This window comes from Coregonus lavaretus (genome assembly GCF_964263955.1).
Source record: "Coregonus lavaretus genome assembly, chromosome: 8".
NCBI classification, from domain to species: domain Eukaryota; kingdom Metazoa; phylum Chordata; class Actinopteri; order Salmoniformes; family Salmonidae; genus Coregonus; species Coregonus lavaretus.
In genome coordinates this window covers 39,248,115-39,536,472 of record NC_139995.1, presented here as the reverse complement: position 1 = coordinate 39,536,472, position 288,358 = coordinate 39,248,115, and the positions used below count along the sequence as shown (strand labels likewise).

The 288,358-nt window shown below is 42.6% G+C and overlaps 9 protein-coding genes and 2 pseudogenes across 15 annotated transcripts; 6 read left to right on the top strand and 5 right to left on the bottom strand.

Annotated features, from left to right (window-relative positions):
• Positions 1-5,946: 5,946 nt before the first annotated feature.
• Positions 5,947-16,851, bottom strand: LOC311134389 (POZ-, AT hook-, and zinc finger-containing protein 1-like). 3 transcript variants are annotated; one of them, XM_084168067.1, is made up of 6 exons: positions 15,474-16,851; positions 15,218-15,281; positions 14,805-14,976; positions 12,436-12,600; positions 10,502-10,696; positions 5,947-9,272 (listed from the first exon to the last, which is right to left on the bottom strand). In XM_084168067.1, exons 1-6 carry the CDS (start codon positions 16,736-16,738, stop codon positions 8,767-8,769), a joined length of 2,367 nt encoding a protein of 788 aa, XP_084024193.1. In that variant the 5' UTR covers positions 16,739-16,851; the 3' UTR covers positions 5,947-8,766. The 3 variants fall into 3 exon arrangements, with proteins under 3 accessions (XP_084024193.1, XP_084024191.1, XP_084024192.1); XM_084168065.1 differs by lacking the exon at positions 12,436-12,600; XM_084168066.1 differs by lacking the exons at positions 10,502-10,696; positions 12,436-12,600.
• Positions 16,852-17,614: 763 nt separating this feature from the next.
• On the bottom strand, positions 17,615-44,344 carry eif4enif1 (eukaryotic translation initiation factor 4E nuclear import factor 1). The gene is made up of 19 exons (XM_084167999.1): positions 44,054-44,344; positions 42,939-43,090; positions 42,768-42,841; positions 42,510-42,637; positions 41,986-42,281; positions 41,488-41,686; positions 40,501-40,673; positions 39,718-39,856; positions 39,108-39,287; positions 38,351-38,694; positions 37,366-37,446; positions 35,511-35,712; positions 35,202-35,308; positions 25,350-25,489; positions 25,063-25,144; positions 24,657-24,783; positions 19,790-20,125; positions 19,135-19,311; positions 17,615-18,857 (listed from the first exon to the last, which is right to left on the bottom strand). Exons 2-19 carry the CDS (start codon positions 43,029-43,031, stop codon positions 18,658-18,660), a joined length of 3,078 nt encoding a protein of 1,025 aa, XP_084024125.1. The 5' UTR covers positions 43,032-43,090; positions 44,054-44,344; the 3' UTR covers positions 17,615-18,657.
• A 6,009-nt stretch (positions 44,345-50,353) lies between these two features.
• On the top strand, positions 50,354-75,779 carry sfi1 (SFI1 centrin binding protein). The gene is made up of 29 exons (XM_084167501.1): positions 50,354-50,778; positions 51,774-51,845; positions 52,202-52,312; positions 59,201-59,295; positions 59,432-59,549; positions 59,733-59,835; positions 60,629-60,785; positions 61,302-61,463; positions 61,622-61,692; positions 61,884-61,976; positions 62,115-62,212; positions 62,304-62,370; positions 62,466-62,596; positions 69,295-69,376; positions 69,501-69,679; positions 70,215-70,290; positions 70,409-70,504; positions 70,708-70,784; positions 70,885-70,987; positions 71,097-71,193; positions 71,392-71,552; positions 71,667-71,741; positions 72,359-72,433; positions 72,778-72,954; positions 73,078-73,304; positions 73,529-73,829; positions 73,924-74,129; positions 74,215-74,317; positions 75,174-75,779. The coding sequence occupies exons 1-29, from the start codon at positions 50,645-50,647 to the stop codon at positions 75,405-75,407; spliced, it is 3,681 nt and encodes a 1,226-aa protein (XP_084023627.1). The 5' UTR covers positions 50,354-50,644; the 3' UTR covers positions 75,408-75,779.
• Positions 75,780-78,395: 2,616 nt separating this feature from the next.
• LOC311133151 (NAD-dependent protein lipoamidase sirtuin-4, mitochondrial-like) lies at positions 78,396-81,867 on the top strand (annotated as a pseudogene). Its single transcript, XR_014615389.1, has 5 exons — positions 78,396-78,461; positions 79,000-79,330; positions 80,940-81,105; positions 81,236-81,531; positions 81,715-81,867. The product of XR_014615389.1 is annotated as an NAD-dependent protein lipoamidase sirtuin-4, mitochondrial-like (transcript).
• A 2,470-nt stretch (positions 81,868-84,337) lies between these two features.
• On the bottom strand, positions 84,338-86,276 carry cUnh1orf74 (chromosome Un C1orf74 homolog). The gene is made up of 3 exons (XM_084167173.1): positions 86,254-86,276; positions 84,930-85,965; positions 84,338-84,504 (listed from the first exon to the last, which is right to left on the bottom strand). The coding sequence occupies exon 2, from the start codon at positions 85,954-85,956 to the stop codon at positions 85,159-85,161; it is 798 nt and encodes a 265-aa protein (XP_084023299.1). The 5' UTR covers positions 85,957-85,965; positions 86,254-86,276; the 3' UTR covers positions 84,338-84,504; positions 84,930-85,158.
• Positions 86,277-90,256: 3,980 nt separating this feature from the next.
• Positions 90,257-91,219, bottom strand: tomm6 (translocase of outer mitochondrial membrane 6 homolog (yeast)). 2 transcript variants are annotated; one of them, XR_014613658.1, is made up of 3 exons: positions 91,051-91,219; positions 90,542-90,699; positions 90,257-90,433 (listed from the first exon to the last, which is right to left on the bottom strand). XR_014613658.1 is itself a non-coding variant. In XM_084167858.1 (3 exons), the coding sequence occupies exons 1-2, from the start codon at positions 91,152-91,154 to the stop codon at positions 90,603-90,605; spliced, it is 201 nt and encodes a 66-aa protein (XP_084023984.1). In that variant the 5' UTR covers positions 91,155-91,208; the 3' UTR covers positions 90,257-90,433; positions 90,583-90,602. The 2 variants fall into 2 exon arrangements, 1 of the variants encoding a protein (XP_084023984.1); XM_084167858.1 differs by having other exon boundaries at positions 90,583-90,699; positions 91,051-91,208.
• Positions 91,220-91,294: 75 nt separating this feature from the next.
• LOC311134237 (ubiquinol-cytochrome-c reductase complex assembly factor 2-like) lies at positions 91,295-98,896 on the top strand. Its single transcript, XM_084167857.1, has 4 exons — positions 91,295-91,622; positions 92,073-92,147; positions 93,730-93,799; positions 98,722-98,896. Exons 1-4 carry the CDS (start codon positions 91,485-91,487, stop codon positions 98,832-98,834), a joined length of 396 nt encoding a protein of 131 aa, XP_084023983.1. The 5' UTR covers positions 91,295-91,484; the 3' UTR covers positions 98,835-98,896.
• Positions 98,897-101,399: 2,503 nt separating this feature from the next.
• LOC311133254 (translocator protein-like) lies at positions 101,400-109,385 on the bottom strand. 2 transcript variants are annotated; one of them, XM_084166741.1, is made up of 4 exons: positions 109,218-109,385; positions 103,870-104,047; positions 102,710-102,848; positions 101,400-102,465 (listed from the first exon to the last, which is right to left on the bottom strand). In XM_084166741.1, exons 2-4 carry the CDS (start codon positions 104,043-104,045, stop codon positions 102,286-102,288), a joined length of 495 nt encoding a protein of 164 aa, XP_084022867.1. In that variant the 5' UTR covers positions 104,046-104,047; positions 109,218-109,385; the 3' UTR covers positions 101,400-102,285. The 2 variants fall into 2 exon arrangements, with proteins under 2 accessions (XP_084022867.1, XP_084022868.1); XM_084166742.1 differs by having other exon boundaries at positions 103,870-104,064; positions 109,218-109,372.
• A 4,917-nt stretch (positions 109,386-114,302) lies between these two features.
• Positions 114,303-127,251, top strand: LOC311133100 (fibroblast growth factor receptor substrate 2-like; the record flags this gene model as incomplete). The annotated part of the gene is made up of 5 exons (XM_084166532.1): positions 114,303-114,368; positions 116,221-116,407; positions 116,769-116,930; positions 125,433-125,557; positions 125,857-127,251. 5 exons carry the CDS (start codon positions 114,303-114,305, stop codon positions 127,249-127,251), a joined length of 1,935 nt encoding a protein of 644 aa, XP_084022658.1.
• A 13,028-nt stretch (positions 127,252-140,279) lies between these two features.
• On the top strand, positions 140,280-207,073 carry LOC311133304 (sodium- and chloride-dependent GABA transporter 2-like; the record flags this gene model as incomplete). Its single annotated transcript, XM_084166806.1, has 15 exons — positions 140,280-140,389; positions 140,761-140,951; positions 144,911-145,045; positions 148,890-149,030; positions 173,919-174,006; positions 181,000-181,132; positions 184,789-184,923; positions 186,752-186,855; positions 187,535-187,659; positions 191,635-191,747; positions 191,964-192,101; positions 192,512-192,614; positions 206,196-206,296; positions 206,486-206,656; positions 206,915-207,073. The coding sequence occupies 15 exons, from the start codon at positions 140,280-140,282 to the stop codon at positions 207,071-207,073; spliced, it is 1,947 nt and encodes a 648-aa protein (XP_084022932.1).
• An 18,030-nt stretch (positions 207,074-225,103) lies between these two features.
• LOC311134049 (sodium- and chloride-dependent GABA transporter 2-like) lies at positions 225,104-244,696 on the top strand (annotated as a pseudogene). Its single transcript has 14 exons — positions 225,104-225,471; positions 229,154-229,288; positions 236,390-236,530; positions 237,670-237,760; positions 239,599-239,731; positions 239,944-240,078; positions 240,335-240,438; positions 240,911-241,035; positions 241,454-241,566; positions 241,654-241,791; positions 243,466-243,568; positions 243,731-243,831; positions 244,152-244,322; positions 244,577-244,696. The product of its transcript is annotated as a sodium- and chloride-dependent GABA transporter 2-like (transcript).
• The last annotated feature ends 43,662 nt before the right edge of the window (positions 244,697-288,358 follow it).

Below are 288,358 nucleotides of genomic sequence, written 5' to 3'. Positions count from 1 at the left end.
TCTCTCTCTCTCTCTCTCCTCTCTCTCTCTCTCTCTCTCTCTCTCTCTCTCTCTCTCTTCTCTCTCTCTTCTCTCTCTCTCTCTCTCTCTCTCTCGCTCTCTCTCTCTAATACAGACCTTTGAAATAGTCACTCTGTAAGAAAAGTTATATTTGTAAATTTTTCCTGCATTCCGAGAACAGTTAAAGCACCTATCCGACATACTGTTTGGATTAGAATGTTAAAAGAAAGATATCTATTTTCACACAAGGCTAAAACATGCTCACCTCAGTGTAACCATCTTCTCTCATCTGCTAGTGTCTTCCCTCTCCGACACCTTTGTCTCGTTCTGTCTCTCTGCAGAGTGAGCTGGGTGAGTTCTGCTTCATCCCGTTCACTGCTGTCTGTTTCCTGTCTGCTCTGTACGTGGGCCTGGTTCTGCCTGAGACCAAAGGAAAGACCTTGTCAGCTAACGCCAGCGAGTTCCACAAGCTCAACTACAGGGGCCAGGACAAGCAGGGTCTACCTGCCCCTCAGGGAGAGGTCTGCCACTCCACTGCCCTGTAGGCCCACTGCTCTCTCACCCACGAACTACGACCTCTACACTGGACCACAGCACTATTTAAGGTGTATTAATTAACTTTAATTTAGCTTGAGATCCCGTTGAGGTCAGAATACCTGTTTTCCCACAGGAAACATGATTTTCCATACTCTTGGTTTTGGAAAAGCAGACAGAGGTGTATTTGCTTTAATTCAAAATGAAATTTAGGGTTGGGTTAAATGCGAAAGACATATTTCAGTTGAATGCATTGTTGCACAACTGACTAGGAATTCCGTTTCCTTTCCTTTCCCTTTCAATCATCATCAATAAACTCATGAAGAGAAATGTGTTTGTGTTGAAAACAGAGATCCTAAGGTTATATAATATGTAATTATTTGGTATTGAGTTGTTTAGTGAAAGCCTTATGTATAGAGAGGTGTTAGGGGATGGACTGTATTTACTTTGAAAGTTGTTCATTTTAATAATGTGCCTTTGGCATCAAGTAGTGAACTATAGTCTACCAGTATCTGTTGAAGAAAATACCAAGTGGTCATAACCCCATCTTTACACAGGAGTTGTGGGTCCCATATCCACTGGCATAAAATCAAATCAAATGTTATTTGCCACATGCACCGAACACCTTACAGTGAAATGCTTACTTACAAGCCCTTAACCAACAATTCAGTTTTAAGAAAAAAAGTGTTAAGTACAAAATAGCTCAGTTAAAAATAAAAAATTATTAAAGAGCAGCAGTAAAATAAAATAACAGTAGGGAGGCTATATACAGGGAGTACTGGTACAGAGTCAATGTGTGGGGATATAGGGCATACCACCCCATTATTTTATTTTAGTCAAACATTATCTGTTTGGGCTTCTTGCGGTCAATTTGCAGTCTACAAATTATTTGTAATTATGTACCGGCCCCCCAACCATCCGCTCCAGAAGAAATCGGCCCGCGGCTGAATCTAGTTGATGATCCCTGTCATTAAGCCTTGGCAAAATGTTTAGAATTACAGGAAATTAGCTTTGAAACTGCAAAATATTCTCTCAGCCTCATGGAAGAATTTGTAGAATAGCATGAGATTAGCTATACAACTCTTATTGTTTCTCTCTGCCCCATGGCAAAATGTGTAGAATTGCAGGAAATTAGCTTTAAAACAGCAAGGGGGGGGCCTTGCTCGGAAACTGCGGTATGCCACTGCCAATATCTTGAAGGGTTGAATGTAATCCACATAAAGCCTTAATGGTGAATTCTATATAAACTGATCAGGAAAGTTATGATGGGGTTTTTATGACCAATATTTTTATTGCGACAAGGATTTACCAAATCCCTATGACAGATGTATAAAATCGAGCACACAGCCATGCAATCTCCATAGACACACATTGGCAGTAGAATGGCCCGTACTGAAGAGCTCAGTGAGGAGCAACAACGGCTCAGCCGTGAAGTAGTAGGCCACACAAGCTCACAGAATGGGACCGCCGAGTGCTAAAGCGCGTAGCGAGTAAAAATCGTCTGTCCTCAGTTGCAACACTCACTACCGAGTTCCAAACTACCTCTGGAAGCAATGTCAATGTCAATGTTCGTCGGGTGCTTCATGAAATGGTTTCCATGGCTGAGCAGCCGCACACAAACCTAAGATCGCCATGTGCAATGCCAAGCGTCGGTTGGAGTGGTGTAAAGCTCGCCACCATTGGACTCTGGAGCAGTGGAAACGCGTTCTCTGGAGTGATGAATCACGCTTCAGCATCTGGCAGTCCGACGGACGAATCTGGGTTTGGCGGATGCCAGGAAAACGCTACCTGCCCGAATGCATAGTGCCAACTGTAAAGATTGGTGGAGGAGGAATAATGGTTTGGGCTAGGCCCCTTAGTTCCAGTGAAGGGTAATCTTAATGCTACAGCATACAATGATATTCTAGATGATTCTGTGCTTCCAACTTTGTGGTAACAGTTTGGGCCCTTTCCTGTTTCAGCATGACAATGGCCCCCGTGCACAAGGCAAGGTCCATACAGAAATGGTTTGTCGAGATCGGTGTGGAAGAACTTGACTGGCCTGCACAAAGCCCTGACCTCAACCCAATCAAACACCTTTTGGATGAATTGGAACGCCGACTGCGAGCCAGGTCTAATCGCCCAACATCAGTGCCCGACCTCACTAATGTTCTTGTGGCTGAATGGAAGCAAGTCCGTGCAGCAATGTTACAGCATCTAGTGGAAAGCCTTCCCAGAAGAGTGGAGGCTGTTATAGTAGCAAACGGGGGACCAACAGTTGAACTGTACATTTTACCTGAACAGAAAAAAAGTTGTATTCAAAATGTGATATGATATGAATATACACTACATGCTCGTCGAACATCTCATTCCAAAATCATGGGCATTAAATGGATTTTCACCAGTCGTATGTGGTAAATACCACCTTCCCACTTGGTTATGAATGCAGGGTAACCCTCCCCTGTCTATGACATAGTTACCCTTTATACCACCTGGGTTGATCATTCAGCCTAATAGTGGAGAGGAGGTTAAAAGGGGATTTCTGATCAATTTCATGTTATTTTAATGGACACATTTCTTTTTGCTTTTCTTTCGAAAACAAGGACATTTCTAAGTGACCCCAAACTTTTGAAAGGTAGTGTATATTACACTAAATTGTGTTTCATCAATAATATAGCCTTTACGCTGCAATGTTTTATTGTGACATTGTCTTTATTTTCTACTTATGGCCACATGAAGATCTTGAATCCATTCATAGTGACATGGCTAAACAAGTGAACCATGATGTGTCATGAAGAGTAAATCAAAGTCAACTGATCCAAAACTATGGCACAATAACACACTGAAGATACACTCAGGAACAGTTTCAAATACATATTTATTTCATCTCCAACTCTGTATCAGTTAGACAGAGATGGCAGACTCAAAAACAGTGTACAAAAACAGACATCTATAGAAAAGTATGCTTATATTGAAATATGTCCAAAGGTTTTATAACAAAACATGTAACTTAAAAATGTTTAAAGTTGAACAATCTTGCAGAGTACAATGACAAAATACCAACATACATATACAAATGTACATCTTCTGTGTGTGCATGTTTTTATGCGTACAAAAGTGTCATTGCAAGTCACTGCGCATGATTGACCATTTAGAGAAATAGGTCCTTTTTCATCTTGTGTTTCAAATCTACTGCTGTGCACAATCAGTTTTGGGAAGGCACTTTGCAACAGACCAACATAACAATACAATAAAACAGCACAGGTAAGTATCTAAGCAATCAATCAATAAAAACATCCTATAAATTGAAGTACCAAAACAGGTGAGATAAATAAACAACCAAAACCAGCAGATGAATTGAATAGCATGTATTGGTGATCACCAGTGTTGCTTATCATATGAGCATATTTCTAAAACAGCATCGTCTCTTACTTATCCAATAAATAACACAAAAAACAGGCCTTTATAAACTGATTTTTACTCCATCCACTGTGTGAAAAGCATCACTATTCAGTGGAGATATAAAAATGGCTTAATATGCCCTAAACAGACTGATTGATCAAAGCTATGGGTGGCAGAACTAAACTGGTAGAGTATACACTACCAGAACAAGGTAACAGCACAGTGAACCAGACCTGGATTCAAATACTATTTGATTTAGCTTACCTGGCACAATAGCAGAGTCCCACAAGTTCAAATCCCACCCATCTGTCACTCCAGCCAGACTCAAGCAAATGCTTTCAAGTACTTTTTGAACCCAGGTCTACAGTGAACAGGGATACTTCTGTCACCATCCAGTGAACAACCTCATCCCATCCCCACCCCAACAAACATTTATGTCCAGAACAGTACACAGCAGATCATGGGCGCTCACAGTGAGGAAAACCTAACCACCACCACCAAAACTTAGCAAGGAAGGAAAAAAAACTTTTATATACAGTGGGGGAAAAAAGTATTTAGTCAGCCACCAATTGTGCAAGTTCTCCCACTTAAAAGATGAGAGAGGCCTGTAATTATCATCATAGGTACACGTCAACTATGACAGACAAATTGAGAAAAGAAAATCCAGAAAATCACATTGTAGGATTTTTAATGAATTTATTTGCAAATTATGGTGGAAAATAAGTATTTGGTCACCTACAAACAAGCAAGATTTCTGGCTCTCACAGACCTGTAACTTCTTCTTTAAGAGGCTCCTCTGTCCTCCACTCGTTACCTGTATTAATGGCACCAGTTTGAACTTGTTATCAGTATAAAAGACACCTGTCCACAACCTCAAACAGTCACACTCCAAACTCCACTATGGCCAAGACTAAAGAGCTGTCAAAGGACACCAGAAACAAAATTGTAGACCTGCACCAGGCTGGGAAGACTCAATCTGCAATAGGTAAGCAGCTTGGTTTGAAGAAATGAACTGTGGGAGCAATTATTAGGAAATGGAAGACATACAAGACCACTGATAATCTCCCTCGATCTGGGGCTCCACGCAAGATCTCACCCCGTGGGGTCAAAATGATCACAAGAACGGTGAGCAAAAATCCCAGAACCACACGGGGGGACCTAGTGAATGACGTGCAGAGAGCTGGGACCAAAGTAACAAAGCCTACCATGAGTAACACACTACGCCGCCAGGGACTCAAATCCTGCAGTGCCAGACGTGTCCCCCTGCTTAAGCCAGTACATGTCCAGGCCCGTCTGAAGTTTGCTAGAGTGCATTTGGATGATCCAGAAGAGGATTGGGAGAATGTCATATGGTCAGATGAAACCAAAATAGAACTTTTTGGTAAAAACTCAACTCGTCGTGTTTGGAGGACAAAGAATGCTGAGTTGCATCCAAAGAACACCATACCTACTGTGAAGCATGGGGGTGGAAACATCATGCTTTGGGGCTGTTTTTCTGCAAAGGGACCAGGACGACTGATCCGTGTAAAGGAAAGAATTAATGGGGCCATGTATCGTGAGATTTTGAGTGAAAACCTCCTTCCAATAGCAAGGGCATTGAAGATGAAACGTGGCTGGGTCTTTCAGCATGACAATGATCCCAAACACTCCGCCCGGGCAACGAAGGAGTGGCTTCGTAAGAAGCATTTCAAGGTCCTGGAGTGGCCTAGCCAGTCTCCAGATCTCAACCACATAGAAAAGCTTTGGAGGGAGTTGAAAGTCCGTGTTGCCCAGCGACAGCCCCAAAACATCACTGCTCTAGAGGAGATCTGCATGGAGGAATGGGCCAAAATACCAGCAACAGTGTGTGAAAACCTTGTGAAGACTTACAGAAAACGTTTGACCTGTGTCATTGCCAACAAAGGGTATATAACAAAGTATTGAGAAACTTTTGTTATTGACCAAATACTTATTTTCCACCATAATTTGCTAATAATTTCATTAAAAATCCTACAATGTGATTTTCTGGATTTTTCTTTCTCATTTTGTCTGTCATAGTTGACGTGTACCTATGATGAAAATTACAGGCCTCTCTCATCTTTATAAGTGGGAGAACTTGCACAATTGGTGGCTGACTAAATACTTTTTTTCCCCACTGTATATGATCCCCATTCAACATTAAATCAAGCATTAGGTTTGATTATATATACACTTTGTTAAGTTACAGCCTTATCTAAAATTGATTAAATATATTTTTTTCCCCTCACACAATACCCCATCATGACCAAGCGAAAACAGGTTTTTAGAAATTTTAGCAAATGTATTAAAAACCAAAAACAGAAATACCTTATTTACATAAGTATTCAGACCCTTTGCTATGAGAGTCGAAATTGAGCTCAGGTGCATCCTGTTTCCATTGATCATACTTGAGATGTTTCTACAACTTGATTGGAGTCCACCTGTGGTAAATTCAATTGATTGGACATGACTTGGAAAGGCACACACCTGTCTATATAAGGTCCCACAGTTGAAAGTGCAAGTCAGAGCAAAAACCAAGCCATGAGGTCAAAGTAATTGTCCGTAGAGCTCCGAGCCTGGATTGTGTCCAGGCACAGATCTGGGGAAGGGTACCAAAAAATGTCTGCAGCATTGAACGTCCCCAAGAACACAGTGGCGTCCATCATTCTTAAATGGAAGAAGTTTGGCACCATCAAGACTCTTCTTAGAGCTGGCCGCCCGGCCAAACTGAGCAATCGGGGGAGAAGGGCCTTGGTCAGGGAGGTGACCAAGAACCGGATGGTCCACCAATCAGGCCTTTATTGAAGAGCGGCCAGATGGAAGCCACTCCTCAGTAAAAGGCACATGACAGCCCACTTGGAGTTTGCCAAAAGGCACTTAAAGACCCTCAGACCATGAAAAAAGATGATCTGGTCTGATGAAGCCAAGATTGAACTTTCTGGCCTGAATGCAAAGCGTCATGTCTGAAGGAAACCTGGCACCATCCCTACGGTGAAGCATGGTGGTGGCAGCACCAAGCTGTGGGATTTTTTTTTCAGCTGCAGTTACTGGGAGAATAGTCAGGATCGAGGGAAAGATGAACGGAGCAAAGTACAGAGAGATCTTTCATGAAAACCTGCTCCGGAGCGCTCAGAATCTCAGACAGGACAACGACCCTAAGCACACAGCCAAGACAACAAAGGAGTGGCTTCGGGACAAGTCTCTGAATGACCTTGAGTGGCCCAGCCAGAGCCCAGATTTGAACCCGATCGAACATCTCTGGAGACCTGAAAATAGCTGTGCAGCGACGCTCCTCATCCAACCTGACAGAGCTTGAGAGGATCTACAGAGAATGGGAGAAACTCCCCAAATATAGGTGTGCCAAGCTTGTAGCGTCATACCCAAGAAGACTCAACGCTGTAATCGATGCCAAAGGTGCTTCATCAAAGTACTGAGTAAAGGGTCTGAATACTTATGTAAATGTGATATTTCCGTTTTTTTATTTTTAATAAATTTGCAAAAAAATCTAAAACCCTGTTTTTGCATTGTCATTATGGGGTATTGTGTGTAGATTGATGAGGGGAATTTAAAAAAAAATCAATTTTAGAATAAGGCTGAAACGTAACAGAATGTGGAAAAAGTCAAGGGGTCTGAATACTTTCTGAATGCACTGTATATGAATGAATGTTATATACACTTGTTACAATCACAATATAACTATAAATAAAAGCAGGAATGCACTGAAAGTGATAAAGCAAAATTATCTGACAAACAATTAAAGACTAAAAGCCTTCTGGTTGATTAGATTCGTAGGACAAAAGCACACATATCAGAGAGCACCAAACACACCCAGATATTTCAGCATAAATACTCTGTCGCTCTCTTGTTGGCCTCCTGTATCTAGCATAACTTATTGACTAAAATCCGCACAACACATCGACATCTCAAACATCAATTCATAAAAAACTTTGTGCACAAAGCGTACAGGGCAATCAATAACTTAATAAAATATATTCTACATTTCTCACGATTTCTAATAGTCAAACCTGAACTTGGTCCCTGTTGAATATCTAGAATTGATTTCACGTGACTAACAAATACATCTGTTCTGTAAAATTCTGTAATAAGAGAACAGAACATTCTCAAATGGAACAGCCATAGGGTTTTATCCTTGCCCTGCAGAAACTGATATAATTGACTGATTCTATTCAGAGTTGGGCCAGAGTTCCATTGTTCCAGAGAACTCCAGAGTTCCATCTGCAGCCTCTCCCCTTCAGGAGCTCTGTCTGAAGTAAGGGGGAAGCTTGGTTTGCCGGTTTCACCGCAGCTGTATACAGCATGTTGATAATAACAAAGCATTTCAAAATGACCCAGTGAACGCATGTACTAACCCATAGGTTACAAACCACACTCTGTATTTCCATTACCTGACATGATAATACCAGAATTGACTAATATATGTTTCTTATATGTGCGTGTGTTTGGTAACGGATCTTAAGGGCATGGTTATGTCATAAACAACAATACAAATACAATCAAAAAGGAAGATAGACACCAGATTTTAAAAAGCTGTCAAGTTGCTTAATGTTAAAATAATGAATGTTTATGTACATTTTATATTCTGCTCTGAAATGGTCTTAATAAAAAATTATGTATACTGATAGTAATAGCGAGCTCCATGACACAGAATGTAATAAAACAAGAGTGAGCGATGATGCCATGAACAGCAGAGTAGTCTAAAGACAACGTCATTCCCCTACATCTGATAGGCTGAACAAACCTAGCTAGGGTAACTTTCCCCCATTTCCCCCACAAATCTAGGTTAACTTCCCCCACACTGACCTATTGGTCACTTCCCCCCTACTGAGCTACGGGTCACTTCCCCCCCAGCTCCATCCCACTATGTCCTGCCTCAGAGTCCACCAGTGACGAGGCAAAGGCAGACTGGACGATCTGGAAGCCAAATGACTCCAGCAGAGACATGTTCTGTTGAGGGGAGAAGGGCGAGCCTAGGGAAGGACCCAGCTCCCCCAGACCTGACCCAGACACTGCCCCTGCACCCATCACCAGACTCTTCTGGACCCCATGATGGTGCACTCTGTTGACGTGCTTGTTGAGGTAGGACTTGGTGCGGAAGGTCTGGGTGCACTCGCTGCAAGGGAATTTCTTCTCTGGAGAGTCCTGGCTGGTCTTGGCTTTAACGTCACCTGGTGGCGACCCTCCCACGGCCCCGGTACCGGCAGAGGCTCCGTTGCAGGCGAACGGCGTCCCAAGCTCCTCTTCCTCAGACTTGTGCGGAGACTTCATTTCGTCCCCAAACGACGGCTCGTCTCCCTCTGATTCTCCTTGATGGGTGCATTTTCCAGCATTCTCCCGCCCGTCTGAGGTAAATACAGAGAGGGTGGGGGAGGGGGAAGAGATGGAGGGGTGGGGTGGGGGACAGGGGGGAGGTGGGGGTTGGGAGGAGAGGGAGAGTTGATAGGGTGGGAGAGATGGTGGGTGGGGGTGGGGAGAGTACAGAGAGGGGTGGGTGTTGGGTTGAGGAGGGGAAGTTTAAGGGGAGAGAACCTCAAATTAGGCCATGCACACACACACAACACAAAATCTGTCTATTTAGACCACTAGGCAGCACTGTTCTCCGGTTGGCCGCCACCACCACCTGCAACATGAACAGAGGACAGTTTACTGCTATGTGTACAAAGCACCTACTCTCATGAAACCCATTTGTTAGGGACAAAAAGATGAGTATAGTACTGTTAAATAGAATTGTACTGCAATTCTTAAAATACATTACATTTACATTTTAGTCATTTAGCAGACGCTCTTATCCAGAGGGACTTACAGTTAGTGAGTGCATACATTTTTCATACTGGCCCCCCGTGGGAATCAAACCCACAACCCTGGCGTTGCAAGCGCCATGCTCTACCAACTGAGCTACAGGAGGCCTATACATGGTGTTCATTTATATTATAGGAACAGAGGGCACATTTGTTCAAATTATGCGGTACGCAGACATTCCGAAGCTTCATTCATTTACCTAATAGATAATACACTTTTCATTGAAAGCAAGTCTTTCTTCCTCGTGAGTTTGGGGCAAAAAACGCAATTCCACACAACCACTTTGTCTTCATTTCTTTACACTTCAAAATGTTCAACCTGGACATAAGTGTTTATTAGTAGCACTCTGTGGCAGATTATTTTAGCTCAGATTGAACATTGTACAACATTGGCCCATAATATCTGATATGAAATAGGCTATTGTATCGGCCGATACAGGTGTCGTGTTTTAATCATGATACCAAAACCACATCAGAACTACTTACGTCTCCACAAACACAAACTTTAAGCGGCTTATTTTCAGGAAACCTTTTCCTCATGCATCCCGTCAACCAAATTTCCTTGACTCTTTATGCCCATGCATCCCCTAGAGGTTGGAATCTTCTCGTCCAACCAACCCTTTACAGTGGAACTCTTGTTACTCGTCTAATCAGCAGGCCTTGTTAGTGCCCTGGCCCAGCCCCAACCCCCACCCTCCTGCTGGCCCAGCCCCAACCCCCACCCTCCTGCTGGCCCAGCCCCAACCCCCACCCTCCTGCTGGCCCATACTGACCTGGCAGAGGCCCGTGGAGGAACCCAGGCGGGCCGGCAGAGTGGCACTCCCAGAAATACGGAGCCCCCCCAGGCCCTGGTTTCCCCAGGAGCAACTCGGGCTGCAGGCCCAGGGAGGGAGGGCCGGGCTGGGGGAGAAAGCAGTGACCATCTGCCTCTGGGAAGGTGACCAGCAGCCGGCGACTGGTGCACAGGTCTACACCACCGACAGACAGAGAGTAGAGAGGGGGCAGCAGAGACAACAGACAAGGCCAGCGGACACCATACATACGTCAGGCTATTACCCAGACCTTACTAAATCTAACTTAGTAGCTTTACTTTGTCCAGTGATTACAATAGACAAAACTGTAAACAGTGAATGAAACTTTTTCCTGTATTACTTGCCAAGCCAGCAAACTTTATTTATTCTAAATAAAAGCAGTTGGCCAATAGATTTAGAATTCTAGCATGCCACCACATTGCAACAATTTTAGATCGGAGATAGGTAATCACTAGGAAGTCAACTTCTAGTCAAAAAACTGAATTGAGTTCAAGGTTTTAACCTAGAATCTAAACCTCTCTCCACTAGGGTTGGGCGATATTCAGATTTTCATACCTTTATACTGTTTCTGTACCATACCGGGGTATAAGTTATTACCGGAAGGGCACACAAGGGGCGCTATTTCATTATTTTTATTTTTAATATTTTTATGTTTTCATGTTTTTTTTAATGCACAAAACAATTTAGGGAACATGGATCTTGATCCAAGAGGGGATTGATTGTCTCTGCTGTAACCAATAAGCTTGATCTTGCCATCTAGCCACTTAGCTAGCAATGAGCGCGAGGCAGGTGGTCGAGGCGGGGTGGCCAAGCCGGGGGCCCCCCCTCCAACTAAAAAATAAATAAAAGTACTGTTGGTATGTCTAAATACCCCGGTAAACGGTATATCGCCCAAACCTACTCTCCACATTGCTTTGACTTCTTCTCACTCTCTACCAGAATGAAGTACTGTATAGCCGAATCCATAGGCTGCTGCTAGTTGCCATGGCAATAATAGTTGAAAAAAGATCCATTGAATCCAGAGGAACACTGCACTGTACTGTATGACTCAATAGACATGCAACATTATAGTGCATGGTTTGGCCAATGGCTACAAGTCGATGGAGATGACAGCAAGCAACAAACAGTGTTTTCAGACAGCGTTCACATTGCCATGCTGAACACCCTGACTGAAGAGCAACAAGGCCATTTGGAACATGGGGAGGCATACATGCACTTCTTTGTTGTAGCTATTTATCAGCTGACTGAATCCCTGACAACCTGCAGTATCGCAAAACTGACCACTGGGGGGCAGTAGCCCATTAGAGAAGACGCCAAAGGCTGCAATTTCAAAAATTGATGTCATATTTTTATTTCAAGAAATAGGCCTATACACATTCTAACCCATTGAGTAAAAGTTATCCTTATTGATAGCTTAATTCACATGATCTCTGCTTAGTAAAAAGTGAAGTTCCCTAATCAACTCCCTCTCACTTTCCTTCTCCTCTCTTCACTATATAAACCAAGCAGAAGAGCAGACAACTACACATGCATGCTGATTTAGAAAGAAGTCTGCTGCTATGGGCCTAAAAAGCTCTTTATATACACAATATTAGCCAGGACAACCATATCAGCCTGCTGTACATATGGTGCTTCGTCTGAAGACAGTGTCCCTACTGTTAGCTGATGGAGGCACAGAGGGGATGGATCCTTTAGCGTTAGCATTACTGCGCAGGCATAGGCAGGAATACCTATATGCTTTGTGTGCGTATGTGTATGCTTGTGTTTTTGCAAAAACAGATGCAGCATGTTTTCTCCACAAGCAGCCGAGCAGATGATGATCAACACAAAGCAAGAAGAGACATAGCCTTTGCTTGGAGGCAGGGTGGAGCGGAGCGGGGTGGGCGGCTGCTTGCCTTCCACTGTGCACTGGCGTCCCGTGAGGTAGGGGGCGCCGCCGTGCATCTGCGGCTCCCCGTGCGGTGCAGGGAAGGCACCGTGCGCTGGGGCACTACGGGGGAACAATGGCGAGCCATGGTGCGATTTTACGTGCACCTTAAGGTAGGACGCAGTGGAGAAACCTAGAGACCCAGAGAAGAACACAACAAAGGGCAGTGGCACTACACACCCAGCAGGGAGAGAATGAATGCTCTCGGTTGTTATGTACCCAAAGATGACTGTGGGACAAAAAACACCTCTTTCCCAAATCCACCTTTCGCTGTGTAATTCTGTTTTATAAGTTCATGCAGACAATGATATATAGGAGCTGGTAACAAAGGATAATAATATGATGTTGTTGAACTGAGCTGAGCTGTTGGAACAACCCTCAAAAGCAAAACTGAAGCACATTAACTTCAAAGGCAATGAAGAATATGAACCAACAAGAGGCAGGCTAACCACAAGCAAGAGTGAACAATGTGCAACCACTGTTCTCCATTATCTAGGCTATTAGGCCTACCACAAGAATGACACCATGTCCATCCAGGTAAATCAAGGCAAAAGAAGCAAGTCAACCCAATACAGTATCTTGACTTGGGGCAAAATTTCACACCAAAAGACAAACTGCATATGGGGCCTGAAATAATCTACAGTAGTACACACAAATCAGGTAAGACACAAGTATTAAACTTTTACATAAAAAATCAAGCCTTTCTAAAAATAAAACATCAGCACTAACCACGTTTCCATCCAAAGTTTTTATGCGAGTAAAGTCATACCGTATATAAAAAAAAGAAGTAATGACAGCTGTGATGGAAACAGGAAGTTTCGGTTCAATTTGATAAAACGCCGACAGATAATTTGTTCGTTTGACATGGTGGGATCTTTTTGTGTCTATAAAATGAATTATGCAAGAAATGGTGGTGGAAACGCCTTTATGCACAAATATTGATATAATAACTATCATATCGAAGTAAACTTGGAGTCACACAATGATATGGTGTGGTCCTCCCACTACGACTTGGGATATAATGCAGTTTATTAGGTTACAGATGAAATAAGCTATGAACTTCACAGGGTGGTGAAAGTGAACGGTGATCTTGATGCTCCTTTCCAATAAATATTGAGGGTCTTATTCTGGTGACATGATGATCGATGGATGACTGCCGTTTGACTAATAAAAATATTATCGCTCTTATCCATCAGTGGCCTTATGGTTTGAGTGTCCGCCCTGAGATTGGAAGGCTGTGAGTTCAATCCCCCGGCCAAATCATACCAAAGACTGTAAAAATGGGACCTGATGCATCACTGCTTGGCACTCAGCATTAAGGATATAGATTTGGGCTAAGGCCCTGCGATAGACTAGCATCCTGTCCAGGGGGTGTACTTGTACATCAAACTGCCTCACGCTACAGAAACAGGAGATAGGATCCTGCCCTATGAGCCGTTCTGGCTTGCACAAGCCGCTACTTACTTATCCATAATAATCTCATCATGCAGCCTACCCGCACTGTCTCGGTGAGCTGTTGGCTACAGTGCATGTGCCAAGAACAGAGTAGGCACATTTTCTATTTAACGCAACAGTTTTTGTGAGAAAACTATCGGTAGAGTTGAAAATGCAATGGTAACACATTGAACTTTAGATTTTTATTCGGTACATGAAAACTTAAGCGTTAAAATGTCATTTTGTGTGTACTACGTCATCACACACTGATTTTTATCTGCAACAAGTCTATTTGGTGGAAACACACTACAGGTGGGAAAATGTGCATATTTTATTTATGCATATTTTAGAATATTCACATGAAAATCTGTCGCCAATTGGATGTAAACCTAGCTACTGTCTTCTAGCAAGTATCTGCTAGGAGCAGCTGACAGCTCTATTTTGGATAATTCATTAACCTGATTTTTTTTTTTTTTACATTAATGAGACTGCACGCATTAACGTAGAGTCAATTAGAATGGCAGCAGGAGAATGTTCGGAGGACAACAACAAAAATAAGAAGAAATGGGTGAAAACTGTGGACAACCCATGCAGACACTATAACTATGAACTGCAGATAGCCCATGATTGCAGTTCACAAGCTCTTCTGTAGAAAGCAACCCAAATGCTTTGCACCAGCTGAGGTAGTTTATGGTTACTACAGTACTAGAATTGAATAGTAAACATTTTGGTAGATCATCCTTGTTGCAAGATGGCAATACCATGCTGGAAGAGGCAGGTTAACAAGAAGAACACAAAACTAAGAAACAAGAAGAAGATAGCACATTCATAGATTGGAAGCTCCCACCCTGATTCTACTGGCAGGTATGTGGCGATGATGCTGCACCCTAGGCCTGAGGTTACCTTTGTTGCATATACCACAGTAGTTGTGAGGTCCTTCACTGTGTTTCTTGAGGTGGTCGGTCATGTACGCAGCTCGGAGGTACTTCCCACACATTTGGCAGGGGATCTTGTCCTCATGACAAGCCAGGTGGGACCGCAGGCGATCTCTTGTAGCAAAGGAGGCATTACAAATCTGAAGAACAGGAGGAAAATACAGGTAAAATAATATGCCCCCATACATGTTATGTACAGAAACACTATTCATTTATCAACAACCTTTCAACCATATTCTAAATCAACAAGAATGACAACTAAATCATTAAAACAAGCAAATACCACACTGACAGATTTGAAGTGTGCTGTTCATTCTTTGTGACAAATATTGCATCCGCATCCACTCTTCTAAGAGGATCCAGTTGTTGCCGTTGTCTCACCTGGCACTTATGGGGTCTCTCTGTTGTGTGAACCTGCTTGATGTGTCCATTCAGATGGTCTGGCCTGAATAAATCAAACATAGGCACGTTGAGACAGATGCAGACAGCAGACTACTGATTCTGAATAAGACCACCATATGTCTTCATTTTCCCTCCAGATCACAGAACGCTTCAGAATAGAATAGAATAGAATAGGGAATGCACCGGAAGTAGTGGTGTCAGTATAGGCCTACCACAATAAATGCCCATAGCTCACCTGGAAAACCCCTTTCCACAGCTTTGACAGACGTAAGGTTTGCCCACAGATCCATCATGTGACCGCACATGGTATGACATCCTGTCCTTGCGCTTGAACCGCAGGCCACAGACATGGCAAGCATATGGCTTTTCCCCGGAATGAGACAACTTGTGTCGGTTCAGGTGGTAGACATCCCGGAAAACCTTCCCACAAATGTCACAGCCAACGTGACGTCTCGTCCTCTCGCGCTTACGGCTGTTATCTAGGCCTACTCCTCCATGCAAGGGCATGCCATTCTCCAACAGACCGGGCTGACCAGAGTGCGATATCGAGGTAGGGCCTCCCTCGCCAGACAAGCAGTTGCTGCTACTCGCGCCATGGCTGGACGCTCCATGCTGCGCTTCGTGGTTTCTCAACCGCACAGCCTCTGTAAATGCTTTGCCACATATTCCACAAGGAAATAGCTGCTCAATGTCTTCTTTAACGTCAGAGGTGCTGATGTTGTAATTAATAGGCTCCATGGCTGTGCCTTTCTTTGGTCGCCCCCTGCCTCTCTTGGAACCCGAAGAGCCCTCTTCTTGGAACGGGTTGCCTGTCATCTCTGATGGAGACACGGGCTGCAGGACTGGCATAGCGGACTGGGGGCTGCCATCCGACATGACTGTGTCATTGGCCTGATTTCCGTCCACATTATGCGTTTGCCCATTGTTGGTAAATAGATTGTTGCCATTAGCCAACAAGCCATTCCCATTTGACATGTTGTCTACAGCCAATGTGAAACTAAATTCTGAGCCCCCCGTGGCACGGAACAAACTGACGTCGCCTCTTCGAGAGGGTGGAACAAGAATTTGTACATTGGACTGTTTGATTACTTCTTGGCATATCTCGATGACAGAACGCATTAGCAGAAACTTAGCAGCTGTCATCAACTCGGGGAAACATTCCAATCGTACCACAATCCTAGAGGTGTAGGCAAAGTCCAAAATGTCTTTAAAAACTTTGGGGCTTATCGTATGCATCTCAAGCTCTTTTGCCTCCCCGTCGCCCTCCGTTTGACAACCAAAAACGGACTCGAAATACTCACTGCACGCCGCCAGTACCGCCTTGTGGGCAGGGAAGCTGTCTTCACCGACGCGCAAGATCACATCGCAAAACCTGCCTCCATCTTTCCTCTGAATGTTGAGGTTGTGTAGCATCTCCGCGCTATGCTTGCTCACCTGATAGGTGTATGAAGAATTCCACGACTGCTCCGCTATTCTCTCCATGCCGAAATCATTCAACATCAATTTTTGTTAGCGAATAGGGGTGGCGAAACCAAAAAAAACGTATAAAGCTCAATAGTCGGGGGAAATTAAATAAAACCACGACAACCACCCCTCCCTCTCTAGCATCTAAAATTTAAGTAGCAGGGAAAAATGGTAGCCCCCCAGCTTCCTGTGAACTTTAACCTTTTTCGTTGCAAAGCGGGATCGTTCTCAATTTTCATTTCGCTTTGACATAAAGTGGGTCTCCGTTGTGTCGAGTAATGCATGTAAAATGTATTCGTCAAATAGACACTAGCTATTTAGGCTACATGAGGTTGAAGTTGTCAAATACATAATAATAATACTATTTCTCTTCCTGGTTTCTCCCACACAAGCCCCCTCCCCCAGCCACAGACGAGGTTGAGATGGTGTGAGTACCTCTGCCCAGGCGTTGTTGACACATGACCGATCGTTCAATTCTTACGGAACCCCTTAAGATTTTAGGACACCAAAATACATTTTTAAAAAGGCTGCTGTTCAAAGTTCAGATGCCTTTGGAGAATTGCACAATTTAAAAAAAGCTTCCATCCGCATATGCAAATAATAGCCCTGTCATGTTCTGAGTAAGGGAAAGAAAATGAGAACCGAAACCCAATTTGATAAGATGTAAAAATCCATGTTGTCAGCCCAAAAGCAAAAATGTAAACAAACCATGAAGGACATTCATTAAGACTGAGGAAAATACTAGTCTGTACCTGTCTGCTTTAACAAATCAGGCAACCCCACGAATGAAATACCGAGCAACTCATTATTCCAAATACGCAGCACAATATCTTGCATTTTCAAATGGCATATGTTTTAAGTCTTCAATCTTAGATCAACAATTCTTACAAATAAAAAAACAAAGCAAGTTGTGAACTTTATTGAACATTATTTATTAATTCTATTTGTGCTTTTAACTTAATAGCACATCACCATAAACTGAATCTTTACCAACCCCACAAAAAAAATATGATAACATGATTCAGAGCAGTGCTTCTTTTCCAGTGACTGGAGGAGGGGAGGGGCGTGAGGGGGCTGCAGTAAAAAAAAAAAACTTAAAAAAAAGCTGTGGGCTCTCTTGAAACAACTTTCCTTACATCCTCTCTCCCTTTTCAAAACACATTGGAGAAGAAGTTCCGAGGGGAGGGACCTTAGACCAATACCGTTGAAAAGGAGCCGAGAGACTGGATAGGATGCAAGGAATCACAAAGAAAAATTGAGAGTCACAGAGCACGAAAGGCACAACCAGCACTTGCTGCTCCCCCTGGGGGCTTCCTGTAACACACCAGCCACCTCTCCAGACGGAGGGCAGGCAGGGACACCGACTGACCCAGCCATAGGGAGGACATATTTTGAAGGGAACACTCAGGACAACTCCACAATCAAACATGGATATTGAACTTGCATTAGCCCCTTTCTCAGTGCAGTTCAAATCCATGGGGAAGCGGGGGGAATAAAACTACCAGGACATGACGTGACTACCCTTGCTTCGCTTGGCGGCTACTCCATCTGACTGCGGCAGTAATCACTTGACAGCAGGATACAACCTTCCCCTTACCAAAAAAAAAAAATATGTACAGGGAGAAGAGTAAGATCCATTCCCACAGTCTATACAGTTTTGGGCTTATACGTTACTTAATCTTTATTGCAAAAAACAGATCATACAAAAATACCCAAAAACAAATAAGCTGCAGAAAAGAAAAGTCTTCCACAACTTATCCTTCCCTTTCTTTTAGTTTAGGCCAATACGCTACCAGTGACTTCAAGGCTTAAGACAAAACATGGACACGTACTGTTCGTTCTCCAGGATCTGTGAGTCTTAGAAATTAAAGATCACATTTTCACTAATGGGGAGGTGAAGGGAGGGGAAAAAATTAAGTCTTGCTTTATCCATCATTCTGGTTGTATGAAACTTCTCAGGGCCCAAACTCCAGTTCATCTACACTTATGACTTTAGCAGGCATGGAAGGAAGGGGCTGCTGCAGCACGTCTGAGCCAAACCACTTGGCGAGGCCAGCTCCCTCCACACCAGGAGGGCTACCCCCACGTCGCTGGGAGTGGTTAGTCCGATGAGGGGCGTGGTTCTGTGACTGGTGGCCTGGGACTGTTGGATGCACTGACAGAAGGAGAGAGAATGAAATTTTGTCAGTGAAGGCCATGAGGAACATTGGCAAACCCATGTCATTAAGATGGATACATTAACTGGCTTACCTGGTTAAATAAAGGTTAAATAAAAAAATAAAAAAAGTGCCCAGACTGAGGTGCCCTCATCTCCCTGCATCTTTTAGACTGTGCATGAACATTAGTACAACATATGCAAGATAGGTTAAAGTTACGTTTGTTGAACTTGTTGAATAATAACAATGACAGACTGACCAGAAAATGTCACTCACTTGGTCTCTGTTGTTGCTGCTGGAGTTGCTGCTGCATGAGTGCTAGCTGCATGTGATTGCTGGCTCTGGGAAGAAAGAGAGGGTGTCCTGTCGCTCCTAGGGGGTAGAGGGGTTGTCCGAGTACGGCAGGGGGCAACCCCTGAAGCTGTGAGAGGTCAACATGCTGTGGAAATATGCCTAGGATGGAGAGATTTCAATGAGAGCCTCAGCAATCAGTCATTTCCATCCACCTCAGAGTACAATAAGTATTAGGTTGAAAAGTGTATAATTGATGGAGCACTGTGGATACCAATATCCCCATGAGCCTCCCAGGCCCATGTTGCCCAGGGTTAAGAACAAATTGTAGATTAATAATATGAAATTGTATTACACCCTCAATTTATTTCATATATCCCTTCACTAATTATTTTGTTTAAGCTGTTAATATTCATAAAAAATGTAATGTAAGTCAAATACATTTTGAGATCTGGCTACGGAACCCCGGTAGGACCCCACTTTGAGAACCCCTGGCTTAGCATAGGCAATTAGCTTGTTTACGTAAACGAGGCACAGAATCACTAATTGATCACAAAATGACTAGTTATTTGGAAAGAACTATGATTTGTAGATCAGTTTCAAACACATACAATGTAATCAAGAGTGGACCAGTACTAACCTGCCTGCATCAGTGCAGGGCCAAGCTGCTGTGGCAGCATCCTCTGCAGCACGCTGGGGTGGAGCTGGGGCGGAGGGGGGCGCACCATGGGCACATGGCCATGGGATAGCAGCGGTACCGGGTAGATTGGGCGGGGGAAGGGAGAGGCAGACCTGGGGGACACCAGGGTGGGGGTGTGGTGCCCGGCGGAGCCTGGCCTAGGTCGCTCCTGGTGGTCATTGGCGTGCTGGCGAGCCTGGGAGTGGGAGGACAGGGGGGTGGAGCAGGCCTTCACCCCTCCAGACTGAGAACCACTACCATCCATCCCATCCAGGAAGGAGCTGGGAGAGCTACTGTCTAACGACACAAGAGCACAAACACTACATTAGACAAGACAGGACCAGGAACAACATTAGACAAGTTAAACGCAGAGATGAGGGCATTCATCCACCTGACCAGAGAACTAGTTCATTACCATGTGTTTTTATTTTTTATTGTGCCTGTGTAAAAAAAATACAAGCCCCAGATCGCCTTCAGTCGATTTCCCAAACAATGTCATTACTGACGTGCACATTTTGAGGCAAAAGAAACGCACACCTATTTAGGCGAGGTGCTGACTAACGGAGTAGAACACTTGAAAAAGAAAAGGAGAGCCGCACACTCTAGGAGCTCAGATGCAATAATTTAATAACCAACGTTTCGACAGACAAGCAGTCTTCAGGGTATAATGACAAACACTGCGGGTCACTAGTTTATATAGTGTCAAAGGACACACACGTGTCTGTAATCATGGCCGGGTGTGGCCTGATATCATTGGTTAATTCACATATAAACAGAACATACAAAAAACATGAATGGATCGCATACGATCATAAATACAATTTGGCTACATAGGCCTACAAACATTTACAATGAATAGCAAAATCACAATAATCACAAGAATGGCTTCAGATCAAAGTCTAGGTTGAGACCGAAAGGGAGCAAGGGTCTTTAAATTAAAGATCCAGGCACCCTCTCGTTTCAACAATAAGTTGTCGAGGTCACCCCCTCTCTGAGGGAGGGTGACATGTTCGATGCCGATATAAAAAAGGGACAAAATCGAGTGGGTCGCTTCCAAAAAGTGGGCCGCGACTGGGTGTCAAGTTTTTATAATATAATAATATAATATGCCATTTAGCAGACGCTTTTATCCAAAGCGACTTACAGTCATGCGTGCATACATTTTTGTGTATGGGTGGTCCCGGGGATCGAACCCACTACCTTGGCGTTACAAGCGCCGTGCTCTACCAGCTGAGCTACAGAGGACCTAAATGGTGCTACAATGCTCCGAGATTCATACTTTTAATTCGAGCTTTGTTTTACCCACATAATCTTTACCACAAGGACAAGTTATAAGATAAATAACTGCCTTAGTGGAGCACGTGATAACACCTTGGACTGGGATCTGTTTCCCTGTTTGAAGGATCTACATTTGTAAGTGCAATTGCATTGAGCACAGCCATTACACTTGTAGTTTCCATCCGGTAGAGGCGCAACTAGACGTTGTGCAGGGATATTTTGGAGTGGTAAATCAGAGTTTACCACTTGATCTGAGATTTCTGCCTCGCGAGAATATGACCAAGGGAGGGTCCGAAAACACATTACCGATACGGTCATCGGATCTTAGAATGTGCCAATGTTTGTGAACGATTCCCTTAATTTGTTCAGAGCACTTTGAATAGAGTGTAGTTAGAACACAAGAATGCTTCTTTCTGCGAGACTATCCTTGAAGGAGAATGTCTCGATTTGTTTAGAATTTTCTCAATGGCAGTTTTAATCTGACCATTTTAGTACCCCCCCCCCCCCCCTTGAATTTTCTTTGTGTCTCAGCCATATATTTCTGTTGAAATCAGAGTTTTTTGCAAATTCTTTTGAAATCGACAGAATTGGCTGTAGGGCAAACTGTTTTTCAAGGGAAGCGGGTGACAACTATCAGCCCTCAAACTGTTACGATCAGTAGGTTTCCTGTAAAGATCAGTGTATAGAACATTATCCTCACACAAAATCAGAAGATCAAGGAAACTGATTTGACATGTGTCAGATTGCATAGTAAGTCTCAGGTGCTCAGAACAAGAGTTAAGAAAAGCATGGAATGCCTGGAGCTGTTTTGAATCACCCCTCCATACAACAAAAATATAAAATGTACAGTTTCCAAATAATTTGAGGATTGAAAATTGACTGTTTCTCCATGTAACCCACATACAAATGAGCATAGTTAGGAGCCATAGGGGATCCCATAGCAGTACCCTTAGTCTGAATAAAGAAATCATTTAGAAACATGAAGTAGTTTGTGAGTACTATTTCAGCCAATATTATAATGCATGCACTGGAAGGTAGTTCATTAGGGTCACGTTGTAGAAGAAAATGTTCCATGCTTCCATACCGCCCTCGTGTGGAATATTTGTGTATAACGACTCAACATCAAGTAACAAACAAGGTATTATCAGGGAGAGGATCAAGAGATTCAATGATAAAGATCATACTGCTGATGTCCTTTACAAAGGAGGGGAGCTGTTCTGCTAGTGGTCTAATAAAAAAAGTAAACAAAAATAGATAAAGGGGCCATTACTGCATCAATTCACTCTACAATAGGGCGCCCTGGAGGTTTTGTAACATTCTTGTGTAATTTCGGCAAAGTATAGAAAGTGGCAATTTTAGGGTGTTGAATAGCCAAAAAGTCGTGTTCTTTTTTGGTTATTTGACCAGAACTTAAAATACCCATCTGTTCTGAAATTGGGAAGTGGGGTCACTTCTGAGTTTCTCGTAAAAGGTGTTGTCAAGCAGTTGTCTATGACACTCATTTACATAAACTGTCCTATCCATGAGTACAACCGAACCACCCTTATCAGCAGGGTGGGTAAGGACTGACGTATCGCATTGTAAATCAAGCAAAGCTTGTTTTTTATCCTTAGGTAAATTATGGAAAGATATGTACAGTGCGGGAAGAAAGTATTTGATCCCCTGCTGATTTTGTATGTTTGGTCACTGACAAAGAAATTATCAGTCTAATTTTAATGGTAGGTTTATTTGAACAGTGAGAGACAGAATAACAAAAGAAAATCCAGAAAAACCCATGTCAAAAATGTTATAAATTGATTTGCATTTTAATGAGGGAAATAAGTATTTGACCCCCTCTCAATCAGAAAGATTTCTGGCTCCCAGGTGTCTTTTATACAGGTAACGAGCTGAGATTAGGAGCACACTCTTAAAGGGAGTGCTCCTAATCTCAGTTTGTTACCTGTATAAAAGACACCTGTCCACAGAAGCAATCAGACTCCAAACTCTCCACCATGGCCAAGACCAAAGAGCTCTCCAAGGATGTCAGGGACTAGATTGTAGACCTACACAAGGCTGGAATGGGCTACAAGACCTTCGCCAAGCAGCTTGGTGAGAAGGTGACAACAGTTGGTGCGATTATTCGCAAATGGAAGAAACACAAAATAACTGTCAATCTCCCTCGGCCTGGGGCTCCATGCAAGATCTCACCTCGTGGAGTTGCAATGATCATGAGAACGGTGAGGAATCAGCCCAGAACTACACGGGAGGATCTTGTCAATGATCAAGGCAACTGGGACCATAGTCACCAAGAAAACAATTGGTAACACACTACGCCGTGAAGGACTGAAATCCTGCAGCGCCCGCAAGGTCCCCCTGCTCAAGAAAGCACATATATATGCACGTCTGAAGTTTGCCAATGAACATCTGAATGATTCAGAGGAGAACTGGGTGAAAGTGTTGTGGTCAGATGAGACCAAAATTGAGCTCTTTGGCATCAACTCAACTCGCCGTGTTTGGAGGAGGAGGAATGCTGCCTATGACCCCAAGAACACCATCCCCGCCGTCAAACATGGAGGTGGAAACATTATGCTTTGGGGGTGTTTTTCTGCTAAGGGGACAGGACAACTTCACCGCATCAAAGGGACGATGGACGGGGCCATGTACCGTCAAATCTTGGGTGAGAACCTCCTTCCCTCAGCCAGGGCATTGAAAATGGGTCGTGGATGGGTATTCCAGCATGACAATGACCCAAAACACACGGTCAAGGCAACAAAAGAGTGGCTCAAGAAGAAGCACATTAAGGTCCTGGAGTGGCCTAGCCAGTCTCCAGACCTTAATCCCATAGAAAATCTGTGGAGGGAGCTGAAGGTTAGTTGCCAAACGTCAGCCTCAAAACCTTAATGACTTGGAGAAGATCTGCAAAGAGGAGTGGGACAAAATCCCTCCTGAGATGTGTGCAAACCTGGTGGCCAACTACAAGAAACGTCTGACCTCTGTGATTGCCAACAAGGGTTTTGCCACCAAGTACTAAGTCATGTTTTGTAGAGGGGTCAAATACTTATTTCCCTCATTAAAATGCAAATCAATTTATAACATTTTTGACATTTTTTTGTTGTTGTTATTCTGTCTCTCACTGTTGAAATAAACCTACCATTAAAATTATAGACTGATCATTTCTTTGTCTGTGGGCAAACTCAAAATCAGCAGGGGATCAAATACTTTTTTCCCCTCACTGTACTCCTGTTTGTTCTTAAGGAGATTACCAACATATTTTTCAACAAGTCTGCAATATGGTCTCAATAGAGTGATTGCGATTGGCTGGAGGTACAAAATAACTCTTACTTCTAAAAGGAGTCAGAGTATGTGCAGGTGAGCAACCTACATGTTCAGTTGAAATGTCACGATTAGGGGAACTAAAGTATTCCCTTAAACAGATGTTTCTAAAAACCTTAAACAGGTCGAAATTGTTGCACCGAGTTGCAGGCACAAAAGATAACCATTTTAATGACATGCAAAGCTAAAATTGACAAAACATTTTAAATACATACAAGAAACAGCAGTTTGAACATACCCTCTTGAGAGTGTCCTTGGGAGTGACCCTCCTTGCTGTCTGGACGACCACCTGGCTCATCTCGACTCTTCTCTTTTGTCTCGTACATCTTACGGATCACAGATGTGGGCACGAAAGATGGTGACAGCTGTACAACAGACAAGCACCAGTAGTTAAAATTACTTTGAGTTATAGGAGGGCATTAAAAAGGTAACATGTAACAAACCAGACAGTTGGTAGAAAATTGTGGTTACAATGCATCAAATTATATATTTTTTAATCTACTGTGCATAGGAGGGGAAGAGTTGAACAGGCAGTTCAACAAATAAGCACTTATTTCCTGAAACCACTATGTTGTTTGACTCTGTGGAGGGATTTAACAGGGTCACATTCATTAGAATACGACCCAGACAACCTTTCAACGTACCATGCTGGTGACAGTGTTGCCAGGGGAGTTTCTGCCTGCAGGATGAGGGCCTGGACCAGGGGATCGGTTCATCCTGGGTTGTCTGGAGAACACACGCAGTACACACAATTGATACTTGAAACCAAGGTTGGAATTACAGGAGGGATAGAAACCCCTATAACAAATCAAGGGCCTCCCATAAGACTAGAAATTGCAATGTCCCCCAATAATTGCAAAAGTTGAATGTTGGGCACCCCCAAGTCATTGTATAGTTCAATCCCTGCTTAAAAGCTACAAGTGAAAGTCACCTGTGGTGTTGATAGGCCTTGTTCTGAGGCATTTTGTTGTAACCTGTCTGGAAGGCGTGGTGGGGATGGAGAGCAAGGTCCTGCTGGATGATCAGAGCCTCCAGGTCAGGCTGGTCTTCAGCCATAGACAGTACCCTCATCTGGAGCCAGAGAAGAAAGCATTAATCTACCACCAGTTTTTCCTTACACTCCTCTCAAAAGGTTGCAGTTAGCATGCCGTAATTGTTAGATTACCAAGACAATAGCTAGGTTTCCATCCAATTTGTGACAGATTTACGTGAATACTCTAAAATCTGTGTGAAAAAAATATAATTTTTCCCCACCAGTGGTGTTTCCACCAAACTGACGTAGTGCCCATAAAATGTACTTTCCACGTACATTTTCATGTACAGAATAAAAATCTAAAAGTTCAATATGTTTCCATCACATTTTCAACTCTACCAATAGTTGTCTCACAAAAACTGTCACGTTAAATAGCAAATGTGCCCACTGGTCTTGGCATGTGTGCTCTAGCCAACAGCTGGCAGATACAGTGTGAGTAGGATAGCCTACATGAGATGATTATGGATAAGAGCAAGAATTTGTCAAACGGCAGCCAAGGATCAATCATGTCACCAGAATAAGACCCTCGATACTTACTGGAAAGGAGCATCAAACTCACTGTGCACTTTCACCACCTTGTGAAGTTCATCATAACATTTAAATCTGTAGCCTCAAACTGCATGTTTTCCCGAGTCGTAGTAGGAGAACCACACATGTAAATCCAAGTTTACTTCAATAGTTATTATACACACACACACACACACACACACACACTTGAAGTTGGAAGTTTACATACACCTTTAAAACTCAGTTATCCAATGACATTTAATCCTAGTAAAAATTCCCTGTCTTAGGTCAGTTAGGATCACCACTTTATTTTAAGAATGTGAAATGTCAGAATAATAGTAGAGAATGATTTATTTCAGCTTTTATTTCTTTCATCACATTCCCAGTGGGTCAGAAGTTTACATACACTCAATTAGTATTTGGTAGCATTACCTTTAAATTATTTAACTTGGGTCAAACGTTTCAGGTAGCCTTCCACAAGCTTCCCACAATAAGTTGGGTGAATTTTGGCCCATTCCTCCTGACAGAGCTGGTGTAACTGAGTCAGGTTTGTAGGACTCCTTGCTCGCACCATCTTTTTCAGTTCTGCCCACAAATGTTCTATAGGATTGAGGTCAGGGCTTTGTGATGGCCACTCCAATACCATGACTTTGTTGTCCTTAAGCCATTTTGCCACAACTTTGGAAGTATGCTTGGGGTTATTGACCATTTGGAAGACCCATTTGCGACCAAGCTTTAACTTCCTGACTGATGTCTTGAGATGTTGCTTCAATATATCCACATAATTTTCCTTCCTCATGATGCCATCTATTTTGTGAAGTGCACCAGTCCCTCCTGCAGCAAAGCACCCCCACAGCATGATGCTGCCACCCCCGTTCTTCACGGTTGGGATGGTGTTCTTCGGCTTGCAAGCTGCCACCTTTTTCCTCCAAACATAACGATGGTCATTATGGACAAACAGTTCTATTTTTGTTTCATCAGACCAGAGGACATTTCTCCAAAAAGTACAATATTTGTCCCCATGTGCAGTTTCAAACCGTAGTCTGGCTTTTTTATTGCAGTTTTGGAGCAATGGCTTCTTCCAAGCTGAGCGGCCTTATAGGTTATGTCGATATAGGACTCGTTTTACTGTGGATATAGATACTTTTGTCCCCGTTTCCTCCAGCATCTTCACAATGTCCTTTGCTGTTGTTCTGGGATTGATTTGCACTTTTCACACCAAAGTACGTTCATCTCTAGGAGACAGAACGCATCTCCTTCCTGAGCGGTATGACAGCTGCATGGTCCAATGGTGTTTATACTTGCGCACTATTGTTTGTACAGATGAACGTGGTACCTTCAGGCGTTTGGAAATTGCTCCCAAGGATGAACCAGACTTGTGGAGGTCTACAATTTTTTTCCCTGAGGTCTTGGCTGATTTCTTTTGATTTTCCCATGATGTCAAGCAAATAGGCACTGAGTTTGAAGGTAGGCCTTGAAATACATCCACAGGTACACCTCCAATTGACTCAAATGATGTCAATTAGCCTATCAGAAGCTTCTAAAGCCATGACGTCATTTTCTGGAATTTTCCAAGCTGTTTAAAGGCACAGTCAACTTAGTGTATGTAAACTTCTGACCCACTGGAATTGTGATACAGTGAATTATAAGTGAAATAATCTGTCTGTAAACAATTGTTGGAAAGATTACTTGTGTCATGCACAAAGTAGATGTCCTAACCGACTTGCCAAAAGTATATGTTAAAAGAAATTTGTGGAGTAGTTGAAAAACAAGTTTTAATGACTCCAACCTAAGTGTATGAAAACTTCCGACTTGAACTAATATCTATCTACACACACACACACAAGTGTGTGGACACCCCTTCAAATTAGTGGATTCGGCTATTTCAGCCACACTAGTTGCTGACGGGTGTATAAAATCGAGCACACAGCCATGCAATATCCATAGACAAACATTGGCAGTAGAATGGCCTTACTGAAGAGCTCAGCGACTTTCAACGTGGCAGCATCATAGGATGCCACCTTTCCAACTAGTCAGTTCGTCAAATGTCTGCCCTGCTAGAGCTGCCCCAGTCAACTGTAAGTGCTGTTATTGTGAAGTGGAAACATCTAGGAACAACAACGGCTCAGCTGTGAAGTGGTAGGCCACACAAGCTCACAGAACAGGACCGCCGTGTTCTGAAGAGCATAGCGCTTAAAAACTGTCTGTCCTCGGTTGCAACACTCAATACAGTGCCAAACTGCATCTGGAAGCAACTTCAGCACAATAACTGTTAGTCTGGAGCTTCATGAAATGGGTTTCTATGGCCAAACAGCCGCACACAAGTCTAAGATCACCATACGCAAAGCCAAGCGTCGGCTGGAGTGGTGTAAAGCTTGCCGTCATTGGACTCTGGAGCAGTGGAAACGCATTCTCTGGGAGTGATGAATCACACTTCACCATCTGGCAGTCCGACAGACATCTGGGTTTGGCGGATGCCAGGAGAACGCTACCTGCCCCAATGCAGTGCCAACTGTAAAGTCTGGTGGAGGACGAATAATGGTCTGGGGCAGTTTCATGGTTTGGGCTAGGCCCCTTTGTTCCAGGGAAGGGAAATCTAACACTACAGCATACAATGACATTCTAGACATTTCTGTGCTTCCAACTTTGTGGCAACAGTTTGGGAAAGGCCCTTTCATTTTACATTTTAGTCATTTAGCAGACGCTCTTATCCAGAGTGAGTTCATTTTTATTTATTTTTTTCATACTGGTTCCCCGTGGGAAACAAACCCACAACCCTGCCGTTGCAAATGCCATGCTCTACCAACTGAGTTACACGGGACCTCTTTCAGCATGACAATGCCCCCATGCAAAAAGATGGGTTAATACTGAAATCGTTTGTCGAGATCAGTGTGGAAGAACTTGACTGGCCTGCACAAAGAACTAACAGGAGTCAGCCCATAGAAATGTATTGGGCTTATTTTGGACAGATGTTGGCGAGAGTGAAACCTCTCGCTTTGCCTCTTCTGCGGATACTATGCAAGCATACAAGGACCAGACATTTTTCATTAAGAGCTTAATGGAAACATGCAACAATAGCAAGCCTATCGTCTTACAGTTCAAAAGCCTATAACCTATTATTGAACATGCAACTCCTGTAATGAAGCAGCTAAGTCATTTTCAAAACATTAGTCAAAATGTAATTCGCAAAAAAGACTGTCCTAAACCTAATGCGAGCAGCTGTGAGATTAAAATCTGTTAGAAATCTAATAGCAACAACTACAATGGGTTGCTAATATGACTAGGATTGTGCCTTTGGCTTCTGGACAAGGAAAGAAAGTTGATATAAAAACCAATAGAACAGGAGAGGAATGCTGGTTAATGGCATAATTGCCTCCACGTTTCTATGGATGGATTTTCGCAAGGCTACTTTGAAGCAAGGTAAGATATGCCTCAATAAGTAAAGTAAAACACTCAGGTTTCAAACAATTATACTGCCTCAAGCTCACAATAAAGTGGTGGGTGACATGCTGATAGTCAACGGTAGGCAGGCTATACCCTATACACCCGAATGGGAGGCGCGCTTTAATTATGAGTTGAGATTGAGAAATAAAAATAGCGCCTTTTAAAAATCGTGGCCACCAAAGTTAACAACTCTAAATTAAATTGCGTGTTATTTGTTGAGCAATGACTGGGCTTACAAAAGCAGGTTTCACACCAGTAGCCTACAGACTTCGAGGAGCTACTCTCGCGCTGTCTGACAGGTAGTAGGCTATTCCGCTCCTCAAACTAGGCTCTGTATGCTGTGCGATAAATAAAGATGCATGACGACTAAAGAAAATACATTCGTGCCAATTTAATTCCACAAAAGTATGCAAATTAGTATTCAGACCCCTTGACTTTTCCCACTTTGTTACGTTACAGCCGTATTTTAAAATTGATTGTTTTTTTTCTCCGTCAATCTACACAGAATACCCCATAATGACAAAGCAAAAAGAGGCTTAGACATTTTTGCACATTTAAAAATTTACAATAAATATAAAATCACAATTACATAAGTATTCACACACTTTACTCAGTACTTTGTTGAACCACCTTTGGCAGTGATATTATGCATTTTATACAGGATTAGTTAATGTTTTAAATATTGTGAGCTGCATTAGGATTTGGAGGATGAGGACATTCCATGTATTTATTTCTGTCACTGGTGGGTGCCAGAAGGTATGCGGCCCAAGATAGCTGGGGGGCCACTGGTGCTAATCTTAGGAGGAGTACGTGATGGAATATCCTGACTAGGGTGCAACACGATACTGTATAGGGTGATCCTATTCTGGTGAGGAGTGACACTCAATAATGGTTGGCAACAGTTGGATAGAATTAGCTTGCAAACAAGTATATAAAAGGTGAGAGATTTCCTTTGTTCAGGGAGTTCAGATAGCAATGGGCCATCCACGTTCCCTTTGCTATGTGAACCCGGTACCGCAATATTAAATACTTTCAATCAACTCTCCATGTAAGGGTTTAAGTATCTTCTTGCATACTGAATTACTTGATGCCAGAGAAACTCACAGGCAGCGATTACAGCCTCAATTCTTCTTGGGTATGACGCTACAAGCTTGGCACACCTGTATTTCGGGAGTTTCTCCCATTCTTCTCTGCAGATCCTCATAAGCTCTGTCAGCTTGGATGGGGAGCGTTGCTGCACAGCTATTTTCAGGTCTCTCCAGTGATGTTCGATCGGGTTCAAGTCCGGGCTCTGGCTGGGCCACTCAAGGACATTCAGAGAATTGTCCCGAAGCCACTCCTGCGTTGTCTTGGCTGTGTGCTTAGAGTCGTTGTCCTGTTGGAAGGTGAACCTTCGCCCCCGTCTGAGGTCCGGAGCAGGTTTTCATCAAGGATCTCTGTACTTTGCTCTGTTCATCTTTCCCTCGATCCTGACTAGTCTCCCAGTCCATGCCGCTGAAAAACATCACCACAGCATGATGCTGCCACCACCTTGCTTCACCGTAGGGATGGTGACAGGTTTCCTCCAGACATTACGCTTTGCATTCAGGCCAAAGAGTTCAATCTTGGTTTCATCAGACCAGAGAATCTTGTTTCTCATGGTCAGAGTCTTTAGGTGCCTTTTGGCAAACTCCAAGCAGGCGGTCATGTGCCTTTTACTGAGGAGTGGCTTCCATCTAGCCACTACCATAAAGTCCTGATTGGTGGAGTGCTGCAGAGATGGTTGTTCTTCTGGAAGGTTCTCCCATCTCCACAGAGGAACTCTGGAGCTCTGTTAGAGTGACCATCGGGTTCTTAGTCACCTCCCTGACCAAGGCCCTTCTCCCCAGATTGCTCAGTTTGGCTGGGCGGCCAGCTCTAGGAAGAGTCCTGGTGGTTCCAAACGTCTTCCATTTAAGAATGATGGAGGCCACTGTGTTCTTGGGGACCTTCAATGCTGCAGAAATGTTTTGGTACCCTTCCCCAGATCTGTGCCTCGACACAATCATGTCTCGGAGCTCTATGGACAATTCCTTCGACCTCATGGCTTGGTTTTTGCTCTGACATTTACTGTCAACTGTGGGACCTTTTATAAACAGGTGTGTGCCTTTCCAAATCATGTCCAATCAATTGAATTTACCACAGATTGATCATCCTTGATGTATCTACAACTTGATTGGAGTCAATGAAAACAGGACGCACCGGAGCTCAATTTCGAGTCTCATTGCAAAGGGTCTGAATACTTATGTAAATGTTTTTTAAAATAAATATGCTAAAATGTCAAATAAATACTGTTTTTTCGCTTTGTCATTATGGGATAGTGTGTAGATTGATAAAAAATAAATAACTTTTAGAATAAGGCTGTAACATAAAATGTAGAAAAAGTCAAGGGATCTGTATACTTTCCAAATGCACAATTTCAGCGACTAACCATTAACATTCCTAGGTAGTACAGTTTAAATGTTATTAACACACTGTCCTGTACGTCTCCAACTGCACAGCATGCTAGCCTGTCCACTTTTAGATATTGAAATCTAGTAGCCTACCTGGATAAGATGCTTATTTCTCAGAATGAGAACGAGTTACCAATTCCTTATACAAAGGCATATTTTTATGCTCATTGCTAGGGCTGTGGCGGTCATGCAAAAGCCTGCCGTTCTCACGTAATTGACCGTTAATTAACATAAACACTTTTAGCATCTCCAGGCCTCCTGCATACAAGCCGCTGATGCGCGCCTTTGGAATATCAAGATATAGTTGAATAAATCAATTTAATATACAGTCACAAATCCATTATTTATTTTAGGCAGGTCTAAAGAAAGATCTGAAGAACATTAATTTCAGAAGAACAGAATATGAGTTGGCTTACTGCATATCATCTGCCATAGGCTTGTTCATTTTTAGCAGACAAGATATGCTTATAAGTCCCATGCCATTATTTTATAGTAAGGATATTTTTCCCATTCCGGAGCGAGTGTGCATATGAAGTGGCTAGGTTGAGCGTAAAAATGATAATTTGAAACATGTCCTCTATGCTAGATTTAGAGTTATTTGGGAACTTTAGTTGTGAATGATACAATCCTTAGAATGTCTTAGAAATCAAAACATATGGGCTGCATGAGACTATATGAGAAAGTAGCAACAAAAAAAAAGCTTGTGCTCTGTTCTTTGCCCAAGGCTGCACAGCTGTTCTCATCAAGTAATCATATTTCCACCATTCTAAATGTAAATCTTGTCTTTACTAATATGTAAAATTAGTTTAGAACGGCCCATAATCAAATGGGAAGGAACAGGGGCAGGGGAAAGAGGCATGTCATCCATATGCACTCCAATAGGCCGCTTTCCCGCTGGTTCGTTTTTCAGGCTACTCCCATTATTTCACTCCACAGCGTCAACCAATGTTTGAGGAGCATGCAGCGTCTCTCTGTGCTACAGGTGATATTCCGCTCAAACTCTGTATGCCATTGGCTCACCAACCCTGTTCCTGCATTTACCCAGTGCTTAATTTGGGAAATCTAGTGAAATCTGTTCGGACATCGATGGTAACATGTTTTCACAACGAAACATTTCATTAAACTGTTGACAGGCCCGCTCTCTGCCCGCTGGAGGAAGGAAAGAGATGGAAACGCAAGGTGGTGAGATATTCTGTAGCAAAAAGGTAATGTGTCAGCCTATTAATTATGAAAGTATAAATTCACTATAATTGTAGGCACAATCAATATAATAATAATAATAATATAATATGCCATTTAGCAGACGCTTTTATCCAAAGCGACTTACAGTCATGCGTGCATACATTTTTGTGTATGGGTGGTCCCGGGGATCGAACCCACTACCTTGGCGTTACAAGCGCCGTGCTCTACCAGTTGAATGAACCAACAGCATCGCCTAGGCCTATACGTTCTCTCCCAGACTCATGAATAGAATGTTTGGAGCGTAGCATAAGGTAAGCAGTCCATCCAGTATGTATTATAATAATAATAATAATAATAATAATAATAATCTCAAAAAGGAGACTACTCTAATTTGTTTAATTTGAGTATATGCTAGACGAATGTACCAAAGACATCTTAAATCAGTTTAATATGCGGCAGGCTATGTATTGTATAATGCACAATCATTTTAATTCAGGTTTTTTAGAGGGCTTGGGCTCATACGCCTATGCATAAACTCTACCAGGCTTATGGTAGAGTTTAGCGAGTTGTGTACTACCAACGCATGTCCAGAGTGCATAAGAGGAGATTACTGTGACTCAATGGTCACCTAGAATTCTGACTCATGACTGCCAGTAATAGTAACCAGCCCTACTCATTGCACATTTATAAAAACAGACTACAGCTAGCAGGTAACAGTATGTGGCAAAATGCTGCTACGTGGTACCGCAATGCTGCTTGAGTCAGAAACTGATATATATATATATATATATCCCTTTTAAGACTATTCGATACGAATCTAGAGCAGAAGGAGGCTTGTGGGAGGAGCTATAGGAGGACGGGCTCATTCTAATGGCTGGAATCATGGAACGGTGTCAAACATATGGAAGCCACGTTTGACTATTCCATTCCAGCCATTACAATGAGCCAGTCTTCCTATAGCTCCACCCACCAGCCATATGGCTGATCAAGATACAAGGGCTCCGATACGATGCAGGAACGGTACACTTTAGTCTGAAATGAGTCAGTGCAATTCAAGAACAGATCGAAGAGATTAGTTTCGATACACTAACATTTGTTGCATAAACACTCATTTTCCACTCTAAATAAAAATCTGCTTCTGATGGAGCTCATGAGCTGGAGGATCTGTCTGAGCTGTGTGTGGCGCATGTACTGTGGGCACCTAATTTGAGCCATAAGGGAGAATAGGCATTTACCACCCCACTATCAGATTAAAATATTAGGTATTTTCAGAAGGTAGAAAGTAATATGAGCAAAATAAATGCTTGTGAAATCGGCGATTCGTAACGTTTGAATCGATTTTCTGATCGATGCATGCTACATTTGGATCAGTTTGGAGTCCGGACTGATGCGGTCCCATCTTAAACATTTTAAAATCGGGGACCGATGCGTATCGGTGAACAGTTACATCCCTAGAAACAGAGCTTTAATTTCCCAGAATACATTTGTTAATACTCCCGTTTTAGTAGGGTCTGCTCGCCGTTTTGAGAGTTGAGACATAAAAAAAGGGTATCATTTAGAAAGTTTAAGTTCTCCTATATTACAGTGTTGTTTCGATGTCTATATGACCTATTCTGTTCGACCAAACCTAAAATAGCAAGTTGAAACTGCTTGTTATCAGACAGGAAGAAGTTATCTTTCATCTTAGTTGTTGTGAGTGGCAAGGGACACACAAGGAGACAAGACGTGAGAACAAGTGGCCAAACGTTCATAAAAAAATAAAAACCTTGATTCTTGTGATACAGGCATTTTGAATTTTGCGCTAAAACAAATTCTATGTCACCCAGCCCTAATTCAGAAAAGCATTACTGTCCCAAAATTAGGGCCGGGACGATACCAGTATTGTCTTAGTTTTCCCATGACAAAAAGGAAAACACGAATCAGACTTTTGGTCCTTTAAAACCTGCTGTATGTAAAAGTGTGCTATAGCTTTGAAAATAAAAGGTGACTCTGGATGACAATTTTTGTTTCCAATATTAGGGCTGTTTTCCTAAAGAAGTTACTTCAGTTTTGTTTCCTTGCCACGATACAAACGAGTGTCGAGATACTAGTATCGTCCTGGCCCTACCCATCATTGGGCAATTTGATAGACAAGAGTATCTCTGACCTGTTGTTGCTGTTGTAGGGTGGGTCCATGTCCAGGACCAGGGCTGAAGGATCTATGCATCTCTGGGAACTGCTCCCCCATCATGGGCTGTGGACCAACAGGGTACCCTGAAACACCACGAGACAAAATCAGCCGCTCAATCACACACCTTGTATTCATTAGGCACCAAATGGAAGAAAAGCAGGGGGGGGGGGGGGGGGGGGGGGGGGGGTAGAGCCTATATGAACTTCTCCAATAAAAAACATTTGTTTTCATTGTGCCCTAATGAACACGACCTAGTCTTTGCTTCCACATTAGTGTAATGTTTACCGGCAGGAGGTTGCATGCGTCCATGGAAGTAGTCAGGTGAGGGAGCCCTCTGTGGGAAGAGTGGAGGTGAGGGCCCCCTGTGCTGTAGCAGGCTGTGTTGAGGACCAGGGCCAGGGGGTGGAGGGGCGTTGGGGCTGCCTAGCAGGCTATGGAGGAGGGTAGGGGAGCCTCTACGGGGAGGTCCCTGTGCACCCAGAAGCTCCTGTAACAGTTACACACACCCTGCTCAGACAGGACCAACACAGACGACATAACACCAGCACTAATCAGGGACAGTCCCCTATTCCTAAACAAAATAATGCCATCCTTTCATGCTACAGCTTACTATCAAACTCAACAATTTAAAAAAATGAATACACTGCTCAAAAAAATTAGCAAGACACCCCCAATAAAGGACTGGTTTTGCAGGTGGTGACCACAGACCACTTCTCAGTTCCTATGCTTCCTGGCTGATGTTTTGGTCACTTTTGAATGCTGGCGGTGCTTTCACTCTAGTGGTAGCATGAGACGGAGTCTACAACCCACACAAGTTGCTCAGGTAGTGCACCTCATCCAGGATGGCACATCAATGCGAGCTGTGGCAAGAAGGTTTGCTGTGTCTGTCAGCGTAGTGTCCAGAGCATGGAGGCGCTACCAGGAGACAGGCCAGTACATCAGGAGACGTGGAGGAGGCCGTAGGAGGGCAACAACCCAGCAGCAGGACTGCTACCTCCGCCTTTGTGCAAGGAGGAGCAGGAGGAGCACTGCCAGAGCCCTGCAAAATGACCTCCAGCAGGCCACAAATGTGCATGTGTCTGCTCAAACGGTCAGAAACAGACTCCATGAGGGTGGTATGAGGGCCCGACGTCCACAGGTGGGGGTTGTGCTTACAGCCCAACACCGTGCAGGACGTTTGGCATTTGCCAGAGAACACCAAGATTGGCAAATTCGCCACTGGCGCCCTGTGCTCTTCACAGATGAAAGCAGGTTCACACTGAGCACGTGACAGAGTCTGGAGACGCCGTGGAGAACGTTCTGCTGCCTGCAACATCCTTCAGCATGACCGGTTTGGTGGCGGGTCAGTCATGGTGTGGAGTGGCATTTCTTTGGGGGGCCGCACAGCCCTCCATGTGCTCGCCAGAGGTAGCCTGACTGCCATTAGGTACTGAGATGAGATCCTCAGACCCCTTGTGAGACCATATGCTGGTGCGGTTGGCCCTGGGTTCCTCCTAATGCAAGACAATGCTAGACCTCATGTGGCTGGAGTGTGTCAGCAGTTCCTGCAAAAGGAAGGCATTGATGCTATGGACTGGCCCGCCCGTTCCCCAGACCTGAATCCAATTGAGCACATCATGTCTCGCTCCATCCACCAACACCACGTTGCACCACAGACTGTCCAGGAGTTGGCGGATGCTTTAGTCCAGGTCTGGGAGGAGATCCCTCAGGAGACCATCCGCCACCTCATCAGGAGCATGCCCAGGCGTTGTAGGGAGGTCATACAGGCAGGTGGAGGCCACGCACACTACTGAGCCTCATTTTGACTTGTTTTAAGGACATTACATCAAAGTTGGATCAGCCTGTAGCGTGGTTTTCCACTTTAATTTTGAGGGTGACTCCAAATCCAGACCTCCATGGGTTGATAAATTTGATTTCCATTGATAATTTGTGTGTGATTTTGTTGTCAGCACATTCAACTATGTAAAGAAAAAAGTATTTAATAAGATTATTTCATTCATTCAGATCTAGGATGTGTTATTTTAGTGTTCCCTTTATTTTTTTGAGCAGTGTACATTAAAAATAGCCACAAATAAAAGAAAAAAATATCAATACTACTTAAAAGCTTGAGTCCCACACACAAGCTAGTCCCAAACCACACCTGGAATATGTTCTTGTGCTGTGGGGCAGGCACTGTGGCTTCAGGCAGGGGCACTACAGCAGGGTTTGCAGGCTGATTGAGCTGTAAAAGGGGTGGAAGAAGGTGCAATAAGACAGCAGTCTTGGTAGTGGACATGCTTTTAAAACCCATCCCACTGGGCATTTTCAGTTGCATACATATTATGCATCAGACCAATTAACGTTGGTTAATAGTTTGTGTTAGACATCCCATTTTTACAATGTCAAATGTCTAAATACTAGAAATGACTGATGTCTTGTATGTAACAATCACAATATTCCATTGGATGACATTACAACCTCTTAATGACGTGACAATTCTAACATTGTAGCATATAGGTCTTGACAGATTAACCAAAAAGCAACATTAATTGATCGTCAGATCTGAACATTTGCCCATTGGGATAGAGAAGAGCATAATATGGCTCAGCCAGATGCAATGAAATAGTCCTGAATGTAGATATACCTCCATGCCCATAGACCTAAGTGACATACATTCACCAGGGCACAAAACCCCAAATGTAACAGGACAATGATAATCCAGTCTAATTTGATATGAAGGATAATGTTAAGGGTTAATGTAAAGAAAATCTGTATGCAATCCTTTGATTGTCATGTGAGTTTAAGTGAATCCAGAACAACCCTTCAAAAGAGGAAGTCTTCGAACTTTACTATACGAATTTGTCCATCACGTTTCTAGACGTACTGACTTTGGTGGTTCGATTTAATGGTTAGGATGTTAGCTTTTCATGCATCATTTGCTTTTGAAAACCTGCATGTAGCACTTACATGGAATGTAAAAGGCCACACTCACAGCAACACATACATGGGTCAGTTTACCGGACTCAAAGTTACCTGAAGCAGCTCAAAGCAGTTAGGGCTTAAACATCCAGCTTGACCTGAGCGGCAGCATGCCAACAGGACAGTCAGTGCTTTTTAAACACATTAGCCGAGAGCGGCACACTTACATTGCTGTTCACTTGGTTGTCTTTGGGATGGCTGGGCAGAGTTCCACTTGCCTTCATGCTGCTAACCAACTTGTTGAAGGCTGACATGTCAGGGTCTCTGGCCCGTGAACAAGAGGGCCCTGCACTGGGGCCTACACCGCCTGTTAGAGCCTGCTCCAGGTGCTCAGCCATGAAGGGCGTGCCACTGCTGGTGCTGCCTCCGCCGACGATGCCTCCCTGCTGCTGATTTTGTTGGGCCTTTCGAGGCGTCTGGTGGTGCTGCTGTTGGTGCAGCTCAGAGCCCACTTTCAGCCCCTTCAGCCCCCCCTCTACCTCCTCCAGAGAGAGAACTATGCCCGAGTGAGCTGGGGACAAGACACAGACGGGCAATGTAAATATGCACATATCATGCTAATGCACCAAAACCTATGAACCATCACTCAAGACTATGAGGGAAAATATGACAGGCACCCTCTAACAAATTACCAGTCTCACTTTTAAAACATTGAACTAGCCACAGAACCTAACCATTTTAACATTTACATTTTAGTCATTTAGCAGACACTCTTATCCAGAGCGACTTACAGTTAGTGAGTGCATACATTTTTTAAAAATAAAATTCATACTGGGAATCGAACCCACAACCCTGGCGTTGCAAACGCCATGCTCTACCAACTGAGCTACACGGGACCTGCGTAGACACATTTTGTAGTAGACTTGCAGCTGGTGTAGTTGACATGGTGGAATTTAGGTACTGGTTATGTGAAGGATGACTCACTGCTCTGCTGTAGCCGTTGCTTGTTGACGTTGAGGCTGGAGAGGAGGGGTTTCAAGTCTATCTTGGCCTTGTGTAACAGCTCCAGGATGTCCACCTTGTCCCTGCGCTCCACTGACTGGATGGGTGTGAAGTAGGGGACAGGGCCCCCCTGGCTAGGGGATGTGCAGCGGGGGTCCAGCCCTGAGGGATGGAGGGGTAAACAATTAATTTCCCAAATTGACAACAGGGGGCAGTTTCCTGGACAAAAATGAGGTTTAGTCGTGTTTAGTTCAGGACTAGGCTTAATCTGTGGCCAGAACAAATATGTGATTTTATGTGTGGTAGTCCTCAACATGTAAAAAAAGCATTACATTTCATATTGTTGTGCAATTATGTTTTTCTAATAAAATTGAACAGAAGGCATCATAACTAAGGAGGCCATAAAAGGGTTTATGCTTGTGAGGATGAATTCTAGATGTTCTCCAGCACAGCAGCCTCTGTGCTAGCCTGGTCCCAGATCTGTTTGTGCAGTCTTGCCAAATCCTATGGTCACTGTCATGCCAATGACCATAGGAGTTGGCAAGACAGCAAACAGATCTGGGGCTGGAATACCAGTGTGTCCATTCCTTACCGGCCAATCTCTCCAGCTCCTCGTGGGGGGTGGAGCGCAGGCTGGAGGAGCGGCTGCCTGAAGGACTCAGGTTACTGGAGAACCACTGGCTGAAACGGCTAGCCGACACAGGGCCCTCCCCCAGAACATCCTCTATCATCTGCAACATAGGGACAGGGGCCGGTCAGAGGCAAGCTGGTGGTCCACAGTGGCAGACTGCTAAAGGGTGGGTGTGAGGTGGCACTTACATTTAGGGCTCTGTCCATCTGCACACTTGGGCTTTTTGTCAGTGCTTTGAAAGTATTGTACCCTTCATTCATTGAATCTGTGCTTTATTTCCCTATCCCATATCTATAAAATAGGGCAATGAGCTTCCTTCACCAATCATTTGCAAGGTATTCTAATAAGTGACGTAATAAACTGCAACAGATGGGCATACATTTGCATTAGACAAACCTAACAAAACCACCACACTGGAGAAACCGGTTGGTCCTTACAACAACCATTGACTGGAAAATAAAAAATAAAAATAATACAGCAAGAAAACCTTTTAGAAAGTACGATGTCCTTGACAGGATGACAATACCACCATCACCCATCCAAACAGGCAAAGGACAGTCCCAGGCGATAAAGCCATGAAACAACTAACCTTCAGTGTATGAGAAGACCAAGTGTAGCCAACTACAGACCAATGCGTAGTGCATTTAGAGTTGACGTACAACACATTACTGGACATCCAGCACAGTGCACACCTTATAGCCCCCAAGCACACACCTTAAACATGCAGTGCTACCCAGGACTTACAGAGGCCAGTCCTGGCATGGTCTTCTCCAGGTTGAAGAACTCATTGAAGTCAAAGTCTCCTGATGTCTGCTCTGGTAGGACCTCTGGGTGTGGGACCTCCTGGTCTGCTGTAGAGTGAGAATCCCTCACCACCTGCTCGTGCTCCTCTGCTAGCCCACCGTTACATTCCACTGCTGAACACATTAATGAAACACGCCAATGAATAAACACAGTGCAAACAGACTTTCAGGGTAGCTTGCTGGCTTTAAGATAATCTGATAGCTTTTCATGTAAAGTTACATCAGACAATTACATTGATGGAAGCTACAATCTGCAATATTAAACCTGATCTACCCCCTAAAAATTAAAAATGACATCGCTTTACACTGATCACCCACAGCACATGTTTTTGGAGCCCAAAAAACAAATCACATTTATGATATACATTATAAAACTGTAAGAAACGCTACCAAGTGCATATTAATAAACTTTGTTTATCACTTCAGTGGCCATTAGTAGAAACGAAATACACCACTACTCAAAATAAAATAGCAATGCATTACATCCATAAAACTGTGAACCAGGGATGTCAAACTCATTTTGCCCCGGGGGCAGCAGTCGGTCTTCAACGAAGTCCAGAGGGCCGCACTGAAAATGTGATATACTTATTGGCTGACAAAATAAAATAAGTCCTCCATCTATCTATATTTTTGAAATGTCCTATGCTCCTTGACTGTCTAGCTTCCATTTCAGTGATTATTAGGGTGCTGACACAGTCAAGAAATTGTATGAATGTAGGTCCATTACCCTTTCTACACAGTTTTGATTTGGTTTTAGTCATTTTAAAGTACATAGAGTTTGTTTTAAAAACTCAAGCCACCCGCAGGCCGGATTGCACCCAGGCCGTATGTTTGACATCCTTGCTGTAAACCAATGCCACCAGACATCCTTTTTGGGGAACACCAACTCCCATGAGCTCCAATGGTGATTTGATGCAGCATGACTTGCCTTCTCTCACAGAGTCTGTCCTCTTCCTGGAGCGTTTGGGTCTGCGCTTGTCCTCCTCCAGGATCTTGTCATCAAAGCCAATGAGCTCTATGGTCTCCGATTGGCTGGTCGGGCCCCCTGAGAACCACTCAGGCTCCTCCTCCACATACGCGTCATTCCTTCTCCTCTCACTGAACACACGCTTGTCCCCAAAGTCTCGCTGCAGGAAAGAACGGAAGAACTCAGATAAAAAAAAACTTGAAAAACAAACACTGGTATACACCGAATCTAACATGCTGCTAAATACCATGTGATATATTTAAAGAGAGGAAAGAGTGGAATGTGTACACAGCTCCTGACGAGTGTCATTTAGATTGATTACTGCAAGAAGTAAGCCTCCCATTGAAGCACAATAAATATATATTTTGTGTGTCGGTACATGCAGATAGAATGGCCCTAAAGGGACAAATGGTTGTTTGAATTGAATGCAGATCAGGAAGCAGCAGATAAGACACTAACCCTGAACCTCTTATCCTTAAAGTCCCGCTCCCGTTCTCGCTCCTTCTCCACGCGGGGTTCCCTCTCCCTCCCCATCTCCCTTTCCCTCTCAAAGCCTCGCGCCGCCATGATGCGCCCACTGCCGATGCGCCGCGCCCCACCCAGTCGGAGACTCTCATTCTCCTTATTCTCCAGGGGGCTGACAGGGCGGCGGGTGGGTGCAGGCAAAGCGTTGCCCACACACCCCCCTCCGAAGCTACGACGCTGGGGGCTGAGCACCACATCCAGGTCATCCTCCTTTAGTCGCTCGCGGGGATCTGAGAACAGCATCACAAGAAACAGTTAGCATTCAACATTTACAATAATGCTTCACGGTTTATTTTACAAAGAACAGTAAGTGTAAGCAAGGTGGCGCTTCTAAGGACAGCTGTACAAATTTGAGCTCAAAAAACCCTCAAACCCTTATTGAGTACGATTTAAATAAGTGCATGCCACTGTCATTTGAATATCAACTATGAAAATGATATACTACATTGCTCATTTACCTGCAATTCTACGTTTCAGAGGGATCCTATCGTCCACAAAGTCCTTCTTATATCCATCCACAGGAGAGCTGCACTCTGAGGTGGGGTACAGCGAGGCATGCCACTTCTCAGGGTCCCACACACCATCACTGTGCCCCCCACCCAAAAAAATAAAAATCACTGTTAAACCAGAGGGACCAACTCAACAGTTGGCATAGAACTACAAAGTGTTGTAGTGCATCAAATTATTCCAAAGTATGACAATGTAAAAACGCTCACCTGTCAAATTTTTCCAAAAGACAGTCTGGCCTTTCATTAGAGATTGGGAAATATTTTATCTCCAAAAGCTCCTCCTGTAAGAAGAGAAAGATTATGTTAACCCAAGTCCATGAAACACTCCACAAAGGTGCGCAGCTATCGATTTATACTAGCCATGCATTTCCAAATTACCTTGGTGTATCTGTAAGGGGATGGTCCTGTTGATTCCTTGACCACCTCTGTGTCGCCATTCTCCTGCACCTCTACACAAGCATCCTTTTCCATGACTATTTCAGGGGGCCAAACGAATGTATAGCTTCTGTTTTAAGATCTTAATAGTGTACCTGTTAAAAAATGACATACTGTTATGACATAACCCACACAGGCCTACCTACCAAAAGTTTACAATTCATAACCCTAAAAGTGAATTCTATATTGGCGAGGATGCCACTACTGAAAAAGTCTGAATAAAGACTGATATTCTTGTGTAGTAATTTCGAGAAAATATAAAAAAGTAGCACGCAAAGATACATCCCTTTCCTAGCACATTAACGCTAGATATTCGACGTGGCCTGGTGATAAAATCCGACTCTCGACCAACTTGCCAAACTAAGCAGGTCTGGCAACAAGTCATCCATCCATACCTGAACGGCACAGCCAGGTGGCGATTAACCTTCCCAAGCGAGCTAATGACGGCAATCACCAATTTGTAAGTCGCTCTGATAAGAGCGTAGCCTAAATGATGTAAATGTAATTAGGTAGCCAAATTACGTTGGCAAGCTAGGAAATTGGCGATCATTAGTTAGCAAGCTAGATAATTGAAAGTTGACACACTATCAATCAACTGGAAGTAGCCAGCTAAATTACTAAATCACTAAGAGTTAGGCAAATGTAAGCTGACTCACTAGCTAAAATGTGTAGCTAATTAGTTAGCTGCATCAAATATTCGATGAATGGCTAACAATTAGCTAAACGTTAGCTAGTTACCTAGTTAGTTCAGTTACACGACCGTTGGTGTTGTGTTTGGTTTACTTGGTAGCTAACTAACGCTAGTTATGTAGCTGGCCAACTAGTTAGTATACTTAGATGCCAAACGTTGTTAAATTGAGCTAGCTAGCCTGAACGCCGACTTGTTGTGGGATAATTTGATAGCTAAGTTACCCAACTAACGCGTTAGTGTTCACCAATTCAATTGATAAAACGCCGAGTACATAGTCAAGTAACATTAATCAAACAAACACGCCAACATAAGTCACTCTGCATAAGTTCCAGATAATTATACATGTAAAAGGTAACCATTCACTTACAATTATGTTTAGAAACCGTATGAAGCCGACAGATGTTAGCTAGCTAGCTAACCTAGCTCTATGGCTAGTTAGCCAGCTAGCTAGCTGGGGATAAAGCCTTCCAATAAGTGCAAGTTTTTCTAACTAGCTAGGGTAGTTATTTCATCAAAGAGGCAACACCCGTGATATTTCTACGAACACAAATCCAACAGTATACTGGCGTCTTATATTGTCGTAGTAGACTTCTCTTCGTTCTATGTTTCGTCGTAGCAGCGATTTTGCTCTCATCACTGCTTAGTTCGGAACGAATCCTTCGTAGGCTTGATTATATAGTGCCCATCACAAATGCCTTGCGCAACTATTTCGAAATATTATAAATAATTTCTTCAAACCATTACTGTCTTTAACAATGTATATTTTGGCTATGAAAATAATGAATATGTATTTAGATAAAATATCAACGGCTGCTTGTCTTTTATGAGTGAGTCATTTCATATCAGGCATTCTGTATGGTCAGCTAATTGTTGTCATTCCAAAGCGGAGCGATGAAAGTTGATAATGTTCATACTTTCAATGCTTTTTAAAAACAAACTAGCCCTTTCCTTGATTGCTAATTTGACACGTAGGCCTGGCCAACTCAACACATCCACCTTTTTATTTCTTAGTAAATTATACCAGTACCCTGTCATGTTAGGGTAAAATTCGCTGTGCTTTACAGCACTCTGAACTGAACGTGTGTTTGTTCATACAGTCACTGTTGGTTTGTACCGAGCAAGTTTGTAAGACAGCATGCGGTCACTGAATAACAAGGGTGCCACCATAAAGATCCGCATCTTTATTTCAATGGGTATGACAGAAGCACCAAACGTTTTGTTAAAAATAAATTAACTTGTTCCCACAAAGCTGGCCAACTTCAACATGATTTCGGTAAAGCTCTGTCTCATCCCATTGGTTTCTTCTTCACCACTAAGGAAGAAGAAACTTCATGATTGGACGGACAATGAGCCTCTCAGCTGATCAAAGGTTGTGCGCGGGGCAACTGCAAAATATACACCTCTGAGAAACCAGCAAGAATAAGCAAGACCAAGGCCATGACCTCGGCGATTTCCCTTCAAACAAAAGTCCCTCAACGAATTTGGTAAAAAATTATAGAAATTGTCGAAAATCGTAAAATTTTATTAGGAAATGTTAGCAGACTTTGAATTTTGTTTAACAATATCAAAACAGGATTTAGGCCAATTAGCTTGAATGCAGTATGTTCTTCATATTGGACATACATATTGCACCGTACATAATTGCCTGAACGTTGTGTAGCAGTAAAAGGGGGCGTCCATTCCACTCAGGAGCATTTCTAGTTTCCAAATCCACAGAGTTTACACCCCAAGGAGTGTCGTTTCTCAGTTTGCTGCCCTTAAAGAGTTGCCAATCAGCTTAATCCAACACTGTTTTCACATTGGTTATACAGTGCATTCGGAAAGTATTCAGACCCCTTCACTTTTTCAAAATTTTGTTATGTTAAAGCCTTACTCTAAAATTGATGAAATTGTTCCCCCCCCCCCCCCCCTCAATCTACACAAAATAACACATAATGACAAAGCAAAAACTGTTTTTTATAAATTTTTGCAAATGTAATACAAATAAAAAACGGAAATATGACATTTACATAAGTATTCAGACCCTTTACTCAGTACTTTGTTGAAGCACCTTTGGCAATGATTACAGCCTCGAGTCTTGGGTATGACACTACAAGCTTGGCACACCTTTATTTGGGGAGTTTCTCCCATTCTTCCCTGCAGATCCTCTCAAGCTCTGCCAGGTTGGATGGGGAGCGTAACTGCACAGCTATTTTCAGGTCTCTCCAGAGATGTTCGATAGGGTTCATGTCCGGGCTCTGGCTGGGCCACTCAAGGACATTCAGAGACTTCTGCCGAAGCCACTCCTGCGTTGTCTTGGCTGTGTGCTTAGGGTCGCTGTCCTGTTGGAAGGTGAACCTTCGTCCCAGTCTGAGGTCCTGAGCGCTCTGGAGCAGGTTTTCATCAAGGATCTCTCTGTACTTTGCTCCATTAATCTTTCCCTCGATCCTAACTAGTATCTCTGTCCCTGCCACTGAAAAACATCCCCACAGCATGATGCTGCCACCACCATGCTTCACCGTAGGGATGGGATTGGCCAGGTGATGAGCTGTGCCTGGTTTCCTCCAGATGTGATGGTTGGCATTCAGGCCAAAGAGTTCAATGTTGGTTTCATCAGACCAGAGAATCTTTTTTCTCATGGTCTGAGAGTCCGTTAGGTGCCTTTTGGCAAACTCCAAGCGGGCTGTCATGTACCTTTTACTGAAGAATTGCTTCCGTCTGGTCACTCTACCATAAAGGCCTGATTGGTGGAGTGCTGCAGAGATGGTTGTCCTTCTGGAAGGTTCTCCCATCTCCACAGAGGAACTCTGGAGCTCTGTCAGAGTGACCATCGGGTTCTTAGTCACCTCCCTGACCAAGGCCCTTCTCCCCCGATTGCTCAGTTTGGCTGGGCGGCCAGCTCTAGGAAAAGTCTTGGTGATTCCAAACTTCTTCCATTTAAGAATGATGGAGGCCACTGTATTCTTGAGGACCTTCAATGCTGCAGACATTTTTTGGTACCCTTCCCAAGATCTGTGCCTCGACACAATCCTGTCTCAGAGCTCTACGGACAATGCCTTCGACCTCATGGCTTGGTTTTTGCTCTGACATGCACTTTCAACTGTGGGACCTTATATAGACAGGTGTGTGCCTTTCCAAATCATGTCCAATGATGATCAATGGAAACACGATGCACCTGAGCTCAATTTCGAGTCTCATAGCAAAGGGTCTGAATACTTATGTAAATAAGGTTTTTCTTTTTTCTTTTTTTATACATTTGCAAAAAATTATAAAAACACAAATACAGAAAGTTTGTGGGGGGCCCCTGGATACTATATCCCTGGAGACTGTATGGTACAAATATAGCACTGTACCGGAAAAACTATCAATTGTGTCCATAAAACCAGAGTCCAGTCTGCACTTTTGTATTGTAACTTTAATTCCCTGCTGACTGACTAATTCAGGACTATATCTTAATTACAAAGGAATAAATTAACTATTTTAGCTTACTCTTTGTTAGTTTCCAGTATAAAATAAAACACCATTCCATACCAGACTTGCACTCTTGACTTGGAGATGTCAAATTCCTACTATTAGCAGGTGATTAGGTGAGAAGCTAACTGCTAAGGTGTGCAGAGCGAATTGAGGAATCTGGGAGAAAGAGAGCGCGCTTGTTTGAAATGGAGAAGCGTTGCGGTAGCTATTGATAAAGAAGAACATCAACGACGAAGCAGCTGCTGGTTCGTGCTGACTGTACGGAGATTGTGACAGCCGGTTAAATGGCGTCCCTTGACAAGGCAAGAACAAGATGTATATCAGGAGAAGTGCAGTATTATCATAATGAGACGTATACTTGGAATACGGAGGAGGAATGGAGGGGAAAAGAGAGGGAGGAAGAGGGTGAGCTTGAGTCGGTTAAAAATGGCGGGAAAAAGGGAGATGGTTTGTTAAAGAAGAATGGTAGAAAGTGTAAGCAGAGTGAGTTGAAGACAGGAGGAGAAATGGAAGTGAATGAGGGCGAAGTATCAGAGGTGGTAGGTGTGGTGAAGTTCTCGGAGCCCGAGGCTTGCACCGAGGGTCAGGATAAAGATGAGTCTGTGACAGTAGGAGTGATGTTTTTGGAAAAAGTGGACCCTTGCCTTTTGGCTGATCCATTTGTGGTTTCAGGGTGGGTGAAAACAGAGTTGGGTGCTGTGGAATCGGTGAGGGTAACCATACATTTACATTTACATTTAAGTCATTTAGCAGACGCTCTTATCCAGAGCGACTTACAGGAGCAATTAGGGTTAAGTGCCTTGCTCAAGGGCACATTTACGTCATTTAGCAGACGCTCTAGTCCAGAGCGACTCACAAATTGATGCATTCACCCTATAGCCAGTGGGATAACCACTTTACAATTTTTTTTTGGGGGGGGGGGGGGGGGAGAAGGATTACTTTATCCTATCCCAGGTATTCCTTAAAGAGGTGGGGTTTCAAATGTCTCCGGAAGGTGGTGAGTGACTCCGCTGTGGGGGGGGGGGGGGGGGGGGGGTAGAAGGATTACTTTATCCTATCCCAGGTATTCCTTAAAGAGGAAGTGGTCTTGTGATAATTGTTTGTGTTTCTGCTGGTCAGAGGGAGCAGGCGCTCCGTGTTAAACTAATGGGGGCAAGAGATGTGAATTGTTTTGCTCTCAAGAAAAGGGAGCTATTGAAAGGAGTGATTACTGGGGTAGCGGTAAATGTGAAAGCTGACCAACTAAAGGTGAAGATTCCTGGTGTTTGTGATGCTCGTTGTTTGGTGCGATGCAGACAGGGTGGCGTGAGTGAAGAAACAGAAGAGTCATTGTCTGTTCTTTTGAGTTTTAATGTTGAGTCTTTGCCCGACAAAGTGATGTTAGGATATATAAGTTATCATGTATGAGCATTTGTGCCGAATACATTACGTTGTTACAGGTGTCAAGCTTATGGACATGTGGCAGCAGTGTGTAGGAGGGAGGTTCCTAGGTGTGAGAAGTGTGCAGAAGGGCATGAGACAAAAGCATGTGTAGCATTGGGGAAAGTAGTGGTATGTGTTAATTGTAGGGGTGCCCATGGGTCTGGGGATCAGAAATGTCCCGTGCGAGAGAGGCAGGTTGAGGTTTCCAGGGTTAGAATAGTGCAGAAGTTGTCATATGCTGAGGCAGTGAAGAAAGTAGAGGAAGATGGGTCAAGGGGGAGGGATCCTGAGAGGAGTGGTGTGAGTAGTAGATCTGTACCAGTACATAGGGATAAACCAACAACATTACATTTACATTTACGTCATTTAGCAGACGCTCTTATCCAGAGCGACTTACAAATTGGTGCATTCACCTATAGCCAGTGGGATAACCACTTTACAATATATATATTTAAAAAAAATTGGGGGGTGGGGTAAGGGGGGGTAGAAGGATTACTTTATCCTATCCCAGGTATTCCTTAAAGAGGTGGGGTTTCAAGTGTATCCGGAAGGTGGTGAGTGACTCCGCTGTCCTGGTGTCGTGAGGGAGCTTGGGGTGCCAGAGCAGCGAAAAGTTTTGACTGGGCTGAGCGGGAACTGTGCTTCCGCAGAGGTAGGGGGGCCAGCAGGCCAGAGGTGGATGAACGCAATGCCCTCGTTTGGGTGTAGGGACTGATCAGAGCCTGAAGGTACGGAGGTGCCGTTCCCCTCACAGCTCCGTAGGCAAGCACCATGGTCTTGTAGCAGATGCGAGCTTCAACTGGAAGCCAGTGGAGTGTGCGGAGGAGCGGGGTGACGTGAGAGAACTTGGGAAGGTTGAACACCAGACGGGCTGCGGCATTCTGGATGAGTTGTAGGGGTTTAATGGCACAGGCAGGGAGCCCACAAGAGATATATGTTTCAGTAAGATTGGATTTTTGGCATTTATAGCAATGGTTATCAACTGTACTGCAGGGATGGAACGTAAGTCACAGAAAATAGAGGTTGTGGTGGCAGCTGCAGAGAGGTATTTAGGTGTACGAGACTTGACATCAGAAGAGTTACAGGGTGTGTTAAGTGGTGGTGTCCCATCCTTTCAAGCTGTTTGCCTGAAGTAGGACTAATAATAATATGCCATTTAGCAGACGCTTTTATCCAAAGCGACTTACAGTCATGCGTGCATGGGTGGTCCCGGGGATCGAATCCACTACCTTGGCGTTACAAGCGCCGTGCTCTACCAGCTGAGCTACAGAGGACCAGATTAAATAGATTTAAATAGTGGAGTATGGTATTTTTAGTTTTTGACACATTCTTTTTTTGTGAGTGTAGTGTTAGAAGGTAGGGTATTTGTTTTATTTAAAATATATATATTATTATTATTATTATTTATTTTTCAAGCAAAGTACAAGGGAGTTATACTCCAGACTAGTATGTGGTGGTAATGCAACATTTATTGGATGCCAACCGCCGTTAAACCTCATCGAAGAAGAAGCTAAGGGGTGTAACTTGCGCAGTGACGCTCCTCTTCGTGTAAACTCTGTGGATTTGGAAACTACAAGTGCTCCTGAGTAGAATGGACCCCCCGTTTACCATAAAAAAAAAAAAAAAAACATTTCTTATAGAAATACTTTTCATTATTATTTGTATGATTACTAGTATAAAATATCGATAATTCTGCACATTTTCCAATTATTAATTTACAAAGTATAGAGGACGTGACTGCTGAACGATTACCACACATCCGTGACCCGGAAGTACTTAGTTATTCTTGCCCACTTCACAGAGGTGAAATGTACGTGTGACAGTTATATTTTACAAACAAAACACTGTTTGCCTTTTCTATGATGGTTGTAACGGTTAAATTTGCGTTGTAGACTTGAAACTAGTTAGGGAATGAAGAAAAGGTCATGCATGGTACGTTATTCATGTGAAGAGAATGTTAGGGTGATTTCTGTTCGGCTATACCGATATATTCAGCTAGCTGAATAATTTTCCAATCTTCTGATCGACAGTCAGTGGTAGTAGCTACCTTTCTCAAGTGGTTAGCGCGACAACTGTTGTGGCAATGACTTCGAGAGGTAGAGGAACCCAAAAGTCAAACATAGTTGGTGCAAAAATAACTCCACGCAATGTTATATCTAGTTATAAAGTCGGATACACCTGGAACCGAGGTGGAAGACTCAAGGAGTTGAGAATAAGGTGAGAAGTAGCCCCTCAAATAAACAAGTTGGCCAGATGTAATTATTCAATCGACCATGACTAGAACTCGAAGGCTACAGTCTGTATTGTCTTTTGTTTAATCACAGCACTAACACACCTGATTATACTATACTGAAGAAAAATATAAACGCAACATGTAAAGTGTTGGTCCCATGTTTCATGAGCTGAAATAAAAGATCCCAGAAATGTTTCATACGCACAAAAAGCTTATTAATCAAAAATGTTGTGCCCAAATTTGTTTACGTCCCTGTTAGTGAACATTGTTTCTTTGCCAAGATAATCCTAACGTGTGGCATATCAAGAAGCTGATTAAACAGCATGATCATTACACAGGTGCACCTTGTACTGGAGACAATAAAAGGCCAAATGTGCAGTTTTGTCACACAACACAATTGGCATGCTGACTGCAGGAATGTCCACCAGAGCTGTTGCCAGAGATTTTAATGTTAATTTCTCAGCCATAAGCCGCCTCTAACGTCGTTTTAGAGAATTTGGCAGTACGTCCAACAGGCCTCACAACCGCAGACCACGTGTAACCACGCCAGCCCAGGACCTCCACATCCGGTGTCTTCACCTGCGGGATCGTCTGAGACCAGCCACCCGGACAGCTGATGAACTGAGGAGTATTTCTGTCTGACTGGGCCTGGCTTCCCAGTGGATGGGCCTGGCGCCCAAGTGGGTGAGCCCACTGTTGGGCGGGCCCACCCATGGTTGGGCAGGCCCACACTTGGTTGCGCCCCTGCCCAATAATATGAAATCCATAGATTAGGGCCTAATGAATTTATTTAAATTGACTGATTTCCTTATATGAACTGTAACTCACTAAAATCGTTGAAATTGTTGCACGTTAAGTTTATATTTTTGTGAAGTATATTTAAGGTATGTTTAGTGCTGGGCTGGAATGAAAGCCTGCACACACAACGCCCCTCCATGACTCGAGTTGTCCATCCCTGATATCAAACTCTGTCTTCCAGGCACCTTGCACGGAAGTTCCTCAAACTATGGATGCAGAAGACCTTTGGACGTGTTCATCCTTACAAAGCCAGGTGCACTTTCTCAGTCTTGTGGCGGAATAGCCAGATCACATCACTGCTTGAATTTATAATCGATTACAATGTCAAATAGTGGGAAAATAACATTGGTAAAGCTCTTGATGCAATGCAGTGCTTGACTTGGACTGAAATAGGTGCCAGTACTCATTTTGGGTGGCGGTACTGTTTGCATTTAGGTGCAGGAGCTCCAAAATACTTTTTAGCAGGAGCTTAACCAGTAGAACATTTGAGGTGCCAGTACTCCGCGCCGGTGAGCTCCTGCCCAAGTCAAGCACTGATGCTGTGAATATATCCACTGTGTGTAGCCTGAGTTCTCTAACTGGAAGACTGTTACCTTCTCCAATCTCTAGGTCTCACCATCGCAGAGTGGTGCTACAGCGAGCTCAGGGGGGCTGGAAGGATGAGTGGTGGACAGCCAGGAGGGAGTGGAGCCTCACAGTGAGGGCAGAGTGCCATTACAGGTCAGTGTCTAGCTCTAACCTCTGCTGCTCAGTTGTGGGGTGACCATACATACCCATCAGTACTTACGGACAAAGTCTGTTGGTTGAAATGACGTTATTACAACCTTGAGATCTGGTTGTAATGACGTCATTGCAACCAGCTATGCCTGCTGGGTTATACAGTGCCTTCAGAAAGTATTCATACCCCTTGACTTATTCCACATTTTGTTGTGTTACAGACTGAATAAAATAAAACAGTTCTCACCCATCTACACACAATACCCCATATTAGAATTTTTAGCAAATTTATTGAAAATGAAATACTCTACTCATTTACATAAGTATTCACACCCCCCGAGTCAATACTTTGTAGAAGCACCTTTGGCGGCAATTACAGCTTTGAGTCGTCTTGGGTATATCTTTATCAGCTTTGCACATCTGGATTTGGGGATTTTCTCCCATTCTTCCTTGCAGATTCTCAAGCTCTGTTAAGGTAGATGGAGAGGGTCGGTGAACCGCAATCTTCATGTCTTTCCACAGATTTTCAACGCAATTCAAGTCTGGGCTTTGGCTGGGCCACTCAAGGACTTTCACATTCTGGTTCTGAAGCCATTCCAGCGTTGCTTTGGCTGCATGCTTAGGGTCATTGTCCTTATAGAATGTAAATCTTCGCCCCAGTCTAAGGTCAATTTTACTCTTTAGCAGGTTCTCATCAAGGATTTGCCTGTATTTGGCATTCATTGTTCCCTCTATCCTTACCAGTCTCCCAGTCCCTGCCACTGAAAACACATCCCCATAGCATGATGCTGCCACCACCATGCTTCACGGTAGGAATGGTGTTAGACGGGTGATGGCCTGTGCCTGGTTTTCTCCAGACATAGCGCTTTGCATCCAGGCCAAAGAGTTCAATTTTTGTCTCATCAGGCCACATAATCTTTAGCCTTATGATCTCAGAGTCTTTCATGTGCCTTTTTGCAAACCCCAGGTGTGCAGCCCTTCCCTTTTTCTCAGGAGTGGCTTCCGTCTGGCCACGCTCACATAAAGCCCAGATTGGTGAAGTGCTGTAGAGACTGTTGTCCTTCTGAAAGGTTCTCCCATCTCAGCCAAGGAACTCTGTAGTTCTGTCAGTGGTCATTGGGTTCTTGGTCACCTCCCTGACCAAGGTCCTTCTTGCCCGGTTGCTCATTTTGGTCGGACGGCCAACTCTAGGAAAAGTCTGGGTAGTTCTTATTTTTTTCAATTTCCCAAAGATGGAGACCACTGTGCACTTGGAAACTTTCAACAATCAAAATGTTTTATACCCTTCCCCAGATATGCCTCATCACAATTCTATCTAGGAGATCTACGGACAGTTACTTGGACTTCATGGTATAGTTTCTGCTCTGACATGCACTGTCAACTGTGGTACCTTTTTATATAGACACTTGTGTTTCTTTCTAAATCATGTCCAAACAATTGAATTGGCCACAGGTTGACTCCATCACCCATATACAGTGGGGGAAAAAAGTATTTAGTCAGCCACCAATTGTGCAAGTTCTCCCACTTAAAAAGATGAGAGGCCTGTAATTTTCATCATAGGTACACGTCAAGTATGACAGACAAATTGAGAAAAATCACATTGTAGGATTTTTAATGAATTTATTTGCAAATTATGGTGGAAAATAAGTATTTGGTCACCTACAAACAAGCAAGATTTCTGGCTCTCACAGACCTGTAACTTCTTCTTTAAGAGGCTCCTCTGTCCTCCACTCGTTACCTGTATTAATGGCACCTGTTTGAACTTGTTATCAGTATAAAAGACACCTGTCCACAACCTCTAACAGTCACACTCCAAACTCCACTATGGCCAAGACCAAAGAGCTGTCAAAGGACACCAGAAACAAAATTGTAGACCTGCACCAGGCTGGGAAGACTGAATCTGCAATAGGTAAGCAGCTTGGTTTGAAGAAATCAACTGTGGGAGCAATTATTAGGAAATGGAAGACATACAAGACCACTGATAATCTCCCTCGATCTGGGGCTCCACGCAAGATCTCACCCCGTGGGGTCAAAATGATCACAAGAACGGTGAGCAAAAATCCCAGAACCACACGGGGGGAACTAGTGAATGACCTGCAGAGAGCTGGGACCAAAGTGAGCTGGGACCAAAGTAACAAAGCCTACCATCAGTAACACACTATGCCGCCAGGGACTCAAATCCTGCAGTGACAGACGTGTCCCCCTGCTTAAGCCAGTACATGTCCAGGCCCATCTGAAGTTTGCTAGAGTGCATTTGGATGATCCAGAAGAGGATTGGGAGAATGTCATATGGTCAGATGAAACCAAAATATAACTTTTTGGTAAAAACTCAACTCGTCGTGTTTGGAGGACAAAGAATGCTGAGTTGCATCCAAAGAACACCATACCTACTGTGAAGCATGGGGGTGGAAACATCATGCTTTGGGGCTGTTTTTCTGCAAAGGGACCAGGACGACTGATCCGTGTAAAGGAAAGAATGAATGGGGCCATGTATCGTGAGATTTTGAGTGAAAACCTCCTTCCATCAGCAAGGGCATTGAAGATGAAACGTGGCTGGGTCTTTCAGCACACCGCCCGGGCAACGAAGGACTGGCTTCGTAAGAAGCATTTCAAGGTCCTGGAGTGGCCTAGCCAGTCTCCAGATCTCAACCCCATAGAAAATCTTTGGAGGGAGTTGAAAGTCCGTGTTGCCCAGCGACAGCCCCAAAACATCACTGCTCTAGAGGAGATCTGCATGGAGGAATGGGCCAAAATACCAGCAACAGTGTGTGAAAACCTTGTGAAGACTTACAGAAAACGTTTGACCTGTGTCATTGCCAACAAAGGGTATATAACATAGTATTGAGAAACTTTTGTTATTGACCAAATACTTATTTTCCACCATAATTTGCAAATAAATTAATTAAAAATCCTACAATGTGATTTTCTTGATTTTTTTTCCTCATTTTGTCTGTCATAGTTTACGTGTACCTATGATGAAAATTACAGGCCTCTCTCATCTTTTTAAGTGGGAGAACTTGCACAATTGGTGGCTGACTAAATACTTTTTCCCTCCACTGTATCTCAAGGATGATCAAAGGAAATTGGATGCACCTGAGCTCAATTTGGAGTGTCATAGCAAAGGGGTGTGAATACTTATGTAAATGACATATTTCTATATTTCATTTTCAATAAATTAGCAAAAATTTCTATAAACATGTTTTCACTTTGTCATTATGGGGAATTGTGTGTGTATATGGGTGAGAATTTTTTAATCCATTTGAATTCAGGCTGTAACACAACAACATGTGGAATAAGTCAAGGGTAGGGCTGTGGCAGTCATGTCATTTTGTCAGCTGGTTATTGTCATGCAAAAGACTGCCAGTCTCACGGTAATTTACCGTTAATTAACATAAACACGTTTAGTATCTCCAGGCCTCCACGCATACAAGCCGCTGATGCGTGCCTTTTGAACATCTACATTTAGAAAAGTCTAATAAATCAATTTAATGTACACCATCACATAAATCCATTATTTTAGTCAGGTCTAAAGAAACATGATATGAAGAAAATGTATTTCAGAAGAACAGAATATGAGTAGGTCTACTGTAGGCCTATGTTATCTGGCTATGCTCCATGCTATAGGCTGTAGGCTTGTTCATTTAGCAGACAAGATATGCTTAGAAGACCCGTGCCATTATGTTAAATGATTTTTATAATGAGAAGAATTTAAAAAAGAAAAAGATGACATCAATTACAAAAATTAAATAAAAAAAATGTAAACAGGTGAAAGGAGAAGTGATTGAATCTACACAATCACATTGGCCCACTTAGCTGAATAAAATAGAAAGGATATTTTTCCCATTACGGAGTGAGTGTGCATATGAAGTGGCTATGTTGAGCGTAAAAGGAATAATTTGAAACAGGTCCTATATGCTAGATTTAGAGTTATTTGGCAACTTTAGTTGTGAATGATACAAACCTTAGAATGTCTTCGAAATCAAAACATATATGGGCTGCATGGTGTGACTATAGGCTATTGATGATTTGAGAAAGGATTTTAAAAAATGCTTCTGCTCTGTTCCTTGCCTCAGGCTGCACAGCTGTTCTCTCATCAACTGATCATATTTTCACCCATCAGACTATTCTCAATGTAATCTTGTCTTTACTCAAATATAAAATTAGTTTAGATTTAGAATGGCCCATTATCAAATGGGCAGGGGAAAAATACATGTAATCTGTATGCACTCGAATAGCGAATGGAGGCCACGCGCTTTCCCACCGGTCTGTTTTGTAGGCTACTTCGGTTTTATAACGGAGCTGTGCTTAATATGAGCAGCTGAGAAATAAATAATAGAACACTTATTTCACTCCACGCACCAACCACTGTTTGAGGAGCATGCTCTCGCTGCCCGACAGGTGATATTCCGCCAAAACTGTATGCCATGGGCTCTCCAACCTTGTTCCTGCAGCTACCCAGTGCTTAATTTGGGAAACCAAGTGAAATCTGTTTGGGAACATCGATAGTAACATGCATGCTCGAGAAAGGAATAAAGGAGAGGAGGAGATGGAAACACATGGTGGTGAGATATTCTGTATAGCTAAAAGGTAATGTGTCACTCAATTAATTATGAAAATATAAAAGAATGCCCTATTACTAGGCTATTCAAATACAAATTCACTAATTGTAGGCTAACTGTAAGCCGCCTTGCACAATCAATGAACCAACAGCATCGCCTAGGGCTATACGTTCTCTCCCAGACTCATGGACAGAAATGTTTGGAGGGTAGCATAAGGTAACAAGTCCATCCAGTATGCGTAATAATACAGTCCACACTCAAAGGCTAGACCAATTATGTACCAAGGACATCTTAAATCAGTTTTGTTGGATGCTTTTCTGCAATGTGTAATATGCGGTAGACTATGGTCGTGGTCAAAAGTTTTGAGAATGATACAAATATAAGTTTTTATGATGGCAATTTGCATATACTCCAGAATGTTATGAAGAGTGATCAGATGAATTGCAATTAATTGCAAAGTCCCTCTTTGCCATGAAAATGAACTTAATCCCCCCAAAAACATTTCCACTGCACCTCTGTAGCTCAATTGGTAGAGCATGGCGTTTGTAATGCCAGGGTAGTGGGTTCGATCCCCGGGACCACCCATACGTAAAAATGTATGCACACATGACTGTAAGTCGCTTTGGATAAAAGCGTCTGCTAAATGGCATATTATTATTATTATTATTTCAGCCCTGCCACAAAAGGACCAGCTGACATCATGTCAGTGATTCTCTCGTTAACACAGGTGAGAGTGTTGACGAGGACAAGACTGGAGATCACTCTGTCATGCTGATTGAGTTAGAATAACAGGGTGGTGCTTGAAATCATTGTTCTTCCTCTGTTAACCATGGTTACCTGCAAGGAAACACGTGCCGTCATCATTGCTTTGCACAAAAAGGGCTTCACAGGCAAGGATATTGCTGCTAGTAAGATTGCACCTAAATCAACCATTTATTAGATCACCAAGAACTTCAAGGAGAGCGGTTCAATTGTTGTGAAGAAGGCTTCAGGGCGCCCAAGAAAGTCCAGCAAGCTCCAGGACCGTCTCCTAAAGTTGATTCATCTGCGAGATCGGGGCACCACCAGTACAGAGCTTGCTCAGGAATGGCAGCAGGCAGGTGTGAGTGCATCTGCACGCACAGTGAGTCGAAGACTTTTGGAGGATGGCCTGGTGTCAAGAAGGGCAGCGAGGAAGCCACTTCTCTCCAGGAAAAACATCAGGGACAGACTGATATTCTGCAAAAGATACAGGGATTAGACTGCTGAGGACCGGGATAAAGTCATTTTCTCGGATGAATCCCCTTTCCGATTGTTTGGGGCATCCGGAAAAAAGCTTGTCCGGAGAAGACAATGTGAGCGCTACCATCAGTCCTGTGTCATGCCAACAGTAAAGCATCCTGAGACCATTCATGTGTGGGGTTGCTGCTCAGCCAAGGGAGTGGGCTCACTCACAATTTTGCCTAAGAACACAGCCATGAATAAAGAATGGTACCAACACATCCTCTGAGAGCAACTTCTCCCAACCATCCAAGAACAGTTTGGTGACTAACAATGCCTTTCCAGCATGATGGAGCACCTTGCCATAAGGCAAAAGTGATAACTAAGTGTCCCGGGGAACAAAACATCGAAATTTTGGGTCCATTGCCAGGAAACTCCCCAGACCTTAATCCCATTGAAAACTTGTGGTCAATCCTCAAGAGGCGGGTGGACAAAATCCAAGCATTGATTATGCAAGAATGGGCTGCCATCAGTCAGCATGTGGCCCAGAAGTTAATTGACAGCATGCCAGGGCAGATTGCAGAGGTCTTGAAAAAGAAGGGTCAACACTGCAAATATTGACTCTTTGCATAAACTTAATGTAATTGTCAATAAAAGCCTTTGACACTTATGGATGCTTGTAATTATACTTCAGTATACCATAGTAACATTTGACAAAAATATCTAAAAACACTGAAGCAGCAAACTTTGTGAAGACCAATACTTGTGTCATTCTCAACAACAACAAAAATGTTGGGCTTGGCCTCATAGGCCTATGTATAAGCTCTATGGGTGTTTTGAATTAATCATTACCTTAGAAAGCGCTGTCCATTTCGTTGTGTTATGCTTTGAAACAACATCCCCACAACCATGTTTTACACTGTTTCAACCTGCTGTTGAACTTCTTCTTCCAAAGCATGTCCAGAGTGCATAAAAGGAGCTTACCTTGACTCAATGGTCACGTGTGGCAGTAATATGGTCACCGCAACCGCCCTAGTCAAAGGGTATGAATACTTTCCGAAGGCACTGTATGTCAGCCAGCAATAGTTTGGCCAATGTGGAAGCTGATGTTGCTGTCTTTCCTGTGTTGTAGGTATTACCTGTATAACCAGGTGTTTCATGGCTGGCAGAGGTTTGTGTCTTTGCAGAAGGAGGAGAAGAGGAGACTCCAAAAAGCAATATGTTTTGGTATGGACTGGCTTGTGTGGTTTTGGTACTGATCTAGGTGAATGTCTCCATCCTGACAATGATGGACCCCAGCAGTAGTGGCTGGCAGGTCATGTTATGAGTCACAGCAGTAATTAGAGTTTCTCCTGTATGCCAGCTGAAAGGCGGTGTCAGCGTGTGGCCTGGGACAGCTGGGAAGTGTACATAGAGATGAGGAGGATGAAACACAGGATGCAAGAATCTGCTCTTCAGTTCCGGAAACTCACAGCTCTACGGTGAGGCATTATGAGTGAATCAGGAACAATACACTGACTAAGTCACTGGGAGGTTAGTGAACTAACGGCATACACAGTCATTGCATGAGTGATTTATATGTATGTTTGACAATTTGATTAATTGTAAGTGAAAGGGGAGGGGGCAGCCTGTGTTAATGCTGATGTATGTTTCCGCCAATACAGTTGGATGTGGACTGTGTGGCAGAGTGCGCTGCAGAGGAGATATGATTCCTGTGCTATGGAGGACCAAGCACTGCAGCACTGGGCTCTGATGCTACAGGGCAGAGTGAGTAGAGCAGATATTATACATCCCACACATATCTGTACTATTCCCTAGGTGTTGGTTAATTCAAATGTTCAATTTTATGTGATTAACCTCTAAGCCAGGGGTGGGGGAGTTGTACTAAGCTAACATATGGAATTGTTTTAAGATGGTCATACCATGGATCATTTAGCTATTTTATTTTGAATTTTAAGACCCCTTTAGGTATCAAAAAAATATGTTAAATTATTTGATAAAATATCAAATTTGGCCTTTACTACTATAGCCCATAGAAACGCATTGAATAACACATTCATAAATGGCAAAGACAGTCAAAAAATAAATAATAAGAAGTGTCTGTCCTATAAGAAAGCTCAGGAAATATTTGAGTTTTTTTGGACACATATTTAACCCTTTATTTTTGTTGGCACAAAACTACCTCCATACTTCCATTCATTTGTATGGGTTACCTTCAGATGAGTCACGTGACACTTGTGGGGGTCGTAGAGCAAAATGGAGAACACCATCGTGAGAGTCTCCCCTTTCCATAGAGTGGTCATAATAGTTTCTAGGCCCAACTATTTTCGTGAGAAGACCGATTTTCAGGATGTCTCATGGTCTGACAAACACAGCTGTAGCTCGGGCCCCTTCCAACAGAGGCGGATAAGGTGAATTGCGATGCAAAAAACCTGATATCTCTAGTTTAAACTGACGGATTTTGATGGGGGTTTAAAAAAATTAAATTACTTAGATTGACGCATGGGTGTGTCAATAGACTCTTAAGGATTTGAACATGTATGTTTGTGTTGTGTCTTAGGCATGGCTTCAGTGGAGAGAAGTGTACATGCTCGCCTGTAGTTGGAGAGAGAGGGAGTCCAAGGCTTCACGGCACTACATTCATGCGCGGAAAAGAAAGGCGCTTTGTGGCTGGATCAGCTATGTTCACCTCCGCCAAACTAAGAGGAAACCACAAGGTCCCATCTTCTGTTAATCTGTTTATCATGTGTACTGTTGGTCTTCTGTCACAATCATTGGAGGACATTGGTCTAGGATTAAACACTTTTTCAGAAACATACTGTATATTGACAAATTTAGACCATTTTAGATGGTCTCAAAAACGAACAACAAACTCTCAAACCCTGCCAGTGGTCCTCTAGAACTTACAGTGAAAAACACTACTAACATTCCCGAGTGGCGCAGCGGTCTAAGGCACTGCATCTCAGTGCTTGAGGCGTCACTACAGACCCCCTGGTTCGATTCCAGGCTGAATCACAACCGGCCGTGATTGGGAGTCCCATAGGGCAGCGAACAATTGGCCCAGCGTTGTCCGGGTTTGGCCGGTGTAGGCCGTCATTGTAAATAAGAATTTGTTCTTAACTGACTTGCCTAGTTAAATAAAGGTTAAATAAAAATAAATACAAAATACAAAATTACACCTGCTTCTGTTGTCATTATCCTTCGTATATATTTGTTTACCTCCTGTGTTTCAGATGTTGCAGTGCGAGCCTGGCAACTCCAGTTGGTCAGGAGGTATTGGTTTGTGTGGAGAAGTGGACTACAGAGCAGACAGAGAGAGGTGGACAGAGGGCAGGCTTCTTATAGACTGGCACAACGCAGCACACAGCGCAGGGCACTGGAGCGCTGGAGACACTGTATCCTACTACACACACACTCATTGTAAAACACCAGAGCCTGGTGTGGAGTCACACACTACTGCAAGAACAGCATAAGACAATCCTCAACTTTTCTCATACACTGCAACATCATACTTTTCTGAATTTATTTGAACATTTCCTGAGCTCCTGTTCAGACATGAGGATGTGCATGCAGGAGTCTGAAAGAGACCAGACTGCAAGTCAACACCAACACTGCCATCTACTGGTAAGATGGAGGAGCACTGATCTGATGAATGTTTTATGGACAGCCATAGAGACAGGTTACTGTACCATAGAGCAGTGTTTCCCAACCCTGGTCCTCCAGTACTGTTGGGGGTACTTGAGAACTGGAGTTGGGAACCACTGCCATAGAGTATTCCTTAATTCTCTCACTCCAACTTGTTCTGTCTACTACAGCACACTGGATTAAGAAGTCTGACCCTCAATGTCACTCGGAGCAAAACTTATCGACTCAACAAGAACATCGCTGTCCAGCATCATCATCACATTGTAACTGTTATTATACTGTAGCTAATATCCATGAAGTCACACAGTATTAGTATCGTTACAAATGTTCTAACAGTACAGAGTAAGTATGACACCCAATTAGTGTTTTTCAAACATCATTTTTGTGTGTGTTTTCTGTAGATTACATGCAGATATTGGAGACTCTGGCAGCAACGTCTTGAGGAAGCTGAAGATCAGGGACTTCAGCCACAGATGCAGATTGCACTGACCCACCACAGGTACACATACAAACACACAGTTATGAATTGATGATACACTTTCTCTCATAAGTAATGTTTTTCTGATCTCATTAATGCCATCTTTTGACAGCACTGCACTGCAGAGCAATTGCTTGCGCCACTGGAGAGAGCAGCTTGTTGAGCACAGACACATGCAGGTACACACACGCGTACACACACGTACACACACACACAGACACACACACTCTTACATTCCACTCATTGGCATTGTGTGGACTGTGTGTGGTTGTAGATGCTGGAGCGTCGTGCTGAGGCCTGGTTTGCTGACCACATCTTGCCACAGTGTCTTGACTCATGGGTTGAGTTTACCTGCCAGAGGAGACAGCACAGGGAGAGGACAGAGACTGCACAACTCCATAATCAGTGAGTCCCATCCTGTTTCTGACCTAGTCATGATCTAAAATCAGATGTCACTTGTCTGATCCTAGATCAGCGCTACGACTATAAGATGCTTTGGGGGCCGATTCAGACTTTTTTACGCATTTTGATTTAAGCACTTCTAAGTATTTAGTATTCAGACTTATGCGCATGTGTAACGAGGTTTGTGGGTGTTGCTCTCTTGCACGCATTGAATATATTTAAATAAATCCTAGAAAACACCCACTGGGTGCGTACCAATTTGATCAGGGAGTGTTTCTTCAATTGGTTTTTCAGTTAATTTCTCTAAAGCAATCCCTTTAAATACTGGTACCTTTTAATTTGAATCTGATTGGCACAACATTAGAATGTAGCCTATGGAGAATACCTTCAGAATGGAGATAAATGAAAAATAGTCATCAAAACATATGCATATTTATCTCAGTTTTAGAACACAATATGTATTATTAAGGACGTTTTTATGAACCCTAGGCTACTTAATGGAAAAGAGGGTTTGGAGAGCCTTCAGGCACGAAAAAAAAAAACGGTGGATTCATTCTGAAAATTGCCACATTCAGTTCTTCAACCCATGGTAATGTTGGAAGATGAATTATAATAGGGAGAATAGTGTACAATAATAGTATACACTGGCCTATTGCCTGCACTGACATGGAACTGTGTGATGACACGGCCAAGGATTGTGCCATGCGTCAGGTTCAAACTGTTACGTCTTGGACTGCGCTCATAATGATTTAATTAGCCAACCTTTTTTTACTTTAAATATGATAAACTATTACTAGTGATCTTCAGCAACAACCACACGGACGTGACAGCATTTACAGAGGAAGCAAATAAAGGTAAATTAAACAATGTAATGAAATGCAATGATACGAACCGTACCAACTGAAGGGAACTAACAGTTGAATATGTGTGGTTATTACTGACGGTCGATACTGATAGTGGGTAATATTTAACATGATAGAAATAGTAGGAAACAGAAAGTTGGGGCATATAATTAAAACATTAGAGAGTGCCCAAAGGTCAAATTTTGCGCGGCTGTCATTACGCAATGCTTAGGCCATACAATTACAATTATGCATAAGGTCACAGCATTTTATACTTCACTGTGGGAAAGGGGCGGAAATGCCTGTCATGTTGATATGCTTTTCAGTTTGCGTCCATGACTGGTTTCACATTAGTCTCCAGCGATCAGAAGGAAAAATCATCTAAAACAATTGCTATTTGTATGTACAATCCCCTTCCAAACGGATTACTCATTTACCTAGCTCTTATCAATAGTGATGAGGGAAAACATTTAAACAGTTACATATCGTGATATATATACATTTTTTGGTTGCTCTAGCTAGCGCTAATCAGCTGTACCAGCTCCAAAACTCCGGTATTTTCCATCCTATAGCTTGTTGTCCATCTTCTTTTAAAATATTGAGCCAGCATGTTTTCAGCACTTTTTTATTTCCATGACTGATCAAAACTCCTTTTTTTATGCTCTCTCTTGTGCCTCTGCAGCAAACATACAGAGCAATATGTTTGGAGCATGAACTTGCAATAAAATTGCAGTATCAAATCACAATACATATAGAATTGTGAGAATAGGCATACATATTCTATGGGCACCTAAGTATTGTGATAATATCATATTGTGAGGTCCCTGGCAATTCCCAGCCCTACTTATCAATAGCTCTTATTAATTAATAAATTACAGTGCATGGAGAATGCTGTTATTTCTATCTGAAAAAGGAAAGTAGGCCTAGATGTTTTTCCACTTGGAACCGAAAGGTTCGCTAGACCTAGGGCTGTTGCGGTGACCGTATTACTGCCACACAGGCAGTCAGGAGTCATGACTGCAGTAAAATTCCACGTGACTGTTGACATCAATGCAAATGCAATTGAAAATCACATAAAACACTTATCATCAAAACAGTATACTATAGTACTTTTAAAACTCACCTCACTGTGATGATCAATTTGAAGAAAGAAGTTCAACAGCAGGTTTAAACTGTGTAAAACCTGGTTGTTGTGGATGTTGTTTCAAAGCCTAACAAAACGAAATGGACAGCGTTTTCTAAGGTGACGATTAATTCAAAACTCCATACGCATATTAGAGCTTATGAGGCCAAGCCTTTATATTTTCATAATTAATTGGGTGACACATGACCTTTTAGCTATACAGAATATCTTACCACCATGTGTTTACATCTCCTCCTCTCTCTCCTTTATTCCTTTCTCGAGCATGCAGACGGGCTGTCAACAGTTTAGTGAAATATGTTTTGTTGCGAAAACAACATGTTACTATCGATGTTCCCAAACAGATTTAACTTGGTTTCCCAAATTAAGCACTGGGTAGCTGCAGGAACAAGGTTGGAGAGCCCATGGCATACAGTTTTGGCGGAATATCACCTGTCGGGCAGCGAGAGCATGCTCCTCAAACAGTGGTTGATGCATGGAGTGAAATAAGTGTTCTTATATTTCTCAGCTGCTCATATTAAGCACATGCTCTGCTATAAAGCCTACAAAACAGACCTGTGTGAAAGCGCACGGCCTCCATTCGCTATTCGAGTGCATACATATTACATGTATTTTTGCCCCTGCCCATTTGATAATGGCCATTCTAAATCTAAACTAATTTTATTTATTTGTAAAGATTAAATTGAGAATAGTCTGATGGGTGAAAATATGATCACTTGATGAGAGAACAGCTGTGCAGCCTGAGGCAAGGAACAGAGCAACACTTTAAAAAAATACATTCTCAAATCATCAATATAGTTGCACCATGCCACCCATATATGTTTTGATTTCTAAGACATTCTAAGATTTGTATCATTCACAACTAAAGTTGCCAAATAACTCTAAATCTAGCAAATAGGACCTGTTTCAAATGATCACTTTGACGCTCAACATAGCCAATTCATATGTGCAGTCGCTCCGTAATGGGAAAAATATCATTTATATTTTATTCAGCTAAATTCAATTATATTCTTCTTACTATAAAATCATATAAAACAAAATAATGGCACATGACTTCTAAGCATATCGTGTCTGCTAAATGAACAAGCCTACAGCCTATAGCATGGAGCATAGCCAGATAACATAGGCCTACAGTAGACCTACTCATATTCTGTTCTTCTGAAATACATTTTCTTCATATCATAATGTTTCTTTAGACCTGACTAAAATAAATAATGGATTTATTGTGATGGTGTATATTACATTGATTTAGTAGACTTTTCTAAATGTATATGTTCCAAAGGCATGCATCAGCGGCTTGTATGCGTGAGGAAAAAAAGTATTTGATCCCCTGCTGATTTTGTACGTTTGCCCACTGACAAAGACATGGCGGCAGGTAGCTTAGTGGGTAAGAGCGTTGTGCCAGTAACCGAAAGGTCGCTGGTTCTAATCCCCGAGCCGACTAGGTGAAAAATCTGTCGATGTGCCCTTAAGCAAGGCACTTAACCCGAATTGCTCCTGTAAGTCGCTCTGGATAAGAGCGTCTGCTAAATGACTAAAAACCACACAAAAAAATAAACAAAATTATAATAATAATAATAATTTAAAAAAAAAAGATCTGTCTATAATTTTAATGGTAGGTTTATTTGAACAGTGAGAGACAGAATAACAACAAAAAAATCCAGAAAAACGCATGTCAAAAATGTTATACTGTATTTTCCGCACTATAAGGCGCACCGGATTATAAGGCGCACCTTCAATGAATGGCCTATTTTAGAACTGTTTTCATAGATAGGGCGCACCGGATTATAAGGCGCATAGAATAGAAGATACTGAAGTCAAACGTTTCCACTAGATGGAGCTGTGCTAAAGGGAATGTCAACAAAACAGTCAGATAAAGTCAAACTTTATTAAGCGTTCTGACAACTCCGTTCACTCCCATGGTAACGTTGTTCAAACGTTAATGTGCATATTAACAATATCTCCCAGCCTTGCTCACTCTTCTCCCAAACGTGGAGGGGAACTTTTCCCTGATTCAGTAAACACGTAGTAAAAGAAACAGTCTGATACCACTAAATCAAACGTTAGTGCATAACTCAACATTGTTCAGTTACGTATAACACGTAAAACTTTCCCCGTCCACGAATCCCTCGAATTCTTCTTCTTCAGTGTCCGAATTGAACGGAAACTCTGTTTAGTCTTCTTTACTTGGCGCAGGTCATCTTCTTGCTTCCTCCACTTCCGTACCATTGATTCATTAATGTTGAATTCTCTCGCTGCTGCTCTATTCCCATATTCTACTGCGTGACCGACAACCTTGAGCTTGAACTCTGCGTCGTAAGCGTGTCTCTTGAAAGGTGCCATTTTGGGGTCTTTATACACACACAAGTGGTGTGGGACTGTGAGTAAGCACAGTACCGGTGTTTACTGACTACGGTAGCCGTAATGCTGCAAGCGGTGCGGCTTTGTAGTTTACCAGTCGTACTGAAACATTTCATTATTATTAAATTGTTTTTATTGGTTTTTCATACTGAAACATTTTGACAGAGCGCCTTGAGCGCCGTGTACAACCAGTATGGATCAACCAATTAACCAATTGATCCATATATAAGGCGCTCCGGATTATAAGGCGCACTGTCGTTTTTTGAGAAAATTAAAGGCTTTTAAGTGCGCCTTATAGTGCGGAAAATACGGTAAATTGATTTGCATTTTAATGAGGGAAATACATTTTTGACCCCTCTGCAAAACATGACTTAGTACTTGGTGGCAAAACCCTTGTTGGCAATCACAGAGGTCAGACGTTTCTTGTAGTTGGCCACCAGGTTTGCACACATCTCAGGAGGGATTTTGTCCCACTCCTCTTTGCAGATCTTCTCCAAGTCATTAAGGTTTCGAGGCTGACGTTTGGCAACTCAAACCTTCAGCTCCCTCCACAGATTGTCAATGGGATTAAGGTCTGGAGACTGGCTAGGCCACTCCAGGATGTTAATGTGCTTCTTCTTGAGCCACTCCTTTGTTGCCTTGACCGTGTGCTTTGGGTCATTGTCATGCTGGAATACCCATCCACGACCCATTTTCAATGCCCTGGCTGAGGGAAGGAGGTTCTCACCCAAGATTTGACGGTACATGGCCCCGTCCATCGTCCCCTTTGATGCGGTGAAGTTGTCCTGTCCCCTTAGCAGAAAAACACCCCCAAAGCATAATGTTTCCACCTCCATGTTTGACGGTGGGGATGGTGTTCTTGGGGTCACAGGCAGCATTCCTCCTCCTCCAAACACGGCGAGTTGAGTTGATGTCAAACAGCTCAATTTTGGTCTCATCTGACCACAACACTTTCACCCAGTTCTCCTCTGAATGATTCAGATGTTCATTGGTACACTTCAGACGGCCCCATATATGTGCTTTCTTCAGCAGGGGGACCTTGCGGCGCTGCAGGATTTCAGTCCTTCACGGCGTAGTGTGTTACCAATTGTTTTCTTGGTGACTATGGTCCCAACTGCCTTGAGATCATTGACAAGATCCTCCCGTGTAGTTCTGGGCTGATTCCTCACCGTTCTCATGATCATTGCAACTCCATGAGGTGAGATCTTGCATGGAGCCCCAGGCCGAGGGAGAATGACAGTTATTTTGTGTTTCTTCCAATTGTGAATAATCGCACCAACTGTTGTCACCTTCTCACCAAGCTGCTTGGCGATGGACTTGTAGCCCATTCCAGCCTTGTGTAGGTCTATAATCTTGTCCCTGACATCCTTGGAGAGCTCTAAGGTCTTGGCCATGGTGGAGAGTTTGTAATCTGATTGATTGATTGCTTCTGTGGACAGGTGTCTTTTATACAGGTAACAAGCTGAGATTGGGAACACTCCTTTTAAGAGTGTGCTCCTAATCTCAGTTCGTTACCTGTATAAAAGACACATGGGAGCCAGAAATCTTTCTGATTGAGAGGGGGTTAAATACTTATTTCCCTCATTAAAATGCAAATCAATTTATAACATTTTTGACATGCGTTTTTCTGGATTTTTTTGTTGTTATTCTGTCTCTCACTGTTCAAATAAACCTACCATTAAAATTATAGACTGATCATTTCTTTGTCAGTGGGCAAACGTACAGAATCAGCAGGGGATCAAATACTTTTTTCCCTCACTGTAATTAACGGTCAATTACCGTGAGACCGGCAGGCTTTTGCATGACAATAACCGGCTGATAAAATTCTATGACCGCCACAGCCCTAGCTAGACCTTATTCAAGGTTTTCTCATGGTGGAATTATGAGGGAATTAAGTCAAGGTAAGAATAAGTCGTAGCTGTAGACACACCTCAGCCATACCTCCATTTCTGTGATCTCCAGGTTAGAATACCTGTAGAGAGAATTAAGTGTAACTCAGGTCTGAATTCTCCCCAATGTGAATAAGGCCCGGGGGGGTGTGGTATATGGCCAATATACCACGGCTAAGGGCTGTTCTTAAGCACGACGCAACGCGGAGTGCCTGGACACAGCCCTTAGCCAAGGTATATTGGCCATATATCACAAACCCCCGAGGTGTCTTATTGCTATTATAAACTGGTTACCAATGTAAATAGAGCAGTAAAATAAATGTTTTGTCATACCCGTGATATACTATGGCTATCAGCCAATCAGCATTCAGGGCTCGAACCACCCAGTTTATAATTCTGAACAACATACATGTAGCCTTGTGATGATGATGTTTGTGTTAGTGTGTGACCCACTCTAACCCTCTGTAGGCAGCGTCAGTACACCTGGGCCTTCTATACCTGGTGGGGATGTTCAGAGGAGAGGAAGGAGCAGAGACTGGCTGAGAGGATGGTAAAATACACAGTCACAATACACGCACGCACACACACACACATACCACTCAAAGATATACATACAACACACCGTCATGGTACAGACATACACCCAGAGAGGGCCCACCTGTCTTGCCCTTTAGGCCTTGCTGCATGAGGAGAGGTCGTGTTTGATGAGAGCCTGGGACCACTGGCAGCAGAGGGTGAAGCAAGAACAGGAGGAGAGGGAGAAGCAGAGAGCCTCTGACACACTGTACCACCGTACTCTAGTCCACAACACACTGAGCCAGTGGAAGGACAATGTCACTGTGATCCGGGACAGGTACTGTACCACTGACAGTTCTCTGAAATATCAGTGAGGAACAGGATGATATCTTAGAATTTGTATTGTATTTTACTTTAATGACCTGCCACTCACGCTGACAGTTTGGGACCAACCTGTTCAGAAAGAAGTAGACAAGTGTGAGGTTATTCTTTCTTTATTTTATTTTGGGGGGCCCATCCCCCACCCCCCTCTCCGGACGTCAAATGTAATTTTGTTTTACATTGGTTCTTTTACAGCTATTTTGTTACATGTACATTATTCATATATTTTACATACATGGTACTTTTATACACAGTATTACATGACATAAGTATACTTTGATATACACATTAAAAGGTACTCCAACATATACGGTATACATGATATAGGGTGTTTTCAGTCGTAACTATTACAGATTATGAGCTTTCTTAATGGGAGATTATTCTTAACAGGATTTGATTGACAATTGAAGACCCTTTTGAGATTTTGGTTTAATCCTTAATGTATATGTGTGTTTGGTTTGTATATTTGTGTTTTTTTTTTATCTTTTAAGGCGAAACCGAGAGGAGCAGGCAGGTCGACATGGTGATGTGCGTTGTGTGAGACGCGCCCTGAGTGGCTGGAGTGAGGTACAGCATCTTGCCATACATAGTCTACCATTAGCCATGCTGTAATGTTTGGTTTGTCCAGAGTAATTATCCCACATTGTGTCTGTCTGTTTGTCTGTCTGTCTGTGTGATGTGTCAGTATGTCCAGCACAGAAAAGAGAAGAACAGCAGGCTGGATCAGATGGACACTTACTATGAACACAGACTTCTCAAACACACCTTACAGGCCTGGAAGGTACAACAGAGCTCACATTAACTGTTATAAATGACATGAGTGTACACTTATATTGGTATGCTTTGTAAACTGGCACAGCAACATTTAATTTGGTCATCATGTGTCTTCTGACCTGCTTGGTGCTCACGGAATGGGCTCCGCTTTGTTGGTTTGTTTGTGAGGGACCTGTGGGATGTGCTTTAATCTCTGCCTATCCCCCGTAGGAGCATCACCTCCAAAGACAGCAGGTCTATGAGCATGTGGAGGAGCGCTACAGCCGACATCAGCAACACTTCCTTAGGTATCAACCCAAATAGATTCAGTCTCTATATCCACGATCTCTTACTTGTAATATTGATTTTGCAATATTTCTAACTGACACTTGTATTATGTCTTCCCAGGAGGATTCTGCGTGTGTGGAAGGAGAATGTAGCCCTGTTGGCAGCAGCCCGGAGCAGAGAGAAGAGAGCAGAGAACCACTACCAGCACTGTGTTCAGGTTAAGGTATTGGAGCTGCTGTAAGACCGATCTACTGCTTCATATGTTACCACAACTGATTCCATGGCTACAACTACTGCTCACCCTCAAATGTGCATAATTTATTTTCCTAAAGGTGCTGTTGGGATGGAAGAAAGCCACATCTTGTGCAGTGTCAACCCATCACCAGCAGAGAGAGGCAGTGAGCAGGGCTCAGACTCACATGGATAAAGGTAGCGAAATACTTAACTAAGTTTGAGTTCTCATTAAACATGTGAAGGTGTAACTATAGCTCCAGTTCTTAGTGAAGCAGATGGAGACAAATTGTTCATTATTCAATGCTATTTTCTCTTAGATCCTTCTCCCGGCACATTGAATAAAGCATCCATTGACATGTGAAGCCTAATGCCATAATTATTTATGTCTCTCAGTGCGGCAGGTGGCGACTTTCAGGAGATGGAGGGAGCGAAGCAGAGAGGTTGTGGAGGACAGTACAGGCATGGAGAAAGCCAAAAGGCACCACCACCACTCTCTTCTCTGCAGAACATTCAGATCATGGTCTACGTACCAGCAGCAACAGCAGAGCTATAAGGTAGATGGATACTGCATTTAATCCTGTGTTTGAGTCTGCAGTGTGCTATTTGATACATTCTGATCCTAGGTAGGTTTGTGTTAGTATTGTGTTGTTCATGTGGTCCTTCTCTAGGTGATGAAAGGGAGAGGCCACTTACTGCTGAGACAGAAGACATGCCAGCTCTTCTTTGCAAGCTGGAAAATTGCGGTGAGCTTATTTGCTTCCCGAGTGGCACAGTGGTCTAAGGCACTGCATCGCAGTGCTAGCTGTGCCACTAGAGATCCTGGTTCGAATCCAGGCTCTGTCAAGCCGGCCGCGACCGGGAGACCCATGGGGCGGCGCACAATTGGCCCAGCGTCGTGGGAGGGAATGGCCGGCAGGGATGTAGCTCAGTTGGTAGAGCATGGCGTTTGCAACGCCAGGGTTGTGGGTTCGATTCCCACGGGGGGCCAGTATGAATAAAATAATAATAATAATAATGTATGCACTCACTAACTGTAAGTCGCTCTGGATAAAAGCGTCTGCTAAATGACTAAAATGTAAATGTAATTGCTGTTTTAACATGAATTCCTGTTTTAACATGCTTATTTCAAATATTAAAGGTCTCCTTGACAAGATTTGCGTGAACTTTTGTTCAAGTCACTTTTAAATACATTGATGGAATTGAAAAATAGTATTTCCTGATGTTTCCTTTCTGAAGGAAAGGCCAGATCATTATATTATCTAAACTTTCAGTGGTCAGTCTGTAAGCCTCTGAGTGTCTTGGTGAACTCCTGGCTGTTATCTGACTGTGTGCTTTTCTCCCCTGGTCCTGGCCTGCACAGCTGGAGCACAGAAGGAGAGAGGCTGAGCAGACAGAACTGGCCCTCTGGCATTGGTCCCTCAGTCTGCAGGCCAAGGTAATACCTGGACACACGTACTTCACTGGCAGCTGGCCTTCAGTCCAACTTAAACACATGAGATATTATCTCTCTCTCTCTGTTTGTCTGTAGTGGAAGAATTCTCCACTGCTGACCCTTTGGATGTATAGCCTGCGTCCCAATCATTTTGTGCTGTCTTGCCAATGACCATTGGAGTTAGCAAGACAGCACAATTAGATCTGTGACCAGGCTAGTGCGAGTAAAGTCCTCATTGATGATATCCAGGCCACAGCTGGAATAAAGGAAATGGAAGTGAAAACATACAGTAGACTCTATAGACATACTGAATGAGACGTCTGATCCCCTGGTGTGTTCTGTTCCAGGTGCTGGAGGCCTGGAGGCTGTGGGTCACAGAGCAGCACAGGAAGCAGGAGAGGCTGGCCCAGGCTGCCCAGTTCTATAGAGACCAGCTGCTGAGGGAAGGAGTGGCCCACGTCCTCACACACGCCGCTCACATGGGCAGCTTCAGCACCAACATAGCACTGCACAGCCAGGAACAGGTGTGTGTGTGAGCACATGCTGTGTTTGATTATCTGATAGTATGTCTGTCTGCCTGCCTGAATGTCTGTCTGTCTTGTCTCTGTGTGGAACTGTATCAAGCCCGTCTTGTCTGTGCTGTACAGAGCTTGCGGCGTCTCCAGAGGGTGGTGCTGCGTTGTGCCATGCAGTGGAAACAGCGGGCACTGTGTGGACCACACAGGGCGAGACCGCCTAGAGTGATAGCAGTGCCCCCCAAAAGTGTGACCTTCTGTTTACCCAGCCCTGACCCAGAGGGCCGCACCCACAGCAGTACACAGACCCAGAGTGGCATAGTGGAGCAGAGAGCAGGAGACGACATCCTCAATCACCTGTAAGTGGGAACAGTTGCTATGCAAACATCAGGCCCTAAACCGTATGGGAGGGTTTTCCAGATACCGATTAAGAGTTCTGGACTAAAAAGCATGCTCTATGGAGAATCCCTATACAAATCACTTTTTTAGTCCAGAACAAGGCTTAATGTGTGTTCGGGAAACTGCCCCTATGTCTCTAATCCTTATGCTCAGTCTTACAGCAACTCTCTCTAACTGTGTGCAGGGTGGCGGTGCGTGCTTCTAGACTGCAGCCACGGCGGCCTAGAGATCTGCTTGACTCCCCGGTCAAAGAGCTGCTCCCACCTACAGCTCCTCTACATCAAAAACCCAGTCCTCTTCCATATCAAACCAAGGTCCAAGTGACAGCGAACCTTTACCCTGCTGCAGCCTCCCTACCCATCTCTCCCGTACTGGCACACCCAGCTCCCCATCTCAGTCTCCCAACAGCCCCACATCATGGATCACTAGGCCAGGACTTACTCCTGCCCCCCTCCTCATTCATGGCCACCCACACTCAATCTAAGGTAACAGTTACTATATTCCAAAAATACATGTAAAGTCATTTTGCTGTGTGTGTTTTGAATGAGATTTCTTTATGCAATATCTGTTTTTTTTTAGGTGAGGCAGCCTAGTGGCTCATGGATAAGTGACTCCTCACTACTGCCCCCAAATGAGTTCTCCACCGTCCATCAACAGCCAGAGTATGATGGAGATGTGTTAACTGAGGAGGAGGAGGGTGTGGATCCCACTTTAGCCTGGACCAGAGAGCTGCTCAACATCCGCCTGGACATGCAGCGCTTCCAACAGGACCGCAAGCAACTTCAGTAAGGACTCACAGCTCTGTGATTAACATTTCTGAAAGATCTCATTTATACATTCTGGTGGATTTAAGTGTGTGTGTGTGTATAGGGCGTGGCGAAGACTTGAAGAACTGTTGAGAAGCTGGCTGCAGACGAGTGTAAGTGAGGTAGAGACTGAGGAGAGGAACACTATCCGCGAAGAGCTGGAGCAGGTAAGACTTGAAGGGAAGATGCTGCGGGCATTGGTAAAGTATATGCAAGGGACACAAGGTTTCCACTAGTTACCACAGCCACAAAGTCAAAATTGGCTGTATTGTAAAAATTATATTTTTTGTCTTCATTTAAGGTTAGGCATATGGTTAGCAGTGTGGTTAAGTTTAGGTTTTAAATCAAATTTTAAGAAGATACATTTTAGAAATAGGCGGGGTTTATGACTTTGTGGCTGGGGTATATGAGGATTTATAAACAAAAACAATTGTCGTTTTACGGGCTGTTCACCAGTCCTTAAAAAAAACAAGAACTAATCATTTAAGCAATAATTTTTTCATATGTTTCCTATCCACTTATAAATTAATAACTAAATGGATGGATTTGATTTCAAATCAAATTGTATTTGCCACGTGCCGAATACAACAGGTGTAGACATTACAGTGAAATGCTTACTTACAGGCCCTTAACCAACAATGCAGTTTTTAAGAAAATTATAATAATAAAAAGTTAACAAAAATATATATATATATTTACATTTTAAATAAAAAATAAACAAAAGTGTAAAAAAAAGAAGAAAAAAAAAAGAAGTAAAAAATAGCAAATAATTTAAGAGCAGCAGTAAAATAACTCTCTATCCTGTGGATCCTGGCAGTGTGGAGGATCATCACAGGCTTAGCACGCATTCCTCTGGAGGTATCATTTCATTTGAGCCATAAATCTTCAGATATGAAAACAAGAACATTCAAAAGTTACAACAGGTCAAGTGCATAATAACCATGCCATATCATGCAACAATGTTTCCCATTATTTTGTGGTCATTCCAGATTAATTGCATGCTCTTTGGGTTGTCATTGACAGCTGGAGGAGCGTATTGGCAGGCTGTCAGCTGAGCTGGCAGAGCAGAAGCCTGTGATGATCCTCCACGCTGCCAGGATCCACAGGATAGAGAGTGTTCTCCTCCAGAGCAGCACGGCCACAGGACAGGGACTGGGACAGGCCATTCTCAGTAGGCCTCCAGAGCACGGGGCTACTGGAGCTACTGCTCATCACTCCACACTAGATGACAGGACCAGGGCCGCCCCAGTGCCATAGGTCAGGAGAAGGAGGAGCACCATAGACCTATATAGAGGAGCACAAGGACTTCTGATGAGACACTACACCTGTCCATATTTTTGACATGTCATTCTCCACTGGTTGTTTTTATAGTATAAAATCATAAGAACATAATTATTCAAAATAGAGGAAGATTTAAGGAAATTCTTCAATTGCAGCTTTAGAATGTATTATCCTAATCTTGGTGAAAATTGGTTGGACAAAGAAAGAATGGCATGGCAAGGCAGCTGTGTTTGATTTATGTTTGACTTGACTATGTTGTAATGGCATTTTCTTTTTACTGTATGCTGGGAATTACATCATATTGTGGCGTTTTTTACATTATTTAATAAAATAGTGCCTTCAGAAAGTATTCACACCCCTTGACTTTTTCCACATTTTGTTGCGTTACAAAGTGGGATTAAAATTGATTTAATTTTTCTTTTTTTGTCAATGATCTTCAGTTTCTTGGCAATTTCTCGCATGGAATAGCCTTCATTTCTCAGAACAAGAATAGACTGACGAGTTTCAGAAGAAAGTTATTTGTTTCTGGCCATTTTGAGCCTGTAATCGAACCCACAATTGCTGATGCTCCAGATACTCAACTAGTCTCAAGAAGGCCAGTTTTATTGCTTCTTTAATCAGCACAACCGTTTTCAGCTGTGCTAACATAATTGCAAAAGGGTTTTCTAATGATCAATTAGCCTTTTAAAATGATAAACTTGGATTAGCAAACAACGTGCCATTGGAACACAGGACTGATGGTTGCTGATAATGGGCCTCTGTATGCCTATTTAGGTATTCCATTAAAAATCAGCCGTTTCCAGCTACAATAGCCATTTACAACATTAACAATGTCTACACTGTATTTCTGATCAATTTGATATTTTAATGGACAAAAAAATTGCTTTTCTTTCGAAAACAAGGACATTTCTAAGTGACCCCAAACTTTTGAACGGTAGTGTAGGTGTTCCTTTTGTCCAGGTGGGAAAGGGCAGTGTGGAGTGCAATAGAGATTGCATCATCTGTGGATCTGTTGGGGCAGTATGCAAATTGGAGGGTGTCTAGGGTTCCTGGGATAATGGTGTTGATGTGAGCCATGACCAGCCTTTCAAAGCACTTCATGGCTACAGACGTGAGTGCTACGGGTCAGTATTCATTTAGACAGGTTACCTTTGTGTTCTTGGGCACAGGGACTATGGTGGTCTGCTTGAAACATGTTGGTATTATAGACTCAGTCAGGGACAGGTTGAAAATGTCAGTGAAGACACTTGCCAGTTGGTCAGCGCATGCTCGGAGTACACGTCCTGGTAATCCATCTGGCCCTGCGGCCTTGTGAATGTTGACCTGTTTAAAGGTCTTACTCACATCGGCTACGGAGAGCGTGATCACACAGTCGTCCAGAACAGCTGATGCTCTCATGCATGCTTCAGTGTTGCTTGGCTCGAAGCGAGCATAGAAGTAATTTAGCTCATCTGGTACGCTCGTGTCACTGGGCAGCTCGCGGCTGTGCTTCCCTTTGTAGTCTGTAATAGTTTGCAAGCCCTGCCACATCCGACGAGCGTCGGAGCCGGTGTAGTACGATTCAATCTTAGTCCTGTATTGACACTTTGCCTGTTTGATGGTTCGTCGGAGGGCGTAGCGGGATTTCTTATAAGCGTCCGGGTTAGAGTCCCACTCCTTGAAAGCGGCAGCTCTACCGTTTTGCTCAGTGCAGATGTTGCCTGTAATCCATGGCTTCTGGTTGGGGTATGTATGTACGGTCACTGTGGGGACAACGTGATTGATGCACTTATTGATGAAGCCAGTGACTGATGTGGTGTACTCCTCAATACCATCGAAAGAATTACGGAACATATTCCAGTCTGTGCTAGCAAAACTTGGCCTACTGTTCTGACTTGGTGGTCCACATGTAGCCTATAGCCTTTTTTAGAGAAATGTAATCATTGAATATTGTAAGAGCTTTCATTGTCTGCTTATATGTCCCCTTTATTTATCCTATGGTTCTGACTTGGTGCACAGGGAGAACACTGTACGAACGGCCCATGTTCTGAATTCTGTCGCTGTACATTTCAAAAGTGCTGAACAAATAGTTATATTGACTACGTCCGTCCTAGCTCGCTCATTAACATCTTAATCGAAATTATGGATTGCCTCTTATCTGCTCATCGTCCCCTTATGCCATAGTTTGTACATCTCAATTGTCAGTAGGAACCACATTTGTTTAAGCAAGTCAGCCATATCAGCTTTTTTTTTTTAAAGGCAGTAAATGTGTCTGAATTAACTGTTTCGCTGCCAGACAAGGCTCCGCTGATAGCCAGGTGTAGCGGCGGTAGGATTCACTCCATGGCGCTGAAAGGAAAGCTCTGCTGTTGGGACAGCTTTATGTAGGCCCTAACAGTTTGTGGGCACTGTTTGTCACCATTATAGTGCAATTAATGTATTGTTTAGTGTTGTGTAATGGCTTTGCTGGTATGCATCTAAAAAAAACATTTTTTAGTTTGCCCCACTAATATTTACATGCTAAAATCGTCACTGAAGGTGTGTAGTAATTTAACAATGTTTTTTTGCTATGAAAGATATGTTTCCAAAGCCGTACAGCAAGCGATGCGTTTTAACGTTCAGCACGTGCGTCGGGGCTCTTAACAAAACGCCCCTGTCCAGAAGATACTATCGTCAATAGGCGATAAAGGTAGTTAGCATTTATGAATGGGTTAATATCAGGCTAATGTTTTGCATTGACCTGTCATGGAGGACATAACCAGTGGCTTGCCAACATGTAGCCAAATAATTGTTTCTTACTTCCAAACCCACCTGAATGTTTAATATTTTTTGTTTTCACAATACATTTCAATGCAAGTTTACACTTTTTTTTTGTTGCAATATGCAACTTTTCAAACCTTTGATAATGTGTAGTTCATTAGTTCAGTATACTGTCTACTGGACTACAAGTCCCAGCGTGCATAGCGACCGTTGCCGTGCTCTTTTGTAAGAGTTGGTTGCTACATTATCGGCTGTTTCTAAAATCAAACGTGTACCTCGTGTCATTATAAGGTACGTTACATGACGCTGAATTGTATTAGCTCCTTTCAATGTGTACTTTATGCCTGTTGTGGTTGTATGGTTCTTATCGGTATTCCTCCACTTAACCTTCACGAAAATCTCATCAAATTGGAGGGGTTCCCAGCTAATGACAGGAGTTCAATGACAAGCCAGATCTCGTAAACAAAACAAATCAGCCTTGACCTAAGTGTTTCGTATGTTTACAGTCGAATACTGTAATAGACAAACTGAACAATTACTGAGTCTGATAAAGCCAAGTTAGGAACTTTGGAGTTATAATTATTGTATTTATAATGAGATGTGACTGAAACTTGTGATGAGGCATGATTGCGCCTGTCATGTGTTCCTTAATTCACATAGACCAGATGAGATTGAGTGACATTTGTTCTTTAGACATTCCCTCCCTATGGAGTTACTTACCCACTGAAACACTTGATCCCAACAGGTTCCTTTTTTTGAAAGGTGTATGTTTTTTGAAACATGCAACATACTCAAAAAGCATCAATCTTACTATGTACTGTGAATGCAGATGCGGTTGCGGTTGCCGTGGAGACACCTGGCACTGTGTGGTGTGGCCCCTGGGAGGCGGGCAACATCATCTGTTCCCGCGGGCGTCCAGAGCTTCGTGCCCGCCAGCAGCACCATCGATGCCCACGCCCTGGAGCGGCTACAGGCCTTTTTTTCACGCGCCACACGCCTCTTCGTCATCACTGGAGCCGGGCTCTCCACAGAGTCTGGCATCCCAGACTACCGCTCAGATGGGGTGGGTCTCTATGCTCGCACAGACAGGCGACCTATGCAGCACACAGAGTATATACGCAACGCCAAGTCCCGTCAGCGCTACTGGGCTAGGAACTACAGTGAGGGAAAAAAGTATTTGATCCCCTGTGATTTTGTATGTTTGCCCACTGACAAAGACATGATCAGTCTATAATTTTAATGGTAGGTTTATTTGAACAGTGAGAGACAGAATAACAACAACAAAATCCAGAAAAACGCATGTCAAAAATGTTATAAATTGATTTGCATTTGAATGAGGGAAATACGTTTTTGACCCCTCTGCAAAACATGACTTAGTACTTGGTGGCAAAACCCTTGTTGGCAATCACAGAGGTCAGACGTTTCATGTAGTTGGCCACCAGGTTTGCACACATCTCAGGAGGGATTTTGTCCCACTCCTCTTTGCAGATCTTCTCTAAGTCATTAAGGTTTCGAGGCTGACGTTTGGCAACTTGAACTTTCAGCTCCCTCCACAGATTTTCTATGGGATTAAGGTCTGGAGACTGGCTAGGCAACTCCAGGACCTTAATGTGCTTCTTCTTGAGCCACTCCTTTGTTGCCTTGGCCGTGTGTTTTGGGTCATTGTCATGCTGGAATACCCATCCAAGACCCATTTTCAATGCCCTGGCTGAGGGAAGGAGGTTCTCACCCAAGATTTGACGGTACATGGCCCCGTCCATCGTCCCTTTGATGCGGTGAAGTTGTCCTGTCCCCTTAGCAGAAAAACACCCCCAAAGCATAATGTTTCCACCTCCATGTTTGATGGTGGGGATGGTGTTCTTGGGGTCATAGGCAGCATTCCTCCTCCTCCAAACACGGCGAGTTGAGTTGATGCAAAAGAGCTCGATTTTGGTCTCATCTGACCACAACACTTTCACCCAGTTCTCCTCTGAATCATTCAGATGTTCATTGGCAAACTTCAGACGGGCCTGTATATGCGCTTTCTTGAGCAGGGGGACCTTGCGGGCGCTGCAGGATTTCAGTCCTTCACGGCGTAGTGTGTTACCAATTGTTTTCTTGGTGACTATGGTCCCAGCTGCCTTGAGATAATTGACAAGATCCTCCCGTGTAGTTCTGGGCTGATTCCTCACCATTCTCATGATCATTGCAACTCCACGAGGTGAGATCTTGCATGGGGCCCCAGGCCGAGGGAGATTGACAGTTATTTTGTGTTTCTTCCATTTGCGAATAATCGCACCAACTGTTGTCACCTTCTCACCAAGCTGCTTGGCGATGGTCTTGTAGCCCATTCCAGCCTTATGTAGGTCTACAATCTTGTCCCTGACATCCTTGGAGAGCTCTTTGGTCTTGGCCATGGTGGAGAGTTTGGAATCTGATTGATTGATTGCTTCTGTGGACAGGTGTCTTTTATACAGGTAACAAGCTGAGATTAGGAGCACTCCCTTTAAGAGTGTGCTCCTAATCTCAGCTCGTTACCTGTATAAAAGACACCTGGGAGCCAGAAATCTTTCTGATTGAGAGGGGGTCAAATACTTATTTCCCTCATTAAAATGCAAATCAATTTATTTACATTTTTGACATGCGTATTTCTGGATGTTTTTGTTGTTATTCTGTCTCTCACTGTTCAAATAAACCTGCCATTAAAATGATAGACTGATCATTTCTTTGTCAGTGGGCAAACTTACAAAATCAGCAGGGGATCAAATACTTTTTTTCCCTCACTGTATGTGGGCTGGCCACAGTTCTCCTCTCATCAGTCAAACTCTGCTCACTTGGCCCTGCAGCAGTGGGAGAAACAGGGGAAGGTACACTGGCTGGTTACGCAGAATGTGGACGCGCTTCATTCCAAGGCAGGGCACCAAGGACTGACTGAACTACACGGCTGCGCTCACAGGTAGGAGAGCAGTGAATGACAGACGGATGGACACACCACACTATATAGACTTCTTGTTCAAGGACATTGGCTCAGAGCAACACTGAGCTTTTTACCTGTGTGTCCATCCGTCTGTCTGTGTCCCTCCCAGGGTGTTATGTCTGGGCTGTGGTGCGATGTCTGCTAGAGAAGAGCTCCAGAAGCGTTTCGCAGGACTGAACCCTGGGTGGGTAGCACCTGGCTGGTGGTGTAGCTCCCGACAGGGATGTTTTCATTGAGGACGAACAGGTCCTCCACTTCAGAGTGCCTCCCTGTAAGGACTGTGGGGGTATACTGAAGCAAGACGTGACATTCTTTGGGGACACAGTGAACCGAGGGACAGTACAGTTTGTACATGAGAGACTGGTGGAGTCTGATGCGGTCCTAGTTGCGGGATCTTCTTTGCAGGTGGGCATAAATAAGGTGTTATTATATATTGCTAGAGTCTATAGACCATACCTCTAAAATGGAAAATGTAGTTGTTTTCAGTAGTCAACTGTGTGTTGCAGTTTGACTATTTCTGTCTTTGAGAACTTGAAGATGTATCTACAAGACATCTGTGTATAACTGTTATATCCTTGTTTTTTCTAGGTGTATTCTGGGTACAGATTCCTACTGGCAGCAGCTGACCAGAAGATCCCAGTGGCCATCTTGAACATTGGGCCTACCAGTGCCGACCACCTGACAGAGTTCAGAGTCAGTGCTCGTTGTGGGGAGGTACTGTCTGTCATTCAGCCCCACTGACCAGAGACAGACGGATGGCCTTACTAGGACACGGTCTCTGACAACTGAACTACTCAATGGGCTCTACTATTCTACCTCTCGGTCATCCAGGCAGCAATGCAATCAGCCTCAGGACGTTGAGCTGGAGTGATGGAAACTTGTTTCAATGAAGTCTATGGGAAACCCCACTAGTAATGGCGGATATGCTTTATGGCTGACAGGGTGCTATGCTGATGTTAGCACCCGCCATATTGATCCTCCTTTGAAGTAACAGTCATCCATAGGAATTAATGGTTACTATTCTACTTTCCACTTAGGGTGTCAGCATGGTTCAGATCGGCTGGCACCTAGCTGAGTGTGCTCGTATACACCTTTAAGACTTTCGCTTGAAAAAATAAGAAAAAAGCGGCAATAGTACTGTTTGTCCATTTTGAGACGTAGCCAGTATACACTTCCTCAAAATAGTCAGAATTAATGTAAGATCAGTCTAGAAATCTGTCATTAATTTTGACGTTTTGCCCAAGAGATATTAATCGCACAATTTTACATCTAAGATGTTTGGTGCAGTATTATTCAATGAAAAAATGTGCATGAAAACGAGTCATCTGGCAACAGACTTTATTGAAGAATCCCTACTGTTGACCAATCACTGACGAAGGGGCGTAGACTTCAGCACCGAACTTCAGCTTGCCTCTAGAAAAAAATGTGTGCCCGAATATCCCCCCAAAAAACGAACCGAAGTCCTAAACAAACAAACACGTCAGTCTATGCACAAACTCTACCGAAGCATGTGGACGCCTTCAGCCTATCCATCATTTTAGCTAACTAGTAAATACAGTTGAAGTCGGAAGTTTACATGCACCTTAGCCAAATACATTTAAAGTCAGTTTTTCACAATTCCTGACATTTAATCCTAGTACAAATTCCCTGTCTTAGGTCAGTTAGGATCACCACTTTATTTTAAGAATGTGAAATGTCAGAATAATAGTAGAGAGAATGATTTATTTCAGCTTTTATTTCTTTCATCACATTCCCAGTGGGTCAGAAGTTTACATACACTCAATTAGTATTTGGTAGCAATTGTTTAACTTGGGTCAAACGTTTTGGGTAGCCTTCCACAAGCTTCCCACAATAAGTCTTCCTGACAGAGCTGGTGTAACTGAGTCAGGTTTGTAGGCCTCCTTGCTCGCACACGCTTTTTCAGTTCTGCCCACACATTTTCTATAGGATTGAGGTCAGGGCTTTGTGATGGCCACTGCAATACCTTGACTTTGTTGTCCTTAAGCCATTTTGCCACAACGTTGGAAGTATGCTTTGGGTCATTGTCCATTTGGAAGACCCATTTGCGACCAAGCTTTAACTTCCTGACTGATGTCTTGAGATGTTGCTTCAATATATCCACATAATTTTCCTTCCTCATGATGCCATCTATTTTGTGAAGTGCACCAGTCCCTCCTGCAGCAAAGCACCCCCAAAGAATGATGCTGCCACCCCCGTGCTTCACGGTTGGGATGGTGTTCTTCGGCTTGCAAGCAACCCCCTTTTTCCTCCAAACATAACGATGGCCATTATGGCCAAACAGTTCTATTTTTGTTTCATCAGACCAGAGGACATTTCTCCAAGAAGTACGATCTTTGTTCCCATGTGCAGTTGCAAACCGTAGTCTGTCTTTTTTATGGCGGTTTTGGAGCAGTGGCTTCTTCCTTGCTGAGCGGCCTTTCAGGTTATGTCGATATATAGGACTCGTTCTACTGTGGATATAGATACTTTTGTATCTGTTTCCTCCAGCATCTTCACAAGGTTATTTGCTGTTGTTCTGGGATTGATTTGCACTTTTCGCACCAAAGTACGTTCATCTCTAGGAGACAGAACGCGTCTCCTTCCTGAGCGGTATGACTGCTGCGTGGTCCCATGGTGTTTATACTTGCGTACTATTGTTTGTACAGATGAACGTGGTACCTTCAGGCGTTTGGTTCCTCCTTGGGAGCAATTTTCAGACTTGTGGAAGTATACAAAAAAAATTCTGAGGTCTTGGCTGATTTCTTTTGATTTTCCCATGATGTCAAGCAAAGAGGCACTGAGTTTGAAGGTAGGCCTTGAAATACATCCACAGGTACACCTCCAATTGACTCAAATGATGTCAATTAGCCTATCAGAAGCTTCTAAAGCCATGCCATAATTTTCTGGAATTTTCCAAGCTGTTTAAAGGCACAGTCAACTTAGTGTATGTACACTTCTGACCCACTGGAATTGTGATTAAGTGAAATAATCTGTCTGTAAACAATTGTTGGAAAAATTACTTGTCATGCACAAAGTAGATGTCCTAACCGACTTGCCAAAACTATAGTTTGTTAACAAGAAATTTGTGGAGTGGTTTAAAAACGAGTTTTAATGACTCCAACCTAAGTGAATGTAAACTTCTGACTTCAACTGTACACTCCTCTGTATTTGGCTCTTTTCTCCAGCATTTTGGATTTGATATCAAATGTTTCATATGAGCCGACAGCATAGAATGTCGCCTTTTATTTGAGGGTATTTTCATACATATGTTTTATTGTTTAGAAATGAAAGCATTTAATGCAACTAGTCCACCCATTTGAAAAAGTAATAAGTACTTCCTAGCACACAATGACTACATCAAGGTTGTGACTCTACAAACTTGTTGGATGCATATGCAGTTTGTTTTGGTTGTGTGTCAGATTGTTTTGCCCAATTGGAACTGAATGGCGAATAATGTATTGTAATTTTGGAGTCACTTTTATTGTAAACACTAATGTGGATTCTACCATGATTACAGATAATCATGAATAATGATCATATTATACCCCCAAAATCAGGAATAAAGATCATGATCTTTGTGCCTCTTCATTTCTCACTCATCAGTAACGATTCACTCATGATTATTCCTAATCATGGTAGCATACACATTCATGGAGGAGTGTTCAGAAACCTCTATTCTTATTTACAATAAAAGTGACCCCAAAATGACACAATATTAATTATTCACCATTCAGTTCCTATTGGGCAAAACAATCAAACACAACCAAAACAAACTACAATGCATCCAACAAGTTTGTAGCCACATGCTTGATGTAGTCATTGGTGTAAACTTCCCTCACAAATGCATTTACCAAATGAGGGGATTTACATTTTAAATTAATAAAACATCTTATGTAAATCAGTTTTACATTTGTAAACATGAACAAGTGCTTCAATGTTTGCTTATCAAATGTTTTATAGACAATATCCAAAATACAAATAGTGTCACTGAATTTTTTTCCTACAATATCCATCCACAAAGTGCCATTATAATCATAGAGCCACAGAAGGTAAGGTGACAGTTGATCTGGTCACACTGAGTCCAGAGAAGACAGTCTGCTGCTGAAATCGTTCCTGAAGTTGTGTAGTCCAGCTAGCCATCACTGACAGAGTCTCTGCCTGCAGCACCTCTGGGGTGCTGAAGGAATACAGGCAACACCTGTGACCCGCAACACCACCCTGCCAGGACGCCACAGCCTTGGTCACCACCAGCGGAGACATAGCTAGGCAGTTCTCAAAGCTCCTGCTCTGGTCAAACCAGTATGTGGAGGGGTAGCCCAATAGAATCCCAAAGAGAGTACACAGATTCCATGCCTCACAATGTCTCGTTTCGATTCGGTGAGGGCCATTTCTCATCGCAGAATGTTGCCCAAACTGTCTAATATGAGCAAGTAATGCCTGAATCATGTCCCTGATAGCTCCCCACTGTAGCTCAGTGACGGCAGGCTGCTCCAGTGAGTGACATATATCCACCACAGTCACAGTCCTCCTCAAGAGAAGTTCCTCCAGGTTTGCTATAGTTAGGGATGGGTTCACAATCAAGGAATTCTCACTGATGACCACTGTCTGGAGAGATTTGGACACAAGTTGTGCAGCCTGCAGAGAGTTTAGATACTGTTGGACCTGCTCTGCAGATGCTGTATTACTGTCATATAGCAGAGCGGGCTTCAGGCCCAAGTCCACAGCCAGGACCTGAGCAGCCAGGTTCAGACTCACAGTGGCGGAGAAGAGTTTCTTTCCAACTCGTAGACATTTGCGAGCAGCAGCAACAAAGACGTCTGAAGAAGCCATGGATTGCTCCTAGGGGAATTTGAACATGTGGGAACATTACATGTTGATGAATGAAACTATGCTGTGGTGTGCGTTAGTACGAGTTTAGCACCTAAAACGAGCATGCCGGAGGAACTACAGTAGCCAGCTAGCATAATAGCTAACCTAGTAATGCATGGCTAAACTGGAACCATGCTCATACCTTGCAGTTCCTTACCACATATAATTTACTTTGACTAATTAATTAGTAGGCTACAGCTCATTGTTCCTAAAGTTAATCTATGTATCAATCTACCGGCACCTTCAAAGTATGCTTACTTCTGGTCGTTGCGCTCTTCTATTTCGGGATTGGGTTGGCAGATCGCAGCCAACTTTTAAGGTGCATGCATCGCCACCTACTGTACTGGAGTGTGAGGCCAGTCACGGCTTACCTACATTAAATTCTGTTTATTATTCATGTTCAGCTAAGAAAGTGAAATAGAGCCCTAGACACCACTTCCCTCCCCCCACTACACGGCGCAAACCCCAACCCCGTCCAGCCTCTCTAACCCTTTAACACAATCTTTCCCTATCTACATCATACTGTTCACAAAATATCAACACATTCCACCGTTTCCTCCACTAAACACCCATCACACAGACCTGTTTCATGTCTCCCTATCATCCACATCAACGTGACATTCAAACCTGTGTGCCCAAACCGTAGTCTACTCCACACAACTTCCTCTCTCCTACATCCCATACTCCCCACCTCTTTCTTTACTAACTGGTGCACGCAATACAATTGCCTCCCCTTACTACTAGCATCCCACTCCCTTTGCCAAAGATCATCATCTTAATATCATTAGGGCACAGGGACTATCCAACTTCGTCACCAACATCCACAAGACAGACAGGAAAGCCAGCTACTTTGAACGGTATTTTGCCACCGCCATTCTCAGAACCCTCGGACTCAGCACCATCGACCACACTGTGCCCTATTGCTGGGACCCCCCACCAGTGTTCAAGACATGGAGAGATTTTGCTTTCAGGTTAGGTCTGCCCACGGCTGGGCTGGCTTCCTGGAAGTACAAGGACATCATGGCCCACATCCGCTCCAAGGACACAATCGCACACCAGAGAGCCAGCTAAGCCGTGGACCTGCAACAGGTATGGTTATATGTCAATCACCACGGCATCACAAACAAACAGAAAGACATCTCGTGGATGGCTGTTCATGGTTGTCTCCCCACTAGTCAAAAGAACCGGCACCAGCCCAGAATCAGGAAACATCCACCAACACAAGAGGGCGAAGTGGAGGACCAAACATCAGTCCTTCACCCAGAGCAAGCGGACCACAGGGGAGTGCCATCACTGACCCCTGGGTCTAGGGCACCCTTGTGTGCCTGCTTGCTCCTGAGATTGTCCTTCCTCCCCTCTGCAGATCCAGTCCCAGCACCAATCCAGATCCCATTGGCCAGTCCCAGCACCAGACCAACCCCTGGTTTTCCAGTCCTGGTACCAGCACGATTTCCAACCCGGCCCCAACACCAACCCAGGTTTTTCCGGTCCTAGCCCCAACACCAGCACCAACCCTGGACACAGCATCGACCAACCACAACTGCCACCTTCATCCAGCAACTGCCAGCTCAGACCCCACCCCTTCCCCAACACAAAGACACCGTCGACCACCCATGACTGACTGACTGACTAACAAATTGACGGACTGATAATTGTTAAAGGTTATTTGATTGAATGCATTTGTTTTTTCGTTTATTTTTTCTTAATTGTTTGTTTTTCCTTTTGATTTCATTAACTTAAGTTGGATTGATTATTTATTGTTTCAATTGTTTATTATTTTGAAGTTTAACTAAATGTAATTTGAAATTTTAACATGTAATGAATTTTGGAATAACCAAATAAATGGACCTTTGCCAAATATCAAGCCCTTTTGCCCGGATCAAGGACTTGACTTCCCTGCGCCCAGCTAATTTATACACTGCTCAAAAAAATTAAGGGAACACTAAAATAACACATCCTAGAGCTGAATGAATGAAATAATCTTATTAAATACTTTTTTCTTTACATAGTTGAATGTGCTGACAACAAAATCACACAAAAACTATCAATGGAAATCAAATGTATCAACCTATGGAGGTCTGGATTTGGAGTCACCCTCAAAATTAAAGTGGAAAACCACACTACAGGCTGATCCAACTTTGATGTAATGTCCTTAAAACAAGTCAAAATGAGGCTCAGTAGTGTGTGTGGCCTCCACGTGCCTGTATGACCTCCCTACAACGCCTGGGCATGCTCCTGATGAGGTGGCGGATGGTCTCCTGAGGGATCTCCTCCCAGACCTGGACTAAAGCATCCGCCAACTCCTGGACAGTCTGTGGTGCAACGTGGCGTTGATGGATGGAGCGAGACATGATGTCCCAGATGTGCTCAATTGGATTCAGGTCTGGGGAACGGGCGGGCCAGTCCATAGCATCAATGCCTTCCTCTTGTAGGAACTGCTGACACACTCCAGCCACATGAGGTCTAGCATTGTCTTGCATTAGGAGGAACCCAGGGCCAACCGCACCAGCATATGGTCTCACAAGGGGTCGGAGGATCTAATCTCGGTACCTAAGGGCAGTCAGGCTACCTCTGGCGAGCACATGGAGGGCTGTGCGGCCCCCCAAAGAAATGCCACCCCACACCATGACTGACCCACCGCCAAACCGGTCATGCTGGAGGATGTTGCAGGCAGCAGAACGTTCTCCACGGCGTCTCCAGACTCTGTCACGTCTGTCACGTGCTCAGTGTGAACCTGCTTTCATCTGTGAAGAGCACAGGGCGCCAGTGGCGAATTTGCCAATCTTGGTGTTCTCTGGCAAATGCCAAACGTCCTGCACGGTGTTGGGCTGTAAGCACAACCCCCACCTGTGGACGTCGGGCCCTCATAGCACCCTCATGGAGTGTGTTTCTGACCGTTTGAACAGACACATGCACATTTCAGGCCTGCTGGAGGTCATTTTGCAGGGCTCTGGCAGTGCTCCTCCTGCTCCTCCTTGCACAAAGGCGGAGGTAGCAGTCCTGCTGCTGGGTTGTTGCCCTCCTACGGCCTCCTCCACGTCTCCTGATGTACTGGCCTGTCTCCTGGTAGCGCCTCCATGCTCTGGACACTACACTGACAGACACAGCAAACCTTCTTGCCATAGCTCGCATTGATGTGCCATCCTGGATGAGCTGCACTACCTGAGCCACTTGTGTGGGTTGTAGACTCCGTCTCATGCTACCACTAGAGTGAAAGCACCGCCAGCATTCAAAAGTGACCAAAACATCAGCCAGGAAGCATAGGAACTGAGAAGTGGTCTGTGTTCACCACCTGCAAAAACCAGTCCTTTATTGGGGGTGTCTTGCTAATTGCCTATAATTTCCACCTGTTGTCTATTCCATTTGCACAACAGCATGTGACATTTATTGTCAATCAGTGTTGCTTCCTAAGTGGACAGTTTGATTTCACAGAAGTGTGATTGACTTGGAGTTACATTGTGTTGTTTAAGTGTTCCCTTTATTTTTTTGAGCAGTGTATATACACTAGATGACTGCCTGTTTTGAAGCCACCGTGCCTCCATCTTGGCACCACCCACCATTGTAAAAAACATTTTGGAAGCTATAGAAATGCATTTATTCATGTCTACATTAGTTTTTTCCACATGTATTATATTACAGACACCTTAATGCATCCTTTTAAATGATATGTGAGCAAAAAAATATATAAAGACATTTTCCTTAAAGTATAATTTTTTGAAAGTTACTGTCCCCACTGTATGGAGGTAAAATAATGACATAAGTGTACAAGCATGTAAAGTATGTCATTATTTTATCTCCATACCACAACAAAATACTTAAAATACATGTAATTTTGTCCATGAAACATTTCATTGAAATACTGTAGAATTCCATTCATTCCTATGGAGGACTGCTCCTTCTGGGAGTGCCAATATGGCCGACCAAGCCTCTCATTGGTCAATACTTAGCATCAGCAATCCAGGGTTTATATACATCATTAGTTGACACCGGCAACTGGAGCATGGCACACAGGCTTTGCTTGCCCATGGTCGAGTGGGCATGCCCTGACTCTTTCATTCTTGAAGAATTTCAATATTTGATTGATTTCATATCTAGCCCAGTTTAAATTGCTTTATACTGCTTTGCTTTATCTTGGCCAGGTCGCAGTTGTAAATGAGAACTTGTTCTCAACTGGCTTACCTGGTTAAATAGAGGTGGGGAGAAAAAAAATAATAATAATAATTTCTATAGCACTTTTATGATGCAAAGAATGTCAAAGCACTTATTTACCTGGTTATTTATTGCGTTAAGTTAACAAGACCTACAAATAATATAACAAGTAGTTATTTATGATGCAAGGTCCTTTGCAGATCAGTCGGCAGTCGCCTGCACTGTTGGCTGCAATGTCGAACAAGCCCAAGATCTTGTCCCTTGTGATTGACATTTTGGTCCGAGACACCTGAAAATAAAATATTTTAGATATATTTATATTTATTCCACATTCAACTGGCAACAACCAATATTACAAATTTTACAGAAAGAATACAGGTAATTTACACAGTAATACCAAAAGTAATCAAACATGAATTCTGAGGAGAGGTTACTGGCCTGCCCATCCAGTTCTTGCACTAGGTGATTGGTTGAGGAGACATCAGGTCAAAATCTGAGAGATTCCTGGCAACCCAAACTCCAGCTGCAAAGAGGCCCAGGTTGACCATCAGGTTCCTACAGAAACAGATCAATTAGCAACGAATTCATATTATATACACAACAATTATAGGATCGTTATGAATAAACCACTGGAGATATTCATTCATTGAGTTACACGTTGCCTCAATGACAGTTGAGTTGTGGGGGCGTGATTTGTTTTTAATCACAAAACCCTAATCATTTCCAGATAATGTTATGCTAGCAAGGGACTGCTGAGCAATTAGCTCAGGGCTGTTGATACCGGTATATCCAAGGGCAAAGCATGCGCATGTTTGGCAAAGGAGCTAGCTAGTTGGCTAGCTAGCTAACATGATATGTGAAACACGTTGCATATGAAATAGGAATGTTTAGCCATATGGCCCATACCTTCTGAAATCATTTCTATCTGTAGCAAATCGACATGCGGTACTGATCCATTCCACGACACCACCAGACGGTGCCCCGATAGCCTTTTTCCCAGCTCCGCTCATTTTAAAAATGTGTGAGTGCTTGCCTTGATGCTAAATGATAGTTTTTCCAATTTGGGGAAGAATTTACATGTAACACCATTACGTAAAGACAGCAGGGTCCATGCTATCCGGGATCTTTGGGACGTCCCTACCACATTGAAGTTTACATTTCAAATGGTTAGGGAAGGGTACATTAGGTTTAGGGTAGACGTTAGGGTACGGACATCCCAAGGATTCCAGATAGCGTTAACACTAGGTTAAAAAAACTAAGGTCGCCGATAGCGGCCATACTCAGGTTGCACATTCATATATTTTTCTATTAGTGTGGTTTTTAGCGTTGCATAACAGAAAATGTCTGCAACACGGTACCGTCGGTTCTTGAAACTCTGCGAAGAATGGCCACGGGACGAATCAAAGAAAAGCCGTGATTTAGGAACGTTTCTACGGCAGAGAGTAGCCCATGCCTTTCGTGAAGGTGAAAACACACAGGTAGAGCTAATCCATTTACTATGTCGCACGAGAACTTCAACCAATGTGGCTAGCTATCTTTAGCTAGGATGATGGGGTACCCGTCCATATCGACCTTGCAGTTGCATGCAAAACAAACATGCAGTGAGGGCAGCAGCACAGAAAATTAAAAGCACAATATGTAATTTCAAAACCCTACCACCGCTACTATTTGGTAAATTGATGAATGGGACTGAGGAGGAAATGTAGCCTAACCTATGATCAACTTGATGGTTTTAGACGTATTTTGAAACAATGAATTATTCCTTTGCAAAAACACTTATTTAGAAATTGCACTGACAGCAGGACATTTTACAGATTTAGCCCCTAAATCAAAAAAATTGTTTTCCCATATAACAGTATCTGTATGTGGATAGTTTCTAGATTATATTGTATGGACGCCCTATGACCTGGTCTGATCTTTCTTGACAGCTCTCAGATCCAGAGAAGTGTGATCAAATATATGAAAGCTTGGCCCGAATCAACACTAATGTATACAAAGAAAGAGTAAGTATTCACTTATACTGTATCCACCCAAAAAATAACAACATTTGCACGCGCTGAAGAAGTCTATATCGGTGTACTTATACAGGACTAGTAAAGGCTCAGCGCACATTAAAAGAAAATAAACTACATGTGTTTACCGGTAATTGTAACTTCAGTCTGATAATTATTTACAAAACCGTTAATCTGATAATACTTGACAAATATAAAAGTACTTGCTTGATATGTTTTCCAGTTTCTTGAAATTCTTTGCAAATGCAACTTATTTCTATGTGAACTGAAATGGTCTATTCATTCCTTTTCCATATTAGTAGACACTCTTATCCAGAGCAACTTACAGTAGTGAGCGCATACATTTTCATACTTTTTCGTACAGGGAATCGAACCCACAACCCTAGCATTGCAAGCGCCATGCTCTACCAACTGAGCCACAAACCGCTTGATGTCTCAATGTACTCAATTACTGTATTGTGCATTGTTTTTCTTCATGGTGATAGCAAGTCTATAGGTATAAACCTAGATGACCAACCTATGTACAATACAGTAATTTACATTAAGTGGTTTGTAAGGATGGTCAATTAATACTGCACAAAAAGTGGTTGTTTTCCATTTTATTTGATCAACAAAAATATTTAATTTGATGTGGATGTTTTGTGTCTTTGCCCATAACTTTGCACCTTTTGATGTAAATGTTTGAGGACAGGGTTTTGTTCTTTATGGATTCCATTAGAATGACAATCGCAGAGAAAGGGACAGGGCAACAACATTTACAATTCCAACTATTGAATCCTGCAAGATACTGTTATATACAACTAACTTTTTTGCCAAAGTGGAGATGCTGAAAAAAAAAGTTGTCCCATGCTACAGACGTTTATATTGGTCCGCTAATACTAGTAAAGGCCCAGTGCACTACTTTATTATTGTATATATATATATTTTTTTTTTTTATTATGATTTTTCAGGGGGTGATGCTGCACCCTCAGCACCCCTACTTACTGCGGCTATCTTTCATATCAGTGAAAAAAAAGTAAATCACTACACACCTTTTATAGGGATAGAGTTAGTGTTCCCACACAGCAATATCTCCATGTTACAGCGCTTGTTTACAGAAGACAGATGGTAGACATAGGCCACCACCAGTGCTAATTAGCTATCTAGTGTGCTCCGAACACCTGTGTGTAAGCTAACTGGGTAGGAAGTGTAGTTCGTCAACTGGAGGCACACAATGTGTATGGATCTGTGCAAAACAGCTAGAGTATCTTTTTTTTATTTGAAAGATTATTTCTTGCTGACATGAAGGAAAAGGGGCATATCAGCATATGTTTCTAAACATTAAACAGAGCGTCGGAATTGTAGTTTAACAGAGCCAAATGTGGGCGAATGTAATGGAGAATGGTTTTACATATGGAGAATGGTTTTCGAGAGCTAGTCCACTGCCAGGACCATACACAGAGCGATGTCTGTTCATTACCCGTGCATTTGCTTGTTGCAGCAGCTATGAAAAATCTTGGAGAAAGCCAATTGATGCATTTATGTGTCAATGAGGGTTATCGTTGCCTCTAACTCCTGTAATATCTGTTCACAGTTCCCCCGCACAAGAGACACCAGTTTTACAAGTGTCACAGTGGAAGAATGTAGAATGCTATTAGCAACAGGTATGGACACATTGTCCCAAGTACATCACATTCATTATTTATGCATGCAGATACATTAGGGATGGGCAACTGGTGGCCTGTGCTTTTGTAGGCCTGCAGATCAATTCACCCCCCCCCCAAAAAATAATAATTTATATATATATTTGAAACTCAGTCAGGGTCTCTTAGAATAGTAGAATATATAATATGCAATTTTGAAATTTGGTTGTGCGTCAGCAGTTTCTCTTATGTCAGTCACTCGCTAAGTTTCCATCCAATTGGCGACAGATTTTCATGCGAATATTCTAAAATCTGCATAAAGAAAATATGTGCATTTTCCCACCAGTGGTGTTTCCACCAAATTGACTTATTGCGGATAAAAATCAGTGCGTGATGATGTTATGCACACAAAATGTACTTTTTCGCTTAAATTATCATGTACCAAATGCAAATCTAAAGTTCAATGTGCGTCCATCGCATTTTCAACTCCAATAGTTTTGTCACAAACTGTTGCGTTAAATAGCAAATGTGCCTATTCTGGTCATGGCACGTATGCTCTGTTATTATGGATGAGCAATAATATTTAAATTTTTCAAACGGCAGTCAAGCATAGATTATCATGTCACCAGAATCAGACCCTCGATATTTGTTGGAAAAAAGCATCAAGATCACCGTGAACTTTCACCACCCTGTGAAGTTCATCATAAGTTATTTAATCTGTATCCTAATAAACTACATCGTTTCCCAAGTTGTAGTGGGAGGACCACACACCAAGTTTACTTCTATATGATGGTTATTATATCAATACTTGAGCATGAAGGCTTTTCCACCGCCATTTCTCGCTTAATTAATTTTACCTACACAAAAAAATCCCACTGTGTGGAACGAACAAATGATCTATCGGCATTTTATGAAATTGTACCGAAACTTCCTGTTTCCATCGCTTCTGTCATGATTTTTATTTATTTTTTATACGATATGACTTTACTCTTATAAAACTGTGGATGGAAACGTGGTTTATGACTATCACTCAATTATCCCATGTCAGCTAACATTTTAAAGATTGGTAAGTTAGTCTAGCCAGCTATCTAAAGTTGTAGCAATCATGGTCAAATTACTGACCGGGGCATTGATTTTGTTAGTCACTCTCACTTAGATATCATATTCAAAACAGCAGACAAATTCTCAGCCCCATGGCAAAATGTGTAGAATTGCAGGAAATGAACTATAAAATGTAAAAATATATATATCCCCCCCCACTGTGAAGAGGGGGGCCGCTAAAGTGTTTTGTTCGCAAAGTGGGGGGGCCCCAACAAAATGTTACTTAGGGCCCCCAAAAGGCTAGGGCCAGCTCTGACTGCATGTGTGGGTATGGATATGCAGACCCTGTGGCCCCTCATGATGAGTTCAGATTTTGTGGCCCCCGCCCCCATCACAGTTGCCCATCGCTGAGCTAAATGAATATAACATAATAGGTCTAGTTTTGTTGCAATAAATTAGCCAACTCATGTCAGAATGCTACTACATTTCAGGACATACACACTTCCCTATTTCTCTTCAATAATACCAGATCTTCTACTACATGACCAAAAGTATGTGGACACATGCTCGTCGAACATCTCATTCAAAAATCATGGGCATTAATTGATCCCCACTTTGCTGTTATAACAGCCTCCACTCTTCTGGGAAGACTTTCCACTAGATATTGGAACATTGCTGCGGGGACTTGCATTAGTGAGGTCGGGTACTGATGTTGGGCGATTAGGCCTGGCTCGCAGTCGGTGTTCCAATTCATCCCAAAGGTGTTCGATGGGGTTGAGGTCAGGGCTCTGTGCAGGCCAGTCAAGTTCTTCCACAGCGATCTTGATAAACCATTTCTTTATGGACCTCGCTTTGTGCACGGGGGCATTGTCATGCTGGAACAGGAAAGGGCCTTCTCCAAACTGTTGCCACAACGTTGGAAGCACAGAGTCGTCTAGAATGTAATTGTATGCTGTAGCATTAAGATTTCCCTTCACTGGAACTAAGGGGCCTAGCCCAAACAATGAAAAACAGCCCCAGACCGTTATTCCTCCTCCACCAAAGTTTACAGTTGGCACTATGCATTGAGGCATGTAGCGTTCTCCTGGCATCCGCTAAACCCAGATTAGTTCGTCGGACTGCCAGATGGTGAAGCGTGATTCATCACTCCAGAGAACACGTTTCCAGTGCTCCAGAGTCCAATGGTGGCAAGCTTTACACCACTCCAGATGACACTTGGCATTGCGCGTGGTGTTCTTAGGCTTGTGTGCGGCTGCTCGGCCATGGAAACCCATTTCATGAAGCTCCCGACGAACAGTTCTTGTGCTGACGTTGCTTCCAGAGGCAGTTTGGAACTCGGTAGTGAGTGTTGCAACCAAGGACAGATGATTTTTATGCACTACACTCTTCAGCACTCGGTGGTCCCGTTCTGTGAGCTTGTGTGGCCTACCACTTTGCAGCTGAGCCGTTGTTGCTCCTAGACATTTCCACTTCACAATAACAGCACTTACAGTTGACCAGGGCAGGTCTAGCAGGGCAGAAATTTGACGAATTGACTTGTTGGAAAGGTGGCATCCTATGATGGTGCCACGTTGAAAGTCACTGAGCTCTTCAGTAAAGCCATTCTACTGCCAATGTTTGTCTATGGAGATTGCATGGCGGTGTGCTCAATTTTATACACCTGTCAGCAATAGCTGAATCCACTAATTTGAAGGTGTGTCCACATACTTTTGTGTATATATATATATATATCAGTACCAGTCAAAAGGTTGGACACATCTACTCATTCCAGGGGTTCTTTATTTTTACTATTTTCTACATTGTAGAATAATAGTGAAGACATCAAAACTATGAAATAACACATATGGAATCATGTAGTAACCAAAGAAGTGTTAAACAAATCAAAATATATTTTAAATAGCCACCCTTTGCCTTGATGACAGCGTTGCACACTCTTGGCATTCTCTCAACCAGCTTCATGAGGTAGTCACCTGGAATGCATTTCCATTAACAGGTGTGCCTTCTTAAAAGTTAATTTGTGGAATTTCTTTCCTTCTTAATGCGTTTGAGCCAATCAATCAGTTGTGTTGTGACAAGGTAGGGAGTGGGGTATACAGAAGATAGCCCTATTTGGTAAAAGACCAAGTCCATATTATGGCAAGAACAGCTCAAATAAGAAACAACAATCCATCATTACTTTAAGACATGAAGGTCAGTCAATACGGAAAATGTCAAGAACTTTGAAAGTTTCTTCAAGTGCAGTCGCAAAAACCATCAAGCGCTATGATGAAACTGGCTCTCATGAGGACTGCCACAGGAATGGAAGACCCAGAGTTACCTCTGCTGCAGATGATAAGTTCATTAGAGTTATCAGCCTCAGAAATTGCAGCCCAAATAAATGCTTCACAGAGTTCAAGTAACAGACGCATGTCAACATCAACTGTTCCGAGGGGACTGTGAATCATTTACATTTTAGTCATTTAGCAGACGCTCTTATCCAGAGCAACTTACAGTTAGTGAGCGCATACATTTTCATACTGGCCCCCCGTGGGAAACGAACCCACAACCCTGGCGTTGCAAGCGCCATGCTCTACCAACTGAGCTACAGCGGACCTTCATGGTCGAATTGCTGCAAAAAAAACACTACTAAAGGACACCAATAAGAAGAAGTGACCTGCTTGGGCCAAGAAACATGAGCAATGGACATTAGACTGGTGGAAATGTGTCCTTTGGGCTGGAGTCCAAAGGATTGTTGGTTCAAACCGCCGTGTCTTTGTGGGACGTGGTGTGGGTGAACGGATGATCTCTGCATGTGTAGTTCCCACCGTAAAGCATGGAGGAGGTGTTATGGTGTGGGGGTGCTTTGCTGGTGACACTGTCTGATTTATTTAGAATTCATGGCACACGTAACCAGCATGGCTACCACAGCATTCTGCAGCGATACGCCATCCTATCTGGTTTGGGCTTAGTGGGACTATCATTTGTTTTTCAACAGGACTATGACCCAACGCACCTCCAGGCTGTGTAAGGGCTATTTGACCAAGAAGGAGAGTGATGGAGGGCTGCATCAGATGACCTGGCCTCCACAATCCCCAGACCTCAACCCAATTGAGATGGTTTGGGATGAGTTGGACCGCAGAGTGAAGGAAAAGCAGCCACAAGTGCTCAGCAGATGTGGGAACTCCTTCAAGACTGTTGGAAAGCATACCATGTGAAACTGGTTGAGAGAATGCCAAAAGTGTGCAAAGCTGTCATCAAGGCAAAGGGTGGCTGTTTGAAGAATCTCAAATATAAAATATATTTTGATTTGGTTAACACTTTTTTGGTTACTAGTTTCGATGTCTTCACTATTATAAAGAATAAAGAAAAACCCTTGAATGAGTAGGTGTGTCCAAGCTTTTGACTGGTACTGAATATATAGTGTATTAACGTTTCATGTCTGCTTCTGTCAGTTTTAGACACACCTGAAGTGTTAATTACATTTACATTTGAGTCATTTAGCAGACGCTCTTATCCAGAGCGACTTACATGAGCAATTAGGGTTAAGTGCCTTGCTCAAGGGCACATCGACAGATTTTTCACCTAGTCAGCTTGGGGATTAGAACCAGCAACCTTTCGGTTACTGGCACAACGCTCTTAACCACTAAGCTACCTGCCACATACCACCATCTAGTGGACTGAGGATACCAACATGTTCAGAGAAGCTTTTTTCTAAATAGGAGAAACAGACTGGCACTCTAGCCTGGGGGCCCTTTTGCAGTCTAGACACCCGCAATCTTTCAGCAGGAGGCTGGCACCCAGTCTGCAAGAGAGCAGAAACTGCAGACTGGCACCCAGGCTAAAGGAATTACACAGGGTGTTGTTCAAAACATGCATGGTTGGTTCTGATGTCTCTCTAACCACTCGTCTCTTCCACCTCACAGGTAACATGCAGCAGATGGATGAGGAGAAGAAGGGCTTGTGGAAAACTCTCACAGAGCGATTCTCCCCCAAACCAGAAGATATCACCCCTGAGAAGGCTCCTGAGAACAAGTAGCACTTCTCCTGTATATGTTTTCTTTCCCCTTCAGCCACTTTAGAAATAAAACGTTATTCTTATTTATTTGGTTGTCTTGTCATTTTAGCAGGGCCATTGTAACATACAGAATAAATGACGGCGCATAGAAAGTCTGACTGAAGTGGCAATCAGCAGTAGAAACAATAAAGCGGACTCCCCTGTTCCGGTAAAAAGGTGAGGGATGGGGCTGGAGAACTAACTACTCTCACATTTATAGACAGAGCTATGGATGTAAGGACTGACCATTCATTATATCAAACTTATAGTTAACCTTGTTTTGAGGCTATATAGTGTTTGTTTACAAAAATTGTAGTAAGACGAGCTTACATTTTGGGTTCTGATGGGGTACGACAGTTTAACTAAACTCATGAGGCATTTATAAGTTATATTCTTCAAGAATCAATGGGTACATATCAATTTATAAGTCAAAAAATTGATGTAGCAACTGATTGCCCCTTTAAAAAGGTCCAATGTAGCTGTTTATTTCAATATCAAATCATTTCTGGGTAAGAACTGTGATGGTTTTCAATTAAAATGGTCAAAGAGCAATTTCTCAAGCAATAATTTTCCTAGGACTGTCGGAGTGGTCTGAGTGGGGAGGGGAAATCTGTTATTGGCAGAGTGGTTTGGAACTCTTTCTTATTGGTCTATTACCTAATTTACCACCTGGTGATGTCACCAGGCATTCCAAAACTCCATCCCACCAAAACAGGCTGAAATTTCAGGCGGTCTTTTCAAACAGATCTTGCACTAAAAGGGCATCATCATTTTAACAAATTCACAGTATTATTCCAACCTCTGTGTGGATATATATATATATATATATATATATATATATATACTGCTCAAAAAAATAAAGGGAACACTTAAACAACACAATGTAACTCCAAGTCAATCACACTTCTGTGAAATCAAACTGTCCACTTAGGAAGCAACACTGATTGACAATAAATTTCACATGCTGTTGTGCAAATGGAATAGACAACAGGTGGAAATTATAGGCAATTAGCAAGACACCCCCAATAAAGGACTGGTTTTGCAGGTGGTGACCACAGACCACTTCTCAGTTCCTATGCTTCCTGGCTGATGTTTTGGTCACTTTTGAATGCTGGCGGTGCTTTCACTCTAGTGGTAGCATGAGACGGAGTCTACAACCCACACAAGTGGCTCAGGTAGTGCAGCTCATCCAGGATGGCACATCAATGCGAGCTGTGGCAAGAAGGTTTGCTGTGTCTGTCAGCGTAGTGTCCAGAGCATGGAGGCGCTACCAGGAGACAGGCCAGTACATCAGGAGACGTGGAGGAGGCCGTAGGAGGGCAACAACCCAGCAGCAGGACTGCTACCTCCGCCTTTGTGCAAGGAGGAGCAGGAGGAGCACTGCCAGAGCCCTGCAAAATGACCTCCAGCAGGCCATAAATGTGCATGTGTCTGCTCAAACGGTCAGAACAGACACCATGAGGGTGGTATGAGGGCCCGACGTCCACAGGTGGGGGTTGTGCTTACAGCCCAACACCGTGCAGGACGTTTGGCATTTGCCAGAGAACACCAAGATTGGCAAATTCGCCACTGGCGCCCTGTGCTCTTCACAGATGAAAGCAGGTTTACACTGAGCAGACGTGACAGAGTCTGGAGACGCCGTGGAGAACGTTCTGCTGCCTGCAACATCCTCCAGCATGACCGGTTTGGCGGTGGGTCAGTCATGGTGTGGGGTGGCATTTCTTTGGGTGGCCGCACAGCCCTCTATGTGCTCGCCAGAGGTAGCCTGACTGCCATTAGGTACCGAGATGAGATCCTCAGACCCCTTGTGAGACCATATGCTGGAGTGTGTCAGCAGTTTCTGCAAGAGGAAGGCATTGATGCTATGGACTGGCCCGCCCGTTCCCCAGACCTGAATCCAATTGAGCACATCTGGGACATCATGTCTCGCTCCATCCACCAACGCCACGTTGCACCACAGACTGTCCAGGAGTTGGCAGATGCTTTAGTCCAGGTCTGGGAGGAGATCCCTCAGGAGACCATCCGCCACCTCATCAGGAGCATGCCCAGGCGTTGTAGGGAGGTCATACAGGCACGTGGAGGCCACACACACTACTGAGCCTCATTTTGACTTGTTTTAAGGACATTACATAAAAGTTGGATCAGCCTGTAGTGTGGTTTTCCACTTTAATTTTGAGGGTGACTCCAAATCCAGACCTCCATGGGTTGATACATTTGATTTCCATTGATAATTTTTGTGTGATTTTGTTGTCAGCACATTCAACTATGTAAAGAAAAAGATTATTTCATTCATTCAGATCTAGGATGTGTTATTTTAGTGTTCCCTTTATTTTTTTGAGCAGTGTATATAAATAAAACACAGGAAAATCACTGACTGCTCTGGGCCTTTCAATGCTATTCAAACACAGCCTTTTACATGGAGCAGGCAATCTTCCATAAAACAAATGTTGCTCAAATTCCCTAGCATTGTGTATATTAAAGTCTAGGTTGAGTTTAAGGTGATATTGTAGTTACAAGTAGTGCATATTACAAACAAACAGACATGGGTTTATGGAAATAGGTTTATTGGAAGAAAGCAAAGTAAACAAACCAGTGCAAAGAGATACTGTATGTACGTAGCAGAAGGTCAATCATAAAAAGCAATATAAGCAGTGTTTGGGGTATAGCTGACTTCCCATAAATTCAAGAATCCATCTTCAGGACAAAACAATGTATATTTCTAACATTGGCAATTGTAAATCAAATATGATATACTTCAGGCTTTGCTGGCATGTACTTTCCTTGTAGTAAGACTGAGTTGGCACAATAAATCAGTTCTCTGCAAAGCCATGCATGGTAAGCTTCAATAAATATTGGACTACATTTAAGAGTGAAGTTTTCTGAAATCTTGCAGAAGCCAAGCACCAATTTCTTCATTGGAGATTAGGTTATGGGAGAAACCTTTATGTAAAAAATACTAATAATAATAATACTCAAATAAAACACAGTAGCATGAAAATGACCATGGTATTGACAGCTCCATGGTCAATTGTTTAGACCATGGAGCTGTCAATACAAAGGCTATGCAATATGAAATAGGTTTTGATAACATAACTGTAAAGGAATAATGGTAGATGTTTTGGGGGTATTATAGCAACTTCAAAACAACTGTTTTATTATCAATAATATTTTACATTTTTTTGTAATGTAATGAATTAAGATCACATTACTGATGTTGAGTGTTGTTGCCTCATACAATTGCATGCCCAACTACATAGTATAGCCATTTTGAAAATGTGGTTTAGTGCAAAAAATCTCCTCATACAATTATTCAATATAACTGCAACCAGTAAGACCACATTTTGGTGTGAATATCAACTGACATGATTACTTCAACAGGAATGAAGACCTTTCAGAACCTGGGAGAAACCAAGTACGGTGCATACAGTGTTGCCTACTCCTCCTTTCCATTGTCATCCGGGTTATCTCTCCAGATGCAGTAGTTGAGGGAGGTGGCCAGGCATAGCCATGCCAGGTAGGGTGTCAGGAGCAGGCTGGCAGTGTGATTGACCGGATACCAGGATGCCATGGTGGCTCCAACAGCACCAGTCAGTATCACTATCTCTATGAGTGCCTGGGGGAGAGACAACACAAAATGGCTCATGTGTCATGTCACACTCACTGTAGCAGAATGGAGGTGGTTTTTACAATGGAATGTGTCTACGGATCACCTATTGGCAAAAATAATATTCAGAGAAATTCTCATTGAGTGTACTGATCTTTTTTTGTTTTTATGCACCAACTCCCCATTATCCCAAAACCTGAAGCCATGAGTCCTTATGACCAGCCCACAACTGTTGCATTATCTGAGAGCTCACCATTTTCAACTTGTGTGCGCCAAAGAAGATGGGAGTCCAGGCCCAGTTGAGAGACAGCTGCAACCCGTAGAGTCCCAAAGGTGCCACAGCATCCTTAGTGAATCCCCCACACTCCTTCCACACCAAGTAGGAGCCATACCTAGCAGGGTGATCGTCAAAAATAAGATGCAAGTCAGTTCCAAATTTCATGATCCATTTAATGGGAACATGTTTTTTTGAATGAAGTGTGTGGATCAGATTTCCACCACATTCAGTTGGGAAACAAAATACATTATGTAGAATCTATACTGAACAAAAATATAAACGCAACCTGTAAAGTGTTGGTCCCATGTTTCATGAGCTGAAATAAAAGATCCCAGAAATGTTCCATACGCACAAAAAGCTTATTTCTCTAATTTTGTGCCCCAATTTGTTTACATCCCTGTTAGTGAGCATTTCTCCATATCAAGATAATCCATCCACCTGACAGGTGTGGCATATCAAGAAGCTGATTAAACAGCATGATCATTACACAGGTGCACCTTCTGCTGGGGACAATAAAAGGCCACTCTAAAATGTGCAGTTGTCACACAACACAATGCCACAGATGTCTCAAGTTTTGAATGAGCGTGCAATTGGCATGCTGACTGCAGGAATGTCCACCAGAGCTGTTGCCAGAGAATTGAATGTTCATTTCTCTACCATAAGCCACCTCCAACATCGTTTTAGAGAATTTGGCAGTACATTCAACCAGCCTCACAACCGCAGACCACATGTTACCACGCCAGCCCAGGACCTCCTGAGACCAGCCACCTGGACAGCTGATGAAACTGAGGAGTATTTCTGTCTGTAATAAAGCCCTTTTGTGGGGAAAAACTAATTATGTTTGGCTGGGCCTGGCTCCCCAGTGGGTGCGCCCTTGTCCAATCATGTGAAATCCATAGATTAGGGCCTAATGAATTTATTTCAATTGACTGATTTCCTTATATGAACTGTAACTCAGTAAAATCGTTAAATGTTGCGTTTATATCTTTGTTCAGTATAGATCGTGTCGCTTTACAGTATCATATTGGTTGCCTTACAGCAATTACAATCTGAAAACACAGAAGGGGCTTAGGTGATTGTTTTCAACCTGGCAGAGTATGTATTCAACCTGGCAGAGTATGCTGTCTGACACTCACCCCATGCCTGTGTAGAGGGTGGTCCACACTATAGGGAACGCAGCATTGGGTGGCCGCCATGACGGCTTGTTGAGAGTGGGGTACCAAGTCTTCACCTGCTTGCGTGTGATGTAACCTCCATAGAGCCCTCCTAGATGAGGCAGGGCAGTCAGGCCAAGCATAGGCAGCCACGACATGTCTGGAGAAGCGAGGGAGCTGTTAATGATTAGTTCATTATAAATTGGGAGGTTCGAGCCCTGAATGCTGATTGGCTGACAGCCGTGGTATAGCAGACCGTATACCACGGGTATGACAAAACATTTATTTTTACTGCTCTAATTACATTGGTAACCAGTTTATAATAGCAATAAGGCACCTCTGGGGTTTCTGTTATATGGCCAATATACCACGGCTAAGGGCTGTATCCAGGCACTCCGTGCTTATGAACAGCCCTTAGCTTCTGCATATTAGCCATATACCACACCCCCTCGGGCATTATTGCTTAATTATATACTGGTTAAACCTGTTCATTATTATTCTGTAAAATGTTTTACACTTGCAAAAGTAGGCTATAATTTGATGTGCCTATTATTGCAACTTCAAGGGAAACTTTCTTTTACTATAAAATATAGAAACGCGCCATTTTCACACACACCAAAAGTATGTGGACACCTGCTCGTCTAACATCTCATTCCAAAATCATGGGCATTAATATGGATTTGGTCCCCCCTTTGTTGCTATAACAGCCTCCACTCTTCTGGGAAGGCTTTCCACTAGATGTTGGAACATTGCTGCAGGGACTTGCTTCCATTCAGCCACAAGAGCATTAGTGAGGTCGGGCACTGATGTTGGGCGATCAGGCCTTGCTCGCAGTCGGCATTCTAATTCATCCCTAAGGTGTTCGATGGGGTTGAGGTAAGGGCTCTGTGCAGGCCAGTTGAGTTCTTCCACACAGATCTCGACAAACCATTTCTGTACGGACCTCGCTTTGTGCACGGGGGCATTGTCATGCTGAAACAGGGAAATGCCTTCCCCTGTTGCCACAAAGTTGGAAGCACAGAATCGTCTAGAATGTAATTGTATGCTGTAGCATTAAGATTTCCCTTCACTGAAACGAAGGGGCCGAACCATGAAAAACAGCCCCAGACAATTATTCCTCCTCCAAACTTTACAGTTGGCACTATGCATTTGGGCAGGTAGCGTTCTCCAGATTCCTCCGTCGAACTGCCAGATGGTGAAGCTGATTCATTTACATTTACATTTTAGTCATTTAGCAGACGCTCTTATCCAGAGCGACTTACAGTTAGTGAATACATATGTTTAAATTTTTTTTTTTTTTTAATTTTTATATAATAATAAATAATAATAATATGCCATTTAGCAGACGCTTTTATCCAAAGAGACTTACAGTCATGTGTGCATACATTTTTACGTATGGATGGTCCCGGGGATCGAACCCACTACCCTGGCGTTACAAGCGCCATGCTCTATCAACTGAGCTACATCCCTGCCGGCCATTCCCTCCCCTACCCTGGACGACGCTGGGCCAATTGTGCGCCGCCCATGAGTCTCCTGGTCGCGGCCGGCTGCGACAGAGCCTGGATTCGAACCAGGATCTCTAGTGGCACAGTTAGCACTGCGATGCAGTGCCTTAGACCACTGCGCCACTCAGGAGAACTATCATCACTTTAGAGAACGCGTTTCCACTGCTCCAGAGTCCATAGCGGCGAGCTTTACAACACTCCAGCTGACGCTTGGCATTGCGCATGGTGATCTTAGGCTTGTGCGGCTGCTTGGCCATGGAAACCATGGACGTTTCCACTTCACAATAACAGCACTTACAGTTGACCAGGGCAGCTCTAACAGGGCACAAATTTGACGAACTGACTTGTTGGAAAGGTGGCATCCTTTGACGATGCCACGTTGAAAGACACTGAGCTCTTCAGTACGGGCCATTCTACTGCCAATGTTTGTCTATGGAGATTGCATGGCTTTGTGCTCGATTTTGTACACTTGTCAGTAACAGGTGTGGCTGAACTAGCCGAATCAACTAATTTGAAGGGGTGTCCACTGTACACTACATGGCCAAAAGTATGTTGATGTTGGGGTGGTGCTGGACACATTTTTTGAAATGTCCCTTTCAGAATTAGCCTACAATGCCATTAACCTACCAAACAGCTGAACTTTAAATGGCATTATAAATTAACAAGATTGAATAATTGCTTATAGCCTGCATGTATAATTTATAAACTACAAACTTTCCTGGAAACTAGTTAATGTGGGCCTTTTTTCTACCCCGCATTTCGATCATCCGACCTCAAGAGGCCGATATAGCGCCTTCTCACACCACGTGAATTAATTGTCACGTGTGCATACCATGATCATCTAAATCAGTGTTTCCCAAACTGTGGGGCGCGTGGTCGGCAGGTCCCCCGCTCCCCAAGGTGCAATTTTGAAATTGGGTAGAGCATCAGTTCCTCTTGTCATGTTAGTCATTGCATACCTTAGAGAGCTATTTATAACTTGTCAGAAATGTCCAGATAAACTAGCCCATGTTAGCTAAAGTTTTTGTATTTAGATGTTGCTGTAATTTTCTTTGCCACTCAAATACACATTTTTTAAAAATTAGCTTTAAAACTGCAAAATGTTCTTTGCACCCCATGACAAAATGTGTAGAATTGCTGGAAATAAGCTTTAAACCTGCAAAAAAGAGGGGTGTGAACAGTTTGTGTCAACAGTGCTTGTGCCCATAGAAATAGACGTGGCACGTGCAGGGGGGGCGCGGGATGTTCCCCAATGCTGGAAGGGCCCCAACCCGAGTGAAAAAGTTTTGGAATCCCTGATCTTACGCAGGGGTGTCAAAATTTTGCCCCTGATGCGGCATTCGAGCGCTGCACTGAAATGTTGTTGTATTTCCTTACGTGTATCCATCGAGATTATTAGCGAGCTGGACAGTCAAGAAACTGTATGAATATTAGGTCTTATTTGTACACAGTTTCGATTTGGTTTTAGTCATTTTCAAGTATATTGAGTTCATTCCCCTGCCATATGTTTGACACCCCTGATCTAATGTAATTATCCAATTAGTCAAAAATAAATTACCAACCATGTGGATTGACTTCAGATAATTGTTTTATCTGAAGGCCATATCAACATACATATTGTACTTATTCATTGTCTTGTCAACATCATTTGGGAATAACAGTCATTTTTTATGTCCGAAAATGTAACCTATTTACGAACAAAGTAGCTATTTCCATTCGCTATAGAAATACATGTAAAAACGTAAATGCTGAGGATATGGCTTTTGTAAGTGCCAATATCCGAAAATGCACGCATTCATTAACACATGTAAAGAATGGAGGTGCAGTCTGGTAAAAAAACAACAAAGCATCTCCATAATAACAGATGAATCCACTGACACACAAGACCAATATATTCTTCATATTTTGTAGGAGAGCTGGGTGAAGACATTACAGTTGGTCTGGCTGATACAGTGTATTTACAGATAGTGAACTCCTGAACAGCTAATCATGGCTACCCGGACTATTTGCATTGTCTTCACCCAGCCCGTCTTTTACGCTGCTGCTACTCTGTTTATTATTTATGCAGTCACTTTAACTCTACCCACATGTACATATTACCTCAATTACCTCGACTAACTGGTGCCCCCGCACATTGACTCTGTACCTATACCCCCTGTATATATCCTCCCTACTGTTATTTTATTTTACTGCTGCTCTTTAATTATTGACAAATAGCCTTTTGAGTGACTAAAACGTATTCTCTCATGGCTTACTACCAGGAAGTTTGAAAAGACAGGCTGAGTGGGCAGGGAGCTTATAGCTCAGTTGGTAGAGCATGGAGCTTGCAACGCCAGGGTTGTGGGTTCGTTTCCCACGGGGGGCCAGTATGAAAATGTATGCACTCACTAACTGTAAGTCGCTCTGGATAAGAGCGTCTGCTATATTACTAAAATATATTTTTAAATGTAATATTCATGAGCTTGCCTTTACTGACAGCTCTTTGAAACGCCTATATGTCAAGAAACTTGGATGCAGTGAACAGTGTTGCAGTAAAATCATCTCAAGCAAATTTGGTGATACACAAAGCAACTCAAACTTTGAAATTGCATCAATGATGTATACATCTCCCGTTTGGCATGTCTCTTGTGATGCGGTTCACAGCAGCACTTTCACTCTACCTACACTACCGTTCAAAAGTTTGGGGTCACTTAGACATTTCCTTGTTTTCCATGAAAACATACATGAAATTAGTTTGAATAGGAAATATAGCAAAATGCAAAGGAAATGTAGTCATTGACAAGGTTAGAAATAATGATTTTTAATATAAATAATTGTGTCCTTCAAAAACTTTGCTTTTGTCAAAGAATCCTCCATTTGCAGCAATTACAGCCTTGCAGACATTTGGCATTCTAGTTGTCAATTTGTTGAGGTAATCTGAAGAAATTTCACCCCATGCTTCCTGAAGCACCTCCCACAAGTTGGATTGGCTTGATGGGCATTTCTTACATACCATACTGTCAAGCTGCTCCCACAACAGCTCAATAGGGTTGAGATCTGGTGACTGTGCTGGCCACTCCATTATAGACAGAATACCAGCTGACTGCTTCTTCCCTAAATAGTTATTGCATAGTTTGGAGCTGTGCTTTGGGTCATTGTCCTGTTGTAGGAGGAAATTGGCTCCAATCAAGCGCCGTCCACAGGGTATGGCATGGCGTTGCCCTCGAAGCCAGTGTTTGGAGGATATATTGGCACAGGTGTTGTTAGGCCCATTTCCCTTTCAGGACCTAAATTATGAAACTATCAGCTCACATGAATGACCCGAGCGCACTTCTCTCTTGCAAAACGTTTTGTCTGTTACGAAACCGTTTACTCCAAACGGAAAACGTTTTGCAACGAAAATGAGAGTTTCTATTGGACAAATTCAGGTACTCCCCGTTTCGTTCTGTTTGCTCTGTTTGCTTCCTTTTGGTTCTTAAATGGTAAACGGTTTCTGTTGCAAGACGTAGGCCTAATGAATACACCCCTGGCAAGTCAACAAAGTTGTAGTAGGCAAAAGCCAACCAGTACACTTTCACTGAACAGTCAATTGATAAACAGTCAAGCTATAAAAAGTTTAGTTTTAAATTAACACATGACACGTAACATAAAGGCTTAACAAATATCCCATTCATGCATCTGAAGAGTACATAAAGTTAAACATTCAAATACCAAACCATACCATCTCTATTCTTCACGTTTATGATTATTGAACGGGCGAATTTGCAACTTTGTAACAACTAACAAGATACATTGAAACATTGTCAAACTTGTGTTAATCGATCGCAATAATGTATCTAGTCTTACCTGTTAGATGAGTGCAATCGTTTTAGGATGTCACACGGAGCTTGTAGGCTACGGTTCAGGGAAGGGTGAGCAAATGAACAGAGTGGAGGCCAGACAACACCTTTTCTAAAGCATTCTGAAAAAACAAGATAAAATGCTTCCGTCAAGGATCGGGTTCTCTTATCGCATAGGCCTAGTTCTTCTTGTTAAGGACACGCCCAGAGTGTTACAAAACCCAGTCGTTCTGTTGTATAGAATCAATGCTGCGTAGAGGCTGCGCATGCTTTCACATATTTAAAGCCACACTGGAAGATGTGAATGGGCCTCGGACCATGAACAAAAACACAAACAATGGAGAAAACGCCAGGACAGCGGAGTCACTGACCACCTTCCGGAGACACTTGAAACCCTACCTCTTTAAGGAATAACTGGAATAGTATAACAGTAATCCTTCTACACCCCCCCATTGAAAAAAAAAAAAGGGTGGTTGTCCCACTGGCTATCCTAAGTTGAATGCACCAATTTGTAAGTCGCTCTGGATAAGAGCGTCTGCTAAATGACTTAAATGTCAAATGTAAATGTATTTCTAGGCTATTTGCCACGTGTGAATTGTGCTGTTATGTGTTTTTTATTTATCCGAATGCCATAACTGAAGTTCTCTCTAGGGAAAATACAGTTATTATATTCTATTGTATTTATATTCTATTATATTCCATACATCACATCCAGGTACAATAGAAAATAATAGAATAACCTTTTTTTACCAGAGGAAACTCAGCTCAGCTGTAGGCCTACTGAAAATATACAGTATGATACTCTATTATGTTTGTCATATTCAAGTTCAATAGAATAAAATATAATAAATGTAGGTTTCCCAGAGTAAAAAAAAAAAGAAAAATATATTATCTTCCTTTCTTTTCTATTCTCCTATTTTCTCTTCTATATGTCACATTCAAGGACATTAGAATATAATCAATATAATCGAATAGAATAAAACATTTCCAAAAGGAAGCTCTGTTCAGCCATAATGAAAAATTACTTTTTGTAATGTAGCATACGCTCTTATCCAGAGCGACTTATAGTTAGTGCATTCATCTTAAGATAGCTAGGTGAGAAAACCACATATCACAGTCATAGTAAGGATATTTTCCCTCAATAAAGTCCTCGCTAGTAAGAAAAGACAAGTGCGAGTGTTCGTTTTATATATATAAAGATATTCTATCCTATTCTATTCCATTTAATGTACTTAAATATCACATAGAATTGAACATCATAGGAATATAATAGAAAATAGTAGAATAGAAGGTTGAAAGGCAGTGAAATTACCCTCACTTTAGACTTATAAAAACCAGCATGGCCCAGTAGTGTACACCTGGTGGTGAGACAAAGTAGGCAACCTTCAATTACAACTATAAATCATGTGTTTTTCATTAGGCTATTCTTCTAATGTATTATTCAAATCCATAGATTATTTATATGGATTTGTTAGTGACTGATTTGCTCCACCTACCCAAGGCCGGCCCGCTCATTAGGCAGCTACCTATAGTGGCAGATTGACGAGGGCGGCATTTTCTGAGCTAAACTGACCAAGACGCACCTCCAACAACACATAAAACCTCACATAATTCTGCACAAAAATAATGACAATTTCTCTCAACCAGTAGCATATGGGCTTTTTAGGTGAGCACTGATGCCGCCCTATGATAAGCAGTGCCCACTATATCAAAGGCAGGGAGGCAAAATATGTATATTGTCCATTCCCAGCGTGCCTCTCCAGGGTGCTGTTGGAGAAACGCAATGCCGCGGCGCTCTGGCAACATTCTGTCCAAAAAATGATCTAACATAAATCATGTAGAAGATATAGCGTATGGTAGAAAGAGTATGTTGCCTTTTCTGTAGCCTACAGGCTGGAGATAAAATGTATGACAATGTAATGAGAGGAAAAGTTTTACATCATGCAGGTTTCTCCAATCATATAGCCTAACCTAAATGGCGCCCAATCAAATAAAAAATGTGCTGACATGTTAACAAACAACATATCCTAAAAACAGCACAGGTCAAAGGAAAATGGACACTATGGAATCGACAATCAGGCTACTCACAACTGCTGTTCAGGAATTGCATTCCGTGGGCTAAATTGTCATGATCAGTGGTTTCAAGTTTGTATCCGAAAATGTTTTACGAGCTGATCATAGTGAAAAAGAAAATACTTCTTCTGCATTTCCCGCTGTGTAAACTCATTGCAAATAGGCTCAGGATAACTCCTCCTGATAAAGTTGGGTGACTGATATTCAGAGCTTAAATTGATTAGTCACAGGAATCAGGACTAATAAAGCCAATGCAAATGCTTGTTTTACAAATGGTGGGCCTACCACATAGATGGGCATTCCTAAAATAACATTTCAGGCAACACTGTAGGCCAGGGATGGGCAACTCCAGTCCTCTGGGGCCTGGTTGGTGTGACACTTTTACCCCAGCCCCAGCTAACACATCTGACTCCAATAATCAACTAATCATGATCTTCAGTTTAGAATTAGTTTAATCTGCTGTGTTCACTAGGGATGGGGAAAAAGTGTGACACCACTCCGGCCCCAGAGGACTGGAGATGCCCATCCCTGCTGTAGGCTATAACTCCATAAGCACAGCCGACCTTGATGCCTTTTGGAAACATTTTTTGTCACACCTAGGGTGGCTGAACGGCCAGGACCGGCCCTGCACCTACCCTATCGTCCTATAGCAAACCATATTCACACCTTAGCGTCACATTCAGTCCTCCAGCTTTCTATACCTTCTTGTCGCTCCACAAAACCTCGTTGTCTGATTTTGAACTTTCACCCCGGTGGTCGGAAAATGTCAAAGAGAGGCCCGTGCTGCAGCGGGAGGGGGAGGGGGGAGGGGGGCGTAAATGAAAACAACAACAACAACAACAGTTTATTGCTTTGTTTTTATTTAGCAAGTGTCATATCCAATACTAGAATCAGAAACCGACGCGTAGCTGACCAGTTTCTCTCGCAGCCGCGGTTGACAACAATTTGCAGTCTTGATCATTCTCGTTTCGCATAACAATCCTTGCCAAACATGTGAGTAGTAACCCCGGCTGTATGTTTCCTTTAGTAAACCTGTTATATCTGCGATATGGCTTTCTGCCATGTGACCTCTCCCATTTTCACAGATAGGCTAAACAATGTCGGTGTGCAGTGTTTCATACAAAAAAAGCTGTCTGTGTTCCGCTACAATCAAACCTGCTCGGCTGCTGCGCTGCAAATGTATAAATGCTTTCGGTGTCATGGTGCGTTTGTATGGCGACGTCGATTTATTTTTTTTATTTTTATTTTTTAGAGATCCCCATGCGTTGCGTTTTCTTAGTGTTTGGCTGACGAAAGGAAATCCGTAATAAGGGACCTGATTATCGGTAGCTATAGCATCTCTTTTGAAAAATGATTACATTTTCATCCCGCTTAATAATGCAGAGTATCATGCCTATATCACATCAGGATCACAGAGTCAGTTTGGTCATATAGACTATTTAGCTATATGAGATTAGAAACACCACAAATGATTACAGTAGTAATATTTTGTATTCATTTTGTATAGGCTAAGCCCTAACAAAAATGAATGAATGATCAAAGCATTATTATAGGCTATTTGTCTCTTATTATGGGCAGGTAAGACATATTGACTGCTGGTGTGTCTATTGCCAGTGCAGTTTGATTGGGGGGATTGCACACAAACATCTTGGTCTGTTTGTCTCAGTAGTCCATTTCTGAAGTTATTACATGGTAGGCCTAATAAGCATGGTAATGCAGCAAATGTAACACAAATACATATTGACCCTCAATTAAAATTAATAATGCATCATAGTAGTGGAAATACTCATATCTGGGCCAGCTGACATGCTGTTAATTATCTCTGGTCCCAAGGGTGGCACCAGACAACACTAAACACCTTGAATTCATCACCCATACAGCTTCTACCCCCAAACCATAAGACTCCTGAACAGCTAATTAAACCGGACTATTTGCATTGTAGTCACTTTAACTCTACCTACATGTACATATTACCTCAATTACCTCAACTAACCTGTGCCCCCGCACATTGACTCTGTACCGGTACCCCCTGTATATAGCCTCGCTACTATTATTTTACTGCTGCTCTTTAATTCTTTTTTATTTTTATTTTTTACTGATCTTATTTTTCTTAAAACTGCATTTTTGGTTAAGGGCTTGTAAGTAAGCATTTCACTCTAAGGTCTACACCTGTTGTATTCGGCACATGTGACAAATACAAATTTATTTGATTTAAGGTTTTATCTAGGATTTCTTTGTCTTCATTTATCCCTGGTATACAAGTGATGAGTTAGGCCTAGTCTACTTCATACTCAGAGTTCGGGTGATCATTTTGTTGTTTTACTCAAAAAACACTGAGGGTAAAAACAATATGCTGTAATAATAATAATATGCCATTTGGCAGACGCTTTTATCCAAAGCGACTTACAGTCATGCGTGCATACATTTTTTGTGTATGGGTGGTCCCGGGGATCGAACCCACTACCTTGGCGTTACAAGCGCCGTGCTCTACCAGCTGAGCTACAGAGGACCACATTGTAAACCTGGGTCCGTATTCATAAAGTAGGAGTGCTGATCTAGGATCAGTTTTGCCTTTTAGATCATTATTGATTAGAGGTTTACCTGATCCTAGATCATCACTCCTACTCTGAGACGCTTTATGAATACAGGCCCTTTAGTAAACCTTCTTTCCATTTTTTCTCAAAATGTTCTCTTGCAGGAGGGAGAAAATAATGCTCCTGTTGCTGATGTCCATCCAACCTACTAGCTCTCTCTCCACCATGACATCCAGCAGAGGACTTTGGGATTGACGCTGGGATCACTCCCACTGATGGCCTGGACTGGGTAGGAATACTGTGTGTGTGTTTAATAGACAGTGATCATTAGACAGAGACAGACAAATGTCCCCTTTTCCTAGTATCACAAAATGTTGTAATGAAATCATTCATAGGTCTTTGGTCCCACTCCTCTACAGTGTGTGTGTTCATGGGATAACGTCTATCTATCTTTTTCTGTAGGTTTCAGCTGTCCTGCTGAAGCTATGGGGAGCTGTTGGAGCTGTCTATACAGAAACCCCATCCAAGACAGCCATCTTACAAAATTCAAGGTACCTTTCTAAACCCTACCTAGTGTGTGGTGTATCAGATACCTAGTCTATGGTGTTTTATTGTTATGACGAGCTGTTCTTTGCGGTTGTGCTTTTTCCCTATACACCTGGCTATTATGGCTCAGATATAACAGTGGATAGTCAGCTATCTAGCTATCTATTGATGCCTAATATCTAATATCTAAAAATAAATTTAAAAAAACTCTTGTCACATACACTGGATAGGTGCAGTGAAATGTACTGTACTATGCCCTGTTAACCTTTGTATACAGATAGTGACTGCATTATAGACAGTGTACTTCCAAATACAATACTCTATCTTCTTAATTTAGCCACATATTTATACTCTGCATCTATGTCAGTGGTCACCAAACTTTTCTGAGTCATGATCACTTTCGCAGTCAAAAAGCAAGCCGAGATCTAACGCTCAGATATATTTTTAAAGATGACTTAAAAAATGTAACATTAACCTAATAAAAACAGTTCTGTAGGAATGAGGTTTGTGCAGTAGGCCTAATACATTATCACAGCATATTCACTATATACTGTATATGCCTAATATTGTTTTTCTCAGACCATATTATATTTGAAAACTCGAGCTTTGATAACAAAATATATCAGTTGGTGTAGCACTTGCGAGACACAGCTGAGCATAAATAGAAATAATGAGCAAATAATTATATTTTTTATTTTACTGGACTGATGGTACCTGCATCTGATGGTCATGGTGCTTTCAAGACAACTGGGAAGTCTGAAGAAATTGAGGTCAAATCATGACGTCAGTGATCTTCAGGTCGGAAAGTCGGAGCTCTAGAAAGATGCCAGAGTTTCCGATTTGGAATTCGCAGTTGGATGACCGTTCAAAACTTTTTTTCACAGTCGGATCTTGTTTTTTTCCAAGTTCCCGTTTTCTTGAATGCACTGAAGTCTGAGATTTCCGAGTTCCCAGTTGTTTTGAACATGGCATTAGTCTCAGTGGAGGGAGGGAGAGAGCAGCAGAGGGTCCGCCTTTCACGGTCAATGCTCTCACCTTCCTTTCCTCCGGTGATACTGACCAGAGAGAGGGGACACCGTCTTCCACCTGATGATGAAACTCCAGTCGCACCACATCTGCCTCATGCACAAATTCATGTTCTTCCTATGACCAGAGAATTCCTTCATATTAAAATAGACACAATGAGCTGCTAATAATAATAAAAATGCAGGGCTATCGATACACTTGGCTTATCATTCATTGCAGCTGCAGCGCGAGTGGAAGTAGGGAGAAGCGCGTTTTCTGTTTTGTAATAGTGTTGAATAAAAACAGTGTTGACAGTGCTGAATAAAAACTTAGACATGAACTCACTCATAAAAACAGCAGCTCTTTGCTGTATTCTTTGACAGTCTCTGTCTGGTCATGGTTTTAAAAGTAATGAAATCTCACTTAGGCCATTATCAAACTTTGCTGTGGCCGGGGTCGTAGAATCTGTAGGCACAGTGATTTGAGCTATCTGATTGGCCAGCGCAGTAGGCGCACAGATCTTCCAGTCTGCCAGGTAGGGCAGACAAATGAAATGGTTCAAGATGTCTTCCTGGTGCGCAGGGCTTCTGAGTCAAGTGCACCTACCGCCAACAGCGCAACACACAAAAAAAAGGAGCACCATCCTTTATGCCTTTTTGTTGGCTTTTCTACAGAAATGTTTGATGATCGACTAGGAATGCCTTGATCGCGATCGACCGGTTGGTGACCACTGATCTATGTCGTGCTTATGAAGACTATATGTATGCTATATAAATCCTTTATAAATTGTAGCTCGTTTAAAGTAGGACCACAAACTGGGATAACTTACTTATTGGCATTTTCCCATGGCAGGTGACCAATGTGGATGATGAGGGGAATGAGTTGGGCTCTGGGACCATGGAGCTCACCCAGACCGAGCTCATCCTGCACACACGGAAGAGGGACGCCATCCGGTGGCCCTACCTGTGTCTGCGGCGCTACGGCTACGACTCCAACCTCTTCTCATTCGAGAGTGGCCGGCGCTGCCAGACTGGACAGGGTGAGTCTGAAACAACTGGCCTAGCTAATACTATATAGGTATTACAAAATGTTGCCCTATGAGATGTGTGTACATACATGTGTACATCCAGTGCTGAGTAAGGGCAACGTTTCTGTTCTACTTTTGTATGAAAATGAACCACAATTGGAATGGGAGAATTGTACTTAAGTGATTGGCCAGCTGCTGATATTAGCATCTTAAAGTTGGTTGTTGTCATTGATTGAATTGTTTCAGATAACTTATACATTTGCTTCTGTCATTTCTTTTTGGTCAGGAATCTTTGCATTCAAACAACAACAGTTTTAGATTAGTTTAAGATAACTTATACATGTATATGTGTGTTTTCTCTGTGGTCATGCAGGAATCTTTGCGTTTAAATGTTCTCGTGCGGAGGAGATTTTCAACCTCCTCCAGGAGCTGATGCAGTGCAACAGTATCAATGTGGTGGAGGAGCCTATGATCATGACCGGCAGTGGACACGCACGAGAGATAGACATGCCTCGAACACCACAGACACCCAACAGTAAGCACAAACACAAATACAAACACACACACACAATTTACAATTTAATTTCACAGTAATGCAGGACAAATGTGGAGCAATAGCTGAGAATATGTGTTTGAAAAGAGTTTGGGGGAAAAACAGAGTAATAATTCCGGATATCAGGGCTCTGGTGTGGAAAAAAATGGAATAACATTTCATTTGTCACATGCGCCAAATACAAAGGGTGTAGCCTTAACCGTGAAATGCTTGCTTAAATCCAAAACCTAATTTTATTTGGCACATGCACCAAATACAACAGGTGTAGACATTAACGTGAAATGCTTACGAGCCCTTCCTAACGATGCAGAGTTTTAAAAAATATAAAAAGAAAAATAGTAACATAAGGAATAAAATATACAAGAATGGAACTTTCTTTTTAAGAATGATGGATGCCACTGTGTTCTTGGGGACCTTCAATGCTGCAGAAATGTTTTGGTACCCTTCCCCAGATCTGTGCCTCGACACAATCCTGTCTCAGAGCTCTATGGACAATTATGTTTTCGACGTCATGGCTTGGTTTTTGCAATGACATGCACTGTCAACTGTGGGACCTTATATAGACAGGTGTGTGCCTTTCCAAATCATGTCCAATCAATTGAATTTACCACAGGTGGACTCCAATCAAGTTGTAGAAACATCTCAAGGATGATCAATGGAAACAGGATGCACCTGAGTTCAATTTCGAGTCTCATAGCAAATGGTCTGAATACTTATGTAAATAAGGTATTTCTGTTTTTATTTTTAATAAATGTGCAGAAATGTCTAAAAACCTGAAATCGCTTTGTCATTACGGAGTATTGTGTGTAGATTGCTGAGGAATTTATTTTATTTAATCCATTTTAGAATAAGGCTGTAATGGAACAACATGTGGAAAAAGTCAAGGGGTCTGAATCCTTTCCGAAGGCACTGTACAAGGAGTACCACTACTACAGTGTGCAGGGGTACGAGGTATTTGAGGTAGATATGTACAGTGAGGGAAAAAAGTATTTGATCCCCTGCTGATTTTGTATGTTTGCCCACTGACAAAGAAATGATCAGTCTATAATTTTAATGGTAGGTTTATTTGAACAGTGAGAGACAGAATAACAACAAAATAATCCAGAAAAAAACATGTCAAAAATGTTATAAATTGATTTGCATTTTAATGAGGGAAATAAGTATTTGACCCCTCTGCTAAACATGACTTAGTACTTGGTGGCAAAACCCTTGTTGGCAATCACAGAGGTCAGACGTTTCTTGTAGTTGGCCACCAGTCGTTCGTTCTAAATGTTCCATTGCCATACTGGCTGGCAATGTTCTTATCCCTTGCTTGCTAGCTAGCCAACTACGTCTTACTTACAGTCACGTCAAAAAATGCAGCCAGAATAACAGCAAAGTAGCTGTTTTCTAGTTAGATTTATTTGGATACATCCATAACAATGAGCTAACAATGGGCTAAATGTACTCTCTTGTCAGGACACTGTTCAGAAAAAAGAAAGACAACCCATGACATTCATTTGAGCTGATTTTAATAAATGAAACCATACATTCTCTTTGTTATCCACCACAGCTGAGATAGCTATAGTTACTTATTGTATGTCACATTTATCTGTATATTTCCCTGGATGGTGCATTGGTTGAAATATCTGTCGGATTCTGTGCTACTACTTCTGCTGCCTTCCTTCAGCCTTTTGGGTGTTGATGGTGCTGCAGTGTTCTTTTTTTTCTTCGGCCAGGATGTTGCTCCAGCGTTTTCTGTCTGTCAGTGAGGGACGCCAGTATCTATGAAGCAAACCTTTGCACCGATGCCCACTCACTGACATAATCTCCCTCTTCTAAACCAGCATTGGCCAGTTTCTGGACTGTCGTGGTCCTGATGCTGTGATTTGTGTATGTAGTTGTTCCCGCTGCCCTGCAGATCTTGGGTAAAAGTGCTACCAGATAGTTCACGCCCATCAGCTCTGACGTGTACCAGATCGAGTCCCTGATACACTCTCCTCTCCTTGGGTTGAGATCAAATGCAAGGGCATTCTCCGGACATTTCGATAGATATTTCTCCAGTGATGCTACTGGGCATAGTGGCTTCCCTAGCTGCTCGAACATGAATCCCCTCTTGGACTCCCTGTCCCTCTCCCTTGGGTCCAGATTATTCTTTGTGGCCTCGTTATATGCGAGAGTGGCGTATCTGAGAGAGAGAATGTGTTATTATAATATTGTTTTCCAGTAGACTAATTACGAGTGCAATTTAAAAATAACACAAACAGGCTATGAACAACATACCTTAGACCGTTCTCGTCTGTTTTTACGAGGAATGAGTTGGGCTTTAGTTGTCTGTTCCCCTCAATTCTTCTTCGACCCAGATGTAACTGGAGGTCGAACCACACTTTCTGGACCAGGATTCAGAGCCTGGGAGTTTTGGAGCTGGGCCATGTCCTTATCAGTGATGGGAGGGTGGCTGTTTGTGATAGCTTTTCCTTTCCTTCTTAGCTGGTTGATGTTGCCCAGAAATACATTATTCGAGGTGGTAAATTCAGTGTCCTTCATAAGGCACCAGCTGCGACCGATGGGTGGGTCATTTAGAAACCGGTTGAGCCCACTCCGGAGTGCCAGGTAGCTACTCATGCTACCCATTCCCATTTCAACATTTCCATAAAACTGTCTGAGAAGAATGTTAAACTCTTCCTTAGTGACAGTTTTGAAGTCAACACCTTTTTTTCTTCTCTACTAGCCAGCCCTCGAAGCACAGCCCAGTTTGTATTCTTAACTGTGTTTTCTACGTTGCGGCTTTTCTCTACGTCATTCAATGCAGTATCCCCCAAATCTGCATGCCTGGGTATTATTGCTATCTCTTTTTCCCATTCATCCATAGTCATGCCGGCGAAAAGATCAAAATAAATGTTCCACTCATCCATTTTAGTTTTCGCAACAAAGTATCGATTTAGTCAGTCAACTGAAAAAAAGTTTTTAATGTGGCTATGACAACCAGCTCAATTTGCTGTCTCTCGTTCGGAGACATTCACTTTATATGGGACGGTGGCGATCGCAATTCAATATTGAAAAGGTCGTAGAGACAGACAGCAAGATTTATACAAATCTCTGCTGTTGAAAATAGTAATCCTTCTACCCCCCCTTTACTACCACTGTCTTTTGTCTAAACTAACACCTGACTTACTTAACCTGCTAGCACTGACTTGTTTAAAGAAATGTACTTATTGTGATCGAGATGTAGTTGTCCCTGATTGCACTGACTTTGCTCACAGCTGCTTGTTCGAAGAAGTGTACTTACTGTGATCAATATGTGGTTGTCCCACTGGCTATCCTAAGTTGAATGCACCAATTTGTAAGTCGCTCTGGATAAGAGCGTCTGCTAAATGACTTAAATGTAAATGTAGTCTTAAAGAAATGGGAGATAATGTCTAGATGATTTTTATAGCGGAGATCAAGTTTATACATTTCCTGGCAGGGTTGATGAGACAGTGGATTGCACAGTGAGATGGAACAGAGTAAATAGGCATTTCAACGTCATAGATTTAGCCGGTGGAACTTGTGAAATAGACACCGGCTGGAATACGGTTTTAACCAATCAGCATTCAGGATTAGATCCACCCGTTGTATAAAGATAATAACAGTAAAATAAATAACAGAGTAGCAGCAACAAATGATCAGTGTAAAAGTGTGTGCTTGTGTGTTTGTGTTGTGTCAGTATGCGTGTGTGTGTGTTTGTGCTGTCAGTATGCGTGCGTGCTTATGTAGTGTGTGTGAGAGTGTCAGTGTAGTGTGTGAGTGAGTGTGTGTAAATACAGTGCATTCGGAAAGTATTCAGACCCCTTCCCTTTTTCCATATTTTGCTACATTACAGCCTTATTCTAAAATCGATTACATAAATGTTTTCAATCTACACACAATACCCCATAATGACAAAGTGAATTTTTTTTAATTTTTTGCCAATAAAACAAATAAATAAATACAAATACCTTATTAACATAAATATTCAGCCTTTGAATATTTATGTAAATTCAATTGATTGGACATGATTTGGAAAGGCACACACCTGTCTATATAAGGTCCCACAGTTGACAGTGCATGTCATAGCAAAGACCAAGCCATGAGGTCGAAGGAATTGTCCGTAGAGCTCCGAGATCTGGGGAAGGGTACCAAAATATTTATACGGCATTGAAGGTCCACAAGAACACAGTGGCTTCCATCATTCTTAAATGGAAGAGGTTTAGAACCACCTACACTCTTCCTAGAGCTGGCTGCCTGGCCAAACTGAGCAATCGGGGGAGAAGGGCCTTGGTCAGGGAGGTGACCAAGAACCCGATGGTCACTCTGACAGAGCTCCAGAGTTCCTCTGTGGAGATGGGAGAACCTTCCAGAAGGACAACCATCTCTGCAGCACTCCACCAATCAGGCCTTTATGGTAGAGTGGCCAGACGGAAGCCACTCCTCAGTAAAAGGCACATGACAGCCCGCTTGGAGTTTGCCAAAAGGCACCTAAAGGACTCTCAGACCATGAGAAACCAGATTCTCTGGTCTGATGAAACCAAGATTGAACTCTTTGGCCTGAATGCCAAGCGTCACGTCTGGAGGAAACCTGGCACCATCCCTACGGTGAAGCATGGTGGTGGCAGCATCATGCTGTGGGGATGTTTTTCAGCGGCAGGGACTGGGAGACTAGCCAAATCAAATCAAATCAAATTTTATTTGTCACATACACGTGTTTAGCAGATGTTATAGCGGGTGTAGCGACATGCTTATGCTTCTAGCTCCGATAGTGCAGTAATATCTAACAATTACACAACATATACCCAATACACACAAAAAAGTAAGGAATAGGATTTAAGAGTATATACATATATGGACAAGCAATGACAGAGCGGCATGGACTAGGATACAGAAGAATATTATAGAATAGAATGCAGTATATACATAGGAGATGAGTAGTGCAAGATATGTAAACATTATTAAAGTGACTAGTGTTCCATTTCTTAAAGTGGCCAGTGATTTCAATAGGCAGCAGCAGCCTCTAATGTGCTAGTGATGGCTATTTAACAGTCTGATGGCCTTGAGATAGAAGCTGTTTTTCATTCTCTCGGTCCCAGCTTTGATGCACCTTTACTGACCTCGCCTTCTGGATGATAGCGGGGTGAACAGGCATTGGCTCGGGTGGTTGATGTCCTTGATGATCTTTCTGGCCTTCCTGTGACATCGGGTGTTGAATGTGTCTTGGAGGGCGGGTAGTTTGCCCCCGGTAATGCGTTCGGCAGACCGCACCACCCTCTGGAGAGCCCTGCGGTTGTGGGCGGTGCAGTTGCCATACCAGGCGGTGATACAGCCCGACAGGATGCTCTCAATTGTTTGTGAGGGTTTTAGGTGATAAGCCAAATTTCTTCAGCCTCCTGAGGTTGAAGAGGCTCTGTTGCGCCTTCTTCACCACACTGTCTGCATGGGTGGACCATTTCAGTTTGTCGGTGATGTGTACGGAACGAGGGAAAGATGAACGGACAACATGTTATGAGGCCTTGTTCACATGGATAGCTGGTAAATGAGAACTGTGGTAAAGATTCAAACATTGTTATGAAGGTTCTAACCCAGTGGCATGGTAATAAATACAGGTATGCTGGTGCTCCAAAGTGTTCCTGTAGGAATGAGGTGCGTGTTAGGGTAAATAGATCCTAGACGTCTTCTAATGAGAGGGAAGGAGACAGCAACACCCGAGGATTAATCTAATACAATGCCTTGCAAAAGTATTCATCCCCCTTGGCATTTTTCTTATTTTGTTGCATTACAACCTGTAATTTAAATGGATTTTTATTTGGATTTCATGTAATGGACATACACAAAATAGTCCAAATTGGTGAAGTGAAATGAAAAGAATAACTTGTTTCAAAAAATTCTAAAAAATAAATTACGGAAAAGTGGTGCGTGCATATGTATTCACCCCCTTTGCTATGAAGCCCCTAAATAAGATCTGGTGCAACCAATTACCTTCAGAAGTCACATAATTAGTTAAATGAAGTCCACCTGTGTGCAATCTAAGTGTCGCATGATCTCTGAAAGGCCCCAGAGTCTGTAACACCACTAAGCAAGGGGCACCACCAAGCAAGCGGCACCATGAAGACCAATGAGCTCTCCAAACACTTCAGGGACAAAGTTGTGGAGAAGTACAGATCAGGGTTGGGTTATAAAAAAATATCCAAAACTTTGAACATCCCACGGAGCACCATTAAATCCATTATAAAAAAATTGAAAGAATATGGCACCACAAGAAACCTGCCAAGAGAGGGCCGCCCACCAAAACTCACAGACCAGGCAAGGAGGGCATTAATCAGAGAGGCAACAAAGAGACCAAAGATAACCCTGAAGGAGCTGCAAAGCTCCACAGCGGAGATTGGAGTATCTGTCCATAGGACCACTTTAAGCCATACACTCCACAGAGCAGGCCCTTTACGGAAGAGTGGCCAGAAAAAAGCCATTGCTTAAAGAACAAAATAAGCAAACACGTTTGGTGTTCGCCAAAAGGCATGTGGGAGACTCCACAAACATATGGAAGAAGGTACTCTGGTCAGATGAGACTAAAATTGAGCTTTTTGGCCATCAAGGAAAACGCTATGTCTGGCGCAAACCCAACACCTCTCATCACCCCGAGAACACCATCCCCACAGTGGAGCATGGTGGTGGCAGCATCATGCTGTGGGGATGTTTTTCATCGGCAGGGACTGGGAAACTGGTCAGAATTGAAGGAATGATGGATGGCGCTAAATACAGGGAAATTCTTTAGGGAAACCTGTTTCAGTCTTCCAGAGATTTGAGACTGGGACAGAGGTTCACCTTCCAGCAGGACAATGACCCTAAGCATACTGCTAAAGCAACACTTGAGTGGTTTAAGGGGAACCATTTAAATGTCTTGGAATGGCCTAGTCAAAGCCCAGACCTCAATCCAATTGAGAATCTGTGGTATGACTTAAAGATTGCTGTCCACCTGCGGAACCCATCCAACTTGAAGGAGCTGGAGCAGTTTTGCCTTGAAGAATGGTGGCTCTACAAAGTATTGACTTTGGGGGGGTGAATAGTTTTCTGTTATTTTGTCTTATTTCACCCCAAAAAATATGTTGCATCTTCAAAGTGGTAGGCATGTTGTGTAAAGCAGATAGTCCGGGTAACCATTAATAAACTATTTAGCAGTCTTATGGCTTTGGGGTAGAAGCTGTCTCGGTGCCTGTTGGTACCAGAGCCGATGCTGCAGTACCATTTGCCAAACGGTAGCAGAGTGAACAGTCTATGGCTTGTGTGGCTGGAGTCTTTGGCAATTTTTTGGGACTTCCTCTAACACCGCCTGATATAGAGATCTTGGATGGCAGGGAGATTGGCCCTAGTGATGTACTGTCCGCATCGCCCTCTGTAGCGCTTGGCAGTCAAGGGTGGTGCATTTGCCATACCAAGCGGTGATGCAGCCAGTCAAGATGCTCTCGATGGTGCAGCTGTATAACCTTTTGAGGATCCAAGGGCGCATGCCAAATCTTTTCAGCCTCCTGAGGGGGAAGTGGCGGTGTCGTGCCCTCTCCACGACTGTGTGTCTGTGTGTGTGAATCATGTTACGTCCTTATTGATGTGGACTCCAAGGAACTTGAAGCTCTCGACCCGCTCCACTACAGCCCCGTCGATGTGGATGAGGATGTGCTCTCCCCTCGTTGAGGGAGAGGTTGTTGTCATGGCACCACACTGCCAAGTGTCTGACCTCCTCCCTGTAGGCTGTCTCATCGCTGTCGGTGATCGGGCCTACCGGCCTACCACGTCTTACTGTAAACCCTTTCATCAAACCCAGTTTCAATGCTCCAACTTGTTGGAGGCAGGGAGGGAGGTCGAAGAATAGGGAGGAATGGAGGTGGAAGGGTAGGGAGGAAGGGAGGTGGAAGGGTAGTGAGGGAGGCAGGTGGAAAGGAAATGGAAGGGTAGGGAGTAGGCCTGGGTGGTATACCATATATACCGTATACAGGGGTATTTGGAAATAACCACGGGATGGTTTTTCAATAGCGTCAATACCATTGAAACTATTTATTTGAAGTTTTTTTATAGATTTGAATATTTGTAGCTACTTTTTAGGTAAATACCTGAAGTCAACTTGTGCAGTACGAGGTGGAAGGATAGGGAGGGAGGTGGAAGGATAGGGAGGGAGGGAGGGAGGGAGGTGGAAGGATAGGGAGGGAGGGAGGTGGAAGGGAGGGAGGGAGGTGGAAGGATAGGGAGGTGGAAGGATAGGGAGGGAGGTGGAAGGATAGGGAAGGAGGGAGGTGGAAGGGTAGGGAGGGAGGTTGAAGGGAGGGAGGGAGGTGGAAGGGTAGAAAACACAATGACTTCGGGGTAAAACAAAGGCTTCATTACTAAGCAGTCTATGCAATACACCACACACACACACACCATTAGACTTGCAGACATAAAAACATCTAACCTCATTTACCCAGACTCCCATTCAACACAGTTTGTATTGTTATCTGTCTCCAGCTCCATCATTCCCCGTCCAGGGTTTTCCCAATGGGTATCCGGGGTATCCCATGAGAGCTGAATCCTCCCAGCCCTCTCTAACTGACGACCCCCATGGCCACAGCCTCATGGGCCTGGGTGACCAGGTAAGATTGACCCCTTACCTCTCTATTGTGGTTTTCACATTATAGTGACGAACCGAGCTGCACTGTAATCGCTGGTGACTCCTCACCTCGCAATGTGTGTAATATCCTCTCTGAGTCCTTGCTAATCTCTCTTTCTCTCTCTCTCTCTCTCTCTCTCTCCTCTCTCTCTCTCTCTCTCTCTCTCTCTCTCTCTCTCTCTCTCTCTCTCTCTCTCTCTCTCTCTCTCTCTCTCTCTCTCTCTCTCTCTCTCTCTCTCTCCTCTCCTCTCTCTCTTCCCCCCTCTCCCTATCTCTCTGCAGGCTCACACCTATATGAATACTGTTACTGTGGATGGGGAACTCTCCAGTCGACACTGTGTACACTCTCTACCTGAGGTGCGGCCCACCTCCTTCAACGAGTCAACCCGAGGAGCCATGTCTGTCGGGGGTCAAGGAGGTGGGCAGGCCAGCATGCACTGCTGCCCCCTGGAGGAACAACGCAAGGAACCCCAGGTATTCCTGCAGCCCTCCTCTCAGGAGGTCAAATTCATGCTGGGTCCCACCCCTGCACAGCGCCACCTGCTAGAGAGGGAGAGGCACGGGGGCCACAATCCCCATCTCATGCGGCCTGTAGAGGGCGCCACAGGCTCAGAGACGGAGGGGGACAAGCCTCCTCTGCACTTGTGCAACTCCCACTCCTACCACCACCCTCACTATCACCATGTGATGCACCGGCACCCCGGCCACGAGCACCAGGAGGGCTGCCAGGGCAGCCAGCTCACCTACGAGAATATCAATGGCCTGAGGGGGGGGCGCCGGTTGAGACTCAGTCCCAGCAGCGTGTCCCAGTCTGTGGGCTCCAGCAGCAGCAGCAGCACCACCGGAGACAGTCATGCACAATCACACCCACACCCCCTCCACCCGCACCCACACCCCCACGGCCCATCCTCTCTACCCCCTCAGGGGTACCCCTGTGAGAGGGGCGCAGGGATGGGCGGGGGTCACCGGCGGACAGCTCTGCTCAACTATGAGAACCTGCCGTCGCTGCCGCCGGTGTGGGAGTACCAAGCCCTGCAGAGAGACGAGGAGCAGGACGAGGATGACGAGGAACAGGATGAGGAGGAGTACGAGGAAGAGGAGGAGGACTTTGATGAGTACGAGTTTTCAGAGGGTCCCGGGACACCCAACGGGTACCACCATGATGGGCTGGGGGGGGGGGGGATCCACCGTGACGCCCTGCAGAACTATGTCAACACAGAGCAGGTCCAGGTCCAGCCCAGCCGGCTGCGACATGCCTGCCTCCCGCACCCCCAGGCCTGCCACCCCCAGTCGGACCGTGGTGGACGAATATTCAGTTTTGATTTCCGTAGGCGGCCGGGAGGAGGGTTTGGTCGGGGAGAGGGCTGTGAGCACGGTCATATGACCCCGTCGAGGCAGCTCAATTACATCCAGGTGGACCTTGATGCAGAGCCGCCGTGCCAGGCACTTGGTGGGGGTGGAGGGGGAGCCCAGTCTCAGCCCCAGCCACTACAGCCACAGCACCAGCGCCTGCCGCCCCTCAAATGTGGCCCCCAGCAGGCCCCACGGCGCAGTGAGTTCTACGCTGTGATCGACCTGAAGAAGACAGCAGCCATGTCTAACTTGCAGAAAGCCCTCCCCCGGGACGATGGGACATCGCGAAAGACTCGCCACAACAGCACAGACCTGCCTCTTTAGACGCAGTGAGGAGGAGGAGACAGAGAAAGATGAAGGGAGGGAGTAGAGAGAGAGAAACAGGCTTGGTTGGACAGACAGCTATAGGTAACTCAGCAGCACACTGGACCCCTCAATCTCATCCAGCCATTCGCCTGTCCTGTCCTGTCCTTTTCTGTCCTGTCCTTTTCTGTCCTGTCCTGTCCTTTTCTGTCCTGTCCTGTTCTGTCCTGACCTGACCTGACCTGACCAGTTGGATCATATACAGGTACCTAATTAGAAAACTAACTGAAACCTATCCGTGCATATTCCACTTGATGGAGCAACATTGGTTTGAAGTTGCCATATTATTGTCGGTCACCTTCTGACTGTGGTGAGATGCTGTCTGAGTTAGCAGCAGAAACCTTGGTCGTGGTTGGCTGGGTTTATGGTTAAAGCCTTTAGCTGCCATTGTTTATGGTCCTCATTCCATTATCATTCAGTGTTGTTGTTTTATTTATTTTGATGTCCCTGTTTACAAACATGGACTACTATCGAGTACAGGTTTACTAGACCATATTGTTAAATTGACAGAACATTTTCTGATATGAAAAGTAGTTTGTTATTCCCACAATTTTATTCTAATAATGTGCATTCTTCACCTCACAATGACTTATTTTGGCCCTGTGACTGGTAGAAAGTTGATGATATATATTTATAACTATCTGCCCTCAGGAATTAGTACAGATCAGTACAGTTTGCACATAATCCTTTGGAATTGTAAAGTCGTACATCCTATCGAATATTATATTTTGAGTTGTAAAAAAAAGACCCCATAGCAGATTTATTTTAAATTAATAGATTTTCTCTCTCCTCAAGATTAAATATCATACATTTTTCATGTTGAAATTGAATTTAAAATTAAAATAATAGTATACCTTCATAGAATGATAGTGTATTGATAGATGTTCAGCATCCTCTATTTCCCCAACCCCCCCCCCCCCCCCCCCCCCACACACACACACACAGATGATTGAATTGACCTCTGACCACATATCATTCCACTTGAATAAGGAATCCATATATAATTCCTAAACTATGCTTACCTTTGCACTTTCTACCTTCGGGGTCAGACACTGGCCACTGAAGTCCCCACAGTTCAGAATCCCTCTGCTCTGGAGTAACAGTAAGGTTGTGCTCTGACAAACTCCTTAGAGATGGTGATGTCATCACACAGGCCCAAACTATGTATGTATGAATGTTGTTGTTTTTGCAACATTATAAAGACCAATAGCAACTGAAAATTTTCAGAGCAGAAGTTGATGACCTTCGACAATGGCTTGAAGATAATACAAATAACCTCACATAAAAAGTAGGGCTTCTGGTTTACTATTTTAGTAAGTATCAGATTGATAACTGAGGGTCTGAGGGGAATATATCACTATGTGTAATGTTAGCTGTTTATGGAAAGTATATCAGTGAGCATTTGGCTGACGATATTATTTTATTTATTAATTAATTCATCGAGATGTCTATATTGTGATTGTTTTGCAAAAAAATGTGACAACCAGATTTTCATAATCCAGTCAGTTGGTGATTTGGAGACCAAAGTATCACCAGTCATCAGCACACTGTCTGTGACACCATTGTAATACCATTGTTATGCCTGTAATTAATAACATTACATATAAAAGTGCCAAATCTTTACTGTTACCTGTATGAACATTATGAATCAAATCAATGTGCCATTAGGATTTGTATTAGAAAACTTGAGGGCTAAGAGGCAAGAAGGAGTTAGCCTACATGTCAAAAACAAAATAAAGGTTTATTAGGTACACCAATCTAGTACCAGGCCTGACCCCCCTTTGCCTCCAGAACAGCCTGAATTCTTCTGGGAATGGAAACGTTGCTCAACTGGTATCAAGGGACCTAACGTGTGCCAGGAAACATTCCTCACACCATTAAACCACCGCCACCAGCCTGTACCTTTGACACGAGGCAGGATGGGGCCATGGACGCATGCTGCTTATGCCAAATCCTGACTCTGCCATCAGCATGACGCAAAAGGAACCGGGATTCGTCGGACCAGGAGATTTAGTTATTTTCACTCCTCAATTTTCCAGTGTTGGTGATCGCGTGCCCACTGGAGCCGCTTCTTCTTGTTTTTTTGCTGATAGGAGTGGAACTCGGTATCCGTGACAAGGGCTGACGAGTTGTGTGTTCCGAGATGCCGTTCTGCACACCACTGTTGTTCTGCGCGGTTATTTGCCTGTTTGTGCCCCGCTGCTGGCTAGATGTTTTTAGTTTTTCGCACCATTCTCGGTAAACCTTAGACACTGTCGTGCGTGAAAAGCCCAGGAAGCCGGCCGTTTCGATCATATCATGCTCAAAGTTGCTTAGGTCACTCGTTTTGCCCATTCTAACATTCAATCGAACAGTAACTGGATGCCTGTCTGCCTGCTTTATATAGCAAGCCACGCTCACGTGACTCACTGTCTGTAGGAGCAAACCATTTCGTGAACGGGGTGGTGTACCTAATAAACTGGCCTCTGAGGGTATGTGTCAAGAGTAGGAGTGCTGATCTAGGATCAGGTCTCCCCTGTCAATGTAATCTTATTCATTGTGATCTAAAACGCAAAACTGATCCTAGATCAGCATTCCTACTCTGTGACTCTTCATACATAAGGCCACATGATTTAAATGGTTAAGCCTGTGTACTCCTCTTCATAAATCTGTCTAGCTGATCCAGGTCAACTGGACAAGAAAGGGCAAGAAAGACACATTTCTCCTCATAGGCTAGGTTATACATCGACAGCCATATTGGAGTGAGACAAAGCATTGGTTATATCTATCCAGTCATCACAACTCCACTGGTTTTATGCTGCTATAAACATATTGAGACAGTATGTAAGCTATTTGTCACAGAAGATCAGACAGTAAGAAGAGGTCGGGGTGGTAGTGGCTGTGCAGGATTGTTCACCATATTGTTTAGTAAATGGAACTACCATTACCTTATTCTTCACTCAAGATCACTGCATCTGGGCTAACAGTATGGAAATAAATGTGTTTTTAATTCAAAGAAGTTATAATTTCTAATTTCTATTTCTTATTTTTCCTGGATTGGTGTGATAATCCTCATACCAAACCTTGTTTTCATTACAATCTGGCTGTCTAATCTGAAGTAAAGTGGCTGAATGTGCAGCACAGGCCTAGCAACTGTAATCCTCATAATTGTATTTAATCTGATGGAAAGAGATACGTAGGTCTACTCAATGTGGAAATTTTTCAGACGGGGATATATCCATTTGTACACATATTTTCATGATACATTTAAAGGGTGTTTACATTTCGCAATAATGGTTTAATAGAGTTGTATTGATTGAGATGATGAGGTTTATTCAGACCAATGTGTGTGAGGTTCGAGGTGTGTTGAAGATGGATCTGCAGGTCTGTTGTATTTGATCCCCTGTTTTTATGTGAATCGACAATGTAACTAAGACCCTCCTCTGTCAGGCCCCCTGTTGATAATAATACGACTTTATTGTATACATGCTTAAATTAGAATGTGGAAAAATGTATGTTTCTGTTTTCTTGATTGTCTTATATACAGCAGATTTGCGCTTACTTTACACCTGACTGAACTGTGCCATAAGGGACTGTTGCCAAGCGTTCTGTAAGATTTGTGTGGGTGGCTCTCGAATGTTGAAGCCTTTTAAAGGGCCAGGTTAGGAATCAGGAGGTGTATGGACAACATATCTGTGTACTGTGTTTGACAGTTGATCTAGGCCCATTCATTAGTCAGTCATTGTTATCAATTTGGTGACACTTAATTTTAAGATACACAGGAATGGTACCTTCAGATGTGGAAGTGTACCCTATACTACAGTGTTACCATAAATAAAGAAAAGACACAAGTGACCATAAAGGAGTTATTGGGAATCGTACTGTATCTTGTCATTTCAATGTTGTCACATTGATGTACCTTCAAAATGAGAGAGAAGATTAAGGATTGGCCAATAGTGCTAAGCGATTAGCCGAAATGTCAGTTTATTTTCATTTTTTAAATAACGACATAGGTTCAATTATTTGAATTCCATTTGTTTTTTTTATTTTTCTTTGAGCTCTACCAGAGAGGAAGAGGCGAAAGCGAGAGTTTTCACTGTCGCCAAAATATGTCCAACATAAGCCCAATTCGTTTCTATGGCATTATTTTGGACTTAAGCTTGTCACCTGCCTTCCAGCCTTTGGGACAACGACTCCCAGTATTAGTGTGGATAATCTACATTAAACATTGAGCTCTGGCTCAACGCACGGTTTCTCTAGAGAGATTAAGGATGAGCTGTGGGACGTTGCAGGGAAGTATAGTTTCAACATTCATAATAGTTCGGGGGGGGGGGGGGGATAATAACTACAATAACCAGAATCCTTTGTGCCTACAGCTGCCTGTTCTCATTGGTTCAAGCCTGTGGGTCTGGCAGACTGAAACGGAGAAGGAAGGGAGGGACAGAAGTTCACAGAACGCGTCGCGAACGAGGGAACAGTTCAATTAATCTAATTGATTGATAGTTGTTATTCATCAGTCTTAAAAGTGTGCCTTATCTAGTTTGAAGAACTACTGAAACAGTGATTTCGTCAGACAGCAGGCAGCTAGCCAGCAAGGATGCTAGCCTAAATATGATGGCTCTTTGAGGAGCACAGAGATAGATGGATAGATGGCTGGCTGGCTGGATGCTAATGCGATGATGACTTGAAATTAAATAATAAGTCATAAAGAAAATTAAAAAATATACACAACTGAAATATTTTATTAAAGTAATGTGAATAAAGGATGGTGCATTAATAAGTGATACATAGTAATGGGCAGTGACTACCATCATTGGGGTTTTAATAATGAAATAACAAAGTAATCATACTAAAAACAGATATGTGATATACACAATCAAAATATTTTATTTAAAGATGCACTATGCAGAAATCGCACCGGCATTTCCTTGTTGCTAATATTCTAATTGTTCGCCTAATTTCAGTTTATGTGAAAAAATAAGCAAGTATAGTATAGAGAGTCATTGTACCATCTAAATCACTGTGAAATATATTTTCCATAACCAAAAATATTGTATTTTCAGCTGTTTGAAGCAGGTGTACAACACCGAAAGTAAAAGAAGCAAAAACTAAACTTAAGAACAGGTAGCATAGAAATAGTGCACATAGAACCGATCTACCGCTTCTTAGACTTGCTTTCAATGACAATGACAGATCTATAACTCACTTTTCTATGTGAATTTGGTCGGGTCGCCCAAAAACCTACATATTTCAAGTAAAGTAATGTTAATAAATTATGGTTACAGCTTAATAAATGATAGTAATGGGCAGTCACTACCATCAATTGTTGTTTTCTGTGTTGTTACAGCATTTAACCCACATTATTGTTTCAAAAAAAATAAAAATCACAAACCCTGATTATTTTTCTTAAACCAAACTGAAACGATCTCAAAAAGCACTAATCGCTCAGCACTACTGGCCAGTAACACATTACTTATGTTTGAATAAGAAAACACTTAATTAAGGCCTAATATATGGCTAATAAGACATAATAAAGGTATTATGAGCAATGTACAGCATATACACCAGAGGAGGCTGTTGGAAGGAGCTATAAGAGGATGGGCTCATTGTAATAAATTGGCTGGAATGGAATTAATGGAACGGTATCAAACATATGGAAACCACATGATTGACTCCATTCCATTGATTCTATTCCAGCCATTGCAATGAGCCCATCCTCCTAAAACCAGCCCCCTCTGATATACACACGTATAAACTGCAACTTAGTGGCTAATATGTGTACCTTAAAATAAAGTTTTACCATAATTTAATTCAAACAACAGGTTTTTGCCCTCTTTTCTGTAATTTCATTACAACTGCCTGACAGACAGATCGCCATCAGGTGGTGTTTCTTGCCACAATGCTGGGGATTATGGGAAAATAACTAATTTTCCTTCCACAGCCCCTTGAAATGCCACTCTAGGTCCAGAATGCACTTAGTGCCATAATGTAACCAAGGTACTAACTACTCAAAATCTAAGAAATGTTACAGTGACTTGGTACTGTATTTTCTAAATGTTTTTGTTTGATTATTTATTTACCATTGAATGCATGTGTGATATCCACTGGTGGGTGACGATGATGCTGACAGGGGTCTGTTATTTTCATCCAGTCACATGCTAAGCTACCACTCTTCTAGTCCAATAAAACCAGAGCAATGGAAATCTGTTGAACCTGTATGTTAATGGTGATAATAGTATGTATGTGATTGAATATGTGCTGATTGGTTGATAGAAAGGTTGGGTAGGCCAAACTAATTGACTGTGATGTACACTAATATTGACTGAGTGCCAAATGTCCTTGACTACTATGACCTTGGCTAAAGACCAGGGACACACCTGGCTGAGACTCACCAGGAACTCTATAGGACTCCTTGAGAGACGCCAATGACTCTGTCTCTCACCCTCTGGTCTTGGTTTTACCTGCGATATGAATGTAATAAGCAAAGAGAGACTCCGTATAGCTGAAGGGCAACTATGCTTAATGTTTCTATCCTTGCTGAAAACAGAAAAAAGTGAGTATTCAAAAGTTGTCTTAATTTCAAAATTTGCAATCTGAGTTTATTCTTCCTATTTGCATTTCTTGTAAGTATGTGTCTCTCGGTATGTACATAATATATATGGGTATGATGCGGTGAAGTTCTTCTCTTGTCTTCATCGGAGCTACTGTAACTAAGCTATTTTTGCTACATCTGTTGAAATATGAAACTCATAGCGTCTCATTATATTTGGGGAATAGAAAATTCCATGTACCACCACTCTGAGAGAAGATGACCAGTATAATACAGGATGTTATCTGTACCCCTTCCGTCGCTGTCCCACCCCTGTCCCAATACAAAACGAAACAGGCATGCCATTTGGTAAATGTGACCTTTTTGGTGAACGCCATAATGGTGAATACATGCCATTTGGTGATAGTTACGGTATATAAACCATTGAAGAGTGGGACTTGTACGAAAAATATATATGTGACTAAATGTAATATCAACATTAAAATTAAACTGTAAAGAACATAGTCATCAAAATAATATTTTAATCCACAGTGGATTTTTTTCACTGAATCATTACATTGGAGGAAATTATCAATAGCTGTCTGTACCTGAAATTTGCCCTCATTAAGATTGGAGTATTTACATTTCAATGGAATATGACTTCATAATCATCTTGTTTTACCTTTGTTTTACGAAGAACCTGAAATTCAACATGACATTAATTTTGAGACTGCTTTTGGCAGGTGAAATATTGTTTACTACCTTACTTTGAGCATGCACTTGGTGTCTGCCTGTGTAACACGTTTTATCATTTTTTGTACAGAGAGCATGGTCTTGTAAGTACTAGAGATTTTGATCCAGCTGTAAATATGCCTTATATAGGTGTCTTGTTGTGTTGATAAGTCTGTCTTGTTTCATGGCTAATGAACCATTGTGTCAAAAAGAGGAATCTCACAAATAAAGCAGAGCTTTTATTGTTTTTACTCTGTTTGGTGTAAGTAATATAAGATGCTAGAGGAAAGATCTCAACTGATCTTAGGATCAATAATTCATGTTTGTAGTGTTAACAGAAGAACCCATGCAGTGTAACAGAAGCTAACGTTGTGAATGTTATGCTATTGAGCATTGACATCCTTTAGGCCAGTGTTTCTGGCCTTTAGGATGTCAGTGAGCAGCACCTGAGGTGGTTAGCTGACACTAGTTCTACAGTGGTCACTTCTACGGTCACTTCTACAGTGCTAGTTTGAAGCAGCCCCCCAAGGAGGAAAGATCGTAGAAGACCATATGGTAGTTTACCAGTCCCTGATCAGAGTTTGTAAGCAGAGCAGAGCTGGAGCAGAGCGAGGAGCGGAGTGTGCCCAATTTGACTGGAGCGTGGAGCAAGATTCCCAAAGGCTGGAGCGTCTGCCTTCTCGCCCGCTCCAATTTAGCTCCAGTAGTGCTCAAGTAGTGCTCACTTCAGGAGCTCAGGGCATGCCTGCCCCAGCATGCATTTGTAGTCTACTTGTGTGCTGCTAATAGCCCCTGGCTTTAGCTACTGTCATGGAGTTCGCTAAATATTTTCATAAAGAAAATGATAAAACACACAGGTGCTAAATCAAGGTGACTTACAAAGATGAGGACCAAGAGCAAGAGGGAGTGCGGCGATGTGTCCACTGTTATGTGTAAGGATTGGATGCCACCTGCTGGTATCGTGCTAAACGCGGGATATGGCAGTTGTTACACACTGGCTACATGAAACATCCACAACTAAAGAATCATTGTAGAATCTGAAAAGACACTGATGATGTACTTTCTACGTGCACATACTAAAAGAAAGGAATGAGTTGGGTAGATACAGTGGGGGGAAAAAGTATTTAGTCAGCCACCAATTGTGCAAGTTCTCCCACTTAAAAAGATAAGAGAGGCCTGTAATTTTCATCATAGGTACACGTCAACTATGACAGACAAAATGAGAAAAATAATTCAAGAAAATCACATTGTAGGATATTTTATGAATTTATTTGCAAATTATGGTGGAAAATAAGTATTTGGTCAATATCAAAAGTTTCTCATTACTTTGTTATATACCCTTTGTTGGCAATGACACAGGTCAAACGTTTTCTGTAAGTCTTCACAAGGTTTTCACACACTGTTGCTGGTATTTTGGCCCATTCCTCCATGCAGATCTCCTCTAGAGCAGTGATGTTTTGGGGCTGTCGCTGGGCAACATGGACTTTCAACTCCCTCCAAAGTTTTTCTATGGGGTTGAGATCTGGAGACTGGCTAGGCCACTCCAGGATCTTGAAATGCTTCTTACGAAGCCACTCCTTCGTTGCCCGGGCGGTGTGTTTGGGATCATTGTCATGCTGAAAGACCCAGCCACGTTTCATCTTCAATGCCCTTGCTGATGGAAGGAGGTTTTCACTCAAAATCTCACGATACATGGCCCCATTCATTCTTTCCTTTACATGGATCAGTTGTCCTGGTCCCTTTGCAGAAAAACAGCCCCAAAGCATGATGTTTCCACCCCCGTGCTTCACAGTAGGTATGGTGTTCTTTGGATGCAACTCAGCATTCTTTGTCCTCCAAACACGACGAGTTGAGTTTATACCAAAAAGTTATATTTTGGTTTCATCTGACCATATGACATTCTCCCAATCCTCTTCTGGATCATCCAAATGCACTCTAGCAAACTTCAGACGGGCCTGGACATGTACTGGTTTAAGCAGGGGGACACGTCTGGCACTGCAGGATTTGAGTCCCCGGCGGCGTAGTGTGTTACTGATGGTAGGCTTTGCTACTTTGGTCCCAGCTCTCTGCAGGTCATTCACCATGTCCCCTCGTGTGGTTCTGGGAATTTTGCTCACCGTTCTTGTGATCATTTTGACCCCACAGGGTGAGATCTTGCGTGGAGCCCCAGATCGAGGGAGATTATCAGTGGTCTTGTATGTCTTCCATTTCCTAATAATTGCTCCCACAGTTGATTTCTTCAAACCAAGCTGCTTACCTATTGCAGATTCAGTCTTCCCAGCCTGGTGCAGGTCTACAATTTTGTTTCTGGTTTCCTTTGACAGCTCTTTGGTCTTGGCCATAGTGGAGTTTGGAGTGTGACTGTTTGAGGTTGTGGACAGGTGTCTTTTATACTGATAACAAGTTCAAACGGGTGCCATTAATACAGGTAACGAGTGGAGGACAGAGGAGCCTCTTAAAGTAGAAGTTACAGGTCTGTGAGAGCCAGAAATCTTGCTTGTTTGTAGGTGACCAAATACTTATTTTCCACCATAATTTGCAAATAAATTCATAAAAAATCCTACAATGTGATTTTCTGGATTTCTTTTCCTCAATTTGTCTGTCATAGTTGACGTGTACCTATGATGAAAATTACAGGCCTCTCTCATCTTTTTAAGTGGGAGAACTTGCACAATTGGTGGCTGACTAAATACTTTTTCCCCCCACTGTAACTAAGTGTGTCATTGTAGCAAAGTATAAAAAAAATCAGATCTCTTAAACGTTTCGTTCGTTTTCCTTCTATTATCTATACAAAAGGCCATAATTGTTTTTGGCCCAATAGGCCTGGCATATTCCCACGTTCAAGGAGCTTTCCGCTTTGATTGTGTTATTTTGCCTGAAAACATTTAGGCCTACCTATAGAAAAATGAAAATAAACAACTCTACATCTCTGCCCAGCCTGACAAGAGTGGCCAAAGGGGTGTTTAGCATCCCCAGTGGCTCTGCAAGTGTGGAGAGGATATTATCCGCTGCTGGCCGGCTCTCCAGGGCACCATCGCATGAGCTTGAAGCCACAGACTGGCCAAACTCGTGTTTCAAAAAATTAATTCTAAAAAATAATTCAAATGCACTAATAAGTCATTTTTCGTTTAATTTGTATTTAATTCTAAGTAAGTCACAGCCTATATGCCAATTTATAGACTTTCATTATTTAATACAACGAAATGTTGTTTAAATGCTGCGCGCTTTATGTTCCTACCAGCCTACTCATTCAAGGGTTTTTCTTTCTTATTATTTTTTTAAACAATTTTTTACATGGTAGAATAATAGTGAAGACATCACAACTATGAAATAACACATATGGAATCATGTAGTAACCAAAAAAGTGTTAAACAAATCAAAATATATTTTATATTTGAGATTCTTCAAATAGCCACCCTTTTCCTTGATGACAGCTTGCACACGCTTGGCATTCTCTCAACCAGCTTCATGAGGTAGTCACCTGGAATGCATTTCAATTAACAGGTGTGCCTTCTTAAAAATTAATTAGTGGAATTTATTTCCTTCTTAATGCGTTTGAGCCAATCAGTTGTGTTGTGACAAGGTAGTGGGGGTATACAGAAGATAGCCCTATTTGGTGAAATACCAAGTCCATATTATGGCAAGAACAGCTCAAATAAGCAAAGAGAAACGAACTTTGAAAGTTTCTTCAAGTGCAGTCGCAAAAACCATCAAGCGCTATGATGAAACTGGCTCTCATGAGGACCGCCACAGGAATGGAAGACCCAGAGTTACCTCTGCTGCAGAGGATAAGTTCATTAGAGTTACCAGCCTCAGAAATTGCAGCCCAAATAAATGCTTCACAGAGATCAAGTAGCAGACACATCTCAACATCAACTGTTCAGAGGGGACTGTGTGAATCAGGCCTTCATGGTCAAATTGCTGCAAAGAAACTACTACTAAAGGACACCAATAAGAAGAAGAGACCTGCTTGTGCCAAGAAACACGAGCAAGTGTTGGAGATCCAAATTGGAGATTTCTGGTTCAAACCGCCGTGCTTTTGTGAAACGCGGTGTGGGTGAACGGATGATCTCTGCATGTGTAGTACCCACTGTAAAGCATGGAGGAGGAGGTGATATGGTGTGGGGGAGCTTTGCTGGTGACACTGTCTGTGATTTATTTAGAATTCATGGCACACTTAACCAGCATGGCTACCATAGCATTCTGCAGCGATACGCCATCCCATCTGGTTTGGGCTTAGTGGGACTATAATTTGTTTTCCAACAGGACAATGACCCAACACACCTCCAGGCAGTGTAAGGGCTATTTTACCAAGAAGGTGAGTGATGGAGTGCTGCATCAGATGACCTGGCCTCCACAATCACCCGACCTCAACCCAATTGAGATGGTTTGGGATGAGTCAGACGGCAGAGTGAAGGAAAAGCAGCCAACAAGTTCTCAGCATATGTGGGAACTCCTTGAAGACTGTTGGAAAAGCATTCCAGGTGAATCTGGTTGAGTGAATGCCAAGAGTGTGCAAAGCTGTCACCAAGGCAAAGGGTGGCTATTTGAAGAATCTCAAATACAAAATATATTTTGATTTGTTTAACACAAAAATAGTAAAAATAAAGAAAAACCCTTGAATGAGTAGGTGTGTCCAAACTTTTGACTGGTACTGTACATTACATATGATATGTAATGTTTAGCTTTAATAGTTCTCTGCAGTGTTAATCCCAGGGTAGGGTAGCATCTGAGAAGCCCAACCAGTTTGTTTCCAAACCATTGGTTTAAATGTTAATGACACAAGCTGGTAAACATACATGTATTTTATTTTCACATTGTTATTTTCAGCACGGTTCCAGCAACTATGGTGGATACGTAACCAGGCCAACTCAGTAACCTAGTCAAAAGTTTACACCTGCACCTTAATATTCTCTGAATAAATGACATTTCAAAAGATTTTGGGCAACTTAGAAGTACTGCTTGAAAAAATTGCACCTGGACACTAACAGTAATTTATTTATTTAAAAATATACTTTTTGTATTGTATACTGTACATCTCAGACATTCACCCCATAAATGGTTAATAAAACACAGAGAGATTTCTTGTTTTGCAAAGATAAGGAGAGAAGGGATTGTTTTCTAAATATGTTTAAATAACAACATAACAAGTGGTCCATGATCAGCATTTCCCGATTACCAAATAACCAAAGTCTAATGACCAGCTCTGACATACCAGAGACAGCTCAGCTTATCTGGTTTAGTTGTTAGCAACTTTGCCAATCTCAATGACCCCAGTGGAAAAGTACTCCAAGGAAGTTATTCTGTGTTGTTCTGCTCTGTAGCAGCTCTTACCATAATAACAAGCTCATACAAGCAGGCCTGACTGGCTATCAGTTTATTTGAGCTATACTGTATTCAGCCTCCTCCATCACCCTATTCTCTAGGCAATGTATGAAGAGCTATCTTCTAGTCCCCTGTAGCTCAGTTGGTAGAGCATGGCGCTTGCAATGGCAGGGTTGTGGGTTCGTTTCCCACGGGGGGCCAGTATGAAAATGTATGCACTCACTAACTGTAAGTCGCTCTGGATAAGAGCGTCTGCTAAATGACTAAAATGTAAAATGTAAATGTAAGATTATGATGAAAGATGTGGAGGGTAGTTACTGGACAACAACAACCTAATCCCAAGGAATTTAAGAATGAATTGTTTGACTAGTTTCTTGTGATTGTTGGTCTAGGCTACTCATGACATCTCTGCTTTGTTCTGGGTATGCAGCAGCCGAGGAGCATGCTGTCTGAGGGGAATACTGATCAGTCTGTCGTTACAGCACAGACCCAGACCCCTAGGAGGATGGGGGGAGAGACCATGGTAATGGAGGGGTAAGTGCTTCATTATGTCTGTTCTGCATACTTCACTCTACGGTATCCAAATGGTTTAGTATTGTCAGGTAATTGTGCTGAAAGTGAGAAAAATGTCCACTGTTGGTAATCCTACATGGGTAAATAAATGAAGCTTATTACTGGTGCCAAGGAAGGATCAGCTGAGTCGTTTTAGGCTGTTACATACTTGTGGTTCACAAGGTTCAGAACGTACATATTGAGTGATAGGCTATTTCATTGGAAATTAAGCAAGAGAACATTTATCAAATGTGGTGCTTGTCTTGATGATTTTTAACAAACACCTAAATAAACAAGGTTTCAGTATAATTTTATTAATGCGAAGACTGCTGTGTGCTGGTGACCATGACTAGGAATTTCCCAAAGGATCACAGTCATAACCTGCCTGCCCAGGACATCAGTCTGGTGATGAAGAAGAGCCAGTTGCTGCTAGACCGGGGCCAGTGGGCCAACAAGCTAGAGTTCCTCTTGGCCGTGGCAGGCACCTTGGTGGGGCTGGGGAACTTGTGGAGGTTCCCATATCTGTGTTACAAAAATGGAGGAGGTAAGGGGCGCTACCGCACACTCGAGACACCTGCACACTTTATCACAGCCTTTGTACACTGCTACTGCATTTACACTAGGGTCATGTACTAAATGTACTTGATTGCCATGTCAACACAGTGGGAAAGAATAACCTTGCTATTCTTCTTATTTATGTTATCATAATTAATATTTGACTTGATATGGTTGTAAGGTACTGTGCTGTCTTTCCCCAAAGGTTTCGTTATGATCGTAGTGGGTGTAAAGTGGGTGACACTTTAGGTACATTAAGGTACCTTTTAAGAGAGTTATAACTGTTTATAAACTACAAATTAACTAACTAATGGTTAAATGTCTTTAAACTACTTGGAAACCCTTTACAACCCTTTAACCCTATAGTGTCTAAGCCCTGTCTAAGCCGGGGGAGGGGTGTTTTAATCTAACATATGGAATTGATTTAAGATGGTCATACCAAGGATCATTTAGCTATTTGATTTGGAATTTTAAAACCCCTTAATGTTTCAAAAAAATATATACAAAAATTATTGGATAAAACATTGAATTTGGCATTACTGCTATTAGCCAGTAGAAATGCATTGAATAACATATTCAATACATGGAACAACAGATAGTCCCAAAAAAATCTAAAGGAAGTTTGTTCTGAAGTGTCTGTCCTATATCTGAGAGATATAAGAAATATCAGGAAACTATTATTATTATTTATTTATTTTTTACATGCATTTATCTCATTATTTTAGGCACTAAACTACAATATCTCCATATATACTTCCATTCATTTTTTAAACTGGTACCGGGGACCTTCAGACGAGTCTTGTGAGGCTTGTGGGCATCCTAGAGCAAAACGGAGAATGCCATGATGTTCGCGAGAGTCTCATCTTTCAACGTTTTTGTGAAAATACAAATTTTTGGGATGTCTCATGGTCTGACAAACACCGTTCTAGCTCTGCCACCTTTCACCGCAGATGCGGAAAGGCGATATCGGCGGCTGCGATGGATTGAGACGCAGCCCATGCAAAAAAACATATCTCTAGCTTAAACAGACTGATTTTAATGGGGATTTTAGTATTATGTTAATTCGATTTCAAATTGTAGGTTACGGGTACCTTGTGTTAAAGACCTGAGCTTGTGAAATATAGCTTGTGAAATGTAATCAACATTTAATCTCCTCTGGTATGGTTTGATGGGAAACGTTTGATACAGATACCTACATTGAATGCATTAAAAAGGTGTGGGGTGTGAACAGTAAAAGGGGAAGCAAGTATTAAGATCACTTTATTGCTCAATTGCACACAAGGTCCAACCTAACTTAAGCTTTTAACCCAACCCCTCTGAAAGTTGTGGGGGGTTAAGTGCCTTGCTCAAGGGCACAACAGCAGGCAATGGCATCGAGAATTTGATACCACAAACCCTCCGGTTGTCAGCTCACTTCCCACCAGATCATTCCCATTAGACCCGAACTGGCAATCCTCCGATTGCTGGCTCGCATCTCTAACCGCTAGGCTACCTGCTGCCCCGTAGTATCTATGACTGATTTATGTGTTTTGGCTCCCAATTACAGTAATAGTCTTCAAACTGACAGCATTTGTACCTCAGTGCTCCTACAATGTTATCAGTCTAGGCCAGAGGTTCCCAAACTTTTTCACTCAGGCCCCCCTTCCAGCATTGAGGAACATCCCGCACCCCCCACGTCCATTTCTATGGCACTGTTTATGACACAAACTGTTCACACCCCTCTTGTTGGCGGAGAGAACATTTTGTAGGTTTAAAGTTTATTTCCTGCAATTCTATACATTTTGCCATGGGATGGAGTCTTGCTTTTACCATTTTAAAGCTAATTTCCTGCAATTCTACACATTTGTCATGGGCTGCAAAGAAAATGTTGTAGTTCTAACCTGTTAAACTGTTTTGGGCTCCCCCTCCAAAAAGAATAATCAGAAAATAGAAACTGACATATAATTTGAAAGCTACAGGCCGAACTCAAATCTTACTGAAGGCAATGTCACAAGAATCTCCCCCCGACCGCCCCCCATAAAGGCCATAAATAATGCGCTATGGACATATTCATAGAGTATGAACAAAAATATAAATGCAACATGCAACAATTTCAATGATTTTACTGAATTACAATTCATATAAGGAAATCAGTCAATTGAAATAAATTCATTAGGCACACATCTATGGATTTCAAATGACTGGGCAGGGGCGCAGCCATGGGTGGGCCTGGGAGGACATAGGCCCACCCACTTTGGAGCCAGGCCCAGCCAATCAAAATGAGTTTTTCCCAACAAAAGGGCTTTATTACAGACAGAAATACTCCTAATGATGGCTGGTCTCAGACAATTCCGCAGGTGAAGAAACCGGATGTGGAGGTCCTGGGCTGGCGTGGTTACACGTGGTCTGCGGTTGTGAAGCCGGTTGGATGTACTGCCAAATTCTCTAAGACGACGTTAACATTAAATTATCTGGCAACAGCGCTGGTGGACATCCCCCCAGTCAGCATGCCAATCGCACGCTCCCTCAAAATTTGAGACATCTGTGGCATTGTGTTGTGTGACAAAACTGCATGTTTTAGAGTCTCCAGCACAAGGTGCCCCTGTGGAATGATCATGCTGTTTAATCAGCTTCTTGATATGCCACACTTGTCCTGTGGATGGATTATCTTGGCAAAGAAGAAATGGTCACTAACAGGGATGTAAACAAATTTGTGTACAGAATTTGAGAGAAATAAGCTTTTTGTGCGTATAGAACATTTCTGGGATCTTTTATTTCAGCTCATGAAACATGGGACCAACACATAAAATGTTGTGTTTATGTTTTTGTTCAGTAATAAGTCAAGTCACCAAAAGCAAACATTTAGTATGGATGGAGGGAGTACACCCTGATGGTCATTGTAAAGCAATACATTTCCTTCTCTATCCAAATGACCTTGTATGCATCCTCCACATGCGCCGTTTAGCTAGCTCATCATTTACAATAGGAAAAGTGAATGGGGAAAAAACTCCATAACTTGAAAGCCCTGATTGCTAAGGTCCTTTTAAGATGTCAGGCTTGAAAATCCGTTCATCCATTTTGGCACTGTAATTCACTACCCAAACCAGACACAACTGGTTTCAAGTGGCCAAGAGCATGTGATCTCCTACTGCTGTTTAGTGGATGAGCTGGGAATCAGACAGAGGATATATTTACATCAATGGATAGGTATAGACTTCAGCTTGGCATTCCTTATGGAACAGTAATTGTTGACCTATTTTATCTCAAAACTAGACGTTCAAATCTCTTATTCCCCAACATGGGGGGCAATTTGGGGGAACCCAATCTCGGCCTCTGTAGTAGTCACATTGTTGCTGACACCTTTATCTGAATCCTACCATTCTTACCTTTCTAACTGTAGTAAGCATGTGTTTGTAGGACCTATAGTTTTGAAACCGTAATGTACTTTATGAGGGTAGTATACAATAGTATGTGTCATTTAGAGAATGCCTCCAGAGGTGGACAGAGTTTATTATAGCTAATTTCCTGCAATTGTACACATTTTGCCATGTCTTATATGTGTTCATGTGATATTTGAGTGACTCAAACATTACAAGAAAGTCAATGGGCTAAAGAAACCTAGCTAAAAAACGTTAGCAGACATGGGCTAGTTGATCTAGACATTAGAGTTATAAATAGCTCTCTAAGGTCTGCAATGACTGACATGACAAGAGGAAAACTGCTGTTGCACTACTCAGTTAAAAAATTCCGCCTCGTGCATTCTACTATCAAAACTTTCCGGAGTAAGTTGAAAGCCAGACTGAGTTCCTAAAAAATAAAAAATAAACTTGCGCCCCCTAGGCCCAACAGTTTGGGAACTGCTGGTCTAGGCCATGTGATTAACATTTTATGAAGTAGCTATGTAGGGCGTCCTCCGCTCTGCATGTGGATCAAGTTAGGCATAACAACACTTTGTAACCGTCCTCACAGGTGCATTCCTGATTCCATATGTTCTGTTCCTGCTCTCCTGTGGGATCCCCATGTTCCTCCTGGAGACAGCCATGGGACAGTACACCTCGCAGGGCTGCATCACCTGCTGGAGACACTTCTGCCCTCTCTTTGAAGGTTACTACTGCAAGCATAGAATTACATATAGAATCCCAGTGTGTGTGCTTGTGTGTGTGTGTGTGAGTGTGAGAGAGAGCGTGAGAGAGAATGATAAGATCTTTATAGCTGCAAGAACATTTCATTTTAGGGACCCTCTTAGTACAGTATGCACTGTACTGTGCTGATGGGTTTTGTTTTGTAAATAGCGGGTGAGCCCAAGAGGAAATATTCCACAGTATATATAGAGTCACCTCCATAATGATTGGCACCCTTAATAGAGATGAGCAGAAAATACTGTATAATATATAATACAAATACTGCTCTATATTGTATGCTAAATAAATGGGAAACATTATTTTATGCTAATACAGTTGCTCAGAGAAATATATTATTTTTTAACAAGTAATATTTTTTTATCTCAAAAAGATGGGTGTCAAACTTATTGGCACCTCTAAATATTATTAGAAATAAAATCAAACAAAATAAAATCTGCTCAATGAATCTCATCGTAAGGAACTGTATTGTGTCCTTCCATGGCTGCCTGTTTCACTAAGGTATAAAAATGAGGTAAAATGCATGTTAAATCCCTTTGTGATGGGAAAAGTCAAAGAACTCACAAACGAAGAGGCAAATTGTTGTTGACCTTCATATATCAGGCAATATATATATATATATATATATATATATATATATATGTATATATATACACTGCTAAAAAAAATTAAGGGAACACTTAAACAACACAATGTAACTCCAAGTCAATCACACTTCTGTGAAATCAAACTGTCCACTTAGGAAGCAACACTGATTGACAATAAATGTCACATGCTGTTGTGCAAATGGAATAGACAACAGGTGGAAATTATAGGCAATTAGCAAGACACCCACAATAAAGGACTGGTTTTGCAGGTGGTGACAACACAGACCACTTCTCAGTTCCTATGCTTCCTGGCTGATGTTTTGGTCACTTTTGAATGCTGGCGGTGCTTTCACTCTAGTGGTAGCATGAGACGGAGTCTACAACCCACACAAGTGGCTCAGGTAGTGCAGCTCATCCAGGATGGCACATCAATGCGAGCTGTGGCAAGAAGGTTTGCTGTGTCTGTCAGCGTAGTGTCCAGAGCATGGAGGCGCTACCAGGAGACAGGCCAGTACATCAGGAGACGTGGAGGAGGCCGTAGGAGGGCAACAACCCAGCAGCAGGACTGCTACCTCCGCCTTTGTGCAAGGAGGAGCAGGAGGAGCACTGCCAGAGCCCTGCAAAATGACCTCCAGCAGGCCACAAATGTGCATGTGTCTGCTCAAACGGTCAGAAACAGACTCCATGAGGGTGGTATGAGGGCCCGACGTCCACAGGTGGGGGTTGTGCTTACAGCCCAACACCGTGCAGGACGTTTGGCATTTGCCAGAGAACACCAAGATTGGCAAATACGCCACTGGCGCCCTGTGCTCTTCACAGATGAAAGCAGGTTCACACTGAGCACATGTGACAGACGTGACAGAGTCTGGAGACGCCATGGAGAACTTTCTGCTGCCTGCAACATCCTCCAGCATAACCGGTTTGGCGGTGGGTCAGTCATGGTGTGGGGTGGCATTTCTTTGGGGGGCCGCACAGCCCTCCATGTGCTCGCCAGAGGTAGCCTGACTACCATTAGGTACCGAGATGAGATCCTCAGACCCCTTGTGAGACCATATGCTGGTGCGGTTGGCCCTGGGTTCCTCCTAATGCAAGACAATGCTAGACCTCATGTGGCTGGAGTGTGTCAGCAGTTCCTGCAAGAGGAAAGCATTGATGCTATGGACTGGCCCGCCCGTTCCCCAGACCTGAATCCAATTGAGCACATCTGGGACATCATGTCTCGCTCCATCCACCAACGCCACGTTGCACCACAGACTGTCCAGGAGTTGGCGGATGCTTTAGTCCAGGTCTGGGAGGAGATCCCTCAGGAGACCATCCGCCACCTCATCAGGCGCATGCCCAGGCATTGTAGGGAGGTCATACAGGCACGTGGAGGCCACACACACTACTGAGCCTCATTTTGACTTGTTTTAAGGACATTACATTTAATTTTGAGGGTGACTCCAAATCCAGACCTCCATGGGTTGATAAATTTGATTTCCATTGATAATTTTTGTGTGATTTTGTTGTCAGCACATTCAACTATGTAAAGAAAAAAGTATTTAATAAGATTATTTCATTCATTCAGATCTAGGATGTGTTATTTTAGTGTTCCCTTTATTTTTTTGAGCAGTGTATATATATATACACTACTGTTCAAAAGTTTGGGGTCACTTAGAAATGTCCTTGTTTTCGAAAGAAAAGCTAATTTTTTGTCCATTAAAAAAACATCAAATTGATCAGAAATACAGTGTAGACATTGTTAATGTTGTAAATGGCTATCGTAACTGGAAACGGCTGATTTTTTATGGAATATCTACATAGGCGTACAGAGGCCCATTATCAGCAACCATCAGTCCTGTGTTCCAATGGCACGTTGTGTTTGCTAATCCAAGTTTATCATTTTAAAAGGCTAATTGATCATTAGAAAACCCTTTTGCAATTATGTTAGCACAGCTGAAAACTGTTGTGCTGATTAAAGAAGCAATAAAACTGGCCTTGCTACCAAATCTACAATTAAACGCCCCCTCCATGCCAATGGGCTCTTTGGAAGGGTTGCCAAAAAAAGCCTTTATTGAAAGCAACCAACAAAGGTAAACTGCTGTAATTTGCTAAACGGCATTGGTATTTGGATTGCAACTGGTGTTATGTTCAGATGACATGAAAATAGAGCTCCTTGGCCACGCACACCAGTGGTGGGTTTGGTGTCGAAAGAAGGATGCATATAGAAAAAACAACCTCATACCTACTGTAAAATATGGTGGTGGATCTTTGATCTTATGGGGCTGTTTTGCTTCCACTGTTCCTGGGGCCCTTGTTAAGGTGAACAGCATTAAGAACTCCACCAAGTACCAGGACATTTTAGCCCAAAACCTGGTTGCCTCTGCCAGGAGGTTGCCTCTGCCAGGAGGCTGAAACTTGGCTGCAAGTGGATTTTACAGCAAGACAATAACCCCAGCACAAATCAAAATCCAGAAAGAAAGGGTTAATTGACAACAAAATCAACATTTTGCATTGACCATCTCAGTCTCCGGACTTGAACCCCATCGAAAACCTGTGGTTTGACTGGAAGAGGGCAGTCCTTAAGCGTGTGTTCTCCAATCTCATAAAATATTTTAGAAAAAAGCTCAGTCTCATTATCCTTGCAAGGGGAGTGTACCAGAGTATCGAAAACAGGGGTGCCAATAATTTTGAAACCTTGATTTTTTTTTAAATATGGTTTATTACTTGTTAAACAAAATCTGTTTCTCTGCAATTGTATTATTATAAAATAATATAAATTAAAAACATTTATTGCCTACAATATACTGTAGGTCCGTATTTGTATTATTTATTTATTTTTGCTAATATTTATCAAGGGTTCCATACATTTTGGAGGTGATCTACTCATGAAAATGTTGCTCAATTCTGACGTGGCTATTTGAATATGTAGTCAGAATGCTCTCAAGGCAATAGTACACTAATCCATATGTGAATTAGCATTTTTTAAATAAATGTTTACAATTTCTTACCCTATATAATACTTTATATTACAAAATGATCACAGGATGAAATAGTACAGGAAAGACATATTTAGCTTGTTTCAGCTTATCCATTATGAATTTACTCAAAACAGCCAACCTTAGCCCCCCCAAAAAATCCCTCCAAGCCAACCTTATCTGGGTGGAAAACACAAAACCTGCAAACAGGAAACTGTGCATATTTACATTTAAGTGCACTTACAATTGTTTTGTTTGTCCCCAGGGATTGGTTATGCCACCCAGGTGGTCATTGCGTATGCTGCAGTGTCATACATCATCATCCAGGCCTGGGCCTTCTTCTACTTGTTCTCCTCCTTCAGTGCCGAGGTGCCATGGGCCAGCTGCAGAAACGCCTGGAACACAGGTAATAACAGTAACATGGGTAATAACAGTTAGTAACACGGGTCATAGCACTTACAGTTATATACATATTGACATATACAATAGGTCAATTACACAGGCAATAACAGGTAATAACAGGTGATAACACAAGTAATAACATGTAATAACAAAGGTAATAACAGTTAATAAAACAGGTATTAATAGTTAATAACATGAATACACAGAAAATAAGTTAATTACACAGGAAATAACAGTTAACCCTAAAGGACCACACACACCACACCGATTGTCGATCTTCTGTTCGTCTGCCGCTTGTTCGGCGTCGTGTGTTTTAGGGACCACCTGCTGATGGATGTCTGGCTGCCAACATTTTTGTGCGATTCTACATGAAGAATCGGTTTGCACTCAGTTTGCAAATTACATCCGGCACTCTGTTCAGAAGTGCTAAGTACTATCGGCTGGCAAAAGCTATTGGTGTGTCCGAGCCTTAAAAGTGGCAACATATTTATATACTTAAAAGTGCCAACTCCAAATTGGTAATGATTGCAAAGAGACACTGTCTGTCAAGCAGTAACACATTTGTATTTTATTAACCTTTTGCAACACATATGTTAACATTTTCACACCTTTATAGTCAAATGTGATGGATGTTTTTAATGCTTGAAGTTATTTTGATCAATTTCATCCACAACAACTTTTCATGAACCTTTGTCTGTTATTCATTCAAAGTCTTGTGTTTCTCTGATACTGAGAGGCTGAGAAATTGGCGATTGAGTTAATCTGACGTACTGGTACGAACTAAGCCCCGATATGGGCGCCGGTGCCATATTAGACTTTTGACTCTAGCTTTGAATGCTATGGGTTATCAACTCAACTTGGTGTGGAGACATTGACTGGAGGGTAAATAATGTAGGTATTTATATTTTTGAGCAGAGGTGGCACCACAGGTCCCAGAAAAGTGTGGGCAAATTTTTCTTGATGGTAACCAGGTAAAACTTCGTAACCTAGTTGTAGCAGGGATTGACCTTAAAACCTCTTAAATGTAATCTACGTAATCCCAGAAAGTAATTATTTATCATGAGAGGACCATAAACAAGTAATGCTACATACTCCAAGAAAGGTTAAAATCTCACCTTTCCGGTTAAAATAGTTATAAATTGCTGAGGTGTAGTCACTTTTGAGGACACAGTATAAATATGATATAAATATGAAATATTTTCTATGAGGTATTTCCTATTCAACAAAACTATGAATAAGGCTTGAAATGACTTACAATACCAGTCAAAGGTTTGGACACACCTACTCATTCAAGGGTTATCTTTATTTTTACTATTTTCTACATTGTAGAATAATAGTGAAGACATCAAAACTATGAAATAACACATATGGAATCAAGTAGTAACCAAAAAGGTGATAAACAAATCAAAATATATTTTATATTTGAGATTCTTCAAATAGCCACCCTTTGCCTTGATGACAGCTTGCACACTCTTGTCATTCTCTCAACCAGCTTCACCTGGAATGCTTTTCCAACAGCCTTGAAGGACTTCCCACATATGCTTAGCACTTGTTGGCTGCTTTTCCTTCACTCTGCCGTCCGACTCATCCCAAACCATCTCAATTGGGTTGAGGTCGGGGGATTGTGGAGGCCAGGTCATCTGATGCAGCACTCCTTCTTAAAATAGCCCTTAACACAGCCTGGAGATGTGTTGGGTCAATCAATCAATCAATCATATTTATTTATAAAGCCCTTTTTACATCAGCAGATGTCACAAAGTGCTATACAGAAACCCAGCCTAAAACCCCAAACAGCAAGAAATGCAGATGTAGAAGCACGGTCATTGTCCTGTTGAAAAACAAATGATTGTCCCACTAAGCCCAAACCAGATGGGATGGCGTATTGCTGCAGAATGCTGTGGTAGCCATGCTGGTTAAGTGAATTCTAAATAAATCACAGACAGTGTCACCATCAAAGCACCCCCACACCATAACTACTCTTCCTCCATGCTTTACAGTGGGAACTCCATTGGAGAACGGAGATCATCCGTTCACCCACACCGCGTTTCACAAAGACACGGCAGTTGGAACCAAAAATCTCAAATTTAGACTCCAGACCAAAGCACACATTTCCACTTGTCTAATGTCCATTGCTCGTGTTTCTTGGCCCAAGCAGGTCTCTTATTCTTATTGCATTTTTTACATTTTAGTCATTTAGCAGACGCTCTTATCCAGAGCGACTTACAGTTAGTGAGCGCATACAATTTCATACTGGCCCCCCGTGGGAAACGAACCCACAACCCTGGCGTTGCAAGCCATGCTCTACCAACTGAGCTATTGGTGTCCTTTAGTAGTGGTTTCTTTGCAGCAATTTGACCATGAAGGCCTGATTCACACAGTCCCCTCTGAACAGTTGATGTTGAGAGGTGTCTGTGACTTGAACTCTTTGAAGCATTTATTTGGGCTGCAATTTCTTAGGCTGGTAACTCTAATGTAACTCTGCAGCAGAGGTAACTCTGGGTCTTTCATTCCTGTGGTGGGCCAGTTTCATCATAACGCTTGATGGTTTTTGCGACTGCACTTGAAGAAACTTTAAAAGTTCTTGAAATGTTCCGTATTGAGTGACCTTCATGTCGTAAAGTAATGATGGACTGCTGTTTCTCTTTGCTTATTTGAGCTGTTCTTTCCATAATATGGACTTGGTCTTTTACCAAATAGGGCTATCTTCTGTATACTCCCCCTACCTTGTCACAACACAACTGATTTGCTGAAACGCATTAAGAAGGAAAGACATTTCACAAATTAGCTTTTAACAAGGCACACCTGTTAATTGAAATGCATTCCAGGTGACTACATCATGAAGCTGGTTGAGAGAATGCCAAGCGTGTGCAAAGCTGTCATCAAGGCAAAGGGTGGCTATTTGAAGAATCTCAAATATAACATATATTTTGATTTGTTTAACACTTTTTTTGGGTTACTACATGATTCCATATGTGTTATTTCATAGTTTTGATGTCTTCACTATTATTCTACAATGTAAAAAATAGTAAAAATAAAGAAAAACCCTTGAATGAGTAGGTGTGTCCAAACATTTGACTGATAGTGTATATGCTTTCTAAATATAGTATAATAACATTATAAAACCGCTAACTATACGATTTCACCTTCCTTATAACTTTAAAATACATATTTGTATGTTTAGTGTTAAAGAAAATGTGCACTGTTTCTAAAGGTCTCTCTTGATCAAAACATCTGCCCCCACCGCAGTGAATGTCAGGCAGCTCTAGCTTGGCTTCCTGAACTCATTACGAACTCGCCTTTCATCTCATATTAATCTTGTCCATCTATGACAAACAGAAAGTGTTATTTTTGTTTAAAATCTATTAATTATTTTAGATTAATGGCTATAAATCGATCTCTGAATATGCTATAGTGATGAAACCACTCTCTCCTGCTGCGCTACAGTGTAAGAATTGCAGGCATGTGCTTAGTCAGTGGCTGGTTGGTAACCTTTTATTACATTTGTATTTATTAGGATCCCCATTATCTGACGCCAATGACAAGTATAGAACTACATACATTTCAAATAAGAATACACACTTTCATAAATGTATGCTTTAGCATTCCATGCATCATGTACTCATTATAACAGCAATACTGCAGCCATTAATTTTCTCATGTATTGCGATCCTTTGCTCTACTGTTACAATTGCTTTGTCTAAGTATGTCCTGATATCCTAATCTCACAGCATCCTTGAATCCTGATATCCTAATCTCACAGCACCAGTTGTTCTGTAAACACAGTATCCTTCAGTATCCTTAGTTATTTTGTTTTACGTCAATACTATGCATCATCATGTGATTCATAGATGCTACTGAATTAAAGTGCACCACACACGAAAACCGAAATGCAATTTGTATTTGTATTTGTATTTATTAGGGATCCCCATTCTTCCTGGGATCCAAACATATTAAAGCACTTCAATTACATATAAAACAAAATATAAAACAGTACATCATATGACATTATTACACCACTACCTATCTACAATACAAAATGTTTAATACCACCATACAACAATATCACAATGTGTGCGTATGCATGTGTCTATACCCTAGTGTGTGTCTCTTCACTGTCCCCGTTGTTCCATAAGGTGTATATTTACCTGTTTTTTAAATCTGATTCTGCTGCTTGCATCAGTTACCTGATGTGGAATAGAGTTCCATGTAGTCATGGCTCTCTGTAGTACTGTGTGCCTCCCATAGTCTGTTCTGGACTTGGGGACTATGAAGAGACCTCTGGTGGCATGTCTTGTGGGGTATGCATGTCGGTACATTCAGCTTGTCAACACCTCTTACAAAAACAAGCAGTGATGAAGTCAATCTCTCTTCCACTCTGAGCCAGGAGAGACTGACATGCATGTCATTAATGTTAGCTCTCTGTGTACTTTTAATGGCCAGCCGTGCTGCCCTGTTCTGAGCCAACTGCAATTTTCCCAAGTCCCTCTTTGTGGCACCTGACCACACTACTGAACAGTAGTCTAGGTGCAACAAAATTAGGGCCTGTAGGTCCTGCCTTGTTGATAATGTTGTTAAGAAGGCAGAGAGCGCTTAATTATGGACATACTTCTCCCCATTTTAGCTACTGTTGTATCAAAATGCTTTGACCATGACAGTCAATCCAGGGTTACTCCAAGCAGTTTAGTCTCCTCAACTTGCTCAATTTCCACATTATTCATTGCGAGATGTAGTTGAGGTTTAGGGTTTAGTGACTGATTTGACCCAAATGCAATGCTTTTCGTTTTGGAAATATTCAGGACTAACTTGCCACCTATTCCAAAACTAACTGCAACTCTTTGTTAAGTGTTGCAGTTATTTCAGTTGCTGTAGTAGCTGACGTGTATAGTGTTGAGTCATCCGCATACATAGACACACTGGCTTTACTCCAAGCCAGTGGCATGTCGTTAGTAAAGATGGAAGAAAGCAAGGGGCCTAGACAGCTGCCCTGGGGAATTCCTGATTCTACCTGGATTATGTTTGAGAGGCTTCCATTAAAGAACACCCTCTGTGTTCTGTTAGACAAGTAACTCTTTATCCACATTATAGCAGAGGGTGTAAAGCCATAACACATACGTTTTTCCAGCAGCAGACTATGATCGATAATGTCAAAAGCCGCACTGAAGTCTAACAAAACAGCCCCCACAATCTTTTTATCATCAATTTCTCTCAGCCAATCATCAGTCATTTGTGTAAGTGCTGTACTTGTTGAATGTCCTTCTCTATAAGCATGCTGAAAGTTTGTTGTCAATTTGTTTACAGTAAAATAGCATTGTATCTGGTCAAACACCATTTTTTCCAATAGTTTATTAAGGGTTGGTAACAGGCTAATTGGTTGGCTATTTGAGCCAGTAAAGGGGGCTTTACTATTCTTAGGTAGCGGAATTACTTTTGCTTCCCTCCAAGCCTGGTGGCACACACATTCTAGTAGGCTTAAATTGAAAATATGGCAAATAGGAGTGGCAAGATCGTCCGTTATTATCCTCAGCAATTTTCTATCCAAGTTGTCAGACCCTGGTGGCTTGTCAATGTTAATAGACAACAATACTTTTTTCACCTCTTCCACACTCACTTTACGGAATTCGAAATTACAATGCTTGTCTTTCATAATTTGGTCATTTATATTTGGATGTGTAGTGTCAACAATTGTTGCTGGCATGTCATGCCTAAGTTTGCTAATCTTGCGAATGAAAAAATAATGAAAGTAGTTGGCAATATCAGTTGGTTTTGTGATGAATGAGCCATCTGATTCAATTAATGATGGAGCTGAGTTTGCCTTTTTCCCCAAAATTTCATTTAAGGTGCTCCAAAGCTTTTTACTATCATTCTTTATGTCATTTATCCTTGTTTCAGAGTGTTGTTTCTTCTTCTTTTTATGTCATGTAATCATGTCATGTGGAGTTTCACCCAAGTCATTAACTCCTGCTCCGTTCCCCTGGCGTGAAGAGATTGACATATCATATCGTATGGAGTTGCACCTACGTTTCACTCCTGCTATGTTACCTTGATGTGAAAGCAGCAACCTTGAATCGCATAGAGTAGCACCGCACTCAGCTAAATTCCCCTGACGTGAATAAAGCTACCTTGTTTTGCTAAATTCCCCTGATGTGAATAAAGTTACCTTGTTTCGCTAAATTCCCCTGATGTGATTATAGCTACCTTGTTTAACAAAATTCCCCTTATGTGAATAAAGCCACTGTACCTTGTTTTGCTAAATTCCCCTGACGTGAATAAAACTACCATTTCAATATGAAAAATATACTTTTTTGTCCTACAGAACCCAAAATGTAAGCTGGTTTTACTCCTTTATTTGTGAACAAAGTAATTGTAAACAAACACTGTATAGACTCACAAAACATGGTTAAAACTGTCATTCCTTTTTTTGGGGGGGGGGGGTAGTTCAGCTTTAATATTGCAGATAGATTGTGGCTTCCATCAATGTAATTGTCTGCATCATTTCCATTCCCCCATACATTTTTTTGTAACTATATATTTAAAATATATATATATATTTCCCTTTATTATTTTCCCCTAACCCTACCATCCCTCCCCTAATTGGAGTAAACTAATGGACAACAACTCTTAGGCAGCTACTTCCAGCTTATACATACTATATACATTTCACGGACACAGTATAGTTATCTTTTGTTTGTTTTTAGTCCCATCCTTCAGCTCCACTCAACCCCTCCCATCTATCTCTGAACACCATCCATTGTAGAATAATAGTGAAGACATCAAAACTATGAAATAACACATATGGAATCATGTAGTAACCAAAAAAGTGTTAAACAAATCAACATTTATTTTATATTTGAGATTCTTTGGAGGGGGGGGGGGGGGATATACAGAAGATAGCCCTATTTGGTAAAAGACCAAGTCCATATTATGGCAAGAACAGCTCAAATAAGCAAAGAGAAACAACAATCCATCATTACTTTAAGACACGAAGGTCAGTCAATATGGAACATTTCAAGAACTTTGAATGTTTCTTTGTGCAGTTGCAAAAACCATCAAGTGCTATGATGAAACTGGCTCTCATGAGGACCGCCACAGGAATGGAAGACCCAGAGTTACCTCTGCTGCAGAGGATAAGTTAATTAGAGTTACCAGCCTCAGAAATTAAAGCCCAAATAAATGCTTCACAGAGATCAAGTAGCAGACACATCTCAACATCAACTGTTCAGAGGAGACTGTGTGAATCAGGCCTCCATGGTCGAATTGCTGCAAAGAAACCGCTACTAAAGGACACCAATAGTAAGAAGAGACTTGCTTGGGCCAAGAAACACAAGCAATGGACATTAGACCGGTGGAAATGTGTCCTTTGGTCTGGAGTCCAAGTCTGAGATTTTTGGTTCCAGCCGCTGTGGCTTTGTGAGACGCGGTGTGGGTGAACGGATGATCTCTGCATGTGTATTTCACACTGTAAAGCATGGAGGAGGAGGTGTTATGGTGTGGGGGTGCTTTGCTGGTGACACTGTCTGTGATTTATTTAGAATTCAAGGCACACTTAACCAGCATGGCTACCACAGCCTTCTGCAGTGATACACCATCCCATCTGGTTTGGGCTTAGTGGGACTATTATTTGTTATTCAACAGGACAATGACCCAACACACCTCCAGGCTATTTTACCAAGAAGGAGAGTGATGGAGTGCTGCATCAGATGACCTGGCCTCCACAATCCCCCGACCTCAACCCAATTGAGATGGTTTGGGATGAGTCGGACCGCAGAGTAAAGGAAAAGCAGCCAACAAGTGCTCAGCATATGTGGGAACTCCTTCAAGACTGTTGGAAAAGCATTCCAGCTGAAGCTGGTTGAGAGAATGCCAAGACTGTGCAAAGCTGTCATCAAGGCCAAGGGTGGCTATTTGAAGAATCTCAAATATAAAATATATTTTGATTTGTTTAACACATTTTGGTTACTACATGATTCCATATGTGTTATTTCATAGTTTTGATGTCTTCACTATTATTCTACAATGTAGAAAGACTGGTAGTGTATATAACATTATATTGGTTGCAAGAATTTTGTATAATAATTTAAATGGAAAAACTCTAGGTTATGAATCCAATTTTGTGTATCAGTTCAGAAACCATGTGCCATGGAATCGGTACATCAAAAATCTCTTCCCAACTATTTTGCAATCTATATGGCACAGCTGTCAATTTCTTGGTCCTTAAATGAAACTGGTATACTTTTTTATTTATCACAATTTTCTTTAGCCAATTTTGGTCTTTAATGCAGGGCCGACAGACAAGTTCCTTACTTTCTCCCCCTTCCACTTGCCTTTTCCATTGGATGGTCAGTCCTTGCATCCATAGCTCTTTCTATGAATTTGAGAGTGGTTACATTTCTCCAGCCCCATCCCTCAGCTATTTACCAAATCACTGGCGAGCCTAAAACTGATATTTGTGGTTCATCCCCATTGTTAAAGTGAAAGATGGACAATTTATGACATTTATGGCAGCCGGGTAAGTTGAGCCTGCTCTGTGGTTGCCCCTTAGGCAGGTGATTTTTTAAAACTGAAAACAACCAAACTGCAAGAATACCAGTAGCCTAACATAGGAGCTACACTGGGGCAAAAAAGCAGTAATTTGTTGCTTTTATCAAAAAGTGTACGATTGAGTCAAATTTTTCAGCTTAGCCGCCTGACTAGTATACCCTAAGAGAGATCATTCCTCCATATTAACACAGAAATCATAGCAAATTGTGTTTTTGGTTGGTAACTAGCTGATTGACAAAGTCCTACAATTTTAGAACGATAAAAAGGAGGGTTTCAAAATTATTTTTGACCCCAGGTGGGACTTTTAGGGTTAATAACATACACTATATATCCAAAAGTATGTAGACACCCATTCAAATTAGTGGATTAGGCTATTTCAGGCACACCCGTTTCTGATAGGTGTATAAAATTGAGCGTACAGCCATGCAATCTCCATAGACAAACGTTGGCAGTAGAATGGCCTTACTGAAGAGCTCAGTGACTTTCAACGTGGCACCGTCATAGGATGCCACCTTTCCAACAAGTCAGTTCGTCAAATTTCTGCCCTGCTAGAGCTGCCCCGGTCAACTGTAAGTGCTGTTATTGTGAAGTGGAAACATCTAGGAGTCACAACTGCTCAGCCGTGAAGTGGTAGGCCACACAATCTCACAGAACGGGACCGCCAAGTGCTGAAGCACGTAGCGCGTAAAGATTGTCTGTCCTCAGTTGAAACACTCACTACACAGTTCCAAACTACCTCTGGAAGCAACATCAGCACAACAACTGTTTGTTGAGAGCTTCATGAAATGGGTTTCCATGGCCAAGCTGCCGCACACAAGCCTAAAATCACCATGCGCAATGCCAAGCGTCGACTGGAGTGGTGTAAAGCTCGCCACCATTGGACTCAAGCTTCACCATCTGGCAGTCCGACGGACTAATTTGGGTTTGGCGAATGCCAGGAGAATGCTACCTGCCCCAATGCATAGTGCCAACTGTAAAGTTTGGTGGAGGAGGAATAATGGTCTGGGGCTGTTTTTCATGGTTCAGGCCCCTTAGTTCCAGTGAAGGGAAATCTTAACTCTACATCTTACAATGACATTCTAGGCGATTCTGTGCTTCCAACTTTGGGGCAAAAGTTTGGGGAAGGATGACAATGCCCCCGTGCACAAAGCGAGGTCCATACAGAAATGGTTTGTCGAGATCGGTGTTGAAGAACTTGACTGGCCTGCACAGAGCCCTGACCTCAACCCCATCGAACACCTTTGGGATGAATTGGAATGACGACTGCGAGCCAGGCCTAATCGCCCAACATCAGTGACCGACTTCACTAATGCTCTTGTGGCTGAATGGAAGCAAGTCCCCGCAGCAATGTCCCAACATCTAGTGGAAAGCCTTCCCAGAAGAGTGGAGGCTGTTATAGCAGCAAAGGGGGGACCAACTCCATTTTAATGGCCATGATTTTGGAATGAGATGTTCGACGAGCAGGTGTCCACATACTTTTGGTCATGAATTGTATGTCATAACAGTTAATAACACAGGTGATAGCAGTTATTAACACAAGCAGTTAAAAACACATTAATTAAAGTGAATCGCAGGCGTCATGTTCATCTAGGCGATCACAGGTAGTTCATCTGTGGTCCTCTGTAGCTCAACTGGTAGAGCACGGCGCTTGTAATGCCAAGGTAGTGGGTTCGATCCCCGGGACCACCCATACACAAAAATTTATGCACGCATGACTGTAAGTCGCTTTGGATAAAAGCGTCTGCTAAATGGCATATTATTATATTATTATTATTATTGGACACTAGGGGCCAGCATATCAGCAACACATCAATCACATTAAATCTCATCAGCAAAAAATAAGACAGCAGAAATTAAACTATTTACAATGCATACACAGGAAAAATACATTTTGACGGAGGCAAATGGAATAGTGGACATTCTCATTTAACAACCCATCTATTTTGTAACAGACTGACAATATACTGAACATTTCATCATAAGCATGATTCAAAATGAGACATCTAAAGTGCTTCAAAAGGAGAAACACCGTATTTTAGATTCTTAAAGGTGTACTATGCAGAAATTGCTCCACCATTTCCTGGTTGCTAAAATTCAAATAGTTCGCCTAATTTTTATGTGAAAAAACAAGCAAGTATAGTGTAGAGAATCATTGTACCATCTAAACTGCTGTGAAATATATTTTCCATAACCAAAAGTATTGTGTTTTTAGCTGTTTGAAACTGGTGTACAAAACTGAAAGTAAAAGACGCAAAAAGAACGGGAAGCATAGAAATAGCGCACATAGAACAGATCTACCGCGTCTTAGGCTTGCTTTCAATGAGAATGACAAATCTATAACTCACATTTCTATGTGAATTTGGTCGGGTTGCCCAAAAAGTTACATATTGCAGCTTTAAGACAGGGAAGGGAAGAAATACCATCCTAATATTGAGTTGCACCCCCATTTGCCCTCAGAACAGCCTCAATTCGTCGGGGCATGGACTATACAAGGTGTCGAAAGCGTTTCACAGGGATGCTGGCCCATGTTGACTCCAATGCTTCCCACAATTGTGTCAAGTTGACTGGGTGTCCTTTGGGTGGTGGACCATTCTTGATGCACACAGGAAACTGTTGAACATGAAAAACCCAGCGGCGTTGCAGTTCTTGACACACTCAACCCGGTGCACCTGGCACCTACTACCATACCCCGGTCAAAGGCACATAAATCTTTTGTCTTGCCCATTCACTCTCTGAATGGCACACACACACAATCCATGCCTCAATTGTCTCAAGGCTTAAAAATCCTTCTTTAATTTGTCTCCTTTCCTTCATCTACACTGATTGAAGTGGATTTAACCAGTGACATCAATAAGGGATCATAGCTTTCACCTGGATTCACCTGGTCAGTCTATGTCAAGAAAATCCTGGATAGGTGAGGCCTTTGAAGGTATGCATCCAGTATGTAGGTAGCTCCTTACTAGTTTGTCATTTATTGTGAGGGCACATCTGAAACTGAGCCCAGGAGGTTCAGTGAGCACTTCACGTAATGTGTTGTCACTACGGATGATGTCCCAGTTACTTTTGATGATTTGTCTGATTTGGACTGCTTCCATACTGTACCGTGTTACAAAATAGGGCCTTTGAGCCTGTTCTCGTTTACATTTGTGTCAAAGCAGCTCATTTCTATCAAGTGACAGGGCTCTGTTGTGAGCTTGTGTAAGCACCTGAGGCTGGTACCCATTCTGCTGAAAGCGTTGCTGCATGTCATACTGAATGTGTCTTAGTCTCTGAAATTGTCCAAATGGAATGTTGTTGATAAGCCACTGGGGGTGGAAACTGTCTTCATGCAGTATGGTGTTCCGATCCATGCTTTTTCTGTAGATAGAAGTGTGTAAATTGCCTTGGTCATCCTTTGAGATTTTTAAATCAAGAAAGTTGATCATACTCCAAGCTCAGTTTCAGGTTTTCTTTGGTACAGTTAATATAAGCATAGAAATCCAACAGTTCCTGTTCAGAGCCAGAGAAGAACAGAATCACGTCATCAATGTACGGCCCCACCAGACAATCTTGTCTTGAAAGGTATTGGTGGCAAAGTATATAAACCGGTCCTCCCATAGTCCTAAAAACAAGTTAGCATAATTTGGTGCGAAGCAAGCTCCCATAGCTGTACCCTTATCCTGTCTATACAGTTGGTCCTGGAACAGGAAGACATTGTTATTTAGGGCCCACAGTGAGTTGCACAATAAAGTCACTAGGGGGCATCATGTCACAAGGTCTTGACTCCTGACAAAGCGTCGAGGCCTTCATCATGGACAATGTTGCTGTACAAAGACTGTCCTGGGTGTAGTAAGGTAATCCTGCAACAAAGGGTTTTTATAAAGAAATCAGCAAATTTGGATGTTGGTTCTGTTATAGCGTCATTTCCACTGATAATGGGTCTGCCTGGTGGAGTTTTATTTATGTTTTATTTCGGTAACATATCAAAATATGTAAAACGTGAGTAAGTAGTGATGTTCTCTTTTGGAAATCCAACTTTGATTATTGGCCACAGTTAATAGCTCAGTGAGTTCCATTTTCATGTTCTCCAGTGGATTTGATGGTGGCATAGAATAGTACTCAGTGTTCTTTAGTTGGTGCATAGCGTCTCCTATGTATTTGTCTTTGCCCCATACACACCGCACCTCCCTTGGCTGCACTTTTTATGATGATGTCATCTCTTGCTGATAGCCATTTGAGCACTTCAGATTTTTTTGTGGGGAAGGGTCATGTTGTACTGGCATGTCTTCTTCTGTTCATAACCTTTTCTACCTCACAAGACACCTTTTTAGTGAAGGTATTCAATGTGGAGTTTATATTAGTGGGTAGAAAGGTGGACATAGGTCGGAAGGAAGAGTTTATGTGTGGCTCACTAGTAGAGGAACAGGGCGACTTACAGTAGTGAGTTCATACATTTCCATACTTTTTTCATACTAGTCCCCCATGGGATTCAAACCTACAACCTTGGCGTTGCAAGCGCCATGCTCTACCAACTGAGCCACACGGGATCTATAGGCCTTCACATTGAAGGGATTTTGCTGGTACCAGACCTTTAAATGTAAACTCCAGTAAAACAGAAAAATATCTACATTGGTATTAAGTCGGGGCGAAAAAAAAGAGGACTGAGCACGCCCCCATTCTCATTGACGGGCTGTAGTGGAACAGGTTGAGAGCTTCAAGTTCCTTGGTGTCCACATCACCAACGAACTATCATGGTCCAAACACACCAAGACAGTCGTGAAGAGGGCACGACAAAGCCTATTCCCCCTCAGGAGACTGAAAACATTTGGCATGGGTCCTCAGATCCTCAAAAAGTTATAAAGCTGCACCATCGAGAGCATCCTGACTGGTTGCATCACCGCCTGGTATGGCAACTGCTCGGCCTCCGACCGCAAGGCACTACAGAGGGTAGTGCGTACGTCCCAGTACATCACTGGGGCCAAGCTTCCTGCCATCCACGACCTCTATATCAGGCAGTGTCAGAGGAAGGCGCTAAAAATTGTCAAAGACTCCAGCCACCCTAGTCATAGACTGTTCTCTCTGCTACCGCACGGCAGGCGGTACCGGAGCACCAAGTCTAGGTCCAAAAGGCTTCTCAACAGCTTCTACCCCCAAGCCATAAGACTCCTGAACAGCTAATCATGGCTACCCGGACTATTTGCACTGCCCCCCCCACCACCCCCACCCCATATTTTTACGCTGCTGCTACTCTGTTAATTATTTATGCATAGTCACTTTAACTACCTACATGTACATATTACCTCAACTACCTCAACTAGCCGGTGCCTCCACACATTGACTCTGCACCGGTACCCCCCTGTATATAGCCTCCCTACTGTTATTTTATTTTACTTCTGCTCTTTTTTTCTCAACACTTTTTTGTTGTTGTTGTTTTATTTTACTTTTTTATAAAAAAATAAATGCATTGTTGGTTAAGGGCTGTAAGTAAGCATTTCACGGTAATGTCTACACCTGTTGTATTCGGCGCATGTGGCAAATAAAAATTGATTTGATTTAATTTGATTTGAGAGCCTCTTAATTCATTCATCCACGACTAATTCATACTGGATCCACACCCTCAAAAGCCTCACCTATCCAGGACTCAATGAAGAAATAGATTACTCCCCTTTTTCTTTCCTACACTCTCAGGTCTGATCTTTTTATACTCCAGTCTTAATTCGCTAAAATATCAACTTTCTCTTGTCTCTAACATAAAGTGTTAGAGACACTTTCTTGGGGGGCTTCCCTTTTTTCACATTTTGTTACGCTACAGCCTTATTCTAAAATGGATTAAATTCATTTTTTTCCTCATCAATCTTCACACAATACCCCATAATGACAAAGTGAAAACAGGTTTTTAGAAATGTTTGCAAATGTATTAAAAATAAAAAACAGAAATACCTTATTTACAGAATTATTCAGACCCTTTGCTATGAGACTCGAAATTGAGCTGCATCCTGTTTCCATTAATCATCCTTGAGATGTTTCTACAACTTGATTGGAGTCCACCTGTGGTAAATTGAATTAATTGGACAAGATTTGGAAAGGCACACACCTGTCTATATAAGGTCCCACAGTTGACCAAGCAATGAGGTCAAAATAATTGTCCGTAGAGCTCCGAGACAGGATTGTGTGGAGGCACAGATCTGGGGAAGGGTACAAAAACAATTCTGCAGCATTGAAGGTCCCCAAGAACACAGTGGCCTCCATCATTCTTAAATGGAAGAAGTTTGGAACCACCAAAACTCTTCTTAGAGCTGGCTGCCTGGCCAAACTGAGCAATTGGGTGAGAAGGGCCTTGGTCAGGGAGGTGACCAAGAACCCAATGGTCACTCTGACAGAGCTCCAAAGTTCCTCTGTGGAGATGGGAGAGCCTTCCAGAAGGACAGCCATCTCTGCAGCACTCCACTAATCAGGCCTTTATGGTAGAGTGGCCAGACGGAATCCACTCCTCAGTCAAAGGCACGAGAGCCTGCTTGGAGTTTGCCAAAAGGAACCTAAAGGACTCTCAGACCATGAAAAACAAGATTCTCTGTTCTGATGAAACCAAGATTGAACTCTTTGACCTGAATGCTAAGCGTCACGTCTGGAGGAAACCTGGCACCATCCCCACGGTGAAGCATGGTGGTGGCAGCATCATGCTGTGGGGATGTTTTTCAGCGGCAGGGACCTTTAGCCTAGTCAGGATCGAGGAAAAGATGAACGGAGCAAAGTACAGAGAGATCCTTGATGAAAACCTGCTCCAGAGTGCTCAGGACCTCAGACTTGGATGAAGGATCACCTTCTAACAGGACAACGACCCTAAAAACACAGCCAAAACAACGCAGGAGTGGCTTTGGGACAAGTCTCTGAATGTCCTTGAGTGGCCCAGCCAGAGCCCGGACTTGAACCCAATCGAACATCTCTGGAGAGACCTGAAAATAGCTGTGCAGCGACACTGCTCATCCAACCTGACAGGGCTTGAGGGAATCTGCAGAGAAGAATGGGAAAAACTCCCCAAATACAGGTGTGCCAATCTTGTAGTGTCATACCCAAGAAGACTCAATGCTGTAATCGCTGAGTAAAGGGTTTGAATACTTATGTAAATGTAAGATTTCCATGAATAAATAAATATATACAGTTAAAGTTGGAAGTTTACATGCACCTTAGCCAAATACATTTATACTCAGTTTTTCACAATTCCTGACATTTAATCCTAGTAAAAATTCCCTGTCTTAGGTCAGTTAGGATCACCACTTTATTTTAAGAATGTGAAATGTCAAAATAATAGTAGAGAGAATTATATATTTCAGCTTTTATTTCTTTCATCACATTCCCAGTGGGTCAGAAGTTTACATACACTCAATTAGTATTTGGTAACATTGCCTTTAAATTGTTTAACTTGGGTCAAATGTTTTGGGTAGCCTTCCACAAGCTTCCTACAATAAGTTGGGTGAATTTTGGCCCATTCCTCTTGACAGAGCTGGTGTAACTGAGTCAGGTTTGTAGACCTCCTTGCTCGCACACGCTTTTTCAGTTCTGCCCACATATTTTCTATAGGATTGAGGTCAGGTTATTTTTTTTATTTTTTTTATTTATTTTTTTAGGGGGTAGATCAGCTTTAATATTTCAGATAGATTGTAACTTCCATTTATGTAATTGTCTGCATCACTTCCAATCCCCCATATGTTTTTTTTCTCGTAAATATATATATATATATACAGTGGGGGAAAAAAGTATTTAGTCAGCCAAGTTCTCCCACTTAAAAAGATGAGAGAGGCCTGTAATTTTCATCATAGGTACACGTCAACTATGACAGACAAAATGAGAAAGAAAAATTCAGAAAATCACATTGTAGGATTTTTAATGATTTTTTTTGCAAATTATGGTGGAAAATAAGTATTTGGTCAATAACAAAAGTTTCTCAATACTTTGTTATATACCCTTTGTTGGCAATGACACAGGTCAAACGTTTTCTGTAAGTCTTCACAAGGTTTTCACACACTGTTGCTGGTATTTTGGCCCATTCCTCCATGCAGATCTCCTCTAGAGCAGTGATGTTTTGGGGCTGTCGCTGGGCAACACGGACTTTCAACTCCCTCCAAAGATTTTCTATGGGGTTGAGATCTGGAGACTGGCTAGGCCACTCCAGGACCTTGAAATGCTTCTTACGAAGCCACTCCTTCGTTGCCCGGGCGGTGTGTTTGGGATCATTGTCATGCTGAAAGACCCAGCCACAATTCATCTTCAATGCCCTTGCTGATGGAAGGAGGTTTTCACTCAAAATCTCACGATACATGGCCCCATTCATTCTTTCCTTTACACAGATCAGTCGTCCTGGTCCCTTTGCAGAAAAACAGCCCCAAAGCATGATGTTTCCACCCCCATGCTTCACAGTAGGTATGGTGTTCTTTGGATGCAACTCAGCATTCTTTGTCCTCCAAACACGATGAGTTGAGTTTTTACCAAAAAGTTTTCTTTTGGTTTCATCTGACCATATGACATTCTCCCAATCCTCTTCTGGATCATCCAAATGCACTCTAGCAAACTTCAGACGGGCCTGGACATGTACTGGCTTAAGCAGGGGGACACGTCTGGCACTGCAGGATTTGAGTCCCTGGCGGCGTAGTGTGTTACTGATGGTAGGCTTTGTTACTTTGGTCCCAGCTCTCTGCAGGTCATTCACTAGGTCCCCCTGTGTGGTTCTGGGATTTTTGCTCACCGTTCTTGTGATCATTTTGACCCCACGGGGTGAGATCTTGCGTGGAGCCCCAGATCGAGGGAGATTATCAGTGGTCTTGTATGTCTTCCATATCCTAATAATTGCTCCCACAGTTGATTTCTTCAAACCAAGCTGCTTACCTATTGCAGATTCAGTCTTCCCAGCCTGGTGCAGGTCTACAATTTTGTTTCTGGTGTCCTTTGACAGCTCTTTGGTCTTGGCCATAGTGGAGTTTGGAGTGTGACTGTTTGAGGTTGTGGACAGGTGTCTTTTATACTGATAACAAGTTCAAACAGGTGCCATTAATACAGGTAACGAGTGGAGGACAGAGGAGCCTCTTAAAGAAGAAGTTACAGGTCTGTGAGAGCCAGAAATCTTGCTTGTTTGTAGGTGACCAAATACTTATTTTCAACCATAATTTGCAAATAAATTCATTAAAAATCCTACAATGTGATTTTCTGGAGAAAAAAAATCTCAATTTGTCTGTCATAGTTGACGTGTACCTATGATGAAAATTACAGGCCTCTCTCATCTTTTTAAGTGGGAGAACTTGCACAATTGGTGGCTGACTAAATACTTTTTTCCCCCACTGTATGTATGTATGTATGTGTGTATATGTGTATATATGTGTATGTGTATGTACAGTGGGGAGAACAAGTATTTGATACACTGCCGATTTTGCAGGTTTTCCTACTTACAAAGCATGTAGAGGTCTGTAATTTTTATCATAGGTACACTTCAACTATGAGAGATGGAATCTAAAACAAGAATCCAGAAAATCATATTGTATGATTTTTAAGTAATTAATTTGCATTTTATTGCATGACATAAGTATTTGATACATCAGAAAAGCAGAACTTAATATTTGGTACAGAAACTTTTGTTTGCAATTACAGAGATCATACGTTTCCTGTAGGTCTTGACCAGATTTGCACACACTGCAGCAGGGATTTTGGCCCACTCCTCCATACAGACCTTCTCCAGATCCTTCAGGTTTCGGGGATGTCACTGGGCAATACGGACTTTCAGCTCCCTCCAAAGATTTTCTATTGGGTTCAGGTCTGGAGACTGGCTAGGCCACTCCAGGACCTTGAGATGCTTCGTACGGAGCCACTCCTTAGTTGCCCTGGCTGTGTGTTTCGGGTCGTTGTCATGCTGGAAGACCCAGCCACGACCCATCTTCAATGCTCTTACTGAGGGAAGGAGGTTGTTGGCCAAGATCTCGCGATACATGGCCCCATCCATCCTCCCCTCAATACGGTGCAGTCGTCCTGTCCCCTTTGCAGAAAAGCATCACCAAAGAATGATGTTTCCACCTCCATGCTTCACGGTTGGGATGGTGTTCTTGGGGTTGTACTCATCCTTCTTCTTCCTCCAAACACGGCGAGTGGAGTTTAGACCAAAAAGCTCTATTTTTGTCTCATCAGACCACATGACCTTCTCCCATTCCTCCTCTGGATCATCCAGATGGTCATTGGCAAACTTCAGACGGGCCTGGACATGCGCTGGCTTGAGCAGGGGGACCTTGCGTGTTCTGCAGGATTTTAATCCATGACGGCGTAGTGTGTTACTAATGGTTTTCTTTGAGACTGCGGTCCCAGCTCTTTTCAGGTCATTGACCAGGTCCTGCCGTGTAATTCTGGGCTGATCCCTCACCTTCCTCATGATCATTGATGCCCCACGAGGTGAGATCTTGCATGGAGCCCCAGACCGAGGGTGATTGACCGTCATCTTGAACTTCTTCCATTTTCTAATAATTGCGCCAACAGTTGTTGCCTTCTCACCAAGCTGCTTGCCTATTGTCCTGTAGCCCATCCCAGCCTTGTGCAGGTCTACAATTTTATCCCTGATGTCCTTACACAGCTCTCTGGTCTTGGCCATTGTGGAGAGGTTGGAGTCTGTTTGATTGAGTGTGTGGACAGGTGTCTTTTATACAGGTAACGAGTTCAAACAGGTTTAGTTAATACAGGTAATGTGTGGAGAACATGAGGGCTTCTTAAATAAAAACTAACAGGTCTGTGAGAGACGGAATTCTTACTGGTTGGTAGGTGATCAAATACTTATGTCATGCAATAAAATGCAAATTAATTACTTAAAAATCATACAATGTGATTTTCTGGATTTTTGTTTTAGATTCCGTCTCTCACATTTGAAGTGTACCTATGATAAAAATTACAGACCTCTACATGCTTTGTAAGTAGGAAAACCTGCAAAATTGGGAGTGTATCAAATACTTGTTCTCCCCACTGTATATGTGTATGTATGTGTGTGTGTGTATGTATATATATATATACAGATAAACATGGGGGATTGGAAGTGATGCAGACAATTACATTGATGGAAGTTCCAATCTATCTGCAATATTAAGCTGATCTACCCCCCTCAAAAAAAAAAAATCTGCCCTTGCCATCGATACTATTGGCCAATTTACAATCGCTTGATAATAAAGTGGACGAAATACAGGCACGTATATCCTACCAACGGGACATTCAAAACTGTAATATCTTATGTTTCACTGAGTCATGGCTGAACGAAGACATGAATAACATACAGTTGGCGGGTTATACACTGTATTGGCTGGATAGAACAGCAGCCTCCGGTAAGACAAGGGGTGGTGTATGTATATTTGTAAACAACAGCTGGTGCACGATATCTAAGGAAGTCTCAAGGTTTTGCTCGCCTGAGGTTGAGTATCTCATGATAAGCTGTAGACCACACTATCTACCAAGAGGGTTTTCATCTATATTCTTCGCAGCTGTCTATTTACCACCACAAACCGATGCTGGCACAAAGACCGCACTCAATGAACTGTATACGGCCATAAGCAAACAGGAAAACGCTCATCCAGAGGCTGCACTCCTAGTGGCCGGGGACTTTAATGTAGGGAAATTTAAATCCATTTTACCTCATTTCTACCAGCATGTTAAATGTGCAACCAGAGGGAAAAAAACTCTAGACTACCTTTACTCCGCACACTGAGACGCGTACAAAGCTCTCCCTTGCCCTCTATTTGGAAAATCTGACCATAATTATATCCTCCTGATTCCTGCTTACAAGCAAAAACTAAAGCAGGAAGCACCAGTGACTCAGTCAATAAAAAAGTGGTCAGATGAAGCAGATGCTAAGCTACAGGACTGTTTTGCTAGCACAGACTGGAATATGTTCCGCGATTCTTCCGAGGGCATTGAGGAGTACACCACATCAGTCACTGGCTTCATCAATAAGTGCATCGATGACGCCGTCCCCACAGTGACCATACGTACATACCCCAACCAGAAGCCATGGATTACAGGCAACATCCGCACTGAGCTAAAGGGTAGAGCTGCCACTTTCAAGGAGCGGGACTCTAACCCGGAAGCTTATAAGAAATCCCGCTATGCCCTCCGACTAACCATCAAATAGGCAAAGCGTCAATACAGGACCAGAGGTGGGTAGTAACGAGTTACATTTACTCCGTTACATTTACTTGAGTACGTTTTTGAAAAAATTATACTTCTAGGAGTAGTTTTAAATCACTATACTTTTTACTTTTACTTGAGTAGATTTGTGAAGAAGAAACTGTACTCTTACTCCGCTACATTAGGCTACAGTGAGGTCGTTACTTTTCTTTTTACCTCTTTGGTATTCTATGCATCATTTCCTTTATCCCCCTGCGTACGCCTTATTGTAATGTTTTATTTTGACAAAGAGAGACTTCCGCTAAGGCTTTACCACGTGACTGTGTTTCACCAATCAAACGTAGTTGTGCAGTCTCGTCACGTTACCATACTCAATCTCAGCGGCGGGACGGGTTAGCTTTACAGTCGTAGCAACACAAAAATTTCAGAATTAGCCGTCGGCAATGCAGACACAGACGAGGAGGAACACCCGCACCCCTGGCCTCATATTGAAAGCATGTTTACCTTAGTAAAAGTGCGAAAGAGCAGCTACATTATGCGGTGTCTTCTGTGTCTACCAAAACAAACGGACATTTCAGCATTCAAGAACTCAACATCTAACTTGAGGAAACATGTAGCGGTAAGTTTCCTAAATTCGTTTTTTTTTGCTGTGGATAGGCGAATGTTTGTCTTTTAGGTTACATATGTTTTAAACATTTTCTATATATATATCCAAATTTGATGTGATAATAAGTCTCTTTTAATGTCTTGATCTCCCTGTAGCCTCACAGATTTTTTTTTATTCACAGAGGGTTCACCCCAACAAACTGGCAATGTACACAGACTTACTAGAGAACCACAGAAAGCGTAAGCCCTCCTCTTCCAGTGATACTCTTGTGACAAATGCAAAAATCACAGCCTTCGCTGCCCCAGGGCAGGTAACACAAGCAACGCTTGACAAGCTGGTGCTAAATTTTGTATGTGAGGCCAACCAACCATTTTCTGTGGCATCCTTCAAGACTTTGATAGAAACCTTGCAACCTCATACAGTAATGACAAGGAAAATGTTATGCACAAGAATACAAGAAGCTGCAAAACACAAGAAGAGCATAATCATCAAAAAGCTGAGTGCTGTGAACTATGTTGCTACCACAACAGACTGCTGGTCTGCCAGACAACGTAGCTACTTAGGTGTCACCTGTCACTGGATAGACAACACCTCACTGGAGAGGCACTCCACTGGATTGGCTTGTAGACCTGTCAAAAGCTCGCACACGTTTGATGTCCTTGCTGCTGCATTAGAAGAAATACATTCTGAGTACCACATCAGGGAAAAAGTGACCAGGACAACAACAGACAGTGGCTCAAACTTCCTGAAGGCCTTTCGATTATATGGTGAGGAGAAAGAGGAGGAAGCCATCAATGTACAAGAGGAGAGTGACTCCACCCTTGATGATGCAGCAGAAGATCAGAGTGAGTCAGAGGTGGAGTATCAAGATGTGTCTGCTATTCTGGATGACAACACAGGCCTTGAGTACCAACTTCCAAGGCACCAAAAGTGTGCATGCCATCTCCTCAATCTTATATCCACAGTTGATGCCACTGCTGCAGGAGGAGCTGCAAACGAAACCTACAAGAGGCTGTCTCTGTCTGCTTTTGCAAAATGTCATGCTCTTTGGAATAAAACCAGCAGGTCAACCATGGCTCATGAAACAGTGGAACGTGAATGCAAGCTGCAGTTTCTCCGACCCAATCAGACACGCTGGAGCTCCCTGTTCCTCGCTGTAGAAAGGATTGTGCGCATTCACCGAGAGCAAGGAGAACAAGCAATTCGCAATGTCTGCACAGCGATAAAGATGTAAGTTGACAAAATGTATATTTTGTTTTTAAAGAATAATACAAATAAATAAGCCTTGCTGATTAATGGGTGAATCCACTTGTCTCAAGTAACTAAGTTTTCTTTGCATGGTGGTGTGACAATTGTGGATGACTTGAATGAAATAATTTAACAAATTTGTTTTATTTTTATTTATTTGTGTATTTAACATGTACAATGCATAATAAAGACATTGTACCAGAAATAGCTATAAGTAATTTTTTTATCGTTACATCTTTTATAGGTTCAATCCAGCTGTATCCATTGGGTTTTTGGTCGAGTATGCTGCTGTGATGAAGCCTGTTGCCATGGCCCTTAATATCCTCCAAGGGGAATCATCTGTGCATATGGGCCTCCTGCTGCCAACACTTTACCAGTTGCGGGACAAGCTGAAGAAGTTGGAGTCAACTTGCAAAATGTGTACAGCTCTTGTTCACGCCCTGCAGCAAGGGATCCAGAAACGTTTTGGAGACGTCATGAAAGAGCCTGAGCTGATTGCAGCAGCAATACTCCTACCAAGATTCAGAACATCCTGGACCACAGAGGAGAACATCTTAAATGCTGGTAAATATACTTGTTTATCAATTCAAATGTGAACCAGTAGACATTGACCTATATAACTCTGTATAATGTTACTGTCATTTAGGATTATAGTGTGTCAGTGACAAACCACAGGGTGGCAATATAGTTAGAAGCTCAGGTAGCTTTTAATGTCAAATATCAGCAGCTTGACAGCCTATACAGTAGAAGGGTAAGAATAATGTGCAGACTTAATTTGTTTGAAAAACGATTTATCTTGCCCTAAAACCCACAGGCTTTGACTACATCAGAAATCACCTCAACACCGACTTGGATGATGTCACCAGCGCAAACAGCGGCCTCTTTGATGAAGACGACTTCTTTGCATCCATGGAGTTGGGAAAATCACAAGTAGGAGAGCTGGAGAGGTACCTTTCATGTCTGTCCCCTGCAGGTATGGATCTACTCCACACCTTTCCTCGCATCAAGAAGCTGTCACTCAAAGTCAACACAGGTCTTCCTGCATCTGCAGCCTGTGAGAGACTTTTCAGTCATGCAGGACTCCTGTTCACTGCTAAACGATGGACAAGTGTGACTTTTTTTTGCTGACTTTTCTTGTTAGATATTGGAACTGGAAGTAAACATAATGCCCCATCTACAACTACACCACTCTCCTCTGATGCCTTTTAGAGAACATGCATTCAGCTTAATTTGTGTTCTGGGATACTAGGCCTGCAATATTGTTTTATTTGGCCATCTAGCATGGACTGGTGCTTTTTTAGTTGATGTGTACTGCTGCTCTTTTCCTCTGCTCAGTGAGATGTGCAGTGTGGCCTAATCACAGATCAGAGTATTAATTTCTAGGCACACAGAAAAAGGGCTGTTGCTTGCCATGCAATACAAAGGTACTGAGTAGGATGTGGCAGGGCTTGCAAACTATTACAGACTACAGAATTACACTGCCAGATTGTCTGGTAATTTTCCATTTGAAGGCCGTACTGTTGTGTCTTTCAGTAGATAGCTGCCAGGCTAAACAGCCAAACTGCCAAGCCTGTAGACCTATCTACTTGTAATAGGATTATACTGATGTTGGTAGAGTGCACATTTGTTATTTTACTGTTTGTCTCAACCATTCTACATGAACAGAAAGCAACTGTCTTTTCAAATCTCAGTGTATCAGGGGAGTGAACAATTTGAATATGATTTGAATATGAAAAATACACTGGAGACGTGGTTGTTGCACTAGGAAAATGTATTCCTTACAGCCCTTTTTCAGCTGTTGAACTAATATTTACTCAACAATTATGTAGTTACAATACATGGCATTACTTACTTCCAAATATAGTACATAAATAGCAACTATCTAGTTCTAAGGTTAGTGTCATTATTAGGATATGTTTTACCACTTCATTTGTAAGTAAGTAGTAAGTATCAGATAAAAAAGGGTGGGGGAGGAGGGTTGTCATTTAGGATGTTACCCTGATTCACTGAGTCCGCTAGATGGCAGGACAGGACGTGTGTGAAAATATAGACTACCACTGTAATCTTAAATGTTTCCTCAAGATATGTAAGTGCGCAATATCTTGTGATGTATTTTTAAGCCAAGTTTGAGCTCCCACTGGGCTGCACATGCAGTCTCTGCATTAGACATTGTTTTGCTCCAATATCCAAACTTAGGTTTTCATTTCCAGCCTATATTATGTTTAGTATGACTGGGTTAAAACCATGGGGTGTTTATTGACTAAACAAATTTATAATCTCCAGTCTTTGCAAGAACAATAAACATTCTGTATACACACATTACTTGTCTTGAACTATTAAACTTGTCTTTCTTATTTTTTATGAAATGTATTTCTCCCACAGGATCTTGTGTAGAATTTGACAAGAGGAATCTGTCAGCTAACTGGACAGTCCCTATGAATGCAACTTCACCTGCGACAGAGTTCTGGGAGTAAGTGTCATGTACAGTACTTTAATATTCTACGTGATTCTATTTCTACACTACACTACTCTCTCCACATGGATTCTTATAGCTACTATACTCTCTACTGCGATTATTATGATAATCAAGTGTAGTCATTTACCAATGTTCTCATAATCACTTTTTCTCACAATCAAATAAGTTATTATTATGTGGTTTCCATTTAACCATGTAATCTTTAATGAAATATCTCAAGAAAGGCCTGTACATGCACGATAGGCTGACTGGTATAGCCTTATGACGAAGCAATTATAGATTTACAGTGCATTTGGAAAGTATTCAGACACCTTCCCTTTTTCCACATTTTGTTACGTTACAGCCTTATTCTAAAATGGATTAAATTATATTTTTCCCTCATTTTGCACACAATATCCCATAATGACAAAGTGAAAACAGGTTTTTAGAAATTTTAGCAAATGTATTAAAAATAAAAAAATAAAAAACCATATTTACATAAATATTCAGACCCTTTGCTATGAGACTCGAAATTGAGCTCAGGTGCATCCTGTTTCCATTGATCATCCTTGAGATTTCTACAACTTGATTGGAGTCCACCTGTGGTCAATTCAATTGATTGGACATGATTTGGAAAGGCACACACCTGTCTATATAAGGTCCCACAGTTGACAGTGCATGTCAGAGCAAAAACCAAGCCATGAGGTCAAAGGAATTGTCCGTAGAGCTCCGAGACAGGATTGTGTCGAGGTACAGATCTGGGGAAAGGTACCAAAACATTTCTGCAGCATTGAAGGTCCCCAAGAACACAGTGGCCTCCATCATTCTTAAATAGAAGACGTTTGGAACCAACAAGACTCTTCCTAGAGCTGGCCGCCCGGCCAAAATTAGCAATCGGGGGAGAAGGGCCTTGATCAGGGAGGTGACCAAGAACCCAATGGTCACTCTGACAGAGCTTCATAGTTCCTCTGTGGAGATGGAAGAACCTTCCAGAAGGACAACCATATCTGCAGCACTGCGCCAAACAGGCCTTGATGGTAGAGTGGCCAGACGGAAGGTATTTCAGTTTTTTATTTTTTAATACATTAGCTAAAATTCCTAAAAACCTGTTTTCACTTTGTCATTATGGGGTATTGTGTGTAGATTGATTTTAGAATAAGGCTGTAACTGTCACGGTTTCGGCCGAGGCTGCTTCTCCTCCTTGCTCGGGCAGACTTCGGCGGTCGTCGTCCCCGGAGTACTAGCTACCACCGTTGTATGTTTTCGATGTTCGTTTGGTTTTGTCTTAATGTTGTACACCTGTTGTCGTTTAGCGTTGATTATGTGTCCTTTAAGTTCTCGTTTTGTTTGTCAGGTGTTGTGTGTGATTGCGCAACCTGTCTACTGAGACTGTGTTTGGTTTTTCTCCGTTGTTGTAGGAGAGGTTTCCGCACGTGTGTGCGCGTGAGTATTTTCTTTGCTAGTTTACGCCTGTGTGCGTAATCGCTCGTCTCCGGGCTCCTTTTGGCTCGTGTTGTGTTTGGAGTACTATAGTCTGTTGGACGAAGCTTCTGTGTCCTGTGCCTGATTCCTGCACCACATCCACATACAGCACTCTTGACAGAATCACACACCATTATGGAATCAGCAGGAGCAGCAGCAGCACCAGAGTCACTGGAGGAGCGCGTCCGCGAACAGAACGACCAGATCCTTCGTATCGGGACCGCACTTCAGGACGTAATAAACACTCTGCACCGATGGGAGAACAGAGGGGCATCCACATCTCCACCTACCTTGCCATCACCATCGGCCAGTCCGCCCATCCAAGCTCCGGAACCCAGTGGGATTCGGCTCTCGCTCCCGAGGGCGTATGATGGCACCGCTGCCGGGTGTCAGGGGTTCCTCCTGCAGGTGGAACTATACCTGGCCACCGTACACCCGGCGCCCTCGGGACACGAGAGCGTTTCCGCCCTCATCTCCTGTCTCACCGGCAAGGCGTTGGAGTGGGCCAACGCCGAATGGAGGAGGATAGACGCCGCCACGATCACATACGCGAAGTTCTCCCGCCTATTCTACCTCCGGCAGGGGAAGAGGAGCGCCCAGGAGTTCGCTTTGGAATTCCGGACTCTAGCGGCGGATGCAGGGTGGAATGAGCGGGCCCTCATCGATCACTACCGTTGTAGTCTACAGGAGGACGTCCGTCGTGAGCTGGCCTGCAGGGATACCAGCCTCACGTTCGACCAATTGGTGGACATGTCCATCCGGCTGGACACCCTGCTGGCCACCCGCGGACGTTCCGAGTGGGGTTCATCCATTCCACCCTCCAGCACCTCCGAGCCGAGCCCTATGGAGCTCGGGGGTGCTGGCGCTAGAGAGAGGAGAGGAAGGAGCACAAGGGGGGCCGTCCCCTGCACCAACTGTGGCCGTGGAGGACACACCGCGGCCAGGTGCTGGGGAGGGTCTCCTAGGGTAGAAGACGGCAGGCCCCGCACTGGGGAGTCCTTCCAGGTGAGTAGGCGTCCCACTTACCCAGAGCTCTCTGTTGTGCACTTCTGTATACCTGTGCAATTTCCACAGGTTGCACCTCATTCCCAGCATAAGGCGCTAGTAGATTCAGGCGCAGCTGGGAATTTTGTTGATCGTAAATTTTGTTTAGAACTAGGGATTCCCCTTCTTCCTGTTGACGTCCCATTTCCCGTTCATGCCCTAGATAGCCGTCCGTTGGGATCGGGGTTGATCAGGGAGGTCACAGTGCCACTTAGGATGTGTACGCAGGAGGGTCATGAGGAGACTATCCAGCTATATCTGATCGACTCTCCTGCGTATCCGGTGGTGCTGGGAATTCCCTGGTTGAGTACCCATAATCCTTCTATTTCGTGGCAAGAGAGGGCTCTTAAGGAGTGGTCTGCCCAGTGTGAGGGGCGATGTTTGGGTGTTTCCGTGGGGGCGACCTCGGTGGAGAGTCCAAACCAGGTGTCCGCAATGCGCATTCCCACTGAGTATGAGGATTTGGCACTTGTGTTCAGTAAATCGAGGGCGACGCGGTTGCCTCCTCATAGACAGGGGGATTGTGCGATAGACCTCCAGGCAGGAGCAGCGCTTCCGCGGAGCCATGTGTATCCTCTGTCCCAAGAGGAGAAGAGAGCTATGGAAACTTACATAGCCGAATCTCTGAGACAAGGATACATACGGCCCTCCACTTCTCCTGCGTCCTCGAGCTTCTTTTTTGTGAAGAAAAAGGATGGAGGGTTGCGCCCGTGCATTGATTACCGTAGTCTCAATCAGATCACTGTGAAATACAGTTATCCACTCCCTCTGATTGCGACTATGACAGAATCTTTGCACGGAGCCCGTTTCTTCACGAAACTGGATCTCAGGAGCGCATATAACTTGGTGCGCATTAGGGAGGGCGATGAATGGAAGACGGCATTTAGTACCACCTCGGGTCATTACGAGTATCTCGTCATGCCATACGGGTTGATGAATGCTCCTTCAGTCTTCCAATCCTTCGTGGATGAGATCTTCCGGGACATGCAGGGGCAGGGTGTGGTCGTGTACATAGATGACATCCTGGTGTACTCGCCTACCCGAGACGAGCATGTAGCCCTGGTGCGCCGAGTGTTGGGTAGGCTGTTGGAGCACGACCTGTATGTCAAGGCAGAGAAATGTCTGTTTTTTCAGGAGTCGGTCTCCTTTCTGGGTTATCAGTTGTCCGCGTCAGGGGTGAAGATGGAGGTTGACCGGGTGTCAGCCGTGCGTAATTGGCAAACCCCAACCACCGTTAAAGAGGTGCAGCAGTTCTTGGGTTTTGCGAATTACTACCGGAGGTTTATCCGGGGTTTTGGACAGGTGGCAGCTCCCATAACGTCTCTTCTGAAGGGGGGTCCGGTGCACTTGCAGTGGTCAGCGGAGGCGGACAGGGCTTTTGGGAGACTGAAGGTCCTGTTTACTTCGGCTCCAGTGCTTGCGCATCCGGATCCCGCCTTACCATTTCAGGTAGAGGTGGACGCGTCTGAGGCCGGTATAGGGGCCGTGCTATCTCAACGGTCCGGCACGCCACCTAAACTCCGCCCCTGTGCCTTTTACTCCAAAAAGCTCAGCCCGGCGGAGCGTAATTATGACGTAGGTGACAGGGAGCTGTTAGCCGTGGTTCAAGCCCTAAAGGTGTGGAGGCATTGGCTTGAGGGGGCTCAACACCCTTTCCTCATTTTGACTGACCACCGTAACCTGGAGTACATTCGGGCAGCTAGGAGACTGAACCCTCGCCAGGCTCGGTGGAACATGTTTCTAACCCGGTTTGTATTTAAGATCACGTACATCCCTGGGTCCCAGAACGGTAAGGCAGACGCCCTGTCCCGGCGGTATGACACAGAGGAGAGGTCCGTAGAGCCCACTTCCATACTGCCGGAGTCTTGTCTCGTGGCACCGGTAGTGTGGGAGGTCGATGCTGAAATCAAGCGGGCGTTGCGTACCGACCCTAGCCCTCCACAGTGTCCGGTGGGTCGGACGTACGTTCCGCTCGAGGTTCGGGATCGACTCATTTATTGGGCTCACACGTCACCCTCCTCTGGACATCCAGGTATTGGCCGGACAGTGCACTGCCTTAGCGCGAAGTACTGATGGCCAACGTTAGCCAGGGATGTGAGGGTTTATGTCTCCTCCTGTTCGGTGTGCGCCCAGTGTAAGGCGCCCAGACATCTGCCCAGGGGTAAGTTACAACCCCTGCCCGTTCCACAACGACCCTGGTCTCACCTCTCTGTGGATTTTGTTACAGACCTTCCCCCCTCTCAGGGGAATACCACCATACTGGTCGTTGTGGATCGGTTCTCTAAAGCCTGTCGTCTTCTCCCAATGCCAGGTCTTCCTACTGCCTTGCAGACCGCTGAGGCACTCTTCACCCACGTCTTCCGGCATTACGGGGTACCCGAGGATATAGTGTCTGATCGAGGTCCCCAGTTCACCTCCCGAGTCTGGAGAGCGTTCATGGAGCGCTTGGGGGTCTCGGTGAGCCTTACCTCGGGGTATCACCCGGAGAGTAATGGGCAGGTAGAACGAGTGAACCAGGATGTGGGTAGGTTTCTGAGGTCGTATTGCCAGGGCCGGCCGGAGGAGTGGGCGAGGTATATTCCCTGGGCAGAGATGGCCCAGAACTCTCTCCGCCACTCCTCCACCAACCTAACCCCTTTCCAATGTGTGTTGTGTTACCAGCCGGTTCTGGCACCGTGGCATCAGAGCCAGATCGAGGCCCCTGCGGTGGATGAGTGGGTAAGGCGCTCGGAGGAGACGTGGAACGCTGCACACGTCCATCTGCAGCGGGCCATCCATCGACAGAAGGCGAGCGCCGATCTCCACCGCAGTGAGGGGCCGGTGTACGCACCTGGAGATCGAGTCTGGCTCTCGACCAGAAACCTACCCCTCCGCCTGCCCTGCCGGAAGCTGGGTCGGCGGTTTGTGGGGTCTTTTAAAGTCCTGAGGAGATTGAACGAGGTGTGTTACAGGTTACTACTGCCTATTGAGTATAAGAATATTAACCCCTCGTTCCATGTGTCTCTTCTCAGGCCGGTGGTAGCTGGTCCACTCCAGGAAGATGAGATTGCAGAGACTCCTCCGCCCCCACTGGACATCGAGGGGGCTCCGGCGTACACAGTTCGGTCCATCTTGGATTCGAGACGCCGGATGGGGGGTCTCCAATATCTTGTGGAGTGGGAGGGGTACGGCCCGGAGGAGCGGTGCTGGGTGCCGAGGAGGGACATCCTAGACCCGTCTCTCCTGACAGAGTTCCACCGTAGTCACCCTGCGCGCCCTGCTCCGCGTCCTCCTGGTCGTCCCCGAGGCCGGGGTCGGCGCACGGCTGGAGCCGCGCGTCAAGGGGGGGGTACTGTCACGGTTTCGGCCGAGGCTGCTTCTCCTCCTTGCTCGGGCAGACTTCGGCGGTCGTCGTCCCCGGAGTACTAGCTACCACCGTTGTATGTTTTCGATGTTCGTTTGGTTTTGTCTTAATGTTGTACACCTGTTGTCGTTTAGCGTTGATTATGTGTCCTTTAAGTTCTCGTTTTGTTTGTCAGGTGTTGTGTGTGATTGCGCTACCTGTCTACTGAGACTGTGTTTGGTTTTTCTCCGTTGTTGTAGGAGAGGTTTCCGCACGTGTGTGCGCGTGAGTATTTTCTTTGCTAGTTTACGCCTGTGTGCGTAATCGCTCGTCTCCGGGCTCCTTTTGGCTCATGTTGTGTTTGGAGTACTATAGTCTGTTGGACGAAGCTTCTGTGTCCTGCGCCTGATTCCTGCACCACATCCACATACAGCACTCTTGACAGTAACGTAACAAAATGTGGAAAAAGTCAAGGGGTCTGAATACTTTCGAATGCACTGTATATGATTTCTATTGCTCTCTTGTTGCCAACTATCATGTCAACACACATCCTTATAAACTAATTAAACCTGAAAGCACAAAAGTCTCATAGCAGTTTAAAATACTGTCAATGTGTTCAACATAATACTTAATCAGGGCAAATCAACAGGACTCAATCCTTACAGCTGTATTGACTTTGGGAGTTTCTGCAGCTGCTAATTGAAGATGAGTCTTGAAAAGTACAGAAGTTATCATTCAGTTAGTGTCTGACAGAAAATATTTAGGAATTGCATAACTACAGTTTCTTCAATATTCTGTCTTTTCAATATGATATCTAAAACATCTGAAGATGTCTGTCTGTAAAACAGTGTTAAGGGAAGACAGTGTGTCCAACCCAACCCTGGTTGTGACGTCTGTTCTCAGGGATTAGTGTTTGATTCAGACCACCTTGGAGAGATACAGTTAGCGCAATATCCAAATTATTTAATTGAATGAATCCATAACAAGACAGAAATTGGTCTAGGCTGGGCCTATACCAACACAATTACAACATTTTGAAGGTGAAGTCTTGGGAGCAAATTATACATTAGTCAGGGTTACATTTTTGATAAGTAGTATTTTTATTAAGTGTATGTGGTCCCAGTGGGATTATGAATGAAATGTGTCTGTGCTGTTTCCAGGCGCAGGGTGTTGAGCATCTCCACAGGGATAGAGCAGATCGGTAGTCTGCGGTGGGAGCTGGCTCTGTGCCTGCTGCTGGCCTGGATACTCTGCTACTTCTGTGTCTGGAAAGGAGTGAAGTCTACTGGGAAGGTACAGTAGGCCTACATCTGATCTGGGAAGAAGGACAGTTTGGGTCTAGAAGTGCAATATGAATGTGCTGATGAGTGTAAGATACTGTATCTGTTTTGATTTGAAAAGTTACATACAGTGCATTCGGAAAGTATTCAGACCCCTTGACTTTTTCCTTTTTGTTACTTTACAGCGTTATTCTAAAATTGATTAAATTAATTGTTTTCCTCATCAATCTACACACAATACCCCATAATGACAAAGCGACAGTTTTTTTTAGAAATGTTTGCAAACAGAAATACCTTATTTACATAAGTATTCAGACCCTTTGCTGTGAGACTCAAAATTGAGCTCAGGTGCATCCTGTTTCCATTGATCATCCTTGAGATGTTTCTACAACTTGATTGGAGTCCACCTGTGGTAAATTCAATTGATTGGACATGATTTGGAATAGGCACACACCTGTCAATATAAGGACTCACAGTTGACAGTGCATGTCAGAGCAAAAACCAAGCCATGAGGTCAAAGGAATGGTGCGTAGAGGATTGTGTCGAGACACAGATCTGGGGGAGGGTACCAAAACATTTCTGCAGCATTGAATGTCCCCAAGAACACAGTGGTCTCCATCATTCTTAAATGGAAGAAGTTTGGAACCACCAAGACTCTCCCTTGAGCTGGCCGCCCGGCCAAACTGAGCAATTGGGGAGAAGGACCTTGGTCAGGGAGGTGACCAAGAACCCAATGGTCACTCTGACAGAGCTCCAGAGTTCCTCTGTGGAGATGGGAGAACCTTCCAGAAGGACAACCATCTCTGCAGCAATCAGGCCTTTATGGTAGAGTGGTCAGACGGAAGCCACTCCTCAGTAAAAGGCACATGACAGCCCGCTTGGAGTTTGCTAAAAGGCCCCTAAAGGACTCAGACCATGATAAATAAGATTCTCTGGTCTGATGAAACCAAGATGGAACTCTTTGGCCTGAATGCCAAGCGTCACGTCTGGAGGAAAACTGGCACCATCCCTATGGTGAAGCATGGTGGTGGCAGCATCATGCTGTGGGGATGTTTTTCAGCGGCAGGGACTGGGAGTCAGGATCAAGGGAAAGATGAACGGAGCACAGTACAGAGTGATCCTTAATAAAAACCTGCTCCATAGCACTCAGGACCTCAGACTGGGGCGAAGGTTGGATGGGGAGCAACGCTCCCCATCCAACCTGACAGAGCTTGAGAGGATCTGCAGAGAAGAATGGGAGAAACTCCCTAAATGCAGTGTGCCAAGCTTGTAGCGTCATACCCAAGAAGTCTCGAGGCTGTAATCGCTGCCAAAGGTGCTTCAACAAAGTACTGAGTGAAGGGTCTGAATACTTATGTAAATGTAATATTTCAGTTGTTGTTTTTTTCATACATTTGCAAACATTTCTAAAAACCTGTTTTAGCTTTGTCATTATGGGGTATTGTGTGTAGACTGATGAGGAAAAAAACTATTTAGTCAATTTTAGAATAAGGCTGTAACGTAACAAAATGTGGAAAAAGTCAAGGGGTCTGAATACTTTCCGAATGCACTGTATTGTGGCTTTAAGGAAATATAAACAAATCCTACAATCCAGCAAGTCTAAACTAGGCTACTTATGAGATGTAAAAGTGATGTTTTGTGGCTTTAAAGAAATAATGAACATTTCTACTAAATTCGGCAGACTTAAGCTTCTTATGAAAACGGCCTCTGACCGAAGGGTACTTCCATAACACGCTATGGAAGAGGTGAAGGTGCCACTTATGCATCCTCCTTATGCGAAATACCATTTATTTAACATATTTATTTCTGGTTTATTATAACATTAGGGCAAAAATATACCCAAGCTTATCTTGTATGACTAGGTACTGTAAGAACAATAAAAACCTATAATATTGGGTGACAGCGTTAACATTGATCCAGGCCATCCAAGGTGTGCAATGTATAATTGAAAGTATTTTCCTGTCCTGCTGAGTCAATTGGTAGGTCTAAGGAGAGGTAACGAGGTGTGTGCTGTCTGGTATGTGGCAGGAGAAGGTGGATGTAAAGGGAACGACGCCCAGGCCATCTTTCTTCTGCCTGCTGCTGGTCCACACAGCCCCTCCCTTACCTGTACTGAGGATACCAAATGTATCATTCTCCTGTAAGATTATGACATGTCCCCTGGCTTTTTATAATTCTTACCAGGGCTTTGTTTGTAAAATTGTAATATGTCAGGTAGAGTCAGTAAATCTGATGTTAAGGAGATCATTTTCATTGTTGAGACACATTTTCTTAAGTGATGTGACACATATTAAAGCATTGTTAAAATGGTAATGTCTCCATTAGCCTTTTTGTTTTACGACCAATGGAAATGTAATCCTATTTCATGGCTTCGCTGTACATTAAAGCGGCAATCAGCAGTTGAAACAATAACAAAGCATCTCCCCACCCCTGTTTCGGTAAAAAGCTGAGAGGGATAGGGCTGGAGAAATGTAACCACTCTCAAATTCATAGACAGAGCTATGGATGCAAGGACTGACCATACCATCCATGATATCAAAGTTATAGTTAACCATGTTTTGAGGCTATATAGTGTTTGTTTATATTTACTTTGTTTACAAACATTGGAGTGAAACAAGCTTATGTTTTGGGGTTCTGATGGGGCACGACAGTTGAACTAAGCTCATGAGGCATTTTTAAGTTATATTCTTCAAGAATCAATGGGTACATTTAATTAATTCTGAAGTCCAAAGATGGATGAAGCAACTGAAGATTGCCCCTTTTAAGTGTAAGTAAGAGATGTTTTAAGTTATTAAATCTACTTACCTGGAGTTGTGTAAACGCTTACTAAAGCTAGCCCTATACCTGCAAATATTCCAGCACTGTTGCTTTCTGACATGAATTTTAGCATTATGTTTAAATTCACCATGGACATTGATATGTTTTCCCAAAGGGAACAATGTGTGTTGTTTTTTACGAAGTGTTCAAACTAGAAATGTGTCACATTTAGAATAATTTATTGCTTATACACTGAGTGTAAAAAACATTAGGAACACCTTCCTAATATTGAGTTGCACCCCCTTTTGGCCTCAGAACAGCCTCAATTTTGTCGGGGCATGGACTCTACAAGGTGTCGAAAGCATTCCACAGGGATGCTGGCCCATGACTCCAATGCTTACCACAGTTGTGTCAAGTTGGCTGGGTGTCCTTTGGGTGGTGGACCATTCTTGATACACACGGGAAACTGTTGAACCCAGCAGCGTTGCAGTTCTTGACACCCTTCAATCTTTTGTGTTGCCCATTCACCCTTTGAATGGCACACATACACAGTCCATGTCTCAAGGCTTAAAAATCCTTCTTTAACTTGTCTCCTGCCCTTCATCTACACTGACTGAAGTGTATTTAACAAGTGAAATCAATAAGGGATCATAACTTTCACCTGGTCAGTCTATGTAATTGAAAGAGCAGGTGTTCCTAATGTTTTGTACACTGAGTGGACTATTCTCACTATTGCACTGCTTTAGTTTTATTAACATGCATTTTGCTCTTTCTGAGGCTGACATTATGCCCCTTTTTATATACACACTGTAATTTTCCCTTGATATAAACATCTTCTGAAAGGACTAAAATGTCTGTCATGGTGAATATGTTTGGTTATTTATTGTCAGGTAATATCTCTCCTCTTGATAGGTGGTGTATTTCACAGCTACCTTTCCCTATCTGATGTTGATCGTTCTATTGGCTCGGGGACTCACGTTACCTGGAGCTATCGATGGGATCAAGTTTTACCTCTACCCGGACCCTGCAAGACTGGTCGACCCACAGGTAAATCATTTACATTTTACATTTTAGTCATTTATCCAGAGTGACTTACAGTTAGTGAGTGCATACATTTTCATACTGAGCTGTCATGCCCCTCAACATGTGTGCCAAATATCATAATTCCGTAACAAATAGGTAGAGAATTATGACAATGTGGTTGTTGTAGCACCACAGCAGTGGCGGTCAGTGCCGTTTAAGATGAGGGAGGATAAATATATATATGTATATATATATATATATATATATATATATATATATATATATATGAGCAAGCCTTATTTCTATTACAGCATATTGGATGATTCTCATTCATATTCCATTCACCCAGTTCAATGTAACAGCGATAGGTTTAGGCTACTACATGATACCTACATTTTCCCTATACACATCATGAGGTTGCTACAACCTAGCCTATGAGTGAAAGTTTACAACGTAGGTGCACACAGGTCGAGAGACAAATTTGAGGTGACAGACAGTGACACATGGACAGACAGTGACATTCAATACCGCCTTGCACACTCTTGCCTGCATCTAGCTGATATAGGGTGTAATCATTAGTCCAACAGTTGCAAACAAGAGTTTCTATTGGACAAATTCAGTTATGTTTATCCCCGTTTTGTTCCATTTGCTTCTGTTTAAGAAACGTTTTTCAACATGAATCGGCGGAATGAATACACCAGTAAGGCATTAGTAAACGCGTTACAATCATGCAGTAATGTTACAGTGTACAGTCAGTAAGCAGTTACACCGGCGGGCCTCGTGAGTCCCGTGTAGCTCAGTTGGTAGAGCATGGCGCTTGCAACGCCAGGGTTGTGGGTTCAATTCCCACGGGGGACCAGTATGAAAAAATGTATGCACTCACTAACTGTAAGTCGCTCTGGTTAAGAGCGTCTGCTAAATGACTAAAATGTAATGTAAATTTGTAATACCAAAAGCTTACCTTGACTTGGAAGAGTTCCAGTGTTTTTTGGGAAAGACATAGCCAGCTAGCTAACATAGCATCCCTCTGTTTGAGCAGGGTGTTTCAGTAGGCTAAACTAGCTAGCTGCATTTGCTAGCTAAGTAAGTGAAACTGACAGTGCATTTGTTTTAATGAAATCTCTCTCTATATATATTTCTCTCTTGCTTCTCCTTCATTTTGGAAGAAATTAATTTGTTCAAACTGTTCAACTATTGTCTTTCTCTTTGAGTCAACTACTCACCACATTTTATTACACTGCAGTGCTAGCTAGCTGTAGCTTATGCTTCCAGTACTAGATTAATTCTCTGATCCTTTGATTGGGTGGACAATATGTCAGTTCATGCTGCAAGAGCTCTGATAGGCTGGAGGACGTCCTCCGGAAGTTGTCATAATTACTGTGTAAGTCTATGGAAGGGGGTGAGAACCATGAGCCTCCTAGGTTTTGTATTGAAGTCAATGTACCCAGAGGAGGATGGAACACCATGGTGCTACCCTACAGAGTGCTGTTGAGGCTACTATAGACCTTCATTGCAAAATAGTGTTTTAATCAATTATTTGGTGACGTGATTATATTTAGTATAGTTTTATCTAAAAATGATAACTTTTTAATTGTTACAATTTTTTATGAAATTCACTGAGGAGGATAGTCCTCTCCTTCCTCCTCTGAGGAGCCTCCACTGCACCACAGGTAAGTTTGGAGCACAGCAGGTAAAACAATCAGCATACAATAGATCAAGAAAATCAGCGAAGATACCATGTGGGCAGGAAATGCAATGCATTACCTGTGTTTTTATTACTGGATATTTTTAGCTAATGTTCTACCTTTAAAAAGGCTTCAATGTGATGTATACTGTATGTGTCCCATTGCAGGTATGGATGGATGCTGGAGCACAGGTGCTTTTCTCCTTCGGCATCTGTCAAGGGAGCCTGACTGCACTGGGCAGCTACAATCAGTATAACAATGACTGCTATAAGTAAATACTTATATTTTCTTCCCTGCTAGCTTGTGGCTGCCTATTGTATTATAATTTTTATTTTACCTTTTTTTGTGTCCTTTGGGAGGTTAACTAACCTAGGATGTAGTGGATTTGGAAATGTCCAAGTATTGTTTTTGAGCCCCACTCTGACAGGTTGAATTATGTCAAAAGATTTTACACTTTTGGGTATTGGATATATACAGTATGTTCTATACTATAATTTGGATCACTTCAGGAGCTGTAGTGCTGTAGCTGGCAATGGCTCTCAAGTGTCTCAAAGTCTCTGTAGGCCATGCCATCTTTGGCCTGAGAGTCTGGGAGCCAAACACTGTTAGCATTGACTCTGACTGACCCCTTAAAGGGCCTTTTCATACATCAGTGTCCATGACTCAGGCTCAGGGGTGGGCTGGCTCCTCACAGGAAGTTCTTTATCCTGGTTCACAGACAAGTGAGACAGAGAGGCGACTTAAAAGCCTCTTTAGCATTCATTTATTAAGGCTGGCATGATTCCGCCTTCTCGTCTTTATTGTTAATTCTCTGAAGGTTTAGCTTATCTCAAATGTAGTTATTTGAATTCCTGTACAGAGGAAATTTACTCAGACCTTAAGCGCAATTCATGAGATTTGACCTGAGCTGATCTTACCTTACCTTTTCTTACCTTTTACCTCATTTATAGGGACACGTTTGTGCTGTGTTTGGTGAATGGAGGATCAAGCTTCGTTGCTGGGTTTGCTATCTTCTCTGTGTTGGGCTTCATGTCATATGAACAGGGGCTGCCCATATCTGAAGTTGCAGCATCTGGTAAGAGTACCACCAGTGGCTTAAAGTACTTAAGTAGAAATACTTTAAAGTACTACTTAAGTAGTTTTTTGAGGTAACTGTACTTTACTTTACTATTTATATTTTTGACAACTTTTACTTTTACTTCATTACATTCCTAAAGAAATAATGTACTTTTTACTCCCTACATTTTCCTTGACACCCAAAAGTACTTGTTACATTTTGAATGCTTAGCAGGACAGGAAAATTGTCAAATTCACGCACTTATCAAGGGAATACGTGGTCATCCCTACTGCCTCTGATCTGGCGGACTCACTAAACACAAATGCATAATTTGTAAATTATGTCTGAGTGTTGGAGTGTGCCCCTGGCTATCCGCACATTTTAAAAACAAGAAAATGGTGCCGTCTGCTTTGCTTAATATACTTCAGTACAGTCAGGTCCATAAGTATTTGGACAGTGACACAATTTGCATAATTTTGGCTCTGTACGCCACCACAATGGATTTGAAAGGAAACAATCAAGATGTGCTTTAAGTGTAGACTTTCATCTTTAATTTAAGGGTTTTGTCAAAATGATTGTATGAACCGTGTAGGAATTACAACCATTTCTATGCATAGCCCCCTAATTTTAGGGGTTCAAAGTAATTGGACAAACTAACATAATCATAAATTAAATTGTGAGTTTTAATACTTGGTTGCAAATCCTTTGCAGTCAATGATTACCTGAAGTCTGGAACCCATAGACATCAACAGATGCTGGGTTTCTTCCCTGGTGATGCTCTGCCAGGCCTTTACTGCAGCTATCTTCAGTTCCTGTTTGTTCTTGGGGAGTTTTGCCTTCAGCAAGTGAAATGCATGCTCAATTGGATTCAGGTCAGGAGATTGACTTGGCCATTGCAGAACATTCCACTTCTTTGCCTTAAAAAAGTATTGGGTTGCTTTCTCAGTATGCTTCAGGTCATTGTCCATCTGCACTGTGAAGCGCCGTCCAATGAGTTTTGAAGCATTTGGCTGAATCTGAGCAGATAATTTATTTTTTATAATATAGCCCTAAACTTCAGAATTTATCCTGCTGCTTTTGTCAGCAGTCACATCATCAATAAATACAAGAGAACCAGTTCCATTGGCAGCCATACATGCCCACGCCATAACACTACCTCCACCATGCTTCACAGATGAGGTGGTATGCTTCGGATCATGAGCAGTTCCTTCCCTTCTCCATACTCTTCTCTTCCCATCATTCTGGTACAAGTTGATCTTTGTCTCATCTGTCAATAGGATGTTGTTCCAGAACTGTAGTCTTTTAAAGTTTTTTTTTGGCAAAATCTGGTCTTTCTGTTTTTGAGGCTTACCAATGGTTTACATCTTGTGGTAAACCCTCTGTATTTACTCTGGTGAAGTCTTCTCTTGATTGTTGACTGACACAGGTATGCCTACCTCCTGGAGGGTGTTCTTGATCTGGCCAACTGTTGTGAAGGGGTTTTTCTTCACAAGGGAAATAAGTATTCTGTCATCCACCTCAGTTGTTTTCTGTGGTCTTCTGGGCCTTTTGGTGTTCCTGAGCTCACCAGTGCGTTCTTTCTTTTTAAGAATGTACCAAATAGTTGATTTGGCCACATCTAATGTTTTTGCTATCTCTCTGATGGGTTTGTTTTGATTTTTCAGCCTAATGATGGCTTGCTTCACTGGCAGTGACAACTCTTTGGACTTCATATTGAGGGTTAACAGCAACAGATTCCAAATGCAAATGCCACACTTGAAATCAACTCTAGACCCTTTATCTGCTTACTTGTAAATTAACTAGTTGAGGGAATAACACACACCTGGCCATGGAACAGCTGAGCAGCCAATTGTCCAATTACTTTTGGTCCTTTAAAAAGGGGGGAACACATATAAAAAGTGCTGTAACTCCTACACCGTTCACCCGATTTGGATGTAAATACCCTCAAATTAAAGCTAAAAGTCTGCACTTTCAGCTCATATTCTTTATTTAATTTCAACTCAATATGCTGTGGTAGACAGCTAAAATAATAATAACTTGGTCAATGTCCAAATATTTATGGACCTTACTGTATATATAGAACCAAATACTGTTAGACTTTTGCTCAAGTAGTATTTTACTGGGTAACTTTCACTTTTACTTGAGTAACTTTCTATTAAGGTATCTATACTTTTACTCAAGTATGACAATTGGGTACTTTTTCCACAACTGAGTATGACTACAGTGGCTTGCGAAAGTATTCACCCCCCTTGGCATTTTTCCTATTTTGTTGCCTTACAACCCAATTTTTGGTGGGGTTGTATCATTTGATTTACACAACATGCCTACCACTTTGAAGATGCAAAATATTTTTTTGGGTGAAACAAACAAGAATTAAGACAAGAAAACAGAACTTGAGTGTGCATAACTATTCACCCCCCCCCAAAGTCAATACTTTGTAGAGCCACCTTTTGCAGCAATTACAGCTGCAAGTCTCTTGAGGTATGTCTCTATAAGCTTGGCACATGTAGCCACTAGGATTTTTGCCCATTCTTCAAGGCAAAACTGCTCCAGCTCCTTCAAGTTAGATGGGTTCCGCTGGTGTACAGCAATCTTTAAGTCATACCACAGACTTTGACTAGGCCATTCCAAGACATTTAAATGTTTCCCCTTAAACCACTCGAGTGTTGCTTTAGCAGTATGCTTAGGGTCATTGTCCTGCTGGAAGGTGAACCTCCGTCCCAGTCTCAAATCTCTGGAAGACTGAAACAGGTTTCCCTCAACAATTTCCCTGTATTTAGAGCCATCCGTCATTCCTTCAATTCTGACCAGTTTCCCAGTCCCTGCCGATGGAAAAACATCCCCACAGCATGATGCTGCCACCACCATGCTTCACTGTGGGGATGGTGTTCTCGAGATGATGAGCGGTGTTGGGTTTGCGCCAGACATAGCATTTTCCTTGATGGCCAAAAAGCTCAATTTTACCAGAGTACCGTCTTCCATATGTTTGGGGAGTCTCCCACATGCCTATTGGCGAACACCAAATGTGTTTGCTTATTTATTTCTTTAAGCAATGGCTTTTTTCTGGCCACTCTTCCGTAAAGCCCAGCTCTGTGGAGTGTAAGGCTTAAAGTGGTCCTATGGACAGATACTCCAATCTCCGCTGTGGAGCTTTGCAGCTCCTTCAGGGTTATCTTTGGTCTCTTTGTTGCCTCTCTGATTAATGCCCTCCTTGCCTGGTCCGTGAGTTTTGGTGGGCGGCCCTCTCTTGTCAGGTTTGTTGTGCACATTCTTTCAATTTTTTTTATAATGGATTTAATGGTGCTCCGTGGGATGTTCAAAGTTTCTGATATTTTTTTATAACCCAACCCTGATCTGTACTTCTCCACAATGTTGTCCCTGACCTGTTTGGAGAGCTCCTTGGTCTTAATGGTGCCGCTTGCTTGGTGGTGCCCCTTGCTTAGTGGTGTTGCAGACTCTGGGGCCTTTCAGAACAGGTGTATATATACTGAGATCATGTGACACTTAGATTGCACACAGGTGGACTTTATTTGAATAATTATGTGACATCTGAAGGTAAGTGGTTGCCCCAGATCTTATACATACATATGCATGCATCACTTTTCCGTTATTTATTTTTTCGACTTTTTTGAAACAAGTTATTTTTTTCATTTCACTTCACCAATTTGGACTTTTTTGTGTATGTCCATTACATGAAATCCCAATAAAAATCCATTTAAATTACAGGTTGTAATGCAACAAAATAGGAAAAACGCCAAGGGGATGAATACTTTTGCAAGGCACTGTAACTTCCTTGCCTGGTGCCAGATCAGTTTGTGCTGTCTTGCCAATTCCTTGTGACAATGACCATAGGAGTTGACAAGACAACACAAACAGATCCAGGGCCACCACTAACTTCCATAGTTTACCACTAACTTCTATACTTAACATTACTTCCATAGTTTATGGTTATTTATTTTGTATGAGAAAGTGCATGTGTCCACATTGCTACAGGTCCTGGCCTGGCGTTCATAGCCTATCCTCGTGCCGTGGCCATGATGCCTTTACCTCAGTTGTGGTCCATATGTTTCTTCGTCATGGTCATCTTGCTGGGTGCTGACACACAGGTGAGACAAGAAAGGTTCAAACGCATCAAAAGTTCAATTAATCATTCTTGAAATATTATCCATATGAGGCTACATTAGTAGGATAACTTTTTATTATTTTGTGTCTGATTTCATTGTTATTAAGGATTTTAGAGTCAAGTGGATCTTAATGTTGTTCATGCGACTTCGTGAGTAGGCATAGAGGATGACTTGGCCCCTCTCTGCCCCTGTTCACAGTTTGTCAGTCTGGAGTGCCTGATGACCTCTGTGACAGACATGTTCCCCACCGTGTTTCGAAGGGGGTACCGTCGAGAGCTGCTGCTGCTGTGTCTCTGCTCTGTCTGCTTCTTCCTGGGACTCCTTCTGGTCACAGAGGTGAGTGTCTCACTACTCTAGTCTTCACTCTTTTCCTCCCTTCGTTCTGGCTGTGTTTTTCTAGTCTACAGTAGTCAAGCACTGGAACAAAGTTATGTCCTGACCTAGCCAACGTCTCAACACTGTCTTAGTATACTAGTCTAGTGAGACCGCTGAGGTTGAAACGTGTTAAGCTGCTTTTCTGGGGGCATATGAGTCTTGTATTCTCGCACTCCGTGAGAAAGGCTAACACCTTAAGTCCTCCTGGTACTATACATACTATTGGTTACTATTTTCTAGAGAATCACATACCCTATATCATGTACCTTTTGATTAACATTTTGTGATCATAAGATACCAGTGTATTTAAATTCAAGTACAGAATTAGTCATAGTTTCACGCTGTTTGATCATGTCTGTTCTCTGTTGCAGGGAGGGTTATATTTTCTACAACTTTTTGACCATTACGTGTGCAGTGGCAACAATCTCCTTCTGCTCTCTGTCTGCCAGTCAATAGCAATCGGTTGGATTTATGGTAAGTCCTCAAGATTCTCTGGTGATAACAAATGCTAACAATTAAGTAATGTGACTCTTCAGGAGATAGTTATTCGCCCCAAGTGTCCATTCAGTTCCTGTTTTGGGTTATGATTTATCCTTAGAGAGGAATTACTATATGTTGAAATATTTAGACCTTCTAAGAAGGGTTTTAATTATTTTGGATTAAGGATGTTGCGGATATGTCTATCTAAACGTGTGCCTCGAAGTTCCCTCACATTGATTTGTCTTTTGCATTTTTAGTCACATGTAGACAGACCAGAAGGTTGAGCATCTAGGAACATCACTCAAATGTCCACAAATACATGCAATATGATTTTGTCCCATGATAACACATACGTAAGCGCAGTCTACATTGTCTTTGAATAATACTGTATATCACTTTTAAATCTTCAAATGTGAAATGATCTTACATTTTGGTAAGTTGATATACTATTCTTTCCAAACGGTCACTCAGTAAGTAGCCTAAGTACTTTTAAAGCAAGAGGCACAAAGCCAAAACAGTATTCAATAAAGTAGATTCTTAAGTCTCTTATAGGGACTTATAGGGATAGTTTGTCTGATGTTCTTTGTGGGTTTTCAGTGTTTTAAAGTCCCAGGTGCTTAATTCAGTCTTCTGTGAAATAATTGTTAACTTTCACATAGCTTACACTTGTTTCTCAAGCCTATTCAATAACACTACTAAAACCATGACTGGATATACAGTGGGGAGAACAAGTATTTGATACATTGCCGATTTTGCAGGTTTTCCTACTTACAAAGCATGTAGAGGTCTGTAATTTTTATCATAGGTACACTTCAACTGTGAGAGGCAGAATCTAAAATCACATTGTATGATTTTTAAGTAATTAATTTGCATTTTATTGCATGACATAAGTATTTGATACATCAGAAAAGCAGAACTTAATATTTGGTACAGAAACCTTTGTTTGCAATTACAGAGATCATACGTTTCCTGTAGGTCTTGACCAGGTTTGCACACACTGCAGCAGGGATTTTGGCCCACTCCTCCATACAGACCTTCTCCAGATCCTTCAGGTTTCGGGACTGTCGCTGGGCAATACGGACTTTGAGCTCCCTCCAAAGATTTTCTATTGGTTTCAGGTCTGGAGACTGGCTAGGCCACTCCAGGACCTTGAGATGCTTCGTACGGAGCCACTCCTTAGTTGCCCTGGCTGTGTGTTTCGGGTCGTTGTCATGCTGGAAGACCCAGCCACGACCCATCTTCAATGCTCTTACTGAGGGAAGGAGGTTGTTGGCCAAGATCTCGCGATACATGGCCCCATCCATCCTCCCCTCAATACGGTGCAGTCGTCCTGTCCCCTTTGCAGAAAAGCATCCCCAAAGAATGATGTTTCCACCTCCATGCTTCACTGTTGGGATGGTGTTCTTGGGGTTGTACTCATCCTTCTTCTTCCTCCAAACACGGCGAGTGGAGTTTAGACCAAAAAGCTCTATTTTTGTCTCATCAGACCACATGACCTTCTCCCATTCCTCCTCTGGATCATCCAGATGGTCATTGGCAAACTTCAGACGGGCCTGGACATGCGCTGGCTTGAGCAGGGGGACCTTGCGTGCGCTGCAGGATTTTAATCCATGACGGCGTAGTGTGTTACTAATGGTTTTCTTTGAGACTGTGGTCCCAGCTCTCTTCAGGTCATTGACCAGGTCCTGCCGTGTAATTCTGGGCTGATCCCTCACCTTCCTCATGATCATTGATGCCCCACGAGGTGAGATCTTGCATGGAGCCCCAGACCGAGGGTGATTGACCGTCATCTTGAACTTCTTCAATTTTCTAATAATTGCGCCAACAGTTGTTGCCTTCTCACCAAGCTGCTTGCCTATTGTCCTGTAGCCCATCCCAGCCTTGTGCAGGTCTACAATTTTATCCCTGATGTCCTTACACAGCTCTCTGGTCTTGGCCATTGTGGAGAGGTTGGAGTCTGTTTGATTGAGTGTGTGGACAGGTGTCTTTTATACAGGTAACGAGTTCAAACAGGTGCAGTTAATACAGGTAATGAGTGGAGAACAGGAGGGCTTCTTAAAGAAAAACTAACAGGTCTGTGAGAGCTGGAATTCTTACTGGTTGGTAGGTGATCAAATACTTTTGTCATGCAATAAAATGCAAATTAATTACTTAAAAATCATACAATGTGATTTACTGGATTTTTGTTTTAGATTCCGTCTCTCACAGTTGAAGTGTACATATGATAAAAATTACAGACCTCTACATGCTTTGTAAGTAGGAAAACCTGCAAAATCGGAAGTGTATCAAATACTTGTTCTCCCCACTGTATGTCCTCTTGATTTCACCCTCTTAGTCCTTAGTCAGTAAAATTCTAGACATTCTCTCCACTTAGGTTTAATCTTTATGTGCTCTTTAGCAAGACACCTTTGTTCTGTCCAGCACGTTTGTCAGCTGTGTATAATACTTTTTTAGACTTTCCCCATTGAGGATATAAGCTTGATGGGCATCAGGGTCTCTTGAAAAAGGATGTCTGCTGTCACAGCTACTTTGTCTTTGATTGCAAAACAGAAAAGCCTTTACCATTGACAGACTAAATAAGCGCAAACGCACAAGAAAACCTCTAGATCAGGGGTGTCAAACTCATTTTAGCTCAGGGGCCACATGGAGGAAAATCTATTCCCAAGTGGGCCGGACCGGAAAAATCATGGTATATATAACTTAAAAACAACAACTTCAGATTGTTTTCTTTGTTTTAATACGATCAACATACAACATAAAGCTGGAGCCTGAGGACAGTGTGTCCAAAATAGTACAAGCACAACATCACTATTAATCATAAAACACGTCAAGTTTATTTGAAAATTCTAAAGAAAAAGAACACACAAACACACAATGCCTCAGTGATTAACAGAACTGTTTCACAGATCACAGAACTATATCAGGGTGTCATTTCTCAGGCAGAAATGTAGATAAAAATAATGAAATCCTGTTCCCCAAACAAGTGCTAGAACCACAGAGTCAAGAATAGGTTAAATATACAAATAAGGTAAAATCAATTAAAAACAATAGCACATCAACATAAAAACAAATAAACATAAAGCTGGAGCCTGAGGACAGTGTCCAAAAGCACAACATCACTATTAATCATAAAACACCTCAAGTTATTTGAAAGTTCTGAGGACAAAGAACACACAAACACACAATGCCTCAGTGATTCACAGAAGTATATCACAGATCACAGAACTATATCAGGGTGTCATTTCTCAGGCAGAAATGTAGATAAAAATAATGAAATCCTGTTCCCCAAACAAGTGCAAGAACCACAGAGTCAAGAATAGGTTAAATATACAAATAAAATCAATTAAAAACAATAGCACATCAACATAAAAACATATAAACATAAATCTGAAAGCGTTGCTCAAACTCCCGTAACAGTCCCGTTATTTTATCTTTGAACCGCTTCATGTCTGCCACATGTTGGGTCGCGCACACATTTGTCAGACAGGGGAAGTGAGCTGCATCACCACCGGCAAGTTGCGTCTCCCACAATGACAGCTTCAACTTGAAAGAACGTATGCTGTCATAATACTGCGTGACAACTTTGTTGCGCCCTTGCAGCTGTTTGTTCAAGTTATTCAGGTGCTCTGTAACATCCACCATAAATGCAAGGTCCTGCATCCATTCTGCGGAATGAAATTCTAACACTGGTTTGCCCTTTTCTTCCATGAACTGTTCAATTTCTTCTCGTAAATAAAAAGAAACGCCTCAGCACAGCACCTCGGCTTAACCATCTTACCTCAGTGTGGTATGGCAGGCCATAGATGTGGTCTTTCTCTCTGAGAAGGCTGTCAAACTGACAGTGATTCAGGCTTCTGGATCGGATTAAATTAACAGTTTGGATGACCACCTTCATGACGTTATCCATCTTTAATGACTTGCAACACAAAGCCTCCTGGTGCAAAATACAGTGAAAAGTCAAAAAATCACGTCCTCCATTTGCAGATTGCACTTTCTCTCTGAACTTTGTCACAACGCCTGCTTTTTTCCCGATCATTGTGGGCGCACCATCTGTAGCCAGGCTGACAGCGCGGGACCAGTCCACTCCGACCCTGTCCAGCGCGCCGACGAGTGCGGTAAAAATATCAGCTGCTGTCGTTGTATCTGTCATCGGCACCAACTCCACGAACTCCTCGGTGACGGTCAATGTGTCATCAACTCCGCGGATGAAAATGGCCAGTTGTGCAACATCTGTAATGTCCGTGCTTTCATCAATTGCAACCGAAAACGCAATAAATGACTTTACTTTTTGCTTCAACTGGCTGTCCAAATCCACTGAAAGATCGGAAATCCTGTCTGCAACTGCGTTTCTTGTCAGGCTGATATTTGCAAAAGCCTGCCGCTTTTCAGGGCACACAATCTCCGCTGCCTTCATCATGCATGTTTTTACAAATTCACCCTCACTAAATGGTTTTGAAGCCACTGCGATTTCATTAGCAATGAGGTAGCTAGCTTTCACTGCAGCGTCACTGATGTCTCGGCTGTGAGAAAAAACACAGACTGCTGTTTCTTCAGACCCGCCAACAGTTCATTCACCTTCTCTCATCTCCGCTGTCCTTGAAAGTTGTCATATTTGTCGGCATGAAGACTCACATAGTGGCGACGAAGGTTATATTCTTTCAGCACTGCAACATGCTCTGAACACACCAAACATACAGCTTTCCCATTCAATTCCGTGAATAAATAGGATGACAATTTTTCTTGGAACACTCTGCACTCTGCGTCCACTTTTCTCTTTTTTGACAGAGACATATTGGGGCAATGAGGGTGCCAAAGCACATAATGTTAAAAGTAGAAGCCATAATAAATATTGCGGGCAAAACAAAGTAGCTCATTGGCTGCACGTGCTTGACCTACTTGCTCTGCCCCGGTATAAACAGTTTGCTTGCTTAACACAATTGCTATTGCGCCATCCAGTGGACGCAATTGGAACAGCAGTTTATTTTATAGAAAAATTGCAGCGCATTTTTATACTTTACAAAAAAAAAAAAGTTTTTTTTATCTTTTTTTTTTTTTCGAAATCATCTCGCGGGCCGGATTAAACCCGTTTGCAGGCCTGATCCGGCCCGCGGGCCGTACGTTTGACACCCCTGCTCTAGATCCACATGAGTTTACCATAAGGTTTCATAAGGGTCCATTTCACCACGTGCAGAGTGATGATGTTTATTATGTAATCTTGAACGCTTTTATAAGATAATACTTTTAAGATAAATATAACAATTTAAGTCATGGCATGCTATTGCAAATTGTGGCAGTTTGACTAACTTTGCAAATGCTTATTGCTTTATGGAAATAAACTGTCATTGGTTGTGAAACATGGATAGCCCCTCTCCCTTCGGCTATGGGAGTGTAGGTCATGAAACGATCTTGTTAATTGTTTTAGTATAATCAATCAAAGTTTATCTTTCAGAGAGTTAATGGTGTTATTTAGATAACATTTATTTACTAACTTTGCCCTCAGACTGACTCCAGATAGTAATCTTTCACTCCATTTGAAACATTGAAGGCAGTCTACTGACATGGGAAGTATTGTGTTTCAGTGTGGTCACAGCCAGACCGTGTACTGTACGTCTCTGGGGGGAATTTACAAAGATGGCAGGCAACTGTGCTGTCAGAAAAATAAACCACCCCCAGTGTGCGCCTAATGTTATACAATTAACATTAATATCAAGTGAAGCTACATGTTATGAGGCCTTGTTCACATGGATAGCTGGTAAATGAGAACTGTGGTAAAGATTCATGAAGGTTCTAACCCAGTGGCATGGTAATAAATACAGGTATGCTGGTGCTACAAAGTGTTCCTGTAGGAATGTGTAATGAATACTCGGACAGAGTGGTAAGATCCAATCGCAGAATAGCGATGCTTTATTAGAGTACAGACAAGGGTATAGCTTAATCGTGGTCGGGCGGGCTGTGGTCAAAACCGGGCAAGGCATAGACAGGCAGAGGTACCAAAGGAGCGGGCTTAGTCGTAGTCGAGGGCACAGGCACAGGATCAGAGCACGGTAATCACTGGGGTAGACAAGCAGAGGATTAAGCAATTCGGGGAGTCAAACAAGGCACAGGTCGGATACACGGTTAATCAAAGCAACAAACTCTCTCTCTCTCTCTCGGAACAAAACGCTTAGCAAGTCACAAAGGAACAATACCTCGCACCGACTGAACCTCTGAGCACACCTTATATCCTACCCTAATTACGGACAGGTGTGCTCAGAACTCAGGTGAACCAGATCGAGTCTGATGACTCCCCCTCTCTGTAGATCGGGGAAGTGTCAGACTCTGTCTAGACCCAGCCAACCCCCGATCCCTTACAGTATCCCCCTCCCCAGGGCCGGCTCCTGACGGCCTTCTACCTCTACCGGGTGGTCTTCCTCTGGGTCGGGGTCCGGGATGATCTGGGTGTTCAGCGTGGAAAGTGGCCTTGAGAGCGGGGTCTAGTATGTCCTTAGCAGGAACCCAGGACCGTTCCTCCGGTCCATATTCCTCCCAGTCCACGAGATATTCGATGCCCCCTCGTCTCCGTCTTGACTCCAGTATCTCGTGGACTGTATAGGTGGTGTCCTGTTCATCCTCCAAAGGTGGTGTAGTAGGTTGTTGAGCGATGGGTGGATACATCGGGCTATAATGGACAGGTTTCAACAGGGAGACGTGGAACGTTGGGTTTATCCTGTATTGTCGAGGGAGTAACAGACGGTAGGTGACAGGGTTAATACGTCTCTGTACTTTGAAGGGACCAATGTACCTGGGTTGGAGCTTCTTGCAGCTCCGTCGGAACCGCAGGTCTCGGGTAGACAGCCACACTCGTTGCCCGGTTTGATAAGTGGGAGTAGGTCTCCGGCGTCGGTCGGCATAGGTCTTTTGCTGCTGTGAGGCTTGACTGAGATGTTGATGGGCCGTCTCCCAGACCTGCGCACTCCGACGGAACCACTCGTCCACCGCCGGTACCATCCCGGGTGCGGTATCCCACGGGAACAGGGGTGGTTGATACCCTAGAACACACTGAAAGGGCGTTAGACGTAGGGAGGTGTGAATGAGTGAGTTCTGAGCATACTCTACCCAAGGCAGGAATCGGCTCCACTCTTGCGGCTGCCGCGAACATTGTTGCCGTAGATACTTCCCAATTTCCTGGTTGAGCCGTTCTGTCTGCCCATTGGCCTGGGGATGATATCCGGAGGTGAGGCTCACCGAAATGCCCAAGCGTTCGCAGAAGGCCTTCCAAACCCGGGATACGAACTGGGGTCCCCGGTCGGAAACAATATCCTCTGGAACACCAAACTGCCGGAACACCTGGTTAAATATAGTCTCCGCCATCTGAGTGGCGTTAGGTAAACGGGTCATGGGTACTAACCGACACATCTTTGAGAATCGATCGATGACCACGAGAATTACAGTATGGCCCTCTGATTCTGGTAGGTCGGTAACAAAGTCCATCGCAATGTGCGACCAGGGTCGTTGAGGAGTTGGCAATGGCATCAGCTTACCCTCCGGTAGTGCTCGAGGCGCCTTGGACTGAGCACATACTGGGCAGGATAATACGTAGTCTCGGACGTCATCTGTGAGGGAATCCCACCAGTATTTTCGACTGATGAGTCGGATAGTTCGAGTGATTCCGGGATGACCAGATCCTAGCGACGTGTGGCACCATTCCATCAGTTGAGGTCGAAGCGGAGCTGGTACAAACACCTTCGACACCGAGGTTTCTGGAGGGGCTGGTTCCGCTTGTAGGCTCTCCTGAATCGTGTCATCGATAGCCCACCTCACAGGACCAGCACGGCAACTCATGGGGAGGATAGGTTCTGGTTCAACCGGTCTGTCCGCGCGCTCGAACCGTCGGGAAAGCGCGTCCGCCTTACAATTCTTGGACCCGGGAATATAAGAGACAGTGAATTGAAAACGGTTGAAGAACAAAGACCACCTTGCCTGTCGGGAGTTCAGTCGTTTAGCACTGTGAAGATACTCCAGATTGCGGTGGTCCGTAAGCACTTGGAACGGATGAGCTGCTCCCTCCAGCCAATGTCTCCACTCCTCCAGCGCTAACTTCACCGCCAGTAATTCACGATTTCCCACGTCGTAGTTCTGCTCGGCCAGATTCAGCTTCTTCGAAAAAAAAGCACAGGGTCGTGATTTGGGAGGCTCACCTTGGCGCTGGGATAGCACGGCTCCAACTCCAACCTCCGAGGCGTCCACCTCCACGATGAACGGCAAGGTAGGATCCGGCTGACATAAAATGGGGACAGTGGTAAATCGTTGTTTCAATGTCTCAAAAGCCTGCACTGCCCCCTCCGTCCATTTCAGACGACGCCCCTTGTGGCTGGTCATCGCCGACAGCGGAGCAGCGGTGGTGCTGAAATTACGCACGAACCGTCTATAGTAATTGGCAAACCCCAAGAATCTCTGAAGCTCTTTCACCGTCTGGGGTTGAGGCCAGTCTCGTACAGCTTGTACCTTGGATTCATCCAGTCTTATCCCGTCGGGAGTGAGTATGGCCCCAAGGAAGGAAATCGTCGTGACATGGAACTCACTCTCCTCGGCCTTCACGAACAGAGAGTGTTGGCGGAGTCGGTCCAGAACCTGTCGTACATGGGACACATGTTCACTCAGAGAGTTAGAGTAAATTAGGATGTCATCAATGTACACTATGATGAAACGATCAATCAAGTCCCTAAAAATGTCATTCATGTACGCCTGGAACACCGAGGGCGCGTTAGTAAGTCCATAGGGCATGACACAATATTCATAATGTCCTCGATGGGTGATGAAGGCGGTCTTCCATTCATCCCCCTCTCTAATGCGCACCAGATTGTACGCACTCCTGAGGTCCAGTTTACTGTAGATGGAGGCCTGCCCCACCTGCTCGAGGGCTGCTGGAATCAAAGGAAGGGGGTAACGATTTTTAATGGTGATATCGTTCAAACCTCGATAGTCTATACAAGGACGCAGTCCGCCATCCTTTTTCTTAACAAAGAAAAAACTGGATGCCGCTGGAGACGTAGATGGGCGAATGGCCCCTTGCTGAAGTGCCTCGTCAATATACTTGCTCATTGATTCCCGTTCCGGCTGTGACAAAGGGTAGATTCGTCCGCGAGGAGGTGTAGCCCCGGATAGCAGATCAATTGCACAATCCCAGGCCCGATGCGGTGGTAACACGGTAGCCCTCTCCTTGGAGAACACCGGCGCGCAATCCTGGTACTCTGTAGGAACAACAGTAGACACCGCACCCTTCGCATCCTCCACAGTAGACGTTTTGCAAGGTAAAATGAGGCACTCAGCCCTACATACCTCACTCCAAGCCGTGATATCGCCAGATTTCCAGGAGATGACCGGATCATGGGTAACGAGCCAGGGGTGGCCGAGGACTAGCGGCTCCCGTGGAGCGGAGATGACGAACAGAATGATGTTCTCATGGTGCAGAGAGCCCACTTGTAACTTGATCTCCCCGGTACGGTGCGTAATGAACCCAGTGCCCATGGGCTCACCGTCTAGCGCGTTGACTCGCAGGGGAGGTTGAATTGGGATAAGTTGAACCCCCAACTCCTCAGCAAGACCCATATCCAGAAAGCTGGCCGCCGCTCCGGAATCAATAAGTCCTTCCAACCTGCGCACTTTCTCTCCGACAGATAAGGTAACCGGTACATACATTTGTCTAGATGTAATGTTCAAAACGGGAGTCTCACTCACCGGTTTGGCAGTTCCGAGGCGATATCCTGGGGTATGGTTAGGTCGTACCGGACCTTGACGAACGAAATGACCCGACTGACCACAATACAGGCATAGTCCGTCTTGCCGACGTTGTTGTCTCACCGACCCTTGTAGAGGTGACCGTCCCAGTTGCATAGGTTCCTCCTCAGATTCTCTCCTCCGCTCTGTCGATTGCATAGGACCAGTGATCGAGGGCTCCCGAACAGTGGATGCCTTGTGTTGCACTATAAGATTATCAATAGCGATGGCTATTTTGATAAACTCATGTAGCGCAGTGATATCTCCTCGACAAGCCAACTCAGTCTGTACGTCTTTGCGCAGCCCTCTTCGGAAAACTGTGAGCAAAGCAGTCTCGCTCCATCCGCTACCGGCTGCTATAGTACGGAACTCTAAAGCGTAGTCGGCTACTGTGCGACGGCCCTGCTGAAGTTCGCACAGTTGGTCTCCCACACTACGCCCAGATACTGGGTGGTTGAACACCTCTTGAAACAGTCTCTTGAACTGAACTTCCGCATTCAGCTCGGGGACCTCAGCTGCCCAAAGCGCAGTAGCCCAATCCAGTGCTCTTCCCGTTAGCAGAGAAATCATGAAATCCACCCTGCTACGGTCATCGGAAAACATAGTACGATTATATGACAGATACAGGGACATCTGGAGTAGAAACCCCTGACATTTGCCAGGTTCCCCATCGTACCTTGTAGGTAGAGAAATCGGAGGTGCATGACGAGGACTGACCGTGCTCGGTGTGGTGCCTTCAGCCGCACCAGCGTGGAGTAGCTGTAGGAGTTCATCCATCCGTTTCTCCTGTATCTCCCATCGCCTCTGTAATTCCGCTGGATCCATGGTAATGGCGAGGTATTCTGTAATGAATACTCGGACAGAGTGGTAAGATCCAATCGCAGAATAGCGATGCTTTATTAGAGTACAGACAAGGGTATAGCTTAATCGTGGTCGGGCGGGCTGTGGTCAAAACCGGGCAAGGCATAGACAGGCAGAGGTACCAAAGGAGCGGGCTTAGTCGTAGTCGAGGGCACAGGCACAGGATCAGAGCACGGTAATCACTGGGGTAGACAAGCAGAGGATTAAGCAATTCGGGGAGTCAAACAAGGCACAGGTCGGATACACGGTTAATCAAAACAACAAACTCTCTCTCTCTCTCTCTCTCTCTCTCTCTCTCTCTCTCTCTCTCTCTCTCTCTCTCTCTCTCTCTCTCTCTCTCTCTCTCTCTCTCTCTCTCTCTCTCTCTCTCTCTCTCTCTCTCTCTCTCTCTCTCTCTCTCTCTCTCTCTCTCGGAACAAAACGCTTAGCAAGTCACAAAGGAACAATACCTCGCACCGACTGAACCTCTGAGCACACCTTATATCCTACCCTAATTACGGACAGGTGTGCTCAGAACTCAGGTGAACCAGATCGAGTCTGATGACTCCCCCTCTCTGTAGATCGGGGAAGTGTCAGACTCTGTCTAGACCCAGCCAACCCCCGATCCCTTACAGAATGAGGTGCGTGTTAGGGTAAATAGATCCTAGAAGTCTTCTAATGAGAAGGAAGGAGACAGCAACACCCGAGGATGAATCTAATACAATGCCTTGCAAAAGTATTCATCCCCCTTGCCGTTTTTCTTATTTTGTTGCATTACAACCTGTAATTTAAATGGATTTTTATTTGGATTTCATGTAATGGACATACACAAAATAGTCCAAATTGGTGAAGTGAAATGAAAAAAATTACTTGTTTAAAATAAATAAAGGAAAAGTGGTGCGTGCATATGTATTCACCCCCTTTGCTATGAAGCCCCTAAATAAGATCTGGTGCAACCAATTACCTTCAGAAGTCACATAATTAGTAAAATAAAGTCCACCTGTGTGCAATCTAAGTGTCACATGATCTCAGTATATATACACCTGTTGTGAAAGGCCCCAGAGTCTGCAACACCACTAAGCAAGGCGCACCACCAAGCAAGTGGCACCATGAATACCAAGGAGCTCTCCAAACAGGTCAGGGACAAAGTTGTGGAGACATACAGATCAGGGTTGGGTTATAAAAAAAGATCAGAAACTTTGAACATCAAACGGAGCACCATTAAATCCATTATTAAAAAATTGAAAGAATATGGCACCACAACAAACCTGCCAAGAGAGGGCCGCCCACCAAAACTCACGGACCAGGCAAGGAGGGCATTAATCAGAGAGGCAACAAAGAGACCAAAGACAACCCTGATGGAGCTATAAAGCTCCACAGCGGAGATTGGAGGATCTGTCCATAGGACCACTTTAAGCCGTACACTGCACAGAGCTGGGCTTTATGGAAGAGTGGCCAGAAAAAAGCCATTGCTTAAAGAAAAAAATAAGCAAACACGTTTGGTGTTCACCAAAAGGCATGTGGGAGACTCCCCAAACATATGGAAGAAGGTATTTTGGTCAGATGAGACGAAAATTGAGCTTTTTGGCCATCAAGGAAAACGCTATGTCTGGCGCAAATCCAACACCTATCATCACCCCGAGAACACCATCCCCACAGTGAAGCATGGTGGTGGCAGCATCATGCTGTGGGGATGTTTTTCCATCGGCAGGGACTGGGAAACTGGTCAGAATTGAAGGAATGATGGATGGCACTAACTACAGGGAAATTGTTGAGGGAGACCTGTTTCAGTCTTCCAGAGATTTGAGACTGGGACGGAGGTTCACCTTCCAGCAGGACAATGACCCTAAGCATACTGCTAAAGCAACACTCGAGTGGTTTAAGGGGAAACATTTAAATGTCTTGGAATGGCCTAGTCAAAGCCCAGACCTCAATCCAATTGAGAATCTGTGGTATGACTTAAAGATTGCTGTCCACCAGCAGAACCCATCCAACTTGAAGGAGCTGGAGCAGTTTTGCCTTGAAGAATGGGCAAAAATCCCAGTGGCTACATGTGCCAAGCTTATATAGAGATACCCCAAGAGACTTGCAGCTGTAATTGCTGCAAAAGGTGGCTCTACAAAGTATTGAATAGTTATGCACGCTCAAGTTTTTTTTTTTTTTTTCTAATTTCTTGTTTGTTTCACACCAAAAAATATTTTGCATCGTCAAAGTGGTAGGCATGTTGTGTAAATCAAATAATACAAACCCCCCAAAAATCAATTTTAATTCCAGGTTGTAAGGCAACAAAATAGGAAAAATGCCAAGGGGGTGAATACTTTCGCAAGCCACTGTATGTCTCCTGACCTCCGGACTGTACGTTGACATCTTGGGCCGTATGTATTAAGTGTCTCAGTGTTTGAGTGCTGCACTAGGATCAGGTCCCCCCTGTTCATGTAATCTTTTTCATTTTGATCTAAAAGGCAAAACGGATCCTAAATCAGCACTCCTAGTCTGAGAATCTTAATACATACGGCCCCCAGCCTTTCCTGACACACCCAATGCAGCAGGTAGGAACGTATCCAGAAATGATGTCAAAAGCCATGTCAGATGTGCTGCAATCCTGTCAAAAGGTGTTATAACCCCCTGGATGCTGACTAGATGCGTTTTTTTCTTCTCAGGGTCAGATACCTTTGATTTATGATGGGAATATAATTGATATGATACTTCATTATGGAGAAGCCATCCATAAGTTTGCCTGAACATGATATATCTCCCCTATATGTCCTTACCAATCAACCTAGCTGAACCCTTGGTTGGTCATAAAATACTTGTGTTTCAAATTAAATCTTTTAAAAGCTTCACTCTGAGCAAATTCAGAGAAAGAATTTAAGAATTCACAGACTGATACTCATTGAAACTCATATAAATACATTTCCTGAATTTGTTGAAGTGTAAACAAAGTAGACCCAAACTCTGTGTTATACTTTTTATTTACAGGAGCAGATCGTCTCTATGACAACATAGAAGATATGATTGGGTATCGTCCCTGGCCAGTGATGAAGTACTGTTGGCTTTATGTTACCCCTACAGTCTGTTTGGTGAGTGGTTGGCTTGCTGTTTTGTCAAAAATCTTTCTTCAAGGAAAATATACATAAAAAACATCAACTATAATATTATGGTTTTAATATGAATGATATTATCTCATGCAACATGCCCAAGAAACAATACAAATCCATAACAATTCATGATAGAATGACATGCCTATGTTATTATTTGTTTGTCTTCAGGGTACCTTCATCTTTTCCTTGGTACAGTACAAGCCCCTAAAGTTCAACAAAACCTATGTGTACCCTGACTGGGCGTATGCATTGGGGTGGTTCCTGGGGCTTGCCTGTGTGGCTCTGGTGCCTCTGTGGATGATCTGGAAGGTCTATCGGTCCAAATTGACAGTCTGGCAGGTAAGACTACTGAGAAAGTGGCGAGGAGATGCCATCTTCCTGTGCCCACGGCATACATTGCTTGGTAAACTGATTATAACGTAGAACCATAAAAGTAGGGATTTATACTTCAGTAATGACTTTGGGCTTACCAAAAACGTACATTTTGCAATATCACAGATGTAATTTAGATTGTTTCGATTTATTACTCTTCTTTGATCAGTACTGTGAAATGCATGTTATTAGATTTCTTTTTTTATCGACAACCTGTTTTCACAGAGCCTAAAACAGCTCTGTCGCCCAGAACCCAACAAGGCCCTCAACCAGAAGCAGCAAACTCCTGAACAGTGCCCTCTGAACCCAGATTCCATTCTTAATCCAACCGCAAATCATGAGTACAAGGGAAGTGGCATGGTTGAGCTAGAGATGCACACATAACATCTTGCTAATTTGAAAAGATGATGTATAGTACTTTTGAACGAAATGTTCAGTGCCCAATTAAACAGTCCATACGTAAGTAATGTATATTTTAGGAATATATGCAAATATAAAATGTGTATTCATGATTTATTTTCTTTCATCAGATCTCAGATATTGTATTGAGGTAATGTGTTTCTTACCTCAGCTATTCAACCTATACTGTATATAGGACTAACCTTAATGGTGGATGGTAGCCATATTTTTGCGATAGGGCTTTTATAAATGTTATTTGCACTGTGAGTTTTCAGATACATTCATCTTTTCAGATAGTTTTAAGATGTGAAATGACTATTATGTAGATAATGACGATAAAATGATGGGGATATGTTTTAAAGGTTATTCTACATTGTTTTAAAGGTACATACAGGAAGAGTTGATTAGCAACTTAGATAAGTTAAGCAGGAATGAAAATAGCAGGAATTGAGCAACCAAGCTGAAATTGATGAGTGAACTTCATATGAAAATGGACAAGCAGCAGGAATTGAGCAGCCAAGGCAGTAGACTTGAGTAGAGTTTCTGGGCATCTGAAGGAAACATTGGCAGAATTCTCCTCAGATGTGTCAAGCCAGTAATTAACAGGACAGTCATTCTGGAGGGTAATTTTGCAGGAATTCACCAAAGGCGTAAAAGCAGCATATCATCACTCAAAGACAAGGTCTTATGGATCTCTATGTATGGAACTCCACATCTTATGAAACTCCAGAAGCACATTAAGTTAAATTCAATTCCCTGCAGGACACAAATAAATTATCCAACCATTAGCACCTTGAATTCGACAGATAAAGATAATTGATAATTGTCAGAATAACTCCCCAATTATTTACTTAGTATATTAAATGACAGACATGATATGAGGTGGAAAGGTGTGAAATGATGTTGTTAAACTGTCAATTACAATGATCCTGAAACTGATCTGATCAAGATATTTTGTAATACTCTTTTGTAACGCTGTTATGATACATTACAAAATTATTTTATAAAACCATTTTATAACACCAGCCTTTGAATCAGTTATTTCCATTCTAAATATTGTTGATGATATTAAAATCACCAAAGGTTGATCATCATTGACAATCGGCCTTTAAACCTTTTACAATTGTATAGTGCAGTAATAATAGCTGTCTCCATTATTTATGACTGCACTCATCCTAACAATGTGTCACAACTTACATGTTCACACTTGAGTCCGCATCAGACGATATTTTGTGTACATACAAATTTCAGCAATTCTGGATGAACAAATGTGAGGGAATATTTTTTGTATTGGCTCAAGGTCTTTGTTTCAGTGTGTTATCAGTCTGCCTACCCATGTGAGAGACGCAGACTCGGTCTCAACCTTTAAGTCTTTACTGAAGACTTATCTCTTCAGTAGGTCATATGATTGAGTGTAGTCTGGCCCAGGAGTGTGAAGGTGAACGGAAAGGCTCTGGAGCAACGAACAGCCCTTGCTGTCTCTGCCGGGCCGGTTCCCCTCTCCACTGGGGTTCTCTGCCTCTAACCCTGTTGCAGGGGCTGAGTCACTGGCTTGCTGGTGCTCTTTCATGCCGTCCCTGGGAGGGGTGCGTCACTTGAGTGGGTTGAGTTACTGACGTGATCTTCCTGTCTGGGTTGGCGCCCCCCCTTGGTTTGTGCTGTGGTGGAGACCTCTGTGGGCTATACTCGGCCTTGTCTCAGGATTGTAAGTTGGTGGTTGAGGATATCCCTCTAGTGGTGCGGGGGCTGTGCTTTGGCAGAGTGGGTGGGGTTATATCCTTCCTGTTTGGCCCTGTCCGGGGGTTTCTTCGGATGGGGCCACAGTGTCTCCGGACCGCTCCTGTCTCAGCCTCCAGTATTTATGCTGCAGTAGTTTATGTGTCGGGGGGCTGGGGTTAGTTGGTTATACCTGGAGTACTTCTCCTGTCTTATCCAGTGTCCTGTGTGAATTTAAGTATGCTCTCTCTAATTCTCTCGTTCTCTCTTTCTCTCTGAGAACCTGAGCCCTAGGACCATACGTCAGGACTACCGGGCATGATGACACCTTGCTGTCCCCAGTCCGCCTGGCCTTGCTGCTATTCCAGTTTCAACTGTTCTGCCTGCGGTTACGAAACCCCTACCTGTCCCAGACCTGCTGTTTTCAACTCTTAATGATCGGCTATGAAAAGCCAACTGAGAGACCTGAGCCCTAGGACCATACGTCGGGACTACCGGCCGTGGTGACTCCTTGCTGTCCCCAGTCCGCCTGGCCTTGCTGCTATTCCAGTTTCAACTGTTCTGCCTGCGGTTATGGAACCCCTACCTGTCCCAGACCTGCTGTTTTCAACTCTTAATGATCGGCTATGAAAAGCCAACTGAGATTTATTCCTGATTATTATTTGACCATGCTTGTCACTTATGAACATTTTTGAACATCTTGGCATGGTTCTGTTATAATCTTCACCCGGCACAGCCAGAAGAGGACTGGCCACCCCTCATAGCCTGGTTCCTCTCTAGGTTTCTTCCTAGGTTTTCGCCTTTCTAGGGAGTTTTTCCTAGCCACCGTGCTTCTACACCTGCATTACTAGCTGTTTGGGGTTTTAGGCTGGGTTTCTGTACAGCACTTCGAGATATTAGCTGATGTAAGAAGGGCTATATAAAATAAAATTGATTGATTGATTATCACACCATCGGCATAACAATAGTTTTGTCTTTGAATGCATAGATGCAATATCCTGAGTTTTTCCAATACAATACAAAAGAAAACAATAAACACATACACGTTTCCCCTCAGGTTGCCATACTGATCATTTTTACACATCTGTTCAAGTTTCAAGTTTTAACGTCACATGCACAAGAACAGTGAAATGCCTTTCTTGCAAACTCAAAACCCAACAATGCAATAATCAATAACAATATAATACTAAAATAAAAAATAAAATAAAAAACGAGAAATATGAATAACACAATAAGTACGTAAGCATACTACAGTTGAAGTCGGACGTTTACATACACCTTAGCCAAATACATTTAAACTCAGTTTTTCACTATTCCTGACATTTAATCCTAGTAAAAATTCCCTGTCTTAGGTCAGTTAGGATCACCACTTTATTTTAAGAATATGAAATGTCAGAATAATTGTAGAGTGATTTATTTCAGCTTTTATTTATTTCATCACATTCCCAGTGGGTCAGAAGTTTACCTACACTCAATTAGTATTTGGTAGCATTGCCTTTAAATTATTTAACTTGGGTCAAACGTTTTGGGTAGCCTTTCACAAGCTTCCCACAATAAGTTGGGTGAATTTTGGCCCATTCCTCCTGACAGAGCTGGTGTAACTGAGTCAGGTTTTTAGGCCTCCTTGCTCGCACACGCTTTTTCAGTTCTGCCCACAAATGTTCTATAGGATTGAGGTCAGGGCTTTGTGATGGCCACTCCAATACCTTGACTTTGTTGTCCTTAAGCCATTTTGCCACAACTTTGGAAGTCTGCTTGGGGTCCATTGTCCATTTGGAAGACCCATTTGTGACCAAGCTTTAACTTCCTGACTGATGTCTTGAGATGTTGCTTCAATATATCCACATAATTTTCCTTCCTCAAGATGCCATCTATTTTGTGAAGCGCATCAGTCCCTTCTGCAGCAAAGCACCCCCACAGCATGATGCTGCCACCCCCGTTCTTCACGGTTGGGATGGTGTTCTTTGGCTTGCAAGCTGTCCCCCTTTTCCCTCCAAACATAAAAATGGTCATTATGGCCAAACAGTTCTATTTTTGTTTCATCAGACCAGAGGACATTTCTGCAAAAAGTAAGATCTTTCTCCCCATGTGCAGTTGCAAACTGTAGTCTGGCTTTTTTATGGCGGTTTTGGAGCAGTGGCTTCTTCCTTGTTGGGCGGCTTTTCAGGTTATGTCGATATAGGACTCGTTTTACTGTGGATATAGATACTTTTGTACCTGTTTCCTCCAGCATCTTCACAAGGTCCTTTGCTGTTGTTCTGGGATTGGTTTTCACTTTTCACACCAAAGTATGTTAATCTCTAGGAGACAGAACGCGTCTCCAGCCTGAGCGATATGACGGCTGCGTGGTTCCATAGTGTTTATACTTGCGTACTATTGTTTGTACAGATGAACGTGGTACCTTCAGGCGTTTGGAATTTTATGAGGTCTTGGCTGATTTCTTTTGATTTTCCCATGATGTCAAGCAAAGAGGCACTGAATTTGAAGGTAGGCCTTGAAATAGATCCACAGGTACACCTCCAATTGACTCAACATTTTTTACATTACATTTTCGTCATTTAGCGGACGCTCTTATCCAGAGCGACTTACAAATTGGTGCATTCACCTTATGATAGCCAGTGGGACAACCACTTTTTTTTTTTGGGGGGGGGGGGGTTGGGGTAAGGGGGGGTTACTTTATCCTATCCCAGGTATTCCTTAAAGAGGTGGGGTTTCAAGTGTCTCCGGAAGGTGGTGAGTGACTCCGCTGTCCTGGCGTCGTAAGGGAGCTTGTTCCACCATTGGGGTGCCAGAGCAGCGAACAGTTTTGACTGGGCTGAGCGGGAACTGTGCTTCCGCAGAGGTAGGGGGGCCAGCAGGCCAGAGGTGGATGAACGCAATGCCCTCGTTTGGGTGTAGGGACTGATCAGAGCCTGAAGGTACAGAGGTGCCGTTCCCCTCACAGCTCCGTAGGCAAGCACCATGGTCTTGTAGCAGATGCGAGCTTCAACTGGAAGCCAGTGGAGTGTGCGGAGAAGCGGGGTGACGTGAGAGAACTTGGGAAGGTTGAACACCAGACGGGCTGCGGCGTTCTGGATGAGTTGTAGGGGTTTAATGGCACAGGCAGGGAGCCCAGCCAACAGCGAGTTGCAGTAATCCAGACGGGAGATGACAAGTGCCTGGATTAGGACCTGTGCCGCTTCCTGTGTAAGGTAGGGTCGTACTCTGCGAATGTTGTAGAGCATGACCCTACAGGATCGGGTCACCGCCTTGATGTTAGCGGAGAACGACAGGGTGTTGTCCAGGGTCACGCCAAGGCTCTTTGCACTCTTCGAGGAGGACACAACGGAGTTGTCAACCGTGATGGCGAGATCATGGAACAGGCAGTCCTTCCCCAGGAGGAAGAGCAGCTCCGTCTTGCCGAGGTTCAGCTTGAGGTGGTGATCCGTCATCCACACTGATATGTCTGCCAGACATGCAGAGATGCGATTCGCCACCTGGTTATCAGAAGGGGGAAAGGAGAAGATGAATTGTGTGTCGTCTGCGTAGCAATGATAGGAGAGGCCATGTGAGGATATGACAGAGCCAAGTGACTTGGTGTATAGCGAGAATAGGAGAGGGCCTAGAACTGAGCCCTGGGGGACACCAGTGGTGAGAGCACATGGTGCGGAGACAGATTCTCGCCACGCCACCTGGTAGGAGCGACCTGTCAGGTAGGACGCAATCCAAGAGTGTGCCGCGCCGGAGATGCCCAACTCGGAGAGGGTGGAGAGGAGGATCTGATGGTTCACAGTATCAAAGGCAGCAGATAGGTCTAGAAGGACGAGAGCAGAGGAGAGAGAGTTAGCTTTAGCAGTGCGGAGAGCCTCCGTGACACAGAGAAGAGCAGTCTCAGTTGAATGACCAGTCTTGAAACCTGACTGGTCATGGCTTCTAAAGCCATGACATCATTTTCTGGAATTTTCCAAGCTGTTTAAAGGCACAGTCAACTTAGTGTATGTAAGCTTCTGACCCACTGGAATTGTGATGCAGTGACTTATAAGTGAAATAATCTGTCTGTAAACAATTGTTGGAAAAATTACTTGTGTCATGCACAAGTCATGCACTATAGTTTGTTAACAAGAAATTTGTGGAGTGGTTGAAAAACAAGTTTTAATGACTCCAAACTATGTGTATGTAAACTTCCGACTTCAACTGTATATACAGGGTCAGTTCCAATTAAGCAATAATGCTCGAAGGGGTGTGGTATATGGCCAATACATCACGGCAAAGGGCTTTTCTTAGGCAAGACGCAAAGCGGAGTGGCCATATACCACAAACCCCCAAGGTGCCTTATTGCTATTATAAACTGGTTACCAACGTAATTAGAGCAGTAAAAATATATATTTTGTCATACCCGTGGTATATTGTCTGATATACCATGGCTGTCAGCCAATCAGCATTCAGGGCTCGAACCACCCAGTTTATGATACCATTTTTACAATGTGCAGGGATACTGGAGTGATGGAGGTAGATACAGTGGGGGAAAAAAGTATTTAGTCAGCCACCAATTGTGCAAGTTCTCCCACTTAAAAAGACGAGAGAGGCCTGTAATTTTCATCATAGGTACACGTCAACTATGACAGACAAATTGAGAAAAAAAAATCCAGATAATCACATTGTAGGATTTTTTATGAATTTATTTGCAAATTATGGTGGAAAATAAGTATTTGGTCACCTACAAACAAGCAAGATTTCTGGCTCTCACAGACCTGTAACTTCTTCTTTAAGAGGCTCCTATGTCCTCCACTCGTTACCTGTATTAATGGCACCTGTTTGAACTTGTTATCAGTATAAAAGACACCTGTCCACAACCTCAAACAGTCACACTCCAAACTCCACTATGGCCAAGACCAAAGAGCTGTCAAAGGACACCAGAAACAAAATTGTAAACCTGCACCAGGCTGGGAAGACTGAATCTGCAATAGGTAAGCAGCTTGGTTTGAAGAAATCAACTGTGGGAGCAATTATTAGGAAATGGAAGACATACAAGACCACTGATAATCTCCCTCGATCTGGGGCTCCACGCAAGATCTCACCCCGTGGGGTCAAAATGATCACAAGAACGGTGAGCAAAAATCCCAGAACCGCACGGGGGGACATAGTGAATGACCTGCAGAGAGCTGGGACCAAAGTAACAAAGCCTACCATCAGTAACACACTACGCCGCCAGGGACTAAAATCCTGCAGTGCCAGACGTGTCCCCCTGCTTAAGCCAGTACATGTCCAGGCCCATCTGAAGTTTGCTAGAGTGCATTTGGATGATCCAGAAGAAGATTGGGAGAATGTCATATGGTCAGATGAAACCAAAATAGAACTCTTTGGTAAAAACTCAACTCGTCATGTTTGGAGGACAAAGAATGCTGAGTTGCATCCAAAGAACACCATACCTACTGTGAAGCTTGGGGATGGAAACATCATGCTTTGGGGCTGTGTTTCTGCAAAGGGACCAGGACGACTGATCCGTGTAAAGGAAAGAATGAATGGGGCCATGTATCGTGAGATTTTGAGTGAAAACCTCCTTCCATCAGCAAGGGCATTGAAGATGAAACGTGGCTGGGTCTTTCAGCATGACAATGATCCCAAACACACCGCCCGGGCAACGAAGGAGTGGCTTCGTAAGAAGCATTTCAAGGTCCTGGAGTGGCCTAGCCAGTCTCCAGATCTCAACCCCATAGAAAATCTTTGGAGGGAGTTGAAAGTCCGTGTTGCCCAGCGACAGCCCCAAAACACCACTGCTCTAGAGGAGATCTGCATGGAGGAATGGGCCAAAATACCAGCAACAGTGTGTGAAAACCTTGTGAAGACTTACAGAAAACGTTTGACCTGTGTCATTGCCAACAAAGGGTATATAACAAAGTATTGAGAAACTTTTGTTATTGACCAAATACTTATATTCCACCATAATTTGCAAATAAATTCATAAAAAATCCTACAATGTGATTTTCTGGATTTTCTTTTCTCATTTTGTCTGTCATAGTTGACGTGTACCTATGATGAAAATTACAGGCCTCTCTCATCTTTTTAAGTGGGAGAACTTGCACAATTGGTGGCTGACTAAATACTTTTTTCCCCCACTGTATGTATAGGGGTAAGGTGAGTAGGCATCCGGATATAAGATAAACAGAGTAGCAGCAGCTTGTATGTGAGTTGGTGTGCGTGTTTGTAGAGTCAGCATAAATGTACAGTGGGGAAAAAAAGTATTTAGTCAGCCACCAATTGTGCAAGTTCTCCCACTTAAAAAGATGAGAGAGGCCTGTAATTTTCATCATAGGTACACGTCAACTATGACAGACAAAATGAGAAAAAAAATCCCGAAAATCACATTGTAGGATTTTTTATGAATTTATTTGCAAATTATGGTGGAAAATAAGTATTTGGTCAATAACAAAAGTTTCTCAATACTTTGTTATATACCCTTTGTTGGCAATGACACAGGTCAAACGTTTTCTGTAAGTGTTCACAAGGTTTTCACACACTGTTGCTGGTATTTTGGCCCATTCCTCCATGCAGATATCCTCTTGAGCAGTGATGTTTTGAGGCTGTCGCTGGGCAACACGGACTTTCAACTCCCTCCAAAGATTTTCTATTGGGTTGAGATGTGGAGACTGGCTAGGCCACTCCAGGACCTTGAAATGCTTATTACGAAGCCACTCCTTTGTTGCCCTGGCGGTGTGTTTGGGATCATTGTCATGCTTAAAGACCAAGCCATGTTTCATCTTCAATGCCCTTGCTGATGGAAGGAGGTTTTCACTCAAAATCTCATGATACATGGCCCCATTCATTCTTTCCTTTAAACGGATCAGTCGTCCTGGTCCCTTTGCAGAAAAACAGCCCCAAAGCATGATGTTTCCACCCCCATGCTTCACAGTAGGTATGGTGTTCTTTGGATGCAACTCAGCATTCTTTGTCCTCCAAACACGACGAGTTGAGTTTTTACCAAAAAGTTATATTTTGGTTTCATCTGACCATATGACATTCTCCCAATCCTCTTCTGGATCATCCAAATGCACTCTAGCAAACTTCAGACGGGCCTGGACATGTACTGGCTTAAGCAGGGGGACACATCTTGCACTGCATGATTTGAGTCCCTGGCGGCGTAGTGTGTTACTGATGGTAGGCTTTGTTACTTTGGTCCCAGCTCTCTGCAGGTCATTCACTAGGTCCCCCCGTGTGGTTCTGGGATTTTTGCTCACCGTTCTTGTGATCATTTCGACCCCACGGGGTGAGATCTTGCGTGGAGCCCCAGATCGAGGGAGATTATCAGTGGTCTTGTATGTCTTCCATTTCCTAATAATTGCTCCCACAGTTGATTTATTCAAACCAAGCTGCTTACCTATTGCAGATTCAGTCTTCCCAGCCTGGTGCAGGTCTACAATTTTGTTTCTGGTGTCCTTTGACAGCTCTTTGGTCTTGGCTATAGTGGAGTTTGGAGTGTGACTGTTTGAGGTTGTGGACAGGTGTCTTTTATACTGATAACAAGTTCAAACTGGTGCCATTAATACAGGTAACGAGTTGAGGACAGAGGAGCCTCTTAAAGAAGAAGTTACAGGTCTGTGAGAGCCAGAAATCTTGCTTGTTTGTAGGTGACCAAATACTTATTTTCCACCATCATTTGCAAATAAATTCATAAAAAATCCTACAATGTGATTTTCTGGATTTTGTTTCCTTAATTTGTCTGTCATAGTTGACGTGTACCTATGATGAAAATTACAGGCCTCTCTCATCTTTTTAAGTGGGAGAACTTGCACAATTGGTGGCTGACTAAATACTTTTTTTCCCCACTGTATGTGCATATTATGTGTGTGTGAGCAGATTATGGAGTGAGTGTGTGTGTGATTGTGTAAGGCCCTGTGAGTGTGCATAGAGACAGTGCAAAAATAAATAAGGTAAATAAGGATACAATGCTAACTCAGATCGTCCATGTAGCTATTTTGTTAGCTATTTGTCAGTCTTATTGCTTGGGGATAGAAGCTGTTCTAGAGCGTACAGTATTATATAGAGCCATTATTGCATGGAACTCCGATCCATCTCATACTGCTCAAATAAACAGCAAACCTGGTTTCAAAAAACATAAAGCAACACCTCACGGCACAATGCCTCTCCCCTATTTGACCTAGATAGTTTGTGTGTATGTATTGATATGTAGGCTACGTGTGCCTTTACATTTTTTTTATGTAGTTCTGTCCTTGAGCTGTTCTTGTCTATTAATGTTCTGTATTATGTCATGTTTCATGTTTTGTGTGGACCCCAGGAAGAGTTGCTGCTGCTTTTGCAACAGCTAATGGGGATCCTAATAAAATACCAATACCAATGTAAGTACATTATTTACCTTCAGAGGTGAATGTATCAAACCAGTTGCCTTGATTAGTTTTTTGTTGTTGTGCACTCTCCTCAAACAATAGCATGGTATTCGTTCACTGTAATAGCTACTGTAAATTGGACAGTGCAGTTAGATTAACAAGGATGTAAGCTTTCTGCCAATATAAGACATGTCTATGTCCTGGAAAGTTTGCTGTTACTTACAACAGTCGTGCTAATCACATTAGCGCACGTTTGCTCAACCGTCCCGTATACGGGACTCCGATCCCGTAGAGGTTAATAGGAACCGTATTGTGGGTGACTCTGCCAATAGAGCACCTATCCAGCACTCTGACGTCCATGGGAATGGAAAGGGGTTGTGCGGAGATTCCCAGCTCCGACACCAGGGTAGCGTCCATAAAGCTCTCGTCGGTTGCAGAGTCAATGAGCACCCGGAGAGATTTGGACTGGTCACCCCACAACAGGGTGGCATGGAGAGAGGTACGAGTAATGGAGGATTGGAAACTCCCCGTATGGCTCACCAGCATACTCGTATCTACTGATGAGCCTGGTCTTTTAATGGACAGGTAGATATGTAATGCCATGTTGTTCCACAATACAGACAGCTCTTGGTGCTCAGTCTGCGTAAGCGTTCAGCAGGAGACAATCTAGCCCTGCCCAGTTGCATGGGCTCCGGAAGAGGCGAGTCAACAGCCCTCTGTGATTCCTGAGGGAACTCAGGTGACATCGGATTCTCCCGGTGGGAGCCGTGGACGAGCGAGTGTGACCGGGAACAGACCTCCTCTCCCTCCTACGTTCCTGTAGCCGCCCATCAATCCATATGGTCAAGGCTATGAGATAGTCGAGGTCCATGGGAAGCTCCTGGGCTGCGAGCTCGTCTTTAACCACCTGCGATAATCCATGAAGGAACGTTTCGAACAGAGATTCCGGGTTCCAGGCACTCTCGGTGGCCAAAGTACGAAAATCTACCGCATAGTCTGCCACACTACGGGAGTCTTGACGCAGTTGAAGTAGCTTCCGAGCAGCCTCTCTCCCGGACAACGGAGAATCGAACACCTTTCTAACCTCTGCCACAAACTCCTCCAGACTGAGGCAAACAGTGGATTGTTGCTCCCACACCGCCATAACCGAGGTGAGTGCCCTCCCGGACATCAGCGTTATCAGGTACGCTATCTTTGAGCGATCCAAGGGAAACAAAAAGGGCTGCAGCTCGAAGATGAGGGAGCACTGGGAGAGAAACGCCCGGCAGGTTCCTGGATCTCCAGCGTAGTGCTCCGGGGGAGGTAAGGGGGGTTCTCGGGAAACCGGGGTAGGCTGGGGAGAAGCACCACTGGTAGCGGGGTTACTGAAAATCTGGGGGGTTACTGTTGTGGCTTGCTGCCTAGTAGATCATCCGCGGAATTGCTCCAGCAATGCAGTGAAAGCGTGGTCATGCCGTCCCGCCAAGGTCTGGAGTCCTTCCATAAGGTTTTGAAGTAACTCCTCGTGTCTTCCAATGGCAGCTCCTTGGAAGGAGACAACGTTGCGGAGCTGGTCCTGGGTCAGTCATGGCCAGTTCGTACTATGACGACTCAGGATAAGACCCAGATGCAGACACAGGAGGCGGATAGAATGTTTATTTTAACACAGTGGGCAGGCAAAAGGCAGGTCGAGGGCAGGCAGAGGTTCATAATCCAGGAGAGTCAGGCAGGTACAGGACGACAGGCAGGCTCAGGGTCAGGACAGGCAGAAGGGTCAGAACCGGGAAGACTAAAAACAAAAACTTGAGAAACGGGAAAATGGGAAAAAAACACGCTGGTACGACCTGACAAGACAAGAAGAACTGGCAACAGACAAACAGAAAACGCAGGTATAAATACACAGAGGATAATGGGGGGAAATGGGAGACATCTGGTGGGGGGTGGAGACAAGCACAAGACAGGTGAAACAGATCAGGGTGTGACAGGTAGCCACTGTAGTCCACAAGGTCATGTGTTTTCACACCTCTTACAGAACAGTACCTTAACACCATATCATTCACAAGCACAGACATTGATTTGAAACCAAGGATTTACACATGACTGTAATCCAGCCAATTATTTAATGAAAAACAGCTAACTATGTTCATGCCATCCAGCCAATGTAATACCACTGCTCTTAAAACACACCTTTTTAGCTTTGCTTTTCCTGAGGGTGCTTTTAGTTGGTTCAGTTTCTATTGTTATTCTTTAGTTTTTTATCCTCTTATGTTTATTGTGTAGTAAATATTTCCGTTTTTATTTTCATTGTTTTTCTTAGTTTATTCCTGTGAAGCACATTGTGTTGCATTCCATGTCTGAAATGTGCTGCAAAGCTTGATTTGATTTGATTATACAATACAACCTTGTCTCCCAAGTGTTAGGAAGCACAGGCTTACACAGTTGCTTTAATCACTTTAGTCTGGCAGGCTTCAAGTACCCTGTGGGTCCAGTAAACATTATCTAAGGATTTATAATAATAATAATAATATGCCATTTAGCAGACGCTTTTATCCAAAGCGACTTACAGTCATGCGTGCATACATTTTTGTGTATGGGTGGTCCCGGGGATCGAACCCACTACCTTGGCGTTACAAGCGCCGTGCTCTACCAGTTGAGCTAAAGAGGAATCTCCCGGTGGGAGTGATTTCCAAGAACCATCATAAGAAGACATTAATGGAATGAGACATATGACACTGTGGGAAAATAGTGTCTTTATGTATTTTTTCTGATAGCTACGTTTCATAATGCCGTCTCATCTTGCTGTCGCAAGGATGTATTACCCAGGTTGCATACCAGATGGCACCCTATTCACTATATAGTGCACTACTTTTGAACAGAGCCGTCTGAGCCCTGGTCAAAAGTAGTGCACTAATTGGGAAATAGGGTGCTGTTTGGGACGCAGCCCAGTTACTTTAATGCAACATAAGCCGCTGGCTGCACAGTATGGGTCCACGGTCCAGCCAGTCATCTTGTGCCACAACCCTAAAAATAACGTGGCCAAAATGGTTTGTGTTACTTAATTTATGATGCTATATGGGTCACTTCTGACAACTATATTTATTTTTTTATTATCATTTTATTTTCAATCTAATGTACATTTGAAATTGATTCCAAATGTAAATGTATCAGATTAGTAATTATGGTATAGTTTTTATTTTATCAAACTTCTTTGTCATGTTTGTGTGTGTGAGCGTATATACAGTGGGGAGAACAAGTATTTGATACACTGCCGATTTTGCAGGTTTTCCTACTTACAAAGCATGTAGAGGTCTGTAATTTTTATCATAGGTACACTTCAACTGTGAGAGACGGAATCTAAAACAAAAATCCAGAAAATCACATTGTATGATTTTTAAGTAATTCATTTGCATTTTATTGCATGACATAAGTATTTGATCACCTACCAACCAGTAAGAATTCCGGCAGGGATTTTGGCCCACTCCTCCATACAGACCTTCTCCAGATCCTTCAGGTTTCGGGGCTGTCGCTGGGCAATACGGACTTTCAGCTCCCTCCAAAGATTTTCTATTGGGTTCAGGTCTGGAGACTGGCTAGGCCACTCCAGGACCTTGAGATGCTTCTTACGGAGCCACTCCTTAGTTGCCCTGGCTGTGTGTTTCGGGTCGTTGTCATGCTGGAAGACCCAGCCACGACCCATCTTCAATGCTCTTACTGAGGGAAGGAGGTTGTTGGCCAAGATCTCGCGATACATGGCCCCATCCATCCTCCCCTCAATACGGTGCAGTCGTCCTGTCCCCTTTGCAGAAAAGCATCCCCAAAGAATGATGTTTCCACCTCCATGCTTCACGGTTGGGATGGTGTTCTTGGGGTTGTACTCATCCTTCTTCTTCCTCCAAACACGGCGAGTGGAGTTTAGACCAAAAAGCTCTATTTTTGTCTCATCAGACCACATGACCTTCTCCCATTCCTCCTCTGGATCATCCAGATGGTCATTAGCAAACTTCAGACGGGCCTGGACATGCGCTGGCTTGAGCAGGGGGACCTTGCGTGCGCTGCAGGATTTTAATCCATGACGGCGTAGTGTGTTACTAATGGTTTTCTTTGAGACTGTGGTCCCAGCTCTCTTCAGGTCATTGACCAGGTCCTGCCGTGTAGTTCTGGGCTGATCCCTCACCTTCCTCATGATCATTGATGCCCCACAAGGTGAGATCTTGCATGGAGCCCCAGACCGAGGGTGATTGACCGTCATCTTGAACTTCTTCCATTTTCTAATAATTGCGGCAACAGTTGTTGCCTTCTCACCAAGCTGCTTGCCTATTGTCCTGTAGCCCATCCCAGCCTTGTGCAGGTCTACAATTTTATCCCTGATGTCCTTACACAGCTCTCTGGTCTTGGCCATTGTGGAGAGGTTGGAGTCTGTTTGATTGAGTGTGTGGACAGGTGTCTTTTATACAGGTAACGAGTTCAAACAGGTGCAGTTAATACAGGTAATGAGTGGAGAACAGGAGGGCTTCTTAAAGAAAAACGAACAGGTCTGTGAGAGCCGGAATTCTTACTGGTTGGTAGGTGATCAAATACTTATGTCATGGAATAAAATGCAAATTAATTACTTAAAAATCATACAATGTGATTTTCTGGATTTATGTTTTAGATTCCGTCTCTCACAGTTGAAGTGTACCTATGATAAAAATGACAGACCTCTACATGCTTTGTAAGTAGGAAAACCTGCAAAATCGGCAGTGTATCAAATACTTGTTCTCCCCACTGTATGTACGTGTGTGTGTGTTCAACATGTCATATAGTATGAAAATGCATAACATATGCGACTTACTAACTGTACACCTCACCCACCTTCTTCAAGTTTAAAGACTCAAGCATTCTCTAAATTTAAATTCAAAGTGGAGGAAAACATGTTTACTCCTCCCAGGCTTTACATGCAGTAAATACATGCCAGTATTTCAACACATGGTAACGCAGGATGCCGCTAATACTACCATTCATTACTACCATTCATTGACTCCATCAACCAACACTTGCCCATTGCAGTGCCCTTGATTTACCTCAACACTTCAAGGTTTTGTATTATAAACCTACAGCACTTAATCATGAAATCAGTTACACTTTATTTGGATAGTCCCCTATAGATGATCTACAGATTATTAAGCTATCAACAAACTATTAACTGCAACTCTGTTGATACAACAACTGGCTGGGTTACAGTTTGGGTTAGAGTAAGATTAGGTTAAGAGTTAAGGTTAGGGTTGCATTTAGGATAATGGTTAAGGCTAGGGTTGCATTTAGGATAAGGGTTAGGGTTAGGGTAAGTGGATAGTTTGTTGAAATCTTGTTGACAGTTAGTTGAACATCTAATGAACATCTACAAACCATATATTTGGGACTGTCAAAGTAAAGTGTTACCATTTAGTCTATAGTATATGGCATAACCCTGGTACAACCCTGGTATAACCCTGCTGCCGTTGAAGGTCTTATTAAACAAGGCAAGAAGCTCTCTTCAATCACACTGGTCACATTACATGATTCCTTCAGATATTTAGGATGAGAGACATGAGGCAGGAAACAGTTGATGAATAAGTACTTCTATTTACAAACAGGCACAAATCATCTAGCTGGAATTTGTGAATTCTGTATAGAAGGTCTGTAGAAGGCTCTCTTCCCAAGAAAACAAATAAAGGTAAGTCGTGTTCATGTTAGAATACGTTTTTCAGAACTGGGTTCTGATCATTATTGTACCTCGTTTTGAGGAGATGACCCGAAAGAAAAAGTTGAAAAAACATACTTATGGATTCACCTGCTGCTCATGATCATATCATCTCCATCTTTTCATTCAGATTTCATGTCTCATAATAATAATAATCATCATCATCATCATAAGCATTATCACACCATTGTTATTATCATCATCATCATAAGCATTATCACACCATTGTTATTATCATCATCATCATCACAATGAAGCTTACTCAACCACTGAATAATTCAACAAATTCTAAACTTTCCGTAGTCTACCCTGTCAAGATCCTTTTGCCACAGTTCACCTGTTTACCTGTTTGAAAGAACTCATGTACACCAAATTGAAAAGGAGACATCCCTCATAGCGTGAAAGGACAAGTACTTTTATTGACTGGGTGCTCATTCACTCTCTTCAGGCTCATTAGTTACTAATGGGGCCCTAGCTGAGGCTCCCTTGTGCCGAGGTTAAAGGTGCAGCTAGGACTTATTGCTTCTAGGGTGTAAGTATTTTATCAGGACCCACACTTGACCCTTCAGCACATCAGTAATACTGTACACACCCAAAGAACATGAGACAAACATGGCACATGAGACAGACAGCACACGAGACAGGCATAGCATACGAGACACACGATAAAGACCCTGGTTCAACCAGACTTGGGTTACAATAAATGTGTATTTGAGTATCTGGTATTTAAAATACTTTTTCTGGTCTATTTGAGTATTTTGAAATACACAGCCCAAAACAAATACTTTTATTTGAGTATTTGAATGGTTATTTGCCAAAATCAAACCAAATTGTATTTGACAGTATGTTGAAATACTTATTTCAAATACTATTTTCAACCCATCCTTCCAATGTTTTTTTCATCTACATACTGTAAACGTACCAATGTATTTCCGAGAATACTGTACTCTATGTAATATCCAAAGGCTCCTGGTTAAGGCTCCTTAAAGCCCGGTGTCCTAACCCCTGTCTGTCTTCTCTGTCTGCACCTTTAGTGATCACAATATGCAGCCTGCCACTCACAGAGCTAAGAGGTCAGCTGCAGTTTCACAGCCCAGCCCCACATACATAAATACCAATGGTATTTCAGGCTAGCCTCCCCATTTTGCTGGTATCTGGGACCTCAAGATGTAGGCCCATGATGAACTCAAACCCCAGAAGGCATTGGCATGATGATGGACTTGAGGCCCAACCAAGGTCAGGGCTTCAGGAGTTATGTGTTTTCAGTTTTCAGTTCCATGTTTTCCCATCACTAGGACTGACATACAGAAGCTCCCCAGGGGGCCCACACTGACTGATTCTGAACGCAAATGTGATGATTAAACAGCTTTAAAGGGCATACACATTGCACAATTGCCTGAAATGAAACACATGTAATCAGGGGGAAATGTCCCTTTTGAGGGACCTTACATAGAGAACTAACTGTCTGCATATGCATATATATAGAACACATAGTCTTTGAGATGTCTACACGGGACTTTGTGATGTCTGCAGTGCACAGGACTTTGTAAAGTAGTAGGATAAGCCCAATGCTCTGTTATTCTAGTCTGGTTGTCCAAGGCTAAGATATAAGCACGCTCTTCTGAATGTAGACCAGACCAGAATCTGTTTAAATGATTTCTATACAGAGTGATTAAAGACACTAACTGTAATACAAATGATCAGTATTATCTGTATGTAACGACAGACGCTGGGAGACGGGAAGCAAGTACAGGGTGAGGATTTAATAATAAATAGACATGAAACAAAGCAAGAACAGCATCTGGACGAGAGAAACAAAACACCAATGCAGACACTGGGATCAAACTGAGGAACAGACAGATATAGGAGAGGTAATAAAGCAGTGATGAAGTCCAGGTGAGTCCAAGCGCTGATGCACGTAACGATGGTGACAGGTGTGCGTAATGATTGGCAGTCTGGCACCCTGGAGCGCCAGGGAGGGGCAGCGGGAGCAGGCGTGACAAATGCAATTATTTTTAGGCAAAATGTTTAACGTCACTAAGAGTTGTAAACGGTATAAATTAGGAAATGAACCTGTTTCAATAAGAATTTAAAGTCAGTTATCCTATATAAGAATTGTACTATGTGTTATTCTGTGTAGCTCTGCTGAAACATCAATCTCTCCCAACCCTGCTGAGAGGATCACAGTCCTGCAGGCATTCTTTTGGACCGTGTCAAATGACAAGTTAGTCACACTAAAAGTGCAGCTCTCATTCAAATATCTGAATCCCGTGCTAGCCAATGAATGACTTGTCCGCCCTCATATCTTTGGGTCCCCCTTCAGGCAGAAGCAGCTGGCATCTTGACAGTGCTGTTATCCATAAAAGCTCCAGCAGCAGCAGACAAATGCACCAACCACTGATCTCCAGGCAGGAACTCAACAGACTCGACCAGCAGTACTTGCCTTCGGACCCTCTCTCTCTCACTCACTGGCAGGATGGCAGGCAGGCATGAGGCACTCCCGGGGCTGATGCAGGATGCCCAACAGAGGGTCAAGGAGCGAGGCCACTGGGAGAGCAAAATTGAGTTTATTCTAACTGTGGCTGGCGCTATTGTTGGACTTGGAAATATATGGAGATTTCCCTATCTTTGTTACAAGAACGGTGGGGGTGAGTCAACAAAGTCTTATTTTTGCTTGTTGGTAAACACAGAGAGCTCCAAAAGTATTGGGACAGTGACAAATGTTTTGTTGTTTTGGCCCTGTACTCTAGCACTTTGAATTTGAAATAATACTATGAGGTTAAAGTGCAGCTTTCATTTTGAGAGTGTTTTCATTCGTATTGGGTGAACCGTTTAGAAATTATAGCACTTTTTGTACATAGTCCCACCATTTTAGGGGACCAAAAGTATAGGGACAAATTCATTTATGTGTATTAAAGTAGTCAAAAGTTTAATATTTGGTCTCGTATTCCTGGCATGCAATGATAACGTCAAGCTTGTGACTCTACAAACTTTTTGGATGCATTTGTTGTTTGTTTTGGTTTTGTTTCAGATGATTTTGTGCCCAATAGAAATTAATGGTAAATAATGTATTTGTATCATTTTGGAGTCACTTTTATTATAAATAAGAATAGAACATGTTTCTAAACACTTCTATATTAATGTGGATGCTCCCATGATTACGGAAAATACTGAATGAATCATGAATAATGATGAATGAGAAACTTAAAGATGCACAAATATCATACAGCTATTCTTACATTGAGCCAGTTGGCTAGCTCGAGAGTTGGTTAAGGCTCGCGAGAATACTGTTATTAAGGTCACCAGCTCTGTCTTAATATTTTTATTCCCATGACTAAGCAACAGTTTTTTTTTTTAATTCCTGACTCATGGTCAAAACATTGGTCCTAAATTCCTTGCCGTTTTGTACCTAAACACCTTTCAGTGTCACATCAGAGAACATGAAATTAACCAAAAATAGATCTGATTTTATTTTAAATTTTTCACATTTGCATCGTGCATATATATTGTGTATATTATTACAGTTTACAATATACACTGAGTGTACAAAACAGGAACACCTGCTCTTTGCATGAAATAGACTGACCAGGTGAAAGCTATGATTCCTTCAATCAGTGTAGATGAAGAGGAGGAGACAGGTTAAAGAAGGATTTTAAAGTCTTGAGACAATTAAGACATGGATTGTGTATGTGTGCCATTCAGAGGGTGAATGAGCAAGACAAATGATTTAAGTGCCTTTGAACGGGGTATGGTAGTAGGTGGCAGGCGCTGAGTGTGTCAGGAACTGCAACAACGCTGGGTTTTTCACACTCAACAGTTTCCCGTGTGTATCAAGAATGGTCCACCACCCAAAGGACATCCAGCCAACTTGACACAACTGTGGGAAGCATTGGAGTCAACATGGGCCAGCGTCTCTGTGGAACGCTTTTGACACCTTGTAGAGTCCATGCCCTGACGAATTGAGGCTGTTCTGAGGGCAAAAGGGGGGTGCAACTCAATATTAGGGAGGTGTTCCTAATGTTTTGTACACTCAGTGTATACTACAGACTTGCATGTGATACTACAATAGATACTAGAAAATATAATGTTGTATAACACACTTTCCATTCCTAATAACATTACATTGAAGTTTCTAAATGTGTTCTTTTTCAATAAAAAGTTTGGTGGTGAGAGCATATGATGAAATTATCCTATTATTTTATCCAAGTCTCTCTGTCTTGTTTACAAATACGTGGTTGATTTGCTGCCTGGTCAGATGTGAGATCAAGCAAAAATAGGAAAGAGAAGGATTGGTTTGTTGTTTAGCATAAAGCTCCTTGAAATGACACACAGAAACAAAGCTGCATCCAAATACTTTAGTTGAACCCCCTGAAAACTCATACCGTATGACCCCATGGTCATTGTGCTGTTTCTCATTGCAATTACTTTGAGATAAATAAGTATACATTCATTCACCTTGCATGGTCACAATTTAAAAGAGGATTGTTGAATGATACAGAAGATTTTTTAATGATTTTCCACACTGCACTTTCAGGAATGTGTTTGTTCAGATGTACAGTGGGGGAAAAAAGTATTTAGTCAGCCACCAATTGTGCAAGTTCTCCCACTTAAAAAGATGAGAGAGGCCTGTAATTTTCATCATAGGTACACGTCAACTACGACAGACAAATTGAGATTTTTTTTCTCCAGAAAATCACATTGTAGGATTTTTTATGAATTTATTTGCAAATTATGGTGGAAAATAAGTATTTGGTCACCTACAAACAAGCAAGATTTCTGGCTCTCACAGACCTGTAACTTCTTCTTTAAGAGGCTCCTCTGTCCTCCACTTGTTACCTGTATTAATGGCACCTGTTTGAACTTGTTATCAATATAAAAGACACCTGTCCACAACCTCAAACAGTCACACTCCAAACTCCACTATGGCCAAGACCAAAGAGCTGTCAAAGGACACCAGAAACAAAATTGTAGACCTGCACCAGGCTGGGTAGAATGAATATGCAATAGGTAAGCAGCTTGGTTTGAAGAAATCAACTGTGGGAGCAATTATTAGGAAATGGAAGACATACAAGACCACTGATAATGTCCCTCGATCTGGGGCTCCACGCAAGATCTCACCCCGTGGGGTCAAAATGATCACAAGAACGGTGAGCAAAAATCCCAGAACCACACGGGGGGACCTAGTGAATGACCTGCAGAGAGCTGGGACCAAAGTAACAAAGCCTACCATCAGTAACACACTACACCGCCAGGGACTCAAATCCTGCAGTGCCAGACGTGTCCCCCTGCTTAAGCCAGTACATGTCCAGGCCCGTCTGAAGTTTGCTAGAGTGCATTTGGATGATCCAGAAGAGGATTGGGAGAATGTCATATGGTCAGATGAAACCAAAATAGAACTTTATGGTAAAAACTCAACTCGTCGTGTTTGGAGGACAAAGAATGCTGAGTTGCATTCAAAGAACACCATACCTACTGTGAAGCATGGGGGTGGAAACATCATGCTTTGGGGCTGTTTTTCTGCAAAGGGACCAGGACGACTGATCCGTGTAAAGGAAAGAATGAATGGGGCCATGTATCGTGAGATTTTGAGTGAAAACCTCCTTCCATCAGCAAGGGCATTGAAGATGAAACGTGGCTGGGTCTTTCAGCATGACAATGATCCCAAACACACCGCCCGGGCAACGAAGGAGTGGCTTCGTAAGAAGCATTTCAAGGTCCTGGAGTGACCTAGCCAGTCTCCAGATCTCAACCCCATAGAAAATCTTTGGAGGGAGTTGAAAGTCTGTGTTGCCCAGCGACAGCCCCAAAACATCACTGCTCTAGAGGAGATCTGCATGGAGGAATGGGCCAAAATACCAGCAACAGTGTGTGAAAACCTTGTGAAGACTTACAGAAAACGTTTGACCTGTGTCATTGCCAACAAAGGGTATATAACAAAGTATTGAGAAACTTTTGTTATTGACCAAATACTTATTTTCCACCATAATTTGCAAATAAATTCATTAAAAATCCTACAATGTGATTTTCTGGATTTTTTTTCCTCATTTTGTCTGTCATAGTTGACGTGTACCTATGATGAAAATTACAGGCCTCTCTCATCTTTTTAAGTGGGAGAACATGCACAATTGGTGGCTGACTAAATACTTTTTTCCCCCACTGTATAATGATGAAAGATACAAAGACTTATGCATACTGTCAGTGTCAACTTAATCTCAGCACCCAGAACCAAATCACAAGACATTGTCAACTAAAGGTTAAAGTTTGAAAATAGATTAACATTAAGCATTGTATATGGAGGCCTAATATGTGTGACTCCTTCCTGTACTGTAGGTGCGTTCTTCATCCCGTACATCCTGTACCTGGTGACCTGTGGCATCCCTCTGTTCATCCTGGAGACGGCTCTGGGACAGTACACCAGCCAGGGGGGCATCACCTGCTGGAGGAAAATCTGCCCGCTGTTTGAGGGTGAGTATTGCTGTACAGTTCTGTGCACTTAAAAGTTACGTTTTAAAATGCCTTTGCTGCAGCCCAAGTAGGCTACATTGTTTTCATTGTGACAAACTCTCTCGTAGGATGAGCCTGAGCCTTTATTATGTGCTTTCCGCATTTCATAATGTAGATGTCTTGCATGGTCTTGCTACAGCATAGTGATGTTGAAAGATTATGGTACATCATTATGTAAAGTTGAAACCATAATGAAGTAAATAAAATAAACCACATTGCAATGAAGAGTAGAATGATACTTAGAGTAGAGTGAGTAGGCCATATGATAGCGTTTGGTTCCTTATTCGTGCTGAGACACAAAACAAATAATTGCTTTGTGATCTTCATTCATGAAGATTTCTGTGCAGTTACATAGGGCCCCATTCATTCTGAAAATATATTTCAAACACAAACTCATATATCCAACTAATACAACAGCATCCTTTTCTGAAGACCGTGTCTGAATTAAATGTTCACATTTTTTAAATAATAATAATATATGCCATTTAGCAGATCCTTTTATCTAAAGTGTCTAACTGCACAGAGATAGCGTACATCTTAGCAGCAGGAAATGAACCCATTATGACCCTGGTGTTGCTACTAGAGCCATGCTTTTACCAACTGGGTCTGAGTCACACATTAACTGATGTCATGATCGCACAGCTGAAGCAAGCACACCAACTTCTAGAAATAAAAAAGTTATTTAAAAAATGCAAATCAGACAGAGTCTTCAGAAGGGCTACTTGAAACATAAATTGATTTGGATCTTAGACATACAGTATTTTCAGAATGAATGTGGCCCTGTGGTAGCCTTAATCTGACTAAATCTGTCATGGTAGCCCAAAGGCTGGCAGATGGCGATATTGAGTAGTGCCATTTTACCGTCCAAATGCATTATATGCAGCCGGCAATAGATTTGTATCCCTCATGGACCAGTTTATATCTAAAACATTCTCCATTCAGGCTGCATAGGCTGCAATTTCCTCCATAACTTTCTTGAATGGTGAGAAAACTAGAGAAAAAATAAAATATGCTTACTTTCTTTATGAAAAACCATTTTCCACCACCATGCTAGAGTGGCTAAATGTTAATCCCAGATGTTGTGTCTTGCGTTCAGTCAATCAGGTTGCAGCAGTCCGTTTTTTTCACCCCTAACCTAACACAGTGCTGTATCGTATGGAAACCAATACCGCGTTCACATACTTGTCGGAACTGTGAAACTTGGAATGTCCGACTTGCTAATTGGTTGTAGTTATACACATGCTGCGTTCAACCAGTTACTAGTTTCCTAGTTCGGACTACCACGTGAACACGACATATGACTGTTCTCAGGGTGGGTCTGCCGGCTAGGCGAACCAAACTAGTGTGCTCGCATACTCCCTTAAAAGACCTTCGCTTGAAAAACGAGAAACACGTTTTTTTTCTTCGCTCTCCTGGGCTGAGGGTCGGAAGTGCAATGACGCAAAAGCGTAAGAATGGCAATGTTAAGATCAGAGATTAATTTGCTGAGTATACACCTTCATTCGAGGTGTACATACCTATGTCTCCTGATTACAAACCAAGTAATCTCACTTGTAGGTCTTCATGCTCTCTTGAGAACCTTGATGATCTCAAAATGGAGTCAGTCGGCAGTGGTGAGCGCTCTGAAGTTGAGCCAGTCCAGGATGTAGTGGGCCTACCTGCTATGACAGGTGTGGTCTTCCAACGTTTACCCTGAGAGTCCTACCAGAGATTATTTTGGACCGGTAGGAGTGAGATTTTTGGAAAGAGTGGATTCCTGCTTTTTGGCCTACCCATACATTGTGCCAAGCTGGGTAAAGGACAAACTGGGAATGGTTACATCTGTAAAAGTTTTGAGAAGTGGAATTGTTTAGATTTTTTGTGTGTCCGCCTCCGAGAGGAAGCGGGCGCTTCGAGTCACGCGGATCAAATGAAAAGGAATATTCCAATGGCGAGACTGAGAATACCCTGTCTGTCTTATTGAGCTTCGACACAGAGTTTCTACCTGATGAAGTCAGGTTAAGTCATATTTGCTATTATGTGAGGGCTTATGTTCCGAACCCGCTTCGGTGCTTTAGGTGCCAAGGATTTGGACATGTTGCAGCAGTGTGTAGAAGGGAGATCCCAAGATGTGAGAAATGTGCAGGAGGGCATAGTCAGAGGTAGTGTACAGTTGGGTTAGAGAAAACATTGTGTGTCAACTGTGGTTGTGCCCATGCAGCTGGGGATCCGAAGTGCCCTGTGAGAGAGAGACAGGTTAAGATTGCCAGAGTTCGAGTGGGGCAAAAAGTGTTAGTTGCAGAGAAATATTTGGGTGTGAGAGATTTTAGTACAGAAGATCTACAGGAAGTTTTAAGAGAAGGGGTTCCATCCTCCCAGGCCGATGGCCTGGTGTAGGATGGTTTAGGGCCAAAGTAGTGGGATGGAGTGGTGGGTTTGGGGGGATAGTGTACAGGTGCAGGGTTAGATGGTGGTGCAATTTAAGTTTTTTTCTTTTTCTTTTGGTGACAAAATGTTTAATCTGCATTTTGACCTGTGAAAGTCAGCAAGCAATTCGCAACACCAAGAAGAAGAAACAAGGCTGCATAGGCTTTTAGTACTGTTTGCGCATCTTGAGATGCCATAGCCAGTATACACTGAATTTATCTAAGTTATATCACAGCATTATTGAATACTTGTTTCTGATTGGTTAGAAGGGCATTCTAGAATGGACATTAATTAAGTGACAATGTCTAAGAAGCCGGTGTTTGGAGGATATATTGGCACAGGTGTTGTTAGGCCCGAGACAAAGTCGAGAGCCGGCAAACCGTGCCAATATATCCTCCAAACACCGGCTTCGAGGGCATTATCTCTTTTATACAACGGGTCACCAACATATTCAAATCATGACTGACATATTTTCATTAATCATTTTACGAGATATAGTCCCGACACAAATCTAAGGTTGCTACCCAAGCCGGCTGGTCGTTCGTTCTATCGGTTCGGTTGCCCAGTCGTTAAGTATTTTTGTTCTGTATCTATGGATGGGACCCAGTCATTCATTCTAAAATGTTCCATTGCCATACTGGTTGGCAATGTTCTTATCCCTTGCTTGCCGTCAAACAGTGCAGCCAAAATAACAGAAAAGTAGCTACATTTGCATTGATTTAAGCTGTTTTCTAGTTAAATTTATTTTGATACATCCATAACAATGAGCTAATGATGCGCAATTTTTGCCTGACACTGTTGTTCAGAGGAGCTAGCCAACAGCACAGTTTACACAATCACTTTAATCTGAAACTGGAAAGACAGCAAACTAGCTGCACTTCGTTTCGTTTGACCTGTTTTCTACTGATAGTTCTTTGTATATATCCATAAAAATTATGCTGATTCATGATTTCGACTGGCTGAGGAAACTGCCTGTCTGTCTCACCCCGACTCCCGACACGTTCATTACTATGGGATATCTGGAGATTGATTTTGAATATTGAAACAATGTTGCAAATATCGGAGAGACAGACAGCAAGGTTTATACAAATCTCTGCTGTTGAAAACTAAATAATAGTCTAAAAGAAATGTGAGATAATGTCCAGATGTTGTTAATAATGGAGATCAAGTTTATAAATTGCCTGGCTGGGCTGATGAGACAATGGATTGTGCAGTCAGATGTAACAGAGTAAATAGGCATTTTAGAATGGATTTAGCCAGTGGTAACTTGTGGAATAGACACTGGCTGGAATGCGGTTTTAACCAATCAGCATTCAGGATTAGACCCACCCGCTGTATAAAGCCAGATAATGGGACAGTTGGAAAATATATCCAGACACCTTGCAATCATGACATGATAAACGCCTACACATGCAGACCGTACTTGCTACAAAGTTACAGAAAGCTAAACCAACAACCACACAAACCGAAATTGGATACATTGTAAACGTAGGTTCAACGAGGAAAAAACATAGCTAGCTAGCATTGATTTGTTTTTGCAGAGAAATTTTTTTTTATGGATCATCTTAGAAGCCATCTGATGACCTAACATGGTGAGTGATGAACATGAAATTGTAATTATTTTGCACTATGGCCTATTTATTGCCTTACCTCCATAACTTACTACATTTGCACACACTGTATATAGATTTTCTATTGTGTTATTGAGATGTACGTTTTGTTTATTCCATATGTAACTCTGTGTTGTTGTTTTTATCGCACTGCTTTGCTTTATCTTGGCCAGGTCGCAGTTGTAAATGAGAACTTGTTCTTAACTGTCTTACCTGGTTAAATAAAGGTAAAGAAAAAAAAAGAAAAAAAAGAGTGATAATTGGAGTGGCGTTTAGTGTTGAGGAGGATCAAATGAAGTTGAAGATTCCAGGTGTCTGTGACGCCCGCCATTTGGAGAGACGTAGACCTGGTGGAGAGCGTGGTGAAACAGAGAAGACACTGTCTGTACTACTGAGTTTTGATGCATGAGTCTTTACCAGATAAAGTCAAGTTAGGATGTGTCAGTTACTGGCTTACCTGGTTAAATGAAGGTGAAATAAAAAAATAAAACATTATCTCGTCCCTACTGCAGACATGACGCAAGTGGCGCTATGCTGTCAAATACTCACGTTTCTAATTTGACCAGCTGTTTTCAGCAACTGATATTTTAATTTGCTTGTCATATTGGCAGGTTTGCTAGCAACGAACAAACTATTTAGCTAGCTTCTAGCCTAGTGTTTGATATGCAATGCGATTTAGTCGTAATGTACAATGTCGAGTGTCCTGACTAGAAGGCAAACTTTTATAGCTATGCTAGGCAAAACCGGCCATTATCAGCTCATTGTTATGGATGTATCCAAATTAATGTAAATAGAAAACAGCTACTTTGCTGTTATTCTGGCTGCTAGTTGGCTAGTTAGCAACAAGCAAGGGATAAGAACGTTGCCGCTGTGCAAGGATCATAAAGAACGAACGACTGGGTCGCGTCTCTATCAACCAAAATATGAGAAACTATGAATTCGTTTATAGAAATCAATAAAAGAAAACAATGTATTTCTACCGGTAAATGTGTGCTTTCATATTGTTTTATTTGGCAATTGTGGTATAAGCGGGATTAACGCCTCCATTCTGTACATTACCTTGGAAAAATGAACTCCTCAACGGGCGCTGCGTCGTCCATCGTTTATCCCTTACATAACGCAATAAATCTGTCATTAATTTTTACGTTTCTACCGAGGAGATCTTAGTCACGCAATTTGACAACTAAGATGTTTGGTGCAATATTTTTCAAGTAAAATAAAAAATTCATGAAAACGAGTCAACTCATCGTTGAACAACAACAAACACTTTATTGAATAATCCCTTCTGTTGACCAATCACCGACAAAGAGGCTTATTTGTATTTGTATTTATTATGGATCCCCATTAGCTGCTGCCAAGGTCCAGCAAAATTAAGGCAGTTCATACAATTTTTAAAACATTACAATACATTCACAGATTTCACAACACACTGTGTGCCCTGAGGCCCCTACTCCACCACTACCACATATCTACAGTACAAAAATCCATGTGTACGTGTGTGTATAGTGCGTATGTTATTGTGTGTGTGTATGCATGTGTCTGCGCCTATGTTTGTGTTATATTACAGTCCCCGCTGTTCCATAAGGTGTTTTTTTTTATCTGTTTTTTTTAATCTAATTTACTACTTGCATCAGTTACTTGATGTGGAATAGAGTTCCATGTAGTCATGGCTCTATGTAGTACTGTGTGCCTCCCATAGTCTGTTCTGGACTTAGGGACTGTGAAGAGACCTCTGGTGGCACGTCTTGTGGGGTATGCATGGGTGACCGAGCTGTGCACCAGTAGCTCAAACAGACAGCTCGGTGCACCCAACATGTCAACACCTCTCATAAACACAAGTAGTGATGAAGTCAATCTCTCCTCCACTTTGAGCCAGGAGAGATCGGCATGCATATTATTAATATTAGCTCTCTGTGTACATCCAAGGGCCAGCCGTGCTGCCCTGTTCTGAGCCAATTGCAATTTTCCTAAGTCCTTTTTTGTGGCACCTGACCACACGACTGAGCAGTAGTCCAGGTGTGACAAAACTAGGGCCTGTAAGACCTGCCTTGTTGATAGTGCTGTTAAGAAGGTAGAGCAGCGCTTTATTATGGACATACTTCTCCCCATCTTAGCTACTGTTGTATCAATATGTTTTGACCATGACAGTTTACAATCCAGGGTTACTCCAAGCAGTTTAGTCTTGCTCAATTTCCACATTATTTATTACAAGATTTAGTTGAGGTTTAGGGTATAGTGAATGATTTGTCCCAAATACAATGCTTTTAGTTTTATAAATATTTAGGACAAACTTATTCCTTGCCACCCACTCTGAAACTAACTGCAACTCTTTGTTAAGTGTTGCAGTCATTTCAGTCGCTGTAGTAGCTGACATGTATAGTGTTGAGTCATCCGCATACATAGACACTCTGGCTTTACTCAAAGCCAGTGGCATGTCATTAGTAAAGTTTGAAAAAAGTAATGGGCCTAGACAACTGCTAGTTGACTTCGGCTCCCAAATTTCGGCTTGGTTTCCACAATGTCAAAATTGGCTATATCATAAAAAAAGCTTTTTAGTCTTAATTTAAGGTAAGGCATAAGGTTAGCACTGTGGTTAGGTTAAAATCACATTACTTTATGTCTGTGGTAACCAGTGACGACGCTTTTGCTTGCCTTGAGAGAAAAAAAAGGTGTGCACGAACTGCTGAAAATGCCCTGGCTGAAGGCCGCGTTCAAGTGCAAGTAGGAACTCTGAAATATCCGACTTGCTAACTGATTGATCGCGGCACGTGTATAACTACAACCAGTTAGCAAGTCCGAAATAAAGTTATGGAAGAAATCGAAGCCTATGCCGCCTGATGGTTTAGGTACGAACAGGTCCACGAGGGATACAAACGTTTTGCCGGCTGCACACAATGCATTTGGACAGTAAGATGACAAGACTCAATATCTGCCGGCCTTTGGCCTACTGTCATGAGGAATCGACTGCAGTGAAGGTAAATGGGAAAATCGTGTTAGGTTGTTGCTTTTTATGACCATGTTGCTATGTTTCGCTTGTCTTCATCAGGAATGGGCTATGCCGCCCAGGTGATCACTATATATGGATGTATGACCTACATAGTGATTCTGGTGTGGGCTTTCCTCTACCTGTTCTCATCCTTCACTGCTGACCTGCCATGGGCTAACTGCAACAATGCCTGGAACACAGGTATTTACAATATTGGTGAAACTTTGTGCATAGGTGGACTGCTATGTTTCATAGGTTTCAATTGAAACGGGCCCCAGCTGCCTGAGGTGTCCCCACTGACTGAATTTTAACACCACTTTATATCAAATCTAATCTAATTGTATTTGTCACATGTGCCAAATACAACAGGTGTAGACCTTACAGTGAAATGCTTACTTAAAAGCCCTTAACCAACTGCAGTTTTAAGAAATAGCCGGGTAGCCATTTGAATACCTGTTCAGGAGTCTAATGGCTTGGGGGTAGAATCTGTTATGAAGCCTTTTGGACCTAGACTTGGCGCTCCAGTACCGCTTGCCGTGCGGTAGCAGAGAGAACAGTCTATGACTAGGGTGGCTGGAGTCTTTTTTAGGCCTTCCTCTGACACCGCCTGGTATAGAGGTCCTGGATGGCAGGAAGCTTGGCCACAGTGATGTACTGGGCCGTACGCACTATCCTCTGTAGAGCCTTGCGGTCGGTGGCCGAGCAGAATAGGCTTTGTCGTGCCCTCTTCATGACTGTCTTGGTGCGCTTGGGCCATGTTAGTTTGTTGGTGATGTGGACACCAAGGAACTTGAAGCTCTCAACCTGCTCCACTACAGCCCCGTCGATGAGATGAGAAATTTGGCCTATATATTTAATAATTTCTTGAAATTAAAAACACATATGTAACAGGCCCCCAAATTGCCAAATCCCCTGACTTGATGGCAGTTTTATCAAACAGTGTATTCGAGGCTGCTAGGTTGTGATAATCTTTGTAGGAGCAACTACCTCTGTAGCCTTGTTATGAAGCACCGAGTGCTGCTAACAAGTAACATCCATCACTGAAGTTCAACGACTCTTATCCACACAAAAATGTCTAACCGCTTGCAGGCATGGTAGTTCAGTGAGGGGAGATCATGAGCAATCAGTGTGTTCATGTGAACATCTTCTGACAGTTTGCACAAATACTGAAGAAGAGAAGACAGTGAGAATAATGGGGGAGAGGAGTTGTCTGCTACCCCCCCCCCCCCCCCCCCCCCACACCCCTTAATTACATTAAGAGGATCTGGCTATTAGGTTGCACATACACTTGAAGCAGTCAACTTTTTAACCTGTTACAACTAGACTTTCATGTATTTCAGATTTTTGTGTGACATTTGGCACCAAGAATGCCAGCACCAATTGGACTGTTCCTCTCCTGAATGTGTCATCTTCCGTTGTGGAGTTTTGGCAGTAAGTCTATAATAAATGCTGTGTTTTTTCCACACTGCATCATTCGTGATTACATTCTTGACTCCTCAAATTAGAAATTAATCAGATACTATTGTCTTCTTTCTTAAAAGGAACTGTATTGTGATGGTGAAATTATTCTTATACGCATACAATAGACGACAATACATTTACAGTGGGGGAAAAAGTATTTAGTCAGCCACCAATTGTGCAAGTTCCCCCACTTCAAAAAGATGAGAGAGGCCTGTAATTTTCATCATAGGTACACGTCAACTATGACAGACAAAATGAGAAAAAAATATCCTGAAAATCACATTGTAGGATTTTTAATGAATGTATTTGCAAATTATGGTGGAAAATAAGTATTTGGTCAATAACAAAAGTTTCTCAATACTTTGTTATATACCCTTTGTTGGCAATGACACAGGTCAAACGTTTTCTGTAAGTCTTCACAAGGTTTTCACACACTGTTGCTGGTATTTTGGCCCATTCCTCCATGCAGATCTCCTCTAGAGCAGTGATGTTTTGGGGCTGTCGCTGGGCAACACGGACTTTCAACACCCTCCAAAGATTTTCTATGGGGTTGAGGTCTGGAGACTGGCTAGGCCACTCCAGGACCTTGAAATGCTTCTTACGAAGCCACTCCTTCGTTGCCCGGGCGGTGTGTTTGGGATCATTGTCATGCTGAAAGACCCAGCCACGTTTCATCTTCAATGCCCTTGCTGATGGAAGGAGGTTTTCACTCAAAATCTCACGATACATGGCCCCATTCATTCTTTCCTTTACACGGATCAGTCGTCCTGGTCCCTTTGCAGAAAAACAGCCCCAAAGCATGATGTTTCCACCCCCATGCTTCACAGTAGGTATGGTGTTCTTTGGATGCAACTCAGCATTCTTTGTCCTTCAAACATGACGAGTTGAGTTTTTACCAAAAAGTTATATTTTGGTTTCATCTGACCATATGACATTCTCCCAATCCTCTTCTGGATCATCCAAGTGCACTCTAGCAAACTTCAGACGGGCCTGGACATGTACTGGCTTAAGCAGGGGGACACGTCTGGCACTGCAGGATTTGAGTCCCTGGCGGCGTAGTGTGTTACTGATGGTAGGCTTTGTTACTTTGGTCCCAGCTCTCTGCAGGTCATTCACTAGGTCCCCCCGTGTGGTTCTGGGATTTTTGCTCACCGTTCTTGTGATCATTTTGACCCCACGGGGTGAGATCTTGCGTGGAGCCCCAGATCGAGGGAGATTATCAGTGGTCTTGTATGTCTTCCATTTCCTAATAATTGCTCCCACAGTTGATTTCTTCAAACCAAGCTGCTTACCTATTGCAGATTCAGTCTTCCCAGCCTGGTGCAGGTCTACAATTTTGTTTCTGGTGTCCTTTGACAGCTCTTTGGTCTTGGCCATAGTGGAGTTTGGAGTGTGACTGTTTGAGGTTGTGGACAGGTGTCTTTTATACTGATAACAAGTTCAAACAGGTGCCATTAATACAGGTAACGAGTGGAGGACAGAGGAGCCTCTTAAAGAAGAAGTTACAGGTCTGTGAGAGACAGAAATCTTGCTTGTTTGTAGGTGACCAAATACTTATTTTCCACCATAATTTGCAAATAAATTCATAAAAAATCCTACAATGTGATTTTCTGGAGAAAAAAAATCTCAATTTGTCTGTCATAGTTGACGTGTACCTATGATGAAAATTACAGGCCTCTCTCATCTTTTTAAGTGGGAGAACTTGCACAATTGGTGGCTGACTAAATACTTTTTTCCCCCACTGTACATACAATATATTTTCTTTTGGTGATCAAATGTATGGCTGTGTCAACTATTTCTCCTTACAGGCGGCGAGTGCTGAGAATATCAGATGGGATTGAGTCGTTGGGAGGCATTAGATGGGAGCTGGCTCTGTGTCTTCTGCTGTCCTGGGCCATCTGCTACTTCTGTATCTGGAAAGGAGTGAGGTCTACAGGGAAGGTGATTTTGATTTTATATATTAGTCAAACAGTAGTTCCAATCTCAATCAATCTTGAATTCGGAGGTAACAAAAGAAACAGAGGGACAGCTATTTGATGTAGCTTTAAAGTTACTTGGTGTGATGATGGGTCCATAGTTGGTATGGTGATACCGGTATGCGTGGCTTTATTGTGTTTTCTTTATTCTACTAACCCTGTAGTACTAATTCATAGGCAGCCTACTTCACGGCCACCTTCCCCTATGTAATGCTAGCGGTGCTATTTGTCAGAGGAGTGACCCTTCCAGGAGCTAAAGATGGGATATTCTACTACTTGTATCCCAATGCTACACGGCTAGCTGATCCACAGGTATTATCTGTAGTATGGGCAAGTTTCCCAGACAAAGATTAAGACTAGTCCTGGACAAAAAAATTACTTTAAAATTGAGAATTTCCATTGAACATCCTTAGTCCAGAAGTATGCTTAATCGGTGTCCAGGAAACCGGCCCGCTAAGTCCTTGTTTAGACTCGCATCTTACTGATATACATTTCCGTTATGATACTTAAACATGTTCAGTTTATGACTTCAGTTTAACTCTTCTTTGTCTGTTTGTTCATCAATAAGGTTTGGATGGATGCAGGAACCCAGATATTCTATTCTTACGCCATATGCCTGGGCTACCTGACCTCTCTTGGAAGCTACAACAAATACAACAACAACTGCTACAAGTGAGGCTTCAACTAGTGTGTGGGTTTGATAAAAAATTGGCGGTAATAATTTGGCACATTGAAGATGGTTTGCTTATTTAGCAGTACCATGAGGATCCATGGTTACAAGATCTCTTCAGTCAGTCTGGAGACAGGAAAAAGCACATCTCGTTAGGCAAGGTGCAGGCTGGAGAAGTAGAACACATGGAAAATAAAATCCACACACTCTCATGGTTCTGACACATTCCCTTTTATCACTTAATAACATTTCAACAGCAAGCTGCCTTCATCTGGCAAACACTGTAGGTTTAAGATCATATAATAACAGTTTGCTCATTCACCTACGCCAGGAGGATTCATGGTACATGTCATGACACATTACCTCAATCGCCCTGAACGTTAACCTGTATTTAAACCTTATTAGACCCTTTCCAACAGTGTATGTGAAAGAGGATGGTGTCTCTATACGTTAAACTTGTTTTGTGCCTTGCAGAGACTCCTTCTACCTGTGCTTGTTGAACAGTGGGACCAGCTTCGTGTCAGGTTTCGCCGTTTTCTCCATACTGGGTTATATGGCTGGAGAACAGGGTGTGGACATCTCTCTGGTTGCTGAGTCAGGTGAGTCTTTAAAATACATCAATCTACAATGGTATGACGCCCTATTATCCTCCTGATCACCCCAAGTACTGCCTGACAACATAACGGCTCAGCATTGTGGATCGCTGAGAGAGTGGAAAGCTGAGTTAGAAAAATTATATTCCAGACAGTATCTGATTTTCTATCTTGTCCTCAGCCTGCACTTTAATCATCAGCGAGAGCTGGCACATCTGCTTTAGTTGGGTGAAGTAGGCACAGATCTCACTTTCGTCTGAACTTCATTTTGTCTGCATCTATACCTTGTCTTGTAGAAGCACTGTCTCAGCTCATGGAATCCACTTTTTTGACATGCATAACTGAATGTCTCGTTAAATTAATTAAATCAGATTGCATTTGGGTACATATATTCTGTAACTTTTTCATTGTTGTGCTGCTGCAGGTCCTGGCCTGGTCTTCATAGTGTACCCTCAGGCAGTGTCCATGCTCCCCTTACCTCAGTTCTGGGCTGTCTGCTTCTTCACCATGATCATCCTGTTGGGAGTGGATAGCCAGGTTAGAGCTCAACACACACCTGGGTGTCCTGTCCCTCCCTTTACCTTCCCCTCCCATGTACATTACCCTCTCTCTCATGTTCCCCAGTTTGTCGCCCTTGAGAGCCTTATGACCTCGGTATCGGACTTCTACCCCAACCTCATCAGAAAGGGCTACCGGAGGGAGCTTCTGCTGCTACTCATCTGCTGCTGCTGCTACCTGGTCGGACTCATCATGATCACAGAGGTGAGAGGTCACAGACACAGGTCTTTGCTGCACATCAGTTCTCAAACTGTTGTTGCTGTATGACTACAGGTAGAGATGGTTCTCTGACCCGAGTTAAGCACGCACGCGTACATGGAACATAATTCCCTGTATGCACTTTTCTCTCTATGTGTAGTCGTGCTATTCACCTGCTATTCGTTCGGGGTGATCAAAGAAATTAAGGTGTGGCGGAGGTGTGTCTACATATACGCTGTATTCTGACCTTGGCTTAATGTCCTCATAATTTCGCCACCTTTACGCGCGAATAAGGTTGAATAGAAATAACAGCATTCTCCATGCACTAATTTGTAAATTGATAAGAGCTAGTTAAATGAGTAATCCGTTTTGAAAAGGGGATTGTAAAACACAATTGTTTTAGATAATTTTTCTTAATGATCTCTGGATGAAGCAAACTGAAAATCATCAACATGACATGTATTGCGGCCCCTTTTCCACAGTGAAGTAGGCTATAAATAGCTGTGCCGTATTCAGAATTGTAATTGTGTATGCACTCATAATTTGTATCAGGTTAAATATTAGCCACTATCGGGAGCCACCGTCAGTAATAGCCACATACTTTACATTTACAAATGTGACTTTAGCGTTAGTTCCTTCAATTTCTAGCCTACATTTTACATAATTCCGTTTTACCTTTCTTTCCACGGTCACATCTGTGTAGTTGTTCCTGAGGGTCGCTAGCATTATTGAATCATATTAGGCTAATGTTGTGCTATCATTTGGGACATGTAGCCTATTTGAATCATTATGGAACTAGGACTACACGTAGCAGGTTAAAACTGGAACCTGGCGCACGGTTCACAACGAATGGACCATTGTCACACAGTTCCATGATTTAGTGAGAATTAGGGTAGATTTATAGGACTCTTGTTCAACCCCTATTGTACACTTATATATTTTTTATTATTTTCACCTTACAATATTTTAATGGATTGAACTTCAATATGACAACTTTCAGAAGGAATCAAACCAATATTTTTGATTAATATATTTTGTGAATCAAGTTTTTTTAATGATTCATACATACTTTCCTAACCCAGACATTTGCCTAAATAATCTACAAGATCAGAGTATTTTTAAATCGACCAGGTGGTGCTGAAACGGAGACTAATATGCATATATTTACATGGATTTCTTTAATTGATCCCTATATTCTGAACCCGTTTCTTAATGTATTCTAGTTAGTCTGTCAAATTCTAATTAAATGTAAGGTTAAGATAAATGTACTGAAAACCCTATTAAATGAAAACTCCATGAGAAAATCTGTTGGCCAGCAAGGGGAGGGTTTTCAGCGGTTGAATTAAATGTATTCAGCGCCTGCAAGGGAACCACGCCAGCGAAGCCCATTACGCACCTGCACAAGGCAAGTCTGAATACCAACTACTGAGAAGTGCGTTGGAAAGGCGTAAAATTTGTCTGAATCGGGCCCTAATCGTTTAATAATTTTTTTAAGTATCTACTTATGGTGACTAAATGTATTTGGTTGACACTCGTCTCAACTCCGTAGAGATGTGTAATATATGGATGGAGTGTAGTTTACTCAGCTACTTTGATCCAAGTCCTTTATGGTTGGTTAATACAATAACTAAATCTGTAAACATTGTTTTGACTGTATATTGAAGTTTTATTTCCTTGCAGGGTGGCCTCTACATCATCCAGCTGTTTGATCATTATGTGTGCAGTGGTGCCACTCTGCTGCTCCTCTCCATTTGTCAGTCACTCAGTATTGGATGGATATATGGTAAGGATAGACATTACACTATGTAATCATGGGCAAACACATACATATGAAAAGCTAGCTTCCTCACCAGATGTTATTTCTCACTGTAAAGACACAAAGTAATTGAAAGTCCTTAAAGGGACTGTTCATGAGTATTTTGTCACATGCCTGTCTCTGTCCAAGGTGCGGAACGCTTCTGTGACAACATTGAGGATATGATTGGCTACAGGCCCTCCTCCCTGCTGAAGTACTGTTGGCTCTACATTACTCCGACTATTGGCACTGTGAGTTTAAGCCCAGTGCATTTGTATCATTCTTTCACTTTCATTTATGAATATGAGCTAACGCTAGTCCCGTGTAGCTCAGTTGGTAGAGCATGGCGTTTGCAACGCCAGGGTTGTGGGTTTGTTTCCCACGGAGGACCAGTATGAAAAAGAAAATGTATGCACTCACTAACTGTAAGTCGCTCTGGATAAGAGCGTCTGCTAAATGACTAAAATGTAAATAGCTGCAGTTATGTTTACAAAACCTTATGCTGTCCATTTAAGTACAGTGTCAAGAAATAATGAAACAACATATTTCTGTAAAATATTGTATCTTCAAGGTAACCTTTGTATTCTCGCTGCTGAAGTACAGCCCTCTGAAATTCAACAACACCTATGTGTACCCGTGGTGGGCCTACGGGCTAGGCTGGATCCTGGCTATGTCCTCCCTCTCTCTCATCCCCATCACCATGGTCTACAAACTGTACCAGGCCAAAGGGACTTTCTGGCAGGTCAGTGGCATTATATGATGGGAAGTTTTCCCTGGGACATTTAAGTGTGAATGATTGCATCAAGTAAGTTAAATTGAGGTACAGAAAGTTTAAATTAAAAAGGCTAAATAAAATAAAATAAATCAGAAAGGCCTGGACCTTTCATTTGGGCCTTTTAGCTCTAGCATAGAGTTTCTGTGCTATTCTGAGATTTTTGAAGAATACCTTTGCAGCAAATGTATTATACTTATATTGAGACCTCTTTTCTTCCCCAGCGCCTCCAGACAATATGTCGGCCAGCAGATGACCTTCCTATGATGAAGAAGGAGATGGCAGGTCTCTATGCTCTGGACCGTGTTACAGAAGATGAGAAAACATACAGCAATAATCAATAGACTGACTGTTTCACTATTACTTTTCGGGCCTGTTTCCCGGACACAGATTAAGCCCAGTCCTGGACCAAAAACTATTTACCATGCTTTTTAGTCCAGGAGTGGGCTTAATCTGTGTCTGGGAAACCAGCCCTTTATATTCTATTATACCCTATTTTAGTAACTTTTGTAAAAGTCTTTTTTAGTAAGTTTTTTTTTTATATATAGTTGTAGCTGGTCAAAGTTGTGCTTGAGGTATTGTGTTTGGATTGCATTATAGTTCATAGTTTTTATTTTTAATTAACTGAACATCTATGGCATAATGTGTAAAATGATAGCAAAATATTTTTCTTATATGATTAAAATAATTAGTGGGTTGTAGACCATTCATAATTAACCTAGATTACCTGAACATTTTGGACTGGTTTCTCAGACTAAGCCTAGTCCTGGAATAAAAAGCACTTTCAATGGCGAATCTCCATAGAGCATGCTTTTTATTCTAGGACTAGACTTAATCTGTGTGTATACAGTATGTTATCAATCCAAGGCATTGACGTTTACCTTTTTATTTTACCAGGTAAATTAACATGCAATCACCCTCTTTGTAATGAACTATTCTTATTTGAAGAACCAAAATGACCAGCCTCGGGATCGAATTATAAACAGTAGTGTAATAAACCCCTGTACATAAGGTCATGAAAAGATAATGCATTGCATTGCAGTCTACTGGTAAACTCCAAAGCCATTTCTAATGTCTATATGGCCGTGTCTAGACTTGACAGTTCATGCAGCTTTTGCATTCTGATCATAGAGTTCTGATCACGGAATTCTGAACGAGTCTACACCTACGTTTAAATGTCTACCGTGTCCACTGTGTGTCCGAATTCCCTTTTCCCACGCTATATTCAAATAGCGTTCTACAAACGGTGGAATAGGCTAAATATGATAACAACAACTACTGATGGCAGCAGCTAACTACTGTAGCTAACTAGCCAGCTAACCTCTGTAGCTAGTCAGCAAGCAATGCTAAAGGGATTGAAAACAGGTTAGCATAACCAGCCAAACAAAAAATAGTTTTTCTAAGTAACGTATTTCCTCCAACGTTATAATGAAAAGGTGCCTCTTGGTCCCAAAACACAAGTTTTATGGAGACTTGTGGGAGGAGTGCTGATGACATCGCCCACTGTATGTGCTTTCGGTAGCCTGATTGCGTCTAGACTGAGGAGAAATCCGCAGACAATGCATCCCTGACCACCTCCTAAAGTGGTCAGACACATCTGAACACAATCAGACCACAAAGCGACCCGTCTTTTCAATCCTATCTTCTTATTCTGATAGAAGTCACATGTAAGTGTCAAGTGTAGACACAGCCTATCATGTTATATCTTGGTAAACTGTTGGTCTTGCGATACAAAACTTCCACAGCAGAGTATTTTATGTATTTTTAGAAAGTCAAAAAGTACACCTTGGACATTGTGTATAGACAGTGTACAAAACATTAGGAACACCTTCCTAATATTGAATTGCACCCCCGTTTGCCCTAAGAACAGCCTCAAGTTGTTGGGGCATGGACTCTACAAGGTGTTGAAAGCGTTCCACAGGAATGCTGGCAAACAGTTGTTAAGTTGGCTGGATGTCCTTTGGGTGGTGGACCATTCTTGATACACGTGAAACTGTTGAGTGTGAAAAACCCAGCAGCGTTGGAGTTCTTGACACACTCAAACCGGTACTCCTGGCACCTACTGCCATACCCGCAAACCCATGTGAACTTTCCTCCACATCTAAATGTGATGAGTTTGCGACATATTTCAGAGATGACAAACATTAGGCTTGGTATCAGTCAAGCAAGACCTGATGAAGTTTGTGCCCGAGCCTACCACGCAAAGACACTGGCTTTATTTTCCCTGGTTGACACAGACATGCTTAAGCCTTCTACCTGCCTTCTCGATCCTGTCCCCATCACCTTCTTCAAAACAATTTTTTATTGCATATCTGAAGAAGTGCAAGCTATTGTTAATCACTCCCTGTTCACAGGCACTTTCCCCACTGCACTAAAAACTGTTATGGTGAAACCCATTCAGAAGAAAAGTAATCTAGAATTTTCAGCTCGTTACAATTTTCGGCCAATCTCCAACCTTCCATTCTGAAGCAAAATTCAGGAGAAATTGGTTTTCAAACAGCTAAATGATTTTTTGCCAACTGTATTTTTGAGAAATTCCAATCTGGTTTACGTGCCCACCACAGCACAGAGACCGCCTTAGTTAAAGTGGTAAATTATCTTAGAGCCAACACAGATGCCAAACAGCTCTATGTCCTTGTACTCTTGGATTTAAGTGCTGCATTCGACACTGTTGTCCACTGTAGTATCGAGTAAATGCTGGCAATTATTGCTGATAAACAAAGGAGTCTGCTCATACTGAACCTTTGATCATAAGTTTATTCATATCACAAGATTCCAGCATAAGTGACGGATGTCATGACCACCCGGAGAGCGACTTCCCAGATTGCAATGGTCGCTCTAACCTCTTCTTCGCTTTTTACCCAGTATATATAATCTTCCCAAGATAGGGGTGGCTCCCTCTACTGTCCAATCCCCTGTCTACAACACACAGACTTCTCTGTCCTATCTGGGGTGTCACATTAAAACCATTCCCTATTACACTAAAATAAACGTCCTCTCCGGTTCCACTTAAAAACATTAACAACGTCATAATCTTCATATACGACATTCCCCCCTTCGAGACTAAACAGTCTCGAAACCAAACAGAATAGGATTATGACAAGTAACAATTTATCTTATTGAGTATCTTTAACATTAAACCAAAAACATTTCCCTCTGGAGTGTAAATACCTTTCTATGAAATATGAATAAATGTTTATGAAGTGTGAATACATTACTATGAAATATGAACAAATCTTTATGGAGTGTGAGAGCGAAAAACTGTCTGGCAACCTTCGTTCCAAATCCATCCATCAATCAAGACAGTAAAATTCTCTCACGGTCCCTCTGCCCCAGGCAACCACCTAGGTACTCCCGATGAATTCATAAATCTTTATCAATGCATTTGAAACTATGATGCAATTAAATACACATGTAAGCCCCTGCAAACAAAATACTATCCAAAAAATGTCCACTCTAAGGCTGGTCAACCCATCGGACCCTATAGTGAATCTCTATCCCTGCCTAGACTCCCTGTCCCTAAGCATTCACGAAATAAACAAAAACATCTAAGATCCCCACATGTATCCAATAACATCAAATATCATTCTACAAAAATTAATACCTAAGAAAAAGACACAAATTATGTATTACACATGCAAATATGTCTATATTTCATTGCAGACACTGGAATGTAGTCCACTACACTTCATCTCCTCCGTAGTCTCCTCTTCCAATGCATTGTTGATGATGGAATCGGAACCTTTCCACCCCTTCCTTGTTCCATCTCCTCCAGTCATTCTCCTTTCATATTGTCCCTTCATATTGTCCTTGTTTGAGTATTTCAATCTCTACATATTCCCCCAAATGCTTCTGGAAGAAAAGAAAAGACCAAACAGTATCTTTTGCAAAACAACACTTTCAAATTAAACATCAATATCAACTAAGAATATAAAAATTATATATAAATGATGTATGAATCAATATAAATGATAGAATAATGAAATAGGATAATGTGATTCATTCATACACTTCCCCCCTTTGATTCATAACATCATACTAAAATCACACTAATATTGATTTTTTTTTGGAAAAATTATCAAAAAATCTAAAAGGATATTTATCATCAATACTCCATCCAGTCCCACTTGTCCCTCTTCATCCAGATCAGGAACAGTCAACAACGGCATCTGAGTGTTGTCTCCAGGCATCACTACTCCAACCTATCTCAATATCATAGCTTTCTCAAAGGTCAGTAACAAATTACAAACATCACACACAGTGCTATCAAAACTGCCATTAAAATCTAATCCATCACTGCTCCTACTGGGCCTAACTGATCTTGCAACCAAGTCTTCGCTGACCATCCAGCTCCTTCAGATCTACCAAACGCATCCCTTATATTCTTCAACGCAACTATAACCCCAGTGATATTATCTGAACTATCTGGAATCAAAGTATAGCTAATATTATCAATATGATCTGCCAAAAATGTTACACCATACCATGGAAAAAGTCCCCCTTCTCTCTTAGACTTATCCTCCAATGATAGGCTTCAAGACTATGACATGTCGCCATGTCCCTTTTCACCCTACTTCCAAACCTAGATTCAGATTTATCTGTGTCCGGCGCTACCCCTCTTTTAATGGTAGAAACCTCATATGGAAGCTTCAACGTTGACATGTAACAACATCCTGTCCATCCATAGGGTAAGAATATATATGCTTTATCACCACAAACCCTCCAAATATCTCTAAAATTCCCAATAGTCACATTGTCAGGCAAAAGCTAATCTTTCACCATCAAAGTCCTGCTCTTCTTACTAACTGGAACATAAAAAGTAACATTATATTTCTCATTACTACCCTTAAGGTTATGCTTACCCAAAGTCATCATATAATCATCACAATCTGATATTCCCATTAACATACCCCTTCCATCATATGTTTTATTAGAACAAAAACAACTTTTAGCCCTCACTGGTTTCACCTCCAATGCTTCAGGGGTCGCTGTTACCTGATTTTCCTTCCCATCTAACAAATTCACATAGGGTAATTCATTTAACCAAGAACACTTAAACCTAGGCTTAAACAAATGTTTTGACAACGACATTATTTTATCTGTTACTGATTGTTGCTGATACAACAGCCATGACAAAGCATAAGATTGACACATACTTGATAGAGGTCGAGCGACCGTCTCTAAAATGTTTGGTGCTGGAATTCTCAACAGACATGGACCCTCAAGATTCCTCACTGATCTTACAGAATGAGCTAGCTGCTGGAACCAAAGATTCCTACCTGCCCATCCATCTTTAATTTTCACAACAGAAGAATCAAACCATATGCCTTCCATTTAGTTTCTCTCTTCCCTAACGAGCGGTACTGATCAGATACTTCTCCTTGTCTGTCATTAAAATCAAAGAACTCATCCTGTACCTCCATGATAGTATCCTTCACTATTTCAGATGAATCTATATTGTTCTCTACCACCATCTGTTCTCCTATTTTAACCCTATCCTTACTACCATTGACAGCACTCTCCATCCGTAACATAAACTCCCGAGTCACTCTTGCTACATGCTTTAATTTCAGAAAAGTTGTTGTTGATGTCTGTGTCATACTTCCTACATTTGCTATTGCCGTCGTATCATTAATCCCTTTCCAAGTTACCATTAAAGTAGTTGATTTAGTTGATGTATTAACACCCTTAACTACTTCTAGTGGGAAAGCTACCAATATCCTCTGTGTATTATTTACTGTTGGAGTGGCTACTGTAAAATACTTCTCCTGAACTCCTTCGGTGAATGTGGAAGCTTCAACAGATTTCAAATCTTCCATTATAAGCGTCACTTTACGAATTACATAGCCTTTTAACCAATCAAATCAAATCAAATCAAATTTTATTGGTCACATGCGCCGAATACAACAGGTGCAGACATTACAGTGAAATGCTTACTTACAGCCCTTAACCAACAGTGCATTTATTTTAAACAAAAAAAGTAAGAATAAAACAACAACAAAAAAGTGTTGAGAAAAAAAGAGCAGAAGTAAAATAAAGTGACAGTAGGGAGGCTATATATACAGTAAAATAAAGTGACAGTAGGGAGGCTATATATACAGGGGGGTACCGTTGCATAGTCAATGTGCGGGGGCACCGGCTAGTTGAGGTAGTTGAGGTAATATGTACATGTGGGTAGAGTTAAAGTGACTATGCATAAATACTTAACAGAGTAGCAGCAGCGTAAAAAGGATGGGGTGGGGGGGCAGTGCAAATAGTCCGGGTAGCCATGATTAGCTGTTCAGGAGTCTTATGGCTTGGGGGTAGAAGCTGTTGAGAAGTCTTTTGGACCTAGACTTGGCACTCCGGTACCGCTTGCCGTGCGGTAGCAGAGAGAACAGTCTATGACTAGGGTGGCTGGAGTTTTGAGGGCCTTCCTCTGACACCGCCTGGTATAGAGGTCCTGGATGGCAGGGAGCTTTGCCCCAGTGATGTACTGGGCCGTACGCACTACCCTCTGTAGTGCCTTGCGGTCAGAGGCCAAGCAGTTGCCATACCAGGCGGTGATGCAACCAGTCAGGATGCTCTCGATGGTGCAGCTGTAGAATTTTTTGAGGATCTGAGGACCCATGCCAAATCTTTTTAGTCTCCTGAGGGGGAATAGGCTTTGTCGTGCCCTCTTCACGACTGTCTTGGTGTGTTTGGACCATGATAGTTCGTTGGTGATGTGGACACCAAGGAACTTGAAGCTCTCAACCTGTTCCACTACAGCCCCGTCGATGAGAATGGGGGCGTGCTCAGTCCTCTTTTTTTTCCTGTAGTCCACAATCATCTCCTTTGTCTTGGTCACGTAAGCCGAACAAATTTTAATGCTTGCACTAGATAAGTACACATATATTCTCCCTGATCTTTCTCTGTAACATTACGCAAAATAAATGAACAATCACTCATAACCCTCTTCCACTTCATATCGTTGTACAAACTATACCTCCTTTGACTAGGTGCAACAGCTTCTACTTCTGGTCCTGATAACAATACTTCTTCTCCATAATTATCTCTCCATGTGGGAGGAACGTCCCCATCCTAACCCTAATAACAGTCTTTTTCCCCCTAAAATTGGTGCTGAGCTATTGGTTCCCTTATAATCAAATGCGATATATTTATGGCTTTAATAAATATCAATGTTGAAAGAGTTAAATTGCTTCTCACTGTTGTTTTAATATACTGAAGTGTTAATGTCATTATTGTTACTTCATCTATTTTCCCTAAGACTTTTAACTCCTTACTTGTATTTCCCTCTATCACCACTAGTGTCACTTTTTTTTTTACTCTCAGTCCTACCTCTAATCCCTGACTTTCAATCTTTTTATTATAAAAATACACCTACAATTACCTTGATCTTCCTGCTGGGAACTGTAAGTATAGATACTCAATCACCCTCAATCTTCTCTTATCATTCAGCAACGCGTACTTTCTCAATGCATCTGCTCCTAACAGATCTAAACTCCTACCATATCTATCTTCCCACTAAACTCTAAAATGTCCTTCACCACTGTTCTCTCTTTTACTACTAACTTTGAAACTTAGCTTACTACCCTAGAGCTCCTTCAACCCTAGTTCTCCTAACTTTTTTAATCTAATCTTTTCTCCTAACCTTTAGAAACCTTTTCCACTGATTTATTCACAAAATCCCTTTACCACCAATTTTTAGAATATGTGATCGGGAAGTCCCCACCTGCTTCTGACTTCTTCACACACAGACTTGGCAAACGACTAAACATCTTTTAGCCCAGCCTGAAATCTCTTGGTGTAGGAATGTAACCCAGAATAAATCACCCCTTTTAACTTTATTTTTCAGACAGATTGTCTAATAGGCAGTCTAATAGATTATCATCCTTCCTATGATATTATTTTCCTAAGCAAATATGATTCCCAAAATCCCTACTCTTTTAAAATCTTCTACCAGACAGCCGTTTAGTGTACATCTTATTGTACAGTTCAATTTACACAATGCATCTCTTTCCAACAATGCAATAGGTATATGTTCTAATATTAGTATGTCTATTTTAATTTCTCTTTGATTTTTTATAGCAGAGCTCAATTGGTTCCTTAAGAGTAATTAGCTGTTTTACTACCTCAAATCCCTATCCTAATTAGTTAATTTTACATAATGAGATGTTTAACCTCTTTAGGCTCAACACAGATAAAAGCTTTTCCACTATTCACCTCTCCTAGTCCTTTGTTTTTACTTCAATTGTTAGATATTTTTTCTTCCTAATTGGTGCTACCAGCTGACACCCCCCTTCGTATCTTCTAGGCTCTAGAATCCTTGAAGGGTTCACCTAGAGAACAGGTGATCTTCACTTGCTCCTTTATCTTCCTCAGAAATTTCCTCTTTTGTTTCCTCCTGGCGCATTGCAATCACAGGTAAAGTAACCAATCTGTCCACAATTATAACACTCTTCTGAAAGTTGCTGGAAGTGTAGCTGGAATCTTCCTCCTCCTTCTAAGCCTTCTCGTCCTCTTCCTCTCCAATTCTGTGTCTGTCCAGAAACTGGCTGTGGATATGAAACAACTGGTACCCTCCTTGGTGGCTGGTACAATTGCGGTTGGCCTTGTTCAGTTGAAGCTGTAGCAGTGATTGTTGATTTGGTTCACTCTGATTCTTCATAACCAAAGCTTCTCTTCTCCTTCTCCACCAGTTGTATGATTGAGTTTTTTGAGAGTTTCTTCGTCCTGTTCTTTCTTGTTGTTGACATATCAGGATTCTTCAACAGCTTATATTCTAAGTTCTGTCCTCGAAATATCATCTTCCATCATCTTCTTACTAGTGGCCTTTTTCCTTGGCCTCACTGTATTCTTCTCTTAGTTTCCAGACATCTCGGTTTTTCTTACTTCTGGAGTTTTGGATTCATCTTTCTGGTCGTTTCTGCTTGTCCTCTATCTATTATTCGTTCATCTTCATCTCTGATGCAATAATCACCCTCCTGGATGATCACTGGAAGCTGATGATAAACATCCCTAAGCTCTACTTCCTTCTCATAAGGTGGGGGTCTTTTTGCTGAATCCGTATGTGAGAAAGGTGTACTAACTTCTGCCATTAGTTTTTCTGTCGCCTTCTCTTCCTTTAGCCTTTTCTCTATACCTTTGTTTATCTTATCGCTGGAATCTTTTATCAGTTTTTGTTTGAGAATGAAGGGCAACTTTTGTTTCATTTGCCGGATAACCTAGCAATACTTTAGTTAAAGGATTACTATTTTGTACTATATCAACAGGTGTAATTACCTTCATAGCCTTGATGTCGTTTTTCCCCATTGTAACAACCCTTTTATATTCCTTTATTGTGAATTATTTTATTTTAGACTATATAGCCTATGGCTTCCCCCCTTTAATTATTAATATAAACCAAACAACCAAAAAAAAAAAAAAAAAAAATTTTTTTTTTTAAATCAATCAACAAAAATATGAATATTAAAAAATTCTAGAAATTTTTTTTTCCCAAAAAAACATGTTATTAAAATAAAATAAAAATCAATTAACAAAAAAAAACAATTTAAAAATTATGAATAATTAAAACAATTTTTTATTTCTATATTCCTATTATTCCTATTTTACCAATGTATCAATTAGTGGCTATCTTACCACAACCAATCCGGAAAGTAAATGCAAGTAGTCAACTTCAGACTACAATACCCATAAACCCCCTTGCTTTATAAGCACCCAATTATCTTAATTTTACAGAATAATGTCAGTACTCAATTCCCAACACAACTCCAATCAACCCAAGTGATGCACAGAAACTCCAAAATGCAAATGTTTAATGAATCAGTATTTGCCAAGCCTCTGTGAAATTGTCATAACATCAAATATTCTGTAGGGGAAGATTTTGTAAACAGAACAGTACCAAAACCTTTTTGACTCGATCCTTGTCACGTGACGTACACGCCAGCCCCTCCTCTCTTTCTCTCTCTCTCTTTTACTATCGTTCCTCTCATATGACAAAAGAGCATAGAAACAGACAAGAATTTAAAGTTTATACATTCACTGAGTGATTTCCAGCATTCAATATTCCTCCAGTCACATTCGCTCTAAGAATCAACTCAGGAATCGCATTCAAATAGCTCAATAACATTTTTATTTTATTTATTTATTTAATTATTTTTATTTTTAATCCGTCAACATCTCTCTCTCATTTATCAATTCAATAGGTCACAAAAACAGTTTCATCTTTAACCAACAGCCGATGTAACAACTAGAAGATTCCCATTCGTGTTAAAATCTCTCCTCTTTGTTCCCTCGTCTGTGTCTCTGTCTCCCCCTGCAGTGTAACAGAAGTATGACCCATTTACCCAAAATCCCCCCTTGTTGTAGTTTTAGTAAAATCCCTCGTGTTGTAGTGCAGTGCCGTAAAATCAAACGTGTCATAATCTAGTGCCGTAAAATCACCCGTGTCGTAACCTAGTGTAGTAAAATCAAACGTGTTGTAGTTTAGTAAAATCACACGCATGCGCATTACATTCAACCATACGATTTCACCGTGGACGGCAGCTTCTCAGCTGTCTCCCCAACCCAAACAGACAGTTAACAGTCCTGCTGTACCTCCGTTTTCCCCTCATAGTCAAACAACATTTAACAGCGCTCACAAAACATAGAACCTGAGTTCCACACACACACAAACATAATTTAAGAGGCTTTATTCCATCGCAGTGGACCTCTAAGGTCACATGTTAGCATGCAGCATATTAGCATTAGCATTAGCCTGTATGCACCATGTAGCATGAAAACAATGTACCTGACATTGCGCCTTAAATTACTTTTTCTTTGATTTTAACTTTAGGCTGCCGTAAGTTATGGATATTCTATGAGAGGTTACTTCAGACAAATGCTTCGTCAACCACCAGCTGAGAGGTAACATCAATAGGTGCGGGGGCTGTGCTTTGGCGGAGTGGGTGGGGTTATATCCTTCCTGTTTGGCCCTGTCCGGGGGTTTCTTCGGATGGGGCCACAGTGTCTCCGGACCGCTCCTGTCTCAGCCTCCAGTATTTATGCTGCAGTAGTTTATGTGTCGGGGGGCTGGGGTTAGTTGGTTATACCTGGAGTACTTCTCCTGTCTTATCCAGTGTCCTGTGTGAATTTAAGTATGCTCTCTCTAATTCTCTCGTTCTCTCTTTCTCTCTGAGAACCTGAGCCCTAGGACCATACGTCAGGACTACCGGGCATGATGACACCTTGCTGTCCCCAGTCCGCCTGGCCTTGCTGCTATTCCAGTTTCAACTGTTCTGCCTGCGGCTACGAAACCCCTACCTGTCCCAGACCTGCTGTTTTCAACTCTTAATGATCGGCTATGAAAAGCCAACTGAGAGACCTGAGCCCTAGGACCATACGTCGGGACTACCGGCCGTGGTGACTCCTTGCTGTCCCCAGTCCGCCTGGCCTTGCTGCTATTCCAGTTTCAACTGTTCTGCCTGCGGTTATGGAACCCCTACCTGTCCCAGACCTGCTGTTTTCAACTCTTAATGATCGGCTATGAAAAGCCAACTGAGATTTATTCCTGATTATTATTTGACCATGCTTGTCACTTATGAACATTTTTGAACATCTTGGCATGGTTCTGTTATAATCTCCACCCGGCACAGCCAGAAGAGGACTGGCCACCCCTCATAGCCTGGTTCCTCTCTAGGTTTCTTCCTAGGTTTTCGCCTTTCTAGGGAGTTTTTCCTAGCCACCGTGCTTCTACACCTGCATTACTAGCTGTTTGGGGTTTTAGGCTGGGTTTCTGTACAGCACTTCGAGATATTAGCTGATGTAAGAAGGGCTATATAAAATAAAATTGATTGAAAATTGATTGAATAGAATGTATATTCCAAACCCGAGTTCCCAGAACACACCTAATCACACCGAATGCGTTATTAGGATTTATGGCCCACCCTATGGTCGCCTCGTTTGTTCCGAGGGCTTATCAAATCCACAATGTCCTAACTTGTATACATATCTTGGCCTTATTCACTTCCATCGATTGTTCCTGACTTCCTATTCAAGCAACATATCTCTATAGCCAATCTATAGGCTCTCCCCCCTTTTGCGCTGTTTACCAGTGCAAAAAAATTTATAATGATTAGCCAGACCCCCAGTTCTCAGCAATAACGCAACACAAAACACACTTCGGTCCTAATGGTACATCTCTCCAGGGCACACTCAAATAGCATCCAAACTAACAAACTCCCAAAGCGGTGAGGAAAAAAAAAAACTCACCCTTATCTGGCCATGACTTCAGAACGAGTTAGCTTGGCGGCAATGAATGGAACAAAGAGATGCAGTCCTTCCCTTTTCGTGACGCCATTTGTAGTATCGAGTAAATGCTGGCAATTATTGCTGATAAACAAAGGAGTCTGCTCATACTGAACCTTTGATCATAAGTTTATTCATATCACAAGATTCCAGCATAAGTGACGGATGTCATGACCACCCGGAGAGCGACTTCCCAGATTGCAATGGTCGCTCTAACCTCTTCTTCGCTTTTTACCCAGTATATATAATCTTCCCAAGATAGGGGTGGCTCCCTCTACTGTCCAATCCCCTGTCTACAACACACAGACTTCTCTGTCCTATCCGGGGTGTCACATTAAAACCATTCCCTCTGACACTAAAATAAATGTCCTCTCCGGTTCCACTTAAAAACATTAACAACGTCATAATCTTCATATACGACACCACCATGATGTCCTTCTGGACAGACTGGCGAGGTGGGTTGGCCTCTCCAGTCCAGTTCTAAATTGGTTTATTTAACCAGAGTTTTTTTTCGCCCTTGGGGAACATAACTTATAGAAAATGCATATCACATGTGGTGTTGCGCAAGGTTCGATTTTGGGTCCGGGACTGTTCAGTTTACATGTTACCCCTTGGCAGCATTATCAGAAAGCACAGCATTGATTTTCACTACTACCCAGACGATACACAACTTTACATTTCTGTGTCACCAGAGGATTTTGGACTGTATTAGTGATTTAAATACTTGGATGGCTCACAACTTCCTCCAGCTAAATCAAGACAAGACACAGAGAGAGTATCTGACCGCACATTTTAATTCACGGGCAATAAAGATAAAACACCAGGTATAAAAAACCTAGGTGTCGTTTTAGATTCTGAACACGATTTCGAGTCACAAATTAGAAATGTGACATCGCTTTTTACCACCTGAGGAACATTGCCAAGGTACGGCCATTTCTCTCTCAGGCTGACACAGAGACCCATCCATGCTTTTATTACAAGCAGGCTTGAATACTGTAATGCTCTCCTGTCTGGTATACCCAAGAAAGCCATTGGTCAACTGCGGAACATACAGAACGCTGCAGCACGGGTACTGACCAAGACCAGACAGAGCGCACACAGCCTGCCAGAGAACCTGTGGGGGGCCAGAACTGTGGACATATTTAAAAGAGATCTTAAAACAAACCATTTTAGCTTTGCTTTTCAGTCATTCAGTTTTTGTTATTCTTTTTTCTTTATAGTCTTTTGTTTGTGTAGTAAATATTTCAGTTTATTTTTCTTCATATAAAAAAATAATAATAATCTGTGAAGCACTTTGTGTTGCATTCCATGTCTGAAATGTGCTAAATAAATAAAGCTTGATTTGATTTGATACCCCGTTCAAAGGCACTTTGTCTTGCCCATTCACCCTCTGAATGGCACACGTACACAATACATGTCTCAATTGTCTCAAGGCTTAATAATCCTTCTTTAACCTGTCTCTTCCCCTTCATCTACACTGATTGAAGTGGATTTAACAAGTGACATCACTGACCTGGATTCACCTAATGTTCCTAATATTTTGTACACTCAGTGTATATCATATCTACTATTAATGTGGAAATGTACTATTTTAACTAATACTGTTTTATAAGATTTGTATTAACCTTTATGTAATAAAACACTTTAAAACAAAATGCTGTTCATTGTTACTCCTTACTGGTGGTATGTAGGCCAATGGGGTCAATGTATGGGGTCAATTCAAATTGAAGTCACTCAATTCAGGAACTGATTTGAATTAAAAATCCCAAAATTGAAAAACATTTGACATAAATAGCTTCTCTTTTTCAGCTTTTTAATTTCAGTTTGCTTCCTGAATTAACTGCCTTCAATTCTAATTGACCCCATTTACCCCAACCTTGATCCAGCCCTCTACTTGAGGACAAAGGGAAACGCTTCATAACATCTATCTGGTCTGGTGGACTGCAGATTCTCTCAAGCTCTGTCAGGTTGGATGGGGAGCGTCGCTGCACAGCTATTTTCAGGTCTCTCCAGAGATGTTCGATTGGGTTCAAGTCCGGGCTCTGGCTGGGCCACTCAAGGACATTCAGAGACGAAGCAACTCCTGCGTTGTCTTAGCTGTGTGCTTCGGGTCCTTGTCCTGTTGGAAGGTGAACCTTCACCCCAGTCTGAAGTCCTGAGCGCTCAGCAGGTTTCCATCAAGGATCTCTCTGTACTTTTGTCATATCGGGTGAATGGTGGCAATTATTGCTGTCAATCAAGGAGTCCGCTCAAGCTGCACCGTGTTAGAGGCTTTTATTAAAATCACGAGGTTACAGCATAAGTTACAGACCCGCGGTGTCTGGAGAACGGCGTCCCAGATTGCAATGGCCGTTCTGTCTCTCTCTCGTTTAGCCCCTACTTATAAACAATGCAAAAAGATGGGCTCCCTCTTCTGGCCAATCACCAGTCTCCCCTGTCTACAACACACTTCCTGTCTGTTGTATGTGGCGTTACACTAAAACATTCCCTCTTGATACTAAAATCAACATTCTTTCAGTTCCACTTAAAAACATTTAACAACGTCATAATCTCAATACACGACATATCCCCCCTTCGAGACGAACAGTCTCGAAAACAAACAGAATAGGATTATGACAAGTAACAATTTATCTTATTGAGTATCTTTAACATTAAACCAAAAACATTCTTCTCTAGAGTGTAAATACCTTTCTATGAAATAACTGTTTATGAAGTGTGAATACATTACTATGAAATATGAACAAATCTCTATGGAGTGTAAGAGCGAAAAACTGTCCGGCAGCCATCTTTTCAGATATCCATCCATCAATCAAGACAGTAAAATTCTCTCACGGTCCCTCTGCCCCAGGCAACCACCTAGATACTCCAAATAAACTCATAAACCATGTAAATGCATTTGAAACTATGATGCAATTAAATACACATGTAAGCCCCTGCAAACAAAATCCTATCCAAAAAATATCCACTCTAAGGCTGGTCAACCCATTGGACCCTAAAGTGGACCTCTCCCTGCCTAAACTCCCTGTCCCTAAGCATTCACGAAATAAACAAAAACATCTAAGATCCTCACATGTATTCAATAACATCAAACATCATTCTACAAAAATTAATACCTAAGAATATGACACAATTATGTATTACACATGTCTATATTTCATTGCAGACACTGGAATGTAGTCCACTACACTTCATCTCCCCGTAGTCTCCTCTTCCAATGGACTGTTGATGATGGAATCGGCCACACCCTCCTTGTTTCATCTCCTCCAGTCATATTGTCCCTGTTTGAGTATTTCAATCTCCATATGTTCCCCAAATGCTTCTGGAAGAAAAGGAAAAACCAAACAGTATCTTTTGCAAAACAACACTTTCAAATTAAACATCAATATCAACTAAGAATATAAAAATGATATATAAATGATGTATGAATCACATAAATGATAGAATAATGAACTAGGATAATTATTCATTCATACACTTCCCCCCTGTGATTCATAAAATCATACCAACATCACCCCAATATTGCATTTTTTTTGTGGAAAAATGATCAAAACATCTAAAATGATATTTATCCATTCAGTTCCACTTGTCCATCTTCATCCAGATCAGGAACAGTCAACACCGGCATCTGAGTGTTGTCTCCAGGCATCACTCTCCAACCTATCTCAATATCATAGCTTTCTCAAAGGTCAGTAACAAATTACAAACATCACACAGTGTTATCAAAGCTGCCATTAAATGTAACCCATCACTGCCCCTACTGGCCTACCTGATCTTGCAACCAAGTCTTCTCAGATCTCCCAAACGCATCCCTTATATTCTTCAACACATCTATAACACTCGTGATATTATCGGAACTATCTGGACTCAAAGTATACCTAATATTATCAATATGATCTTCCCAAATGTTACACCATACCATGGAAAAAGTCCCCCCTTCTCCCTTAGATTTATCCTTCAATGATAGGCTTGAAGACTATGACATGTAGCCATGTCTCTTTTCATCCAATTTCAAATATAGCTTCAGATTTCTGTGTCCGGTGCTACCCCTCTTATAATGGTAGAAACCTCATATGGAAGCTTCAACGTTGACATGTAACAACATCCTGTCTATCCATAGGGTAAGAATATATATGCTTTATCACCACAAACCCTCCAAATATCTCTAAAATTCCCCATAGTCACATTGTCAGGCAAAAGCTAATCTTTTACCATCAAAGTCCTGCTGTTCCTACTACCTGGTACATAAAAAGTTACATTATATTTGTCATTACTACCCTTAAGGTCATGCATACCCAAAGTTATCATATAACATCACAATCTGATATTCCCACAAACATACCCCTTACCTCATATGTTTTATTAGAACAAAAACAACTTTTAGCCCTCAATGGTTACACCTCAAATGCTACAGGGTTTGCTGTTACCTGATTTTACTTTCCATCTAACAAATGCACCCAAGTTAATTCACTTAACCCAATACCACCTAACCCTATGCTTAAACAAATGTTTTGACAACGACATTATTTTATCTGTTACTGATTGTTGTTGCTGATACAACAGTCATGACAAAGCATAAGATTGACACATACTTGATAGAGGTCGAACGACCGTCTCTAACATGTTTGACTGGAATTCTCAACAGACATGGACCCTCAAGATTCCTCACTGATATTACAGAATGAGTTAACCGCTGGAACCAAAGATTCCTACCTGCCATCTATCTCTAACTTTCACAACAGAAGAATCAAACCACATGCATATAGTTTCTCTCTTCCCTAACGAGCGGTACTGATCAGATACCTCTCCTTGTCTGTCATTAAAATCAAAGACCTCATCCTGTACTTCCATGATAGTATCACTATTTCAGATGAATCTATATTGTTCTCTACTACTATCTGCTCTCCTATTTTAAGTCCTTCTTGCTACCCCTTTAATTTCAGAAAAGTTGTTGTCGGTGTCATACTTCCTACATTTGCTATTGCCATCGTATCATTAATCCCTTCCAAAGTTACCATTAAAGTAGTTGATTTAGTTGATGTATCAACCTTAATTACTTCTAGTGCGAAAGTTCCCGTTATCCTCTGTGTATTATCTACTGTTGGAGTGGCTACTGTAATCTACTCCTCCTGAACTCCCTCAATGACTGTGGAGGCTACAACAGACCTCAACTCTTCCATTATAAGCGTTACTTTATGAATTACATAGCCTTTTAACCAATAATTCTTAACCGGAACAAATTCTAATGCTTGCACTAGATAAGTATACTTCTTCTCCATAATTATCTCTCCATGTGGGAGGAACGTCCCCATCCTAACCCTAATAAGTATTTTTTCCCCTAAAATTGGTGCTGGAGCTATTGGTTCCCTTATAATCAAATGCGATATATTTATGGCTTTAATAACTATCAATGTTGAAAGAGTTAAATTGCTTCTCACTGTTGTTTTAATAGACTGAAGTGTTAATGTCCTTATTGTTACTTCATCCATTTTCCCCAAAGAAAAGTTGTCTTTGCTTGTACTTCCATCTATCACCACTAGTGTCACTTTTTCCCAACTCTCAGTCCTACCTGTAATCCCTGACTTTCAAACTTTTGATTATAAAAAATACACCTACAATTACCTTGATCTTCCTACTCTAAAGTGTCCTTCACCATTGTTCTCTCTCTTACTACTAACTTTGAAACTTAGCTTACTGTCTTAGAGTTCCTTCAACCTAGTTCTCCTAACTTATTTTAATCTAATCTTTTCTCCTAACCTTTAAAAACCTTTTCCACTGATTTATTCACAAAATCCCTTTACCACCAAATTTTAGAATATGTGATTGGGAAAGTCCCCACCTGCTTCTGACTTCTTTACACACTGACTTGGCAAACGACTAAACACCTTTTAGCCTAGCCTGAAATCTCTTGGTGTAAGAATGTAACCCAGAATAACAGTCACCCCTTTTAACTTTATTTTTCAGACAGATTGTCTAATAGGCAGTCTAATAGATTATCATCCTTCCTATGATATTATCTTTTTAAGCAAATATGATTCCCAAAAACCCTACTTTTTAAAATCCTCTACCAGACAGCCGTTTAGTGTACATCTTATTGTACAGTTCAATTTACACAATGCATCTCTTCCCAACAATGCAATAGGTATATTTTTTAATATTAGTATGTCTATTTTAATTTCTCCTTGAGTTTTATAGCAGAGCTCACTTGGTTCCTTAAGAGTAATTAGCTGTTTACTACCTCAAATCCCTATCCTAATTAGTTAAGTTTACATAGTGAGATGTTTAACCTCTTTAGGCTGAACACAGATAAGTTTTTCCACTATTCACTATCACTTCTCATAGTCCTCTGGTTTTACTTCAATTGTTAGATATTTTCTTCCTAATTGGTGCTATCAGCTGACACCCCCCTTCGTATCTTCTAGGCACTAACAGGTGATCTTGACTGGCCCCTGTATCTTCCTTAAAAATGTTCTCTGTTGTTTCCTCCTGACTTGTTGCATTAACAGGTAAAGTGACCAACCTGTCCATAATTATAACAGTCTTCTGAAAGTTGCGGGAAGTGTAGCTGAAATCTTCCTCCTCCTTCTAAGCCTTCTCGTCCTCTTCCTCTCCAATTCTGTGTCTGTCCAGAAACTGGCTGTGGATATGGAACACCTGGTACCCCCCTTGGCTGGTACAATTGCATTTGATATTGTTCAGTTGAAGCTGTAACAGTGATTGTTGATTTGGTTCACTCTGATTCTTCATAACCAAAGCTTCTCTTCTCCACCAGTTGTATGATTGAGTTTTCTGAGAGTTTCTTCATCCTGTTCTTTGTTGTTGACATATCAGGATTCTTCAACAGCTTATATTCTAAGTTCTGTCCTCAAAATATCATCTTCCATCATCTTCTTACTTTTCTTCTGTGATCGTCGTTTCTGCTTGTCCTCTATCTATTATTCGTCTTCATCTCTGATGCAACAATCACCCTCCTGGATGATCCCTGGAAGCTGAGGATAAACATCCCTAAGCTCTACTTCCTTCTCGTAAGGTGGGTGTCTTTTCGCTGAATCCGTATGTGAGAAAGGTGTACTAACTTCTGCCATTAGTTTCTCCTGTCACCTTCTCTATACCTCTGTTTATCTTATCGCTGGAATCTTTTATCAGTTTTTGTTTGAGAATGAAGGGCAACTTTTGTTTCATTTGCCGGATAACCTAGCAATACTCTTAACTAAAGGATTACCATTTTGTACTATATCAACCGGTGTACTGACTTTTATAGCCTTGCTGTCCTTTTCTCCCCATTGTAACTACTCTTTTATATTCCTTTATTATGAATTATCTTATTTTAGACTATATAGCCTATGGCTTCCCCCCTCTAATTATTAATATAAACCTAACAACTCCCCCAAAAAAATGATGATTTTTTTTTTTTTTTAATAAATCAATTAAAAATCATGAATATTTTAAACCAATTTTTATTCCTATATCCTATGTCACCAATTTATCAATTAGTGTTGGCTATCTTACCACAACCCATCAAATGCAAGTAGTCAACTTCAGACTAAAATACCCATAAACAAAGCCTCTAACCCTTCAACACTACAATTCCCATAAACCCTTATCTTAATTTTACAGAATAATGTCAGTCCTTGATTGCCAACACATTTGTAATTAACCCAAGTGATGCACATAGCCTCCAAAATGCAATTTTTAATGAATCAATTTGCCAAGCCTATGCGAAATTGTCATAACATCAAATATTTTGTAACCAGACCAGTCTCAAAACCTTTTTGACTTGATCCTGTCGCGTCACGTCTTGTCACGTCACGCACACTTAGCCCCTCCTCTCTCCTCTCGCTTATCGTTCCTCTCATATGACAAAAGAACAGAGACACAGGAAAAGATTTTAGTAGTTAATGCAATCACTGAGTTATTTCAAGCATATTCAATATTCTCCCACTCATATTCGCTCTAAGAATTAATTCAGGACTAAATAGATCGCTCAAAAACATTTTTATTTTATTTTAATCCGTCATTTAATTTAATTCATTATACTCCGTCAACATATACTTAATGTATAAATTCACTACATCTCAACAAATAGTTTCATGTTCAAACAGCAGCCGCTTTAAAACTATAAGATTCGTGTTAAAATCTCTCCTCTTTGTTCCCTCGTCTGTGTCTCCCTGTCTCCCCCTGCCGTGTAACCCCACAGAATATGACACGTTACCCACAATGCCGTTTTGTAGTTTTACTACAACAGACAATAGAACGATAGCCTTACGCTACAGCTTCACTATTTTATACCTTAAACTCACACAATTACACATAACAGAGCTCACATTTGCGTAGAACTTTGAATTCTACACACACATACATATTTTAAGAGGCTTAGTCCATCGCAATGGGACCTCTAAGGATACATTAGCATGTAGCACACAACACAATTAGCATTTAGCCTTAGCATTTAGCATTAGCCGCTATGTACCATGTAGCATGAAACACAATCCAGCATTTAGCATTAACATTAGCCTTTAGCTAACTGCGGCCTACCACGCCCTAAGTAACCTTGCATTGTGCCCAAATTATTGTCCATTTATCACCTGCTAACTTTATGCTGCCGTAAGTTCTGGATAATCATATGAGCGGTTACCCCAAACGAATAATCCGTCGACCATAAAATGAGCATAACATACATATAACCCGTCCATCTTATGGTTCCCAGAACCAACCTGACCCCACACCTAGCGCGTTGCCAGGATTTCATGGCCCACTCCTAAAGAGTCGCCTCGTTTCGAGGTCTTTCCAGATTCACAATGCTCTAATTGCATATACGTATCTACCTTACTTTATTCTGCCAATATCTGCCGTTAATATCTGCCTTCAATTGCTGTACAATTTTAGAATAATTATTACCAGACTCCTAGTCAACAGCAATAACGCCACCCGAGGCACGGTCGTATGGTACATTTCTCCAGTGTACAATCACATAGCATCCAACCTAACAATCTCCAAAGCTGTGAGGAAAACTCACCCTTTTCTGGCACTTCAGACCGAAGTTAGCTTGGCGGCTACGAATGAGCAAAGGAGAGATGCAGACCAGCCCCACGTTGGGCGCCATTTGTCGTATCGGGTGAATGGTGGCAATTATTGCTGTCAATCAAGGAGTCCGCTCAAGCTGCACCGTGTTAGAGGCTTTTATTAAAATCACGAGGTTACAGCATAAGTTACAGACCCGCGGTGTCTGGAGAACGGCGTCCCAGATTGCAATGGCCGTTCTGTCTCTCTCTCGTTTAGCCCCTACTTATAAACAATGCAAAAAGATGGGCTCCCTCTTCTGGCCAATCACCAGTCTCCCCTGTCTACAACACACTTCCTGTCTGTTGTATGTGACGTTACACTAAAACATTCCCTCTTGATACTAAAATCAACATTCTTTCAGTTCCACTTAAAAACATTTAACAACGTCATAATCTCAATACACGACACTTTGCTCCGTTCATCTTTCCCTCGATCCTGACGAGTCTCCAAGTCCCTGCTGCTGAAAAACATCCCCACATCATGATGCTACCACCACCATGTTTCACCATAGGGATGGTGCCAGGTTTTCTCCAGACGTGACGCTTGGCATTCAGGCCAAAGAGTTGAATCTTGGTTTCATCAGACCAGAGAATCTTGTTTCTCACAATCTGAGCCTTTAGGTGCCTTTTGGCAAACTCCAAGTGGGCTGTCATGTGCCTTTTACTGAGGAGTGGCTTCCGTCTGGCCACACTACCATAAAGGCCTGATTGGTGGACTGCTGCAGAGATGGTTGTCCTTCTGGAAGGTTCTCCCATCTCCACAGAGAAACTCTGGAGCTCTGTCCGAGTGACCATCGGGTTCTTGGTCACCTCCCTGACCAAGGTCCTTCTCCACCGATTGCTCACTTTGGCCGGGCAGCCAGCTCTAGGAAGGGTTTTGGTGGTTCCAAACTTCTTCCATTTAAGAATGATGGAGGCCACTGTGTTCTTGGGGACCTTCAACGCTGCAGAAATGTTTTGGTACCCTTCCCCAGATCTGTGCCTCGACACAATCCTGTCTCGTAGCTCTACGGACCATTCCTTTGACCTCATGGCTTGGTTTTTGCTCTGACATGCACTGTCAACTGTGGGACCTTATATAGACAGGTGTGTGCCTTTCCAAATCATGTCCAATCAATAGAATTTACCACAGGTGGACTCCAATCAAGTTGTAGAAACATCAAGGATGATCAATGGAAACAGGATGCACCTGAGCTCAATTTCGAGTCTCACAGCAAAGGGGCTGAATACTTATGTAAATAAGGTATTTGTTTTTTATTTTTAATACATTTGCTAAAATTTCTAAAAACCTGTTGTCGCTTTGTCATTATGAGGTATTGTGTGTAGATTGATGAGAATCTATATACATTTACATTTACATCATTTAGCAGACGCTCTTATCCAGAGCGACTTACAAATAGGTGCATTCACCCTATAGCCAGTGGGATAACCACTTTAAAATATGTTTTTTTTTCTTCTTTCTTTGGGGTGGGGTAAGGGGGGGTAGAAGGATTACTTTATCCTATCCCAGGTATTCCTTAAAGAGGTGGGGTTTCAAATGTCTCCGGAAGGTGGTGAGTGACTCCGCTGTCCTGGCGTCGTGAGGGAGCTTGTTCCACCATTGGGGTGCCAGAGCAGCGAACAGTTTTGACTGGGCTGAGCGGGAACTATGCTTCCGCAGAGGAAGGGGAGCCAGCAGGCCAGAGGTGGATGAACGCAATGCCCTCGTTTGGATGTAGGGACTGATCAGAGCCTGAAGGTACAGAGGTGCCGATCCCCTCACAGCTCCATAGGCAAGCACCATGGTCTTGTAACAGATGCGAGCTTCAACTGGAAGCCAGTGGAGTGTGCGGAGGAGCGGGGTGACGTGAGAGAACTTGGGAAGGTTGAACACCAGACGGGCTGCGGCATTCTGGATGAGTTGTAGGGGTTTAATGGCACAGGCAGGGAGCCCAGCCAACAGCGAGTTGCAGTAATCCAGACGGGAGATGACAAGTGCCTGGATTAGGACCTGTGCCGCTTCCTGTGTAAGGCAGGGTCGTACTCTCCGAATGTTGTAGAGCATGAACCTGCAGGATCGGGTCACCGCCTTGATGTTAGCGGAGAACGACAGGGTGTTGTCCAGGGTCACGCCAAGGCTCTTCGCACTCTGGGAGGAGGACACAACGGAGTTGTCAACCGTGATGGCGAGATCATGGAACGGGCAGTCCTTCCCCGGGAGGAAGAGCAGCTCCGTCTTGCCAAGGTTCAGCTTGAGGTGGTGATCCGTCATCCATACTGATATGTCTGCCAGACATGCAGAGATGCGATTCGCCACCTGGTTATCAGAAGGGGGAAAGGAGAAGATTAGTTGTGTATCGTCAGCGTAGCAATGATAGGAGAGGCCATGTGAGGATATGACAGAGCCAAGTGACTTGGTGTATAGGGAGAATAGGAGAGGGCCTAGAACTGAGCCCTGGGGGACACCAGTGGTGAGAGCACGTGGTGCGGAGACAGCTTCTCGCCACGCCACTTGGTAGGAGCGACCGGTCAGGTAGGACGCGATCCAGGAGTGAGCCGCGCCGGAGATGCCCAGCTCGGAGAGGGTGGAGAGGAGGATCTGATGGTTCACAGTATCAAAGGCAGCAGACAGGTCTAGAAGGACAAGAGCAGAGGAGAGAGAGTTAGCTTTAGCAGTGCGGAGAGCCTCCGTGACACAGAGAAGAGCAGTCTCAGTTGAATGACCAGTCCTGAAACCTGACTGGTTTGGATCAAGAAGGTCATTCTGAGAGAGATAGCAAGAGAGTTGGCTAAAGACGGCACGCTCAATAGTTTTGGAAAGAAAAGAAAGAAGGGATACTGGTCTGTAGTTGTTGACATCAGTGGGATCGAGTGTTGGTTTTTTGAGAAGGGGTGCAACTCTCGCTCTCTTGAAGACGGAAGGGACATAGCCAGCGGTCAAGGATGAGTTGATCAGCGAGGTGAGGTAGGGGAGAAGGTCACCGGAGATGGTCTGGAGAAGAGAGGAGGGGATGGGGTCAAGCGGGCAGGTTGTTGGGCGGCCTGCAGTCACAAGTCGCAAGATTTTATCTGGAGAGAGAGGGGAGAAAGAAGTCAAAGCATAGGGTAGGGCAGTGTGAGCAGGACCAGCAGTGTCATTAGAGTTAACAAACGAGGATCGGATGTCGTCAACCTTATTTTCAAAGTGGTTGACGAAGTCATCCACAGAGAGAGAGGAGGGGGGGGGGGGTTTAGTAAATGCCAGGTCGGCAGGGAGTTTAGTTTTCTTCCATTTCCGCTCCGCTGCCCGGAGCTCTGTTCTGTGAGCTCGCAATGAGTCATCAAGCCACGGAGCTGGAGGGGAGGACCGAGCCGGCCGGGAGGATAGGGGACACAGAGAGTCAAAGGATGCAGAAAGGGAGGAGAGGAGGGTTGAGGAGGCAGAATCAGGAGATTGGAGGGAGAAGGATTGAGCAGAGGGAAGAGATGATAGGATGGAGCGAAGGTTGCGGCGGCGCATTACCATCTGTGTAGGGGCAGAGTGAGTAGTGTTGGAGGAGAGCGAGAGAGAAAAGGATACAAAGTAGTGGTCAGAGACATGGAGGGGAGTTGCAGTGAGATTAGTAGAAGAGCAGCATCTAGTAAAGATGAGGTCAAGCGTATTGCCTGCCTTGTGAGTAGGGGGGGACGGTGAGAGGGTGAGGTCAAAAGAGGAGAGGAGTGGAAAGAAGGAGGCAGAGAGAAATGAGTCAAATGTAGACGTAGGGAGGTTGAAATCCCCCAAAACTGTGAGGGGTGAGCCATCCTCAGGAAAGGAACTTATCAAGGCGTCAAGCTCATTGATGAACTCTCCAAGGGAACCTGGAGGGCGATAGATGACAAGGATATTAAGCTTAAATGGGTTAGTGACTGTGACAGCATGGAATTCAAATGAGGAGATAGATAGATGGGTTAGGGGAAAAATTTAGAATGTCCACTTGGGAGAGATGAGGATTCCTGTGCCACCACCCCTCTGACCAGATGCTCTCGGGGTATGCGAGAACACATGGTCAGACGAGGAGAGAGCAGTAGGAGTAGCAGTGTTTTCAGTGGTAATCCATGTTTCCGTCAGCGCCAGGAAGTCGAGGGACTGGAGGGTAGCATAGGCTGGGATGAAGTCAGCCTTGTTGGCAGCAGAACGGCAGTTCCAGAGGCTGCCTGAGACCTGGAACTCCAGGTGTGGGGTGCGTGCAGGGACCACCAGGTTAGAGAGGCAGCAGCCACGCGGTGTGAGGCGTTTGTGTAGCCTGTGCGGAGAGGAGAGAACAGGGATAGGCAGAGGCATAGTTGAAAGGCTGTAGCAAATGGCTACAATAATGCAGAGGAGATCGGAATGAAATGAACTAAACATCTGGGAAAGGAGAGAGTAAAAACCAAAACTCCCAAATATAACTCTCCCAACTTCACCTCAGAAACTATAATTGTTTCACTGAACCACCCGAATAAATCTCTCCCAACTTCCACTTTAGAAATTAGAATTGTTGTGAACTACAGCAGTTCAATGATTCAAGGAATAGACTCAACTTACTTTATTCAGCTAGCTAACTATGACGCTATAGCTAACTAGCATGCTAGCATCCAATAACACACAGTTTAGCACCAATACTTGGTTACAACAAACTACCAATAGTGTGTTAACACACTAAACAGATAATTTGTGTCCGTGTCTAGTTCCTTTCATAACGCAGCAATAATTAAACGTTGGCTAGCTAGCACAAATATATTGTATTTAGCTGCTACAGTACAGCTAGCTGGTCGTGTTGGCTAGCTAGCAATGGCTGCTGTGTTGACTTTGTTTGAAAAACGGCGGCGCTGCGAACAAATGTAGTTATATACAGTTGAAGTCGAAAGTTTACATACACCTTAGCCAAATACATTTAAACTCAGTTTTTCACAATTCCTGACATTTAATCCTAGTACAAATTCCCTGTCTTAGGTCAGTTAGGATCACCACTTTATTTTAAGAATGTGAAATGTCAGAATAATAGTAGAGAGAATTATTTATTTCAGCTTTTATTTCTTTCATCACATTCCAATGGGTCAGAAGTTTACACTCAATTAGTATTTGGTAGCATTGCCTTTAAATTGTTTAACTTTTGTCAAACGTTTCGGGTAGCCTTTCACAAGCTTCCCACAATAAGTTGGGTGAATTTTGGCCCATTCCTCCTGACAGAGCTGGTGTAACTGAGTCAGGTTTATAGGCCTCCTTGCTCACACACGCTTTTTCAGTTCTGCCCACACATTTTCTATAGGATTGAGGTCAGGGCTTTGTGATGGCCACTCCAATACCTTGACTTTGCTGTCCTTAAGCCATTTTGCCACAACTTTGGAAGTATGCTTGGAGTCATTGTCCATTTGGAAGACCCATTTGCGACCAAGCTTTAACTTCCTGACTGATGTCTTGAGATGTTGCTTCGATATACTGTGGGGGAAAAAAGTATTTAGTCAGCCACCAATTGTGCAAGTTCTCCCACTTAAAAAGATGAGAGAGGCCTGTAATTTTCATCATATGTACACGTCAACTATGACAGACAAATTGAGAGAAAAAAAATCCAGAAAATCACATTGTAGGATTTTTAATGAATTTATTTACAAGTTATGGTGGAAAATAAGTATTTGGTCACCTACAAACAAGCAAGATTTCTGGCTCTCACAGACCTGTAACTTCTTCTTTAAGAGGCTCCTCTGTCCTCCACTCGTTACCTGTATTAATGGCACCTGTTTGAACTTGTTATCAGCATAAAAGACACCTGTCCACAACCTCAAACAGTCACACTCCAAACTCCACTATGGCCAAGACCAAAGAGCTGTCAAAGGACACCAGAAACAAAATTGTAGACCTGCACCAGGCTGGGAAGACTGAATCTGCAATAGGTAAGCAGCTTGGTTTTAAGAAATCAACTGTGGGAGCAATTATTAGGAAATGGAAGACATACAAGACCACTGATAATCTCCCTCGATCTGGGGCTCCACGCAAGATCTCACCCCGTGGGGTCAAAATGATCACAAGAACGGTGAGCAAAAATCCCAGAACCACATGGGGGGACCTAGTGAATGACCTGCAGAGAGCTGGGACCAAAGTAACAAAGCCTACCATCAGTAACACACTACGCCGCCAGGGACTCAAATCCTGCAGTGCCAGACGTGTCCCCCTGCTTAAGCCAGTACATGTCCAGGCCCGTCTGAAGTTTGCTAGAGTGCATTTGGATGATCCAGAAGAGGATTGGGAGAATGTCATATGGTCAGATGAAACCAAAATAGAACTTTTTGGTAAAAACTCAACTCGTCGTGTTTGGAGGACAAAGAATGCTGAGTTGCATCCAAAGAACACCATACCTACTGTGAAGCATGGGGGTGGAAACATCATGCTTTGGGGATGTTTTTCTGCAAAGGGACCAGGACGACTGATCCGTGTAAAGGAAAGAATGAATGGGGCCATGTATCGTGAGATTTTGAGTGAAAACCTCCTTCCATCAGCAAGGGCATTGAAGATGAAACGTGGCTGGGTCTTTCAGCATGACAATGATCCCAAACACACCGCCCGGGCAACGAAGGAGTGGCTTCGTAAGAAGCATTTCAAGGTCCTGGAGTGGCCTAGCCAGTCTCCAGATCTCAACCCCATAGAAAATCTTTGGAGGGAGTTGAAAGTCCATGTTGCCCAGCGACAGCCCCAAAACATCACTGCTCTAGAGGAGATCTGCATGGAGGAATGGGCCAAAATACCAGCAACAGTGTGTGAAAACCTTGTGAAGACTTACAGAAAACGTTTGACCTGTGTCGTTGCCAACAAAGGGTATATAACAAAGTATTGAGAAACTTTTGTTATTGACCAAATACTTATTTTCCACCATAATTTGCAAATAAATTCATTAAAAATCCTACAATGTGATTTTCAGGATTTTCTTTTCTCATTTTGTCTGTCATAGTTGACGTGTACCTATGATGAAAATTACAGGCCTCTCTCATATTTTTAAGTGGGAGAATTGCACAATTGGTGGCTGACTAAATACTTTTTTCCCCCACTGTATCCACATAATTTTCCTTCCTCATGATGCCATCTATTTTGTGAAGTGCACCAGTCACTCCTGCAGCAAAGCACCCCCACAGCATGATGCTGGCACCCCCGTGCTTCACGGTTGGGATGGTGTTCTTCGGCTTGCAAGCACCCCCATTTTTCCTCCAAAAATAACAATGGTCATTATGGCCAAACAGTTATATTTTTGTTTCATCAGACCAGAGTACATTTCTCCAAAAAGTACGATCTTTGTCCCCATGTGCAGTTGCAAACCGTAGTCTGGCTTTTTTATGGCGGTTTTGGAGCAGTGGCTTCTTCCTTGCTGAGCGGTCTTTCAGGTTATGTCGATATAGGACTCGTTTTACTGTTTCCTCCAGCATCTTCACAAGGTCCTTTGCTGTTGTTCTGGGATTGATTTGCACTTTCCGCACCAAAGTACGTTAATCTCTAGAAGACAGAACGCATCTCCTTCCTGAGCGGTATGACGGCTGCGTGGTCCCATGGTGTTTATACTCGCATACAATTGTTTGTACAGATGAACGTGGTACCTTCAGGCATTTGGAAATTACTCCCAAGGATGAACCAGACTTGTGGAGGTCTACCATTTTTTTTCTGAGGTCTTGGCTGATTTCTTTTGATATTCCCATGATGTCAAGCAAAGAGGCACAGAGTTTGAAGGTAGGCCTTGAAATACATACACAGGTACACCTCCAATTGACTCAAATTATTATGTCAATTAGCCTATCAGAAGCTTCTAAAGCCATGACATAATTTTCTGGAATTTTCCAAGCTGTTTAAAGGCACAGTCAATTTAGTGCATGTAAACTTCTGATCCACTGGAATTGTGATACAGTGAGTTATAAGTGAAATAATCTGTCTGTCAACAATTGTTGGAAAAATTACTTGTGTCATGCACAAAGTAGATGTCCTAACCGACTTGCCAAAACTATAGTTTGTTAACAAGAAATGTGTTGAGTTGTTGAAAAACAAGTTTTAATGACTCCAACCTAAGTGTATGTAAACTTCTGACTTCAACTGTATATTTTAAATCCATTTTAGAATAAGGTTAACGTAAGAACATTTGGAAAAAGTAAAGGGGTCTGAATACTTTCCGAATGCACTGTATCTCTCAGTGAACAGCTGAGGAGCGATGGGGTGAGGTTGTGTTCCTCTAAGCGGGGAGGTAAGCTTGGCTTCTTCTTTATATGTGTCGAGTAAAGCTTAAACCATGCATTTAGATTGTAGGTAGGTATTGTAGTTCGGTATTGTAGGTAGTTTATCCAGGAAGTTATTGTAGGTAGTTATTGTAGGTAAGTATTGTAGTGTGTTCGACTGAGCCCGGTGAAGCACGAGGCTAGCTAGCTAACCCACTACCTGGACCATTAAAGCTAGCTAGCTAGCGGGTAGCAACACCGCAGCCACTGCTAGCTGGCCAACTATACCAGCTAGCAGTACTGTAGAAACTAAATACATTTCAACGGAATGATTTGATTAGTGTAAAGTTAGCTAGCTACATAGTTGTCTTGGTATCAAAGACAAAGGTGTAGTATAGAGAAACTATCGAGGTTAGCTAGCCAGCTACATTTTCAAACAGTCAACACCGCAGCCACTGCTAGCTAGCCAACATTACCAGCTAGCAGTACTGTATCCTTTTAGTCAATGAGAATTTTGCAACGTAAGCTTCACTTTCTGAACATTCGAGATCAGTAGTCCACTTGTTTAGCTAGCATGACTGACTTCAGCGTTATGAAAGGAACTAGACACGGACATGAATGATCCATTGGGAGTTTGTTGTAACCAAGTATTGGTGCTAAACCGTGTGTTATTGGATGCTAGCATGCTAGTTAGCTATGGCGTCATAGGATACGGTGCCCTGGGCTGTTTTCACAGAAGAATACTGTACCAAGTTAGCTAGCTGAGTAAACTAAGTTAGTCTATTCCTGGAAACATAGAATACTGTAGATTACAGCAATTATAATTTCTAAAGTGGAAGTTGGAAGAGTTGTATTTGAGTGTTTCAGTGAAAGGTTAGTGAGGGAGGCCTCGTTTCCCCAGATGTTTAGTTAATTTCATTCCGATCTCCTTTGCATTAGTGTAGCCTTTTCTGTAGCCTGTCAACTATGTGTCTGTCTATCCCTATTCTCTCCTCTCCGCACAGGCCATACAAACGCTTCACACCGCGTGGCTGCTGCCTCTCTAACCTGGTGGTCCCTGCACGCACGACCCATGTGGAGTTCCAGGTCTCCGGCAGCCTCTGGAACTGCCGTTCTGCGGCCAACAAGGCAGAGTTCATTTCAGCCTATGCTACCCTCCAGTCCCTCGACTTCTTGGCGCTGACGGAAACATGGATTACCACAGAAAACACTGCTACTCCTACTGCTCTCTCCTCGTCTGACCATGTGTTCTCGCATACCCCGAGAGCATCTGGTCAGTGGGGCTCTCGGGGTCAGTGGGGCTCTCGGGGTCAGTGGGGCTCAACTCCCCTCCAAGTCTCTGACCACTACCTTGTATCCTTTTCTCTCTCGCTCTCCTCCAACACTACTCACTCTGCCCCTACTCAGATGGTAATGCGCCGTCGTGACCTTCGCTCTCTCTCTCCCGCTACTCTCTCCTCTTCCATCCTATCATCTCTTCCCTCTGCTCAATTCCTTCTCCCTCCAATCTCCTGATTCTGCCTCCTCAACCCTCCTCTCCTCCCTTTCTGCATCTTTTGACTCTCTATGTCCCCTATCCTCCCAGCCGGCTCGGTCCTCCACTCCTGCTCCGTGGCTTGACGACTCATTGCGAGCTCACAGAACAGGGTTCCGGGCAATGGAGCAAAACTAGATTCCCTGCCGACCTGTCATCTTTTCACTCCCTCCTCTCTACATTTTCTTCCTCTGTTTCTGCTGCTAAAGCCACTTTCTACCACTAAATGTCAATCCTCTGCCTCTAACCCTAGGAAGCTCTTTGCCACCTTCTCCTCCCTGCTGAATCCTCCTCCTCCTCCCCCTCCCTCATCCCTCTCTGTGGATGACTTCGTCAACCGTTTTGAAAAGAAGGTTGACGACATCCGATCCTCATTTATTAAGTCAAATGACACCGCTGGTCCTGCTCACACTGCCCTACCCTATGCTTTGACTTCTTTCTCCCCTCTCTCTCTTGCGACTTGTGACGGCCGGCCGCCCAACAACCTGCCTGCTTGACCCTATACCCTCCTCTCTTCTCCAGACCATTTCCGGAGACCTTCTCCCTTACCTCACCTCGCTCATACACTCGATCCCTCCGATGTCAACAACTACAGACCAGTATCCCTTCTTTCTTTTCTCTCCAAAACTCTTGAGCGTGCCGTCTTTAGCCAACTCTCTTGTTATCTCTCTCAGAATGACCTTCTTGATCCAAACCAGTCAGGTTTCAAGACTGGTCATTCAACTGAGACTGCTCTTCTCTGTGTCACGGAGGCTCTCCGCACTGCTAAAGCTAACTCTCTCTCCTCTGCTCTCATCCTTCTAGACCTATCTGCTGCCTTTGATACTGTGAATCATCAGATCCTCCTCTCCACCCTCTCCGAGTTGGGCATCTCCGGCGCGGCTCACTCTTGGATTGCGTCCTACCTCACAGGTCGCTCCTACCAGGTGGCGTGGCGAGAATCTGTCTCCGCATCACGTGCTCTCACCACTGGTGTCCCCCAGGGCTCAGTTCTAGGCCCTCTCCTATTCTCTCTATACACCAAGTCACTTGGCTCTGTCATATCCTCACATGGTCTCTCCTATCATTGCTACGCAGACGACACACAATTAATCTTCTCCTTTCTCCCTTCTGATAACCAGGTTGCGAATCGTATCTCTGCATGTCTGGCAGACATATCAGTGTGGATGACGGATCACCACCTCAAGCTGAACCTTGGCAAGACGGAGCTGCTCTTCCTCCCGGGGAAGGACTGCCCGCTCCATGATCTCGCCATTACGGTTGACAACTCCGTTGTGTCCTCCTCCCAGAGTGCAAAGAACCTTGGCGTGACCCTGGACAACACCCTGTCATTCTCCGCTAACATCAAAGCGGTGACCCGATCCTGTAGGTTCATGCTCTACAACATTCGCAGAGTGCGACCCTACCTTACACAGGAAGCGGCACAGGTCCTAATCCAGGCACTTGTCATCTCCCGTCTGGATTACTGCAACTCTGGTTGGCTGGGCTCCCTGCCTGTGCCATTAAACCCCTACAACTCATCCAGAACGCTGCAGCCCGTCTGGTGTTCAACCTTCCCAAGTTCTCTCACGTCACCCCGCTCCTCCGCACACTTCACTGGCTTCCAGTTGAAGCCCGCATCTGCTACAAGACTTGGTGCTTGCCTACGGAGCTGTGAGGGGAACGGCACCTCCGTACCTTCAAGCTCTGATCATTTCCTACACCCAAACGAGGGCATTGCGTTCATCCACCTCTGGCCTGCTGGCCCCCCTACCTCTGCGGAAGCACAGTTCCCGCTCAGCCCAGTCAAAACTGTTAGCTGCTCTGGCACCCCAATGGTGGAACAAGCTCCCTCACGGCGCCAGGACAGCGGAGTCACTCACCACCTTCCGGAGACACTTGAAACCCCACCTCTTTAAGGAATACCTGGGATAGGATAAAAGTAATCCTTCTACCCTCCCCCTACACCACCCCACCCCCCCAATGTTTATATATATATATATATATATATATATATATATATATATATATATATATATATATATATATATAGATATATATTGATATATATATATATATTGTAAAGTGGTTGTCCCACTGGCTATCATAAGGTGAATGCACCAATTTGTATGTCACTCTGGATAAGAGCGTCTGCTAAATGACGAAAATGTAATGTAAATGTCAGGGAGAACAGATAAGGTTAGGCAAAACGGTAAGGTCAGGGAAAACCGTGAGGGGCCACCAATCGATTGAGTTACAAAATATGGAAGGATCTGATGGTTATTTGACTGAGACATGGATTTGTGTTTAATGTTGAATCTGTGTAGTTGATATGAAGAGTGTTTGATCCAATATTATAAAGATTGTAAATTGTATGAGAGAGCGAGGAAAGCCATGTGTATCACAAGTGAGTACTAGAAGGTCAGTGTGCCAAGATAAATAGGGGGACCACTGGTGCTAATCTTAGGAATGGTGCGTGATGAAATGTCATGACTAGTGTGCCACATGAAACCAAGGAAAGGAATGATATGGGCGTAGTTGAGTGACAACTCAATTATGGTTAGCAACTGGATAAGACAAAAGTAGACTGGAAGAGAGCACTATATAGGCTGAGAGAGAGTCTATGTAATTCAGTCACATGATAAGAGGCAAAGCACGTTAATCTTATTATGTGATCCAGTACTGAATAAATGTAGAGTCAAACTTCCATCTGAGTGTCTGCTGCTTTCTCTTACATCCTACACTTCTTCATACCAGAAACTCATCATAACAGATTGGCGTCTAAACGAACAGGATGCAGTTCACAGCTGAACTAATATGTAAGCAGATTTTCATTTTTTGATTATGTCAAATTCTGCTTATCTGCGGTAAAGCTAAGCAGTAACAAACATTTAAAATTCTATATTTTAAAAGGGGGATGATGAGTGGTGTTGAGTTGTGTAGAACGGATGTAAGGAGAATATAAAATTGGACAATGACATGGTGCTATGATTCAAAAATATGGTGTGTTTAAAATACTGAGTGAAGGCAAGAGAGGACAAACGAGTGGGCGCAGGCACCCTTGATGTCAAGGACATAATTAAGAGAGTGGATTTAGTCCCTTAATGTAAAAGCACATTATAAAAGACATTGAGTATAAAAGGAATAGGTTATGGACCTTTGACGTAATAAATCGTCATAAACAGAAGAGAGCCTTAGTACCTTGCTAATTACTCAAAACGGCCAGGAGAGGAAGCCAGTGAAATGTAATATATTGAATCATAAGCACTAATGGCATACATAGGTAAACAACATTTTACTAAAGATCGAGGTGGAGATTTGATTCAAACATTTAATTACTAATATTCTATAAACTAATATACGTGAAAATGGGGAGTCAATTCAGTATACCGAATACGGGCAAAACAGTAACAATAAAGCGTAAATCAGAGCTAGATTTACCTAGAAGGGAAAGAAAGGTTATGAAGAAATTTTTAAAAATTCATTCCGATCTAAAACATATCTCTTTTAAGAGCATTGAACATCAAACACCACGTGACTGGATGTTAATTAAATTGGGGGGTTTCTATGTGGAACCATATCTTTGTGATTTATCAGCATGGACAGATAATTACTATCCTCTTGATAGTAGTTTTAAAAGGGATAAATTACAAGTAGCACGAAAGTATATAATTGATAATACAGCCATAAGCAACCCGAAATGTAGATTATATGAAAGAGGTGTATAAAGCATGGAATTTAATGTGTGCACAATGTATGGTAAATATAATTAGGACGGAAAAAAAGTATGTTAGGAAGTTGCGTAATTTGGTAATGGAACAACATAATATACCTTGTAAAAAAAGTATGTCAATTGGCACTATTAAAGGTTCTGAAAATGTGAAAGGAATCTATCCACAATTAGAAAACTCTATTCAACCTCCAGCTTATAGTATTGAAGTAGAAGAGGATAACGACATGTATGATTGGATATTTATTGAATCTTATGGAAGTCAGACTAAAACAAAATGTATTCCAAAAATTAGGTCAACCTATATGTTTCCCATAATCAAAATAGATAATTTTGAGATCAAACGGTGGTTAGAGCAATGCAGGGACTTGGGGTTAAAGCGATTTGGTAAAGCATGCGAAACGGCAGAAAGAAGGTTTAAAGGTCAAACAGGACGAATAAACATTTTAAAGAATTAGATACACTAGAGAGTGTGTGTAAAGTGAATATAAAATGATACTTACAAAACCGTAAGGTTGATTTTAACGATAGAATAGCAAATACCATTAGGGAATTTTTCATTGATAATACTTAAGGGAGATAAAGAGAGGAAATTGGACTCCTGCCAAACGGCACCCAAATTCCCAGAATAACCCTAGAGAGGAGAAGAAGGGGGATCCATTCAACAGGTTTGAAGGTATCCTTTACATAATCAGAAGGTCAAGTCTGGCGGAATTAGTGGAACTCCGCAAATTGATCCTATATATATATATATATATCTCCCATTACAAATTGATAGGGAGGATAGTGAGTTTCAACATTCATTTATAGTAAACGCTAAAACTATGATGGCATTCTTGGGAAGAAACCTTTTTAAGTAAACTCGAGGCAACCATTTTTGTTTACCAGATGGCATCGAGGTATATGGAACAACATGGGCTACAGTGGGGAAAAAAAGTATCAGAGGCCTGTAATTTTCATCATAGGTACACATCAACTATGACAGACAAATTGAGAAGAAAAAAATCCAGAAAATCACATTGTAGGATTTTTTAATGAATTTATTTGCAAATTATGGTGGAAAATAAGTATTTGGTCACCTACAAACAAGCAAGATTTCTGGCTCTCACAGACCTGTAACATCTTCTTTAAGAGGCTCCTCTGTCCTCCACTCGTTACCTGTATTAATGGCACCTGTTTGAACTTGTTATCAGTATAAAAGACACCTGTCCACAACCTCAAACAGTCACACTCCAAACTCCACTATGGCCAAGAACAAAGAGCTGTCAAAGGACGCCAGAAACAAAATTGTAGACCTGCACCAGGCTGGGAAGACTGAATCTGCAATAGGTAAGCAGCTTGGTTTGAAGAAATCAACTGTGGGAGCAATTATTAGGAAATGGAAGACATACAAGACCACTGATAATCTCCCTCGATCTGGGGCTCCACGCAAGATCTCACCCCGTGGGGTCAAAATGATCACAAGAACGGTGAGCAAAAATCCCAGAACCACACGGGGGGACCTAGTGAATGACCTGCAGAGAGCTGGGACCAAAGTAACAAAGCCTACCATCAGTAACACACTACGCCGCCAGGGACTCAAATCCTGCAGTGCCAGACGTGTCCCCCTGCTTAAGCCAGTACATGTCCAGGCCCGTCTGAAGTTTGCTAGAGTGCATTTGGATGATCCAGAAGAGGATTGGGAGAATGTCATATGGTCAGATGAAACCAAAATAGAACTTTTTGGTAAAAACTCAACTCGTCGTGTTTGGAGGACAAAGAATGCTGAGTTGCATCCAAAGAACACCATACCTACTGTGAAGCATGGGGGTGGAAACATCATGCTTTGGGGATGTTTTTCTGCAAAGGGACCAGGACGACTGATCCGTGTAAAGGAAAGAATGAATGGGGCCATGTATCGTGAGATTTTGAGTGAAAACCTCCTTCCATCAGCAAGGGCATTGAAGATGAAACGTGGCTGGGTCTTTCAGCATGACAATGATCCCAAACACACCGTCCGGGCAACGAAGGAGTGGCTTCGTAAGAAGCATTTCAAGGTCCTGGAGTGGCCTAGCCAGTCTCCAGATCTCCACCCCATAGAAAATCTTTGGAGGGAGTTGAAAGTCCGTGTTGCCCAGCGACAGCCCCAAAACATCACTGCTCTAGAGGAGATCTGCATGGAGGAATGGGCCAAAATACCAGCAACAGTGTGTGAAAACCTTGTGAAGACTTACAGAAAACGTTTGAACTGTGTCATTGCCAAGAAAGGGTATATAACAAAGTATTGAGAAACTTTTGTTATTGACCAAATACTTATTTTCCACCATAATTTGCAAATAAATTCATTAAAAATCCTACAATGTGATTTTCTGGATTTTTTTTCCTCATTTTGTCTGTCATAGTTGACGTGTACCTATGATGAAAATTACAGGCCTCTCTCATCTTTTTAAGTGGCAGAACTTGCACAATTGGTGGCTGACTAAATACTTTTTTTCCCCACTGTATATTATGAACTAAGAGAAAAAAGTCATTTGAATCTGAAGGGGGCATAATAAGTTATAGGAATGGATATGGTAATTTGATATAAGTTTGGATAAGAAGTTACGATATATAAAATAAGTAAGTCATAGAATATCAAGAAGTAGTATGGAGATTTTGATGCTGTTTTAGAGAGTTGGGGAAAAGTCTGTATTTTCTGGACAGGCAGGGCAGTGTCCTGAAGTTAGTCAATTTTTGGGGGTTCCATTGGGAGTATGTTTGTAGAACAGCATGACAGTATTCTTTAATGTGAGTACCTTGAAGTTTCTAACGTTCTATATGGAGTTTGTGACATGTGGAAATAAGATTTAGTTCAGTGTGGGTAATCGATTACTCTGAGTGTGAGGATCATAATTGGTCCTCTGTAGCTCAGCTGGTAGAGCACGGCGCTTGTAACGCCACGGTAGTGGGTTCGATCCCCGGGACCACCCATACACCAAAAAAATTTATGCACGCCTGACTGTAAGTCGCTTTGGATAAAAGCGTCTGCTAAATGGCATATTATAATTAGAGTGCTATGTCTGTATTAACTTGATCACCCAAAACGTAGACGTACGTCATGGGTGGAGAGGTAATTAATATGGGTTTTCTAGGTTGTACCGTTGTTAGATTATGTGATACAGATAAGGAGTGGAATTTATAGACGTAAGTTGTAATATTGTACAAAGCCAATGTAGGGTTTCCATTTAACTAATTATTATTGTGGAGCTAGGATGGTGACGTGAAGGTGCTTCATTGTGTATAAGAGGTTAAGATGACAAACCATTGTCATTGCGCTATTTGTGGGATGTCTGTGTCATTTCAATAGCATTGGGGCAATGGCATAAAGTAAACAAATCTGGGTTTATGAGTGTCATTCAACTGTTGGTATGTGTTGCTTAGACAGAGACAAAAAAAGTATTTGGTTTGGTGATTCGTTCAAATGGAAAGACTCATTTATGTAACAGGACTATGTGAGACGATTGCATGGTAGTCATTCTTTTGCGTTGCATAAGGATTTGATAAATTAAACGAGTGAGAATGGTGGCGTAATGTCAATCCATAGATTGGATATTGATAATATGGATAACTGAAGCAAGTGTTTGGTTTATTGCTTGTAGCCTATGATAGAGGTAAATGCAGAACGCGGTTTATGAATGCTTTTTATTTGTGGTCTGGAGAGTGTCTAGTTGTTGATTTATGGGATAGCAGCTGGGGCTCGCGGAAACGTGAGAGAGCTGTAAGTGTCGTGATGGGATAAATGTGGTGTAACCGGATCACTGGTTGCTGTGGAAAGGAAGGAAGTTAAAGGGTGATGAATGTTAGCGGTGTGAAATGGCTAGTAGCGTTTAGTGGTGACGTAACTTGCTCTGCGACCTGGAAGTCGTTGTTAAACTTTATTTGCGAGGACCGTGAATTTTGTGGAGCGACGGGTATCAGTATGTTGAGGGTTGATGTTGTCGATGTGTGCAGAGGGTACCTGGTTCAAGCCCAGGTAGGGAGGAAAGCAAAACTGTTACATTGATGCTATTGACCTAGATCACGAGGTGAATTGATAACATTATATGAAAGGGATTGTATTACCAACACATAGCGGATAGTATATATAGTAATTAAAGTTGCATCTCTGTGAATAGATGTTTTCTTTGTTTTGACTATAACTTCACAATAATTTGTCATCTGTTAAAGTACCGTTAGATGGAAAGTCAGCAATAGAGGATAATAGAGATTGTAGATGATTGGATTGTTTGAAGAAGGAAGTAGGTTAATTGGGTGATGAGAAATGTTGAATTGGATTGTTTAAGTAAACTGGTGTTAAATTAATTATTTATAGTAAAGTCTATGAAAATATGTTATTACGTAGTAGTGGTTTGTAGATATAATTGACTAATGCCATGATCTAGTAAGAGGGTGAAAGAAAGTATTGATAGTTGGGCTATATATCGGGCTATAAAGGACACAGAGGGTGATGTGAAGCACATATCTAGATAGTTCAATGGGAAACATTCTTTGACAAATTCTAATTGTTATTACTTTATTCTATAGTTTGCATAACACCAGTGACGTATGCAAATAGTTAATGAATTATAAAGACGATAATCTGTTTATGGTATGTTAAACAATGGGAGATAGTTTTTACTATTAGTCTTATAGAGTAGTACACAGTGTTTAAGCTCTGGAGTTATTAAACAATAGGGTGTTATTTTAAAACATAAATGCAACAAGTGGCGATGATTACATTACCAAACAGATTTAGGTTTTGATCATTATTATGAGAATTACAGAGGATGAAGTCTGAAGGGTAATAAATTAGCAAATTATCATTGCAAACTCAGAGAACATTGAGTGGTTTTCATATTTTCAGAGATTTTAGGTAATGGTAATAATAATAATAATAATAATAATAACGTAATCTTCTTATGGAGTAGCTATGAGGAATTAGATTGATACAAACTATTATTAATGTGAACTAGAACAGGGCAAATATGCATCATGTTTTGTGTGACATTTATATTTGTGGATTGCTGACTGTTATTTGACGTTAACAAAATGTATACTTTCTCTTCCAGGGGAATGGGGATTTCCTTATCTCATTGGGATGTTTCAAAAGTATGTAGGCTAGGTGGAACAGTTAGTAAAATTAGGCAGTCTTATTTTTAGGTCGTAAAAGGGTGCTACCAAATTCAATGAGGCCTGGTCATTTTTGTTTGTTGTTTAAAAAAAAATATATAATAATTCAAATGACCACACACAACACAACTAGTATGATGTTTATAAAGGGTTGTTATTTTGATTTTAAGGGTTTTTTCAACAGGTCAAAAGGTGATAAGTCTTAAAGGGGCACACACTGTTTTTTCAGAATTTTCTATTTTTTATGAGTACGTTTTGGGTAAACACGTCATTTCTTTTGAGAAGAAATGTCTTGGAGACTTACTGTAAACTTGGGATTCATAACATTTATGAACTGTTTTGAATGTTGTTAATGATTAGTTTATATTATAGCATGGTACACTTCTTTGAAGGATTTGGATGACCTCTGAACTCTGTCCTGTCTTTCTAGTGTGACTTGATCACCCACACTGTTAATTCTAAAGGCATGAGATCAGGACTTTCAGATAGTTTATTTTACCGAGTTGAGGGTAATTTATAATACTGAAAATTGTGAAGAAGTTTATAATTTGGTAATAATATATATGATTCCAACCATAAAATAATAAAAGAGAGAGAGCTGTCCCTGAATGAGGGATACCTGTCGCTAGTCAATTTGACTGTTCTTGAATTATTTTATGGGATACAATTAAGTTAAGGTATTATCAAAGGTTGTCATTTTAATTTAATTTATTATTTTGGTTTAAAAGGCAACGTTGTTTTGTTTTTGAATATATGAATCATGATGTGAGTCATGTGTACTGATAGCATGAGGAATTTTGGTAAATATATAACTTATATTAAGACTATGAGTAGTAGTAATGAATGTGTTATGGGTTAGATTAAATGTTTTAGGTGAAAGGGCATTTGTGGTATAAGGTAGTGGAGGCCTTTATTTGAAACTTGTGGACTATTGCTAAATGCTAAAATGTGAACTTTCTAATATCAAAGTTTCTACTGAATGATATGAGGACAGGATAAATTAGCATACTGTGTCTCACCTAACAATGTTCTGAGGATTTTTTCAAAGGGTGAAGGCTTCTCTGCCAACCTAACAGGATTATATAGACATGGTATGAGCCTTGGAGGCTTTGTGGCAGTAAAGGATTACATAAGTAAGAGCGGGAGAGAAGGTCAGTACTAGGTGTTGCTGACTACCTCGATGGAGGGGAAAATAGTAGAGACAGATTTATACATCTATGTGTCCCACTGTAACACTATTCTAACTCAGAGGAGGAAGATGGTACTACCACTGTGGAGTATTGTTTTTGTGTCAGTGTGTTTTTGCAGAAGTCAATCTCAACTTCCCTATTGGTAAGATGTAAGAAGGACACCCTACACAGAGCTATGTTAATAGAAATTGGGAAGTATATTAGAAATTGGTATTAAGAATAATTGGTAACAAGTAATAATTTATTATATAGTCAAATGATTATATTGTAATATTGGATTAGAAATGAAATCAATTAAACTGTTATGTTTTGTCTTCTATTGAGGTAAATACAGATGGTGTCTTGATGCATAGCAGGGATAATTTGGCCTAGAATGGTGTGAACCTTAAAAAGAAACAAACGCTGTACCGGCTGAAGATGAACATCAGAGGCGTTGAAGACGTTTTTGTAAAGCACCACTTCTACAGGAAACCGGGGTAAAACAGCCAATTGAAGCTATCAATGGATTTTCTCATGTTTTTATATCAAGAGAGTGGGAAAGGAGTCCACCATTGAGTGGGAATGGAGTAAGATATGTTCAACAAGGCAACATTTCTGATGTTGTGGGTATAATGGTTTGGCAAATGGACAAGACAATGAGGTTGTACAGTTGGTGGTGACTCGGATGTGACATTGAAGTTGTGACATTGTCATGGGCAATTCATTTTGAACTATGAAGCTGTCAGAAGAAAATAATGAAGAGACGCCAGAAGATTTAAGTGCCTAAATATCTACATTTGCTAATTTGAGTAGAAGGTATATGCACGGCTAAATTCTTAGTATTAAGAATGCATTGAGATAATGATCTGTATTTATTTTCAGGATGAGGAAAGTCATAATACAGTATAAACATCCATAATTGTATGTTAGTATAAGTGTACATTGTGATAGTTGTAATGAGTGATAAAGTTGAGGGTTTAATTTTTTTGTGATAGGAATAAGGTGAATCACTAAGAATTGTCATTTTAAATTTGGTGGAGATAAGTAATTTGGTTGGTTATAATTTATAAGATGAATGAATCATTTAAGTAAATCATTAGTATATATTAGTAACTAACTATTTTCAGCATGAAGGATATTGATTGTAAATGTGAGATAAATGTCTTATATAGATATTGTGGTTGAATTTCTCAATCATAAATAGTTCAAGGATATAGTGAATTAACAGGGAATGAAAACAGAGTGTTATACTGTGTATCTCTCCTCATGCATATTATAAGAACAGAGTAACAATCATGGGTTTTAAGCAATTGGGTTTGAAATGTCAATCATTGGACACAGTGTAATTGATAATCGCATAGCATTGGATGCTATTATAGTAGATAAGGGGGAATGTATGCGATTATAAGAGGGAGAATCATGTTGTACATGTTTGACATCAGGATTAGGAAGGTCTTGGGAATTTAGCTAAAGCTATGGGAAGTATTAGAGACATACAGTAAGGTTTTAAGTGTATTAATTCTTCATCTATATTATGTTATTCCAGTGTAGAGTTCAGTGATAATGTTAAGTTGGAACTGTATAATGTGGAATTTAAAGGTTTATAGGATTGAAGATGTGGACATAATACTATCTCATTTGATCAGATAGTGACCCAAGGGATCAGAGAAAAGATTGGGGCTACTATGAATGAACATTGATGAAGAACATTGAAGTTATTTTAATGGGATATATTAATTTGAATATATTATCATTTCCATGTAAATTTGAAATTGTTATGAATCAATGTATTTTCTGGGATAATGTCAGGAGTTTAGGAATTAATTTGTATGTTTTGACTTGTTTGATATAATAAATTGAATTCTCTTTGCAACAACAAATAAGAAAAAAAAAGATGGATTGATATGAAGAGTGTTTGATCCAATATTATAAAGATTGTAAATTGTATGAGAGAGCGAGGAAAGCCATGTGTTCGTAGTATCACGAGTGAGTACTAGAAGGTCAGTGTGCCAAGATAGATTGGGGGGCCAGTGGTGCTAATCTTAGGAATGGTGCGTGATGAAATGTCATGACTAGTGTGCCACACAAACCAAGGAAAGGAATGATATGGGCGTAGTTGAGTGACAACTCAATTATGGTTAGCAACTGGATAAGACAAAAGTAGACTGGAAGAGCACTATATAGGCTGAGAGAGAGTCTATGTAATTCAGTCACATTATAAGAGGCAAAGCACGTTAATCTTATTATGTGATCCAGTACTGAATAAATGTAGAGTCAAACTTCCATCTGAGTGTCTGCTGCTTTCTCTTACATCCTGCACTTCTTCATACCAGAAACTCATCATAACAGTAGTACAGCCCCATGAAAATGTTAAGTTATGTTTTTTGTGAAAGCTTTTCAGTTTTGTTTCTTCTCTTGGCTTGACTAAGTCATGTAAAGTTGACGGAAGGCTGTGAAAACCAACTTCCAAATTCTATTCTCTACGCTGTCCAAAAGCCTGTCACCACTTCATTCAGTTATTTAAAGATTTGCTTGTTCACAGAGAAACTCTTCTTCAGATTCATCATGATTACTTACAATGTTACAGATATGGCAGTGGTCTTGTCTTGGGTATTACTTCCTTATTGTAACCGATCCAAATTTGCTTACAAATTGGATGCTAAAAATTAGCATTAAAAAAAAGAAATATTCTCTCTCAGGAAACTGTGTTTGACCCAGTTGTGAACATGCAGCCTGCTCTCATAGACTAGACGTAACATAGTAAATGTAAATACTGGAAATCAAATTAGTATGATATGTTACATTTAGTATGGTTACATAAGACAGAAGGTTACATAAGTCAAAAACATGAATGTCTAGCAACCCAAAGGTTGCATGTTCCAATCTCATCACGGACAACTTAAGCAGTTTAGTTAATTAGCAACTTTGCAACTACTTACTACTTTTTAGCTACTTTGCAACTACTTAGCATGTTA

What these genes read in the sequence shown, in the direction of transcription:
- LOC311133254 (XM_084166741.1), bottom strand. Translation starts at nt 104,045, where the DNA reads ATGTCGTGGCTGCCTATGCTTGGCCTGACTGCCCTGCCTCATCTAGGA. An exon ending in ACCCTCTACACAGGCATGGG is followed by an intron (nt 102,849 to 103,869) that starts GTGAGTGTCAGA and finishes TCACCCTGCTAG; the next exon opens with GTATGGCTCCTACTTGGTGT. An exon ending in GCGCACACAAGTTGAAAATG is followed by an intron (nt 102,466 to 102,709) that starts GTGAGCTCTCAG and finishes TCTCTCCCCCAG; the next exon opens with GCACTCATAGAGATAGTGAT.
- LOC311134237 (XM_084167857.1), top strand. Translation starts at nt 91,485, where the DNA reads ATGTCTGCAACACGGTACCGTCGGTTCTTGAAACTCTGCGAAGAATGG. An exon ending in GTGAAGGTGAAAACACACAG is followed by an intron (nt 91,623 to 92,072) that starts GTAGAGCTAATC and finishes CTTTCTTGACAG; the next exon opens with CTCTCAGATCCAGAGAAGTG. An exon ending in CTAATGTATACAAAGAAAGA is followed by an intron (nt 92,148 to 93,729) that starts GTAAGTATTCAC and finishes ATCTGTTCACAG; the next exon opens with TTCCCCCGCACAAGAGACAC.
- LOC311134389 (XM_084168067.1), bottom strand. Translation starts at nt 16,738, where the DNA reads ATGTTGAATGATTTCGGCATGGAGAGAATAGCGGAGCAGTCGTGGAAT. An exon ending in CTGTGGTATATGCAACAAAG is followed by an intron (nt 12,601 to 14,804) that starts GTAACCTCAGGC and finishes CTGGGTCTCTAG; the next exon opens with GTTTCTCCACTGCGTCCTAC. An exon ending in CCTCCACGGGCCTCTGCCAG is followed by an intron (nt 9,273 to 10,501) that starts GTCAGTATGGGC and finishes TATTTACCTCAG; the next exon opens with ACGGGCGGGAGAATGCTGGA.
- tomm6 (XM_084167858.1), bottom strand. Translation starts at nt 91,154, where the DNA reads ATGAGCGGAGCTGGGAAAAAGGCTATCGGGGCACCGTCTGGTGGTGTC. An exon ending in GATAGAAATGATTTCAGAAG is followed by an intron (nt 90,700 to 91,050) that starts GTATGGGCCATA and finishes CTGTTTCTGTAG; the next exon opens with GAACCTGATGGTCAACCTGG.
- sfi1 (XM_084167501.1), top strand. Translation starts at nt 50,645, where the DNA reads ATGACTTCGAGAGGTAGAGGAACCCAAAAGTCAAACATAGTTGGTGCA. An exon ending in AGAGACTGGCTGAGAGGATG is followed by an intron (nt 69,377 to 69,500) that starts GTAAAATACACA and finishes CTTGCCCTTTAG; the next exon opens with GCCTTGCTGCATGAGGAGAG. An exon ending in CCCTGAGTGGCTGGAGTGAG is followed by an intron (nt 70,291 to 70,408) that starts GTACAGCATCTT and finishes GTGATGTGTCAG; the next exon opens with TATGTCCAGCACAGAAAAGA.
- cUnh1orf74 (XM_084167173.1), bottom strand. Translation starts at nt 85,956, where the DNA reads ATGGCTTCTTCAGACGTCTTTGTTGCTGCTGCTCGCAAATGTCTACGA.
- eif4enif1 (XM_084167999.1), bottom strand. Translation starts at nt 43,031, where the DNA reads ATGGAAAAGGATGCTTGTGTAGAGGTGCAGGAGAATGGCGACACAGAG. An exon ending in CCATGCCAGGACTGGCCTCT is followed by an intron (nt 39,857 to 40,500) that starts GTAAGTCCTGGG and finishes CCTATGTTGCAG; the next exon opens with ATGATAGAGGATGTTCTGGG. An exon ending in GCAGCAACAACAGAGACCAA is followed by an intron (nt 18,858 to 19,134) that starts GTGAGTGACATT and finishes TCCTTCTGTCAG; the next exon opens with TGCATCCAACAGTCCCAGGC.